This window comes from Prionailurus viverrinus, chromosome C1 (genome assembly GCF_022837055.1).
Source record: "Prionailurus viverrinus isolate Anna chromosome C1, UM_Priviv_1.0, whole genome shotgun sequence".
NCBI classification, from domain to species: Eukaryota; Metazoa; Chordata; class Mammalia; order Carnivora; family Felidae; genus Prionailurus; species Prionailurus viverrinus.
The window spans coordinates 40,636,138-40,924,495 of NC_062568.1; the positions used below are offsets into that span (position 1 = coordinate 40,636,138).

The window sequence follows — 288,358 nt, forward strand, 5'->3', positions numbered from 1 at the left end:
ATATTTTATCTATCTCCCATTGTATATTTTATCTATCTCATCTAAATTAAGAGGACAACTGATTTCTGGGGAGATTACATTGTATGAGCTAGGGAACTCTATATTTTTAACTGTGAGTTGGAGAACCCAGTGCCATGTATTTTTCTTGAATACATTTGATTTTTGTATTTTCTCATTAAGGGAAAAACTGGTTTTTGGCTTGATCTTTGATGTTCTGTAAGCATTTTGGTTTACATTTTATTCTCAATCCCCATATCTTCCCCCTTCAGGAGACTGGCAGTTACTTTATGAGATAGTTCTTCCACCGACTTCCTTTTCTCTCTTAGCTCTCCTTGGCACCACCTTTCCTTGCTCTTGACTCTCACTTATAATTCACTTTCTGGCCTTGGGCAAGATGGCGGCTTAGGAGGACGCTGGGCTCACCGCGCGTCCTGCTGATCACTTAGATTCCACCTACACCTGCCTAAATAACCGAGAAAACCGCCAGAGGATTAGCAGAACAGAGTCACCGGAGCCAAACTCAGACGAGAGACCCACGGAAGAGGGTAGGAAGGGCGGCGAGGCGGTGCGTGCTCCACGGACTGGCGGGAGGGAGCCGGGGCGGAGGGGCGGCTCGCCGGCCAAGCAGAGCCGCTGAGTCTGGCTTGCAAAAGCGGAGGGCCTGACGGACTGTGTTCCCACAACAAGCGCGACTTAGCTTCTGGGAGGTCATAAGTTAACAGCTCTGCTCGGAAAGCGGGCAGGCTGGAGGACAAAGGGAGGGAGAGCTGCTGAGCCCCCGGACGACAGAGCTCAGTTTGGTGGGGAACAAAGGCGCTCGTCAGCGCCATCTCCCCCACCCATCCCCCAACCAAAATCCCAAAGAGAACCAGTTCCAGCCAGGGAACTTGCTCGCTCCCCGCAAACACCCAACTCTGCACTTCTGCAGAGCCAAACCTCTGGCAGCGGATCTGACTTCCTCCCGCTGCCACAGGGCCCCTCCTGAAGAGGATCACCTAAGGAGAAGCGAGCTAAGCCTGCCCCTCCTGCCCCCATGCACCTTGCCTACCCACCCCAGCTAATACGCCAGATCCCCAGCATCACAAGCCTGGCAGGGTGCAAGTAGCCCAGACGGGCCACACCACCCCACAGTGAATCCCGCCCCTAGGAGAGGGGAGGAGAAGGCACACACCAGTCTGACTGTGGCCCCAGCGGTGGGCTGGGGGCAGACATCAGGTCTGACTGCGGCCCCGCCCACCAACTCCAGTTATACACCACAGCACAGGAGAAGTGCCCTGCAGGTCCTCACCACGCCAGGGAATATCCAAAATGACCAAGCGGAAGAATTCCCCTCAGAAGAATCTCCAGGAAATAACAACAGCTAATGAGCTGATCAAAAAGGATTTAAATAATATAACAGAAAGTGAATTTAGAATAATAGTCATAAAATTAATCGCTGGGCTTGAAAACAGTATACAGGACAGCAGAGAATCTCTTGCTACAGAGATCAAGGGACTAAGGAACAGTCACGAGGAGCTGAAAAACGCTTTAAACGAAATGCATAACAAAATGGAAACCACCACAGCTCGGCTTGAAGAGGCAGAGGAGAGAATAGGTGAACTAGAAGGTAAAGTTATGGAAAAAGAGGAAGCTGAGAAAGAGATAAAAAAATCCAGGAGTATGAGGGGAAAATTAGAGAACTAAGTGATACACTAAAAAGAAATAATATACGCATAATTGTTATCCCAGAGGAGGAAGAGAGAGGGAAAGGTGCTGAAGGGGTACTTGAAGAAATCATAGCTGAGAACTTCCCTGAACTGGGGAAGGAAAAAGGCATTGAAATCCAAGAGGCACAGAGAACTCCCTTCAGACGGAACTTGAATCGATCTTCTGCATGACATATCATAGTGAAACTGGCAAAATACAAGGATAAAGAGAAAATTTTGAAAGCAGCAAGGGGTAAACGTGCCCTCACATATAAAGGGAGACCGATAAGACTCGTGACTGATCTCTCTTTTGAAACTTGGCAGGCCAGAAAGAATTGGCACGAGATTTTCAGGGTGCTAGACAGAAAAAATATGCAGCCGAGAATCCTTTATCCAGCAAGTCTGTCATTTAGAATAGAAGGAGAGATAAAGGTCTTCCCAAACAAACAAAAACTGAAGGGATTTGTCACCACTAAACCAGCCCTACAAGAGATCCTAAGGGGGACCCTGTGAGACAAAGTACCAGAGACATCACTACAAGCGTAAAACATACAGACATCACAATGACCCTAACCCCATATCTTTCTATAATAACACTGAATGTAAATGGATTAAATGCGCCAACCAAAAGACACAGGGTATCAGAATGGATAAAAAAACAAGACCCATCTATTTGCTGTCTACAAGAGACTCATTTTAGACCTGAGGACACCTTCAGATTGAGAGTGAGGGGATGGAGAACTATTTATCATGCTACTGGAAGCCAAAAGAAAGCTGGAGTAGCCATACTTATATCAGACAAACTAGACTTTAAATTAAAGGCTGTAACAAGAGATGAAGAAGGACATTATATAATAGTTACAGGGTCTATCCACCAGGAAGAGCTAACAATTATAAATGTCTATGCGCCGAACACCGGAGCCCCCAAATATATAAAACAATTACTCATAAACATAAGCAACCTTATTGAGAAGAATGTGGTAATTGCAGGGGACTTTAACACCCCACTTACAGAAATGGACAGATCATCTAGACACACGGTCGATAAAGAAACAAGGGCCCTGAATGAGACATTGGATCAGATGGACTTGACAGATATATTTAGAACTCTGCATCCCAAAGCAACAGAATATACTTTCTTCTCGAGTGCACATGGAACATTCTCCAAGATAGATCATATACTGGGTCACAAAACAGCCCTTCATAAGTTTACCAGAATTGAAATTATACCATGCATACTTTCAGACCACAATGCTATGAAGCTTGAAATCAACCACAGAAAAAAGTCTGGAAAACCTCCAAAGGCATGGAGGTTAAAGAACACCCTACTAACGAATGAGTGGGTCAACCAGGCAATCAGAGAAGAAATTAAAAAATATATGGAAACAAACGAAAATGAAAATACAACAATCCAAATGCTTTGGGATGCAGCGAAGGCAGTCCTGAGAGGAAAATACATTGCAATCCAGGCCTATCTCAAGAAACAAGAAAAATCCCAAATACAAAATCTAACAGCACACCTAAAGGAACTAGAAGCAGAACAGCAAAGGCAGCCTAAACCCAGCAGAAGAAGAGAAATAATAAAGATCAGAGCAGAAATAAACAATATAGAATCTAGAAAAACTGTAGAGCAGATCAACAAAACCAAGAGTTGGTTTTTTGAAAAAATAAACAAAATTGACAAACCTCTAGCCAGGCTTCTCAAAAAAGAAAAGGGAGAGGACCCAAATAGATAAAATCATGAATGAAAATGGAATTCTTACAACCAATCCCTCAGAGATACAAACAATTATCAGGGAATACTATGAAAAATTATATGCCAACAAACTGGAAAACCTGGAAGAAATGGACAAATTCCTGAACACCCACACTCTTCCAAAACTCAATCAGGAGGAAGTAGAAAGCTTGAACAGACCCATAACCAGCGAAGAAATTGAATCGGTTATCAAAAATCTCCCAACAAATAAGAGTCCAGGACCAGATGGCTTCCCAGGGGAGTTCTATCAGACGTTTAAAGCAGAGATAATACCTATCCTTCTCAAGCTATTCCAAGAAATAGAAAGGGAAGGAAAACTTCCAGACTCATTCTATGAAGCCAGTATTACTTTGATTCCTAAACCAGACAGAGACCCAGTAAAAAAAGAGAACTACAGGCCAATATCCCTGATGAATATGGATGCAAAAATTCTCAATAAGATACTAGCAAATCGAATTCAACGGCATATAAAAAGAATTATTCACCATGATCAAGTGGGATTCATTCCTGGGATGCAGGGCTGGTTCAACATTCGCAAATCAATCAACGTGATACATCACATTAACAAAAAAAAAGAGAAGAACCATATGATCCTGTCAATCGATGCAGAAAAGGCCTTCGACAAAATCCAGCACCCTTTCTTAATAAAAACCCTTGAGAAAGTCGGGATAGAAGGAACATACTTAAAGATCATAAAAGCCATTTATGAAAAGCCCACAGCTAACATCATCCTCAACGGGGAAAAACTGAGAGCTTTTTCCCTGAGATCAGGAACACGACAAGGATGCCCACTCTCACCGCTGCTGTTTAACATAGTGCTGGAAGTTCTAGCATCAGCAATCAGACAACAAAAGGAAATCAAAGGCATCAAAATTGGCAAAGATGAAGTCAAGCTTTCGCTTTTTGCAGATGACATGATATTATACATGGAAAATCCGATAGACTCCACCAAAAGTCTGCTAGAACTGATACAGGAATTCAGCAAAGTTGCAGGATACAAAATCAATGTACAGAAATCAATTGCATTCTTATACACTAACAATGAAGCAACAGAAAGACAAATAAAGAAACTGATCCCATTCACAATTGCACCAAGAAGCATAAAATACCTAGGAATAAATCTAACCAAAGATGTAAAGGATCTGTATTCTGAAAATTATAGAAAGCTTATGAAGGTAATTGAAGAAGATTTAAAGAAATGGAAAGACATTCCCTGCTCATGGATTGGAAAAATAAATATTGTCAAAATGTCAATACTACCCAAAGCTATCTACACATTCAATGCAATCCCAATCAAAATTGCACCAGCATTCTTCTCGAAACTAGAACAAGCAATCCTAAAATTCATATGGAACCACAAAAGGCCCCGAATAGCCAAAGGAATTTTGAAGAAGAAGACCAAAGCAGGAGGCATCACAATCCCAGACTTTAGCCTCTACTACAAAGCTGTCATCATCAAGACAGCATGGTATTGGCACCAAAACAGACACATAGACCAATGGAATAGAATAGAAAGCCCAGAACTAGACCCACAAACGTATGGCCAACTCATCTTTGACAAAGCAGGAAAGAACATCCAATGGAAAAAAGACAGCCTCTTTAACAAATGGTGCTGGGAGAACTGGACAGCAACATGCAGAAGGTTGAAACTAGACCACTTTCTCACACCATTCACAAAAATAAACTCAAAATGGATAAAGGACCTGAATGTGAGACAGGAAACCATCAAAACCTTAGAGGAGAAAGCAGGAAAAGACCTCTCTGACCTCAGCCGTAGCAATCTCTTACTCGACACATCCCCAAAGGCAAGGGAATTAAAAGCAAAAGTGAATTCCTGGGACCTTATGAAGATAAAAAGCTTCTGCACAGCAAAGGAAACAACCAACAAAACTCAAAGGCAACCAACGGAATGGGAAAAGATATTTGCAAATGACATATCGGACAAAGGGCTAGTATCCAAAATCTATAAAGAGCTCACCAAACTCCACACCCGAAAAACAAATAACCCAGTGAAGAAATGGGCAGAAAACATGAATAGACACTTCTCTAAAGAAGACATCCGGATGGCCAACAGGCACATGAAAAGATGTTCAGCGTCGCTCCTTATCAGGGAAATACAAATCAAAACCACACTCAGGTATCACCTCACGCCAGTCAGAGTGGCCAAAATGAACAAATCAGGAGACTATAGATGCTGGAGAGGATGTGGAGAAACGGGAACCCTCTTGCACTGTTGGTGGGAATGCAAACTGGTGCAGCCGCTCTGGAAAGCAGTGTGGAGGTTCCTCAGAAAATTAAAAATAGACCTACCCTATGACCCAGCAATAGCACTGCTAGGAATTTATCCAAGGGATACAGGAGTACTGATGCATAGGAGCACTTGTACCCCAATGTTCATAGCAGCACTCTCAACAATAGCCAAATTATGGAAAGAGCCTAAATGTCCATCAACTGATGAATGGATAAAGAAATTGTGGTTTATATACACAATGGAATATTACGTGGCAATGAGAAAAAATGAAATATGGCCTTTTGTAGCAACGTGGATGGAAGTAGAGAGTGTGATGCTAAGTGAAATAAGCCATACAGAGAAAGACAGATACCATATGGTTTCACTCTTATGTGGATCCTGAGAAACTGAACAGGAACCCATGGGGGAGGGGAAGGAAAAAAACAAAACAAAACAGGTTAGAGTGGGAGAGAGCCAAAGCATAAGAGACTGTTAAAAACTGAGAACAAACTAAGGGTTGATGGGGGGTGGGAGGGAGGAGAGGGTGGGTGATGGGTATTGAGGAGGGTACCTTTTGGGATGAGCACTGGGTATTGTATGGAAACCAATGTGTCAATAAATTTCATATAAAAAAATATAATTCACTTTCATGTAATTTTCCTCAGAAGTATCCCAATTTCAAAGGATTTAAAAAAAATTTTTTTTTTCAACGTTTTTATTTATTTTTGGGACAGAGAGAGACAGAGCATGAATGGGGGAGGGGCAGAGAGAGAGGGAGACACAGAATCTGAAACAGGCTCCAGGCTCCGAGCCATCAGCCCAGAGCCTGACGCGGGGTTTGAACTCACGGAGCGCGAGATCGTGACCTGGCTGAAGTCGGACGCTTAACCGACTGCGCCACCCAGGCGTCCCCAATCTCATAGGATTTTTAATAAACTTTTTATGGGAGTATTATATGCAGAAAAGTGTACATATATTTTCTCAAAAAACGCATGTAGTTAGCACCCTAATAATTAAAGAGTCTTGTGAACAACCCAGAAATCCCCCCTTTGCCAACACCCAATCAGTATCTTTACTCTTCCCTCAAATTAACCATTGTTCTGATATACCATAGATTAATTTTTTCTGAGTGTTATATAAATAGAAACATACAGTATGTACCAACAACATAATATTGGTTTTTTGCTCAGCATTTTGCTTATTTTTGCATAATTTTCCATAATTATAGATCATTCATTCTTATTGCTATGTGATTATCACCACAAATTTATCCATTTTGTTGTTGGTACACATTTGGGTGGTTACTGATTTTTGGCCATAAATAATCATTTTGCTATGAATATTCCAATACATGTCTTTAGGGGTACATGTACATATCATTACAACCTGATTAGCTTTTCTAGATTTCCTGGCTTATTTTTGACCTTCTGACTGCCTAGATTGGTCTACTATTCCCAGAAACCCAGTGATTGAAGACCCAAATTTGAATTTTGAAAAACAGGACTATGGATTAGGCAAATGTAGGCCAGCCTGGTTATATGCATATAATACTGTTCAAACATATAGTTTTTTGCACTAAATCTTGTGTGTGAAATAGTCTGGATAAGGAAAAAAACTTTAAATTTGGATGAGAGAGGTGCCTTTTCTGACACAGCTTCATTTGGAAGTTGTTTTGGCTGAGGTTTCTTATGTACTAAGTCATTTGGGGAAATTTATTTCCTAATGAACATAAGCTAGTAAGATATTTTAGTATAAAACTAACTCATACAGGAGCACATTTTTAGCTGGTTTCACTTAGATAAAACCCAGATATTTGTCCTTTTTGATGGAACTGTAGAATTAATTTATTTATAGTTCTCGAGTGTTATCCATGGGTTATTGTGACATACATCCTGGAACACTTGTATTGAGTGAATGAGAATTTCTCAGCACAGGAGACTAGAACAACCTCATGTGAAGTTGCTCTCAGGACCAGTGTGACTGACTCTTCCCCTGAGATCTGTTTTTCATATGTTCAGTGATGTTCTGCATTCAGCCTGCGGCAGAGCCTTACCACTTAATTCTGGGAGGCTTTCTACTGGGCATCAGTGATTTCCTTTCCTAAACTGCAAACACAACTGCCCCTTCTGTGGAGGAAAGCAGACAGGTTTGCCTTGGCCAAAGTCTAATGGCCCAGAGTCAAGCCCTTAAGTACTTTTTCAAGTGCCCAGGATCGGTCTGTTTGGTAGCCCAAGAAGGAAATTACCCAGTCGTTTCTGTTCTGGCATTTACCAGTACACAGATGTTTCTTTTGATTTTGTAGGAGAACAAACTTGAACTGGCACTTTTCCTGGAGAGGAGGATACAACTGGTAGGAGATATAAAATATTTTGTATTGACCTAGATGTATTAGAGAATATATTATGAAAAATAATACTCGATAATATTTTTATCCAAGTGTTCCTTGTCTGTTTCACATAATAGTGTTAGAAACTCCCACAAAACTCTAGCAAAAGCTTGAAATTTACAGGTATCTGTTCCAATGTTTCTTAGTATATGGACCAAAGCCCTAGTCCTTGGGACTAGTCTTTGGGAAAGGGGCCTAAGAATTTCCATTTTTATCAGTCATCTCAGGTAATTTTGATGTACACTAATATATGAAGACATATGGCTTAAACTCCAAAGCACACTCAGCTGAATTTACTAGCTAAAATCTGTTTGAGAATAGGAGGAAATTTAAGTGACAACAAAATGATACCAATTTACCTGGATCAATTGAAATAGTTAAGCATTATTTTAATTGTTTAATTTTAGTCATGCCCTAGAATTTTTTTGTAAGGCTTCAGAGATATAACTTAGAATGGACTCTGTGTGGTGTAACTGTCTCATGAACACATTCATTTATCAGAAGCTAAATGCTTTTCAATTTGATCTTGAATAGACCTTCATTATATACAATTCCATTCTGTAGACAGTAAGGTTATGGTAGATGTATTGTGCACATGGAGCTAGGCTGCTGAGGTCTTCTCCAGGACGCACTTTTTTGTCTAGCGTCATTACTTTGTCACATTTTAGTTCAACTTTTATAACATTGCCATGAACTGTTCTTCACTCTTGTTGCCATAGAGGAGCAGATGAGGAGAGAAGAGAAAGACAAAAGTGAATGAATTTTTTTTAATCTATTAAATGGGAAACCTGGTCTACAAGAGTTAAGAGGAGCTCGTGTCTAAATTCCATGCGCCTTCTTTTTTTTTTTAGTAACCTATATGTAAGCTTATCTGTTTACATTTCTTAAATAATTATCTTTTTGTACCCATTCATCAGTTGATGGACATCGGGCTCTTTCCATAATTTGGCTATTGTTGAATGGATAAGGAAGATGCGGTACATATATGTATATACAATGGAATATTACTTGCCAATCAAAAAGAATGAAACCTTGCCATTTGCAACAATTTGGATGAACTAGGGTGTATTATGCTAAGGGAAATTAGTCAGAGAAAGACAAATAATAAGTAGTAAATAAATATAAATGATAAATACATCATATAATTTCACTTATATGTGGTATTTAAGAAACAAAACAGATGAACATAGAAGAGGTAAGGAAAAAATAAGATAAAAACAAAGAGGGAGGCAGCCGCTATAAGAAACTCTTAAATACAGAGAACAAACTGAGGGTTATGGAAGGGAGGTGGATGGGGGGATGGGCTAAATGGGTGATGGGCGTTAAGGAGGGCACATGTTGGGATGAATACCAGGTTTTACATGTAAGTGATAAATCACTAAATTCTACTCCTGAAACCAATACTACACTATATGTTAAGTAATTAGGATTTTTAAAAACAGTATCTTTTCATAAAGAAGTTATAATACTTCTATATATACTTCCATATATAACTATATATATATATATACATATATATATAACAGTATAATACTAATACTGTTAAAAACAGTATCTTTTCATAAAGAAGTTAGGGGTGCTCTGTTGGTTGAACGTCTGAATCTTGATTTCAGCTCAGGTCATGATTACAGTTTGTGGGATTAAGCCCCATGCCAGCCAGACTTTGTGCTGCTGGCAGGGAGCCTTGCTCTCCCTCTGTCTCTGCCCCTCCCCTGCTCACATGCACTCACACACTCTGTCTCAAAATAAATAAATAAACATTAAAAAAAAAAAAAGAAGTTATAGTGTTTGGGTTTGGCTTCATACCAAACGTGTGCTTTCAGTGTTAATCTTAGCAGTGTTATTTCCTTTTTAACATTTCTTTCCTTGATGTCACTTCCTACCCTGAGGATTTAAGTTTTCCATGTCTCTGTGAATGGTAAAATCTTAATTATATCCTGATTGACAAAATATAAACCAAGCTTAATTACTAGTACCAGATACTATACCCTAAATTTTTCTCTATTTTAACAAAAGAATCAGAATAACGTCTCTCAGCTATTTAAGATAACTTTTAGACAGCACCAAAAGTATAATCATCCACAAACTGAACTTCAAACTGGTTTATGCTGTAACTTTTTATAATTTGGAATGTTTAAGAGTTTGAGTATTTCTTTATCATCTCCATTTGATTTCTGCTGAGCTATAGTGTAATAGCACTTTGCCTTTGTTAATTGTGTAAATGTGGATTTATGGACTTTATATTTTTAATTACAATTTTAGGAAGGTTTTTATAAATTACTATGTACTCATTTATTCATTCTTTCAACAGTTTATTTTAGAGTACTGATTGTTGGTCAGCCACTCTTCTTTGTACTGGAGATACAATGGAGGACAAAATTGGCAAAAAGCCCTGATCTCATAGAGCTTTTTGTAGAGGGAGGAGATAGGCAATGAAAATAGCAAATATGAGCTGTAAGTTAAAAAAACTATTGCTATGGGGTAAAAAGAGTGGGGTAAGAGGGGTGGGAAAGGTTGGTGATGACCTTCATGCTTATGATCTTGCTTACATACCACAGAGCATCAGAATTAACATTGGGATGCTAAATATTATTTACATTGGGTCTTTTACTTTATATAGTGTAAATACCTGTGTTTTATTTTCTAATTTATAACTGGGATTACTGATGTGTTTCAAGAATCCCCTGAATTTAAAATTTTCCTAAAATATGGCCTTATCTGGATAGTCTACTTGGAAAGTATAGCTAAGTGAAGTTAAAAAAATTTTTTTTAATGCTTATGTATTTTTGAGATAGACAGAGTGCCAGCAGGGGAGGGGCCAGGAGAGGAGACACAGAGTCCAAAGCAGACTCCAGGCTCTGAGCTGTCAGCACAGAGCCCGACACAAGGCTTAAACTCATGAACCCAGAGATCACGACCTGAACCGAAGTCAGATGCTTCACTGACTGAGCCACCCAAGTGTCCCTAAGTGAACTTTTATTTAAAAAGACAGACACTTAAAATTGTCTCTGTTGGTTAAAGTGGGACCAGTTGGCATATTAAACCCCAGTAGAAAATTAGTACTTGTCTTTTTTTTTTTTTAGTGTACTGAATTTATGTTACAGTTGTAAATTTAAAATGCATTTAAAATAATGAGTTCTCTCACTAAAGAATTTTCTTCTCACTAAGAAATAAATTTCAGTGAAAAATTTTCTAAGTTATTAAGAGTTTGAAAAATGGCTTAAACTCATACTTAGAATGAGGAAGGAGAAAATTGGGCAACTTAAGTTCTGAATACAACATCGAGTAAATGGGCTTTGGGCCAATAATAGACATGAAAATAGGCTACCTATGTCCCCCTCCAGGAGACTGTTGCCCAGCTATCAACTCCTTCAGGGTGGGCCTCCATTGCAGAGTGTCTCCTTACCTGATGTCATGTCGTTCTTATAGAAGGCCACAACTCATGACAGCCAGGCAGACATTAAAAGTCTACTATTTCAGCCCCACATGGACTGTTGTGATGGGCCATGTGTATTCTACAGACAACTGACTACATAATTTTCAGGGCTCAATGCAAAATGAAAATGTGGACCACTTTATTCAAAACTTACTAAGAAGTTCAAGGAGATGACAGTGGAGTAATGAACAAGCACAGAGCATTTCTATTGCACCTACACAGCTTGTAAAGCTGACCCTGGCTCCACAGCATCCCTGATTGCTTGGCCAAGGTGCTGTGAGGCTTGCATTGCAGTTCAACCTGGATTCCAAGCCAAGTCTTGTGTAACCAACCAATTACCTTATCCTAAAAAATATAAACTATACTTTTGCTGGTTCACTTATAGCTCTAACATGATGTGAACAACTCTGGTATCTATAATTCTGTTTTATATGTTATATCCTAATGTTTTACAGTGTAATCTCTGCCTTCCTACTTAAGTCATCATGAATATGCTGCTTTTATTCATCCAGTTCATTTTTGCCCTTACACAAAGGTACCTCCAGATTCTTACTCAATTTGAGAGAAGGCTTCTATAAGAAAAAGAGTATGAAATTACAAATACAAATTTGGTATGCAAATTAATATTTGCTTAAAATGAGAAAAGAAATAATAGTAAATATGCATTTAAAAACCAGACAAATGCCATGTATATAGGAGTTTTCTGACTGAGCTTTAACCAATCTTTTTAAGTTAATGTTTTTGGCTTCTACTAGGATACTTCCTTCTTGTTATATGTGAATTTTGGTATAACTAATAATTGTGAAAAATATACCAAACTAATAGTTCAACTCACTTGTACACAGCTGATGATTGGAAGAATTTTCCAGACTAGTTTCTGCTTTCATGCATTTCAAAGCTTATATTTTCTCCACTATTTCATTGCAAGGCACCATAGGACGTGTTCATGTTAACATATACATTCTAGCCCTGAGCCTTTGTGTTAGTTGCTGGACCTGTGAGCACAATGGGCAGGAGTATTCCTATACTGGGTCTGCTAGCAATATCTTAACTATATGTGGAAGGGACTGTGAAAAAATAAATATATCCCACTAAGTCAACAATAAATGTATCCCCAACTCAACTCCTTTGTTGAATTCTCAGTATGCCTATGGCTGCTCCAACACTACTGGATCATAAGGGAAAGTGTGACAAAGAAGTCAGCATGGAAAGTGACCTTAATTGATTACAGTTATAATATCTTATGTTTTTCAGATTTTGTAAAGATATGATTATGTGCATACATTGTTAGGGCACATGCAGGAATTCAGAAGAGTAAATATACTCAACTTGTTTACACTGATTACAGACCTGATCCTCTTTAAGGAATTTCTGACCTCCATAGTTGATGTTTTTCTATGACAATAAGATGCTGATGCCCGTCTTTTTTCAGGAAGTAAATAAATGCAAAGACTCTAGGGAGCTATTCAATATTATTTGTAACTAATGAATCTTCATTCTTAAATAATGAACCAGTGTTAATTTTTTTAATAATTATTTTATTAAATTCAGGACACCTGGGTGGCTCAGTTGGTTAAATGTCTGATTTTGGCTCAGATCATGATCCCACGAACTGTGGGATTGAGCCCCTCCGCAGGGGCTGATGGCATGGAGCCTGGTTGGGATTCTCTCTCCTTCTCTCTCTATACCTCCCCCACTCATGTGCACGTGCTCTCTCTCTCTCTCAAAATAAATACATAAACATTTAAAAAAAGAAGAAGCTTTATAGTTTAAAAAAAAGAATTATTATTTTTTTTTATTAAAGGAGGCAGGCCCATTACAATATTGTCACATGGAAATTTACTCTTGCCTCCCCCACCCCCTTTCTTTTTAGTGTTCTTTCAAAGTAAACTTTTGCAATTTCTTCATGTTGGTCCTCACTGATCAATTAAATATTCATGGCTTGGTCCATACCTTTTTCTCCAACAAATTTAGATTTTATTAGATCTATTCAATAATAAAAATATGTACATTTTTTGAATATACATAATACGTCAGAAACAATGCTAAGGGCTCAGAGTATTACTGAGCTTATTTATTCCTTAATAACATTCTGAGGTGGTATTTCTATTTTCTCTGTTTGAAGGAATGGAGACTGAGAAAGCCCAGAAGCCCAATTTCACACAGCTAGTGAGTACAAATATCCAGAATAGAATTTAGAGTTGCTTGACCCCAGTTTGTGATCTTGACCATTTTTTCATGCTATTTTTTCTTTAGAATCCTACTAGCTACTGTGTAATATGACTTATCTAATCTTATTAATACATCTTAGTGAATATACAATCTCTAGCACTAGTAACAATATAATATTTTTTGTTTGTTTACATCTAGATGTTGAGATCTGAAGGCAGCAGATAATTTTTGTATCTTTGAATTCTCATCTTCTATAACCTAGAGAAAAGAATACTGCATGAATAAGTGAGTTAGTGAACTGATGAATGAATCTAACAACAGCCAGTAGAGATTGGTGGCTTGACTCAAAGGGGTCACATTGTCTATAGAGAATTTTTAAAAACTAAACTACTGAGTGATGATCTGCTTTATGTTATCAGCCTCCACTGGCAATTCTAAACAATGTCAGTAACAAAATAATCCTATCCACCTGGGTGGATCACTCTCACTGTGCCACCTCTCCCTCCAAGCAATTGATCTCAAATCAGGGTACTGGATTTTTCAGTGAATATTTGCTGGCAGCTATTTGGAGATTATCTTGTCTCTCAAGTAATCAGATGCCTCTTGGCTTCCCTTGACTTTCTTGTGTACCACTTTCTATCCCATGCAGGTTTGAGGCTGTTGGTGGTTTGTCCCCATACATTTGGATATTGGCCATCTGATTTTGTTGTAAATGTAGTCAATGGGTTTTAGTTTTACTCTTCCTTCCATTTTTGGGCAGGTTTCCTGGAAGACCTAAAAACTGTACTATTTCTACTTTTGTCATTTTCTCAGAATCCCCCTGGGTATTTTAATTTTTAATCTTTGTCAGTATGACATGAGAATGGTAGCTTACTGTTTTTAACTTTTCATTACTTGATTTTTAGTAAGCCTGATAATTATTTTCATATGTATTTATTTATTATTGGCCTTTTTTTTTGTAATTTGCCTATTCATAGTTTTGCCCCCCCCCCCTTTTTTTTCACTGGAGTCTGCCTTTTTCTTAATGATATGTAAGAACTCTTCTTAAAATATCAATCTTAATTCTTTGTCTATCACAAGTTATGGTAACAACAACAACAACAGTAATAATAATTTGTAATGGTGTGGCACTTGTCATCTAAATTTATTTTGAAATAATATAGTTTTGAACTTTAGCTGAATCAATTTCTCAGTATTTTTTCTTTGTGGTTTTTGGTTATATTTAGAGAGACCTGCCTACTGGTTGTTGAAGAATTTAATAAGTTTTACTGATGAAAAATATTTAACTAATGTCACTACAGGGCAAAGAACAATGAAGTCTTGGAAAACAGCCTATTGTCTTAATATGAAATGATACTAAAGTGTTGTTCCCATTCATAGATGATCTCTACATGCTCTGGTGTATTAAATAAATAATAACTAAGGTTTATTCAGTGCCTTATAATTTAAAGACTTCTTTCACTTACAAAATTTGGGCCTTACAATAGAAAAATAACTGCCTGAAGTCAGCAGCAATGATTTCCTTTCCAAGTGAATTCTGACTAATTCTAAATCTTTCTTGTTGTTAAAGGATCTGAAGGTCAGTATTAGCAACTATAGTAAAAAAAAAAAAATCATGAGCAAACCAGTTAGCAGACATTTGCCAGGAAATGGATTGTTTGCAGATTATTTGGCATGAATCCCTGTAGAGAAGCAAATCTGTTCCCACTTCTTTACTCTGCTTTTTCTGCCTGCTCTGTTCCACAGAAGCAAATGTTTAGGTATATTTGAATCCTCCAAACTAGGTGTTTATACTAAACTGACCAAGATAAGTTATAAAGACCAGATGATATTTAAATATTACCCCTTTTTTCTACAGTTGATATCTATATTTAAAAAAAATTACAGAAGATTATACTTTTTAAGGTTTTCTCTGCTTGGTATTAAGTTAAAAGTTAAAGAAAGCCATATAACACTTTTATGTGATTTGGGGAGTTATTTCTTGAATAGAGGGCTTTTTTTTTTTTGGCTTGTTTTGTTTTTGTTAAAGTCCGTTTAAGTCAAAGTTAGTTCCTATGATGCTGCAATTTTGGTGAGTCAGAAACAAACCATATTTGGACTTTCAGTTTTCCACTTTCAATGGCTTCCTCTGTCCTTTTTTTTCAAGCTCAACAAATGTAAAATATTTTAATCAAGTGGAAACAGACAAAAATGTGACTCATTCTACTCGGCTGAGGATTGGTTTGCTGATGTCATCCTAGTTTCTGCCGCCAAATCATTCTAAGGCTTAAGATCAATCTAGGGGATCCTGCATTTTAGTGTAGGAACTAAAGCATTTTGTTCTGAACTGTCTTTATCTCCCTTTTCCCTCTGTTTCATGTTTCCTTTCAAAGAAAAAAAAACCTCTTGAATAGTTTCATACTTTTCTTCTGTGTCATAGCACATATATTTCCTTTCATTCTCTGTGTCTCCATTTCACTGCTTAATATATATTTCTTCTGAAGACTGTTTGCTATGCTTTATGTAGAAAAAAGAGCCATAGGATTTATACTTAACAGCTCGAAAACTCTGCTCACTCTCTTTCTGTAGTCTCCCTTTCAGAGCAGGCATTACCATCTGCTTTCATGATTTTATCTTTGTTCTAAGAACTCTGTTCTGAGAGCTCTGAAATTTGTATCTTTATGTCAACCATTTAAATGATCTGACTCAAATTCAGCTTTCAACTGACATCACTCCTCACATGTCCCACAGGCTCCTTTAATTCAAAATATTCAAAACTGAATTAATTATTCATACCAGGTACCCAAACTTGATATTTTAAAAAAGTTTCCATTATCATTAATAGTTTTATCATCCACCTAGTCACCAAAGTATGTCTTTGAATTTAATTTTTTTTCACTTCTCCCTCTCTATGATTCCTTGAATTCAAGAATTCATTCCCTTTTTAGTTGTTAAAAGGAAAGACTTTGGAACCAGAAGACTGGGGTTTAAATCCTGTCTCCACCATTACTATCTGTGCACCCTGGTGCCTGTTACTTAAAACCTCACAGTTTTCTTGTCTATAAAATGGAAATAAGTATAGTATCTTATATCATAGGGATTGTGTATATACACAGTGCTTGGTGTATTGTAAGTGCTCCATAAATGTTGACTATTATTTTCATCATCATCTTCACTTCTCCCAGCTTTTTTGATTTACTTTATCTCTTATCTAGAATATTAAAATTGTTTTTTAATTGGTCTTCTAACTTTGGTTCTTATCACTGTATTTTGCAACCCATAGGGAAGTGTTTATGTCAATCAGGGTCCAGTAAGAACAACAGAAGCCACATGTGGACAATTGGAGACATATTGAACAATAAGTTATTAGAAGACGGAAAGAGACGTGAGGCTGGAGTATTCAGAAACTAGAAAATTAGAGGAATGGCTTTATGGATGGAAACTCAGACTTGGGGGAATGGGCAGTGCCTGGAAGTTACTGGTACCTCCATGGGGGCCTGAAAAGACTGGCTTTGGGAAGGCCACAAGAAGCCCAAGTACCATGGCAGGGCGACTCTGACAGAAATACGAAGCAAACAGGAAGGAGAGAGTTCACTTTCCCTTTTACGAGTCTTCTAGTGTCCCTTTCCAGTCCCCTACTGGCAGATTCTAACAGAAACAGCTGGCAAGACAGTGATTTGCAGTCTCAGCATTAGCATTCTAGAACAAAGTATAGATGGATGGATTGGAGATGAATATCAGTAGCTTAATAACCAATACAGTATGCTTTCTTAAACACAGATCGTCTCTCCTCCTCAGCTTGGAAATCCCCAGTGGGTCCTCATTGACTGTGGGATGAAGTTCAGACTCTTCATACTCTGGTCACAATCTACTTTTTTCATCACTTGTTCTAATCTTCCCTCTCCTCCCTTATGACTGACTACCCCCACCCCACCTCCTAATTTCTAGTCCCTGCTTCCCATGCCCTTTGCTCTATAGTCCTCAGTTCATTCTCCTGAAACATTTAATACTTCCATTGTTTTACTTCTGTTGCCTCTTCTGCTTCCTTTATATTTTGACAAAATCCTGTTCATTCTTCAAGAGTAAACTGTTCCATCAAACTGACTTCCAGATAAAATTAATGACTGATTCCTCTGTACTCCCATAGATTGTCCATTCATTCAAATCAAGTATGCATTAATCCCTTATTATGTTACAGATATTATGCAAAGCATTGTACATACATGGTGAACCAAATGCCCTTGGTCTCTGCTGCATGGAATTTCCTGAGGAAGTGGCTTTTGAACTGGTATTGAAAATAAGTAGGAAAGGAAGGGTGGATTGGAGGAGAACACTAATGAATTTGGTTTCAGATAAGCTGAGTTTGACACTCCTTTAAAACAACCAAGAGGAGAACTAAGAGAACTGTTGTATAAATGAGTGTATAGCTCAAAAGTAAGAGAAAAGTATATTGAGACTCTCTAGCATACACATTCCAATTAAGATTTTGGAGAGAGAGGAAAGAAAAGAAGGTGATAGTGAAGTTTTTAATAACTGCAACAAGTAAAGGTTGAGAGAGGGAAAATGACACCAAAAGGAGAGAGTGATCAGAGAAACAGGAGTAAAAACAGAAACAGGAAAAATTGTAAACAAATGGAGTAGCAACAGTGTTGAATGCTCCCAGGGTTTGATAAGGTAACCATGTGGACTTCTGCATGGGACTTAGTGATCACAGGGGGACCCTCTTCAGTGGGAAGGTGGTCCTGCTGCACAGAGTAGAGCAAAGAATGAGGAAGTGAAAGTGAAGACAGCTAATGTAGAGAACTTGTTTAAGAAATTTGGCCAGAAAAAGCAGTGACCCAGGGCACTTATTTCCTTCTATTATACTTATTTATCAGCTTTTCTAAGCTGCTAGAATGTGCACTTCCTGTGGGCAGCTTATTGATCTTTGTAATCTTAGCTCTTAGACCAGAAACTGGCACCTACTGGAAACTTGAAAAAAAAGTTGTATGACTGATGAAGGTCAGTAAAGCAGATTCACTGAAACTGTAAAATAACTGCATGTCTCAGTCTGTTTGGGCTACTATTACAGAATACCACAAATTTGGTGGTTATAAACAACAGACCTTTATTTCTCACAGCTTTGGAAGATGGAAGTCCAAGTTCAGGGTGCTAGCATGGTCAGGTTCTGGGGAAAGCCCTCCTCTGCATTGCAGACTTCTCATTGTATCCTCACATGATGGAAGGGACTAAGGATCTCTCTAGAGGCTCTCTCTCTCTCTCTTTTTTTTAAGTTTATTTATTTATTTTGAAAAAGAGACAGACAGACAGACAACATGAGCGGGGGAGGGGCAGAGAGAGAGGGAAAGAGAAAAAATCCCAAGCAGGCTCCATGCTGAGCCTGATACAGGGCTCGATCCCAGGACCATGAAATCATGGCCTGAGCAGAAAGCAAGAATCTGTGTTTGACTGACTGAGCCACCCAGGCACCCTTGGAGGTTCTTTACTAAGGAGGTTCCATTCATGAGAGTTCTACCCTCATGATTTAAACACCTCCCCAAAGCTCCACCTAGTGATACCTTTCAAAAAGGGATTAAGATGGGAATGCAAGCTGGTGCAGCCACTCTGGAAAACAGTATGGAGGCTCCTCAAAAAACTAAAAATAGAACTACCCTACGACCCAGCAATTGCACTACTAGGTATTTATCCAAGGGATACAGGTGTGCTGTTTCGAAGGGACACATGCACCCCCATGTTTATAGCAGCACTATCAACAATAGCCAAAGTATGGAAAGAGCCCAAATGTCCATCGATGGATGAATGGATAAAGAAGATGTGATATATATATATATATATATACACACACACACACACACACACACACACACACACACACACACAATGGAGTATTACTCGGCAATCAAAAAGAATGAAATCTTGCCATTTGCAACTACTTGGATGGAACTGGAGGGTATTATGCTAAGTGAAATGAGTCAGTCAGAGAAAGACAAGTATCATATGACTTCACTCATATGAGGACTTTAAATTACAAAACAGATGAACATAAGGGAAGGGAAGCAAAAATAATATAAAAAACAGGGAGGGGGACAAGCATAAGAGACTCATAAATATGAAGAACAGATAGAGGGTTACTGGAGGAGGTGGGGAGGGGGGATGGGCTAAATGGGTAAGGGGCATTAAGGAATCTACTCCTGAAATCATTGTTGCACTATATGCTAACTAATTTGGATGTAAATTAAAAAAATAAAATAAAATAAATAAATTGAATTAGTGTAGGTGCTACATTTATTTTAGTTTTAATGTATTAATCAAAGTACATGTCAAATGAATATGAAGTTCATATATTAAAATTATTTTTGATATATGGGGAGGCTTTATTATTTTAAAATTAAAAACAGATTGATCATTAGATTAAAATGTTATTATGAAACAATTTTTTGAGAAATCAAATGTTTTGTAATTACAAAAATCATTTGATAGTCAACAAGTTGCTTATTATTGGATTACTTAACCTTTTGTAAGTTTGTTGATAATCAATTTGTGTTTACATAGGGATAATTCTATTATGTCTCAATTTGTCATGCATTTTACTTAGTATTTTAAAATACATTGTTGATTTATGGCACTAGGATGAAACTGACCTAGATTTATGTCACAATGTATTTATAAGAGAGGGAAAATAGTTGCATCAATGCAAAGGGTATTGTAATGGGACTAATAATAATAATAAAATACCCAGTAGTAGCATAAAAAAAGAAAATAAAATAAAATTGCTCAGGGTAAATAAATAAATAAATAGGGATTAGGATTTTAACATATGAATTTTGGGGTAATACAGACATTCAGCCCATAGCACAGAGCAAGCTCTTTGTGGTTTAAGTTTAACAGAATGGAAGCTGAAATGTTTATTAATTTTTTTCCCTGAGTTACTATTGGCCTAATTTTGAAGATGTGTTTCAATGATGCAAAAATACTTTGTATACTTAAAGTTAACAATAGGGATTGCAGAAACCAATTAGAAAATATAGCCAATTTTTCAAAATATAACTTCACAACTCTAGTCTACATTCTTTTTTTTTTTTTTTAATTTTTAATGTTTATTTATTTTTGAGAGACAGAGAAAGACAGAACGTGAGTAGGGGAGGGGCAGAGAGAGAGGGAGACACAGAATCTGGAGCAGGCTTCAGGCTCCGGGCTTTCAGCACAGAGCCCAACGCCGGGGTCAAACTCACAGACTGTGAGTTCCTGACCGGAGCCAAAGTCAGACACTTAACCAACTGAGCCACCCAGGCACCCCTACATTCTCTTGTTTAAGTTTGAAAAGTCATACATGTACCCTTGTTTGATTCCATTTTAACATCTACTACAGAAGAAAACTGAGTTTTTGTTTGATCTGCAATGGTGTTGCTAGTTTCTTTTAAATATACTCCAATCTTGTAGGAGCACACATGGCCAATTTTTCAGTCCTTAATTGCACAAATCCAATGTTATGTTTACAAAATCACCTTTACTACTTTTAAAAGTATAAATTAAACTATGTGTAAAAATTATCTTGAATATTTCCAATCAAGGAATCTTAATTTAGGCTTCCAAGTTTCATATTACCTAGACATGCTTAGTGAATTGCTACTCACAATATAGTTGAAAATAATTCTACAAACTTTACAAGTAGGTGACATTCTTATCAAAGCCATCTAATGTCACCTTTCAAAGCTGTGTAGGCCCCTGTGGCAGCTCTTCCCCTCTCCACCTCCCACATTTTATTAATCTCTAACAACTTCCACAAAATTGCTGTCAGGGTTAATATGCTGGGCAAATACTGTTTCAGGTGTGTTGTAAATGACAAAGGTTAGTGGATTTTCCTGCCTTTTCAATGGTATTCAGGCTTGGCTCTAACACTTCAGTTAACAGGGAACTACTCCTTAGCTCAAAGGACTTTTATTCATCACAAGATATATTTTTGGAGAAGAAACTTCTTATTTCCCCTCGAATCACAATGTACAGACAACTACTATTTCTGCCTCTGAATGTAGCTGTCCTGGAGGGCGTATATACCCACTGTGAATCCACTTGTGTTCTCTGTGCAAGCTGAGTGTTGTATGTCCTTAAGATTCTGAGTGCTGTACTTGTCCTCCTTTGTTGAATTTACTCCCCTAAGGCTCCTTTCAGCATTTGGGTTGAGGTAGGATATTCTTGCTCTTGCCATCTTTTGTGTGGTTATAGTCATATAACCTGACTTTGACATATTTCTAACCACTTGTCCATCTTATGGGGTCCATCAATGAGCCTGAACTCACTTGAATCATCTCTTTCTCTATTCCTAATCAGTGATGTCAGGAGCCCATTATCTCCACATATCTCTTATCTTCTCCCACTCCATACTCAGTTCCTCCACTCCTAGGCCATGGTGTGACATACACACCTAATAATCATTTTTAAAGTTTTTTTTTTGTAGACTTAGGAGAGGCTAAGAGTAGTTTGTAGCAGGGGAGGGGGGTAATTGCTCTTCTACCTGAAACAGATCATTTTAGGAAATAAGGATTTTGACAGGGTAGTATGAGTTTGGTCCTGTAATTACTTAAAAGCTCCACCCGTTTTTCTTTATGTGATATCTTGATTCTGGTGTGTTACACAAAGTCATAGTTAAGAATGTTCATTACTTTCGCTTCTCTAGTAAATTACATATCCTTTTTTTAAAAAAACCCTTATGATCTGATCACTTACAGGAATTATAGGAAATTAAAATAGGAGTGTAGACAGCCAATAATTATTGACATCTACTATTGGTCAAATATCTTATAATGCAATTATTTTACTAATCTTTATAATTACTTCACCATTTAGGGAACATTATATCCATTTTACACACAGGCAAGAATGGCTCATAGAGATGGGGTTAGGTCATAAGTACAACATGGACATAGAAATCTAACCCAAGGCCAAATACTGTGCTGTTTCTAAACATTAATATTCAGTTCAATAATTTTAGTAAGACTTAGAGATGGCCTATTTTCTCATTTAGAGACATAGCCCTCATAGTAATTAAGAATATAGGATTTGGAATTAGATTTCCTGGGTTTCATAACGTTTCTCTGCTATTCACTGTGCTGAGGCTCTGAGCACATTACTTAACATCCCCAAACTCAATTTCATCATTTCTAAATTAGAGATGATGATGGTAAATATGGAAGTAGGTTTTCCTTCCAGAATTGTTTGTGCTAAAGGAGATGATCCATGCAAAGCATGGTGCTGACTGGTATAAACTAAACACAAAAGAGTTGTTCTTTTATTAATTCAGATATTTTGACTTAAAAATAGCTTTCTTCTCTTTTGGCTAACAAAATAGGAAATAGAAAATAGAAAATAGGAAATAGAAAAAGCTATTTGTTCAAGGCAGGGATCTCAACCTTCCTGTGAGTTTCCTCAAAAAGTTAAAAATAGAACTACCCTACAATCCAGGAATTGCCCTTCTGGGTATTTACCCAAAAAATACAAGAACACTAATTCAAAGGGATACGTGCACCTCTGTGTTTATAGAAGCATTGTCTATAATAGCCAAATTATGGTCTATCAGCCCAAGTGTCTGTCAACAGATGAATGAAGAAAGATTGTGGTATATATATACATATATTCCATATATATTGGAATATATATTGGAAGATGTGGTATCTATGTGTGTGTGTGTGTGTGTGTGTGTGTGTGTGTGTGTGAATGGAATATTATTCAGCCAAAAAAAAGAATGAAATCTTGCCATGTGCAATAGCATGGATGGAGCTAGAGAGAATAATGCTAAGTGAATAAGTCAGTCAGAGAAAGACAAATACCATATGATTTCACTTCTATGTGGAATTTAGGAAACAAAACAAACGAGCAAAGGAAAAGAGAGAGAGAGAGAGAAAGATGTAATGAGAGATAAGCCAAGAACAGACTCATAACTATTGAGAACAAACAAACTGATGGTCACCAGAGGGGAGGTGGGTGGGAGGATGGGTGAAATAGGTGATGGGGATTAAGGAGTGCACTTGTCATGATAAGCACTGGGTGATGTATGGCATTGTTGAATAGGTATTATTTTACACCTGGAACTAACACTATATGTGAACTATACTGGAATTAAAGTACAAGATAAAAACAAGATAAATTTTAAAAAGAAAACATGAAATAGAAAGAAATTCTTCAATCTGTGACAACACGGATAAACCTTGAAGACATTATGCAAAGTGAGATACGTCAGGCAATGAAAGACAAATACTACATGACATCACTTATATATGGAGTATAAAGGAGCTAAACTCACAAAAACCTAAAGTAACATGATGGTTACCATGGTCCAGGGTGTGAGGGAAAAGGAGAGATATTGTTTAAAGGTTCAAATTTGCAACTAGTAATCAGATAAATCCTGGAACTCCAATGCATAGTATATACAGCATATGGACAACAATATTGTATTGTAGTCATCAAACTTGGTAAGAGACTAGATCTTGGTTATTCCCACCATAAAAAGAAATGGCAATTATGTGTTGTGATGGAGGTGCTAACTATCACTACAAAGGTAATCATATTAAAATTTGCAAATTTATCAAGTCAACATGCATACCTTAAATTTATATGTTTTATGTCAAACATAATTCAATAAAAAGGAAACTGATTTCCATAAAAAAAGAAAATGAATGGGGCGCCTGGGTGGCGCAGTCGGCTAAGCGTCCGACTTCAGCCAGGTCACGATCTCGCGGTCCGGGAGTTCGAGCCCCGCGTCAGGCTCTGGGCTGATGGCTCAGAGCCTGGAGCCTGTTTCTGATTCTGTGTCTCCCTCTCTCTCTGCCCCTACCCTGTTCATGCTCTGTCTCTCTCTGTCCCAAAAATAAATAAACGTTGAAAAAAAAAATTAAAAAAAAAAAAAAAGAAAATGAATGGCAAGTATTCTATCACTTTCACCCCACCATTCCAAGTCCTAGCAGACATAATTAACCCAGAACAATATTATTTCCTGCTTAATGCAAAGATTTGTCCTAAAGCTTTTCCTAGTAAAATGTTCCAGGTGGTCACTATCAATCAATTAGGAGTCAGCCCACAGGATGAAGTCTTTTGAAGTCTATTTGTAGTCTTTGTGAAATGTTCATTAAAGAAAATAGTATTGGGACAAGAAATATAAAGGGAAAAATAAAGTAGGGAAATATTCTAGGGTGCTGAGATTCAAGTTTAAAGATGAAATGAATTTGATAATTTGAAAGTAAGTTTAAGCCAATTCGACAATTACTGAAGTGCAAATAGGTCTAAAACTGAATCAGTAGGGAAGTCAGACACACATGAACATGTAGTTTAGAAACAAGGTAAGGTGTAATAGGTTGTGGTTAATTAGTCCAGAAAGAAGTCCTAAAGATTTCCAAAAATGGGACAAGTAAAGCACTAAGGGACCATTTGGTCATTATTCACTCAGCAAATGTCTTTGGGCAAAGCCCTGCTTGGTAAATGAAAAGGTACTTCTTTTTTTTATTTCCATTTTGAAATGCTAAAGACCTAAACTTCTCCATAAAATAGCATAAATTATTAAATTGGAGAAATAACATTTATGTGGAATTAAGGTTGACAGGGAGAGCTGTGGACCAAGTTCTCCAATTCTATTCTCAGTAATTTTCCAGCATTGCTCTTCAGAATTTCAACGTGAGATATTTCACTTTTATTAAAATTCTCAGACATATGTAACTGATTATGCATTCAGTTAAGTCTCTCTTAGGTTAAAAGATCACCAGCTCTTCTGAAGTTTGCCTGTGCTACATTTGTGGCAAATAGTAACATATCTAACTTGGAACAAGAACTATAGTCATGTAAGGTGTGGCCCTCAATATTGAACTATGAAGTACTATGAAGTACTATGTTAAGACTGACATGGTGACAAAAATGCTTAATGTAGGTCACTTAATCTACAAAAATTAAAAAAAATACTCAGAATGGCACTCTGTTCTCTAAACTTGCTGATACATTGCAACTTTGGATATTCTTTTATGTCTGATTCAGCAGTTTTAGAAACACTAAAATACTCCTCATACAGCTGTGTTCCTATTTGCACAGACCCCACATCTGCCAAAGCAAATACTGGTCTGCTCCCTGTAATTCTACTGTGCCACCAGAGTTTCTCCTGTATTTATGGGATGGGTGTGTTGATTGTAAGTTAGAGTTCTGGTGTTTGGTTCTTGACTACGTTGTACTTAAGTTCATTCTTTTTTTTTTTTTTTTTTTTTTTCTCTTTTGGTTAGAACTTGAAAGCAATGCCACTTTTAGATTTGGGAGGGTGCAAAAAAATAAGGCAGAATAATTATATTATAGTCATGATATATCCTCATTTTATTTCCTTGACTTGTATGTATGTTTGAAGGACATCTTTTCTCTTGTTTCCAAAATATACTTTAAAAACTCCATTTCAGATTTATACTTTATCTGTACCAGTGCAAAGTTACTGAGCTTAAATTTCTTTCTTAGCATTTTAACATATTTCCATGCTACTAGAGAAAAAAATATTTAGCAGATGAGAAGCTTAGAGTGTATCTGTAATAATATGGTTCTGGAAACAATTGAGCTCTTAAACAAAACTCTTTAAAGAGTAAATGATTTCATTTAAACATTGATAAATTTAAGTATAACAAGCAGTGAAATATGAGTTATTGAAATTGTTCACTAGGAAAGGTTAATGAATGACCATTATGTCTCTGATCCCAAATTCCCTTATCCTCATTCTCATTCATACTTTCTGGCCAAATCGTCCAACAAAGATAATGATTTTAATGATTCTCAAATTCATTATGCCCACAGTGAATCTTCCTTAAAGCGAATCATTCCTCAAAGTGGATGGTGGAATCTCATATTCTAATCTATGTCCTTCATTTATGCTACATGCTTATATACTACTTGTATCATTTCTTTATTTTGCTCAGCAGCTCTCTTTTCTACCACATGAATTCTAAACCTGGAAAAATTAACTTCTCCTGCTTCTGAATATGAAACCTCTGCCTAGTTCTGGCGAGTTCACTTATTGCCTCTTGACTAAGTCAAAGTTATTCCATCCTCCACACTTTCCTTGCACTTATTTTTCTCACCTCTTTCCCCTTTATTCAAACCCTACCTTTCCTCATGACCCAGTCTGATATCGTATAGCTTTTAACTGCATAATTCAGTTTATTTACATTTACTACAACTTAATTTTTAACATTGCATTTTATTCTTCTGATTACCCTACTTTTTCTGTTTTTCCCATTCTTGCTTTTTCAGGGAAGAGGTTAATAGAGTTTAGTTTTTATTCACATTTTAATCTTCCATCCCCAATTATAATGTATTTTATACATTAATTTATTTCTTCTTTTAATTATTATCCTAGATATTTTCACACACATATTAAAATTAATAATCTAAAATTAATATTTTTAACTTCTTACCAACTAAACCAGGAGCTTAGAATGCTTTACTTCCCAATCCCAACAGGTATATACAGTTTTAGTTTTGATTTATTTTTATTAACCCATCTGACTTTTTAGAAATTGTTTTATATGGTGAATAATTGTTTAGATTTTCCCATACATAAAAAATTTTCTTTGCTTGCATCTCAGACTTCTTTTCTGAGATAACTTTTGTTTTCTCCCTAAAGTGTATTCTTTTTTTTTTTTTTTTAATTTTTTTTTTCAACGTTTATTTATTTTTGGGACAGAGAGAGACAGAGCATGAACGGGGGAGGGGCAGAGAGAGAGGGAGACACAGAATCAGAAACAGGCTCCAGGCTCTGAGCCATCAACCCAGAGCCTGACGCGGGGCTCGAACTCCCAGACCGCGAGATCGTGACCTGGCTGAAGTCGGACGCTTAACCGACTGCGCCACCCAGGCGCCCCCCTAAAGTGTATTCTTAAAGTAACTACACTGACTTCTGGTTCCTTATATTGTAGAGAAAGCAGCTTTTAGTTTATTTATTGTTCCTTTCACAGTTATTTGCCTTTCTTTTTCTAATGCTGCCTTTATAGTATTTTGTCTTTGGTGTGCTGCTGTTTTAATATAATGTACTTCAGTTTTTCTTTTCTTTTCCTTTATTTATTTATCTATTTATTTATTTAACATTTTCTAACTTTAAGGATCAGGTTAATTTTCAATTTTGAAAATTATTAGCCATTATCTTTTTAAACTCTTGCCCCTTTCCCATTTTCTTGATTTTCTTCTTTTGGAATTTTAATTAGATATATGTTATAGTTTCTTACTCTAACATGTATATCCTTTTTTTTTTTTAATTTGAGATAAAGAGCATGCATGAGTGGGGGAGGGGCAGAGGGAGAGAGAAAGAGAGAGACACAGAGACAGAGAGCATCTTAAGCAGGCTCCATGCTTAGCACAGAGCCCTAGGTGGGGCTTGATCCCATACTCTGGGATCATGACTTTAGACTATATCAAGAGTCCGATGCTTGGGGCACCTGGGTGGCTCAGTCAGTTAAGCATCCAACTTCAGCTCAGATCATGATCACATGGTTTGTGAGTTTAAGCCCCATCCTGGGCTCTGTGCAGACAGCTCAGAGCCTGGAGCCTACTTCAGATTCTGTGTCTCCCTCTCTCTCAGCCTTCTCCCACTTGTGCTCTCTCTCTCTCTCTCTCTCTCTCTCAAAAATAAATAAATATTTAAAATAAAAGAGAGTCAGATGCTAAACTAAGTGAGCCACCCAGGTGCCCCTAACCTCTATACCTCTTAATGTCCCTTTTATTTTTCTTATTTTATTGTTTTTTTTATGTTGCATTCTGGATATTTTCTTAAATTATGTCTTCCAATTCACAAATTCTCTCCTTAGCTATGTCTAGTTTGCTTTTGGATTATGATATTTTGTATGATTCCATTTTATCTCCATTATGAATTTATGAATAATACCTCTTTTTAATACTTTGCTAGTGGTTCCTCTAGGGTTTATAATATATATTTTTGTTTTTGTTTTTAATTTTTTTAACGTTTATTTATTTTTGAGACAGAGAGAGAGAGAGACAGAGCATGAATGGGGGAAGGGCAGAGAGAGAGGGAGACACAGAATTGGAAGCAGGCTCCAAGCTCTGAGCCATCAGCCCAGAGCCCGACGCGGGGCTCGAACTCACGGACCGCGAGGTCATGACCTGAGTTGAAGTCGGACGCTTAACCGACTGAGCCACCCAGGCGCCCCTATAATATATATTTTTGAATCAAAGTCAACCTTCACATGCAGTGTTAAACTTTACAACAGTATAATTCCACTCTCTCATTCCCATTTTTATACTATTTTATCATATAGTTTACTTTTTCATATGTTATAATTGCTATTTTTGTTGCTTTAGACATTCAGTTGTATTTTAGAGTAAAAAACAATACTAAAATATCTTCTGTATTTACTTTTATTTTAACCTTTTCCAGAGATATTTATTTCTTTGTGTGGACCCACACAATATTTCTATTCTATTGCTTTGCTTGACTAATTCTTTTTAACTTTTCTTATAGTGTAGGGCTTCCAGTAATGGACTTCCAGTAATGAATTATCAGTTGTTGTTTGTCTAAAAAAAGATCTTTATTTCTTTTTTATTTTGAAAGATGTTTATACTAGGTAAAGAATTTTTTATTTCTTTCACTACTTTAAAAATGATATTCTATTGTCTTCTGTGTTTTTAGTCTAGTTGCCTTAAGTATTTTCCCTTTTACCTTTGGTTTTCAGAAGTTTGAATGTAATATAGCTAGGTGTCTTGTTTTTCCTCTTTGGTATTTATCCTGCTTGGTGTTCTCTGAGTTTCTTGAATCAATATTTTTAATATATTTTATTGTTTGGGAGAAACTCTCATCCACTCTCTCCCCAAGCATTACTTTTGCCCATTATCTCTTTTTTCTTCAATTTGTGTTACAACCCCATCTTCTTTTCATATTGTTGGAATCCTGCCTGCTTGGCTGCCCTGTAACCTCAGGCTTCTGTTGGGTTAAAGAAAAATATGATTGTGAAGGTTATCTGGCTTTTATTTATTATTAGAATGGGAGCAATGCACTTGTTAGCTTTCTACTTCCTACCTAGAAGTGAGATGCCCTTTTCTTCTGAAATTCATTTTGAGATAGTATGTAATGACTTTTAGTGATGGAAGATGTGAAAATTAGTACATTTTATTTTCCTTTCTCTTCTCCAGCTCCTTAATTTGGATTAGTTGTTATTTAGGCCATCAAAAACACATGGTTTTTCTTTTCCTTTAGTCATAATTTTTTCAGTTTGTAGCATGCATAATCTTTTCACATGGAATCCCCATCTTACTGTACTTAAAGCCATCTTTTGATTAGCTGAATTTGATCACTGCAGGTTTTTTTTTAAAGATTAATTATTGAGCCACTTTTCATTTCCCTCAGTATTTTGTGGACATCACTCCATTTTTTTTCTGGTGCTGAATTTTACTATAAAAATTTTCCAAGCCAATTTTATTTTTCTCCTTTGTATTGGACTTTCAACTGCCTCAATATTTATATAATTTTTATATATCATGAAAATTCAGTAAATACAACAAGATATGACCTGGTGTTGATCATCCAGTAACAACTTTGTTATGATACATGTACTCTTTCTATATGTATACTTAAGATGTTCTTTCTTTTAATTAAAAATGTTCTTTTCTCTCATATCTTTGTATATATTTTCTGTTTCAATTGTTCTATTTTTTTTAAAGTTTATTTATTTTGAGAGAGAGAGAGGGAGAGAGAGGGAATACACATGAGCAAGGGAAGGACAGAGAGAGATGGGGAGAGAGAATCCCAAGCAGGATCCACCTGGTCAGCACAGAGCCTGATGCAGTGTTTGAACACATGAACCATGAGGTCATGTCTGAGCCGAAACCAACAGCTAGATGCTTAAATGATTGAGCTACCCTCGTGTCCCTCCACTTGTTCTGTTTTATAATTCAAGAGCACCAATTGTGTATATATGGAATTTCTGATTTCTCTAGTCATCTAATATTTATCATTGCCTTTGTATATTTGAATAATTGTATTATCTTCCACTTCATTTTTGTGTAAGGACCTCTAACTTGTTCACTATCTCTCTGTTTTCAGTAATATTTATTACATTTCTTTTATGTTCACGTATGACTTTTGTGTTAAATATTTTTAATTTTTTCTTCCATTTCTTTTTTGAATATTGATAAACTTATTTTATATCTCCTATTAATATATAAACTTTTGGTCTCATAATTTATTGTGTTATTTGTTAATAGAAATAGCATATACTAATTTTGTTGAGAGTCTGAAGAACTCTTTGTGTAAACTGTGTCCCTTGTTTTCTTATGTGTTATCCTGTTCTTCCTCTGCCTTCTGCTTGCATTTATTTTCTCCTTTTATTTTTTAGTTTCCATGTTGGCAATTAACAGGGCTGGAAATTGTAGAAAAGTAGAGAAAGAACATTAGCAAAGAAACAAGGTAGAAAGGTCTATAGCTTTGATTGAGATTTATTTTCTTGAACACTCTGTCAAGGTCCATCTTCACTTAGTTCTCAGGATCCACGATTGGCATGACTGACTCTGACATTTGTAGTGAAGCTCTCCTTCTCCTTTCTGCCAACCCATCCTTTCCCATAGACTTTTGAGCTTTGATCTGGTAAATATTAAAGATCATTTGATTAAGATGCTATGCTACCTCCTCATTCATATATCTATATAGATATATAGATATAATTATTGAAAAAAGTAGAAACTATATGGCTGAATAACTACTATTTGGTGATAGTGCATTGTAGTTGAGGGAATGAACTCTGGAATAAAAAAATACTGGTTTGAAACCCAATTCCAACCACTGTCTTTGGCTGATTATACTTAACCATTCTAAGTTTTGGTTTTCTTATCTTTGAACTTATCTCAAGATAGTGTTTGCATTAAATGATATAATGCCTGGATAGCACTTAGTAGAATGCCTGGCACAAAGTGTTCAAGAAATGTAATTTTTCTGTATTTTCATTATATGGTTTTGCTTTTAAGCACTCTTAAATGGGTGAAATCCTTATCCACAAGTTGCTAAAGCAAATATCTGCCTTGATCTCACCTGGTTCATTTTTTCTGTTATCATTTTGTATGTCTCTCACCAATACTCTTCTGTATCCAACCAACACTTAGATGCATTCTGTTTTTGATAGATTGTATCTATCAGGATCCTGGCCAACAAGAAATGAAATCCTCCAAAGGGGTAAAGGAGGATAAAGAAAGCACTCTTAACAAAGGTATGGGAAGGAAAGTAAGACCAATAGCAAATGGTAAAGCACCCAGGACCTGATTTTATCACCTCTAATCCTAAAGGAGAAAAAGAGGAGAGAAGTTACTGGAACCTGGAGAAATACTGCTGAAGGAAAAAGCTACTCCACAGGAATGTAGCCATTCTCTAACCACAGCCTGGCAGGAGGGGGCCAGGAGAATAAATACTCTGACCTCATTCTCTTCCTGCTTTCCAGTTCCCTACTGTGCTTCCCAATGGCCAAACCATAACAAGTAGCCAGAGGACAAGATTGTCTGCTGATGCAACCTATAAATTTCAGCCTCTTGGGGCAAAGAGATGTGCAAAAAGGATGGCAAGTGAATCTGAAGGGGCAAAAGGAGAAAACCAAGTAATCTGTTGCTTCCTTTGGGAATTTATTATATTGGGATAGAAACTCTAACTGTACAAAGTTCTGTAGAGCTGTACTTGTACATAATTTAGACTTTAAATTGAACAACCTTTATCAACTGAATTTTTAGAGTTCTATTTTCTTAATTGGCTACTCTACAGCTTTGTGATTTGATTAATTCAAAACAATTTTGAAGGTTGTTTAACATTTTAAAGAGAAGAGAAAAAACTAAATGTTACCTTAATAAATCTTACTCTGTAGTTACTTATAGCAATGTCCCCTGGTTCATATTTTTTGCTAGCATGAATCAGATATTTTTACATTTAAGTGTTTAATGACCATTCATATGTGGATTATATAAATCTTTGCTGAGTAAGAACAGAATTAATAAAGTACCCAAGAGGGGTGCCTGAGTGGCTGGGTTGGTTGAGCGTCCAACTCTTGATTTCGGCTCAGGTCATGATCTCATGGTTTGTGATCTCCACACTGACAGTGCAGAGCCTGCTTGGATTCTCTCTCTCTATCTCTCTCTGCCATTCGCCTGCTTGAACTGTCTCTCTCCCTCTCTCAAAAATAAATACATAAACTTAAAAAAAAAGTACCCAATCTTCCTTTTTGATTATAGGCCTGCCCAACAATTCATATTTATGGGAATCCAGCTCACAGAAGGTTACAAAAAAATTAATCTTGATTCTTTCTCCTAGCCATAGTCTACTAAAGAGATAAAACATTATGTGAAAGCATACATAATAATATACATCACCATATTACATGTGGGGAATTAACTATTCAGGTTAATAGGTGCATAGGACTTTAGAGAAGGAAAAGTATTAACTTGGTTAAATGAGTGAATGATTAAATAAAATAGTTGATGAATAAATTATATATTAGGGTAAAATTGGCCTAATGTTAGCCATCATTTCTTTTTTTTTAATTCTTATTTAATTTACATCTAAGTTAGTTAGCATATAGTGCAACAATGATTTCAGGAGTAGATTCCTTAGTGCCTGTTACCCATTTAGCCCATCCACCCTCCCACAACCACTCCAGTAACCCTCTGTCTGTTCTTCATATTTAAGAGTCTCTTATGTTTTTGTCCCCCTCCCTGTTTTTATATTATTTTTGCTTCCCTTCCCTTATGTTCATGTGTTTTGTATCTTAAAGTCCTCATATGAGTGAAGTCATATGATATTTGTCTTTCTCTGACTAATTTCACTTAGCATAATACCCTCTAGTTCCATCCAAGTAGTTGCAGATGGCAAGATTTCATTCTTTTTGATTGTCGAGTAATACTCCATTGTATATATCACATCTTCTTTATCCATTCATCCATCAGTGGACATTTGGGCTCCTTCCATACTTTGGCTATTGTTGATAGTGCTGCTATAAACATTGGGGTGCATGTGCCCCTTCAAAACAGCATACTTGTATCCCTTGGATAAATACCTACTAGTGAAATTGCTGGGTCGTAGGGTAATTCTATTTTTAATTTTTTGAGGAATCTCCATACTGCTTCCCAGAGTGGCTGTACCAGTTTGCATTCTCACCAGCAGTGCAAAAGAGATCTCTTTCTCCGCATCCTCGTGTTGGCCATCATTTCTCATGATTACTTATTATTATTATCTATACCCCTCAAAATTGTGACATATATGTTCTGAAATGACAGGTAAAGGCTCAATTTTCAGACCTGTAATTTACTTTTCATTTATTATGAAAGCAATTTTCAAACGATTAAATTGACTTCTCACACATATCATTGAAGAAAATAAATGATTCTAGCCTATAGGTCTACAAACCAATAAATAAAACTTTTTCTTGTCCCTCCCATCTTTCTAGTAAGCCTTCTATCCTGTCTTTCTTTACCACTAGATTTCTACAAAATTGGTATCTCCTACCACATATTTCCTCTTTTACTATCCATATGTCATCCAAGTTAAAAAATGAACTTCATACAGTTTCGTATTCATAAGGTCCTTTGCTCATAATCAAATAATCACAGAGTGGTGGTAAGAGAGCTCACTTTATTCCAGCAGTACTACAAAATATGAATGATTGCCAGACTAGATTATATACTTATAAATCCATTAATTATCTTAGCTATATATAGTTATATTTATTATATAAAAATAACATTCATCATCCCAGCCTCCATATGGAAAATTGGCAGGATAAAGTGTAATATATACTTCTTCCAGGGAGGAGTAATAAAGTCCTAGATCTAAATATATATCATACCAAGGTTTTAAAGGTTAAGGTAGCAGAATAAAAACCAACAAGAGCCTATGGAAAATTTTTCCCACATAAGAGAAAAGCAGTAATCCCATATGGGTTATCTCCATTCCTTAAATATATTGAGCAAATACAGTCTTCATGCACTTGTATGAGCTTTTGCTGGAGTTGTCTTCCCCTGGAAATTCTCATGGCTAGCTATGTTTGTCATTTGATGTTCAGCTTAAATATCACTAATAAACGAAATAGATAAACCTGAATAAACATTATTTTAAAGCCAGTTCAACAGCTGTAACATCCACAACAAAGTATGTGTGTGCCTCCAGGTGCCTTCATTTATCATCCAGAAGCTGTAGAATCTTACTAGGAACTCTCTCTACTTTCCTTTATTTGTAATATTTTAGATTGGGAACAGCTTAAGTAACTAATAATAAGGGAATAGCTCAATATGTTATAGAATGGATGTGATAGAGTATTATACAGTCATTAAAAGCTGTTCATAGAATTTTTAGTAGCATGCATTAAATTTTTATGTTAACTGGGAAAAAAGCAGTATATTAAGCAAGAGATTAAAATGTATTCTTGAATAAAAAGTATTTGAAGAGAAATAAATGTTGTAAATGTTAACCAATGATTGTATTAAGGTGGGTGGTGGGTTTATAGAGAAATGATTTTTAAAATATTTTCTGCATTTTCTCTTCTCTAGTGTGGGAGGGAAAGCATGTCCTACTTTGTAAACTTGAACATTAAATACTGTATAAACATGTAGAAGAAAAATGGACATGCTTGGACTATGGTATAAATAAGTGTTTCTCAAATTGTTTCAGTCTTAGGAGCCCTTTGTACTTTTATAATTATTGAGGATCCTAAGTAAAGTTTAGTAGATTATACTTATTGATATTCACTATTTTAGAAATTAAAACTAAGAAATTTTTTGTTATCAATGAATTGAAAATAATAATAATATACCCATTTTGTGTTAACACAAATAGTGTATTATTATGAAAATAGCAATACTTAACAGAACAACAAGCTAATGAAAAGAGTGGCACTATTTTACATTTTTGCAAATCTCTTTATATTCAGGCTTAAAAGCAAACAGCATGATTCTCATATTTACATCTGATTTCAATCTGTTGCCATTTGTTGTAATGGTTAAAGTATATGAAAAAATCTGGCCTCATTTATATATGTACTTGGAAAAGGGAAAACTTCACAGACTCACCGGTAACACCCCAAAAAAAGAAGATCTTATGAGCACCCAGGAATGCTTAGACCTTCTGAAGTAGGGATGAACTGGAAGTCAGATCTGGGTTTTAGTCCTGCATGCTTTACTTACTAGTTGTTTAACTTTTGCATGTCATTTAACCCTACTGCACTTAATATTAATTACCTATAAAATAAGATTCTTATCCCACTAGATGTTTGAGAAAATTCAATGGGGTGTAGTTGTGAAAGTCCTTTGCAGTATCAAAACAAAGACCTGGGAATCCACATAGGTCATTTTTTTTGTGTGTTTTTTGTGTTTTTTGTGTTTTCTCTATGTAACCAAATAAAATCTCTTATAGATAGTTGTGTTTGAAACTCTCATAGTCATAGATAGTAAAGGAATAATATTTAGTTATGTACATTACTTTTAGGCAAATGGAAAGTCTGTTTTTTTTTTCAGGAGGATATCAGACACTTTCATTATTCTTTCCCATCTTTTCTCTACAAGCACTCTCCTTTTAGTTCATTCTATTTGATCAGCGCTCAGATGGAAGTTCTTTCCGAGTTCAGGCAGTCTGAAGGGAACCCTGCCAAACTAAGGGATTGCTCACTTGTCTTATCCTTTTACCCACTGAAAATATGTTTTTAATGGCTAAAAATAACTGCAGGATCCCACACTGTCCATTATTAAGCAAAGAATTGAATAAGGTTCTTCTCAAACAGTCTGCTTGTAAGAATAATGATAGCTTATATTTCATTAATTTTTAGAATTTATAAAACTCATTCATGAATGGTTCCTGTAGTAATACTTTGGAATATGAAGGGGCTTTCACTTGCTCATTTCCCAAACAAGGAACTGGGCTTTGCTGATGTATGGAGCTCTCCTTAGGTCAAGTGGTTAGTCAGAGGCTGCCCCAGGACCAGAGCACATATTTCCCATGGCCCAGTATTGCCAGAGAGAATATTCGGTAGAACAGTCCTTTCAGAGAAATCACACTTCAAGTTCTTAATGACAATAAAGGAGTTTTTGTTAGGTTCCTTTTTTTTTTTTTTGAACCTAAAATTAGTTTGATTATACTTGCAATTCATTCCCTTTCTTCAGGATTTGGAATTTGGAATGGTATTTATCTCTCTAAATACTTTAAAGGGCTAGTAACACTCACAGACTTGCATCAGAGAGGGACTTAAAGATATGTTTTCCATTTCTCTTTTCTGTGTTGACTCTCAGGCTGCTGAAAAACCATTTTGGAGTGAACCTAGGAAAGGAGATGAGGTTGCTATGTGAAAAACAGAATTCAAATCTATGTATGGTTACTGATTCATGCACATTTTTTCTCGAGCTATGTCTTCTTTTGGAAGCAGAGATATGGGTGTGGTTCTACAAGGAAACCACACAGAATATTAGAAATACATTTTTTTTCTACAAGAATAAAGATGTAGGCATGTTATTGATGTCTTTCTGCACCTCTCTATTGACAGAGGGTTCTGGAGAATATAGTCCAGTAGTATATTAGTTTAGTGAAATCATTTAAAAAAAACCATAGTACCTTGAAATAGAATAATTAGCATAGATATTATCTTGAAATACTGACTAGGCTATTAAAAGATGAAAGCATTATTAAAGTTGGGATTTATTGTAATTGGCTTTTAAATATTTCCTGGCCCCTCTTCTCACCTCCTTTACTGTAAATACTTTAAGCTTTTAAAATATTGTGTTTTACTTAAGAAGATTTTAAGTATTAAAATATAAAATATAAATATGCTTTTTAAAATATTAAGTTTTATTCCCCCACTTTGTACTATTGAGTGACCCATTACTTAACTCTGCTAGGCTACTAACAATTTCTTTAAGCCATTTGAATGTTTTCCTCTCTGTCTTTGCTAAGTTCCCTTCAGCTGATCTTTGTTGGAGTCCCATCTATTCTTTGAAGGTCTGCTTAAAGTCTACCACATCCATAAACTCTTTTCAGATTCCTTATGACTCTATGTCCTTTTACCCTACCCTGTTTATCTGTTTTTGTGTGCATTTCTATAATAGAACTCATCCTGGTATTATGTGGATATCACTGATGTGGATATCAGTGCTTGTATCTATTACCACCAAATCAGGTGAGCCCGTGGAAGGCAATGACTATGTCTTATATATGTTTGCATCATGGAAGTAATATCTCAGTAAATGTGCATTGTTTTGAATTGCATATAACTTTTGAAACCAGAATCCTCACTTCCTTAAGTAGGTAGGATGGATATATTAGGATGAGCCAAGTACATTTGAAACAAGGGTGTGGTGGCCAATGCTCGTGCCTGAGGAGCACAATAACTTCTTAATTCTTTCTTTAACAGATGATTTCCATGTCCCAAATAATTGAAATAATTTGGAGAGTGTTTAATAGATTCATTAAAAAATGAACAGATTCCAGAACAAATTTAGTAAATTAAGTGCACCGTAGCTTCTGGAGCCAACTAATGGGCCTTAGAGATCGACTATAAGATGCAAATTAATAAAGAATCTCTTCTTATAATTAAATGTGTATACATTTAATTGTAGTTAAGGTAACAGGGAGAGAAATTGCCAAAGTTCTAAGTGTCCCTTGATTGTTTTAGCTAGGTATAATATTTGTGGAAAAAGAGATTCCAGATGTTCCAGGGATAATTCTCCAGATTCCTCTCATTCCAAAATCATGGAAGTGGAGATGATGCTGAAAGGGAAGACAAGGCACATTTATAAAATCTCACTCATCGAATAATATCTTATGATTGCAATTATTCCAGAGAAAACAAAAGTAAGTCTGTGTAAAACAAGGAAATGAGGTCCATGTGTTCTTCCAAACCTCAGGAGACGATATCATTCACATACTTAAAAAAAAATTAAAATAATATACTCTCCAACTAGTGAGTGAAGCCTGTGTTAGTATTTTCTATGCATTAGGAATAATGACCCAATTTTTGTAGTAAGTTTTCACAGGAGGCTTTGATTTTCCCATCTTTAGGTGCCAAGGAGGACTCAGATTTATATGAGTGTAGTAACTTCATATCATACGCAAAATGAAATTTATAAGTTGACTTTTCACCAACTCTCTTTGTATGGGTGTATATTTTTATGTATGAATATGTACATATTTTACTTAAATAGTAATTATGGCAATATGATCTAAATGTACAGGATGTTTCTGATTTCAAAGCAGTATAATCAATGAGCCATGGGGTACTTGTGGTGTTTAGAACATTGGAAAGAGCCCAAATATTCTTCAACTTATGAATGAATAAAGAAGATGTGGTATATAATGGAATATTACTCAGCCATCTAAAAGAATGAAATCTTGCCATTTGTTAGAGTGTATCATGCTAAGTGAAATAAGTCAGTCAGAGAACATAAATACCATATGATTTCACTGATATGTGGAATTTAAGCAATGGAACATGAATATAAGGGAAAAAAAAAGAGATGGAGGCATTCCATAAGAGACTCTTCACTATAGAGAACAAAGTGAGGATTGCTGGAGGGGAGGTGGGTGGGGAGATGGGCTAGATGGGTGATGGATTAAGGAGGGCACTTGTTGTATTGAGCACTGGGTGTTATATGTAAGTGATGAATCACTAAATTCTACTCCTGAAACTATATGTTAACTAACTAAATTTTAACTGACTAAACTAAAATTTAAATAAAAAATTATAACAGGAAATAAAAGAACATTGAAAAACTTGGATACATAGTGACACATTTTTAATATTTAATTAAGACTTCAATTACTGTGGTCAGAGCTTATCTGAATTCATAATTATATACAATAAAACATTGGTTTGTGAGCATAATTAATTCCAGAAACATGCTTGTAATCCAAAGCACTTGTATATCAAAGTTAATTTCCACATAAGAAATAATGGAAACTCAAATGATTCTTTCCACAACCCAAAAATATTTATAGGAAAATGATTACAATACTATAATACAATACAAAGTAACAAAGAAAATACAAAATGTAAAGAAAAACAAATTAACCTGCACTTACCTTTGAAAACCTTCCTGGTTTTCACTATCACTGACAGAATCACTGCTATCTATTGACTCAATGGAATCTTTTCCTGCATGGGGGCCATTGTATATGTTCGCACAGATGTTGACTACAGTGCAGTATTAGTAAACTCTTGTCATAAACCATATTTAATGTAACTGGCAATAAGGCAGCAGAGGAAAGGATCTGTAGGCAGCCTGACCTAGAATGAAACAAAGCATTCCTAAACTTACTTTTGAATGGAAAAGCAAAGGACTGTATTTTTTGAAGTGACAAAAAATACACTAGTGCCAGTTGTGGGCACCTTCCAAGGTTCAGAATAATCACTGATTTCTGCCAAACACCATGGTCTGAGACTGAGTATTCGGGCAGGGGAGATGATCACCCACAATCCTGCAGTGAGAGAGATAGAGAGAGAGAGAGAGAGGGAGGAACCATTGGCTCAAATGTGATCATGTGACATTCAGCATCACATACCACTTGTATGTATTGCAACACATGCTTATTTATCAAGTTAAAATTTATTAGAAATGTTGGCTCGTTTTGCAGAACACTCACAAGAATAAGTTAACCCAATTCAAGGTTTTACTGTATTTACACAAAAATGAGCTCACTGTTACTTGAAGATATTTAAATAAAAATTATAATCCAAGTGCATCATATATTTTTTTAAATTTCTTTTAAACATTTATTCATTTTTGAGAGACAGAGACAGAGCGTGAGTGGGGGAGGGGCAAAGAAAGAGGGAAACACACAACCCAAAGCAGGCTCCAGGCTCCGAGCTGTCAGCACAGAGCCCAACTCAGGGCTTGAACCGACGGACTGTGAGATCATGACCTGATCTGAAGTCGGACGCCCACCGAACTGAGCCACCCAGGCGCCCCTATATTTTGTATTCAATAATGTCATCTTATCTTATTAATGATTATTAAAGTACTTGCATACTATAAATAATTTTGATAGTAGGGGTTGTGAAATTCCTGCTTTTCAACATTGATTTAAGACTTACTACTAATGGTCATTTCCCATTTGATATATCTACACTGGGGAGAGAGAGATGGGATGAATCTTTTTATTACTCACAGATTATCTAAAAAAGTATTTAAAAAATCATTTTGAGGGGGCCCCTGGGTGGCTCAGTCAGTTGAGCATCTGACTTATCATTAGTTTGAGTCCTGCATCAGGCTCACTGCTGTCAGCACAGAACCCACTTCAGATCTTCTGTCTCCCTCACTATCTGCCCCTCCCCGGCTTGTGCTCGCTCTGTCAAAAATAAATACTTAAAAGATATTGGTTGGAATGCTTCTGACATATTGATAACTGGTATTTTTTTTTATTCAAACACTGAACACAAATATGAAATGTAAAACAAAACTACAGCATAAATGAACTTCAAATGGCAATTTTATATAGAATGCTATTCTTTCCTAAGAGCCAATTTACAAAAACTTCTTGCATATTGTCTCAAAGGCAGAGAATTCCACAGCTCAGCAGATAGCACTGAATTTACTAAAGGGGCTGAAGCAGTAGTTTGCCCCAACACACAGGAAAATTTTAAATATTAAACAAAGTGCTGATGGACTTGGGAAAGGTGATAAAATATGTTAACATTAATTTCCTTGCCCTCTACTTCCCTCTCCATCCCAAGGACACAATTCCCAGACCTCTGACGGCCAGATAATTGTCAACTGAACAATGTAAGAACTGAGTCTCATGGACTGAATGACTCCTTATTTTGTTGAGAAGCAACTTGACTCTGAGACTTTTAATTTTTTAAAAGGAGTATATGGAACATAACAAGCTCATTTGGTATAAATGGCCTTTGGTGTCATTGAGTTTCTGGACAATTTCTCCTTTGTAGCCTGTACCTAGCCCTGCCATCTAAAAAGTTTCCCTCAGGGGAAGCCCTGACTCATGGACTCTCATTTTAGCTACAGAGAATTGTCTATTCCAATACAAACAATTATCCATGTTTTAGGATTTATTAGGCTTAGTAAACAATGGATTAATGGTTAAGAATGAAGGAATAAACTTAAAAATATAAACATAGAAATTTAAGAAAAGGAATGAACAGCTGATACATGCTAAGCATGGATGAAATCACAGAACCAGACAAAAAAGGCTACCCACTGTGTAATTTCATTTATATAATATTCTGGAAAGTCAAAGCTATAGGGACGGAAATCAGATCAGTGGTTCCCAGATGCGGATGGGAAAAGATTGACTCCAAATGGAAGGACTTTTGGGGGTAATAAAATATCCTCTAGATTGTGAAGATGGTTACATGATTGTATGCATTTGTCAAAACTCAAGGAAATGTACACCTAAAAAGGTGAATCTTGCTCTATTTAAAGCATGCCTTGGGGCACCTGGCTGGCTCAATAGAGCATGTGACTCTTAATCTTGGGATTGTGGGTTCAAACCCCACGTTGGGTGTAGAGATACTTAAAAATAAAAAATCTTTAAAAAATTTAAAAAATTTTAAAAAATAAATCATGCCTTAATAAACATAATATAAAAGAAAAAAAAGAATGAGGATTGAATTAGTGGAGCATACTGTTGTGGATAATTAAACTTCCTTCTATTTACCTTAGGTTTTCATCTTTATATAAATGTTAACAATTAAATGTTATTTTATCAAGAATTTTTAAAATGTTTATTTATTTTTAGAGAGAGAGAGACAGAGACAGAGAGAGAAGAGAGAGAGCTAGTAGGGAGGGGAAGATAAAGAAGGAGAGAGAAAATCCCAAGTAGGCTCTGTGCTTAGCACAGAGCCTGATGCAGGGCTCAATTAAGAGTTGGATGCTTAATTGACTAAGTCACCCAGGTGCCCCTGTTTTGTTTTTTTTCAGATTCCACATGTAAGTGAAATGTTATGGTCTTTGTCTTTCTCTGTCTGACTTATTTCACTTAGCATAGTATCTTCGAGTTCTATCCATGCTGTCCCAAATGACAAGATTTCATTTTTTATGGTTGAGTAATATTCCATTATATATATATTAACAGTTAAATTTTATTAAAAAATTTTTTTAACACTTATTTAGTTTTGAGACAGAGATAGAGACAGACAGAGCACGAGTGGGGAAGGGGCAGAGAGAGAGAGGGAGACACAGAATATGAAGCAGGCTCCAGGCTTTGACCTGTCAGCACAGAGCCCGAGGCAGGGCTCAAACCCCTGGACCATGAGATCGTGACCTGAGCTGAAGTAGGATGCTCAACTGACTGAGCCATCCAGGCTCCCCAATAGTTAAATTTTAAACTATTTTAATGAGAAATTAAATGAGAATAGAATGAGAAATTATGTGTTTTTTTTTTTTTTAAAGAAGCACTAATGAGGTTATGTGTTTTTATTTAACTGGCACTTAGATATCACTTTTATGCCAGACATTATCTAAGAGCTTTACAAATATCAACTATTTAATCCTCCTAACAACCCAGTGAGGTAGGCAATATTATATTTTCATTATGCAGACAAGGAAACTATGCAGAGAAGATATGCAATATTTTCATGGTCACCTAGCCGGTAAGTAGTGGGCCAGGATTTGGACACCGTCAGTCCAGCTTCAGAGTCTGTGCTCATAACCACTACACTTCTGCAGAATTTATTGTTACTATTGTTATTATTTTATATAACAAAATATATTATATATTTTTTACCTTTATTGAAGTATAAGTGATAAATAAAATTATGTATCTTTAAGGTGTAGAAAGTGATGATTTTATATATATATATACACATATATGTTTATATATATATATATACACATTGTGAAATAACAACTATAATCAAGTTAATTAACACATCCATCATCTCATATAATTATCTTTTTGTGTGTGTGGTGAGAACATTTAAGACCTACTCTTTTAGCAAATTTCAATTATACATAGTCACTATGCTGTACATCAGATCTCATTTCTGCAGACTTTTTTGATACTGCCTTTCCAGTTAGTAAAAATCTGAATTATAGTTTAATTATCATGAGGTACAATGGATAGAGTGCTAGGATTCGGAAGCCTATGTTTGAGACTGTTTGCATTGTGTAACTTCTGAAAAGTCACTAATCTCTCTGAATCCCAGTATAAAATGTGATTATCCTGACCATATTACTTTACTGGGTTATTGTGAGTCTCAAAGAATATGTATGTACTCAAATGGTATATAAAGGGTAGGACGCCACACAAGCCAACATTATTTATCAGGCCACTTACAATTTTGGCACACAGAACGCTCCATAACTTCGAAATGTGACTATTGATTGCCTCAGGAGATAAGACTGTATTTTGGAATGTAAAATTGCAAACTTTTCTCAAAATATGACTTACTCTGAAACATATTTACATGAAAATGAAAGTTCATAAGAAGTTAACAATTTCCAATACCAAAAAATTATTTCTAATTATGCCTAGGTGTAGGAAGATGTATTTTTATTACAAATACTCAGCTAGAGGTAACCTATATTTATAAAGTTTGGATACGGATAACATTCGTGACTAAATACGTTGGTTCATATATTTGTTTACTTGGAAAAATGTGGTGCTAAATACATTTCAGGGGATTCTCCCAGTGTTGTCATTTGTTTAAAAAAAAATCAGTGATGGAGTTTAAGCTAAGGAAATAAACATCATATAATGTCTTTGAACCTCAGCTCCTTATTATGAAAAGACTGTGCAGCCAGAGTTCTACACCTGGATCTGGTAATTTCTTGATGTATGACACGCCATGAGTTATTTAGTTTCTATGAGCCTCAATTTCCTTTCTTCATATGTAAAACAGGGAAAATAATAGCACTTACCCCATAGCATTGATTTAAGGATTAAGTTAATACATATAAAATGCTTACATAGTTTTTGCAACAAGTACTTAATACATTTTACCATTATTACTATTGTTATGGTTATTATTTTCAGTGACTTTCTGCCAGAAAGAGAGTATATTCATAATATGCAGGCTTTTTCTGTTCAGAAATTATGGTTACGGTATTTCATAGCATATATGTGCAGAGATCCACCTAATCAGTTCTGTGCCGTTCTTCTACTTTGTTACCCATTGCTCTTCCTAGCTGAGCTATTCCTTTCACCAGGACCATCATTTTCCTAGTGCTCTGTGTTGACTTCTTAGACTCATTTTCATTTGTTTCACTGCCACTTCTGTCATGGCCTTTCAATCATCAAGTTCTACTGATTGTTTACCAAACAATATGGGTTCAACAAATAATCATTGGGCAAATATAAATAACCAAACAATATCTATAATATCAGGGAGCTTTCAATTTGATAGGGGAAACAGACATGTAAATATAATGTGGTGTTAGAGTAGTCTGTACAGAACATGGTGGCCAGTTCTATGAAGGAACAGGCTGGTTTGTCCGCGCGGAGGGTGAGGTGGTAAAATTTGAGCTTTGCCGGCTCTATCATCCTCTTGGTTGGCAGAGGTGTCCTTTCAACTTTCTTTACCTAATTTCTCAGTGATTTTATTTCCAAAATACATCTTGAATCCCTCTGCTTCTTTCTATTTTCACTGGATTTCCCTAGTCCAAGAAACCATCATGTTTCATTTGGTGTAAAAGTACTTCCTAACTTGTGTCCTCACTTCCATTCTCTCCTTGCTAAAATATATTTCTCATAAGTCATTTAGATTTAAAAAAAACAGTACTAATACTAGAGCACGTTATTCCTCTGTTTAAAACTCTTTAATAGGGGTGCCTGGGTGGCTCAGTCGGTTGACTGTCTGGCTTTGGCTCAGGTCATGATCTCACAGTTTGTGGGTTTGAGCCCCGCATTGGGCTCTGTGCTGACAGCTTAGAGCCTGGAGCCTGCTTCAAATTCTGTGTCTCCTCTCTCTCTGCTCCTCCACCGCTCATGCTCTGTCTCTCTCTCTCCTTCAAAAGTAAATAAAAACATTAAAAAAAATTTAAAAAAAACCCTCTTTAATAGATTCTCATTGCATTTAGAAAAAAATCTAAACTTCTCTTCATGACCTGTGAGACTTTACCAACAGACTATAGCCATAAAGGCTTTCTTTTTATTTTTGCATATTCACAGTTTATTCCTATGTTTGATAGGAGCAATAATGGCCTTCCAAAGATGTCCATGTCTTAATCTCCAGAAGCTGTGAATATGTTACCTATCATGTCAAAAGGACTTTGCAGATGTGATTAAGGATCTTAGGATGGGAGAAATTATCCTGGATGATATAGGTGGAAACAGTATAGTCACATGTGTCCTAAGAGCCAGAGAACCTTTCTTGCCTGTGGTCAGAGAAAGATGTGGTCACAAAAATAGTGTCAGAGTGATGCTATGTTGCTGGCTTTGAAGATGGAGGAAGAGGCTGTGGGAACGTGAGTGACCCCTAGAATGTTGAAAAGGCAAGGAAATGGATTCTCTGCCAGAACCTCTAAAAAGGAATGCAGGCCTGCTGACACCTTGATTTTGGCCCAATGAGACCCAGACTTCTGACCTACAGAACTATAAGATGGTACATTGTGTTATTTTAAGCCACTAAGTTTGTGATAATTTTTATGGCAGCCATAGAAAATTAATATATAATTCCAAGCCACATACACCTGCTGTTACCTCTGTTTAGAATGCCATTCCCCCCCCCCCCCACCCCGTTCTCTAGTGATAGAGCCTTTTTCAAATTTTAGGTCTCAGATTCCCTGTTACTTCTTTCAGATGGCCCTAATCTTCAGCATTCTTCCCACCACCACCTACTGAACAACTCTAAAACAACACACTCTTTATTTCCTTCATGGCATATCATTGTCTGGAATTACCTGTTTTCATATTTACTCACTTATTTATTATTGTTTTTCCACTCAAGGTTATAAGCTCTCCAGCATCAGGGACTTTGTTTGTGTTGTTCACAGATATATCCTCAGTTCCTGGAGTAGAACCTGGCAAATAATAGGTATTCAACAAATATTTGTTGAATGAGGGAATGAACTAGACAAGGGAAATGGTTATTTCAGGCAAAGGTCAGAGCCTGAGCAAAATTCTGAGGTGTGAAACTGCTTATGTGCCTGGGAAAATTTATGTTTCCAATGGCTGAAGCCAAAAGAGGAAAACAGAAAGAGATGGGAACCAAGAAGTAGGCATTTTCCTCCTCCCTGTGCCCTCCTTTCTCCCCTCCTCCTCCTTCCCTCTTCTTTTAAAATATTATGTCACTATATCTTGTAAGTACTTGGGAGTTAATGTAGTTTAGGTTTTTTTTTTCTTAGAAGGGGGAAATAATGGAGTGAAGAAACATGTAATAAAGCCAACAAGACATGGCAATCAATTGAATGTATGTTGAGGGAGAAGGAAGGGTGTCTTCCTATGTTCCTGATCTTTGGGACTATAATAATGGTGGCAGTGTTAATGGGTACAAAGAACAATGAGAGATAATGGTTTCATTTTGGACTCTTTGAGCTTGGTGAACTTGTTCAGAGGAAGATGTTCAATGCAGACACTTAGAAATACAAGTTTGCAAGAGCACCTGGTTGGCTCAGTAGGTTGAGCATCAGACTTTGGCTCAGGTCATGATCTCATTGTTTATGAGTTCAAGCCCCACATAGGGCTCACTGCTGTCAGCGATGAGCCCCTTCGGATCCTCTGTCTCCCTCTCTCTGCCCCTACCCCCACTTGTGTATGCAGCACCATCTTAAAATAAAAAATAAAAATTAAAAAAAAAGAAATACAAGTCTGCAGATCTATAATTCAGGAAGAAAGCCTTGACTGGAAGTCCTTAGCATGTAAATGAAAATGAACTCCAGGGAGCTAATAATTAATATAGCCCAAGAGAATGGGCAGCATGGGTAACATGCTGATGGGACAATGTTGGAAAAACACAATAACTCTCTGAAAGGAATTAGAAAAGGATGTTTGACCAGAAAAGCAAGGAATATAAGAGGACTATGTAGGACCAGGGAGTCTTGAGAGGAAGGAGTTTCAGTAAGAAGGGAATAGTCAGAGTATCAAATACTATAAGGAAGGAAGATGAAAAGTCTTTGGATTTATCAATAGAGATATGGATGTCTCTGGTACTGCTGGCGATGATATTCTAATGCAAAGGGTGAAGTATAACTGAGGGGTGCGGGAGTAGAAGGGGAAAAAGAGACTACACAAGATGAGTACTTAAGGGAAATCTTTGGGTTTTTTTGTTTCTTTTTTGAGGATAGAGATGACACAGAAAAATGTCCTGCAGGAGATGTGAAGGGATGGGATAAAGAGGACCAAGGGAGGGGTGCCTGGGTGGCTCAGTTGGTTAAGTGTCTGACACTTGGTTTTGGCTCAGGTCATGATCTCACAATTTGTGAGTTCAAGCTGAACTGTACTAAAGGCATGGAGCCTGCTTGGGATTCTCTCTCTTTTCTTCTCTTCCTGTCCCTCCCCCTGCTCATGCTCTCTCTTGCTGTCTCTCTCCCTCTCTCTCTCAAAATAAGTAAACTAAAAAAAAAAAGGAGTGTCAAGGGAATGATCAGCTGTGAGGGTGCTGAGACATCTTTTCTCTGGAGACTGGAAATATTGGTGTCAGGCAGATCTAAGATGTAGGAAGAAATAAACATACTCACTTGGGAGTCAGACATCTCTGATATAGAACCCTAAACCCTAAATCTACCACTTAGTAGCTAAGCAAACTTGAGCAGGTAAATTTCTTTGAATCATAATTCCTTATATATGATTTGAGAAAAATAATAACTTTCAAGGTTGCTGTGGAAATTGAATTGGTAAATGCTTACTCAAGAGGTGTGTATTATTATCATGTGTATACTTGGGAAGGGCTTCACTGAAATTGAGATGTATTTATGAGCTCCCCACGTAAGCACTGAGGCCTAGAATCAGTTCTTCAAGAACTAAGAAATGGTTGAGTCCTCTATCCTGAATGCAACCGCATCTATAAAACAGACACACCTGGTGAACACCTGTGTACGTTTTACTCTTGCAAATTATAATGTAGGATCCTAATAGATGATAGAGGAAAAGCCTGAGTCACAAAGCTCCCAGAGACGAGCTAATTTATCACAGCTGTCCTGAGAATATTTGCTGTGTCCCCATCATACCATGTGCTTTTGGTTTGATAGGAAGAAGAGGCTGAAGCTGGAGGGAACCGTGAGAGGCTGAATTGCATTTTTAATCTTTCTTGTAAAAGTGAAAAATTAAACTGAGACATCCAGGGCTCAAGGTGCTTGGAAAGTTGAGCCCCTCTGGAATATTTCTCCAGAGATTCTAGCTCCCAGCTAAAATTCAAAGGTTCTTGGATTTCTTCTATTAAAAGTGATCATGTATTACTTAGCTAATTGCACTCTATAATCTGTCCTTTCTCTGTATTTCTACTGGCCTTAATGCACTCCCCAATGTATTTATATGCTCTGGCTTATGTTTCTTTGTTTCATGTAAATGTATCTTTTTTAGCATCTACTTGTGTTCCTTGATGACAATGGGACAAGGCCTTCAGTTATTTCGTGTTGTTTTCTCCCTCAGTGCTTCGTATGGTGCAAGGTACCTGATCACTGCGTAGTTACTATAAGCAGTTGACTCACCTGTATTGTATAGGACAGCCATTCTGGGTCTAGGTGTACTCAAGGCAGTGAATGTATTAGATCATGTACAACACTCAGAGATCATTAAGATCTTGGCAAGCAAGAGGGGTGGCACAAAAATTCGTGAATATCGCTCTTAAAGGGCATGTGCAACTGGGACTACCACAGTCCCTGAAAGACTGGTGTAGGAATAATAACTCCACCATCGACTCTTATGTAGCTCTTTGCAATTTGGAACTTAGTTAATAATACACTACTCATTTTAGTGTCCCTAAACCTTAAACACTGGTCAAGGCAGAGCCCTTTTCTCAAATGAGAAAATGGGAGTGCCCAGAGATAAAGGACTTTGTGTTTACGAAATTGGTAAGTGGCAGAGCTGTTGTTGAAAATGAGACTTGCTGGATCCAAATGCAGTATACTTCCCATTCCTCTACACTAACATAATCGACTAGTTTTCTACATAATAAAACTTTCTGGGCCAAGAGGGATCTGCAGATGTGTTCCACTAAACAAAAGATGTGGAGAAATGCGGAGATCATCTTAATTCAAAGTAGGATGCATCACAAATTCATTCGTCTCAAACAGTTTCCTTCACCTGAAGCTTACCTGGGCACAGTTTTAATAGTCCCCTTCCAGAATCTGGGAAAAGAAACTGAATCTGGAAAAAGAAACACAGTCTGTCAAGGAGACAAGAATACTTCTTCTTCAGTGAAAAGAAAGGGTTAAAATTTGATCCTTTGAAAGTTTAAGGTAGACAAGAGTCCTGAATTATCCAGACACCAAAGAGTAGGCAAAAAGGCTGTGTAGCTTATAGGGAAAAAAGTGAAGGGGTGTGTGTCTGGGGGAAGGATTAGGGAGGGGAGAATAGGACTATTTCCTTCCAGCAGGCTTTCTGTTAAAAAACAAAAGAAAGAAAGAAAGAGAAAGAGAAATAAACATTTGTTCCTGTGATTAAGCCCTCATTTGTGTTTAAAACATAAGTGAAGTAGGGACAGTTCAAGGCACAGAGGCGCGTGTTCTGATTTGGTTGTTTACCATCAATCAGACCGTTGCTTGGCAGACACTGGATGGTTATGAGCCTGAACAAGCTGAAAGGGGCAGGAAAAGAAGTGGAGGCAGCATTCTTCCTATTTAAAGCTGCATCGCTTGAAAAAAGTTTTCTCAGACTGTGCTGGAGCTGGTGCTGAAAAAGGGGGTTTGCAAAGGCTGCCCTGGGGCTGGTGCTAAAAGAGCCCGCAGCTGACTTCATGGTGCTACAATAACCTTAGAATCTACTTTTCACTCCCAGGAGGACCCACATGTCTAATATTTAGACATGATGGCAAACTGGGTGGAAGCAAGACCTCTCCTCATTCTTACTGTTTTATTAGGGCAGTTTGTCTCAATAAAAGCCCAGGAAGAAGGCGAGGATGGTGAGTTTGCTGTTTGCTTTGCTTGTGGTGTTTACTGCACGGTTTGGGAAATAGGTGGAATGTTAAGCCTCGGGAAGGAAGAGCGTGAAGAGGAAGTTCTGGTTTGAAGTTGAGAAGGGGGCTGACAGATTTGCACCTGGGAAACGGCTCTCTCTCGGAAGACAATCAGGATATTTGTAAATACGGAGCTTCTCCATCTGCTGTTGGGCTGCATGTTTCTGGGAAACCCTAGGAGAAGTCCTTTTGCCTGAATGTGGACAGTGGGAACTTTAAAAGAAATGGAGAGTGCTTAAAACGGAGCACTAAAGGCACTTTTAGCCAGAGGAGTTCTGTTCTGTGGGCTGGAGTTTTCAGAGCAAGGAAAAGTCGCAGCAGGAGCTGGGTAGGGTGGAGTCTTTTTTTGTACGGAACTTCAGCTGCTTCATACAATTCTTTGTTTAGAAAAACCTCTGCAGCCACTCTGATAACTGATTTTTCTTTGTCTTTGGCTCCTTATTCTTTTCTCTTTACAGGCTTTTACTTCTTTCCCATTTTCATTTGTGATCTTAAACCACTTTTGCTTACTGAGAGACAGTCTCGTTTACTTGTCCGTGACAGAGGCTGATAGAAGCCAGATTTCTTAAACAGTGGTATTTTCCCACCCTACTGACTTGATTATCAGGACAGTGGTGGCTCCCTGCTGGATGGCGGAAGGCTGCAAATCGGCATGCCTTATATATAATGTATTTATCATGGAGTATTTGCATGGGCATTATCCTTTAGACACAAGTTTCATTTCTTTTTTCTGGTTTAAGGCAAATCTTGCCTGGTTACCGATTTTTTTTTCCTATGCAATTTGCTCATGGTTAGAGTTGGGTGGCATGGTATGGTTAAGCAAAAACGCATGGCTGCTATAGAATATAAGAAAACATTTAAATTGGTTCCACTGGTTATTAAATCCTTATTCTCCAGACATGTTTTTTTTCATAATAGACCATGTACATTTTCATAACTATTTAACATCAAACTCAAGCTTTTAAAACTTAACACATTGAAACTTTTCTGTTATTGTCTTTTATATATATTTTGAGTGTATATATATATATATACAGATATATGCATATGTGTGTGTACATTTTTTAATACCTGCTTCTGTGTATTTTTGCTATGAAGATGTTCATAAAATTAATCTACAGGCCACAAGGTCTAAAAATCATTTAAAGAGTGAAAATAAGAATGTGAGATGAATACCCAACAATCTGTCCAGAGTCCCATAGAGGGGGCACTTTCTAAAATCTTGTAACTTTTTACGTTACTTTTTATGTTTTAAAAAACGAGGCAATTCATAAAAGGTAAAACTGTTGAGTTTCTTTGAAATGGTGTGAAAAACATTAGTTGTTTGGAGGGGAGGCGAAAATAATTGAATAGGTACTAGGAGTCAGGAAAGGGGAGGAAAAAATATGGAAAAATTACAATAGAAATAGCAAATTTAATTATAAAAGGAACAGTTCACTCCCCTCCCCCACCAAAACAATCAACAACTTTAGTTTAAAACTTAATTAACACAATTTTCCATGTCAATATACTTTAAAATAAACAACTTACTTTTATAAAGTGTGGAAATAATTGATCATATGAATAAACGAAAAGAGTGTTTCATAAGGTATATGGAATAGGCATATGTTAAAAGACTTTCCCAAATAATTGTAATTACTCTGTAGGTGTTATTGAAAAATAAGGAGAGTTTAATGTTTTCTAATATTAATTTACCTAAATTTTAGAAATTTTATATTTGGTGCAAAACAGTCTCCATCTCCATACCAACCCCTCTTCCCCCTATATAACCAAACAGCACAGCAATCGGAATCCCAAACATCAGATTTTACAGAAAAAGTATAATTCCGTACATACACATGGTAAAACTTAAATTCCTCTGTTTTATTACTCAACCCAGGAGAAAATATGTGATAAAAATTCAATAGCAATAGAAAGTTGTATGGCCCAAATTAAAGGTAATATACACAAGAATTCCAGAATCTAGTATATTCAGAATTTTGTAACTTGTACTTACTTACTGTTCATATTTTGGTTTCAGTTATATTGAATGGATACTTGGCAATACTTTATTCCCCCTGTTCAGGCTTGACACAAGCTTAATAAAAGTGTCAGAATTTTGAAACTCCCTGTGATTTTAAGTTTGGGGAAGAGTAAGTTCAAGTAAATGCTTTAAACTAAAGAAAAGCTAAGGTTCACAGGCAAAACAAGTATATTTTTCAAATTTTGGCTATAACTAAGTGATATAATGTGGTAGTGATTTTGTGTAAAAATATGTCCCCTTTGAAATGTAGACACGTGTTATCACAGGTAACTACATGTTTACAAGCTTGTATAGTTTTCTTTTCAAGACTTCAAGGTATATTTTTTAACTGTTTGACTATGTTTATTTACCAGAAATGTCAACATAAGCACAGTGTCTGCCTGATAGAAATACTTATGAATGATGAGATAAGAGTAAATAAATAAAGTTTTGGGACATATAGGCCCAGATAATTACTACCTATCAAAAATATAAGAACTGAATTAATTTTTCACATTCCTAAGAACTGAAGGGAAGTTGGGCTAACTTTAGTTGACACTATTCAGTAACAAGAAGCAGAGTTAAGAAGACAAAACCAGCTTTTCATGATTTTTGGGGTATATGTGTTTGTGATGGTGGTGGTGGGATGCTTTAAAAGGTTCCCCATTTGTTTTTTCTAGGAGAAAATACTATTTATAGTAATTTTTATACTCCTAAACAAAGGTCTAACACCTATTGAGTTATGCACATTTTTGTTATTAGAAATGGACAGACTTAATCTGAGAATATAATCTTTGATATGAATCGTTGATTTCAACAACAGAGAAAGAATGGGGAGAAGGAAAGGTGCAGCATTGTACCATTTATTTCCAGAGACCAGGTAGGTGACATAAACAAGTGAAGCAAGTGAGTGTTTGTATCAACGGGGGATGATGGACCTGTGGAGAACTGAAGATGCGTATGCCCACTTTAAGGCATTCAAAACCAGTGTTTTCCAGAAAGCATTGCATAAGCCAAATACAATATCTCTGAGTGCCAAGTCTGGCTCATGGACCATAAATTTGCAACCCTCTTGTTGCAACCCTACACTGATATCCTGGACCCAAGCCAGCTTCTGATTACTAAGAGATGAAGGGCTCAGAGTCCTTTTTATATCATGGTTTCTTCCATTTTTATGTCACATCTACCATTTATCTCATTATTATAATACAAACTTGAAGACACAAGTGCTCATTACTTAGTACTACTTGGCCCAGATCGTTTTAAATGGTACTTAGTACATTACTAAGTAGTACTTGGATTGGATCATTTTATAGGAAGTAGAGAATATGAATACATAGCTTAAGATACTTGAAAACTCATAAATTGTTTTAAACTCATTACTATTGAAATAGATACTTTGGATTATGTAGGACATACAGCCTTTTCTTTCATAGTGGATGTTTTAATCTAGATTCAGCTGCATATACCAGAATGCAATTGTTTAAATTTTTTTTTAAAGTGCTTTTTTTTTTTTAAATAAAAGAAAGTTTTAGTTAGGTAGTGAAAGGCTGGTATATTAGCTCTACAAAGTCATCAAAGACTCCATCTCTTTCTAGTTCTCTACTCTCATATTCCTGGGGTATAATCCTTGATGTTATGGTCTTAGATGGCTGCTGAATTTCCAGCCGTTACATTTACTTTCCAGGCATCTGGATAGAGGATGAGAGACGAAGGCTGTGATTCTCTCTTTATTCATGGAGACTATTAAGTCTTCATCCCATTTCAACTTACTTGTGGCCAGAATTCGGTCATATGGTCACACAAAGCTACAAGGGTGGCTGGGAAATGCAGTCTTTTAGGTGAGTAGCACTAGCAGTGTACTCTACTGAATAGAATTATGTTATGAAAGAAATAAAAGAGAGAATAGCTGTTAGGAGGCAAATATAGTCCCAACCGCAATGAGTGTAACTGTCACCCACTTTCATTGGAATAGATCTAGTTTCACTGGGCAGGATATAGTTGTGTGACCAGATGTACCCTTGTTATTGGTCACTTCCAAGTAGTCCATGAAGCCAAGAACATTGGATGGCACTTAAATTAGACTGCAGCTTTTTGCTTTCTAATTCTTTTAAAATACATTTAGAAGTACCTATAACTTTTATCCAAACTAAAGTGAGGCTTTATTTTGAAGACTATATCTCTCTCTATAGATGTAGACTGGTAGATTGATAGATACAGATAATTTTTTATATATCGACAGAACAACATGTGCTTTGACCATGACTCTTTAGGTTAGTGGGTAAGCAATCCACAGATCCACGTTGACCTGGCTGAATAATCATCTGAAGAGCTTGTTACTCATATAGATTCTAGGCTTCCCTCTTTTCCAGATATCTTGATGTAGATGGTTTGGATGGGATTTGGGAAGCTCTCTAGGTGATTCTGATTCCTGTTGGTTAACCACTATACTGCATCTCTGCCTAACATCCTTTTGATATTGATGTGGACCAGTTGGCTTCTTGTTCCAAGACTACACAACTGTGGTGTGGAAATAACTTGCTATTCTGCTTATTCCTTTCACTTACAAAGTTGCCTAATTAAAGTTTGAAGAGAAACTGTGGCAAATTCACCATCATTTCTGGAAAAATAACTCAATGCCCAAATCTTCTTCATGGCAGTTAGGTAAATCATTCTACTATGCAATGAGTACATCTTATTAAAATATATTTCCAGGTGGTTATATAATTTACATTTTCTCTCTTGCTTCCTGTCTTCACATTTTTAGCACACTTTTTCATCACAGGTCTAAAATTCATTGTATTGGTCAGTCTAGAAATGCACATAATGCTGACTGTGAGGTAAAAACACAAAGAGAAATCTTTGTTTTGAGTAGCTGGGACTTACAAGTTTGGAATAATGTTAATCTATGGCCACAGAAAAAAATCTTTTTTAAACAATGTTCTCCTGGGGCGCCTGGGTGGCGCAGTCGGTTGAGCGTCCGACTTCAGCCAGGTCACGATCTCGCGGTCTGTGGGTTCGAGCCCCGCGTCGGGCTCTGGGCTGATGGCTCGGAGCCTGGAGCCTGTTTCTGATTCTGTGTCTCCCTCTCTCTCTGCCCCTCCCCCGTTTGTGCTCTGTCTCTCTCTGTCCCAAAAATAAATAAACGTTGAAAAAAGAAAAAAATAAATAAATAAAATTTAAAAAAAAAAAAAACAAAAAAAAAAACAAAAAAACAATGTTCTCCTACTTGAAGGACAATCCATACATCATCAGTGGCCTTTTATCACATTCATAAAATGTTTAAAAATCAGTCATTTTTTGACCTACTATGTTTTGTTTTGAATCATAACATTCAAAAATTTAGATTTACATATGAAAGATGTAGTAATGATAGAGGAAAAGACTAAAATTATTAGTTATTAATAGATTTTATTATATAAATTTGGGCAAGTTGTACAAGTTTGTATAAAACAATGGAGTTGGGAAGATATTGACAATTCAGTTTTCCTCCTAATTTCTTTCCATGTAAGTTTTACATGTAAATTTCCTTTAAGACTGTTGAGCTGTTATAATCAATATTTTTAAAACAATATTTTTAATCTACTCTTGCATTTACTTGATGAGAGGAGCAGACTGTCTTATGGAATATTTTGCCTTAAAATTGTGGCCACATTGGCAGCTTTGATGTTTTTATTATATTTTATTGATATTCAAAACTAAGCCCTTCCAAAGAAATCAAGTTGTTTTCATCTTATACATAATATATTCTCTAAGGAACAGTGTATAAGATAAATCACAATAATGCAAGATTTTGCTTATCCCCATGTTGCCTTCTACGGAGAAGGTAGTGATATTAACAATATTAATAAATTAAGATTAATGAATTAATGGAAACTTGTCCCTATAGCTCTATGGTATAATGTTCAAACTCAAAAATGTTTGCATCCTTTTTTTTTTTTTTAAGTTTCTCCTGGGAAGGAGAAAAGACAGGCTCACAGTTCTCTCTCTCTCTCTCTCTCTCTCTCTCTTTTTTCTTTTTTCTTTTTTTTTCTTTTTTGGGTGTCTGCTCAATCAGAGTTATAAACCCAGTTTCAAGAGGCAACAAATATATTTTCAGTGGAAATGTTGCTTGCAACATAAGCATGATAGACTTATTGCAGTCTGCATACTGTAGTAAGGAAAGGAAGCCCAGTCCAACAATCACTGGGAAAACACATGGGTTCTGGTCCATCTCTGCTATTTAGCTGTTTTGCAACCTGCAGAGTCCTTTAGTCTCACCAAGCCTTTGAGTCCTCATCTAAAATCAGGGATGATGTACACACCCCTGTCAATCTGATGGGACTCCTAGGCAGATCATTTGGGAAAATTACCTGAAGGTAATTTTAGAGCACTTAAATGAGACACAGAGAGTGACATTACAATCTGATTTCAGTCATCACTGATACAAACCTTAGTGGTATATTTTTTACTTTACCTAATCTTTGAATTTATTTTGAGAAAACTTCTGGATTTGTTCCTCTTCTGTACTTTCTTTATTCTCCATTTCCCAGAGGAACTTGCTCCATCAATCATGTTCTCTTTTCTATAACTACAACCACTCTCTTTCTTTGGTGCTTTTCCCGCTATCTTATAAACAATCTCAGCTCTCTCCCAGGGCCCCTGTGTGGCTCCCACCCTTTCTTAATTCTTACCCTGCCTGCTTTAAAGAGTAATATAGTTTTCTGCCTCTCCTTCCATGCCCTCACTCATCCCTATGCACTCTGACTTTTGCCTCCTCCCTGCCCCATTCCAGTTAAGCTAGTGGAGTAAGATGAAGACAAAAATGGCGATGTTTCCAGTGGGCTCCTTTTACCTGTCTTATCAGGCCTTTCACCTTTATTTGATACAATTAACCACTCCAGCTTTCCTGAAAGACTACTCTCTGAAAGTTCTTCCTCTAGCTACCTTACCTTTTCTTCTCAGCATGAGCTCCTTCTCTCCTTTTTTCCCTTAGCACTTTGTTTTCTCAGAGGATTTAGTTCACTGGTCTTCCCTGTAAATTCTCTTCCTAGATCCATCTAGGAATCAATCACTCTCAGGGTTTTGCTTAACAACTAACTGCTGATAATTCTCAAATCTCTTTCCAATCCTGAACTTCTACATGAACTTCAGAATTCTCCACTGATGGGCCATAACCACTTCAAGTTCTAAAACTCAACTCATTATCTTTCCCCTAAGACAAGATCATTTTTCCTGTGTATTCCTTATATCAGTTAATGGCAACATCATCTTACCTGGTCACTCCAGCAAAATTCCAATCAGTTACTAAATTCTTCCGTTTTATCCACTAAATATTTCCTCAGTATACCTCTTCTCCCTGCCTTCTCCAAACACCTCAGTTCAGGCCTACATTATATCCCTGGATAATTGCAGTAGCATTTAAATTCCCTGCCTTGCCTCCTGTGTGGCCACTTCCCACTTGCATGTGTATAGACTTCTTCTGTTGCCACTGTGATATAAAAATCTAAATCAAAAAACCTAAAATCTGATCACATCATTACCTTCCCTATAACCTTCCATTGACTCCAATAATTTGGAGAAAGAATAGTGTTCAAGCTCCTAAGCATGGCACACAAGACCTTCTAAGATCTGGCCTGTTTCTAGAATGTGAGTCAGATCAGCTGTAACTCCATGTCTCAAAATAAGAAATTGCTTGTAGTTTTGACCTCCCACTGCACATACACACATGCACTTTTCCTTTTTTACCTCTGCTTTTCAGATTCCACTCCATGTTATGAATTCTTTTTATGTATTAGGTACATGATAGTTATTCCATTCATATCCCAGTTGAATATTAATTTTTAAAATCTAAAAAAAATTTCCCACCATTTATTTATTTTATTTTACTTTATTTTATTTTTGAGAGAGAAAGAGAGAGAGAGAGACAGAGCACGAGCAGGGGAAGGGGCAGGGAGAGAGGGACACATAGGATCCGAAGCAGGCTTCAGGCTCTACACTGTCAGCATAGAGCCTGATGTGGGGCTCGAAGTCACCAACTGTGAGATTATCACCTGAGCCAAAGTCGGTGCTGAAGCCACTGAGCCATCCAGGTGCCCTTCTTTTTTTTTTTTTTCCCCTGCCATTTATTCAAGTATCAGTGCACTTATTTCAAACTCAGGTTTTGCAAATTTGCATGTTCTTGAGCAATTTTTTTTATTTCTCTCTCTTAGTTTCTTTATGTATACAATTAGAATGATAATATTTACCTCAAATAATTATTATGAACACTATCCCACATATAAACCACCTATATAGTATGGCTCCTAGCAAATAGCAGGAGCTCATTAAATGATAGTTGATATTATTATTCCATTACTACTTAATAACATAGAAATAATAATAAATGCTTATTGGGTGATTATGACGATGAAACTGTTAGTATGGAAAAATAAACAACTTTTGTTCTCAAAGAGATGAACGTCTAGTGTAAAACTTAAAATGCAAATTTTACCTACCATTGTATTATGGTCATTTTGATAATACATCGATGTATTTACCTGATTTCTAATTGGGCTATATTTTAAACCTATTTAAAATTTTTATTCTTCAAACAGTAGAGTTTTACTGTATTGGCTCCTTATATAGGTTTACTATGGGAAAAAACAAAAGAAACAAAAACATCTTTCCACTGGAGACTGGAGACTGTCTCATGGCCATGTGGTCTGAAGCATCACCCCCCACTTCCTGTTTCACACCCCCCCACACACACATTTCATTCTGTGCAATGGTTTCCAGTGTGTGAGCAAGCCAAGCACGATTCATTCCATGCCCCAGTGCAACCTCATGCCTGTCTACCAGCTATGTCTATTTCAGAGTTTATTCTCTGAAAATATGATAGTCATAAAAATCTCTACTAAAAATTGGAAGCTTATTTTCCAAACTGCATTGCTCTGGGTTGCATTTGGAATGAGAGGAATTGCTTCACTGCACAGGGATTTACAAGGCAGCTCCCGGGACTATTTGGATACAGAAGTGGGGTGACCCATCTTTTCCCAGACTTCACAGCAAGTCTCTTCATTTTCCAAAGGTTGCTGGTTTCTTCACTCCTACTCCCGGGAGATTTTTGTGAAGTTTACTCCAGAAAGCAGAAACTGTGTAGGAAGTAAGCACATTATTCACACTCATGCTTTCCCTACTTTGCTGCACTTTTCATTCTTCCCAGTTTTTCACACTTTAATAAAATGATGGTTTTGACTTAGAGGGAGGCACGCTTATGGAATTTTACCAGATAATTTGTAGCTATGAATTTCTTTAACTAAATCTTTATTATCCAGTATGGTTGTTCTGTGGCCATCAGCTTTAGATTTTTTTTTTCGTTATGGAATTCTAAAAATATGGATGGTTTCCATAGCAAATAAATTCATTTATAGAGCTTTAATCTTTTTATTTATCTTAAATAGTAGTTGTATGCTTATTACTTGCTCCTGAGGTAGAGGAACCTATCCGATCCATTTATGCTAGTTTGAAATTATTTTTTTAATGTTTATCTATTTTTGAAAGAGAGACAGAACATGAGTGGGGGAGGGGCAGAGAGAGAGGGAGACACAGAATCTGAAGCAGGCTTCAGGCTCTGAGGTGTCAGCACAGAGCCCGATGCGGGGCTCGAACTCAAGAACCACTAGATCATGAGCCAAAGTCGGACGCTTAACTGACTAAGTCACCCAGATGCCCCTAGTTTGAAATTACTTTTAAGACATTTCTGTCTCATTCTTTGCAGAGCTTTATATTGAAGAAATGATTAAGTTACAGTTTAATTCAGAACACCATGTTTTTCATGTTAGTGCTAATTTTTGAACTAGAATTTCTGGTAGGATGGGCTGGTGGACAGTGAAGTTAATTGATTGTCATAGTAGATGAACTGCAAAAAACCTGCCTAGTTTTCAGGTCTTTGGCTATAAACACTAAATCTCTGAAGCTTTATAAACAAGCCTTATACTTTATTTTGAGAAGGCAGAAGGGTACTGGTCATTCCAAGGTAAATGAGTGATTCTGATATAAGAACTTTCTTTTACACAAGTTTATACTGGTAAAAAAAAAATAACCTTGGGCCCTTGAAGGAGGAACAACTGAACACTTCATCAGAGTTCTTGTGTTCAGACCTTCAGGTGCTGTAAGTGTTATCTCTTTCTGAGTATTCATACAAAATGTCACTTCTTTCTCCAACCATTTCCCATATCCCCTCAAGTCGTGGTGTCCACTGATGAGATTAGGCAAGGGTTTGTGCTTTTATTTTTCTCCCTCAAGCATCGTAAAACTGAACTGGATTTTGCTGAGAAACAACTAATAAATTCCCGAACAAATGGAATTCTCATTAGCCTGGGAAGAATTCAGTCTTCTTGCAATCTGCTTATTTTATTTTTTAAAAAAGTGGGGTAATTCCTTTATGTAGAGAAAGAGACAAAACTGAAACAGAATTAGTGCTGTAGAGATTAATCAGTGAATGCATTTGAAGTTCCATTGGCAAGGCTTGTGATGGTTTGGTACACAGAGGATGATAAAATATTGATAATTAAACTTGTACTTTTAAATGTTATTTTGGCATTTGCAGCATATAGATAAGTATGTTCCATAAACTTGCCAAAGGAACACTTACCTGAGCTACCTTGTCTTCTTTCCACATCTGTTCTATGGAGGCAATGTTGCAAAGTCCTAGAGGAAAGAGCAGGTTCAGTTCTAGAAAAACAACTTGGAAATAGATGACTTTTATTTTATTTTGCTTTGTTTTGTTTTAGGAAAATACGCTCTCAGCCTCCTTTCTGTTTGAAGGGAAAGCATTCAGAATTCTGCATGAAAATCAGGGTCTCACTGCAACTCCACCTGGATGTCACCTTCCCAAATTTTGCCTTAAATTACAGACTTTTCCTTGGAGCCTGTTCTCCTATCAGAACTTACTGTTTGTTGTCCTTTTCTTTCCTACTCCATAGGAAACTAATATATAACACATGCTCCCCTAGTTACTATTCTAATGCATAGTGTTAGTAATATTACTCCCTTATATTGAGAGCCAATTATATGGTAATTTGCCTTTTGCAACCTTTTTTTTCACTATTCTCTGGCCATCAGAATCAGTGGACATCATGGCTGTGGATGAAAACTCCAGTATCATCAGATGGACTCTGAGACTCACGCTTTAGGTGGATGAAACATGGCTGTCCTGGACATTCTGTACTTGCCCATGGAAGGTTCCACAATCAAGACATTAAAATCACTTCAGATCCATTCTAATAGAAACTAAAAGTTGCCTTAGTATAATCAAAATGGAAATTTGCCCACCAGATTCCCATTGTTTCTGAAGAGGAACTTTGAGTTTCTTCAGGATAGAACCCTATGATAGTGCATCCTATGGAAGGCATAAAAGCATGGAAGGATGGGTTCTCTGTGGTTATGTAAGGGTGCCAATTAACTTCATTGTAATACACTGAAGTGTCAGGCACCAAGCTAACATGAGACTTCATGATTGTATCATGTCTTGTGAGATTTATTTAGAATTTTAAAGAGGTTGGGGAAGTTTGCGATATCTCTTAATTTCTGTTCTTTAATTCCTCTATTTTTTTACTGTATGTTCCTCAAATGTAGCCATTTTAGAATAAAATAAATAAACACTATCACAATACTATATCTATTTTTTTTTTTTAGCCAATAGCATATATACTATCAAACAAGCCTATGGACAAAAAGGAATAGGTCATTGTTTCATAGTGAGATTTTTTTTGATTCTGTGAAATTCCCTCAATTCCCACGTATTGCCATTTTTCAATACTTAGGGTTTTTAACAGTTAACAATTTCTATGCTTCGAATTTCTCCTTTTCCACTCACTTTCAATAAGCAGTTAGTAGGGCATGGGTCTTTGGAATCTGACATTTGAGTCCTGACTTTGCCTGGTAACCTTGCGAACTTTAGCAGGTTGCTCATCTTTGAGATTCAGTTTTTTCATTTGCATATTGAAGAATTGAGTTAAAATTCATGGCACTTTATAGGCACTGAAGAAAAACAGATATTATTAATACTTTGGATAGATTCCCTGATTAGGCCATTGCAGACTGCTTTCTCCATAACTGAAATAATTTCCATCAATCTGTTCCCAGTTACTAGGTTTGATAGGAAAAAGGTTGGGGGGTGCAGGGGCAGAAGAGGTGGTTAGGAGGGAGAGATATAACTGGGAGGCTTGCAAGGGCAATAAAGAATTTTTATTTATCTCGTGTTTTTCCCTTGAGACAGGACTGTGCCCAACTCTTGATTATTCACAAAGCAAGTTAGGAAAAGCAAAGCAGCAAAAACCCTGAAAGTTATACTTTGGTATCAGGATGCATTTCACAAACTTGGCAGTATACATACTCATTTAATTTTATTCTTTTTTTTTTCTAATATAATGATTTTGGCAACTGTTTGCAGATTTGGTTCAGGTAGAGTTGTTCAAGAAAAGTGAAACTATCCTTAATATATAACAATTCTGTTTACTTTCCTCAAATTTTACTGATGTCAAGGCATACTTATTTGAACCCTGGGCAATGTTTTTGTGAGGGAAAGCAGGCGCCTCCACCTGGGTGGCCACTGAAGGGTAAGGAAGGCGCTGTGTGTGTGTCACTCAGCTTCTACTAACTCAACATGGCAGTGGGACCTAGAGAGCTCTAGCCCTGAGCTGGTGACTGGAATAAAGTCCTGACTCTTTGCTTATAAATTTCTTATAAATACAACATTTGGAGCCTTAATTTCCTCATTTATAAAGCAGGAATAATATTTTTGATTTTATCACTTCTCAGGTTCAAAATAAAGAATTCATAGTATGTGCGGAAATTCTATGGTTAGCTAGAAAGGCCAATATAAGGGTAGTGTTATTATCTTAGCATGCCTTTGCTGTGATGAACAGTTAGCTGAATGCAGACTAAATGTTTTCTTTTAAGCAAATGATCATGTTAATGCTCCAAAGGAATATAAGACTCTCCATAGAAATGAAAGAAAGCAAAGTTAGTGTTTTTTCTTTTTTTAAATCTCAAATTGAGGAAAGTGAAATACCTGCTTATATAACTATCCAGGAACCTCCCAAAGCCCCAGAATAGGAGAAAATAAGAACAGAGGCTTTGATGTGAGGGTAAACAGATCAGATGGAAAAAAAAACCCACCATGATTCTTGTAATATAATTGGACTGTAGTCTCTCTACAAGCAAAAATGTAGCTTCCTGGCAGAAAGCTGAATCCACTATTATCATTACTTTTCCCCTATTCATCTCTCATCAGGAAGCCTGTCTCAAAATCAAAGTTAAGCTCTAAGGGCCTGTTTGTAGCATGGTATCTCTTTTCCCTAGGTCAGAAGGTGACTTTGAACTAAAAGTTTAAACTGGTGACAAATATCCACAACAATCTGAGCCAAGTGTTTAGACAAAGGTTCCATCAGCCCTCAGGCCTGTCTACTTTCTGGTATATTTTAAGACTCTCTACTTGTACAGAGAGAAACATGCAGTTAAAGAGATGAGGGCCTCAACTAAATAGACTGTTACTTTCTTTCATGAATAAATTGTTGAAGTAATTTTAAAGAAAAGCTTCTAGATTAAGACTGGAGCAGGACAGGAAATCTCATTCTAATTGCAGCTCTATCATGAACTAACTTGGTGATTTTGTGGAAGTGACCTAAATTCTCTGGGCCTCAGTTTCCTTCTTTGTAAAACCTGTGATATATTACCCAGAGACACTTCCTGCCCTGAAAATCTGTGACTGTAGAAGGTTTACATAAAGTTACTTCACATAGGTCAGATCTGTGCTCTACTGTGAGGACTCTTGTGCATTCTTTTGGTAGATTGAGGTATCACGCATAGTCTCTGTAAACGATGTGTTGCTGTACTTTTAAATTAAGATTTGATAGTTCTTATCCAGGTTTCTAGTTATTCACCTAACTATGGGTTCATCTCAGGAATACAACTTCCAATTTATAACTCTGGAAAATGGTATGCTTTTTAGTGAATGGCTTTACAACAAAGTTTCTAGAGAAGTGTCTAAAAGCAAAGTTTCCAGGCAAAATTTCTAAAAGGAGCTTATGGAAAAAAATTATGGCACTATGGCCTCAAATTGTGTGGGTTTCGTATAATTTTGAGCTTTCCAACGACAGAGAAAATGTGTAAATGAGTCATGCATTGTATTACACCATTACAACCGTTAAGACTCCATGTTCTTTAGATATTTTTTTGGTGGAATAGGCGGTCAAAGTTAAGCAGCATCCTATACTCTCAATCTCATAACTGATGGATTTGTCTTTGTAGCGGGAACGTTGTCTACTTTTCCTGACAATTGAACCTACTAAAATGCTATTCTTTCCAGACTTTAAAAAAAAGGAAAAAAAGGAGAAGAAGAATTAAGAGGCTATGGGATTTCACCTGAGGAGTAGATCATGGGGTAGTCATGCTTGTTCTTGAGTCCATATTTTAAACTTATTCTGGAGTCCTTATTTTTTTGCAATTATGTTTGTTGGGAGATAGGTACATGTTTAGTCTGAATATCTAGAAGATTTGATTTGTCCCATTGATATTTCTCACACACAGGACTTTTGGAACATGCTGCATGTCCTTTTTTTTCAGGGAACACAAGATTATGCTTCTTTTCCCAGTTTCCTTCCTTCAACAACACTGACTGAGTCTTGTAAACATTTATGTCCCCAAGTCCTGCTATAATTTTGCTCCCAGATATCCTAGGGGTAGAAAACTGCCCTTTTAAAAATGTCTCTATAAGAAGTATGTGTCTAATTCAGGTGCATGAAAAATTTAGGTTAAAAATCTGAAAAGATTAAAATACTCACAAATGCTCACCTCCATGTTCAAATCACAGAGGCCAGTGGGAAAGAACTGTCAGGTTCTAGATGAATGTACTCTTCGATAAGTGAGATCCACTTGGTCATCTTATAGCACTTGTCATAATTTACTTTTGGGGGGAATATAAATCCCCCTCAAAGGCCATTATAAGTGTGTTAGTGACATTAGAATTTAATTCAGATGATTCTGAAATTTTTGACTTTTTTTTAAAAAACAAATAATGCTGCTGGTGGTTTTGACTTGCTTTTCTCTACAGAAGATATTCTCACCACACACCGATGAGGCAGTTACTTGCATTCCTTCATTTATTTATTATTCAGTGAACATTTACTGAGTACCTATTGTTTACCAGACACTTTTCCGAATGATGCAGAAACAAATATTTAATCTTTGTCCCCAGGGAGCTAATCATCTAATGGGCACAAGGGAAATAAAGGACAATATCATGTGGTCTGTGCTGAGACATAGACAGAGGATACTAGGGGCACCAGGAAGACACCCCTACTACTCAATACCTCAGAGGTGGATGGCTGGGATGGGAGGTCAGGGAAAAGGGAGGGAACACCGGAGCAGAGTCATTCCCGTGTGTTTCTTCCATTATCTCCTTCATCTGCATTCCATCCTGTTTGTCATACACACAAATCCTTCAAATCCTAATCAGGTCTGATGTGCATTCTCTTAAAAACCTTTTTAAAAAATATTTATTTATTTTTGAGAGACAGAGAGAGACAGAGCATGAGCATGGGAAGGGCGGAGAGAGAGGGAGACACAGAATCCGAAGCAGGCTCTAGGCTCTGAGCTGTCAGCACAGAGCCCGACGCGGGGCTCGAACTCACAAACCTTGAGATCCTGACCTGAGCTGAAGTCGGATGCTTAACCAACTGAGCCACCCAGGTGCCCCATTGAAAACCTTTTTGATTATCCGAGATATCTTTGTTCTTTTTGCCTAAATGACAGTAGTCAGTCAGCACTTCCCCTTTCTATGACACCTTTAACATTCGAAAGAAACTTTTCTGTGTTGTCCATTGTTTTAGTTTCATTTATCAATAGATGTTATTGATCTTTAGTTTTATCATCTGCTCCTTGAGAATAAAGATGGGTATTAAGGAGGGCACTTGTTTTGATGAGCAGCAGGTGTTGTATGTAAATATTGAATCACTAAATTGTACACCTGAATCTGATACTACGCTGTGCATTAACTAACTGGAATTTAAATAAAAACTAAAAAAAAAAAAAAAGAAGAAGAAGAAGAAGAAGACAATCTCTCAAACCCCAGAAAGTTAAATACATTTTTTATTATTTTTTAAAGTTTTATTTATTTATTTATTTATTTATTGACTCTTAATTAATTAATTAATTTTTCAATATATGAAATTTATTGTCAGATTGGTTTCCATACAATACCCAGTGCTCATCCCAAAAGATGCCCTCTTCAATACCCATCACCTACCCCCCCCACCCCCCCCATCAACCCTCAGTTTGTTCTCAGTTTTTAAGAGTCTCTTACGCTTTGGCTCTCTCCCACTCTAACCTCTTTAAAAGTTAAATACATTTCCAGTACTATGCATATTGTAGATACTCAATAAATATTTGTGATTAATAAGTTAAGCAAAATAGGGGCACCTTGGTGGCTCAGTCGGTTGAGTGTTCAATTCTTGATTTTGGCTCAGGTCATGATCCCAGAGTCGTGGGATCTGGCTCTACACTGAACGTGGAGCCCGCTTAAGATTTTCTCTTTCTTTCTGTCTCCCTCCCTTCCCCACTTCCCCTCTCCCCAGCTCACATGCTCTCTCTTTCTCTCTCTAAAAAAAAATTAAAAAAATAATTCAAGCAAAATATATTTTTTGATGGTTCAAAATCAAGTGGCTTCTCTCAGTTAATTATCAGATTGTTTTCTAATTATATTACTCAATCTTGCCTAAGCTGTTATATAAATAGTAAACTTAGGTGGAATCAGCTTTTATGTATAGGTTAGCTATATTTGGTGGCTTTTTGTCTGAAGCCTCATATAAATACATACTTCAAAGCCTACATATTGTGTACAAAATAGAAACAAAAGTTAATTTTATAATTTATCTATTTACAGTGACTTTAGTCAGGCTTTAGGGACACAAAGATGATTTAACACACTAGCTGGTATTTAAGGAACATCCATGATGAAGAGAATCAACATATGAACAAAAAAGTGAAACACAATGTAATAAATTTGGTGAAAAAGAATGGCATAGAGGTATCTACTCTAATATAGCAAGGGTTGGTTTCCTGGAGGAGAGAGACCCCAAACATAAATGATGGATGTGTGCTAACCAGCAGAATGGAGACAAGAGGGAAGCAAGAGGGTGCATCTAGTTGGGGAAAAAAGACATGAACAAATACTAAGAAGTATTAATCAGCATTTCTTTGCAGGAAAACTGCAGAAAACTGCAGCTACTTTCCTGTCTTGGTGCATAGAATGGAAGCCGTAATCATCTCATTCATTATTAGAAATATGATTTTGAGGCGGGGCACCTGGGTGGTTTAATCGGTTAAGCATCTGACTCTTGGTTTCAGCTCAGGTCATGATCTTATGGTTTGTGAGATCGAACCCCTGTGCTGACAGCATGGAGCCTGCTTGGGATTCTCACTTTCTCTCTCTCTCTCTACCCCTTTCCCACTCGTTCTCTCTCTCTCCCTCCCTCTCTCTCAATAAATAAATAAACTTAAAAAAAAAGAAATGTGATTTTTTAGACAATTTATTGATTGATTATTTATAAATTCTGTATTTAATAGTAGTAGAGGTAACAGATAAAGATTATTATTTTTTTTCCTTTAGCCATTAAAAAGCTGACTTGTGAAGTGATGAAGAAACATAGAGCCATCGTTGAGATAGGAGGTAGAGTCAAGTGAGGATGTTTGTGTTATTTTATTTTCACATGACAGAAAGAGATGTTTATAGCCTGAAAGAAAGTGTCCCAGGGACAGAGAGATCTTGAAAATAAAGAAAGAAAGGGCAATGATGATTGACCAGGATATAGAAAAGCACAGTTTTGGTGTAAAGGTAGAGAGGTTAGCCTCAAAGAGATGAGGGGATATTACATCTTTGACACTAGATGCAAGGGTGCAAAGATACAGATGTAACTTCAGGTGAAAGCAGTCTGTTGGGGGTCCCAGAGGTGGGAGTGGAAGGCTGGGATAGTTCATGCTTGATACATCAACTATTTTTATTGCCTCAATTATTTTATTTTTTAAATATTTATTTTTGAGAAAGAGACAAAGCATGAGTGGGGGAGGGTCAGAGAGAGAGGGAGACAGAATCTGAAACAGGCTCCAGGCTCTGAGCTGTCAGCACAGAGCCTGACGCAGGGCTTGAACCCACAAACCACAAGATCATGACCTGAGCCCAAGTAGGGCTCTCAAACAACTGAGCCGCCCAGGCGCCCCTATTGCCTACATTATTTCAATGCTTAGTTACTTGAATGCATCAATGTAATTCAATACAAAATTAATTTAATGTAATGTAATTAATTAAATTACATATCTTGGACTGTCCCTCGAGACTATTCTAACTGTTGCTCTGTTTGTGCTAACATGATGAAGATTAAATTATCAGTAAATTATTTGTTTTGAGAACGTTGGTTCAATGTCAGAGAGTTGCTCAAAATGCTTCTGCATGATGATGCATGATGTTTCTTTTCCCAACTGGGTGACGTGCTGTTCTTTTGGGTAGTCAGCTTCAACTTTCTGTCAGTCCCTAACTACCCCTACCTGCCCTCATTGCATGTTACTAGATCCCAATGATAAAAGAGATTCACTTTCTCAGAGGTTAGACTAGGGTTTTCTGTACTGGCCAGTGGTCTATATTCAGTTGACATTTGTTTGTAGAGTTTTCTGCCTCTATAAGTAATATCACACTATAGGTAGGACTGTACAGTTCACAAAGTACATTTACTCATTTGATGCACACATACAACCCAAGTACCTTCGCTTGCAGATGAGAAAACTGAGACTCACAACAGATAAATAATGCAGTGGATTTTGGACAGGGCTATAGAACTTAGGTTTTCTCACTCCTGATCCATGGCTCTTTCAATTGTATCTTATAGAAAGGAGAAAAGGAAGGGAGTGAGACAGTTTTAGTCAACAAGACAAGCACCCCACCCTATATGGAAATCATTTTTGTTTAGTGCTGGATTCTTAGAGACCTCAGTGAGACCAAACCTGTGGCAGGCAATGATTAGGGGAAGTATTTTTCGATCTTGAAGAAGTTTAGATTTCTTTTTTTTTTTAGATTTTATTTTTTTCAGACATGGAAGTTGGGGATTTTCATGGAGACCTATAATGAGGAAATAACCAAGCGACTTTTAATTTACCCAACTAAAAATGTTACTTGAGATGAAATAGGAAACCTTGTAAGCAGGAGTTTGCATAGAGATGAAAACAGATGTAATCACAAGATGTGCTATCGGGTAAGAGCCAAAAATGACTTTTGGAAAGAAAAAAAATATGCAAGTTTAGCACTCACTGAGACACCTCTAATTATTAGGCTTTCTGTCCTGGCTTTATATAGTCCATTTATTATAAAATTAATTTTAAAAAGTCACTGGCCAGATATTATTGTGTGCTCGCTCCCTCAGTGTCTGGATTCTAAGTGCCAGGTCAGACACTAGAAGTAGAAAGAAAAATAAGAAATGGTCTTCTTACTTACAGAGTCCCAATATGGGAGATACAACCAGCTGTAAAACTTTGTAAAGAGAACTGATAGATAGGGAACAGCATGCATGCATATCTGCTTACGCTGGTCTATAAATTAGTTAAAATCTATAAAAACCAGACATCTGCTAGGGGAGCTTGGGTGGCTCAGTCAGTTAAGCATCTGACTTTGGCTCAGGTCTTGATCTAACTGTTTGTGAGTTTGAGCACTACGTTGGGCTCTCCACTCTCAGTGTAGAGCCCGCTTTGGATCTTTTGTCTCTCTCTCTCTCTGCCCCTACCCTGCTCTCTCTCTCTCTGTCAAAATAAAAACAAAGCAGAATTTACACCAAACGTTTTAGGTAGAAGGATCTCCAGTGAAAATGTTTATTTGCTAAGAAAATGTTTTCCTCCTTCTGGGTTGCCTGGGTGGCGTCTGGGTGGTGTCTGGGTGGCGTCTGACTCTTGATTTCAGCTCAGGTCATGATCTCCTGGTTGTGAGATTAACCACCCTCCCCCCCCCCGCCCCACACACACACACTACCCAGTCTGGCTCTGTGCTGACAGTGTGGGATTCTCTCTTTCCCTCTCTCTCTGCCACTCCCCACTCACACTCTCTCAGTCTCTCTCTCAAAATAAATAAATAAACATTAAAAAAGAAAGAATTTGAAAAATAAAGTTACTCATGAGAGATTTAGCAATAAAAACTTGATTTCTCCTTTAAAAAAATGAAAATATTTTCTTCCTTCTGTAGTGACATTTTTTATCATAATATTTTTTCACCATTCCATGAAGGTAGTTACAAATCAGTTAAAAATTTAATCACCTGCAGAAATGTTTTACATTTGTGTAAATGCTGCCCATTGATAATCTATAATAACAAATATTTGACTTATGTGTACTAAGCCATGTACTATAGTGTACTTAATCTATGTATTTAGTAACAAATTCCGAACTAGAAGTGTAAATGCTGCCCATTGATAATTAATCAAACTATAGTAACAAATATTTGATTTCTGTGTACCAAGTCATGTGCTATATGGTGTACTCAACTTATATAGTTAGTTAGTAGTAAATTCAGAACTCGAAGCTGTGGTTCCTAACCTTAGGAAGTTTCTAATGTAGTTTCAAAGTAACCATTTGAAATAATTAAGCTAAGAAATAGGATATATAAGCACTGAACACAAATACATTAATTTTTGAAAATAAGCCTGGAGTAAATTTAGGAAAGGGAAATGTTGGCTAGAGCTTTTATAAAATGAGAGGTTTCAGAGAGGAGGCAGGCAGGAGAATAGGGTGTTGTGAAAGCCAACAGAAAGGTTCTTAGAGTAACTGTAATTGTGTCACAGAGGTCTGAGGGAAGGGTGAAGGAAGAAAGGTAGGGAACCAGGCAGTATGGAGTTCTGATGACCTTTGAGAGAATAGTTGTCCAAATAGTTAGGAACCAAAACAAAATTTGCAGAGGTTAGACTTCTTATACATTCTAATATATTGATTTCTGAACTAATTTCATATAGTAGTTATTTAAGTCATATATTGAAGTAAAATTCTAATCAGCTAATTTATTTCTTTACCATTTTCTTTCTGTTTTTTAAGTTCTATACTTTTTCTAAAGGACTTACTGGATATTATTAATGAAATGAAGTGTCCAATCTGTTGGTGTTCCCATAATGTTAATACTTTTAGTGCTAAGAAATAATTTGTAGTGCTGATGAGGTACTATACAAAAGTAGAGGACGGTGACCAATGGGCTATACTTGCAAATTACATAAAATCCTTCTTGGATTGATGATATTTAATCTATATGTGATAAGAATACTTGTTTTAAACTAACACAAATTTCCATAGATTCGTCAATAAAGTCATTACTATGGAGTAAGTCAATGCACATACCTTCAGTATTACCATGCAGATTCTCAGAGATCCTGCTATTAATTACTGACATGATTACCTAAAAACTGTGGCTTTCTAATTAAAATTCAACAAGCATTTTGTTGGACATGTGTTCAGGTATTGTGCAAGCCTATGGGAATACCACAGTTTGAGACACATTCGTTATTCTCATTGAATTCATAGTCAAGAGAGAGAGGGAAAACCAGCATATAGAATGTGAATATTTTAAAAATTAAGTTGTCACAAACATTTTTTCTTAGTTAGATAAAGAAATAGTCACATATTATAGTTAATATCAGATGAAAAGTTTCTTATTTCAGTGATTTCATTGATGGTAGAATGGTAAGTTGTTTCTTCAAACCAGGACGTACCAGGGAGAATAGGGCATTTTGACCAAAGTCTTGGCAAAGTTTTATTTCAGACAAGAATACCACAAAACATTTAGTTCACTGAAGAATTAGCCCACATTTTATTTTTGTCATTAAAAGCACATTACATTCCAAATTTTCTGTTACTGGTACATGTGAAATCCACTTTGAAGTAGACAGTAGTCTGGGTTGGGGTTCTATGTTGCCTCTTCTGCCCAGTCATTGTTGGCAAAGTGGTACAAGTGTCACTTCTGGTGGGAGAAGATAGCAGAATCCTGTGTGATTATTGTCCAGGATGAATGATAAAATTATATTTCTGTTCTTTTTGGACCTTTTTTCAAATGTCTTTAACATGCTCGAATTAGTCAATGAATATTTTAAATTTTTCTGTACCACTGTTGCGGGCTTTTTTCCTTTTGTTTTGGGTTAAATCTCTAGATGTGTTATTATTTGCATATGCTTTGGTAAACACAGAAGAAACAATTTTTTTTAAGTTACCAAATTAGTACTGCTTTTAATGTGATTTAATAGTTGTTTGTATTTACATCTTTATATACACACATATATATTTATATATATGGGGGAGAGAGAGAGAGATCTGCATCTATTTGTATATAATTTTCATTAAACGGTACAGAATGTTTAACTGCTTGCTTCATTATAGCCTGAGTGCTGAGTGCTGTCCACTGGGGAGATGGATGAAAAATATACAAGGTGGTCAGAGCCATTACATAGTCATATTAACAGTTGCCTCGGCTGAATTTCCATTTTGTTACCAGATGTTATATTTTAGCTACCATGGCAACTAATCCTCAATCATATTTTCACTATTTTATTGCAAATTATTAGAGTAACTTAATAGAGCATATGCTTATTATATTCCCTGGTGTAAATTAATACTGGATTTTGTTCTAGCTGTTTTGGAAGTTTCAGATGATAATGTAATTTTACACTGTCAGTTTAATGGAATCTATTCTTAGATAACAGATTGAAATATTTGGTACAAAAATATAGTTGGGACACATCAATATATATCTTGGGATATACAAAAATTACATTATTTTTTTCTATTAATGCATCAATGTGTGATAACATTCTGCTTATTTAATGCATATGTCTCACTGGGGCAGTCTCTAACAAAGCAAAATAACCAGACTCTTTCAGAATTAATATATGAGGGTGAGGCCATCAATACATCTCAGAAAACTGAGCATATTTGAAAGTTCCAAGTCTTGACAAGTCCTTGTGAAAAGGAAGTATGTTGAAAAGAAGACACAATATGTTGGCTTGTTTCCAGATATAATATATATTATAATTTTATGGTGTTTTTTATTCTTTTAAAGTCCTATCGTCTTCAAAATCCATAGCCAAAAATTGTTTCCCTAAAAAAGGAAAGTTAAAATTCATTTATTTAACAAATATTTATTGAGTGTAATGTGACAGACACATTCCTGAGTTCCAGGGATACAACAGTGAATAGGCTGCTGACCACATGGAACAGGAATTCTCCTGAAGGGTATGGCTGGCAAATAAAAGCCGTCCAAAGATGCCCGAGTTCTAATCCCTGTAACCCATGGATGTGTTACCTCAGACAGCAAGGGATAATTAAGTTTACACATGGCATTGTGGAGACTAATTAGCTGACTTTAAGAGAGAGCGATTAAGCTGTGTTAACTGGGTGGGCCCAATGCAATCAGAAGGAGGCGGAAAAGATGCAGTTGCAAAAGATGTGACGATGAAAGCAGGGGTCAGAGTCAGGAGAGAGATTTGAATATGCTACTCTGCTGGTTATGAAAATTAAGGCTGGGTCCACGTGTCAAGGAATGCAAGGAGCCTCTGGAAGCAGGAAAAGGCAAAGTGAATGGATTCTCTTCTAGGACGTCTAGAGAGAGAGCAGCCGTGAGGACACCTTGATTTTAGCCCATTGTATCTCATTTCAGACTTCTGACCTCTAGAACTGTAAGATAACAAATCTGTGTTGTTTGTCACAACCGCAGTAAGAAACTAATACAACATGAAAGAGGAAGAGGAATTGGCTGGAAGAACCAGAGAAACAGCAGTGCTAGATGGACTGCCTAATGTCACTGGCTTTGAAGCTGGGATGCGACAAGGAGCCAAGGAATGTAGGCCACCTCTAGAAGCTGACAAAAGCAATGCAATTAATTACCCCACTAAAGCCCACGGGAGGAATGCCAACCCCTTGATTTTAGCCAGTGAGACTCATTTGGGACTTTTAACCTCCAGAACTTTAGATAAAAAATCGGTGTTGTCTTTAAGCCACTAAGTCTGTGATAGTTTGTTAAAAGCAACAATTTAAAATCAAGACAACAGGATAAGACAATATATAAACAAAATATTTCTTTAAAAAATAGATAATTTTTGATAATAATTGGCATAAGGGAGTTAAAACAGAGTAGGGTTCTGGAGTTCTGTGGTCCAGTATAATATACACTAACCACTTGTAGCTATTTAAATTAAATTAAACTAAAATTAATTAAAATCTAAGGGCTATCAGTGTGGCTAGTGACTACTGTATGGGATAGTGTAGATGGTAGAACATTTCCGTCATCACAGAAGGTTCTCTTGGATAGTGCTGTTCTGGAGAGTGGCACTACTTTGCATAAGGCAGATTCAGTTTGTGTGAAGATCTGAATGATAAGAGGGAATTGGGCATGTGAAGGGCCATGGGAGGGGCACTGCAGGTTGAAGGAGCAAAACGCAAAGCCATAAGTGCCTGGTCATTTTGTGGAACTGATTAACCCGGGCAAAAACACAACTCACATCAATGGAAGAAGCGAAAGTAGGAGTCATGAATTATGGTTCACCCAGCAAATGAGGTTCATCTCTAGTAAACTTTAAGTCCTGCTACTAATAAGTCTTGAACTAGAACTTTATCTTGATAGTACATGTTTTTTGTTGTTGCTATATATTCATTTCACTGTTCTTTTGCAGTTTACATTAGTGTACTGACTTTCAATGATCATGTCTTATGTACTAAAAAAGAAAAGAGTTTCTGGGATGGTTGTCTCCTTTAAGGAATCCAGAGAATGTGTGTGTGTGTGTGTGTGTGTGTGTGTGTGTGTGTGTGTGCGCGCGCGCGCGTGTGCATGTGTGTGCTCACGCGTGTGCTTTTTTGAGTGTTTGATCATTTGTTTTAATTTTTTCCTTTTAAACTCTTTTACTTCAGGATGTTATAACACTGATTCATAAAATATGTAATTATTAACGTGATAGAAAGTGCCAGAGTTTGCAGTCAGTGGGTTCCAATATAACCAGGGAATATTGGAAAGCTGTTACTCAAAGGTAATGTGGAATCTCAGGGGGTCTATATGGGAACTACCTTTTAAGGCGAATGCATCTTACCGGTGAAAGTGATGGAAGATGATTTCCAGATGTTGAAATGCTTGTTTTGGCAACTGCTACAGAAAACTGAAGCACGTCTTGCCAGAACAACCAGAAGGGATGTGAAGCACTGATGTAAGAGGGATCAGGCACACAGCAAGCAAAGCAAGCAGAACCCAGAAAGTGTAGATACAGGGAAGATAGTTGAGCCAAGAAAACAAGATCTGGAACTCCAGTTAGTTGCATGTAGGGAAAGCATGTTTGCTTCTGTCGTGGGATCCACACACCTGCTTATCACTGCTATACACTTCACTTACCCCTTCCTCTACCTTCATTATCTTTCATGTAAAAATTGATGTTAATATTTTAATCAGGGAAACTCTTCCCAGCTAATTTGTTTGTTAGATATTATGGGGTTCGTAAAGCATGCATGGCTGGAGTTAAACATGTTTGTCTTCAAATCCTGAGTTCATTATTTACTGCCAGGGTGACCTTGACTGAATTGCTTAACCCCTAAACAGTCCAATTTTTTCATCTATAGAAGGGAGGTTATAATTTCATTGCCAAAGTCCTATTGTGAGAATCAAATGAAATAATGTATGTGAAGTACACACATAAATAAATTTCTCCTCCTATCTGCACCCCCCCCCCCCACTGGCAACAAACCTCCAGAATTCACATGTTTTTGTCCAGTTAGGAAAAACATTTTCAGAAGACATCTGAGAATTGAATATAATGTTGGCAGACTCATAGATCAGATATTTTTAGCCAGGTTGGCTTTTTCTAAGCTCTTGTAATAGAATCACATAGGCAGCCAGGTATTCTGTCTACATATCAGGCATTCCTTTGGGATTGTTTCCTAAAAGGTGAAGAAAATAGGAAAATAAACATCCATCCTCATTGGAGTATTTCCTTTTACACACCAGATGTCCATTGTGCTTCTTTTACTCCAATATTTTTTTAACCTGTGTGTTGACTTTAAAAAGTAGACTGTTAATTGTCATCCCAAACTAGTCAACCAGTTCCAAGCAGTTCAAGATAATGAAATTTCCCATCTGCCTCCATATCTTGGTGAGATCTTGGACTTTCATTTCTAAATCATTTTGATTTCTCCCCTTCCCTCTATCACATTCTCTTCACCAGATATTTTCTGAAATAGAGATTTTTTTTCCCAATCTCTATGCTAAACCTGGTCCCAGACCAGAAAAGGCCAGATTCTTCCAAAAGGCCAGCCTCTGCAAGAGTTGGAACCTAAAAACCTAATTCATACTCCAACTATTTTCCCAAGGGGTGGAGTAACGGGAGTCAGGATAACAGGAAGAGATCCTGTGGGGAATTAGCTCATTCCACACCTGGACATCTGGCCGTGTTCCACTGTGAATTTGCTGGGGAAGCTTTGAAGTCTAAATTTTGAATTGAGCTACATTGTGTTTTGATCTGCTTGCCACTTCAAATTAGCACATTAGTTGCCCTGCCCTTTGTCATCCTAATTTCTCTGAAGAAGCATCACAGAGATACAATTCAGAATTTTTGGTATCATGACTTCATCATAGAATGCTGACCTTGCCTATTATTATACTTGGAATTAGAGGTTTTTAGCATAAATCCTAGCTCCTACATCTACTAGTTGCATGATCTTCTATTTTGAATCATGCACATTGACCTCAGGACCTCACATCTATAAAACATAGAGGATATAAAATACTTGTTCTGACTACTTTATAGTGTATGACGATTGAATGAATCATGTGCGTCAAAGTACATAAAACAAAGTAGATGACTCTCATCTCAGTTCTCTGAAGTTTTGAATTAATCTGTCCACATTGCATTGTAATTACTTGACTCTCTCTCCTTAGTGACTAAAGGAGAGATAATTTTTTTTCTGTGTATTTGTGTCAACCCCAATACCTAGCATATGCTTGGTCCAGGAGAGGTATATGGAACATTCTTATGAGTGGGGTCCCTGATGTCTTGCTGCAACAAATCCACATCTCAGGCTACCTCCTTGTATGTAATTTTGAGCAAGACAATTAACCTTACTAAGTCTTAATTCCTTCATCTGTAAAATGGGATGAGGGTTACTGCTTACCTAATTCCTTTATCAGAGAACACCTACAGCATTTAACCCAATTCATGGTATGGATTAAACTTACAAAATTTCTTAGCTTTTGTTTATTTGTTCGCTTGTTTGTTGAGAGAGAGCATTAGCAGGGCAGGGGCAGAGAGGGAGAGAGAGAATCTTAAGCAGGTTCCACACTCAATGTGGAGCCCAACACAGGGCTTGATCTCTTGACTGTGAGATCATGACTTGAGCCAAAATCAAGAGTCAGGGACTTAACCAACTGAGCCACCCAGGCACCCAGGTTTATTTTTATTATAGGTACTCAATACTTAAAAAAAAATGTGACCAATGAGATTTTCTGTAACCTAATACAAATTTTCTTCTATACTAGATGATTATGTTTTTTTTTCTCCTAGAAGTTTGAAAACAGTTTTATGCCTTGAATTATAAGGTTTTATCTTTTTAAGGCTCTTCAGTAAACACTGAATGGCATTGTTTTCTTTTTAATGTAAATACTAGGATCATAGACCCAAGGATACAGTTTTCAGATGAACTTCATAGTTGCATGATGTTTTTTTAAAAAAACAAAATGGCTTTTAAAATAAAAATGGCTTTTACGTCCTTTCTTACTAGGATATAGTTTTACCAAAGCTATTAAGAAGCATGTAAGATGTGTGCAGTCAGTTGAAAAACTCAGTTATAGCAGAGCTTTGAAAATAATAATAGAGAATAAAACTTGAGAAGGTACTCTAGTGGTTTTGAAGTTAAGAATGTATGAAAAAGGGACACCCGGGTGGCTCAGTCGGTTAAGTGTCCGACTCTTGGTTTTGGCTCGGGTCATGATCTCAGGGTTGGTGGGTTCGAGCCCTGAATTGGGGCTCTGTGCTGATAGTGTGGAGCCTGCTTGGAATTCTCTCTCTCTCTCTCTCTCTCTCTCTCTCTCTCTCTCTCTCTCTCTGCCCCTCCCCTGGCTTCAGCACTCTCTCTCTGTGTCTGTCTTTTTCTCTTTCTCAAAATGGATAAATAAACTTAAAAAAAAAGAATGTAAGAAAAAGTTATAGAGGAATATATGCTTTTATGGTCTTTTAATTTAATTAAAACACACTTTGATTTTAAGATTTTAATTTAAATACATGTTGGCAATCCATTGTGGAAGGAGAGTAAGCTAAGTGATATGGCATTTTATAAAAGCAATGGCTATATGTCAGGTTTTTATTTAATTTGCAGGTTATCTAGACCATCACTTCTCTTTAAGCATTTTACATGCATTCATGTCTTTAGTCATGGATATAATAGAAAATAAGACAGTCAAAACACAATTATTTTCATTATTGCTTTTCTTGAGAGGATCTGTTATCTAGATTATAAGTGTCTTCAGTCTCAAGATTGCTTCATTTGTCATTATGCCTTTATTATATATAAACATAAAATAATTTTGGGACTGACTACAATACCATTTTCCATAGAGTTCATTTTAGTTTAAAGAAAGTATGTTTTGGAAGTATGTCCAGGGAAGAATATGATAATTCTTTTGTAATTCAAAGGGTGAAGTGATTGAGTTCATATTAGAGAAGATAAGAAGGGAAGATAACAAGGTAGGGTCCCTGTTAGTGTGTCTTATAAAATATTTGAAGGGATCTTCTGTGTAGAAATGAATTAGATTTATTTCTTATAACTCTAACAGACCAAGGTAGCTCCGTGTAGTAGAAAGTGTAGGTAGGTCAATTTTGGCTGCCATGTAGTGCATACAATGTCGATTACATTAAAGAGGACTCTGCTCAGTATTTATATATAGAAACCCTCTCTAAAATGACATGTGGAATTCCCTAGGAAGATCTTGGTAATGAGTTGACTTAACTAAAAATAGAACGGGCTCCAATCAAGGTGGTAAATTTTCCATCTCTGGAAGCAACCAAGCAGAGGCTTTATAGTAGCTTAGGGATGCTCAGAAGGAATTCCTAAGAAATTGGACTAAGTAACTTCTTGTTCTCTTCTGATGATTTGTGTAAATGAATTCATGTTCAAGAAGCCAAAGACAAGCTCCATAAGTTCATTCCAGAAAAAAGAATGGACAATAGAGTTTTCAACAAAAATCATGGAACATTTATTAAATATATGAAACTCTTTATCTTTTAAAGATTTTTTTTTTAATGGAAGTGATGAAATCCAAGCCTGGTTTATTTATTTTTTTTAATTTTTTTTTAACGTTTATTTTATTTTTGAGACAGAGAGACAGAGCATGAACGGGGGAGGGTCAGAGAGAGGGAGACACAGAATCCGAAACAGGCTCCAGGCTCTGAGCTGTCAGCACAGAGCCCGACACGGGGCTTGAACTCACGAACTGCGAGATCATGACCTGAGCTGAAGTAGGCCGCTTAACCGACTGAGCCACCCAGGCGCCCCCCAAGCCTGGTTTAGATTAAAGTGAAAAATAATGGTAAACCACAGAAACAACTTACATTTCAAATTAACATTTTACTCTTTGAAACCTTTTATTTATTTATTTTTTAATGTTTATTTATTTTGAGAGAGAGAGAGAGAGCGCATGAGCATGAGTGGGGGAGGGACAGAGAGAGAGGGAGACATAGAATCTGAAACAGGCTCAGGGCTCTGAGCTGTCAGCATACAACCCAATGTGAGGCTTGAACTCACAAACTGTGAGATCATGACCTGAGCCAAAGTCGGATCCTTAGCCAACTGAGCCACCCAGGCACCCCTTAATCTTTGAGAACTTTTATGGGTCTTTAAAATTTGCATCTTCAAATATTGTCCCAAAGAATTCTAGTTGACTAAATTTCAAATAGACACCCCTTCTGTGCACTGTGTCTCAAGGATGTTTATATTGACCTAACAGAATGAGATTTGTGTTTGTGGCCTTATATGTGACAACTAGCATGAACTCTGTTCACTTCCTTTGCTGTTGCTTGTCATCTGAGAGCATTTTGGATGTAATTTATTGCCTGTTAAGCCATCTGCAAAGTACAATTGTAAAATAGGAAACAATCACAACCGTTTAGTGGCTAAACAATTGGTTGCTTTCATTTGACCTTGCTGTGTTCTGTGAGTCTGTTAGTTTGATTCCTGGAGGCACACAGATTGTTCAGGAATGTTTGCCAGTAATGAGTGAGGGCTAGTTTTCCATATTGACCTCATACATAATTACATAAATTAAAGCAAACCATAACAACTGAGGATACACATAAAATATACTTCACAGAGGGATTTTAAAGCCCTTGCTTTGCACTAAGCTTGAAATTACATAGCCATATAGGACATACATCATTTTTGAAAAGTGTATGTTTTAAGTTTCTACTAAGACTTTACAAAGAACACTGAATAAAAGGTTCTATTTTAACAAGTGTTACCATGGAGTTTTTTTCTCTAGAAAAATTGTTTATGGAAAAAGAATATTGGTATAGAAGGTCACATTTTATTCTGGAGGTTAATGATTTGATAATGGAATTTTCTAATGCTAACCTTCCAAACTATCTTGAAACCACTAAATACTTAAGAAGCAAAGGGGAAATGTAGAGTGCAGATCTTAACTCACTAAAAAAATCAGTCATTTTTAAGCATTTATAGTTTCTTCATTTTCTGCATTTTCAGAATATGTTGATATTTAGCCAAGTCTAATTTAATTTTGTAATCAACCTTTATCATGTGTAATTTGGGTTTTTGGTTTTTTTTGGTTAATAGTGTGGTGGATTATTATTTTTTTAACATAAAGTATTACATTTGTTTTGATTCTGTTAGACTTCTGCCAATGAAATTGCATTTCATGTGGCTATTAAAAGTATCATAGACTTTCAGAAATAAATGGAATTTAGATCCAATATTAAGTATACTAGTAAATATTTCACATTAGGGAAAGCCAAAAACTTTAGTAATCAATCAAATATTGTTACAATGTTATTAATCAGCAAGTATTACTGCATTTATTTCACTTCTAAAACAGTCTTGTTTGAAGTTTGTAGAAATTTAGTTCTAGTTGTTTTCATCACTAGCTTCTGAAGATGTAACGGTGAGAAAATCTTCACAAAAATTTAGTATCAAGTTTTCTTTTTGATAAAAAGAGAGTGAAATTGCCTTGATGGAGGGATAACATTTTCCATTATTTCCAACGTTTATAGAGTGCAATCAGTATTTCTTATAGAAAACCATATCACAATTAAAATTAGCTTTATTAGCACTCACATATCTTTGGTATTTCATCTTTGATTAAGGCCATGGTCTGTATGAACTAGTAATCTGTATGTAGGATCAAGTTTGTACAGTGAAGATTCTTTGCAAAAAAATGAAGACTCAGCTAAATCTATGATTCTAGAATATGTAAGGGTAAAAGACTTTTAAAAGTACTCCTAAGTATCTTATACCTTGTCTACTATTCCTAGGTTTAGCTAAATCTTGGTTTTTGTGGTATTTTATAATTTTCTAGCACCATATTGGAGAGTGGTATGGATTTTGTTTAATACAAACTCTATAATGTTCTTCTGTTTTTAATCCTCTATTTACATCTTTCCAGTCTGTTTACACCCTCCAAGACTTAGTATATTTTGCTGGCCTATCACACTCTTCTTGATCTCATCTTCTCAGCCTGGAAGCCCCACAGCTTCTCTGTGGATTTATTCAGATAGCTTACCTGCCTTGGATCTGTGCCTGTCCTTCACTGGATTCTTTCTTTATTGATCTTTCCTTAGATGTGACAACCCAAGTCCCATGACATATTCTACGCTCAGCTATTTATGACTGTAAAGTATCATACTACTTTACTTGTATACTTTTCTCTCTTCACAAATATGTTGGCTTTTTAAACTAGCTTCTTGCTGGACTATCTTAAGGATGAACTATGCAGAACTCAGATTATTTTTCTGAGTCTTTCCTATCATAATGTAGCTTGTCATCTAAGGGAAATTTGGATCTCCCAGCCCCCAAATGGATAGAAATTTATTTTTGTGCAAATATATTTTCCACAAAGAAGTTCATTAGTCCTTTATCTATCTACCAAGAGCATCATGGAACTTTTTTATGATAATCACTCACAATTTGGTTTTTTAATTCCTAGAAGAGTTTAGGATTGTCCAGTAGTGATTCTAAGGATTTGTGATAAAATGTTCAAGAAATTTCCTAGCAGCTCATTTGATAGAGGAGCCGAAACTACCAGAGAGGAGATAAATCTTCTTCTCCTCCCCAGTCCTTCTTCTTCTCCTCTCATTGCCTTACTCATGAGACATTGCTGGGGTGCTGGAATTTTGGGGAAGTCTTATGGTCAGACTCAAAGGTAAAAATCACTCTGATGTTATCTATAAGTCCAGAGAATTTTGTAGGCACTGCTTTTTCTAGAGAAGTTATAACACTCTACTCCCTGGAAGGTTCCGACATTTGAACTTCTCTACCTGAAGAAGTACTTAATCGGCCCTATTTTTTGTTTCCTGACTCTAGGCTGACACCTTATACATGTCAAAACATCTTCCTAAATCCCATGGTGACTCAACATTCAAGTAGTTTTGGTCTGAACCTTGTCAGAGAACTTTTGAAAATATAAATAAATTATATTCACCAATTGTCTTCTGTCCAAATGCTTACTTTGCTTGACAACTCTAATAGGTTAGTCAAGCATCATTTCCTCTTTTGGGACCATTCCCAGTGAGTTCTGTTGTATTAAGAACATAGTTATCCCCCACTTTATAACAGAGTCCATTGAACTGACTGGGTGAAATGAGTCTTAGATTTTCAAGGTCTTCAATGGATTCTGGAATGAGGGTCATGTTGACAATTTACCTTTTCTGGCTTGGTGTAATTTGTTATTGACAGATAACATGCCTTGATTCCCTATTCACTTTTAAGTTCTTTCATAATTTTTTTTGTAGATGCTATTGCCTCATAGATGTTTACCTGGGCCAGATTTTCTAAGGAATAAAACAATGCATTTTTGGCAATTTGAATTCAGTACCTGTGGCATGCCTACTTCAATATACAGTAAAGTTTTGAAATCTTCAAATGAATAAACCAAAATAGAAAATAACTAAGCATTATTTGACTATTACTCCAATGTATGATTTTATATTTAGGATTCCTATGTATTCTGGACTTGGATTCCTTCTTCTCTTTGACATTTTTAAGGATTCTTTTCATTATTGTCCTTGAATTTTCTTTTTTTTTAAATTTTTTTTTTTAACGTTTATTTATTTTTGGGACAGAGAGAGACAGAGCATGAACGGGGGAGGGGCAGAGAGAGAGGGAGACACAGAATCGGAAACAGGCTCCAGCCTCTGAGCCATCAGCCCAGAGCCCGACGCGGGGCTCGAACTCACGGACTGCGAGATCGTGACCTGGCTGAAGTCGGATGCTTAACCGACTGCGCCACCCAGGCGCCCCTCCTTGAATTTTCTTATATGATAGTTTCACAAATATTTTTCTGGTCGGCTTAATTTCTAATTGTATGTGATCTGTCACCTTTAAGAAGTTTCCCTTTTTCCCTTTGATTTGGAAATCTTTACAATTTATGCCTATTGCTCTGTGAAGTCAGCTTTTACTGTAACATTTTGCTGTGAAAGCATCTTTTTTTTTTTTTTTACTTTTTTTTTTTTTTTTTTTTGCATCTGGCTTGTTTTTATGATTCATGACAAAAAATTCATCTTGGGCTTCTAATGGTGTATTTTAAAATAGTCTCCAGACTTTCTGTGGTTTATTTTGTTTTAAACTATTCCTTTTTACTTTTTTATAATGACCACATTTTCCTAAGCTCCCTTTCCTAAAATTAAATGATTTATATAGCATTCCTTCTTTTACCCAAATGCCAAGTTGAATTGTTGTAAATAATTAGTAGACAGAAATAAGCACCCATGATACAGCCGGCATCAATTCCTGCTCAAATCTGTCTAGATGCTTAAAATTCAATTTTAGCAAGCAGATGTTTGTAATGGCCTGTATTTTTGCATTCCAGTATGCATACCATCTGCCTTTGAGATAATGACAATATAAATCCACATTATTATTACTGTGTTAGATATTTCCACTTTCTTAATTGTTGTGTACTGTTCTGATTATTTTTCTTAAAATGGTTCCCTATAGCATTGAATAAGGTTCATTTTCTTTAGTTAACAGCCAGGGCCTTTAATAATTTGGTTCCTAATTATGCTATCTTCACTTACTGCCCACATGAATGCTTTCTTTTCTTTCCCAGCATAGTTCTTAAGTGGTATCATTTCACAATTTTGTATCTTCTCCAAGACCTTCCTAGAATACCTTTCCCCATCTTCTTCATTGCCCATACATATTCAAATCAGATCAAGATGTCTTCACTATAATCAAAATGTTAGCTGTAGGCCACTTTCCAATTAAATTGCATGTAACTTCCCTAAATCCATGATCCTTTGCCTTCTGTGTAATTCTACTGTCTTGACACATGTGATTCCAGCTGTGAGAGTCAGCACCTCACTCATACACAATAAAGGGCATTCATGCCAAGCCTGTGAAGATTTAATAATTGAATTGAAGATTTAGGGTTCTAGACAAAGATCACATTATTAAGGAATAAGATTTCAATATTTTCTTTCTCCATCCTTCCTCACTCTTCTCTCTCTCCCCATTTCTCTCTCTTTTTTCTCTCTCTACCTCTATATCTCTACTCTCTTTTTTCTTCCTGATCTTCATTCTCAGAAAAAAACCCAAAAATTTTCCTTATCTTATATATTTTTGTAGCTTGAACTCACCTTTCTTACAGAATTTCTCTGATAGGCAACTTAGCAAATATATATTATATATTTACATATATTTATATTACATGTAAAAAGTTTGACTTATTTTTGAAGAGAGAGAGAGAGAGTCAGAGAGAGGGAGACAGAGAATCCCAAGCAGGCTCCACACTGTCAGTGCAGAGCCCAATGCAGGGCTTGAACTCAAAAACCATGAGATCATGACCTGAGCCGAAATCAACAGTCAGCTGCTTACAGATTGAGCCACCCAGGCACCCCAGAAAATATATTCTTTTCTTTAAAATATTGTACTTTTTCCATAGAAATTCTACTGAATGAAATCTTCTTTAGCTCATTTAATTTTTTAAATGCCTACAATGATCTAGGTAATGTAGTAGGCACTGATTATACAGTAGTGTAAGTGCAGATAAACATTTTGCCTTCATAGAGTTTCTGATTTAGTATGTTATCCAAGAAACTGTACATAATTATAAATTATTTGATTTTGATCCCCAGTTTGATTTTGATTTGGATGCCACTCCTCTGGATACCACAGCATCTAGTACATACTTCTATTTCACATGTAACCATGTACTATTATAACTGATTATTTGTGAATTGATCTCCTCTATTAGTCTGTAAATCTCAAAGGAGGGGTGATGTCTTAATTCACTTTGTTTTCTTGGAGTTCAGTATAAAACCTACATAGTATGCTATAAATATTCAATATAAGTATTCAATAAATATTTGGGGTTGTATGAATGAATCTTTTGTATTTTCAGCTTAGTTGCATGATTTTAGTGAGCTATAATATATCTGCATTACCATATTTTTACTATTAAATAGGAAACTCAGTGAACACTGCCATGAACCTATGGAAAAATATTAAACAAGAAAAAGATGCTCAAGGAATAAGTTATTCTTAATTCCTGATGTAAGTGATTTTTTCACATTATTTTACTTATTTAAGTAAGATATCTATTAGATGTATGGTACCTGCATAGTATTGTAGTATTTCTTTTTTTCCTTTCCTTTCCTTTCCTTTCCTTTCCTTTCCTTTCCTCTTCTCTTCTCTTCTCTTCTTTTTTCTTCTTTTTTCTTTTCTTTTCTTTTTTTCTGAGAGAGAGAGAGAAAGCACAAACAGGGGAGGGGCAGAGACAGAGAGAGAGAGAGAGGGAGAGAATCCCAAGCATGCTCCATACTGTTAGTGCAGAGCTCAAACGCACGAACTGTGAGATCATGACCTGAGCCGAAATCAAGAGTCTGACACCCAACAGATTGAGCCACTCAGGTGCTCCAATAGTACCCATGTAGTATTTCTAATGCTTTCTATATGCAAAAATCCTTATATCCCCTTATACACCACTTACTCAGAGTCTGGGGTAAGGAAGCACATGGCTTCCAGTGTTCCATAGTGTAGAGATTTAAAAACAGTTCTACAATGCTCTGAAGGTAATGCTGTTTGTGGACTAGCATTGAACTAGCATTGAACACTAGCAATGTGTTCAGCATTCCATGAGGTTCCAAACTCAAAGAAGAGCTAGTTCAGTAAGAGTAATAGTAGGGAAATTGCGTGCTAATGTACTCCAGGAGATGATGAAATCTCTTATCTTATTATTTTGGCAGTGCAGAGTTCCTCTTATGTAGAATGTAATTTCCTTTCTAAAAGAAGAGGAGGCATCTGTTCCTACTCAGAACCAAATGGAGAATTCTTCATTCACATCAGCAAGTCAGGGCTGCTCAGTACTCAAATTGTACTTACCACTGAGGATATTCTACTCATACAGACTAGATAGTGTATCTAGTGTTTCACATTACTTGGAATTTTAAGCACTTTCTCATTTCTTAGGTTCATTACAATTAAAAAAAGCCTGATTAAAAATGTGTGTATTTTTAAAATTTAACAAGACGCCTCATGGAATTCATCCAGTCAGATTATCTGAAAAATGATCATATATATTATGTTTGGTCATATATTTTCATTTGGTCCCAATCTTTCAGCACTGTGTAGTTACAACAAGAACATTGCAGCCTACTGAGTCCTTATGAAGCTAAGGATATATTTATAAAATCACTGTACAGTTTTCTAATTCAACATTTATAATAAACAAGCACTGATTATTTGTTTTTCCTTCCTCTCCATTAAGAAAACTGTTACTCAAAACAAAGCTTTTGCTGTCCTAACGATGTGAACGTAAGCAAATTCCCAACTAGGTACTTGCTTACTGAAACAGAGATTCCTATTTTTAATCTGTATCACATTGCATATTCTTTATTTATGTATCTTTTGATTATTTGATTTGTTCAGAAAACCCTCAAGTGCTTTTGAGTTTACTGTTTTTAGAGGCTCAAGAGTCTTACATCACAGCAACATGCTTCATACAGAGGAAGAATGCCTTTGAGAGCCTGCACCCCTTTCCATAACCATCTGGTTTGCAGATGATAAGTACAAACACTAGGCTTTTTTTCTCTCCCTAAAGATCTGGGAAACAGATTGGACCTAAAATTCTACCCTGTTGATCCCTAAAATATTAATCTTCATTATCATGTCAAATTTTTTAAGAATTAATTTCTTCAGCTATATGTTTTTAAAGATTGAACACACAATACATGTGACATTCCATTTGTAGGACATTTTCCATGGTGCTGTAATGTCTTCATTCTTTGCTATAGCCTAGCCACATCTTACTCTATTTTCAAAGGCTGGTTTAAGACTTGCTTCCCCTGTGAAGTTTTGGAGGGTTAATCTAATATTCATGCATCTCTCTTTCATTGCCTGGAGCACTGGTCTTCACACTGAAATCAAAATGTATGTTGGTTTGAATGTTTCATGTGTGTGCTTTGGTTCTCCAATAAGAGCTTAAGTCGTTTGATAACAAGATTTTTTTTTTTTTTGTAAAGTATAAGGGACATAATGGATATTCAGGCCCTAGTTGTTGAATAAAGACTGCATTAATACCATCAAAGAAGCCTCACTCTAATACAGAATGTGGGAGCGACTATGTTAGGAAAAAATTAAGTTAGGAAAAATTCTACATTGTGAAATATTAACCTCGACTACGGGGCCAAGTCTAGCCTTTACATAGCTTTTGTATGAATTAGAGAAAGCATCACCTCTCGGTGACCCTAGGCAAGTAGATAGTAGTACAAGTTGTACAAGTAGTACACCTTGTGTACTACACCTTGCACCTTGTGCAAACAAAAAGGGCTTCCTTCTTCCAGTAGGTGCGGCCTTCAAACTAGGGCTTATAGCGTGACAAGGGGAGCTTGGAAGGAATGTCAGCTCCCACTGGCTCCCCCAGTTGGAGACTTTATGAAGTGTACAAACTGCAAACAATATTCAGCAGCTCTCCAAATAGTGGTACAGATGACGCATGCAAGTATAGGAAGCTTGGTAGTTTAGGAAGTACTTACTCTGTATGGCATACTCCATGGCACAAAACTAGAGGCTAAGAACCCAGGGAATATTATGGGTCACAAATTGGGAGAGAGATGTGAGAAAGATTTATGTAAGAATCTAGGTTTTTAATTAGCATACAAAATAACATTTAAGAGAATGAATAGGCCAATTCACAGACAGGTAAGGGGACAGCAGATAAGGTCTGTAAGGTGTGAACAATGATCAGAATGTAGAAAATGACTCAATTCTGAAGGTGTGGACAAATTTGTTACTGGGACAGAGTGCAACTGAGGGCAACTGCTGAGGTTTGAGAAAGGTGACATGGTTGGAGTGCCACTTAAGAAGACAGTTTTAGTAGCTGCATTTAAAATAGATTTCAGGGTAGCAATAGTAGAAAGAAATCTGCCGGATGTCTGTGATCTTGAAAGTAGAAAGAAAGGGAAATGATCAAGGTGAAGTATGGAGAGAAATTTCTGGTTGACTCTATGTGAGTATAAAATCTGAGGATGAGTGCTCTGAAAGTTGAGGAAATGGATTGGATAATGATTTAAGTTATTATTCCTTAATGGATATTCATGAATATAACAATAATAATTATTATTATTTTGAGACTATGGTTTATTGAGTTCTTAATATGTGCACTCAATTATTAAACCTACATACAGTGCATCCTTACAAGTAAAGCAAGTACATAGTGCTTAGGTGGCATTCAAAAATATGATCTCCTCAGCATGGGTTTAAAGTATTCTTTTTTAGGAGCACCTGGGTGGCTCAGTCAGTTAAAGTATCTGACTCTTGATTTCAGCTCAGGTCATGATCTCATGGTTCATGAGTTCGAACCTTGCATGGGGCTCTGCACTGACAGTGTGGAGCCTGCTTGGGATTCTCTCTCTGCCTCTCTCTCTCTCCCACTCTCTAAAAATAAATAAATAAACTTAAAAAGTATTTTTTAATTGTAGGATGATTTATTTTCCTTAAAATATAAACCATTTATGATTATAAGCTAACTTTAAAAATTACAGTCTAAAGTTCTATGATCTAACATAAGACATTAGTCTTGATGGTACATGAGATAATTTTAGGTAGCATATAACATTTTATATTTTGCAGGTTTTATGTTTACATGTATATTAGGAAAAACTATATAGTTTGTCAAATCTGAGGTTTTTTTAGAACTACGTTTAAAGTTTTAAAGGTCAAAAATGGAAGAGTCAACTTAAAATAGATTTTTTTAAATTTTTTTATTTAAAAAAATTTTTAATGTTTTTATTTATTTTTGAGACAGAAAGAGACAGAGCATGAGCAGGGGAGGGGCAAAGAGAGAAGGAGACACAGAATCTGAAGCAGGCTCCAGGCTCTGAGCTGTCAGCACAGAGCCTGACCCGGGGCTCGAACTCACGGACTGTGAGATCATGACCTGAGCTAAAGTCGGACGCTTAACTGACTGAGCCACCCAGGTGCCTTAAAATAGATTTTAATGGAAAATATATAGAAATAATGGTATGTGGTATGTACTAATTTAGAAAAATTAAAATTATGGTGAGCTTGTTGACTGCCATATGGAAAATCCTAGTCTACAGTCTACTTGTGGATTTTAGGCATTTATCTCAAAAATGAGAAAAAAAGGAATTTGCGAATTATAAATGTTTAGACATATTTAGACATTTTTAGTTGGAAAGTAGTAGACATATTTAGTTGGAAAGTAGTAGAAATAACTTTACTATTTTGAAGAGATTTTTGGTTTAAAGTTATTTTCAACTATCAAAATGTAGTTTTAATTTAAATCTTATAGAATAGCCGTGGGGAGCCTGGGTGGCTCAGTTGATTGAGCATCTGCCTCTTTGATTTTGTCTCAAGTCATGATCTCACAGTTTATGAGTTCAAGTCCCAAGTAGGGCTCTGCATTAACAGGTGGAGCCTGCTTGGGATTCTGTCTCCCTCTCTCTCTCTGCCCTTCCCCTGCTCTCTCTCTCAAAATAAATAAATAAACCTAAAAAGATAAATCTTTTAGACTAGTCTGCATCTATTCCAACTGCAGTTTGCCAAGTCTATGCAATGTTTTCAATATTTACATAGATAAGGGAAAAATTACATCAAATTTATATTGTCACTTAGCATAAGACCTAAGAGACTCCAGAAAAGAGTTCAATAGTATCTATACAATGATTATCCATAAAACATCTCAAATTATTTCCTCAGTATCATGAAGCTTAACTTTTGGTCTTTGATTCTTGACATAAACTTCATTATGAAATTAAATAACTAAAATATTACTGGACAACTGGATCTTTAAAAAGATTTTAAAAGAGATAGCTTTACTACTAAATCCTATAATCACTTTGATCCAATTAACTGGCCAGTTAACTTTATTTACAGGTCAAAATATACCCTAAGAATCCAGAAGAAAGTTAGCAGTGCATTTCAGTCTTTCTCTGCAGCACTGATAGATTTCAAAAATTCAGGGGAAAGTTGAGAGATGAGAATTTGTTAACTTTAAATATTGCTTTAACCATGTGACCTATGTGACTTTATAAACTTACTTCATTTATTGGGCAAGAGGAAATCTTTAACCAGAGCCACAAATAAATCATCCTAGTCAGAAGGGCACTCTACTGTATATTAACAACATAGCTGTTAGCTAAAGTAATATGAAGAACACACCTTCTGCAGTCACGTAAATAAGGCTTTGAAAAGTGACTCTTTACTACTTTGGGGAAATCATATGCCTCTGTGAGCTGCAGTCCTTCTATCTATAATACGGGAAAATAGGAAAATAATTTCTACCTCAAATAAAAATTTGAACACTTATCAGATAATATCTGAAAAATGCCTTGTATAATGTAAACACTTAATAAATGATTCTTATTATTACTGTGACCTTATGCATATGAATTAACCAATGTCTTCATTGGTCGGTTTCACACTATATTTCCAGCTAATTTCCTTAGCTCATGTTACTCAACTCCCATCTCTCTGCCTGTCAATCCTGCTTTAATTCGCAAAATGCCTTACTTCAGCACATCTCTATTAAAAGGAATACACCTGGCTATTTAAAAGTTCCTTTCATAAAAGAATAATTATTTATTATTAAAAATATTTTTAAATCTCAAATGGGCAAGGTATGATTTTTTAGGACATTTTAGGATAGAATATTTGAATTATATCAACTAACAAAATATTAAAATAAGTCATACTTAATAGTTTACTCTTTTTAATGTAAATTATCTCATTTTATTTGAGGTGAGAATTAGTAAACCTAGTTTCTAAATTAGAAAAAACTGAGCCTTAGGAAAATAAATAACTTACTCAAGGTGTCCCTGCTAGTAATTACTAAGCCTGGCTCTTTTGATACAAGACACTGTTTTTCCTAGTATGTACTAAATTTCTACAGTGAAAAATAAGACTTACTACAGAAATCAGAAAGGGTACAGATAACAGCCTAAAAGGAAAGGACTATGAAGATTTAAAGCTCTGACAATATGGCATTTTACAATCTGAGCAAAGATAAACTTCCCCATTCTCTGTCTTCCTCTCTGTATATACATACATATCCATACATTTTCTGTATCCTTATCATTAGTTTTGCTGAAATGCAGTGGTATCTCTATGTTTAGCTTTCCATTCTATAAACATATCTTTGTTTCATGATCAAATGCTAAATGTGCCTCCTGGCTTAAAATGTACTGGTGTTCACAATAGTTCTCTAATCTAAGACCGAGTAAAGGAAAGAAGGCAACTTGTTCCCCAGGCAAGGGCTCTGGAGTGGGAGTCAGAGGACTGTGTTTATCTTTGAAGCCTTGGGCATGTTCTTTGTGTTTTAATATACTGGGAAACTTTTGTTTTGTTTTTTATTCTATATAGTGTTGAATGGAGTATGTATATATGTTAAAATGAATTCTCTTTCTTAGTATAAATGATTTTCTTAACTTTGATGCTTATTTTCATTCTTGCTTGTTATACTTGATAATTATAGAAATGCTAAACAGTTCTATTTTGGCATAATTTAACTATGTATTAAATGTATTTTTTAAAATACATTTTTATTTTAGAAGTTTTAGATTTACAGAAAAATTGTAGAGATTCACTCCCGACTCAATTTCCCCTCTTCTTACGATCTTACATTAACACAAATTACCAATATTGACACTTTATTATTAACTAAATTTCATATTTATTCAGGTTTCCTTGGGGTTTACCTAATGAGCTCTTTCTGTTCCAGGACTATTCCACCCAGGATACCATATTACATTTAGTTGTCATGTCTTCTTAGCCTCCTCTTGGCTGTGAGAGTTTCCTAGACTTACCTTGTTTTCCAGGACCTTGACAGTTTAGAATGCTTCTTAATTGGAATTTGTCTAAGTTTTCTTTTAATGATTAGACTGGGGTTGTGGATTTGGGGGAGGACATCCTCAGAGGTAAAGTGCCATTCTCAACCATCAACATGACTTGTTCTACTGATGTTAAACTTCCTTCCCCGGCTGAAGTAGTGTCTGTCAGTTGTCTCTACTGTAAATTTACTGTTGTTTTGGAAGAGAGTCGCTATGTGCAGCCCACACCTAAGGAGTGAGAGTTATGTTCCATCTCCTTGAGGTGGAGTATCTCCATAAATTATTTGGAATTCTGCACATTCCATTCACTCATCCATTCATTCATTTGTTCGTTTATTTATATCAGTGTGTACTCATGGGTATTTATTTTAAACTTTGGGTAATAATTTAATGCTACTTTTCTTTTTTTGTTGTTGGTCAAATTGTTCCCACTTTGGTCATTGGGAATTCTTCCAAGTGGCTGTGGTATATCTTTGTTATACCCTCATTGTGGGTTTTTTTTTTTCTTTTTTCTTTTGTTAGTGCTTACTTTTTAGCATTATAAGACGCTGTAGGCATATATTGTATATTTCCTGTTTCGGTCATAAAATCTGTGTTTTCTCCAAAGAGCCTTCTTTTATTGGAGTATGGTATTAGAAACCACAATCTGGGACCTAGATATGTTCACTGCTACTGGGGAGTCATTTTTTGTTTATACCATCTCAATTGACAGAGCAAGGAAATATATGTGTTTTTACAAACAGGTGTATATACATATACCTATAAATATTTTAATGAATTATGTTTCTATTCATTCACAGCATTCACAGCGTTCCTTCCTAAACTTCCCATGTGTGGGGTATCATATAAAATAGATGCAAATTAGAACAAATTAATGAATAATTAAAGGTAGAACTAAGCAAAGTCTGGAAATATATCATAAAATTATACCCTAAACCAGAGAATCCTACCTGGAGTTCATAGGCTGAATAAGGCCTGCACGTATGTTTTGTTTCGTGCACACAGTGCTTTTAAAACATTTTGAATTACATAACATTAAAAAAAGTGAGAGATGTCAAAAAACAAAAACAAAAACAAAAACAAAAAAACCCCAAATATTGATTTCTAGGTTCTCTTTAAAAGTTTATCATATCTGAGAAACTCTAGACCCTCATTATTCATTCACCAATCGCCTTGCATTGAACAGCGGCTCAAATCTTGGTGAGGACTGCACAAGCTCCTGTCCACCCCCACCGTTTTTTCTCCTGGATACGGAAGAGCCAGCTCAGATTCCGTCCCACATGTACTGTTGTTTTTCCCATGGTGAGGAGGAGAGGAAAATGTTTTTTGAATCCATGGATAACACAGTGGGAAAGTGAAAGATAGCCTATAACATATATATATCTATAGTCTGTAACATATATAGATATAGGTACAGATATAGATACATAGATATAGACACAGATATAGATATAGATTTTTAAGTAAAATGAGAGAACACATATTTCTCTATGCAAGTAGGAAATATCCCTATTTGCTTAATATGCAAAATGTGACTGTATCAAAGTAATACTGCTTAAAATTCCAATGCAAAATGAACCCTAACCAGTAAATTCGTTCTCCAATAAGGATCAGAACATAAAACTTCCTGCCACTTCACAAAGTGACTTCATAAAGTAATATGATCCAACACAGAGTTTGGATTTTGATGTGGACTTGATATATATATCATTATTATGTGACCTAGTTTTAAATCTTTAGAAGCCATCTCTATGTTCTTATTTTCTATGAAAGTTTTTATAAATCTTGAACCACATTATTTTGTGTAAAAGGCCAATAAAAAATAATTTACCCAAGATCTAAAAATGACATTTTACTGCTATGTTGAAGTACTGTCTTTGTGATTTTGTCTGTTCATTCAGTCCAGTTGGTTTTATTCAGTTAGTTTTATTCAGAAGGGACATGAATAAAGAAAGAAGTTATTAATTGTAGAATATAGATTTCTAGTATGCTAAAGATATGGATGGAATATGGACTAAGCATTTTATTTGACATTTGTCTTGTTTTCAAAATGATGACATTATGAGAAAATAAAATGTCTGATCCATTAGTGGCTAAATGAAAATAAAGTCTAGGTTACAAGTGGCTGGAAGCTTGAAGCTTGCCATGTTTTACTGGTTGTACCAAATTAAATGTATTTATCAAGAAAGTGAACTTATGGCAAGAAGGAAAAAAAGGCTATACTTATTGGAATAAAAGTGAATTTAGGTAGAATTTTAAGTATAGAAATAAATATAGTGTAAAATAAAATTTAAGAGCGTAAAAAAATAAACCAAGTTTGACAATTTGACCACCTCCCTCTCCCCCCAGTATCATGGCGTAATTTTGGCATCATAAGTTTTATCATGTTTATGCATGTCTATATGCATGTATGTGTGAATATATAAACACACAATTTGATATTTATAGATATGTAATATTTTTGTCTATATATGTATTTATTTTAAAGATTTACAAGTGCCTAATATGAGGGTATATAACCATTTCTATAAAAGAAAATATCTATAACCACAACACGTACATACAAAACTATATTTCTTATATATGTTTACATATATAACAGTAATGTTTCAATTAGACTATGATAATAAACTCAATGGAAACTTCTGGTATGCAGAATATGTTGATTTTTCATATAATTTCTTAGGAATATTTGCCATATAAATTAACATTAAAAAATAAATTTGATGAATACAGCTTGGATGAAACATTAAGATTCTAGACTTTCAGTGCTGAGAAATCAGAAAATGAATCAGGGCTCTGCCTCAGCAGATTCCATGCTAACAGTGATTTTATTATAATATCTACCTGACCACTTCCCATCTAGGGAGTGAATGTGATTGATGAAGAATGGATGATTAACAAAATCTTACTTCTCTGTTGATCTTCATTCCTGATGGAAAAGGTCACACCTACAAATACTGTCTAGTTTCAGATCTGGGCCTCTCACTTCTAAAGTGTGGCAATCTTGACCCAGGACAAGCTGTTTAATTGTTGTGAGCCACTACTGTCACATCATGGGAATGACACTCTGTTGAAGATTTCATGAGATCAGGTATATAAAACTTCTGGACAGTATTAGCACATAAAGTACTCAATTCAAAGCCATATTCCATGGCTACTTCAGCTACCACTACTATGACAGCTATCGAGTAAAGAAAGTCCTTTTAGACTGAATTGTCTTCTATTTTGATAACTCTTATAAAATAAATTTTTAAAAAAAGGCCAATATACAACTTCCAGAGTCACTAGTTCATTGTCATCAGTCTGGAAACCTCCATAAGTGTGTAGGTATGGTCATAATGTTTGCAACTGTTTGAAATGGAAACAATGGAAACAATTGAAACACTTTAGCCCTGCAGATTATCATTAACAATAAACTGCCTTTAGCTTTTCAGATCACTGTTGGTAACCACTATTTACGACACAAATGAGTAGGATTTGTTAGAAATCATTGAGATATTATATTTGCAAGCTTAGGTAGTGTTTCTCTTAGCAGATAGGTACTCTACGGTTTCATGGAGCACTGAAAATGTGTGTGTTACTATAAATAACACACAGTTACCTGTGTGGCAATATTTGGTCATAAAATATTTTCAGTATAAATTACGTATTACATGTTATTATCCATGTTATTATCCAAGAAAAAAGTTGCTAAGGGGTTGAGATAATAATCTAGAAATCCATGACTTGTCTGTGGTAGGTTTTGTTTTTGCTGTTTGGTTGGTTTGAATGAGAAGTTAGTTGTTTTTAAATCAAGCTTGTGCTTTTATTATTTGACTTCAGCCATAAACATAAGCTGAAATGAAAAACTGAAGTAGAAGGAAAATTGTGAAATAAATTGAAGATCTATTATATACATTATACATATTCCAGCTAACCCTAGGTCGTGGACCTGGAGAGATGGGCAAGACGGCTTTGAAAATAATCCCTCTTATAACTTCTCAGGTTGTACTAATTTCATGTGGTTAATAAGGCATGTAGGAGGTAGTGTTTTCACTAATGATGGATTAATTGGAACTAGGGGGATTTCATTTTGTAAATCTTAAAACTGGTTATCCACCCCATCTCCCTCATTTGGCCAGGCTTAAGAGATATAAATAGAACTTTTTGCATTGCCATTTATGATACAATTTGCCCTTTATTTCTTGGTGTTTGGTAACTCCTAAATTCCAAAATCTTTTTTTAAGTAGTTTTTTTTTTTACTTTATAGTTCATCAAATTTGAATTTGTTTTATGTGAGACTGTTGAAAATGATGTAATCCAATGCAGTCCAGCAAATTGCCAAGGGATTGTTATGTTTATATTTTCAGGTACCTTAATAGAATAATTTTCAGGCTCAGGTTATGATTACTATCAACTCTGTAAAAGCTTCCTTGCTGGTGACAGGAAAAGTTGCTGCAGTGACTGACATTGGAACAGAATGGAGGTCTAGAGGTACTAAATAACCCTCAGAATGGCATGGAGAAGATGTTAGATCTAGGAATCTGTCTCACTACAAAAGAACATTGATCAGCGTACCATTTTTGACACTTGTTTCTTTTTTTATTGGCGAAAGAAGAGCTTTCTGGAATGGTGAACCAATTCTGTATGGCTATGTCCTTACTAGTTTGTAAGGTCTGTGAGGGCAAGGCAGTGATTTCCTGCATATCTCCCCAGTTGCTTGTTCAGAAATAGACACCTGAAAGAAAACTGAAAGAAATTGTCTTTCCACTCTTCAAGGCAGGACAAATGCTCCAGAAAATCTCCATTTTGCAAGAAATGGAACTTCTGAACTCCTCTGACTTTGTCACCAACATCAGGCTTCACCTGCCTCTCTAACTTTTTTTCTTTTTTTTCCCCTTCTGTCCTTAGGCTGAACCCTCCTTGATTCATACTAGGACGAGAATAATGACTACTTATCTGGTTTGCTGCATGGAATCTTTCTCTCCTCTATGATTCTCCCCGCTTACTCTACAATCTCAGAAGACTCAATCTTCCTCCTTTCCTTTTGCTGCTCAATGAAGGGAAAGACTTCAATGCTATCACATTACCATCAACCCAGTTAAACACAACACTGTTAGTTGGTGTTCAGGATTTCTATGATTGGAGGCAACTGACACTTTCTGGCATTTCTTCCACTTATTCCCTAGATGGAATACTCAGTATGAGACAAACCAAATCTGAGTATGCTCCCCAAGCACACCCCATCTCTGAGTAATTGCTTAAGTATCTTCCCAGTTGTTATTGCCAAAGCTCCTAGCCAGACATTCACAGGCAGTGAGTGCTCAACTAATTTGTTTTATTGAAGTCTGACAATGAATTAGATGGATAGTTAAAATTATACACCTTTTTTTCCTATACATTTTGATTTGGTTATTTGAATTTCATTCACTGTTTTTCAATTCTATTATGCTTTCTAAAATTGACTTTGGTTTACATAGAAGTACTGTCAAATTATTGAAAAGTTACGATAGCTTTTACTAAATATTTGAAGCAAGGGCTAATAAATTTCTACAACTCCTTTAAGCACACAAAATTAATTATAGTTATTAACAAAAGCTGTTCTTTTTTTTTTTACAAAGGTTTTTAATATATAATCAGGTTTGTAACCTTTTCTAAAACAAGTTCTCTTTTTTTTCTCAGATTTTCTGAAGTTGTTTGTACTAAAATGATACTGTTATTCTGGAATGTTGATGTGGTAGGAAACTTCTACTTATGTCTCTAAAAAGTAGGCTATGATTACATATCATAAAAATAGATGTAAAACGTGGCTATTCTGGCCTCTTGAGGTCAGAGAACCTTGCCATGAGCATGTTTAATCACATGTCTGTACATCTCAGTGACTTAATATTTCAAATAACAGACATTTTAGTATAAGACAAGAAAACATAAACCTCAGTGGATGAACTGATACTTCACAATCAAAATCTGTTATGCTCTGAATTAATCAAAACTTCAGTATTCCTTTTTAAATTTTATCAATTAGATTACATGGAACTATTTTTTCAAAATAGTAAAATTTAGCATGAGAAGTATGTGATTATTAACACATAGAATTTCTCCTTTTCTTCTCTAATTTGTTTTACTAAGTACAAGAAGTGAGTGTAGCTAAAGGCTATACACACACATACACACACATATGATGAAATACTCTGGAAGGAACATTTGAGGCATAGTTGAATATTTTTGTCAATAATTCAGTTACTTTTTAAAGTTTTTATTTTTCATTTATTTAAGTAATCTTTACACCCAACATGGGGCTCTAACTCATGACCCTTGGTTCAAGAGCGACATGTTCTTCTGACTGAGCCAGCCAGGCGCCCTAACAATTCAGTTCTTAAATTCATATTTCATTAGAGTTGCTAAATTTTCACCTTTTTGGGCTAAGGAGGGTATCATCATTGTGATTTCCTGAAGCCAAATTGCACGGAGAATCATCATATATTTTCCTTTCTCCAGGTCCAGATAGGCTGAGTGTCTCATCCGTGAGTTCCGAACCTAGTTGCTCACTGTTTCTGCCCAACAGAAACCCACTGGTCATGACGCATACCTTTCTCTATGGATTAAGCAAAGTGTTTATAGCGGCTGTTAATGTCCAATAGCAGCTCAAAGCCAACCTTTGAGTCAAATCTTTTGCTCAATGAAGTGTCCTAAGACTATCTTGGTGTCTTAAGACCATCTAATTTATTAAACATTTTTTTTTCTTTTTTAGCTGAGAACTCTAAGCAAAAGTTAAATTTTTTCACTGAATGATTGCCATATTTTCATGAAATTTTTGAAATGGCATGAATGGTTTAAGGGCAAAACCATTCTTTGTGTTATATTTTGTGTTTTTGTGTTATATTTGCTGTTATATTTGATGCTTTGTGTTATATTTGCTGTTAAGTTACATTGGAAAAGTATCTTATTACATAAACTTTACAATGTACGTAGCTGTCAAAATCATTTCCTATAACCGAAGAAAGAACTTGAAATTGCTGTTCATGATGATAATACTTAAAGATGACATTTCTTCTATTTAAAAATAGTATGCTATTCTCTCCCTCCCTCTCTTTCTGCCCCTCCCCTGCTTGCATTCTCCCCCCTCTCTCAAATACATAAATAAATAAAAATATGCCATTTCCATCAGATCTCTGCTCAGTCTGCTTTGTCTGTGAGATTACCCTTGATTATTTAAAATTAACCCTAGTCTCTCCTCCCCACTCAATTCATTTCTCTCCTAGCACTTTCTGCCTTTACCTTTCTGCAGTTTTCTTTGTGACATTTGTCACTATTAGACATATATGATTCTGTGTTTATTTACTTATTTTCTGTCTCCCTCTACTAGTGTGTAAACTCCTTAAAGACTAAACTTTTCCTGTTCTGTTCACATTTACATTCCTAACGCTGACATGGTGCCTAATGTATAGCAGGTACATTGAATACATTGAATGAATGAATAAGAATGAGAGAATGAATAAGAAATATATTGAACTTCTTGATGTGACTAGAGACTTAAAAACTGGACTCATAGTTCATAGTTACTTGTGCAAAAGGCAGGATTGTAGATTGGTTTATCTTCTGAGTATTTATTAATCTATAAAATGAAATGAACACTTATCCCTGTAGAAGAGGTGATAGATATGTGTAAAATCTTCTCAAAGCCAAAGTGGCTATTTAAGTATGGTAGCAATCCTCTGATTTTATTTCCTTCCTTCCCTTACAGTTCACGCAGCTCTACAGTGAACATCCACTATGTCTCAGATTCCCTGCTCGGTGTCAATGATATAGCCTTGAACAAGACAAAGATACCCTGCCATGCTACCCAAGACAGAGTGGAGAGTGCAGTCTAGGAGGTGGTAGAACAAAATTAGGGGTGAATATGGTCAGTTTTTTATAGAAGTGAGTATCCTTTTGAAATTGAGCACGTATTAGGTGCTCAATAATTGTTAGATTAATGAAGAAAATGAAACTTTACAGAAATTCTAAATCAAAATTTAATTTATTTCTGTAAGTGAAAAGTCAAACTTGTTTTTTTCAATAGATTCTCATCTCACAATTTCTCTGTGATTAATAGGGTTTGGGGTAAATTGCCCAAAAACATACAACACAGATTCTACCTATAAAATACTGCCATCTTGCCATGAATTACCAGAGAAAGGAAAATTCTCATGAAAAATCAGGTGAGACAATTCCTTTCAGAAGTAAAAGTTCAGTAATGTGTTGTCCATGACTCTGCCACCAGTGTCCAGGGAAGTGTCTGGCACAGAGAAGACAGAAAATGCATTTTGTCAAATTGAACTGAAGGAATATAAGGAGGGAAAAATACTTTAATTCTGTGGTCACAATGATCTCTAGAATATCACAATACAGGCATCTTACTTCAGTTAACTGTTCATTTCTTTAGAAGACTCTCTCTCTTTGCTTCAGGGTCAGTTCTGGGCATAAAATTCTAACGGCCATAGACAGAGCCATTAAAAGAGCACAATTTGAAACAACTAAAGTGTTCATGCCACATGAGGCCATGAACTTGATATCACTATAAACCTCCTAGCACACTGTCTTCTATATTGTAGCTGTACAATGTGTTTATTTAATAAGTGGCTAACTTATACTCCAACCACTGTCTCCAAATCTTAGCACAAATGAAATTTGAGTTGATGCACATAATACAGTTAAATCACCCTTCAATTCCTAACTTGAAAATAATTTCCTAGGCCACATACTATAATTTGTCCATTTTTGGATTAAATAGGTGATTACTGAAAGTAAACATCACCTAGTAGTTTTTGCAGAGAACAGGGTTTTAAAAGATAAAAACAAAAATGATACTTGACATATAAACTATTATTTGGTCCACATCATTTTCTCTTGATTCTTGCATATTTAAGGAATGTCTCAAGATCATCTCTCAAAAGAAAAGAAACTAAAAGGTCATTCTTCAATCATTTTACATATTTCATATTTGAAATATGGATTTTTTTAATTTCTCTAGTGAATTATTTATGGACTGGGCCCCTTTTGGTAAAATGTAATGGATTTTTTTCCTGCCAATTTATAAAAGCACAGAAAACAGACTGAAGGCGCAGCTAGCAGCCTCCAGCTTTGGTAACGCTACCCATCTGTTTCCTATAAGGTAGTTGTTGTTTTTTCTTGTTAAATTCTCCCTGTGAAATGTTTTTCTTGAGATTTCTTTTTTTGGTCTGTGACTTCTACCCAGTGATTCTACTCACTAGTGGATCATGAAGGCACAAATGGATTCTGGGGGAGCTTTGTGACTTCTGATTCTTGCACCAGAATCTCACCGTTCTGATCTAATTTGGGCTAGATCTATTTCCAGGGAGATAGATTTCTGAAATTACCAAGGAGTCATGCTGTTCTTAGAGTGATTTTAATTTAAGAGTTTTTACACCTTAAAAAAAAGATTATTGAGATTTCAGATTTGTGGTAGTTTTTAGTGGTAAATTTTCCTTTGGGGGTGGGGGGGTGCCATTTAGCTTTTATCTGTGTTGTCTTAAGGAGCAGAAAATATGTTCTTTTCTAACCACAGGACATAAGGAAGGCAAGTCCCCAAATATGCATGATCTTTCTAAGAAACAATAGTTTTCTTGCTGTTTCTTCCATTTAAAGAAAGCAGTGCATCATTGCAGGTGCTTCCCTTAATGACTAAAGTAATATACCCAAATCTGGCATCAAAATACTAGAGAAGCTTTTAAAAAATACAGATTTCCAGTTGCAAAACAAAATCAGAATCACAAGAGGTAGGGTCTAGGAGATGATATTTTTAAATAATTTCTTTGAGGGATTTTGATGCACAGCCAGATTTGAGAAGCATGAATTTAAAACAGAATCAAGGCTGAAATGTAAAATTAAATTAAAATAAAAATTTTTTTAAATTAAAAAAAACTCTACAATTTGAGGAATACATAGCATTTAAAGTCACAAAACACATATAATTTTCATGGGACTGATTTGGGGTGAAAACTTTGAATGGAGGAAGAACTGAAAGATCATAAAATATGATCATAAAAATAACCTGAAGCTTTCAGTGGCTCTGAAAGATAATACTGGGGTTTGCCTCCCAACCCTGCAGGCTCAATGCCACCTACTTTATAAAAACATAACTTGCAAGGTGTGGATATATTGGCTGAAATCACTAAATATTCTGTGACAGTTTAAAAAGCCTCCTGTCAAGGATACCATATACTTAGTCTCAAAAACTTTCCATCTGTGTTTATATTAAACACAGGTGTATCGCTGTGGGCAGGTAGCTCAGGTATTGTGGCATTAACAGGTCATACTAATTACTACAATGGCTTTGTCTAATATGCTAACTCAGAAAAATTCCTTTGCCCTATTTCCTCTCTTCCCTATGTGTTATCACTGCTGTTCTTGAAATCTGAGCACACTCCTATGTTGGGATGTTATTTATGTGGACAGACCCAAAGCCTGGCGATTAAATACTTGACCTCAGGGTGTTTTGTGGGAGAAACAGGATTCCTCCACTGTCATCATAGCACTATACAAATGGATTTCTGCCAATATAAGGCAGTGCATGATTTATCTCTCCTTCACCCTACTCCAGATTCTGATAGGTTCCCATAGAGAGGAGAGAAGTGAGCATGAATTTGTTGTTGATATACATGTAAGTGGGGTTGAGGCAGGCAAGAGAAGTCTGGGACCTCTGTGCTAAATAATAATGGTTGTGTTTAAATAACACACAAAAAAATGATTTTTTTCAAAGCACTTTCACATCTATTTGATTCTCAAAACAACCTTGAAGGGGGAGTATATCACTCCCATTTTTATTTTTTATTTATTTATTTTTTATTTATTTATTTTTTTTGCATTTCTTTTTTTTTTATGAAATTTATTGACAAATTGGTTTCCATACAACACCCAGTGCTCATCCCAAAAGGTGCCCTCCTCAATACCCCTCACCCACCCTCTCCTCCCTCCCACCCCCCATCAACCCTCAGTTTGTTCTCAGTTTTTAACAGTCTCTTATGCTTTGGCTCTCTCCCATTCTAACCTCTTTTTTTTTTTTTCCTTCCCCTCCCCCATGGGTTCCTGTTAAGTTTCTCAGGATCCACATAAGAGTGAAACCATATGGTATCTGTCTTTCTCTGTATGGCTTATTTCACTTAGCATCACACTCTCCAGTTCCATCCACGTTGCTACAAAAGGCCATATTTCATTTTTTCTCATTGCCACGTAAAATTCCATTGTGTATATAAACCACAATTTCTTTATCCATTCATCAGTTGATGGACATTTAGGCTCTTTCCATAATTTGGCTATTGTTGAGAGTGCTGCTATGAACATTGGGGTACAAGTGGCCCTATGCATCAGTGCTCCTGTATCCCTTGGATAAATTCCTAGCAGTGCTATTGCTGGGTCATAGGGTAGGTCTATTTTTAATTTTTTGAGGAACCTCCACACTGCTTTCCAGAGCGGCTGCACCAATTTGTATTCCCACCAACAGTGCAAGAGGGTTCCCGTTTCTCCACATCCTCTCCAGCATCTATAGTCTCCTGATTTGTTCATTTTGGCCACTCTGACTGGCGTGAGGTGATACCTGAGTATCACTCCCATTTTTAGATGAAAAAATTTGAGGTTCAAAAAAGTTGCCATTTGCCAAATGTTGTATAACAAGGGATTTTTCAGTGCCAGGGTTAAAAAAGCAAAATAAAACAAAACGCTTAGGTTTCCCTGACTCCTTAATTTCCATTTCCCCTACATCACTTTGCCTTTTAGGAGGTCCCCGTGGCTAGCTTAAGAGTCAAAGTACAACTGAAAGGTGTCTGAGTTAGAGCTGCATGTTTGCTCTCTCATTCTCATTCTTCGTTCTCTTGATGTAAATGAGCAAGTGCTACTTACCCTGAAGCTGAAGGCAAAGTAAGAGGCCTGAAGTGCATCAGAAATCTGTGCTCCAAACCCCCAATCTGCCATTTCTTCTAGCTCGGTCCCTTTACCCACCACTCAGTCTCTTTCCCCTGCTTTCTGTTCTCTCCCTCTCTTCCTTCTAACAGTAGTGAATTCCATATAGGTCCTGGATACATTCTACTTCTTTCTCAATTCTCAGTTGACCCAACACTTCCACCTACCCAAGACTAACCTACCCCTCCTGCAAAATGCCTTAAACAAGGCTTATGTATGCTCTCTTGAAATCCTATATTTATTTCCATCAAGGTACTTACTATGGACTTTAATTCCTTGATTATCTGTTTCCTTCTTTGGGCTATAGCTACTTGGAAATTGAATGCTGTCCTTTATTTTGTTCAACTCTAGTACCCAGTGGGGAAATGGCACATAGTAGGGACTCAACATCTATTGGATGGATAAAGATCATATTCTCCCTGTTCATGTCCCTAGGATTCCTTGGAGTATTTCTGCGGGTTATTTCTTTGGAGACTCTAAATCATCCCTTTACCTTGCCAAGACCTTTCCAGGCCCCTACACAGCACACTGGGTTTTATATAGGTCATTTATTAAATGGTCACTTAATAGGGGAAATGATATTTGATTTGCATTATTTTGTTTATACATGCTTTACTAAAAAACATGCTATTCCTCCCAAGTTTTAGGATTTCTTTGACCTTTTACTATAATTGCCAAAGAGCTGATTTCCTCTTTTCTGTTAAGAAATTCTGCAGAATGTCCGACCTAATATGCTCTCGCTGCCAAATTACTTTTCTTGAAATCCACTCTTGTATAGCAACATGAAAAGAAAGAAAATTTTATAATTTTTTTTGATGTTAGGAAACAGAAGTACTTTCTTTTGGTAATAAGATACTTTTTAAGCATTAATATTCATAAAAGTAAGAAATAATAATTTAACAATGATAACTGAGAAAATTTGCCATAGTCTCTTTCCATCATACAAAATACTACCATTATAAAGAATCTACCTATACTGACTATTAGATTATAGACACGTTGCTACCTTTTTGTCACATTGGCTTTTTTCCTTTACTGATATTTTAAATTATTTAACTATTAAGCTGGAAAAACTGAATGATTAAATTAATCCCAAATAATTTTAAATATAATATAGGTCCTGTATAAAAATAAATTTTTAAAGATGCTGACATTTTTAGCATGTTAAATAGTGGAGTTTGTAGTTCATCATATATGGGCTGGCACAAATTAGCCTAAAGTCCTGTCTGGAAGAGCATCATCACTGTATACTTCATATTCCTATAAGCTCTTGATAAACTCTTTACTCACTCTTAGATAGTTAAAGGAATACAAAGGTGGGGAGGTCCATCATTTTGTGAATGAGGTAGAATAATGTTGAATATATGAATTCTGGTGTACAAGCTGCTTGTTATGCATATGGAGAATGATTTTGTCTATTCCTAGAATTCCTAACTCCCAGATAATTGGTCAATATAGATAGGCATGAAATAATGCTTCTAAATTTACTGTTCTGGTTAGCAATGTTTTAAGTTTCTTTTTAAAGTTCATTAAGTATCTTCTCCATCTTGTCATCTCATTTGGTCATGTGGGCCAGTCATGAAAAGTTTAGCTGAGCTCATGATAAATTCCATTAGCTTTTATGGTTGATACTTAACCTATAGAGTTGCATTAAATAACTCTTAAATCACAGCTATTCCATTAACATCATAAGAATATCTTTTCATCCAGTTACCTCCCATTAAATCAGCATGCAAATGATCAGGTTAAATTTTTTTTTTTTAGATCACATGCCCCATTTTAAAACAAAATGAGCAGTCACACTTATTCCATTGTTTGCTTTTATTTCTAATCATTACTGCCATTCAGATTAATTGTGACTGAACTGATCATTACTGAACAGGAGAAAATTGCAATTGTACCTTGGTCCTTGGAGGGAGGTTTCTATTTTCAAAGCTCTCAATTAACAGAAGATTAAATTTCAAAAAAAGAAGAAAACAGTTAAGAGCTTTTGTAAAGACTATTTTAGACTTCAGAAAAATGAAAGGAAAGGAAAACCTGAATAAGGTATAGCTAGTGGTTATTGGTTTGTTTTAAATTGTATTTTTCAGTGCTGAATTTTATCGAATTTTTCCCATTTGCCCTTTTCAGCATCACCTCTTTAGTTTAAATAAAGTAGGTAGAATGAAGTACAATATTTGTTATTAGGGGAGTCATATTTATACAGTGTAAGCTGAATTTTCTGGGGGAAAATTTCATTTCCTGTGTCCTATAAAAGAGTCTAAAAGGGACTAAGTAATATTGGTATGCAGTCATTTACTATTCATACTCATCAAGATGCCTGAAGGCTTATTTGTGTCATGGAGATAGTTTTTCCCCATCAATATCCTGTGAAGCCTCAGGAAAGCTAGGGGAAATTTCACAGGATATTAGGATGGTAACATTTGGTGGCTACACAGACATAACATCAGGAAATGAAATATTGACTGTTTAGAATTGGGAACTGAATAGAAAGAATGGAGTTACATTCTTAGTATGTTTCACTTGCTTCCCTTTGATAAAAAATTCAGCTTAAAAAAAAACCCAAAACATCGTGGTCTCTCTTTTCTTATCTCTAAGGTAAACCATGCTTTACTCTTTTTCTCCTTTCAAGTTAATCCAGACTCCTCTTCCTCTTCATTCTTCATATGGACTATCAGTTTATTACTCTTACTTATGCAAAATCCACATTCAGAGTGTGAATTTTAAGTTTTATATATAAAAACTTGTGTTCCCTTTATTTTCTCTCTGTGGTAGCAGTGCAACTGTCTTACTTAGAATGTAGTCATTAAGAGTGTGTGGTTGTTCAAATCTTGGCTCTGTCACTCACTGACTTTGTGACGATCTACTCCAAGCCTCTCCCCAAGTGGTTGTAAGGATTAAGTATAAACTTTCCCTATGACATTTAGCATAGCTCTCACAACACAATACCCCATAGCTATTAGTATTTACACTGGGTTGTTTTTCCTTACATATTCATCCTAATATGCCTCAATCGAATTTAGAATCTTTTCCAATCAAGCTTCCAATTTATCTTCCAAAAACTTTTATTTTATTCTATGTCTACACCATTCTCCTTCCTGTAGGTATCTGTATTAGTTTCCTAGGCTGCTGTAGAACAAAGTATGACAAACTGGGTGGCTTAAAACAACAGAAATCTATTGTCTCAATTAGGAAGGTCAGAAGTTCAAAATCAAGATACTGGCAGGGCCATGGTCTCTCTGAAACCTGTAGACAGAGAATCCTTCCTTGCCTCTTCTTAGCTGCTGGTGGTTGCCCACAGTCCTTTCACTGCCTTGGTTTGCAGCTGCACTTCAGCCCCTGCCTCCATCACATGTGTCTGTGTCTCTTTGTGTCTTCTCTTCTTATAAGGACACCAGGCATATTGGATTAAGCGACCACCCTATTCTAATGTGACCTCATCTTAAGTAATTACATTTTCAAAGGACTTATTTTCAAATAAGGTCAACCTATCTTTTTAGGGCACATAATTCAACTCACAACCATATCCAATAGGTGTTACTTCCTCCATTCATTCTTGAACCTTGAATGTCATTTTAAAATTTTTTCTAATATCTTGTCCCACCTATAGTCAATCAGACCTTGCATATTTCATATCTGGTGTTTCATGGATTTACCCCTCTTTCTTCATTCCCAGAATAACTATTTCTCCTAACTACAGTATAACATTTTCAACTGGTAGCCTTTACTTAAAAAAAATTTAAGTTTATTTATTGATTTGGAGAGAGACAGTGAGAGCAGGGGAAAGGCAGAGAGAGAGAGAGAGAGAGAGAGAGAGAGAGAGAGAGAGAGAGAATACCAAGCAGATTCCACACCATCAGCATAGAGCCTGATGTGGGGCTTGAACTCACAAAACTGTGAGATCATATTCTGAGCTGAAATCAAGAATCCAGCCGCTTAACCGACTGAACCACCCAGGCGCCTTTAGTCTCATCTGCCTCCAGCTCATCTTCAATTCTGTTTATAGGTTAATGTTCCTGAAGGTTACTTCTATATTCTTCTATTCATTCACTTATTTACCCATCAAGCATTTATTGGACATCTTCTATGCATCAGGCATTGTTCTACACTAATGATACAGAGGTAAAAGAAATGTTTATCCGGGACAAATGTATACTCTGGTAGAGTTTACATGTAAGCAAACAAGTAAGTTTGATAGATTGTTGCAGATATTTTGTTAGATGTATGGGCAAGGTGAAATCAGAGCACAGAGAAGAGAAATCACATATAGGGAAGGGGCAAGTCATGGAATCCTTCTAGAGGTAGAAGCATTATTCTTCCCAGAATTCACATTACTCTAGATGGAACCATCCTTTTCTGATATGACATGTTTGCCCTCCTCTCCATGCTTTTTTTTCGGTGGCCCCTTCTCCCTTCTCAGGCAGTCTTCCTTACCTTCACCATCTCAAACACCTTGCATTTTTCAAGGCCTACTTTAAACCCATTTCTGTTCATCCTTTCTCAGATAATACCAGCTCATAGTGATCCCATCTTTTAAAACTTCTTATACATAATTTTTCAAAGCTAGTATTTTACATAAATTATTTGCTACCTTAAGTAAATCTGTGAAAATGGATATGAATGGGTTTGCCAGGAATAACATAAAGAACTTCTAGCATAGATATTTGATACCTTATTTTTCACTGTTTTCTAAATTATAAACTTGCATTCATCCATGGATGAAATTCAGTGTCTTTCAAACTAAATGTTAGACAATACAGCTATGTTTGACTTCCTAAAATGCCAAGGCCATATAATTCAGAATTCTGTATCTAAATTTTAAAAGTGGTATTAAATTTGGCTTTGCCCAATTTCCAAATGGTTGTAGAATTGGACCTGGAAAAACGCATTTCTACTTCATCTCAGCATTGCCAGGCTTAGTCATTAGGGCAACTGGATCCTCCCATGTTGCTGTGAGCCAGTTCCTGGCTTCTGCACAGCTGGTTGGCTCTGCGACTGATGACTTGTGCCTCCAGTCCTCTCCAAAGCACCTAGCTGTGGAGGCGCTAGGAGATTTAGAAACAAGAGTGCTGTTGTTTTACCCTCAGGCAAGAGAAGAGGTGGCAAAAATAAATGAAAATAGGAAGCAATGAGGGAGAGGAAGTGCTGTACTCCTTCAGATCCATCCTGGCCAGTTGGCAAAGAGAAGGAGTCCATTGCCAGTTACCAGCAATGAGCCAGGAGTGACAATATTATATGGCTCGGAAGTGAGTTTTTGGAAGAAACCACTTTGGATCTCAGTTTTCTCACTCAAAGAAAAAGAGAGAAGAAAAACAATGCATATGTATGCATTTCAGCAGTACATTCTGGAAAATTTTCTTTGTAGTTAATTTGTTTCATTATTTCTGAATTCCCAATATTTGACAAAGTAACAGATAGATAATGAGTATTTGTTGAATGAATAAATTTGTGTTATCAAAATGTATTCATTATGTTATTTTTATGTTTGCTTCTAGAGTAAGTACATTTACTTTATCATTTGAAAGCACTCTTAATGCCAAAGATTCTGGAAACTAAAACGTACAAAGAAGGCTGAAACCCACACAGGAGATCTCATAACTGGCCTTGGCATAAGACTGCTGTATTATGAGAACTCATTAGGTGGTATGCATGTGTGGGCTTCTGCTCTTTCACTGATATGTATTCAGACTGCCCTAGAATTTGAAATACACTTTATTACCAAATAGGACACCGAAGGACAGTCAAATAAATGATCAGTGTATTCCTAAGATAATTTAATGCTATTTGGAATTCTGCATTCTTTTTACTCCTAGCTTACTTGAAGTCTGCTTTTATAAACATAACTTTCCTCCTTATATGATTGAAGGTTATTTTTGCTTCAGACTCAAAAAAATCCTCAGGTTGATGTTCCTGATAATTAGTTCTGGTTAATGAGAATGAATAGCATTAGGCAAAGACCTTGCAAAACACAGAGGAAAATATCCAGAATTGAGTTTATAAAATTTCAATGTGTATGCAAATTTTCCAGAATGTGCTGCTGGAATACACATATACGCAAACTTATTTTTCTCCTACAAGAAAGTTTCATTACCTTTTGTAGCTTCTGTATATTTTGATTGTTTTTGGCAAGGAAGCTGGGCTCCAAATGTCTCATTTCATGATCCACAGTGTACTCTTGTACTAGACAAGTATTCAGTAAAATTTGCCATATAAATAAATATTGACTAAATGGATTAAATAATGCCTCCATTCCTTGTGCCAGATTGACTAATTTATTTAGATTAACTTTTAGCAACAGTTGAAGGCAAACATAATTGTGATATCCCAGAATATTTCATTTCACCTAAAAGTGAAGGCTCAACTTTTATTTTTCCTATACATTGATAAACAGAGACACCGAGTCTTCTTTTCCATTTACTAAAGCAAATAACCCAGTTACTCTTTTTGTACAGCCTAAATTTTACATTCCATAGGTTAGCAAACGTCCCACATTTTTCTCTGATCTTAACTCCTGTTAGTCACTGTTAGCACAAAATAAGCGTTCCATGGCTATTTGGGATTGAATAAATAATTAAAAGTTTTGAAAACTCTAAATCTCACTACAGATATTTTAAGAAGGTAATGAGTGTTCTTTTCTTTTGCATATATTCATAGCCACCATGTTTTAAGAAGTTAACATATGAATTAAACAATAATGATAAAATTCAGAGTTTTAACAGAGCCAAAAGGAATAATTTTGAGCAATTATAAATAATTTAAAGCTTTTAAAATTTGATAAAGCTTGTCATGTTCATGTTACCTCTACAAAAGAGTGTTTTAATTTGGTCTCCATTCATTTACTTATTAAGGGAAATAACCTCTCAAAAGCACATACATCTACAGATCAAAATATTGGATTCCATTTTTTTTTAATTTTTCTTATTCAATCATAAGACAAGATATTCCTAGCTGAGTTCTATGTTTTGCTAAAGAAACTTGCAAATCTTCCTTCTCAATGTAGTAAAAGTATATAGGGGGAAAAATATTGTCTTGTTTGGTCTCAGCCTCCTTCTCCTTTCCTTCTTCCTCCTCTTCTTCTTTCTTTGCTTTTCTTGTCTATTGTTCCCCCTACAAACACAGAAATTTCCCAGTGAATATAGAAAGTTATTAATATAGTTTTCAGTAAAGCAGCAGTCTCTCTTTATTCTCCTGAATATTACTGTGGTATTTGTCTGGCATTGAATTCGGTGCATATTGGGGCTTGATCTTCAAACTGCAGCAAATAAGAGGGCCAGCATACAACCATGAATGTGCATTATAGAAGGTCAGTTGAACATGAGGACGAAGAGATGGATTTAGATTCAGAAATAATGGTTTTAGTCTTGTTTTAAAGAATCTGTTACCTGCTCTGGAAGTGACTTGAGTAAGGAATGCCAGAAATAAGCGTAAAATCCGTTTTCGTTTATGTTCTTCAGTGAAATCACCTAATTTGTAATGGCCACAAAATAGACATAAATTAAACCTAGGCAGATCAGGACAAAAGTAGGTATTATTAGGATTAATTCAAGTCCCTAAATATACCCATGTGGATAAAATTAGAAATTATGCCTTCAGGATGAAAGCGGGGGGTGGGGGGGGAGCGGCGAGGCCCTTCCCCCAGAAATGAACTCCCGAGGGAAGAGTGCTTCAAGATATTTTACAATATTTGATAGTCAAATGAATGCGATCAAAGAGCCATTGAGAATGTTGGGTTGATTGTGAACAAAATTTCAGTTTGGTCAGGGCAAGGGCAGTGAATAAAGAATAAGTCAGTCAAAAATAAATTAGAAGACATAACCTGGCTACAACGTCTGGAGTTTCTCTAGAGGCCTAACTATTCTTCTGTGTTAGGGAAGACAAGGAAAGAAAGCAAAATTCAGCTGCAAAGAAATCATAAGATAAAGAGTTGAAATCATTCTAAAAATGTTTCATCATGTAAAGTACTTAATTTTATAGTCTTTTTTTTTTTTTTTAGTATAGTGGACACACAACGTTACATTAGTTGCAGGTGTACAGGGTCGTGATTCAACAACTCTATACGTTATTCTATGTTCACTGCAAGTATAGCTACCATTCATCACCCATCTGAGTCTCCCAGATTCTCTCAAAATATAAAAATAACTCTTTTTAGTTATAAAAATATATGTTCTTTTCAGGGCATCATATCTGGAATAAATAACATTAACACATGATATTCCCACAATGCCAGCTATTTTAAATCCCTGTAGAGAGGGCCCACATCTGAATAGTTGTGAAAAATGAAGCTTTTTAAAAAATTATGTAATAATCCCAGGATCAAAGCAAATAAATGTTTAGATCTTTTCCTTGGTATTCTTACAATTGAATATTCAACAAGTTAATTCATCAAATACTTATTAAGCATCTACTTGGATCCTGAAACTATTATAAGATATTGAGATATATCAATGAACAAGCCAGAATAAATTATATCTGTGCTAATAAAGCTATTATTCTATCATGGGGAGGCAAATAATAACCATAAATACAGTATTATAGTAGGCTTAAAAGTGATAAGAAAGAACTATATTAAAAGAAAAAAGAAGCAGTAGGAACTAGTGGATTGAGAGTGACATGTGTGTGGGAATTTTTACATTTTTTGTAATGTGGTCAGAGTAGGCTGCTTCATGGAAAAGGTGACATTTGAGCTAAGACTTGAAGGAAATGATGGGAAGCTGGAATGCGAGCACTATATCTTGGCCAGAATTTGCTGCTTATTTACTTACTTTATCTCCAGATTGTATATATAAAAGTCACGATACCACTCATTTGACAGAAAAATAGCTAAGCAGATTTTTGGTTCCCCTCTTCATTGTAAGCAATATCATGCTGGGGAGAGATTAAGTAGACCAAATTGATTCAAAGCAATTCAAAGCTGTTTATGCATTTAGGTCAGCAGACACATTTGGCATAGCACAAATTGTGCTTGTTCATGAGGATTAACATTTGAGAAAAGGACTAGGGTTTGTGATAGAAGTTACTACCGAAATTTCTAGTGTATTCAACACAAGGCAGGCCTAATTTTCTTTGTGGTGTCTTTACAGCTATTCAATAGTTTGAGCCATGTTTGTGGAGAAAAAAAAAATCCATGTCAAATGCATTAGCAGACTGTAAGTTGGTTTTCCAGACAGAACTGTAGATGAGCATTGCATGTGCATTATGCGTAATTGTAGTTTCACATTTTGGCCACAATCATTTAGATTTCCCAATGATACATGGAAAGAAACTTAAGTAGTACCTAACATGAGAGATTTTCCTTTTTTTAATTTTTTTCCATTTTAACTCAAGTGAAAACAGCAGTTTTACTAGTTAACTGAAAAGCCTTCACATATGAGATTGAGGAATGTTTACTGGCTGCACTGAAGAAACTAATCACCTTTTAGACAGTTTATCTAATTTCATTTTATCTGTATGCTTCATTGAAATCCTGTGTATGAATTGTCTTCTTTTTACTTTCTCAGATTTCAAGGTAGTTTTTCAAGATTATTGCTTTAGAATATAAAATGTGATTATTCTTTGTAATATAGAAATTTAACTCAGCTCAAATAATCATTGAATGTCTATTCTTGTTCAGTTGGTGCAATAAAAGAGTGGAGGTAGGTACAACAAAAGTAAAAATTTAGATAATCATCCTAAAAGGAGATTTAAATTTGGAGAGCTCTTTGGAAAGTCTGTAATGGATTGAAGAACAAAAGATGAAAACTCCATAGGCCTGCTCCATATTCACCTACCCCCTGACCCTCTCACTGACTGCAAGGCTGAGATTAAAAAAAAAAAAAAAAAAAAAAATATATATATATATATATATATATATATATATATATATATATATTGTCTAGGGGTGCCTGAGTGGTTCAGTAGGTTAAATGTTCAACTTCAGCTCAGGTCATGATCCCATGGTTCGTGAGTTCTAGCCCTGCATCAGGCTCTCTGCTGACAGTGTAGAGCCTACTTTGGGTCCTCTGTCCCCCGCTCTCTCTCTGCTCCTCCCCTGCTCGCACTCTCTCTCTCTCTTAAAAATAAATACACATTTAAAAAAGTAAAGAAAGAAAAATATTGTCCAAATATGAGACAAATACCCCTCAACTATCCCCAATGGCTTCATATGTATCTAATTTTTTAAATGTTGGGGATCAGATGAGGAAAGGAAATTGATGAATGTGGGATTGTTGGCATTTACTTAGAAAAGTCTGAAGGAAGGTCTCGAATACTCTAACCTCTTTGTCTCTCTCTTATGATAAACAATGCCCAAGAGCAGAAGGAAAAGGGGGGAGTTCCTTGGAAGATTCTCTGGAACCAAAGCCAGCAGCTGGGGCTGTGCCGTGCACTGGAAAAGGCAGCATCTGTGGTTTGGTCCAGGGGGACACGTGGGACAGCCCTGCGGCTACTTCATTTGTTGCATAAGGCATTCTCTGCCCATTTAATGAGAGCAGCAGCCAACAGTGCTATGATTGTAGTGTTTTAAGGACTTGCGCAGTCAGAGAAACTTTAAATAATGTTAGCCCAGACCTTCATAACCCCAGAAGGGGCCGTGGCCAGCTGGGTTAGGAAAGCTGAAAGACTGCTCTCACTTTCTGAAAATTGTTCCAAAATATGAGCTGTTTTGACTGACACAGTCTTCTTCCTTTCTGGTCACACAGAGGTCTAGATATGAGGGACACACCTGACAGGAAGCATCAAGTGACCTGTTTCCTTTTCATTGAAATAGAAGTCCCAAGTGCATATCTTCTCTGAGAAGTTTAGGGAAGGATGAAGGAGAGCTTCCTGTGCTATCTTTTTAATAAGTACATTACTGGACACTTCCTTCTTTCCTTCATTCACTCATCATTCATTCATGCAGCAAACATTTATGAAAGGTGGATTAGATGACATTGGGTGTGAAGGTTACTGAGATGAATGTAGCTCTAGCTCCCAAGGAGCTCATAGTCCGGTGGGGGAAATTATCTGAACGAACACTTGTCTGGAAAAGAGATTCAAAATTTTTGTGACATGTGAGAACTCTACGTTTTTTCTGCAAGGAACAACTTCAGTTAATGTCTAGGAATATTCCGCATAGGCTTAGGGATTTTTATTCCATATATTTTCCAGAGTTTTTAGGTAGACCCCAATCATTTAATATACAAAGAGAATCACATCTTTCCTGAGCAGTCAAAGGTTTCAATATGGCCATTCCTATGCATGCTTTTTTGTACAATTATATAAAGGGATATAGACCTGGGGCATAGCACAGAGGTCAGCCACAGCTCTGATAACTGAATTTCTAATAATCTGTTATAATAAGATGGTGGGTTTGGTCTGCCATCTAGTGATTAAGAACTGAATTCTTACAGCTACTTTTAAAAGCACACAAAAGCTTTATGAGAAGACAAATCTATGAGGATGTAGGAGAAACAGAGGACAATTGAGTTACTCTTGAATAAAATGTGGATAGATAAAGTACATCTCTTCTCTCTAAGATATCAGTGCCAGGACGTTTGTGGTGATGACTTCACTGTGGATTGGTTCAATTTGTTGGAACAATTGGTAAGACTAAAAGAACCCCATAGCTTGGAGACAAAATTTTTGGAAGTTACGACACCACAGAAGATTACAAAGTAATGGCAAAATTATCAGACATCCACCAGTCCTCTTCAATTTTAGGAAAGTTAAAGAAACATAAATAGCAAAATACAAGAGTCACAATATTGCAGTTTTGGAATTTTTTTTCAGATTTTATAAAAAAAATGTTTACCCACGTACTCTAAAACCAATAATTGTTTAAGTTCTAGGCTTTAAATCAAAGTTAATGTTAGCATGGGTAAATTTTTATGATTTGGGTAAAGGAGTCAAGATAGTATTGAATGTCTTGGAATGTCATATGAAAATTCCTATTTGTTTTTTTTATAATATTGTCATTTATAAAATAATTGTGTCATGACAACTCCACTGCAAATTGTCTACAATTTTGCTTTCCATTTTACTTTTCTTTTCATTTACGTGAACGTCTATGTAGAAAGCAGAGGGGACAAACTAATCATAAGGTGCACAACTACCATGTACAAACCCGAGAGCTGCAAGACACCCTGTATTTTCTACTCAGTGTTTCTTTGTACATGTCTTTCATTCAGACATGAACAATGAGAGTTCACTGAGTTTTTGTGCCCTCTGTAATGTGTATGGATTCTTGTGCGGGGGAAGAGAAGACAGGGTTTAGCAGCAAATGTGGTTTTTCATCTCCTTGCCATTTAAAAGCATTCCAACTAACTTTCCACATCATCTTAAATTTAATTATAAATTCTCTGGGGAAAAGGACCAGTGATGACTCAGAGTATATAACTAACTTTTAACATTGTCATTTAAAGAAAGTAATATAGTGGCTCACTTCTTTGTCCCTTGGGTTGAGGTCATTCTGTCTTAAACTTTCAGGAAGAAAGTGATCCTCTATGAGTTAACACAAAAGAGAGAATGTATCTTTTTATTGCAACCTCAAAGAAGCCATAGAGAACAGGATAACTCACCCGGAAGAGGTCTCTCACACATTTTAATGATATCTAATTGGCAACTTTATTGCATGTCATTTTGATTTTTGTTTGTTTTTCATATTCTCTGTTTCCACATATCTAATTGTTTCATAGGTGCAACTGAGGTCTACTTTACAGTAATAATATATAACTTTTGAAAACAGAACATATATACTTTCAGTATTTTGCACATGCAATAGGAAGCACATACCCACTTAATTCTCTCAGTAAATATGTGCAAACACTTTTGTCCCCTTAGGGTGGAGAAAGGAAGAACCAAGCTACTTGATCTTATGGTGAATCTCATTTTCAGCCAATGGCATTTAGTGTTATTGGATTATTTCATTGTCAATCATAAAACTTCATGAATATTAAGTTCTACTTCTGAAACCAATATTACACTATATGCTAACTAACCAGAATTTAAAGAAACAACTTGAAAAAAAACTTAACGAACAAAATTATTCTTAAGGTATTTACCTAATTGAACTTTTCAGTAGACTATAGAAATAAGTCCATTTCTATATAGCTACATATAGAAATGTAACTTCCTGATGAAACTGCATTATTTCAACGTGACTTTTCACCTAAAACTTATAAGGCTTCTGACCCTCCAGTAGCTTGCTTTCGTTTGAGGCAGGCGGCATCCCACACTGTGTCACACACAGATGGGAGCGTCAGGTAGTTGGTACAAATGGTCTGCAGCCTTTGTTCACCCTCTGTTGGCCCATCTTCTTTCCCTGACTTTTTAAACTGGACCAAAGATAAAGGGACTTTGTACCCTCTGATGGCTTGGGGTGGGGACATCTATTTCTTTGAAAGTTGCCAAATGTGTTCTGTTGTAGTATCCAAAAGTGTTGCTATTTCTGTGATTATTTCTGGGAAATGCCTTGACTGAAATTTTGATCGACGTTTGTTCGACGGTCTCTTCTTGGGTTCTAACCTTGGCAAACTTGCCTCGTAGCCATGTCGGTGACCCCACACCATTCCCGGTAGGGTGTATGTGTTTGCTGGGCAGTCTGAGAACTCCCCGCGTCTCTGAGCCCACCCCTTACCATCACTGCTATCTGCAGAGTGCCATGTCATGGAGAATAAACTCTTGTTTGACCAAGAAGGGGAAGAAAGCCCTCCTTTGGGCTGGGGCCGCAGAGCTTGTGTCTTGACCTTCTCCCTGAGCTCTTGAGTCTTGGTGAGCAGTCATTGAACGCAAAGGACTGGAGAATCCTGACTTCTCCTAGTGTGGCAAACGGCCCAGGGAAGGGGAAGGTGCCTCTGGGGAACGCTCCATCTGTAACAACCACTTTGCACCACTCACTCCTGGTTCCCTTCACAGTGAGGTTCTCTCTGCTCTATAGCTCAGTGCTTAAGAGGTGGGTCTGGGGCCGCAACTTTTGGGACTGACTTACAGACAGTGCTAAATGCCTTTTGAGTCTGTAACCTGCCCATGCGTAGACGGCCCCTCTTCTCCAGGGTTCACACTTTGATCTTATCTCTCTGTGTGTAGAGCAGGATAGAAATGTGTGTACAGGGGTGTCTGCTGGTACGCGTGTGTCTACACACCAGCGTGAGTGTGCCTGTTGACATGGGCACCTCAGAACTCTGGCCTGTGCCCACAATTTCTACAGCTATAAAATGGTAGAGGAACTGCCCCCTACAGTAAAAGCAGTCACCTTCCAAAAAGGTCACAGTCATCCTCCTATGATCGTTCGGAAAACACAAGATATGAGTGTATCAGGGAAAAGCTGCTCTGACCTGGGGAGGACAAAGGACTTTGGAAGACATGCTCGTTGGCCTATTCAAAAAAGTCATATGTGACTCTAACGAGGGAAAGCAGCTTCATTTGGGGCCTTGAGCCCAATCAGATCTGCTTTTCCCCTGGGGAATGCCTGGTCCTCAGACTGTGCTCCCCAGCCTGCAGAAAGGAGTGAAGTGAGGTGGCCAGAGGGCAGCTGAGGGCAGGCCCCTCAGGAATGCATTGTTATTCATGTCTCTTTTCAGAGTCCTACTGTGGATCCTGTAGAAAGGCTGCTGAGCCCCATGCTGGGTGCTCTGAGAAACAAACGCAAGTGATGTTTCTGCTCTCCTAGAGGGCTGGTTTTCTCCAGGTCCCCCTCCTCAAGGCAACCCAGTGACGATTGTTCCAATGCTCCTGAATCGGAAGATGATTCAGTTCTTTTCTTTTTTAAAAATTTTTAATGCTTTTTGAGAGAGAGAGAGAGAGAGAGAGAGAGAGAGTGCGAACGAGAGAGAGGGAGACACAGAATCCGAAGCAGGCTCCAGGCTCAGAGCTGTCAGCACAGAGCCCAACGTGGGGCTCAAACTCACAAATCTTGAGATCATGACCTAGGCCGAAGTTGGGCGCTTAACCGACTGAGCCACCCAGGTGCCCCCATGGATGATTCAGTTCTTAAGGTTTCTGGAAAAGTATCCATCCCAGCCCTTTATGAACCAGATCAGTCTATTTTACTGAAAGCCTTCTCCCCTTGGGAGAGAGAGTCCGGTGGATGACTTTGGAGGGAGGTCTGGCCATCAGTTTGGGGGTGTCACATGGCCAGTGACCCACAATCTCCAGCTTCCCTGTGCTGCCAGGTGGGGAATGTGTTCTTTCTTCTGTGCTGGGGCTGAGGCCGGGGGCAATGCAGGCCCAGCTGGGGAAGCAGCCTGGCCTCTCCTAGGAGATGCTGTAATAGCACGCTTCTGTCTTTCCTTAGAACCTGCTTTCTCCTTGGCAGTGAGTGCAGCCCAACCTCTAGAGCGGCTTCGTTTCTGCAGTGTTAACTGATCTCAGGGGTGTCAGCGAGGTGCAGGGGAGGAAGGGACAGAGATGTTGGGGCAGTGGCCAAGAGGACACCCACACCCTCCAGCATGGCCTTTGACCCAGAGGTTAGGGACCATGCCTATCACTTGTGGGTACGGTTTGTGTATCTGAATAAAGTCTGAAGTGCTGTGACCTTTTTTTTTTTTTTTTTGTCAATAAAGACATGAAACAAACAAACAAAATAAACAAAAGTAACAGGGCTTATTTGATGTACAAATTTCTTATTTTGTTTCAGAATAGTCCTGTATTACATGTTAAGGCAGGAATTCTATTTTCTCCCTGGTTTAAAATTCGTGAAACAGCATCAGGTACACAGAGCCACTATTGTTTTGTTGATTAGCTGTGTGTTCTGTGATAAACATCTTTTGATGAAAATGAAACAGATTAGAAACTTAGTGTCTTAGAATCTCCTTGTGAATGACACAGAAACCAGGATGTGGTGTCACGCTTTGAAAGCAACTTTCTATTTGCCATATAGCTGTGATGAAGGGCTAGATGTGTGAAGCCAAGTATTCCATGGAGCAGTGAAAAGAATGTTATCCAAGGAAAGCTTTCTAAAGTTAGGAAGATGGATATATGGGCCAATGTCTTTATCCTACACTGAAATTTTTATCTGTAGTCTGCATTATCATTTGAGTATATTTATATGGCAAATGATAAATTCTTTCCATTGCAATACTTTGGATAGTGACAGATGGTTACATTTATCGTGCTGAGCATTTTATAGTATATATAATTGTCAAATCACTATGTCTTACACCTGAAAATATAATATTGTACATCAACTATACTTCATTAAAATAAAGAAAAATGATAAATTATCTTATAAACTAATGCATTTTTTAAGTTTCAGTTTTATTTTTGTAAAGTATACATTAATGCTGGTACAATTAAGTTAGTGAACCATAATTCAGATTCACTCACTCATTCATTCATATCTATTTTGTTGAATGTTGTCTCCCTGCAAGGTATAGAGTCAAGCTTTAGAAATACCATGATGAAAAAGAAAAACTAGTCCTTATTTTCATGGCATTTATGGTCTAGTGAAGGAGATAAAAAATAAAAAGTAAAAATGGTAAATTAATATTACTTGTGATAGGTTTTATGAGGGCTGTGATTTTTGCCTGTCTGTTCACATTTTAGAAACTGGTTAATTAGCTGGCATATAAAACAAAATTAATGAATGGATGGGTGGACGACTGAGTTCTTCAAAAAGTACTGAGAGTCATACTAGTTGGATAAAGGAGGTCTCTTTAAAAAAAATGTTTAATGTTTATTTTTGAGAGAGAGAGAGCACGAGTGGGGGGAGGGAGATCTACTTCTATAGAGTAGTCAGAGAACTGTGGGGGCAGGTGACGGTAAGCAAAATGTAATAGTGAACTCTGTGTGCCTTCAAGGAGGGAGGGCAAAGTTGTGTAAGGACTGGGAGGGAGGAATCTCTGGGCTTTAGAATTTGAGTACTTGGGAACATTCTACAGGAGTTAAACTAGGATGGTATGATATGATATGACATGATCCACATTGTGTTTTAAAATACTATAGTTTTGTTTCTTAAAAGTCACAAAGTTAAATATATATATTTATCTTATAATAAATAAATTATAGTTATCTTATAATTGTATTGTTTTGTTATGTGTGTAAATGTGTGTATATATTTTCTAAATCTGCATTAAGGTTTTATCTAAGTGTAGAAAAGTATTTGGCAGATATTACATAATAACTTACCATATTGTCGTGGTCAGGACTCCCCTTAATTAATTTTTATGCAAAGATAATTACTGCATTGCCTTTTTAAGCTTTGCTATTCCTTGAGTAAACACCTTTAGTTTAGCAAATACAGTCCATGAAATGGAACGCTGTTATTCTTTTAATAGGGTTCAAAATAGCGTTCTTTTAATAGCGTTTTCAAAAAACTAATTTTTGAAAACCCATACACTCTTTTTAAAGTTTTTCTTCACAGTGCAGGAATATATATCATCTTCTGTTGTTGTGGGATTTACTAATCAAAAATTTCTAGGGAATTGAAAATCACATAAAAGTTCACCAAACCCGGAAGTTATATATTCCCTTTTGAACTATTCTTCCCCCCACCCCTTTCAAATGGTTTGTTTTTATCTCTTCTTACTGATATTCCTATGTTTGGTTATCTATACCTTCACAAATGAAATCTTTTGGGAAGCATTATCTGATTAAATATCTCTCCTTTGATCACTTTTTTTTCTTCCCCCATCATGCTGGGCTAGAAGTATAAGCATTTCATTGTGAATTGCATTTTGCTTTGTATGTAAATACCGAATAAAGTAAGTTCATCTGTATATTGCCTCCTTGGTAGGTTACTGCTTAGCGCAGAATTTTTAGAACCCACAAGATGACTCCCCTTCTTAAGTATTTCCCAGATTCCAAAATTTCAGAAGATTACTAACCTCCTTTCCCAACCCCCCCCCCTTCTTTTTTTTCTTATTCTAGAAGGATATGGTGAAGAAATAGCCTGCACTCAGAATGGTCAGATGTACTTAAACAGGGACATTTGGAAACCTGCCCCTTGCCAAATCTGTGTGTGTGACAATGGAGCCATCCTTTGTGACAAGATACAGTGCCAGGATGTACTTGAATGTGCTGACCCTGTAACTCCCCCTGGAGAATGCTGTCCTGTCTGTCCACACACAACTGGAGGTGGCAATACCAATTTTGGTAAGAATGCTCGAGGCCAACTCAGAGCTGGTCCAGTGACTCATCTTTATAGTTGCGGTGGTTTCTGCTCTCAGAATTCAGCAACCAGAGAGAATAATTAAACCACTAGTCAGAGGCGTCTGGGGTTAATGGTTTTGCTCACCCTCTTTATGTAACATTAGTGAGAGTGGGGGAAATAATTAGCTGTCTTCTTAAAAACCAGGGGAATTTTTGGCTGAATTTGGTGTTGTTATGTCTAATTTGAGAATCTCTTATACCATTTAAGATGGTCATTTGTTACCCTATCCATGCTGGGTGCCTCCAGGATATTTGTTGGTATTCTATGAGGTACATTAATGTCCAAGAGGAGATCTAGAAAACATGCTTATCTTCTCTTGTGCCAAATTTGCTCTTGAGAATGGAATGATTATTTCTAATGTAATTTAATGCTAGAGTACCCTCTCTTACATTGGCTCACAAATGCAGAATGCTTTTAATGATGGCTCAGAAAGACATGAGAATGGGATAGATTTTCTGGAGAAAAATTTGATATAAATTACTGGTTTTTAAAACTTATTTTGGACAAAAATGCCTGTGTTTAATATAGACTATGTATTTGAATACATGTGTTAAAGACACTTACATATAAGAGAAATAAGTTCATATTTTGTGAACCAGGTAAGATTAGCATTAAACTATCAGGTTATTTGTTTTAGCGGAATCCTGAGTGGTGACATGCATGTGTCATTGTCAACATAGTGTCAAGGCTTTATTTCCCCTGGCCAAAAATTCCATTGCAAATCACAACAAATATAATGAAGTATTTAACCATATTTTCATGGAAAAATAGAGAGTAGTTTACCAACTCTCCTCTTGGATATCATTCAACAGTAACAATATGCCTTGAATAAATAACCAAACTCAAAATTTAGCAATATAATGAAGAAGGTATAATAGAAAGGATTAAAACAAGACACCTAAGGGCTATCCAAAGCTGATGCAATGTGCAACGAAGCTCCAGGAACAAAGTAAAACTAAACCTGTAGAGATATGTCAATAATAACTTGGGACAATAGTGGCAAATTAAAAAAAAAAATAGGGGCACCTAGATGACACAGTGGGTTGAGTGTCTGACTCTTGATTTTGGCTCAGGTCATGATCTCACAGTTTCATGAATTCAATCCCCACACCAGGCCCTGTGCTGACAGTTTGGAGCCTGCTTGGGATTCTCTCTGTCTCTCTTCCTCTCTCTCTGCCCCTCTCCCACTTGCACTGTCTCTATCTCTGTCTCAAAATAAATAAATAAAAACTTTAAAAAAAACAGCAAAATATGTGACATTCTACAAATAGCTGGGTTTGAAAAGTCCAGTTTATTCCAAAATGAATAATAAAAACAGAGTTAGCAAGAGCACTGATACAAAAATACTCTCAGGAAAAAAAGGTGGGAGAGTTTGGCTAAATTTACCAAATAACATGCTGGTAAATACCACAAAATGGATAAAAATTATGACCATTTCGCCATAAACTAAGTAAAACCTAATGAAGTAGTTTATTAAGAAAGGCCTACATTACAAATACAGCAAAAATTAATGATGAGCAAGGATGTGGAAGCAAAACCAAAAACCATCATAGGGAAATGAAGATGATATAGGAAGAAGCACAGGAAGAATCGATACTGCCATAACATAGATAGCAGATCTATGAAAAAAGGGCTTTTGGTTGAAAAGTTGAAATAAGATATTTGGCAAAGATGGATAAGTATTCTTGATAAAGATGCTTATAACTTAGTACCAAATGGCATTTCATTAACATGGTAAAATATTTACATGTCAGCATAGAAGCTTCATAATATTTAATATTAGAATTGCTTTCTCCAAACTCAGAGATAGAACATGGATATCCATTATTACCATTACAATTTAATATCTGAACAATTAGATAAGAAAAAGAAATAGAGGTTTAGAAATGAGAAGAGAGGAGGTAAAATGATTAGCTGCATAGAATATAATTGTGTACTTATAAAACTTAAGGGAATGAGGTAAAAAATACTAAAAAAATAAGTGCAGTGTAAACTTAACAAACAAGTTAATAAATTTGCTATATACAGTCACCCCATAGAATAAATAATAGGAATAAAAAATACCTCATTTATAATAGCAACAGATAGGATAAAATGGCTAAGAATAAACATGTGATGTATAAGATCTATTTGAAGAAAACTATAAAACAGGGGTGCCTGGGTGGCTCAGTTGGTTAAGCTTCTGACTTCAGCTTAAGTCATGATCTCACAGTTTGTGGGTTTGAGCCTCATGTCAGGCTCTGTGCTGACAGCTCAGAGCCTGGAGCCTGCTTTCAATTCTGTGTTTCCCTTTCTCTCTGTCCCTCCCCCGCTCACACTCTCATTCTCTCTCAAAAATAAACATTAAAAAAATTAAAAAAAAGAAAACTATAAAACACTACAAACTCAAATAACAACTTGAAAAAATTGAATGTCCCATTATGTTTTGGGTTAGTAAGACTAATAATAGAAAAAAAAAACAGTAATAGTGGCCCACTCTGGGGTGGGAGTGAAATGTGGGAACTAGGGGAAAGGGGCAAGATGGAAGGAGATATTTTCACTCTATAATTGTATACCTTTAATGTATTTTGGTTTTTCAGCCATATGAATGAGTAGCTTACTCAAAAAAGCATAAAAAAATATAGGATATTGATTGAAAATTCATTACAATTTTAATAGTTAATTTTATAATTTAGTGAACTTTAAATGCTATATGAATGGTGTGAAGAATATTCAAGTAATGTTGGAATTTTCCAAAGGGATGCATATTTTGCCTGTAATGGAAATATTGATCAAAAACAACTTTTGAGTTTTGCTTACTGGTAATAGGGAAACCTGTTTAGGTTAAATTGTGACTCCCCAAAAAACCTATTATTGAAAATAAATATTTAGGAGATTCTCAATTACTGTTTCTTCATAAAATAACATATTTATTCTTTCCCTTTTATAGGTAGAGGAAGAAAGGTAAGTTTTACTTTGCATAGTTCCATTTTCATAAATTTCTTTTTTATTCTATGATAACTGTTCACACAGGACTGTGCTTTGTGTATTTGAAAGTCTTTTGTAAAGTACAAGTCTTTTGTAAGTACATACCATATAAATAAAAATATATAAACACAGTTCAGCTACTTTGCTTATAGATTACAACTGCCTCTATTTTATTCACTTTGTTAATTTTTGTTTATAGATATTTCTTCTAGAAGGTTGTAAATCTCTTAGGGATTGAGACTGTGCCACATGAGCCTTTGAATTACTTATATGTATCACTGTACTTAGTATATACCTTGCACATATTAGAAGTGCAGTAACTGCTTAGTGGAAGGAAGGAAGGAAGGAAGGAAGGAAGGAAGGAAGGAAGGGAGGAAGGGAGGGAGGAAGGGAGGAAGGAAGGAAGGAAGGAAAGAAGGAAGGAAGGAAGGAAGGAAGGAAGGAAGGAAGGAAGGAAGGGTAGGTGAGTGGGTGATGGCTGTTGTTCAGTGGGGTTGTGGTCCTGCTTCTATTGGTTGGGAAGTAAAGATATGTCTAAAAGAATTAATTGAACACTTTACCAAACACACATCACCTTCTCTTCCCTCCCCTCCTGCCATTTCAAGGAGCCTAAGATCTAATCCCAGAGGCAAGCCTTACACTCAAGAGGACAATGTATGATATTGTTATGAGCCTAGATACAGCTGGCCAGTTTAGCCACTTGTCATCTGGATATGGGTAATCCCCCTGAGTGAAGAGAGTTACATTCCCTTGGAATTGTTCTCAGTTTTCTAGGTAATTTAAAAACTGTGGCATTTGCTTCAGTCTTATCCAGATGGGATGGGCACAGGGATCAGGAATGGAAATGGGAAGTCATCCCAAATTTCATGGCAGATATTAGGCAGATTACCAGCGACTTTAAATTGCCTTTACTTTTGCATACAGTAGAACTTCAGTAAGGTGATAAAGCAATGCTACACCTTCATGGTAAATGAAAGTGACGCTATCAAGGGAGGTCCTGGCTACTTTTATACTTTTGGATTAAAAAGGCAGTACCAAAAATTGTCTTATTTGGAATAAATATCAGTGAAGCTATTTAGATTTGAATATATGTCAAATGAACAGGTCTACAAATACCAGCTTACATATATTTACATTTGAAATTAAATCTGAAGTTTTCCAAAGGCAGTATGGGACAGCTGGGAGAAAGACACACTCAAACCAGCTGCCAATTTACCACATTCTAGTTATGTGCCGCTATATTCATGACTCTGTCATTTGTTATCATGTGCCATCAGAACTTTCAGAGCAGAGTAATGTTATAAAATGTATTTTGTGCGTGGCTTATATTAATACTGGTGTTATTTATAATCTATTCTCTCATGCATGTTAACCCCCACATAATTACTGAGCCTTTGTTATATCCCTGTATGAGGCAAATGATACAGGTGATGCAATGGTGGGCAAAACACTGTGACTGTCTCCATGGTAATGGCATCCTAGAAAAGTGGCGAGGCATGTCCATGTGGCATTAAGTGATAAGTAACAGACAAGAGGTAAAATTAAACTGTAATTCACATCTGAATCAGAGTATTTGAATGTTATCTTTCCCAGTGAGTATGAAAATCACATTTAGCAAAAGTTTAGATAAATCTTCATTGCATATAAATTAACTTATTCAAAGCCCATATTATTTTTTATTTTTTCAAAGCCCATATTTAAAAAAAGCAACAAATACTTACATTAGTGGCTTATTTCCAAAATAAGAATTATCACAGAATCATTAGAAAAATTTATCATGGAACCTGATAATGTAACACCGAATCCCATATCAAGTATTGTGGAGCAATAAAAAGTTTGTAATAAGACATCAAAAAACTTACAATTTAGTTGAGAAAGGTACAAGCAAATACCATTCTCCTAAACACAAAGTAAGAGCAAAGGCTGCATTGTAATTGCTGGTCTCATAAAATGGAGATTTCCCAGTCATTCTTAGTGGACTATTTCATTTTTCTCTCTTTGGTTGAAATAATTTCTCCTCACTTTTTACTTGTTTTTTCTAAATTTATTCCAGAAATAAAGATTTTTTTTCAGCATTATTCTCATAAAGTCCTTTAGGTGTTCGGCACACATTTACCTACCCTTCCTAAATAATTCAAATTCTTTCAGCATCCCAAAGAAAGCCCTTACAGCTCTTAAAAGATGAATTTTTATTACTTTCAGATTATGTTATAAATGGAAAGACCCAAGCTAGAAGTTAGGAGACTTAGAAATACAGAGATAAGCCTGCTCTGTTTTACTGACCATATGTGTTCATCCCTTTCTTCTCTAGTCTTTTTGTAGGTTGTCTTTTAGTCTCTTGTGTTCTACCTTGAACTTAACTCATATAGATCTCCCTCCTGCCTCTGTAGAGAAATTTCCCAGGGCTGAATTATCAATTTATTCCTGACTTCCTAACCTTGGCAGTAGAATCAGCAGTGATGATCAGGGTATTGTTCTGCTATTGAATCCATTATTAAGACTATGATGATTGTAAAATAATTTTTAAATATCACTTTACAAAATTTTGTCAGAGGTGGGATACTACTGGAAGGATATAACTAAATTGTACCTATCAGGAGTACACTTAGGAGATCTGGATCAAACACCCAAAAAATATGTATGATCTTTAACCTACAACTTCAACTTCTAGAGATACACCATAAGGTATTAGTTAGAGGTACTACACAAGTATTTATAAACAAGGATATTCATTGTAATGATATTTTTAATTGTAAAAATGAAAGTATAATCTAAGAGTAAAATACTGAGGCATTGATTAAGTAAACCAAGTTCAGGTAAACAATGGAAAACTAAGAATACTACAGTGTTAAAAGTGGTTATCTCCTGGGTGTTGGGTATAATATTTAATTTCTTTTGTAAGTTTCCTCTATTTTCAAAATTCCCTGTTAACCAATATACTTTTTATAATCAGATAGAAGAGCAATAGATGTGAAAATAAAAATTAAATAAAATAGAACTCATTATTCTTTTTAAAAAATTTTTAAACATTTATTTATTATTGAGAGACAGAGCGTGAGCAGGGGAGGGGTAGAGAGAGGGGAGACACAGAATCTGAGGTAGGCTTCAGGCTCTGAGCTGTCAGCACAGAGCCCGATGAGGGGCTCGAACTCATGAACTGTGAGATTATGACCTGAGCCGAAGTTGGTCGCCTAACCATCTGAGCCACCCAGGTGCCCCTAGAACTCATTATTCTTGCTTCTTCTACATTTTGGATATAATCCTTAATGTAGTCATATTTTGCAATTAACCAGTAAAAAGCATTATTTCATACTATATTAATGGAAATTAATATGGTCAAGAATTTATTGAGGTTTTCTGTTAGACAAAACGAGGATGTAAAGTAGACTTGATCATAACCTTAAGGAGACCAAAATCTGTTGGAAGACAAATTCAAAAATAAATAATACAAGTAGATACAAGGTAAAATAGAGGTATATGAAGGTAGAATTCATCCAATATTATTTTACCTATGTACTTGAAATCATGCTCTGAGAATACAATTTTTGAGAGATGAAAGTTCTAAGAATCCCATCTACATCTGTTATGTTTGCTACATCTATTATAAAAGGCAATTAAATTGTCCAGTGTTATTTCCTTTATGTTATGATTGTTTTTTGTGTTATTTTTGTCTTCCTATTCAGTTAATATTTTTTCTTGATTTTCTTCAGATATTGAGAATTACCTAATGAATATAAGTATGTTCTTTCTTTCTTTCTTTCTTTCTTTCTTTCTTTCTTTCTTTCTTCCTTTTGAAGATGAGCAAACTTACCTCTTGTTATTTCTCAGATTCTTCCATGAGTTTTAAAAAAGGTGGCAAGAGTTTTAGGAATGGCATCTGATAAGTTACTAAAACTAGGTGGCATAGAATATGAGTGTGAAAATTCAACATATCCAAGTTTTGTATTTTCTCTGAGTTTTCAGTATTTGGGTAGTTTTTCCTATGGTGTTTTGACTTTACATCCTTTTAATCACAAGTATTTCTTGGTCTGGTCAGTTCTTTAGATATTCACTATAAAGACTGAAGTTACGCATTTCAAACATTGGATTGATATTTTTGTGTCTTTCAGATAAGTAGTAATTTTTTTCATCAATGTCTGACTACTATAAATATTGCTTCTTTTCTCATTTTTGTTTTTTACATTTCTTACATAGAAATTCTCAGTGTTTACATGGAATATTCTAGTATGATATGACTATCCTCACCAAGCTATTATATTTTGATAATTGAAAAATTTTTGCTTCATAGGGACAAAAAGGAGAACCAGGATTAGTGCCTGTTGTAAGTATATGTATATATTGTTTTCATGTGTCTTTAATAAACTTAGCTATAGTATAGTTGTAAAGTTTTGCATATATACACACTCTGTGAAAAGGGATGTTAGTTATGGTATAACCAAGCTATAGTATAAGACAAACAAACCAAAAGAGGTTAATTCTTTAATATACTATTTAATGTTTATTTATTACAATATTCCTGACTTTTATTGTCCCATTACTATAAATGGAAATCAGGGTTTTCTAAAGTTAAGCATATTATATATAGATGTAAAGTGATAGTTAAGATGTATATATATATATATATATATATATATGTATATATATACATATATATATATATTTTTGCATGTTTATTTATTTATTATGAGAAAGAGAGACAGTGCTAGCAGGGGAGGAGCAGAGTGAGATAGAGAGAGAATCCCAAGCAGGCTCCAGACTGTCAGTTCCCAGCTCCAGTTCTTACGAACTGGGAGATCATGACCTGAGCCAGAACTAAGGGTGGACACTTACCCGACTGAGCCACCCAGGTGCCCCTATTTTTTGTGGTATAAATAGTCATGTAATCCAAATAAAAGGCATGACTTAATATTCCACACTTCTGGAAATATATCTTGTCATTTTCCTGATTGAAATTCCATATTGTATAAGAGTTCTTAAGACTTGTTTAGACTTGTACATGATCAAAAAGTATATTGTTAAGTGGGATGAAAATTCTTCAACCATCAGTCTCATAGATCTCAAAGGAGTTATCATCACTCTGTCAGAAGAAAAGTATATGCATGTTGATTTATTTGGCAGTGTTTGACTTTTTGCTTTGCCTTGAAGTTGGCTTGTTTTTAACAAAGATTACCTAAAAAGTAAACCATTCATATTGTTGTCTTTCATTTAAAAACACTTATGTGTACTTACTATGTCTTACATGCTATTTTAAGTGCTTTACAAATATTTATTTGTCTTCATGACAACTTTGTGAAGGAGGTAATTTCGTAATCATCATCATCATTTTACAGAAGAGGAACATGAAAACATAAAGTAATAAGTAATTTGTCCAAAGTTAGACAACTGGTAAGGGATAGAGTTAGGATTTGAACCCAGGCCTCTTGGCTCCAGTGTGGTGCTCTTAATCCCTATAGCAGTCCTGCCTGTGTATATGAGAGTTTAAATTAGATAACATCTTAAGGCATAAGCAAGGAGGACATGGGCATCAATTGACAACATCTGTTTGCTCAAAAAAAATTCACTGGGGCTTTTGTTGTTATTCTTATTTGTTTGACTACTGATTTTTCTTAAACTCTATCGAAACTTCATCCTTACAGATTATCTTGTTTATCATTTAGGTAACAGGCATACGTGGTCGTCCAGGACCAGCAGTAAGTAGTTTCCTCCAACATTCATGGTACTCTTAAGTTCTTACAGTTACTGAACATCTTTATGAATATTATATCCATCAAAAGACAATAGAATGAAAACCAAGATGTTTGGTTTCTGGAAACGTTTTGTTTTGAAACATCTTCAAGTGTAAGCATTCCTTTGCAGCAATGAACGATATATAAAAGATCATTTCGTTCTGAAATTGATGAACCCTATTTTTCCTCCATGTTAGTGTTTTTATTGACTATGTGAGAGCCAAAATGATCTATTGTTACAGTGTTAATTTTAGATTAGCTTTACTCATTAAGACACACTTACCTATTGTTTGGCAATAATTAAAGATAGACTACGTTTATCTGTTTAATGAAACAAACTGTTAATTTCATCTGTTAATGAAATTAAATCGTATTTCCATAGAATTTGAGAAATTATACAGCAGAATAGCATATTACTGGATAGCACAAAAGACTACTGATTTCAGGTTTGGATTAGCAGTAGCATTCTAGGTAATTAGACAGAAAACACATACATATATTCCCTCAGATCATTGATAATTTAGGGTTTGCACATCTGTGTAGTTCTAAAAATCCAAACTGTAGGTGTTTGTGGCCATAATGTAGTGACAAAGGCTTGCTTAGGACAAGACAGCAAAAATGATCCTCATAAACTTTGTAATTATCATTCAAGCAATATATTTAGCTCACTGAGCTCCATGATGCTATAATGTAACACTTAATTCTTTAATTCTTTACAGACCTTTAAGCTTCATTGCTAATATAAATAGCCTTTCTGTGTACACAGAGCTTTTATACGCACATGGCTTTATTTTCTACAGTCTTCAACTGAACTGAATTAAAAAAAAGTGATATTTCTGTTTTCCGATTTTCTTAGATCAAGCAAACATTTAAAATAAAAACATCTGAAGTATACGTGTTTTGCAGGCTTAATCACCACTTTCCATTTCAGGGGCCTCCAGGATCACAAGGACCAAGAGGAGAGAGAGGCCCAAAAGGAAAACCTGTAAGTTGACAGCAGAGTTCCCTTTTCAGTGAAGTGTACCATGTACCGGGTAAGCCCGTCTATACCACGTTCTTTGGATGCAACAAAGAGTTGGTGGCACTGTTTCTCTCTCATCTCTATTAACTGTGACAGAATTCAGGTCATGAAGTGATTGTGGGTCTTTTCTGATTCAGAGGAAAGTATCACATGGTAATAATTACCTATTATCTTTTTAGGTAACACAAATGACATTTCTTTGTCCCTCGTGAGGTCAAAGTAAAATAAAGTAGAAAACCTAAGGAAACATAATGAATACCTCATGTTATTTTCAGAAGTTGTAAATCATGAGTGAACAATGCCAGGAATGTACTGTTGAGATAAAACACCAAAGTTCTGTGATCTGTGGTTGCTGCAGGGATAACCAAACTGGATAAAGGAAAAAAAAATTATTAGAGGACTAAATTTTATTTCAAGTGGTTGTACAATGAATTTATTTCCCAAATAACACTCTATTTTCACTGTGCAGCTGCTGCAGAACTATCAAAGGAGTCATTTTAAAAATCAACAAATCCGTTACCAGAACAAAGGGAACACCTTTAAATTTAAATGATCAACTTGATACCCTGGAGATAAAACATGAAGATATTATATAACACATGCCAGATGTTTTTTCTTATTAGCAAGTCCTAGGATAGCGATTCTGTTTCTTTTTATATCTCACCCTCAGAAACTAATGTCTTTCTGTATTAAATAACTCGCTTAATTTTTGTATTGCTATCATTATCTTATGTTTTAATCAGAAAACTTGTGCTGTTTAATTTTCTGTCTAATGTCTACTAAATTTAACTCTCTAGGTTTTTAGCTTTCCCAATATGTATTTATACATATTTAGGTGGGAGAAATAGATGAACAGGAGAGCAACAGACAACCTTGAATATATAAATAAAGAAAAATGTATTTTAGATAATGTTGCTTGGAACTCTTGCCTCTTGATTCATCTTTGAATACATTTGACCAAGTATTGCATGATGACAGTACTACAAAATTGGGGCTGGAGTTATGGATGGTATTGGCAGGCATGGAGGTAAATGACAGCACCCCAGGGAAATGGGGCATAGTCGTATATGTGTGCAGTAATGCTATGTTCTGATTATCTTATGCTGTTATTCATTCTTCACTGCTGTTCTACTGAGCTGTCTCACGAGTACCGGTGACCTGAATACTGTTAGTAGCTCTCTAGATGCCTGTCCAAGGGTCTAGAATGACATAAACAGGTAGAAGATAATTTCAATTAGGTGGAGGGTGGTGGCCATCCAGTAACATTGTGCATCAATGTACTTGTGCCCAGGATAATTGATAACACTTAGTCCTAGGTCTAGGTGGAAGTTACTATAGAAATAGTGATTGCGTTTTCAGAATTCCTTGTTAGGATTCAGTGAGTCTGCTGTCACCCTGTCTTCTTTTCTTGACTTAGTGTGTGATATGCTGCCCTTCCTATCTTGGTTAGCCCTGAGATAATCAATGGGAATTAGGTGTGTGCGTGTGTGTGTGTGTGTGTGTGTGTGTGTGTGTGTATTTAAAAGAGTGAGGAGTAGTTATTTATTTGGAATTAAGCAAAAACAATCCTGGCAGTTGCCCAAATAGGCAATCTGTTCCTCTGTTAATCCTAGCAAGCAGTGGGATGATAGTTTTTAACAATGGTCTCATTAAAAAAAAATGTGCCTATACTTTTGCTGATTTCCCTGGTGTAAATACTTCCACTATGGCCAATTGCAAGATACTGGCATGATGTTACAAAATATCCATTGGTAGAGCATTTTGCCTCAGGTCCCAAGACTTGCAGGAGCTGCTTAACTAGACTAAAGCTGTGGCTTGCACAACATACGGTGGTACTGCAATCATAAATACCGTTTTCTCCTCCTGCTTCCGTTACCATCAGACACTACAGAATGCTCACTATGTAATGCATGGTTTCTCAACCTCAACACTATTGGTATTTGGGGCCACATAATAGCTATGCATTGTAGGATGGTTGGCAGCATTCCTGATTTCTACCCACTAGATGCCAAGTAGCAACACCTGTCCTCCTCCCACATACAATTGCGACAACAAAAATGTCTCTTGATGTGACCAAATGTCTCCAGGGGAGGGGAGCAAAAGTGCTCAGGATTGAGAACTACTGTGATATAAATACTCTCCGGAAGTCTTCATGACTAGTCAGTGACCCCCAGGACTGTCTCTTATCATACGTCCTTAGTTTTAACTAAATAATCCTAGTAACTTCATAGTGACAAACTAGCAATCTGTCAGGAGATAGATAGGGTGTGCTGAGTTCTAATTGCATATGACACTCAACCTCTGTAGATCTGTTTCTATATATGTAAAATGGGAAATATGCTATATTTTACCCACTCTAACATTTCATAATTTGTGTGTGTGTGTGTGTGTGTGTGTGTGTGTGTGTAGTGAATAAAGTTCTTGACGACTGGGGTAGTTAGTCCTTTCTATTTGTGAATGTTTAAAGGTCGCCACCTAGTGGTAATCTATAAGTACTTTGTATTGTAAATGGCTGCCTGAAATTAGTACTAGAGTATCTTGAGGAATGGAAGAGAATGATGATAAATAGAATATTTACCTTAATATAAAATGTATGTAATTCATCTCACTTGGAAATATGAAAGTATATATTTTAATGTGTTCCCAAATTATATTTTTGTTTTCAATGTTTATCAGTAAAACTGCTCATGTATTATATTTTTTCTTACTTTCACTTATAATTATGTTCACTTAATTTTGGATAACTTAAAAAAATTTTATTAATTTTAATCTCAATTTGTAGAAGTGTAACTCATGTAGGCTATTTAGAGGAGATTCTTTGGAGACACTGAATGCATCATGAAGTCAATAGAAAAGTGGGCTGTCTTCAGAACAAGACTTTGAAACATGATTATTAATGTTTCACATTAATTAATCACGGTGGAGGGTGGTGGCCATGCAGTAATCACAGATTAATTAATCACAGAGGGATGGAGAAAGCATATGATTATTGAGGATCAATACCACCCAAACCTCTCTCTATTCTCATTGAAACTAAATGTAGTTTTTGGTTTTGTCTTTAGAAATCTTTTTGGGAGGAGAGATGTTTTAGTTCATTTTTTGTATACAATGATACCTGGTTATCAGTTAGCAATTTCATATTTCAGAAACACATTAAAAGTTTTCCACACAAGGCTCTGAGTAGATCATACTACTAACTTTGTCTGTGCCACCATTGACAGTATGAATTTCCAGCTCATGTTGCTCTCATGTGTATGATCAGGAATCCTAGACAGCAATTTACATCAGCCTCTTATGTCTAATGAAAAGAGTTAAGTGACTCTACAGTGGTTTAAGAGTCAGAAAGCATTTGACTTGATAAAGGATGAGAATAATTTCCTGAGAAATCAGTTTTCAAAGTGTTTTTCAGACTATCTACTTCTATTTGAATAGATGCATTTGCTTATCTTCTACTCTTCTAAGAAATACATATATCTATATGAATCTATACAAATATTTGAATATATTAATTAAATTATGCCACCCTTCCCAAAGCCATCATATGCCAGCTGCCCCCTTTCCCACCTCATCTTGTTTTATATGTCCTCCTTCAGCTGTATCAGCTCATATTTGAATTACTTTTGTAAGCCAGGAGGTGTTCTCATGTTTAGAGAGGAGAAGCTTCTTTTTTTAAACTCCAATTCACTTATCATATTTTTCTTGATCCCTGCTTCTAACTATAAAAATCATATTGACTTTGAGTTCTTTGGTCCTTTCTTTCTTTTTGAAGACTGTTAAGACTCTTCAGGGTTAAACAGACAGAAAATACTTCACAAGACTTGTGGGAATGATGAGGTTGGAGGACAGAACATTTCCAGAACTGAGGACGTGGCTGTTCACCAAGCTGCCTTCAGAATGTGGGTTGGGAGGAGGGTGGAATTTGGCAGCTAGAAATCATTGCTCACTTCTCTGAGAACTAGACTTGGCTGGGTCACTGTGCCTTTTCCTCTGTTTCTCATTGGTCTGATCCACCTTTAGGGGTGGTAAGAAAAACAAAGCATGCCAGAACTTAAGTAGTAGAATAAAGAGGATTGAAATGTGAAGATGTAATAAGTATATATCAAGGGTCTACTATGTGCCAAGAACTATACAAAACATCAAAATATTAGAAAGATTAAAAAAGCCACAAATACCAGTCAAGGAGCATACCAGTCAAGGAGCTTCTATATATATGTACACACACATATATATGTATATATATACACACACATATACACATACATACATATGTATATATGTGTATGTATATATATATGTATATATTTTCAGTAGGAGGAGGTTAAGCAAGCACATATATAGTTAACCATAATCTAAGACAGACATGTGAATTTAGAGCTTATTGATTAAATACCACAAAACCAACCAAATAAGGAAGCTTATTCTAGAATACTGGTGAACTCAATAAAATTTTATAATTATTCCAAGACAGCTCATTACTGGGGATTTAACACATCAAGACTAAAATTCTTACCCAAAATATACCATGCCCCTAAGCAGAGGCTGTGATCCGTGCTGAAGTCAGCAGTGTCAGCAGAGCTGATGAAATTGCTGTAGTTGGCTGGATTGCAATCTATTTTTTTTAAGATTTTATTTTTCTTAGAGAAGTTTGAGGTTCACATCAAAAATCAAAGCAGGCACAAAGAGCTCTCATATATGCCCTGTCCCCGTACATGCATAGCCTTCCCCATTATCGACATCTCCCATCAGAGTCCATAGTTTACATTAGAGTTCCTCTTCGTAGTGTACACTCTGTGTATACTTATACATACATCATCATCACAGTACCATTCACAGTGTTTTCACTGTCCTAAAATTCTCCTGTGGTTTGCCTTTTGATCTCCCCATTCCCACCCCAACCCCTGGGTACCACTGATCTTTTTCACTGTTTCCCTAATTTTGCCTTTTCTAGGAATGTCATAGAATTGGAATCATACAGTATGGCTATTCATTTTAAACATAATGAACACTTCCTCTCCATCAAGAAGTCTGTCTTTTAGAATTCTACTTAAGTACATATTTGGCAATGGGTTCTAATGAGCATGGGCTTGTTTTTCCAGGGTCCTCGTGGTCCTCAGGGAATTGATGGAGAACCAGGTGTTCCTGGTCAACCTGGTGCCCCTGGGCCTCCTGGACATCCATCCCACCCAGGACCTGATGGCATGAGCAGGGTAAGTTCTATATATTGTTGACTGTTATATTTCTATTATATATATTAGTTTTTAATTTTTTTTATTTTTGAAGTATAGTTGACGTACAATGTTATATTAGTTTCAGGTGTACAACCTATTGATTCAATAATTCTATACATTACTCAGTGTTCACCATGATAAGTATAGTTATTATCTGCTACCATACAATATTATTGCAATATTATTCATTGTATCCCCTATGCTGTACTTTTCATTCCAGTAACTTATTTATTTTATAACTAGAAGTTTGTACCTCTTAATCCCCTTCACCTATTTTGCCCATCCTCACCCAAAATTTTGATACATTATTAAGAGTTTAAGTTGTCTTAGTTCAGAAGTTGGCCCTTGACTGCAACAGCAGCTAAGTGAATGCAGTGAACTCAGAAACCCACAGAGAATTGTCAGAAAATTCACAAGAGCATTTTGTAAAGTACCGCTTTGAATGACTTATTTCTCAGTGTCAGTTCTGGAACTGGTTTGGTTCTTTCTGCTGATTCTAAAGGACTGCTAATATTGTTCCCAATATGAATTGAAAAGGGAAACATCTCTAATCTTCTGCTGTTCTTAGGCTCAGAACGGTCACAAAATCTGTGTCATTTCCTCCACAAGAAGGGAGGATGACAGATCCATTATGATGTATATAGAAAGGCTACCTAGTTGACACTAAAAATGTTATCTGATTACTTCCCAAATTTTAGTTTCCTGCAAGAAATAAAATAAAGCAAAATATCTTTCTATACCTGCTTCTTTGAATTCTTGGTGGCAGACATAGGTGATTTATAAGTAGATTGCATAGCAAAACAAGGGAACATATGGAGCCCTGAAATATGATTTTTGTTTTATAACAATTTATACATTTATTTCTCAACTGATTATAGAAGTAATTGCCAATTAATTTTTTTAATAATATACACATTTACCCCCCCAAATCTGGAAAGAACTCCGGGAATATATGTGGACAATTTTGGTCAGTTGGGTTACCAGAGTTTTTGTGATGTGAAAGAAAATAGGTAAAACTGTTGCCAATTCTTGGAATAGTCAAAGATTAGAAGGATTATAAAATCTTTATCAACTTATATAAATACAGTGTAAAGTTTACTGGTCATGAACAAAGAAACAAGAATACCATCTAAGTAAAATAGTCTCAAATTGAAACTGGAATCTTTAGGGAATATGTTTAAAAGCATCTCTTAGGCTCTGTTCAGATTTTTGGCATGGGAGAAAATCAGATAAAGAGATTTAAAGCTGAAATCGATGAGACTGGAAGAATGATACATGCTTTTACCAAGTATGAGACATTTGTCCCATTGAAGTCGTTATTCTGAAGCAACATAGTCATAAATATTCTAAGGAAGATTGTTCAATCAGAAACACATACAATGAAAAAGAATTTGAATCTTTTTCTGTGCTTTAAAGTCTAAAATATCAAATGATTCTCAACAGAGCCATTCTATAAGAATCCCAGAGAATGTGCATTTCTGAATGTAAGTTTGTTGATATATGTCTCTTACTTTGGAAATAACATGAAGACATTGCATTTATAGCCATTTTCAGCTCAGATGGCTGGATTGGATGAAAAATCTGGACTTGGGAGTCAAGTAGGACTGATGCCTGGATCTGTGGTAAGTGAAAATTTTACTGATAATCAAGGTTCTTGTGGAAAATAACATTTTGTAAATCAAGGTTTGAATTTGCTAATTAAGAAGTAATATGTGTCTTATTTTTTTGTAAGTTTATTTTGAGATTGGGGCAGGGGTGGGGGTTGGTGGTGAAAGGGCAGAGAGAGACAGGTAGAAAGAGAAAATCCCAAGAAGGCTCTATGCTGTTCGCCTGGAGGCCAACTGTGGGGCTCAATCTCACAAACATGAGATCATGACCTTAGCTGAAATCAAGTGGGATGCTTAATTGACTAAGCCACCCAGGCACCCCAAGAAGTAATATGCGTCTTCTTAAATAAATCCACCCATTAATTCATTCAATTTATGTATCAAATCCTGCCATGCACCAATTAAAAAAGCCTAGTGGGTGTTCCATTCATAACTGTGTGAAGTATTTGTTGACTTTAATAAAGGGCTGCCTATATATTTTATTTAAAATTGGAAGAAAATAAAGAATTTAAACATATAACCTACTACAACAAAAACTGTACTTTTAATGGTGTTAGAAACAGTGATCTGGCAAAATTTTGACATGGGAAATTTTGCCATTTTAATTTTCATTATTTCCTATGTAATATCCTCTGGATGCCTATGCCAACAACTCTGAAGTTTCCTGACTGGACCTGCTAACCGTTCCCATTCTCTTTTGAATTTCTTCAACTGCCAAAAAGAGTCCCATTTTCTCTGGGCAAGTACTTTAACCTGGGTATTTGGAGAAAACAAGCTCACTGAATGAATTAATACTTATCAAACCAACAATCCCATGCTTTTCTTGTTCATAACATAATTCAAAGGCATCCCAGATTAATGGAGTTTCAAGGCAATAGCAAGTATAAAATTAGACCACAGAACCACCCCCTTTACCCATCCTTAAGGCCAGCATTATGAGTGACTTAAATATTGTTTGTATACTTTTTAAGTCACTAGCAGTATGGGCTCATACAATGATTATCTTGGGATATTTTTCTGAAATATATGAGTTTTCATCCATTTGAAGTTCAATTGCATATATGTTTGTTTATTTATTTATTTGTTTGTTTGTTTGTTTATTTATTTAAATGTTTATTTATTTTGAGAGAGTATGAGCAGGGGAGGGCGGAGTGAGAGGGAGAATCTTTTTTTTTTAATTTTTTTAAATGTTTATTTTTGAGAGAGAGAGAGAGAGAGAGCAGGGGAGGGGCAGAGAGAGAAGGGGACAGAGGATACAAATCTGGCTCTGCACTGACAGCAGAGAGCCCAATGTTGGGTTTGAACTCAGGAACCACAAGATCCCTACCTGAGTAAAAGTCAGCTTAACCGACTGAGGCATCCAGGCATCCCTATGCTTATTTTTTTTAATGGGGCTTTTGCTTTCTTACTAGCTAAAAATCTGATCAATTCAGAATAAAAGTTTAATTTTTTTGCCATAAGAACAAATGGTTTTGTTCCCTGACATTTACAAAATTAGGTAAAATTAGGTAGATATATTATTTTTTTTTCAACGTTTATTTATTTTTGGGACAGAGAGAGACAGAGCATGAACGGGGGAGGGGCAGAGAGAGAGGGAGACACAGAATCAGAAACAGGCTCCAGGCTCCGAGCCATCAGCCCAGAGCCTGACGCGGGGCTCGAACTCACGGACCGCGAGATCGTGACCTGGCTGAAGTCGGACGCTTAACCGACTGCGCCACCCAGGCGCCCCAAGATATATTATTAATAAAATGTTTCAAATTGCATTTTCCTTTTCTTCCCTTTGTCATACCTTGGTATAATCATTTCATGTTTAATAGGGGAAAGCCTGTGTTGATCCTTTAAATGTATGTTATGAAAGACAAAAAGAATCCAGAAATCTCAGTGCCATAGATAATTGTAAATTAACACTTACTATAATCTAGTCAATATTGTTGATGGCTTCATAAGTCTTTAATTCGATGTGCTCACAAGTTTTCTGCCATGAAGCTGAAGAACAGTTTGATATAGACAGTTTGATAATGCCTGCCAAGATTTTTCTTTTGTTGGCTGTTCTGGCTTAACAGAACCACCCTCATGCATGCAAATGCTCTTGTTCCAAAGACATTGGGTGTATACAGGCATATCCTTTTTTCCCTTTATGAGACTGAAAGTATGTATAAAATCATCCCAAATGTTGTCCAGACTTTAATCTTCTTGAATTTAGCTGCATTCCAGATGAGTACAAATGGAGAATGTCATCATCTTCTGCTGTCAGAGCTTCACTTTTCCAGATTCTAAGACTGATTTAACATTTTTGAAATGTTTGGCCTAATTGTCATGAACACTATCCAACTCTTCTCATTTGTTTTTAAGGGTCCTGTTGGCCCAAGGGGACCTCAAGGCTTACAAGGGCAGCAAGTAAGTCTTTTTATGATTAAACTACATACTATAGCAAAAAAGAAACAAATACAAATAAGGTCTCTGTGACATGAGTGTTTTTTGGCCAGCCTTTAAATTTCATATTGTAATGCTCACTTTGAACAGGCTGTATTTAATTAACTTCTGCTCAGAAATATATGCAATATGTTTTTCAAGTTTCTTCATGGGACTGAAGTTCCATCATCTGGATTCTTTATGTGACTGGCCTTCAATGCAAAGAATTTTTGTACCTTCGCTTCTGAAATAACAGATCATTATCTCACATCATAATGAAAATTCTCATAATTGGTTATGTGCTAACTCTGAGGCTGTGAAATCAGATCACAGAAGCTACCATGTGGTGTTAGAAATCACAGTCAAGGTAATCAATCCATGGAATCTTTAAGAAGAATATAATACTCTACTTTGTTTCTATAGCATATCAAATACCAATAAAATAGTAATGTAGTACTCTTTTAATTTTTGTGGTGATTTAACCAGCAGTAGGAAATAAGTTTTCAAGAGAAAGGGAAAGAAAGAATTCTTAGCTCTTACCGTCTTGTCATTATCATGTGTGTGGAGTTTTACCTTACGCCATTTTATATTACTGCCATTGGTGAATAGAAAATGTAGTTGTTGGTGATGATGAAGAAGATGACAATCATGATCATGATGATAACTATCCCATCGATGGAACACTCTATGCAAGCATTATTCTAGGTTCTTAACATGCATTTGTTATTAAGAGAGTTACAACAGCCTAATGAAGTAGGTAGTTTGATTATTCTCACTTCAAAGATTAGGAAATTGAGGTATAGAGAGATTAAGTGACTCACGCAAAGTTGGAAAGTGGTAGAGCCAACAATTTAATTTATTCTGTTTTTCTTTGGTTTGTGTATATAATAAACATATAATTATATTTATTTACATAATTTGTTCTCAATTTTAGGGTGGTGTTGGCCCTACAGGACCTCCTGGCGAACCTGGTGAACCTGGACCAATGGTAAATGTCAAGTAAGCATGTAGACCCAGTTAAATATGGGCCCAGGATTATAATAATGTTGTGAATTTTTTATTTTACCAGCTCTTTCCTAAAGTAGCAAGAAATTACAGTCCAGTTCAGGAGGCCTGTATTATGGACAGTGCTTAAGATATATGTTTCTTATAGCAGGGTATTCGAATTTTGTTAATATTTATGTATTTTTTGAGAGACAGAGAGAATGTGAGTGTGAGTGGGGGAGGGGCAGAGAGAGAGGGAGACACAAAATCTGAAGCAGGCTCCAGGCTCTGAGCTGTCAGTACAGAGCCTGACGTGAGCTTGAACTCACAGATGTCTAGATCACGACCCAAACTGAAGTGGATGCTTAACTGAGCCACCCAGGTGCCCCTGTAGTAGAGTATTTAAGTTCAGAGGCTTTGAATATGGTTAGCAGACCATGCTGAGATATTTGCATTCATGAAATTAAAATTCTTTCCTTTGAGTACCTAATCAAGGCATGCAACATAAAATTCAGAATATTAATAAACCTATTTTCTGTGATATTTTTCATTTGTCTCAACAATATTTTAGGTTATCTCATTGGTAGGTATAGGTAAATATAAGTAAATTTTCTTTTTTTCCTTTTGTTTTATTTTGTTATTAGGGCCCAATAGGTGCGCGTGGACCAGAGGGCCCTCCTGGAAAACCTGGTGAAGATGTAAGCTGCCATCCTTCATTTTGCTTTGAAATTTTGCAGAAGTTAAGAAGGAGCTACATGAATATTATTCATTAATTCCCAATTTATTTTCTCCACTTTTAGCTTCCATTAAATGCACACAAAACTGGAGAACTCAGAGTGTGGTTTTACAAAATCTATAAGTATTCTTAATTTTGATGGTTTTATATCATTAGGTATTCTCTTTTTCCTTGTATTCCCCAGGTTTTTTTGTCCATTATAATTTCTCTGTAAGATACTAGAATTGCTGTCATGATAGCCACAACTTTTGCTGGTGGAACCTTTGAAATGAATTTAAAGAAAAATACATTGCTCTGATGGCTAACCATCATCACGAGGTCTTCATTGAACGGAGTTTTTTAACGTGCTGATAGTATAGTGCCAATATTGTTCTCCAATGCTGAAAAAGCCATTTCCTCATTTTTATTTATTTTTTTTTTTAAATTTTTTTTTTCAACGTTTATTTATTTTTGGGACAGAGAGAGACAGAGCATGAACGGCGGAGGGGCAGAGAGAGAGGGAGACACAGAATCGGAAACAGGCTCCAGGCTCTGAGCCATCAGCCCAGAGCCCGACGCGGGGCTCGAACTCACAGACTGTGAGATCGTGACCTGGCTGAAGTCGGACGCTTAACCGACTGCGCCACCCAGGCGCCCCTATTTCCTCATTTTTAAAGTTGAGACTCAACTTCAGATTTTAACAGTAGTAACATGTGATCTAAAAACAGGGTGCAAAAACAGATTTGCTTCTCTGGATTTTTTTGTTAGTTGTACCAAAGTTGAGGATAAAACCATGGTTAAATCATTAATTTCTCTGTGATACTACACCAAGTAAATACTTTCTCCTTGTGTGTCGTGAGATTTATTTAAGGAGATTACATTGAATTTGGTCATAAGGAAAATATGTCTAGTAGTTCTTAGTTTATCACAAGAAATGACAAGTAGTACTCTTAAAAACTTTTAATTCAGTGCCACATGTGGATATAGAATTTCATAGCATATGCCTCTGTGTGTACATGTGTGTAAATTTTGACGTTTATGAAATGGTAAGCTAGGCCAGACTAGTATAATTTATATTAATTTCTTCTTCTGGATAAATTAATGAGAACTTCACAAACTGACTTGCTCTAATGGATTGCCATCAGGAGTAGAGCCAGTACTTTTATACTGTTTAGAGCTTTGGGCATGAGCTTTCTTAAAAAGTCTTTTGTCTGCAATTGATTTGTCATCTAGTCTTAGAAGGGAACATTTGAATCCTCTTTGTTTCTCCCTCACCTTGCCTTTTTTTTTTTTTTTTTACCTTAAAGGGTGAACCTGGTAGAAATGGAAACCCTGGTGAAGTGGGATTTGCAGGATCTCCAGTAAGTTTATAATTGTCAGTACAATGCCATGAAGGCCAACTTTGAAAGGCAAAGAACATTAAAATTACCTTGTGCTTCATTCTATGCATGTGGACTAGTTGCTGTCACCAACATATGTTCCCTTCTGTCATCGTGAAGCAGTACATTTTGCCAGAGTGATAGCTAATTCCAATTTCCTATTTTGCATTGGCCCCATATGAACAATTTGCATCAGATAGTCATTTTATAACCTAATACAGATACTCTCCAAACTTACTGTCAAATTTGCAAAGTCACCAGCCTGACCTCTTTACATTTCCCAACATCCTAATCCCATTTATCTTTTTAATATTTTATTTTTTGTTGTTCACATATCAAAAAGAACAGCTTGAAAATTTATTGATTTGTCTTTTATATATGATAGGGGCAATAAATTATGCCTCTTTGGCTGCTCTCCAAACCCTAATGTTGGCTGAAATCCTTAATTGGTGTTCTGGACCCTAGAATCTTATGACAAGATATACGGATGGCCAGCACTCCTAACAGAGCCGTTTTTCCCCCCTTGGTTTACTACAGAGACACGTCCCTGGTGACGTGCTCCACCAGAATTCAGGATCTGAGCCCCTTGGCCATATTCTAAACCCACCTTTCTGTCTCACTCATGTTACTTTTAGAGGCCCTCTCCTAGGATATGCTACGCAGCCAATGGGGAAAATTAGAGATCAGCAAGTGAAACCCTCTTAACATTCTTGCTCTTAAAGTTTCTTCTTGTCTGGCATCCTCTAAATGGATTTAACCTTATACTCCTATGATTTCCTATGCATTTCCTATGATTTTCTAATGTTTCTTGCAATCAATACAACCAATAGTGCTGAATTAGTCTCCATTTACTTCCTGAAAAGTATTGAGGTTCAATGCTTGGAGTTTTTTAAAATAAATGAGTGCTCATCTTTTAAGGGAATTTACAGGGCTGTAAGCATTAGTTTCAAATATAAAACCCATTTCCCAGCTCCCTGCTCTCTCTCTTTCCTTTCCTCCCCCATCAGCCTGGGGAGTCAGTGCAGACGAAGGCATGAGGTTTAGTCATTAGCACAGATGTCCACGTCAGCCGGTCCAGGCTTGAACTCCCACCCTGCTGCACTCTTGCACATCCTCTCAGTGTGGGCCCTCCATGGGGAGGAAGCAGGCCCTGCCAGCATGTCACAGATGCACTCTGCGAGCGCTGTGCAATGACATGTGATTGGGGTGTGATGACAGTCTTGGGTCAGCAGAAAGAGAAAATTTTATGAGTACTGGTACATCTGGTTCATTTTCTTGTTGCATTAGAGATATGTAATCACTTGAGAATTTCCTTGCAGACCACAAAAACTCAAAGTTAACTAATTACTTGAAATAACATAGTTCAGTAATCCTCCTATAGGCTCAGTGTACTGTGTTTTCTGCTCAGGAAAGAGGGGGAGCAAATCTACGTAAAGGGGAGCATTCCAGTGGAAAAACTTAAAGGAAGTTCTTGAAGTGAGGAATTCCTAAGCAGGGCTGTGTAAACAGAAGAATTAGTGGAACTTTATTTGTCCAGAGAACGTGGTTTGATGTGCCCTGACTGTTATAATCCTTCCTTAAAGCACTACTGAGACATTTTCCCTACAAGAGGTCACAGAGGAATGATTGCTTTGCTTTTATCATATGAATTTCATTTAAGGAGTATTCACTCATTTAGGAAACAGTGAATGAAGTCTATGATGTACAAAACAGAAGACTTTTCCATCTGTGTAAGATTGTGTTAGAATAAGAGAAGTTCCTTAGGAAAGGCTTAGGAAAAGTGCTTGAGTGTTAAGAGAAATGTTAAACCATTTCTTCAGTTGTTTATACAATGATTATTCCTTGAATGCCCACTCACGTAAGGCTTAGTGCCAGGCATATGCAGATTAATAGTAATAATTGTTAATAATTGATACAGCAACCTATGCTATCAGTGTACTCAATCGACTGGTACCAGTGGTAATAGCATTCAGTTCAAAACCAAATTAATGTAGGCAATGAGAATAACTGAATAATTAAGTCACCAGGTCCTTATCTATTTTAAGAGGGTATGAGGAAAAAGTTTGAAGCATCATTTCAAAGTAGTCATACCATTTGGATTTAATTTTCTGTTTGATTTCTATTGTTTTTTTATTCACTATCCTTAGGTGGAGGATGCATAAAATTAGCATAAATTAAGGAGTTATTGAGTCAAGGAACCAACTTGTTCTCTCTGTATTTTTGACCATCCCTTCTGTTGGATATTTCATTTCTTCAATTAATCTTTTAAACAATCACAAATCCATAAAGCTTCTGAACATTTTACTTGAAATCAATTTCTGATCACATTTTAATGCAATCTCCCCAATCATATTCTGCTGCCAATATTTAGTAGTTCAGAGAAAATAAAACACATTGGTGTGTACAAGTTTATTGATTCTTCTGCCACAAGTAAAGCACAATATAGAGAAAGCATAGTTTTCCTTAAGTTACTTTTCTGGTTTTTTTCCATGTACAGTGACTTAGTTGATTCAGACATTGAACATGTTGATTCAGGCTTATTTTCTTGTTTTTTGTTTGTTTTTTCTATGTTGTGGGGGTTTTTTTGCTACTAATTATAATGCAGTGATATAATTTCAAAATTTGGAAATGTCATCAAATCAATACCTGGCATTAATCCATGTCTTTGTGTAAGTCATGCTTCCATACCTAACAGTGAGTTTGCTTTGCTAATTTTTGATCATCTAGGTGTATTTCGACAGATTAAAAGTACACCGCCCCTTTCTCTTCTTTGGTATGTTAGTGGAAAACTATGTATTAAATTTTCAGTTTGAACAAAAAGTGTATTAAGCAGTTTCCTGTTCTTATTAATGACTCTCAAATGCCTTCTCTATTTTTTCCACAGGGAGCTCGAGGATTTCCTGGGGCTCCTGGTCTTCCAGGCCTGAAGGGTCACCGAGTAAGTTCAATCCTTTATAATCCTTGCAGATACCATGGCTTATACCAGTAGGGTCGGGGGGGGGGGGCGGGGCATTACCTTTAACATCTTTACAATTCTATTTGTCATTTGTCTTTAACTGGATGTAGTGTCAGTATTCATCTCTGGTCACCAACTTCACAATGCTTTTTTCTATTTCCTTTGAATTTTATCTGATTTTATAACAAATATATTTTGTGTTCTTACCCCCGTGCTGGCTACTGTGCTACAAAAGAAGACATAGTCGTGAATGAGAAAAATCCCATGGTTGTCAGCTTCAGGCTAATAAGGTTTACAGTTAAGAAAAAATAACTGCTCCATAATGAAATAAGTGACATGATACTAGAAAGTGCACTAAAACATAGGATGGGCCCAGTCAACCCCGATGTGGAAGGCATGGAATGCTTCTGTCTTTATAACTCAAGATAATTAATATGTAATTATTATATATTATATACATATATGGAAATTACATATCACTCAAAATGGAGGTAAAACTGCTGCCCAGTAGCCCCCAGCCTGACTTCAGCAGTGGCTGCTGCCAGCAGGGGGAGGAGGAAGAAGATCCAAAGGAACTAGAGCAGTTGAGAAAACGGTTTATTGGTGGTCTGAGCTTTGAAACTACAGACGATGGTTTCAGAGGACATTTTGAGACATGGCACACTCTCAGATTTCGTGGTGATGAGAGACCCCAGGGGTTTGGGTTTTGTGAATTGCTCTTGTGTTAGGAGGAGGCAACAGCAATATGTGCTTAACAACAAAAGGTTGATGGGTGTGAAGGGGAACCAAAGAGAGATATTTCTAGAGAGGATTCTGTCCATCTAACAATGAAGAAAGTGTTCACTGGTGGCATGACAGAAGATAGACAAGAGTATAACCTGAGAAACTTCTTTGAAAAGTATGGCAAGATTGAAACCATAGAAGTTATGGAGGACAGGCAGAGTGGAAAAAAGAGAGGGTTGCCTTTATAACTTTTATAAAAAATATTTATTTTGAGAGAGAAAGAGTGCACGCATGTGCACAAGCAGGAGGGGGGCAGAGAGAGAGAGGGAGAGAGAGAATCCCAAGCAGGCTCTGCATTATCAGCACAGAACTGTGAGATCACGACCTGCCTGAACCAATATTAAGAGTTGGACCCTTAGTCGACTGAGCCACTCAGCGTGCCCCTGCTTTTGTAACTTTTGATGATCATGATAAGGTTGATAAAATTGTTGTTCAGAAATACCATACTACTAATGGGCATAATTGTGAAGTGGAAAAGGCCATTTCTCAACAAGAAATGCAGTCTGCTAGATCACAAAGAGGTCATGGAGTTGGATCTGGCAACTTTATGGGTCGTGGAGGAAACTTTAGAGGTGGCGGTAGCTTTGGCCATGGTGGAAACTTTGGTGGAAGAGAAGGCTATGGTGGTGGAGACAATGGCAGCAGAGGTAGTTTTGGAGGAGGTGATGGTGGATAAAGTGTATTTGGAGGTGATGGTGGCAACTATGGGGGTAGTCCTGCTTGCAATAGTAGAGGAGGCTATGGTGGTGGTGGACCAGGATATGGAAACCAGGGAGGCAGATTTGGCTTTGGTGGTGGAGGATATAATGCTTACCATGAAGGAGGAAATGTTGGAGGCAACTATGGTGGTGGTGGGAACCATAATGATTTTGGAAATTATAGAGGACAATAGCAATCAAATTATAGACTCATGAAGGGAGCAGTTTTGGTGGAAGAAACGTGGGCTTGTCCCTACAGTAATGGTTATGGATCTGGTGGTGGAAGTGGTGGATATGGTGGTACAAGCTTCTAAAATAATTCAGAAGGAAAAGCTACAGTTCTTAGCAGGAGAGAGAGCGAGGAGTTGTCAGGAAAGCTGCAGGTTACTTTGAGGCAGTCATCCCAAATACTTGAGAGGAACTGTAAAAATCTGCCAGAGAGGAGTGATGATCCATAGTCAGAAAAGTTATTTCAGCTTAAACAGGAAACCCTTTTTGTTCACGTCTGTCATAGCCACAGTTTGCAAACAGTGCAGTTATTGACTAATGCAACGTGGTGTTAAATTGATGTATGTTCCTGAGGTCTTTTATCTGTTGTGGCTTTGTCTTTGTCTTTGTCTTTCATTACATCAGGTATATTGCCTAGTAAATTGTGGTAGTGGTACCAGGAACAAAAAATTCAGGAATTTTTAACTTTGCAATATTTGCATAGTTCAGTTTTTCTACATTTTACTACAGAAACTTTAACAAAATGCAGTTTTGAATGTTTCCTTGTGAGTTAACAAGAAGATCATTGTTAATTACTAGTTTGTATGAATTTTGTTAAAGTTAACTGTAAAGAAACACCTCCTGACTTGCAGTTTTAAGGGGAGTCTATTCTCTGCATTTAAACCATGAAATGAATGCGCTCTGACATATGGAGAGAATAGATATTTGTATGTTTGCAATGTGTGTTTTAGATAAATAGAATTGGGTATTTAAGTTAGCATATTTGTGAATGTAACAGCATTAATATTTACCTTCAAATGAAGCAAATCTCAAAATTCCAAAAATTGCAGGTTGACAGATCTATCTATCTATTATCTATCTATCTATCTATCTATCTATCTATCTATCTATCTTCTATCATCTACCATCTTTCTATCATCTATCTATCACAAAGCATGGCTGATATTTAATAAGTATGTACTGGTTGGTCTCTGTTTTGAGTAGTGAGTTTCTGATTAGAATGCTTGGTGCTCTACTAGTTATTAATTATTTTGAACATCAACCCGGCTATAACCCATATCTTGTAAGTATATAAAATCTATAATTACTTGTCTTCTATAAAGCCACCATAAGTTTTTCATTTGTAGTTATAGAATAAATTTCTATGAAGTCACAAAAATTTAAAGGGTGAGAACATCATAAATTAAAAATGTTATTTGAAGGGAGAAACCTTTTTAATTTTCTTTGAATAGGCTTTCAAAAAACCTTTAATTTAATTTTCTTTGAATAGGCTTTCACAAAATGTTGAGAATTTGTAAACATTTTGGGTAACGACTTTAAATATCTGTTTTTATAAGACACTTTCTGTGAGCTTATTTTTGGTTCTTCTTTTACACATCTAATAATCAAAAAAAGCAGAAAAACACAAATTTATATTTTTCTTCTTAGGGACACAAAGGTCTTGAAGGCCCAAAAGGTGAAGTTGGAGCACCTGGTTCCAAGGTAACTGTACAGTAGCTTAATCTAATCCCACAATTGCCTTTCAGGGTTGCGTCAGGTCCCTACCAGTTTTTTTCAGAACCACCTTAAATTCTGGAGGAAAGAGGAGTATAGAAAAGGGATAGTTGAGTAGATAAATATAATTTTTCATAGATGAGTGGCAATAGGTTTAGCAGGATACGTGACATGGATTAAATTTGCCCCTAAGAGTAGCCACCATGGCATTGGGTTTATACCCGTGTAGGATGGGTGTAGATGGGTGGATGAAGATGGTACTGCGAATTCACTCTTTTTTCTCCTTCAAAAATATCTGAGAGGTTTAGGTAGTTTATTAGCTCAATTTTTTAAAAAAAATTTTTTTTACGTTTATTTATTGTTGAGACAGAGAGAGACAGAGCATGAACGGGGGAGGGGCAGAGAGAAAGGGAGACACAGAATCAGAAGCAGGCTCCAGGCTCCGAGCCATCAGCCCAGAGCCCGACGCGGGGCTCGGGCTCACGGACCTCGAGATCGTGACCTGAGCTGAAGTTGGACACTCAACCGACTAAGCCACCCAGGCGCCCCGATTAGCTCAATTTTTAAAGTACCCTTTCGATTCCAGGGCCTTCTAGCCATTGTTGTTTCTTCCCAAGATGTGTTTATGTTGAGAGAGAGAGAGAGAAAGACCATAGAAGAAGTACAGAGGACTTTTTAGTGGGAAGCATCATGTGAAATATATAGAAATGTGAGATATATGTACATACATATATGTATGTGTGTGTGTGTGTGTGTGTGTGTGTGTTGGCTTTAAACTTTTAATTTTTGAACTTCCTATAATAGATCTTAAAGGAATATTAATCAATTTTAACTTTATATAAAGTTTTACTTGAGCTTAAGTATCATCAGACATAAATATATAATTACTTTGTTGATACTAATTAATGTGGGCGGATGTGATAGTTCCATCAATCTTGTTTGTATCCTCAATTTATTTTATACTTATTTCCATAGAAACTAAATTGCCATCGCCCTTTGAGAAAAAGTAATACAGCAGAATTTTGAGGTCCGTCATTTCAAGTATGACTTTCAAATAGCCAGTTTGAAAATATACTTTTAAAATGACATACGCATAGAAAAAGTGATGTGAATATCAATTGTAGGTTTCTTATACTGTACTATAATCTCATTTTTGCTTTAGGGTGAAGCTGGCCCTACTGGTCCAATGGGTGCCATGGGTCCTATGGTATGTATCAATTTAATACTTTGAGCATTTTTTGCTTTTTAGACTATATTAAGTGAATGTTTAAATGCAAAATAAAAAAAAACATGGAGGAAATATGATAGCTGATGAAGTAATCTTGATTACCAGCTGGCAGACCAGCACACTCAGAGAATTGCACCCTTTGAATAGAAAAAGTTTCTTGTTTCTTAGTGTTTAAATCAGGATTATTATAGACTTAGCCCATTGAAGCTATATAAAGTGAAATCTGTTTAGGTAAGAGGTGGTAGGTTATGTATCCCCACAGGTAGAGAGTTTCAAACCTGAAGTTGTTCCTTGTTTGGTCATGTTGTTTGGTAGCTAATAATATTGAGTCTCGATTGAGTTGAGTGATGTAGTCAAACTACCTTAGAATTCAAATAAGATGCTTTAAGAGATTTTTTTCCCCCTCTCTCATCTGTAGGGTCCAAGGGGAATGCCAGGAGAAAGAGGGAGACTTGGGCCACAGGGTGCTCCTGTAAGTATGTATATTTCAACTCTCTCAAATGAACTGAACATGTCTTTTAAATGAGACTATGGTACTGGTTGCCTACATTTAAATTTATTTTTTTATCTTTATTTTTTATTTTGAAATAAATTTAGGTTTACAGAAAAGTTGCAAAGATACTATGGAGAGTTTCTGTGTACACTTCACCTACCTTTTGTTAATGTTAACATCTTATATAACCACAGTGTATTTGTTGCTTACTTATCTGAATGCTGAAGTTAAGAAAACTATAAAAACCTACAGCAACATGGAATATAGTCCATGGGAAAATATGAAATTGGGAATAGTAGTAAAATTATAATAATAGGTTACATTTTTCAAGCAGGTTTTATATGCCAAGCATTCTTCCATTATCTTTATTTTATATCCATCACAATCCTGAAAGGTAAGTACTGAGTGTACCCTTACAAGAGCTGAGTTTCTTTATCATCTGTCTTTGATTTATTTTATTATTTAAAAAATTTACATTTATTTATTTTTGAGAGACAGAGTGAGACAGTGCATGAGTAGGGGAGGGCCAGGGAGAGAGGGAGACACAGAATCTGAAGCAGGCTCCAGGCTCTGAGCTGTCAGCACAGAGTCCAATGCGGGGCTCGAACCCACGAACAGTGAGATCATGACCTGAGTTGAAGTCGGAAGCTCAACCAACTACGCCATGCAGGCACCCTTGTCTTTGATTTATTTTAAATGCATAGATTGAGAAATACTTTTACTGTCTGCCTATGTACCTTGAACCTAGCTAGAAAGGGGGAATATTCTATTAATTCTCTTCATAGATCTCTGAAGGTTAGGCAGCTAATATTTCAACCTTGCAATTCATTATATTTTACCTGTTTTCATTTGGACAATTAAGGACTGCCACCTTGCCTCTATTATTTTTACATTTATCATCCCCATTAGTATTAGGAATCTCACTCAGGTTTACAGCATCCCCTGATGTTACCCTTAGCCTACAGAAGAAAACCACTTTAGAGTTTTCAATGGTGTCAAAGTCAGGGCCCTGGTTTGGGAGAAGTGAGACCTTCTCACTAGGCCAATCCTTGTCCCCTTGAAGATAGACTGTCCTCTGGAAACATAGAAAATATTGTAGAATATAGTCAACTGTTGATGTATCCATCCTTACATAATATATCCAATCTAGTATGTTCACTTCTCTGTGCTTTCTTCTACTGTCTGCCAAGACAGTTCTGGCATTTCTACCTCACTTAGTGTGGGGCATTGCTCTTTCTGAGTTTCCAAGAACCATCTTCCATGTTAATACCATCTTTCAGGATATTTATGAGAGTGTTAAATGTGTATCATGGGAGAGTATTTCCATATCATTAAAGTTCTCCACTTTATATCCTTTCCCTCACGATCCAGTACCTTCAGGACCTACTCCCACACATTCTCTTTTGGATTCTGGCTCTACATGATGTATAGGACTCAAAGCTCCTTTGGGGTGTATTTTCCCTCTTTTATCAGAAGAAGATTTTCCTCAACTCAGTTATTTTGTGACTTGATGCTAGTTATTGGTCTGGTGGCCAACGAGCAGGGGCAAGTGGTGGTGGTGATGATAGCATATGTTGTCCAATAAAGTAGAGGCTTCTGCAACATCTTTAAGGAAGGGAGAAGTATAAGCTGTTAAAGGTGGGAATGGTGAGAATTTCTACAGGCCCATAGGCTTCAGGGTTGAGATTTCAAAGTTCTTAAGATATCCCAATGTCAAATTACATTCCTTCTAATCAAAGCCCCTGACCATGGCATAACAGCCTTTCCATGTTTTAGAATTCAACCTTCTCAAGAACTCTTGAACCTTTATCAAGCCCTGGGCCCAACCTTCAGGATTTTCTTCCCTCAGACTGTAGAAGATCACAAGATTTTAAAATGCTTCCAAGGAATCTTATATTGATGATTAATCACGATTAGCCTTTCAAAGTCTTTCTCCAGTGTATTCATTCAACAAGTTCATGCAATTCCATCAACTTTATAATTGCTATTTCTTCTAAACCTTTTCAAGTGCCTGAGCTATTGTACCCATAGCCCTTTCTCTTACACTTGTGCCCTCTCTTAGTTTACCATTGGAGGCAATATTTATTGCTGCATTACCACCAGACGTCAAGAGTGAATCAGACTTCATTGATCACCAGCTGGTCAGTGAGGAATCCAGCTTTAAAATTCCATTTTAGAGTCTGCTTTTTTGTACTACTTCTGGTACCAATGGTATTGGTCTCAGTTCAGGTTTCCCAGGAAACAGCCTCAAAGCAAAGACTGGTGTGCAGGAAATTTATTGGGGAGTGCTCTCAGAAACTACATTGGTGAAGAAATGAATAAAAAACAGGCTTTGTTGCATGGAGAATATAAACTGTACTATAATTACAACAAAGACCCCAGTCTCCATGAGTCTTCTGTTCCATGAGAACTATGGGACCGGGATGGCTTTTCAGACTTGTCTTGAATGAGGGCCAATCCTTTGTACTGCTTCATTGACCTTGGAAGAGGCATAATTTTGGGAATGCTACCTTAGCTGAGGGCAGTTTGTGGGAGGGTCTTAACTCCTCTGAGTTAATCTGCTTATTAAAAAGACTGAGGTGTACAAAATTTCATTGTCTTTGAGCTCATTTGATGGAAAGTCATACATTCAAGTAAGAAGAATCATTTTAATCAGTTTCATTTTTTAAGTCATGATTGTTCTTTGTTATTGTTATAAGGGTAGATGTGTTTATTCCTATCTTATTGTTGTACAAAAATGTATTTGAATTGCTTTTGACCTAGTTAAGGTTGTTGTTGGTTAACTTTAAATATTTATTCTTCAGTTTTTAACATGGAAATTTTCATAAAACTAATTATGAGCAAATACTGTAGAAAATATAATTTTATCTTGTCCCTTTTTCTCCTAATTAGGGACAACGAGGTACACATGGTATGCCTGGAAAACCTGGGCCAATGGTGAGTTGTATGACTTTCATATTTGTTCATTTATTTATTGTTCCATTTGTACATTCATTAAAATTTACAGAGCACCCACTGTATCTCAGACACTTGGAATAAAAAGATGATAAACACACAGAATTTATCTTTGGGAACTGCCTTGTCTATCAAGGAAGAGAGATATATCGATTAATAATGTATCATAATGCTGTTGCTAACTGCTATGCTATAGAGTGCAACATGGTATAGAGTACCTGCACCTACGTTTATAGTGAGATAAATATATCAAGGAAGACTTTAAAAGGAGTAACTTTCAAGCTAAGATTTGAAAGATGAGTGTATAAAATGAACAGGAATATAGCATGGTTTATAGGATGGATAGATGAAAAAAACATGATGAGTTCAGGGGAATACTAGGAGGGTAAATCAGATTTGAATTATTTGCCCTTAGGATATTTTCTCCCTCGTTATTCATAAAAAGGAAACAAAAGAAGGGAGAAAAAGAATAACTATAGTTTAAAAGAGATTTTGTTACTGAAAAACTGATGGAATTAAAACAAATCCTCAGAGAAGAATCAGGATAACCTAGAATGGAATTCCTCTTATACTCATTTCCTTTAAATCTGACCTTTAAGTCAATGGCTTAAACTCTGTGCATGTCTTCCCAAATGTAGGATGGTGACAAATATCCACATATTAGCCCTTCAAAAATCACTTTGAAATATCCTAATGATTCTTAAGCATCATTTTTTTAAAGAGACCTAGATTATGGTATAAAACATAACTTTCTCAAAACTGTATTACTTGGTTAATACAAAGAAAGTACATCTCTCAAGAAGCAGTTATTTCAAACAATTTGTGTTTTGATGGACTTTCATATAGTACAACTAAGAAATTCTATTGTGTTTAATACCACTGGACAAGTTTTTTAGCACTATTTCATATCAATGTTGGAAGATTCTATAATAAAATTACATTATCTTTGTGATGTTAAAGTACTAAGTGGATTATTCTCATGTGTCAAAATACAGAATGTTGTCAAAGAATAAAAGGTGACTTAATTAGATATTAGTTTAAAAATCTGATCACTTTTCTGGTTTCATTTAATAGGGTCCTCTTGGGATTCCTGGATCTTCCGGTTTTCCAGGAAATCCTGGAATGAAGGTAAAATGTTAATATATTTAGCTCTTGATTATAAGAATTACTTGATGATATGAGAATGTCATTAATTGTATGGAAGTCACTCTTAACAAAGGAAAAAACCTAGAGCATTCTCAGTGTGTATAATGGTAGGAAAAGAAATAAATTTAAAAATGAGATTACTATGCAATATGTAGTTAAAGGAGAATTACTGCTAATCATACAATTGTAATATCAAAGATTCCACTGCATTAGAACTCTAAAATAGACAATTGTAACAGCTGCAAAGAGTAAGAGATTAATCTGAATTGGAACTCTGCTCTTGGATACAGTGCCTGGCAGTAATAAATAGCAGAGTGTTCTAAACAATAGGACGTTAAAATAAATCAAAGGTTGTCAAAAGGCTGTTCTTTCACACAATGCTGGCTTTCACTCCAACCCAGGCCCCCTACCATTTACACAACCATGAAAGGAATAGGCAGGGAGGCTATTTGGCTTTCCACAGGGGACTGGATTAAAGCATTCTGCTGGGATGATTTACATCTGTAGTGAGTCACAATGTGTTCTTTCAGTATTTTGGGTGATAAATTCAAGGATTACAGTAAGAGGCTATTAAGATTATATTAGCTAAATTAGTGAATACATTCAGAACACTGTTTTCACACTGTAAACAACACAGTACATTGGATTACCCCTCACGCCCAGTTTCCCTTGGCCATAATTTTCTTCATCTCAAAGGGATTTACTCACAAGATTCTGCTGTACAAAAATGATTGTGGCCATGGCAGTCACTTTCCCTCTGTAAGTCTTGTTTTCTCATGGGATTTTGTTGAAGATTACATGAGAGAGCAATGCAAACTCTAATACTGCCTGATGCAGAGGATGCCCTCAATATAGGTCCTTGCTTCTCGTTGGTAGTGCTACACAAATGGGCTTTGAACTGTGAAACAAAAACAACAAAAAGTCCATAGCTAACATTTCAAATACTCTCAAATGTGAGTCATCGGGTTAAATTATTCTTCGGGCTCTCTCTAACACTGTCTTTAAACTCTGTGCCACAGGAATGCTGCTACTTTAAAATGATGCTGTCCCTAAGTCATTTCATCAACCAGTCCCTTGTTTCACTGAGAGCTCACTGTGCACTCAAGCAGATAAGACTTTCTTGAGATCCCTCTGTTTCTGATCTCCCTGAAGTGCTAATCCTACCACCACTGACTCTGGCCATGGAGGGCCCAACCTCCCATGTTCCCATCAAAATATACAAAACTCCTTCTCTCCTTCCTGTGAGACCCTCTACCCTCAAGCTGAGCTTTGGCCAGAGAATTAAGGAAAGAATACTCACAATGCCCAGGACTAAGACTTGGCAGAAAGTAGTTTCTGCTCCTATTATGGCATCTAGTGAAGACCTCATTAGCAATGGCAATTTATATAACAGCTCACTCTGCATAATTCCTTCTCCTCCTGGGTTTTTCTAGTACTGGCTTTTGGCTACTAAAGACTGTTTAATAAAGTCAAATGCTTAGCAAAACTGGTTTTCTCAGAAATTGTTTGCCTATCCTACCATCCTCCCCTGCCAAGCATAAAGTTTCCAGATCTTCATTTTTGGCCACGATTCTGCTATACCTATAAAGTGCTTCCATGGTCTCTGTTTCTCTGGATGAAAAATAAACTTCCATATCCAGTTCTTCAAATTTCAGAGAGTCAGTAGGGATTTTATATATTTATTAGCACTAATGAACCTCCTCAGGCTTAGAATTTTAGTTCTGAAATTCTAGGTCCAGGTTTCTCTAGGATTAGATCTACATTGGGACCTAATATGTTGGATAAAATACAGAAACCCACTTAGGTTTAAACTTCAGATAAGTAAAGAATAAACTTTTCGTATAGATATGTTCCAAATATGGCCTGGGACAAACTTACACTTAAATTATTTGTTATTTATCTGAATTAAAACTTAACGAGGCATCTGTATTTTTATTTACTATCTGGACTACTTTCATGGGTTGAAATAAGGGTAGATATCAGGTTACCTTGACCACTTTACTCTGCTGTTAATACTGAAGATATTATCATACTTGATGGGTTGGAAAATGAGTCTACTCCTTAAGCTACTCCTTAAGCTACTCCATACACAACCCTTATAAACTGATTAGTGCTCATCACCCTTTAAAAATACTTGAGTATAGCATGTAGGGCTCCAAATGAGCAATAAACTTTGAATGACACCACATTTATATTTTTCTTATAACATTTCTTTTTGTACCCATTTAGGGAGAAGCGGGTCCCACTGGGGCAAGAGGCCCTGAAGGTCCCCAGGGACAAAGAGGTGAAACTGGGCCACCAGGTCCAGTGGGCTCTCAAGGTCTTCCCGTAAGTTCCCAGTACATTTAAGAATTGTGTTCTTGACAGAAAGCTTGACATCTTTTATAACGTCAGAACAGTTTTTTTTATTACTATATTTTTTTTTCAACGTTTATTTATTTTTGGGACAGAGAGAGACAGAGCATGAACGGGGTAGGGGCAGAGAGAGAGGGAGACACAGAATCGGAAACAGGCTCCAGGCTCTGAGCCATCAGCCCAGAGCCCGACACGGGGCTCGAACTCACGGACCGCGAGATCGTGACCTGGCTGAAGTCGGACGCCTAACCGACTGCGCCACCCAGGCGCCCCTACAGAACAGTTTTAATATATCCTCTTTGAATTCTGAATGAGTGTTTCCAACTGATTAAAGAAACCTATTTCTCTTGTCAACTCTGCAAAATTTTATCTATTTTATGGAAGAGGGAATTAGTCATAAAGTGAGTTTTATGATATAATGGTGGTTGATTTTTTTAATGTTTATTTTTGAGAAAGAGAGAGAGAGAGAGTGTATGTGTGTGAGTTAGAGAGGGGCAGAGAGAAACAGAGACAAAATCTGAAGCAGACTCCAGGCTTAGAGCTGTCTGTCAGCGCAGAGCCTGGCATGGTGCTCGAACTCAGGTTCCCCATGGTGGTTGTTTTTACAATAATTTTTCTGCCTCCTTTTGGAATGTGGGTGGACATCTGGATAGCATCCTAGATATGGCTTAATATTTTGTAAACTTTTCATGGATCTTTTAGGGTGCAGTAGGAACTGATGGTACACCTGGTGCCAAAGGCCCAACGGTGAGTAACTAACTGCATCAATGCCACGTGAAGTTCAAATGGGTGCAATCCTTTGGACATTGACAGTAGACTTCTACTGGGTTCTCTGCTCATCATGTCACTCTTCTACTCTGACAGGGCTCTCCAGGTACCTCTGGTCCTCCTGGCTTAGCAGGGCCCCCTGGATCTCCAGGACCTCAGGGTAGCACAGGACCTCCAGGAATTCGAGGCCAACCGGTAATGTCCTTTCAAATAACTATCATCCATTAGTATAATCCAACTAAGATCACCACGCAAAATAATATTCAGTGAGAGCCAATGAAACATGGATAATGGGACATATCTGAGTGAGGCAAGTGAAGATAGGAATCTTTGTAAAGTGGAAGCCACATGTTAATGTACAATTTAGGTGTTTAAATTCAAAAGGGAACATTATTACATTGTGTTAAATTTTAGTGGTTTTTTAAAATTTAAAATAATAAGGTCATAACTTTATAGTCTATCTCATAGATATTTATGAGTGGTTGAATAGTACACATTATAAAAATATTTTCCAAGCCAGTGTGAAGAAATGTGGAGGTTATAATGACGATTTGGTTAAAAATGGGTTCACCAGCTATTTCTTGAGAGTTATCTTGAAGAGTGGTTCCACCATATTATTCATATTGAATGAAATTTCCGTATTTTGTGAAATTATTTATTAGAAAAAATGTTATGCTAAACCCATAAGAAATAAACACATTGAGAAGTTGTGCTTATATATTTTTAGCTTCTGTATAAAAATTAAAACTTTCTTTCTTAGCACTACCTAAAACAAATATTTTAGATTCTGTTCCAAGTAACTTAGTTATGCTAATAAATCCCTTTAAATCCTGGTGGCAGATTTATTAAAACATGAGTGTTGCTGATATTTCACATTTGATTTTATCATGTTCTCTTAGCCACCTGGTTCCCACAGGTTTAACTGGTATTTAAAGACACATACACACCAAAACCCTAGAACACTCCGAAGATGAAATGCTGAATTTGAACTTGTCAAACTCTCAATAAGTAGAACATAAATATAAAGTTATTTTGATTCTGGGTAAATAACTCTATTTCCTAAAATATACCCTAAATAGATTCATCTGTAAAAGTTGTCACTGTTAGTTCTAATTTTAATTATAAAATTGGAATAACTGAATAATTCTAATTTTCCTAGTATGCATGATAAAACACACAAGATTTTAAAAATAAGTCCTTTGAAGACCACTGTAAAATAGACAGACTTCTATAAACTACTTATACTGGGTTTTATAAAATTTCACATACATTCTACAAGATTTGCAAAATTAGAAAAAATGTTAATACAGACTCAGCTGCAGAAAGTTTTTAGGGCCTGTTAACTGTAATTAATTAAAGCAAGTTGGACTGGCTAAAAGTCCTGGGTTTTATAACTATTGATACTTTTATTTTAGGGTGATCCAGGAGTTCCAGGTTTCAAAGGAGAAGCTGGCCCCAAAGGGGAACCAGTAAGTCTTCGTTTGTTTGTTTTTTTGTTTGTTTGTTTCAATGATAAGAAGACCATGAATATTGTCCAGCAGTGCACAGGTCAAAATGCTCAAGTGTTTAAAATAATATCAATGAGAAATATAACTTTGAGTGGCAATACTTTAGTTTAAACTTGTAACTGACTTCATTACTTTGGATGGAAATAGTTTAATATAGTTTAAAATTTGTAATTGACTTATTTAAATGAAGCTTTTGATTATAATTCAGTTGTCAAATGGCTGTTGCTGGTAACTGTCCTTCTGTTTTTAATAGGGGCCACATGGTATTCAGGGTCCAATAGGTCCACCTGGTGAAGAAGGCAAAAGAGGTCCCCGAGGTGATCCAGGAACAGTTGGTCCTCCAGGCCCAATGGGAGAAAGGGTAAAATTTGAATAATAAGATAAATTCTTAGAGTTGTGTGTGTGTGGGGGGGGGATTATGTGGGGAGCTTTGGGGATAATAAGGAAAGCTAGAGTCATTGAAAGAATTGCTTGCAAATGCATTGCACAGTTAAGTATGGTTAACTGTGTATTAAAGGAACCAACTGTCTAATAATTATTGCCCATTCATTCATTCATTCATTCAGCCAACACTGACACTGTGCCAATTCGATATATTGGTACTTAGGATACATCAGTGAACAAGAAGGCTATGGTCCCAGCCTTCATGTGGGGGCTAGTAAGCAAGTTTATTCTAGTGGGGAGGTAAGCAATAAACAAGTCAACAGGCAAACAAAAATATAATTATACATTTTAATGAGCTCCATATACACTTAGGAAATTACAGGGTGATGTGGTAGAGAGTAGCTTTGAGTATGTGATAGTAGTGTGACATTAAATTAGGTGGTTAAGAAGTGGATTCTTTGGGAAGATGGCATTTTAGCTGATACCTGAAGATGAGGACAAACCAGCAAGAGACCTTGGGAATAAGAACACTGTCAGCAGAGGAAACGGTTAGCGCAAAGCCAGCAAGGGCTTGGTGATTTTAGAGATTAGAAGAGGTTGCTGTGACTGGAGTATAATGAAACAGGTCTGTAGGGGACAATGATAATATCACCTTACATTTGTAGAGACGTTCAAAGAATGCACAGTACTTCACATACAAGACAATACTAATGTATGTCATCACTGACGTTTTGATCATGGTAGATGGTGCCATTCCTTTGCTGCTTATCTAGATACCATTTTGCTCTATGTTTATTTTACAATTAATTGTTAGGATAGTTCTTAATTTGAATAATTTTTTGGCTTGATACTTACATATTCTCAAAAATTTAAAATTTTTAAATATTTCTATGTAGTTAGGGTTTTGTCCCTTACGCTTTATCTTTTGCCATGTTGGCTTGATCACAACTCCTAATACCTTGTAATGCCAAAAATAAAAATTACCCACTCATTATACATTACAAAAACATCAACAACAATTAAGAATCTCATTTTGGTCATTTGTAGGGTGCTCCTGGCAATCGTGGTTTTCCAGGCTCTGATGGTTTACCTGGACCAAAGGTGAGGTTATCCCATCCATGTTGACATTCATGTGGGTGGTGCCCCAAAAGATGCCGTTGTCCAGAATGGTGATCTAGCTTTGGTCCACATGGCTTCAGATCCAGAAAAGAGTCAGACACAGATGTCAAGCCTAATGCCAAATCCCTCTTGTGCAATTTATGTATTATAGATAGCTAGGGGAGAAGGATAATGGTTGCAAGTATGTAGGAGTTTGTTTTCGACTTCCTGGAGACCCAGCTGAGAAGAAAAGGTCACAGACCTTTCCTTTATCTAGAAATTTAGACTCTAGAATTTTGGTGTTCCCCCTCACCCAAATCTAGATTATTGGAGTGATAATCTAAATACAATTTTTATTAATAATGAAAAACCATTATTCTACAAGAACTAGGAGTTAGAACAAAATATGTAGTGATAGTTTTTGTAACTTTGTAATCACTTTGACAAAGTATTTGTATGTTATTCTAGTGCTTTGATTTGTAACGGGCAATTTTGATATTCACTTGCTTTTATCTTCCTGCACTGTTTCTTTTTTCTGACACATTCTGCTTTGCATTGGAACAGGGGGCTCAAGGAGAGAGGGGTCCTGTAGGTTCTTCCGGACCTAAAGGAGGGCAGGGGGACCCAGGACGTCCAGGTGAACCTGGCCTTCCAGGTGCTCGGGTAAGAACACAGCAGTTTGCTACATCGACCCAGAACAGCTCGTCGGTACTCAGTGAAGTGTTTTTTAATTAAGCTAGCTTTGACAAGTTGGATCATTTCTTTTGTTTTTACGATTTTGACCTGATTTACTATTTTTAAAAAAACTGCTTTGTTATTTTCATGACATATAGAAAAACATGGTAATTGCTAGTCTCCCTTTCTCAAAGGAGTATGCATTAATAGTTTTGCCACTTGACATGGAAAAAAAAATCCTGTTTGCCAATTTTTATTTTTCTTTACTTGCTAACAAAAACCTGTTTGGCTTCTGGCAGAGAGAATTCCTGATAAATTTCATCCTGAACAAATGTTACTTGAAAATTCATTTGAAGTGTGTAATTGCTGTTACATTCAGTTGTCCACAATGCTCCTTAAAAAGAAAGGAATTATACAAAAAGTTCTTGGATGGAAATATACATTTGGCTCCACATAATCTTGAACCCAACACTTTTATTTATTTATTTATTTATTTATTTATTTATTTATTTATGTATTTATTAACATTTATTCATTTTTTGAGAGACAGAGAGAGACAGTGTGAGCAGGGGAGGGGCAAAGAGAGAGGGAGACACAGAATCTGAAGCAGGTTCCAGGCTCTGAGCTGTCAGCACAGAGCCCGACGCAAGGCTCGAACTCACAAACTGAGATTATGATCTGAGCCAAAGTCAGACCCTTAACTGTCTGAGCCACCCAGGTACCCCATACCCAGTGTTTTAAAATATATGAATAAAAGTCTACTACAGCCCTTTCTCCTTCTATGTAGGAAACTGGAACTTTCTTAGAACTTCTTCGCTAGATACCTAATAAAGTTGGAATGCCAGGTGAATGAGCAGTCAGCATTGCTTATAGTAAAAATGATGCCCGACTGTAGACCACATCTGGACCTGGGAGGACTATGAATTATAAAAACCTTGTAGGGGAGCATGACTTTGGGCATCCTGAGCTTGGAGAAACTGGTACCTGCACATTCACCTTGCCAGGATCAGTATACTGTGTTCGAGGTGCTGTTACAAATACTGGTTACCTGAGATTTCTAAGCCAAAATGGCTCCTGTCCCCGCCATGTAGACTCATTTCCTGACATCTGGCCTGTCCATTGTAGAAGGCTTAGATGATGCCCTTGGAGGCCATGCTGTGAGGGCTGCCCCCCAGTGGAGAGTCCCACGTGATGCTGCCTGTTGGCATGCTGTGTTTTCTGCCCTGTATCCTTCCAAAACCAGGCTGGGGGAGGCCCATGATTAGCCTGTGAAGTTTGTCTAGAGGAGCCTAAGGCCACTGAGAATGGGCATTGCATAGTGGAACTGGATCCTTTTAATGAAGTGCTATTTTTACTCTCTAGAAGCTTTTTTTAAAAAGCTTATTTATTTATTTATTTTGATAGAGAGAGAGAGAGTGAGCAGGGGAGGGGCAGAGAGAGAGAGGGAGAGAGCAAATCCCAAGCAGGCTCCACACTGTCAGCGCAGAGCTTGACATGGGGCTCAAACTCACAAACTCTGAGATCATGACCTGAGCCGAAATCGAGAGTTGGATGTTTAACGGACTGAGCCACCCAGGTGTCCCTACTCTCTAGAATCTTTACCTCAGTTGCAGGTCAGCAACAAAATGACAATCACTTTTAATTTTCAGGGTCTGACAGGAAATCCTGGTGTTCAAGGTCCTGAAGGAAAGCTTGGGCCTTTGGTAAGTGACGTAAACAGAAATCCATAGCCATGATAGACATATAACGTAAGATGTTTATTTGAGGTTAATGTTTTTAATCATGTGAGTGCTGATCATATTTACATGTTTAAAATGCCGAAGCAAATTCATAGGATCTTCATATTTTAAAATTCACTAAAAATTGATCAAGTTTAATTGATATAAATGTTTGAGATTGAAGTTGCTTCTCTAACATCTGGGGAAAAAGTCGAAATTATGTATTCTTCCAGTATTGGTGAAATTTGTCTACTGGAAACATTCTCATTTCATAAGTGTCCTCCCAACTTTATAGGTTTAAGAGATAAGTAGGTATGACTTTTGGTAACTTATGTATTCTAGGCCCTTCCTTTATACCAAAAAATGTGAAATGAAGTCCCAAATTTTCATTACCGCAAGCTAGAGTAAATTAAAGAGTAAAAGGACAATTTCCTCTATGAATAGAAGAGCGTAAGGAGCCGTGAAGATGAGGGTCATGTGTAGAACCAGAGTAAAATCTCTGTTCTAAATACTCAGCATCCTTCAGCACTTTTTTTTAAAACACTCAACTGTTCTGATTCACTGAGAAAAAGATGAAGGATAATTTAAAACTTATATAACTTTCATAAGTAAGCAAAGAAAGGCAAGTGACAATTTGGGTGACCTGATATTCAGAGAGAATTTACGTAAAACTTACATTGCGCCTGTCAATTTTGTAGGGTGCTCCAGGGGAGGATGGCCGGCCAGGTCCTCCAGGCTCCATAGGAATCAGAGGGCAGCCCGGGAGTATGGGTCTTCCAGGCCCCAAAGGTAGCAGTGTGAGTACAGTGCATATGTTTGCTATCTCATCATCATCCTCACCTGAAGTAGGCATGTTATGAGCAAACTGATTGAATTTTAAGATAGTTTTCTATTCTTTCTTTTAGGGTGACCCTGGGAAACCTGGAGAAGCAGGAAATGCTGGTGTTCCTGGGCAGAGGGTAACTATACAAACGTTTCTGCCAAAAGGGAGGAAATATATATAAATATATAGAAATGACCCAAATGTCTCACGGCCTTACTTCACATATTATCTCTGTGTTTTATTAGGGAGCTCCTGGAAAAGATGGTGAAGTTGGTCCTTCTGGTCCTGTGGGCCCCCCGGTATGTGATCTTTTAGTGAGAATTACATTCACATTGCACTTTTCGATGATGTTTGTTTAAGACTTTACTTATGAGTAAGTTTCAGGGGAAGTAATGAGAAAGTGCAAGATTGAAGAATTCTAATCTTTTCTTCTGACCCCTGTGCCAGCACCTTCTGCCTTTTTAAATGGAGCGATTGGACTTTTCATTTTAAACTTCTTTAAAATGCTGATGGCAGAAGCAACCTCATTGTCCTTATGTGTCACAGTTAAGGAACATATCAACTGAATAGAATCATGTTTGACAAATACTTTGTTCTGTCTCTTATTGAAAAATATAAGTACTGAACTATACTTACATTCTTCTGATAATGTCTCATATAAATTTGTCTAAGCTAGCTGATTTTTCTTTAGAGGGACTAAAAAAGAAAGTATTTTGTCCTTTGAGGTCCATCTGCATCCTAGGATTCTAAAATTAAATATTTATCAGAAATATTTTGGCATATTTATTTGTTTATGATGGGGCAATTTAAATATCTTTCTAAAATGTTAGCTTTGCTTTCTTCAGCTGCTCTAGTGTTGAAGGCCTGATTAATAGTTCTTCTAACACTGCGAACTAAATTGGAACAGAAATTAGAGCGTCCCTGTGAAAATTTTTGTAAGCCAAAATGGTGTAAAGCAAAGAAGCAATTATTAATTTATGTGAAAAATTTCTTAAGATTCCCAGAATCCCAAAATAACGTCTTTTAGGCTTTTCTGGCATATCCTAGGACATATCTTAGGCTATATCTTGCTCTAACAGATGTGCAAAATAAATCCAGATAAAGCACAGATGCTCACAGACACAGATGATGCTGAGATGCTAAGTCTAGTTCTCCAGAAAGAGTTGGGTGTGCACTGCCTCTATAACAGCTCACTGCAAAACAAACTCTGAATGCCTTTTGCCTTTTTTTCATAAAGGCAAAAATTCTCTTCAGAGTCCTTTGAGTTAGCACAAAGAGGTACTAATACAGGTCTTTCATGAAAGCAAAGTGACATAATGCCAACTTTGGAAGAGCAGGGGACACTTGTATTACCTATTTCTATTCGATGTATGAAAGTAATGAATTTTTCCATGTTCAATTTCTCCAATTTCCTCAGAAGTTTGTGTTTGGTTCCAGACAATTTTATGTTTGGATCAAAAAATAAACATATGTCCTCAGTCTCTTTTCTGGCTTTAGAAGACATTTTCTTACCAGCAGGGACCTCAAAGAATCTCATTAAACTATTTGTAATGCTAGTTTATAATCTGGCTAAAGTGAAAAGCATGTGATTGGAAAAAAAGCAAATATCAATACTTCCAGTGGGTCACATAAACAGGAAGCAGGTGTTAAGATCTGTCTCTCTTCGTGATTTTCTTTCCTTTATGACTTAGGGTCTAGCTGGGGAGAGAGGAGAACAGGGACCCCCAGGACCCACTGGCTTTCAGGTATGTAATAATTCAGTTTTCCATGTATTCTACCATTAATTAAGCTGATTTTTTTAAATATAAAAAGATATGGTCAAATGATGTGAAATTCCACAATTTTTTAAAAAAGTCATCCCTCTTTTAGTAAATAAAGATTTGGATAAAACCCAACATTTTTGTTCAAAGGGAAGGAATAGATTTCCCCTGCAAAATGGATCAAAATCCAAAATTATTAACAAATTAAAATTTTTAGGTGTTCTTGATACCTCAAGAAGTTTTATTGAACTATTTTAAGGTTTATCTAGTTTTATTGACAAAATGTCTTAAAATTTTTCTTGAACAAATTTTCATGATTTATTTAAATATATATGGTGTGGGAAATTGTTTATTATTTAATAGCATGGATAATCATAATTTGGCAAAAAAAACCTTTAGGAATGACTTAATATTATTATTATCATTATTATTCTAGCAGCCTAAAATACTGCTTTCTGACCCATAAAAACTGGACCAATGTTAAGAATCTCCTGTTAGAGTCTTAGCTGGTTTTTTTTTTGTTTTTTTTGTTTGTTTGTTTGTTTTTGTTTTTGTTTTTTTTTTTGCTAAGTGGTGTGCAAATGAAAATCTAAACCTAGAAGCTGACTGGCTGCTGCATTATCATAGAAGATAATGGTTTTCTCATTCTGTTTTGCTTGTGTTTAAACAATATATTTTGCTTAAAAGTATAGTCATGGAGACTCCATGATATATAAAAGGTAACTTGTTAATGCTAGTGGCCTATTAAACTTTTACAAATCTACAATTTTTTTTTCTTTTTTTAGGGGCTTCCTGGTCCTCCAGGGCCTCCTGGGGAAGGTGGAAAGCCAGGTGATCAGGTAAGTTTTAAGGTAATAGTAACAATAACAATACTAAAAATTGTAGGTTCATAATATCACTTATTATATTTGAGGTTCTGTTCTGGTTTGCCTTATCTCTCTTAATCCTCAAAGCAACCCTATATATCTAGGTATCCATATAATTATTATAACCATTTTTCAGATGAGGCAAATGAGGCACACAGATGTTATGTAACTTTCCCAAAGTGACACAGCTGATATGATTTGAATCCTGGTAGTGTGCTTCCCAAGACTGTTCTTAATCCCTAAGTCTATGTCTTGTCATATCTACAGAAGTTTACTGGAGGCTTTATAAATGGTTATGAACAGATACTAACCATTTTATTTCTATTATTTTATTAAGACATCAGTTTAATTTATTTTTCTGTGAGTGATTCACTCATTCACTTAACCTTTCAACAAATATTTATCATCCCTGGCCCCCACCAGTTGAACAAGATGGACATGAGATAGAGTTTCTGGGGAGGCACTGTGTGTATGGGTGCACCTAATTCAGACTTGGGGATTTAGGGAAAGTCTCCCAGACCAGGTAATATATTTTATGAGATCTGAAGGATGAGTGATGGTAAGGGAGGAGAAGGGAAGGTAATAAAATACTCCGGGAAATGGGAACAGCAGGTGCAAAGGTTTTGCTGATCAAATTAAGGCACTGAATAAATTTGGTAAGTCAGGAATGCAGAGTATAACTTGAGGTAGAGACGAGGCTGGTGGGTGAATCAGGAGCCAGATTATAGAAAGTCTGAATTTGAATATTATTTGCTCTTATTCTTCTAATGGAAGATGATGAAAGGCTTTTAAGTAGGGAGTAGTATGACTAGATTTGGGTTTTATGAAGACCACACCACATGAAGAACAATACATTTCAGATTGGCGGCCCACTTGATACAGTTTTTGTTTTGTTTCATGTTTTTAGAAAAAGGCAAAGTTTTTTTGAGGAATTTACATAAGAGGCAGGTCCCTAAGTCAGTAGTAGCAGTGACGTTCTAGTGAGGCTGCTACCAGCCTATGTGCTGGTGCTAAATGCACAGGAAATGCCAGCCCTCCATTTCAGAGGATGCGAAGTTACCATCCAAGGACAGCTTACGCTTCTTCATGTTTCACTTTGCCTGGCAAGGTCCTGGGTTGGGGACGGAAGGTGGACACTGATGCCTTATCTAAAGTTAAGACATATCCATATGCCCAAGAGAATTCTTCTAGCAGACAAATGAAAATTTCTCATGATGGAGGATTATGATGGAAGCAAACATAACTGAATATATTGAGATTAACATTTGTGATTTTGTAAACATAGACGGTAGAGGTTGTAGTGACCATAGTTATCTGTCACCTTCCAAACTGCCAGAAATATGCTACTTTGACAAAAAGTACTCTATTCAAAATATTGCAGGGTGTAATGGTATAAATCAAGACACTATGAATAGTGCACTATCTACCACAAAATTGTAAGCAATATTATATTTAGTAATTGCAAGATGTACCATTAACTACATATCACTAAAAAATACCACATAAAGCTGATTAAACTATGAGATAAAATATTTTTCTTATAAGATAAAATATTATTGAAAGAACCCTCAGATTTGTTTATATTTAGATTTTCTTTTAAACCATATATCACTCATTAGCATACCTAAAAAGAAAATGAAAGAAAAATAATTTGATTAAATTATCCTTAAAACTTCATTCAGAACCAACCCAACTTCTAAATTACTTTTCATCTCACTCTTTGACAACCATGATTTTCTACACAACATCTTTCCTTGTCATTAGTTATTATTTTCAATCAAAGAGAAAAGTTTTGAACTTCATGACAAAATTTCCTTCAGTTAAGAACAAACTGAAACTTGTAATATATCATGACTGCACTATTTTGAACCCACAGTTCCCAGTACATTGTCCATAGTGTATAGTCAAAAAATATTTATTAAATTGAATTGGTTCTGTTTAAAAGATCAGTCTCTTTATTGCTTTTTATTTCAGTTTCATCTGTTAAAATTTGTTCATGTTAGGAAATAAAATTACTGTGTATTTTGTTGTCTCTAAAAAAACCAATGCATTATATTTCGAGATAATATTTTGCATGTTTCATTGCCCAAAATCAAATGTTCAAGTATAATAAACATTTTTTTTTAGAAAAATATTTCCATCTAATGTATGGGCTTAGTCAAAACTTCTAATATTAAATTAAAAGAAATTAGGCATGTGATATGGAAAGATTTGTAATAAATACCTAAAATTTAGCTCAAAGCAATTCTTCCGGTTTTTAAAATTATATCTTATAGGGTGTTCCTGGAGATCCTGGAGCAGTTGGCCCATTAGGACCTAGAGTAAGTATTTTCTCCTTCGTCATTAACTTTGTTTCCATTGGCTTTAGTTTTAAAAAGCATCTTTCATTATAAACTGGGCTTTATTTTAAGCATGCAGCTTCTTTAACCTGATGAAAATCAGTCTTATGAGAAAATCTTGTGCTGTGAAACTAGCACATCCTTATTCCAGGTTCATTTCTTAACACTAAATTAGAAAATTGAGCCCCGGGACTCCTGTGTGGCTCAGTCAGTTAAGCGTCTGACTTCGGCGAAAGTCATGATCTTATGGTTTGTGAATTCGAGCCCCACCATCAGGCTCTGTGCTGACAGCCCGGTGCCTGGATCCTGCTTTGAATTCTGTCTTCATCTCTCTCTGCCCCTCCTCTGCTTGTGTTCGGCCTCTCTCTCTCAAAAATAAATATACGTTAAAAAAATTTTTTAAGGAAAATTGAGCCTCAATAGTTGCTCATTTCTCAATTTTTCTCCAGTAGAAGCAGTTTTGCAGATTTCCAGAAACCTTTTTAACCTACTTTCAGATCAGTTGCTAAGACTGTCTGACATCCCAATGTTGCACTAGGGAGAACGCGGAAATCCAGGGGAAAGAGGAGAACCAGGAATAACCGGACTCCCTGGTGAGAAGGGAATGGCTGGAGGACATGGCCCTGATGGCCCAAAAGTAAGTATGGCCCTGACCAAATGTCCCAAGATTACTGCTCTGTAAACACATGACAGAACTAGAATGTGTTTCCCTTATGGTTCCAACATAATTTGATTATATGATTTTCCTCTTCAACAAATATTGAGTGAATATCTACTAGGCTTTTTCCTTGGCGCTAAAGAATCAGTTGAAAAGAAGCCTCTTTTCTGTGATGCAAATTATGGTGTAGTGTACATGGTAATACATTCTCATCTAGAAATCCATTCCTAATATTTGTTTGTGTAACTTTAACTAGTGACTTCCATTAATAAGCAGAAGCAATAAATAGAAAATTGCATAATTTATTAAGAGGTATTCCTAATTATGTGTTCCATTGTTTTTCTGTCTCAGGTTCCATAGTTCTGCTTACTAATCATATGCAAGGATGTTGTATTTTAATTATGAAAGTAGAATACATCATAAGGCAAAAATCAGTACTATTTGGTTTGGGTGCCATATTAAGATTGGTAGAAGACAAGAAGACAACTTAAGTGTAAACAATTAAAGTAGAATTTTTCATGTTCATATAACATTAGATCCTTTATCATCTTCAAGGTCCAGAGTGATTACATAGGATCTGCTTCAATTTAATCACTGAATTAGCTTGTAAGCAAGCTTAATATCGGGGGTTCATTAGAGAGAGAGTGAAATACTCTCTAAATGTAATGTCTTCATTCTTTATTAGGATCCCCATGATGTTGTCAAAAAAAGAAAAAGAAAGGCAACCATTATTTTTATTTGAATCGATGCTCAATTTCCCCAAAGAAAAAACTTGAATATATAAACCAAAAATCAAAACAGCAAAATCTTTTTTTTATTTCAAAATATCACTTCAGAGACAATTTTCACAAATGAAAAATGTAAGGCCTAAGTTGAACCATATGAAATTGCTGACATGCAACTATTTTTGGCCTACCAGAAGAGGAATTTAATGTGGCTGAATTTTAATGTTATAGTGATGAGGTCACTTATTGTTGGTTTATTTAGGGCAGTCCAGGCCCATCTGGGACCCCTGGAGATACAGGCCCACCAGGTCTTCAAGGTATGCCAGGAGAAAGAGGAATCGCAGGAACTCCTGGCCCCAAGGGTGACAGGGTAAGTCTGTTTTTTTTAGTTCATTCATTTAGACTTTCTACGTTTCTACTGAAAATGATTTCCTGGGCAGGCTTTTACTTCTACCATCCTGGGTCACAAGTCAATCAGTCTTCCTTACTTCTTTTTCTTTCTTTCTTTTCTTTCTTTCTTTTCTTTCTTTCTTTCTTTCTTTCTTTCTTTCTTTCTTTCTTTCTTTCTTTCTTTCTTTCAGAATGCAGAACGCAGAATGCCAGGCACTTTTCTAGGTTCAAGGGGATTTATCTATGAACAGGAGGGATAAGCCCCTGCCCTCATGAAGCATCCATGCAAATGAGAGAAAAAACACAATTAAATGAATAATGGTGTTTTGTGTGTTTTCCCAGGGTGGCATAGGAGAGAAAGGTGCTGAAGGCACAGCTGGAAATGACGGAGCAAGAGTAAGTGAAATCTCTCCTTTCCCAGCTAAGCAAGGAATCAATATTATCGTTATTATGTAAATTTGCCTGAACTCTCCAAAATAAAGTTCATTGTGTTTCTATAATAGTCAGGATTTGGAAAATGATGAATTTTAAGATTTGATGTTGAAAAATCATGGATACTCATTTTGCTTACTTTGAATTAGAGCAAGCCAAAAAGCAGTCATTGTTGAGGGAATGAAATAAAACACATTTTCCTGTGCATCTGAGACCAGTGCTTTAAGCAGGGGGGCCCTCTTTATCTTTTTCTATCATCTTTTTATTTCTCATGCAGTGTTTATTTTTGTTAAAGTGTTGATCTAATGAGCTGTTCTAGACCTCATTCCAGGGCAGGCACTTAGAGTTTTGCACAGCAGCCAAGTTGAGATAAATATTTCCCGATATACTGTATATTTAAGGATTACAAAATTACTGCCCAATGAATTAATTCTTTCATCAATAAAGAGGATGAAGAAGTGAAATGTAAAGAAAGATGGTTGATACCAAGGCATTGTTTAATGTCATGTGAGAAATTGACCTTTAATAAGCTTTAGGTCCTCAAAAATAGAATGCATTTGCAATTCTCAGGACAGACTGAATATGATTTTTTAGACATTAATGACATGATTCTCTCATGTAAGATAGAGCTCAGACATTCAACAGTCCCTGGAGTAATTCCTGATATTTGATGACATGGTTTGCTATTAGTTGTCACGCTGTGCCCTGGCAAGAGCAGTTGTGTCATACAGAAAGAGCTCACATCGAACCATCATTAACATATTGATGCTGCACATTGAGCCACTGTTAATACATTGTTTACATTAGCTTTTAATAAAAAAAAGTAAAATACAGACAAGTTTTAGTCTTAGCGGTAATTTAACCCTTTTTTCTTTTTCTAACTATCTACTTAAGCGTGACACGCTTAATTTAACGAATTACAAACACGAGATATTTCTTCCCTTTTAGTTAACTCTAATGTTTAACTTCATATTTCAAAAATGGTCTAGGTAAATCTGGCATATTGTTTGTATTTTATGTCATAGATGTTCTATAGTGCATAGTAAAGTAGTGCAGTACTGTTTGAAGGCATGTTGCATTGACTGTATTTTAAGGTGAATTCTGAAATACATATCTATTGTTTCTATGAACTAACTTTGAAAATGCAGTGTGATAGGAACAGGACTTAAGCAATGACTGGTTTATTTTTAGTAATGACAATACATTGCTTTAGGGAGGAAGCAGAGCAGACCATTTATTGTAATCTCATAGTAAAGGGGAAAAATGAATAACATGCTTTCTCTGCATGAAAAAAAAATGAATTTAATGAAGTGATCCTCATATTTAATCCAATTCTTTAAGGAAATAGATTAGGGAGATTATTGAAAGATTATTGTTCCATTATAGATCTAGAGAACATGTGATCACAGTTTTCTTATGTCCTTATAAGAGCATAAAAACATGAAGTAATTTTTTGTTTTTTAAATTTCTTCCATAATACATACAAAAATTAAAAGACAAAAGAATATTTAGTCTGCATATGTAGAGGCAATGCACAAATATCAGATAGAAAACCCATTTTATTTTATTTTTTTTTAACGTTTATTTATTTTTGAGACAGAGAGAGACAGAGCATGAACAGGGGAGGGGCAGAGAGAGAGGGAGACACAGAATCTGAAACAGGCTCCAGGCTCTGAGCGGTCAGCACAGAGCCCGACGCGGGGCTCGAACTCATGGACCGCGAGATCATGACCCTTGCCGAAGTCGGACGCTTAACTGACTGAGCCACCCAGGCGCCTCAGAAAACCCATTTTAGAAAAGCCTCCAATACAGTCAAGCAGTTTAAAGATTGTGACCACATACCAAGAAGACATGGTTTGAACCCCCATGTGATAGCGCCCTAAGCTCTGAGCCTAAAGGACTCAGCCTCAGTGTGGCTGGGTAGTTACACTCCTTGTGGTCTTAGGAGAGTGTAGAAAACTCAATGCTTTATCAGAATTTCACTTAAAAAAATAAAATAGAGTGATATTTTGTTTGTATAATTTAAGAATATAGTATCCTATACAAAAGAAGAAAAGTTTTTTTTTCAATCTGTTCGCAAATTTCAATATTAAATAGGCTAAGAAACGTAGAAATATTGTGGAAAAATAACATTAATTTAGAGCTAATGTTTGAACACAGTATTGTATTATGTATGGATGAAAGAGATTAAGACACTTTGTGGAGAAAATTCCAGAAGTTGTTTTAGAGTAACTAGAAAAATCTTAACAATATACAGATTATATGACTTGTTGTAGACAATGTTTTGCAAAGGCAACTAAAGCAATCACAAAATAATACATTCTTTGAATGTTTGCATAATCATGGGAAATTCCATGCATTCTTTTCCTCAACATACCTATGTTCTATTCATTAACAGGGTCTTCCAGGTCCCTTGGGCCCTCCAGGTCCTGCAGGTCCCACTGGAGAAAAGGTAGTATCATAAATTGGTATTTTGTGGACTCAGAATCATGGAGTCTGGATGATAGCTCTTTCTCATAATGTTTTCTCTTTCCTAATATGTAGTCGTTGGGCCAGATCATCTCAGAGTTCTCCCCCACTGTCTGCCCTACACACAGGGCTCAGCTTCCCCCAGGTGTATTATGTTTTGTTCCTGCTTTGGACCATAACCATCTGACATCTGCTTTCTAGGGTGAACCTGGCCCTCGAGGTTTAGTTGGGCCTCCCGGCTCCCGTGGCAATCCTGTAAGTGACAGTATTTTGATGTTCTTTAGAATGGGGTTAAGCAGAAAAACAATTCATCATTTTGTATTGATGTTTATATAAAACCTTGCTTGTTGGGTCAGGCTACTTAGAACTTCCTAGTTTTCAGTGTTTATAGGAGACTCAAAAACTTAACAGTCTGTAATTTTTATGCAATCTATTAAATCCAACTAAGCAGTTCATTTACCAAATAATTAAGCTTTTTTGAGACTTCAGACATTGGAAATTTTGCTATATGGCCCTTATCTCTATCTCACCCTTAAAAGTCTTCCTTAAGAAATAAGTCTAATTCATCTACATATACATTTCAAGATCCTACAAGTTTATATAATTATATTTTTAAATACTGTTCCCATTTAGAATAACGTGTGAAAACGACAATAACACTTCTCTTATCCTAGGGCTCTCGTGGTGAAAATGGCCCAACTGGGGCTGTTGGTTTTGCTGGACCTCAGGTATAATTTCCAAATATCTCTAATTTACAGTGGGCACTCCTCTTGCTATAGCAATAGATTTAATTAATCATCATTGTGATATGTACTGAAGATATATTAAAGATTCTGGGAAGTTTACAGGTTTCTGGGCATATTCTCATTTTCAATACATTTTTCTCATGAGTGGCACTAAAATGCACTATTTAAAATTCTATACTTATTTGTTTTAATAAAAATGTGGTGGGATAACTTATTTTTTCAGACTGTCTTCAAAGATCCCACGAGGACATTTTTCCTTCTGTGCTTTAATACCGATCACAAAGCACCATTTTACAATATAAGGTTAAGTGATATGTTAGTAATAATTACTGTGAAATAACTTGTCTACAAGTATTATAATCAGTTGCTTATTTATACAACTGATATAGGGTCCTGATGGGCAGCCTGGAGTAAAAGGTGAACCTGGAGAGCCAGGGCAGAAGGGAGATGCCGGCTCACCTGGACCACAAGGTCTAGCAGGATCCCCAGGCCCTCATGTAAGTTAAAAGAAAAATAAAAACCAAAAACTTGAGTGAAGTACCCAATGTTTAGACTTTGTCTTTAGCCCATTTTGCTTTACTATAATGATCTTTTGTTTCTGTCTTTCTATATAGGGTCCTAATGGTGTTCCTGGACTAAAAGGTGGTCGAGGAACTCAGGGTCCACCTGTAAGTTGCTTTGAAGCTCTGGGAATTACACGCAGCTAGTCACAGATACTTGGCACTTTGTGACCATATAAAAGTTCATCTGAAGCTGTAACAACAAATTTTTACTTGGATAACAAACTATAATGGAAAGGGCACTTAAATGGAGATCTGGGTTACAGTTAGTTTTATGATCTTGGAGACCCAGCCACCTCATATGTAACATAAATAATATATTACCTATTGAAGACGTAGGTAATGAATAACAGAGAATTGCTTTACAGAACTCTGTTATGCAAAATATTAATGTGATTCTAGTTCTAGTCTTGCGCACATTTGTATACGTTCAAGATAAATGGAAGGTGGAAAGAGAAAAATAGCATCTTTCCAACCGATTAATTCTGATCCATTCTTGTATAGGATAAAGAATAAATTTATTGTTTACAACAAGAAAGGGAATCTAAAGGCCTAAGTATCCCTGTGAAAAACTAGGTCCCAGAAAGAATATGTAATTAATAGTTATTTTAAAATGTCTTATATGATATTATATTTCTAGGGTGCTACAGGGTTTCCTGGTTCTGCCGGCAGAGTTGGACCTCCAGGCCCTCCTGTAAGTCACTTCAGTAATTCAGATCATTAGTAGTGAAGCCATCACACACACACACACACACACACACACACACACGCACACACACACGATAATACACACAAACACACATATATGTACACATTATATAGAAATATATATATATATATATTGAGTTATTTTTCATTCTTTTATTTAATCTCTTAATGATTAACCCATGTAAACAACCCTTATCCTAAGAATTCATACATACTGGTATCTTGTCAAAGTAAATTCATCTTTAATCATCTTTAAATGAAAAGCTCATTTAAAAGTCCTTTTTAGCCCCAATGTTTTACCATTATTCCGTTTGGGTACTAAATACTAACAGTATGGTGTGCTAATAATCATTTCCTTAAGTTAGGCGGCATCTCTGGAATTTAGTTAAATAAATGATATTATTTCATTATAAGATTAGACCAGATAGAATTAAATGTTATATATTTATTAATGGAGCAGAACCTTAAGAAGTTTGAAAAGTCAAGTTAATTTCAGCACACTTTTGGTATTGACTCAAAGGTAATTGTCTGCAAATAATTTAGATTTCATCCTGGGAAATGAATCTGCAGCTGTGTTTGGTTTAATTTTATTTAAATCCAGTGGATGACTGATTATCTAACAGGAAAAATGGACCCGAGAGGCCTTTGCATCAAGCATCAAGTCCTCTAATGTGACTTCCACTTTGCCCCCCCCGCCCCGGGTTTCTTTCTGTCTTATACTAGGGAGCTCCAGGACCTGCAGGGCCCTTAGGGGAACCTGGGAAGGAGGGACCCCCAGGTCTTCGTGGAGACCCTGGCTCTCATGGGCGAGTGGGAGATCGAGGACCAGCAGGTCCCCCTGGTGGCCCAGGAGACAAAGGAGACCCAGGAGAAGATGGGCAACCTGTAAGTTTCGCATCTTTGTTCGAGGCCACCTCGAATAGAGATATTTACAATAGAAATCCATAATATTCACTGCCACAAGGAAGCTATTTATACATTGGCCTGGGTCCTTTCATAAATCCTTATGCCCTATATGTTTTTAATTTACAATTCTCAGCTCTAGAAAAAAAGTGTAAGTATAAAATATAACAGTAATGGATGTGGTGTTCAAAAACCAAACAAGAAAACATTCTTTGTTAAATATCTGAGCTGGATAAGGTAAATTTTTAAAAAGTACATTATTTTAGGGGTACCTTGGTGGCTCAGTCGGTTAAGCATCCAACTCTTGATTTGATTTCTGCTCGGGTCATGATCTTACGGTTTGTGAATTCGAGCCCCGCATAGGGCTCTGTGCTGGCAATGTGGAGCCTGCCTGGGATTCTGTCTCTCTCTGCCCCTCCCCCACGTGCTGTGCACTCTCTCTGTCTGTCTCTCTGTGTCTCTCTCTCTCTCTCTCAAAAATAAATAAATAAACTTTTTAAAAGTACATTATTTTATTTAATATCTATATGTCTCAACACTAATGTGTTTAGATAGGTCATTATTTATTTTATTTTTAAAATTTTCTTTATCTTTTTAAAAAGAGGAAGAATATTTGCGTGAATAACATCTCTTTTATTCCATTAATATTCACATCACTCTTCATGTTTCTTTGCAACTAATGAGCCATTTTCACCTCGAAACAATGTTAGAGGCTCTGTGTGAAGTATAAATTAGGACTACTCATGTATCATATGGTTTTATGAAACAGAGAATTTTTTTCTTCTACTGAAAAATTTATAAAGCCGTGATCTATTATGAAGTCCCAGAGAATTTCTAATTATAGTTTATCCTCACAATTAGGGTCCGGATGGTCCCCCTGGTCCAGCCGGAACTACTGGGCAAAGAGGAATTGTCGGAATGCCAGGGCAGCGTGGAGAGCGAGGCATGCCCGGCCTGCCAGGCCCAGCGGTGAGTGGTTGTGTTGGTCAGTATTTTATCTGATTATATAATTTGTGAAGAGAGAATTTATTGGTGTGAGTGTGTGCTTAGTAGATTTAAAGTCTTTTTTAGACACACATTCTGACTATCTTAAAAACCTTTGACTTTGAATGTCAAATTCTTTACTTAAGTACCTTACAACAATTTTGAAAAATATATTTACTTAACCCTGGGACTAGAGAAGTAGACAAATAAGGATCTGGATTTTTGATGACTCTAAAGCTTTCTTCAAAGATTAAAAATATCCATGGAGCTAAAGAAGGGGGATAATCTCCTCTGGTGAGTAGGTAGCTGCTTTTTGAATAAACATGCCTGACAAAAACATTCATACTTCACAGTTCAGAGGGTAAGTTTTCATAAATCATCAAAGGGAAGAGTAGTTGAGCTAAAGTAATATTGGAGGTGAAAGTGGGGTGAGCTATAAAGGTGGACTCTGAAAGTAATCTCCTCTTCCCTGGAGGGTGCTAAGAACTTCATATTCCCTGGGATGTGGATAAAAGTTTGCCTCACTGTTAGCTTTGAAGAAACTAAATTTTACTGCTGAAAGCTTACATGCTTGTGGAAAAGAAATAATGTTTTTATATGGAATGTAGACAGGGAGATGTACTGCTGAGACCTTGGAACTGGGGGAATGTGGATAGAGGTCTGAATCCAGCAAACTAGGAGTTAGGGGATATTTTTTTGTTTCAGAAGTAAGCCAAGGAGGGGCGCCTGGGTGGCTTAGTTGGTTAAGCTTCTGACTCTTGATTTCGGCTCAGGTCATGATCTCATGGTTGGTGAGATCAAGTCTGTGTTGGGCTCTGAGCTGACAGTATGGAGCCTGCTTGGGATTCTGTCTCTCCCTCTCCCTCTCTCTCTCTCTGCCCGCCACCCTACTCATGCACATATGTGCTCTCTTTCTAAAAAAAAAAAAAGAAAAAAAGAAAAAAAGTTGTCTGACTTTTGATTATGGCTCAGATCACGATCTCAGGTTGTGAGATCAAGCCCAGAGTCAGGCTCTACGCTGTGCGTGGAGCCTGCTTAAGATTCTCTCTCTCTCCCTCTCCCTATGCCCCTCCGCAGCTCATTCCCTCTCTCCCTCCCTAAAAAAAAAAAAAAAAAAGAAGTGAGCCAAGCCCAGAAGTAAAATCTCCTCATAGTGAGATCAAAGTGCCAGGATACAGAAATAAAGTGAGTAAATAAAGTGGAAGTGAATGTGGATGAGCATGTCTTACCAGCAATGTAGATTCCTTTAGAGCAGCCAGAACTGACTATATAACACATTTGAATCCAAACCACACACCTGAACTGATGGCAAAGGATGCTTTTTAGTCGCTGGGATATGTCAGAATGACTGTGATAATAAGCGAGCATGCCTCTAAGGAGGTACTACAATGATGTGGATGTTGTGGGATAATGGACAATCACTGTGGAGAAGGAGGGACTGAAGTGCCATTTGAAAAAAAAACACAGCCTTTGTGTGAACTGGCATTTTTACATTTATTCAGAAGCCATTGACATGTTTATACTTTGATTTCAGGGCACACCAGGAAAAGTAGGACCTACTGGTGCACCCGGAGATAAAGGTCCACCTGGACCTGTGGGACCCCCAGGCTCAAATGGCCCCGTAGGGGAACCTGGACCGGAAGTGAGTGCTGCAATGAAAATAACTCTCCTTATCTGGGTGTCATGGGGACAATTTTTTGTGTGTTTGTTTGTTTGTTTGTTTGTTTTAGAAATCAATTTAGAAATTTAGAAATTGATTGCACATGTGATGTGAAGGAAGTTTCTTAGTGTTGTTATTTGATGTCCTTTATTTCCCAGGAAAGTAGACTAAATGATGACAAAAACAGAAGGTAATAAGACTGGTACTTTGCACTGACCCTTCATCTAGTCTAGAGCCAAGTGTTTTAGTTGATTTAGGTTGTTGCCAAATTATTTTGAAGGGGAAAGGACATGTTCATTAATCTCTTTCCTTGTTATTTCATTCTATAATGGCATATTTGTCAAAATTGCCAAGTTCTGTGGTGATAGGATTAATATAACTATTGCAGCTTGCAAAAACAGAGAAGTAAGAGAATTTTATTTAATTATCATTCTAAAGTAACATGATGCATGTCCTGATCCCTAAGTGTCATTTGAGAGGAACTCAATTTTTGAAAGGTGATTTGAGAAGTTATAGGTTGGAATCCCCTCTGTACAGTGCTTTAATGAGTCATTCCTGGACAGTGTTGCATTGTCTGGAAAAAGTCAATGCCTTTCAGAGCAGTTTTTGGTCAAATGATAAAAACAGACTTCTGAAAAAAAAAAAATAAAGAACATATATTTCACCAAGTTATTTAAAATCTAAACATAGTTGTTTTATTTTAAAACTCTAAGGGTATTGTTTGGATAAACTTAAGATATGAAAGTAAGGAAAACCATTCACTGGTAATACAGACAAAACATAAAATGGCAAGAATGTAATTGTTGCCTGTGTATTTCAAAGGATTTGAGGATCCCCCTTGCCCTGTTTTAAAATAAAAAATAGACATCAAGAATTTAGATTAAGTGCAGGAGGCATGCCAGGAGTGTCTGGAGGGGGTGGGTGGTTCCTGCTGGTAGAGTTCCTCCCTCCTTCTGGCACTCCCCCCTCTAGCCCCACTATTGAAGAAGATCATTAAGCCAACCTGAGCATAGATTAAGTATTGTTCCACACAAGACACTGAAGGACCCAAATTTGTAGCAAATTCCATGGTAGTTTTAAAGTTTAGCTGCCATGGTAAATAACTGGGCATTCTTCATGCTTCAATATGGAATATGTGCACAGGGAAGGTAATAACATTACACTTTATAAGCACTGTATTGTAAGTGGAAAATGCAATGTCTTCAATAAAACTGTATTAAAGTTGGCACAAAAAAGTAAGAATGTGTTAATAATTTTACAAGCAATTCCAAGTAATAGAAAAGATGTCAGAAGACTTTCTTTGACTAAAATTTCCATAAGTGCTAATTTATAGTTTATAGAAGAGAAGTGGAAAACATGCTGTAATTTTTCTGGCAATTGGAATTGGTGGGTTATTATTATTATTATTTTTTTTGCATTACTCAGTTAACTCATTTTTTAAATATGATTCTTTATAGGGTCCAGCTGGTAATGATGGCACTCCGGGACGGGATGGTGCTGTTGGAGAACGTGTAAGGGCATTTTCACTAATTAGAAAATCTGCAGTCATGTATTTTTAAAATTTTTGTAATACTAAAGAGTAAAATCTGCCTTTTCTTTCATAGCTTCGGGGCAGCCCTGATTTTTCTGATAGTAGCTACTTTTTTTTAATGTCATAATTTAGATAGATCTTGTAAATGAAATGAGATTTGAATATGCAACAAAGTGAGATGGCATTTCTTATTAACTATGGGAAAGCAAATTGCTTTCATAGTTGGTGCAACATGAAGGTTCTGGATGAGGATACAGATAAAGTAGTCTAAATTGCAAACTCATTCAAGAAGTATGAACGCAGAAATAGAGTTGTGTGACATCTAAATTTCTCTACTCATCTCCTAAAGTGAATACCACATGAGGAAATAAACCATGTGGCTACCTAAATATTTATATATCTCATGATGTATTTGAAATCCCATGACTGCTGAACTGAAAATATCACCAACTTTATTTGAAGTTCCAATCCCTCCTCTAACGTCTATTATGACACAACGGCTCTTTTCATTCTGAGACCTCATCATGTAGCAGAATGGGGTCTGCAGTCAGACAGACCTCAAGTAGAATCTTAGTTCCTTAAGTTACTGGCAATGAGGTCTTGAACAAATCTTTGGAACGTCAGTTTTCAAATGCTTTAAATATGATCAATACCTATTCCACTGGACATTTGTGCTTTAAATAACATGTTTAGAGTATGGAGCTTTGAGGACTCTTGGAGTAAGCCCCTCCCCTCATCTACCATAAAGCCAGAGAATGCAAATTCTCTTGGCAACTGGGTTTTTCCCTTGGTCAGTATACATTATGCAGTGCAATAATCTTCAAAGATTTTTCTGATGCATTCCCTGGTTTAATTTCGATAGTCTGTGAAACCCTATGCACAATTTAAATTGTCATCAAATTTTATTTTAATTCTAAATTTAAATAGTTGCAAAAGGAGTAATTCCTGGTAAATTCTAAATGTTTATGTGCTTTCAGTATTTTTTTTTCAAAATCTTGTATTTGCCGATTTAGCTTATTCAATGTATTGTATGTCCATTCTCTAACCTAATGGCCAAGGTTTATCCTGGTTGCCAGACTAATCAGTCCAATAAGACTTAATTTCTGTCAGCAAAATAGGTCTGACTCCATTTTTCAAGTCAAATAATTATGATATAACATTGTTTATATATAATAATAATAATCTCATCTCTGACTTTCTTAAGGAGACAATAAGATTTGGAGCCTTGTCATAGTTGGGTCACCTGGATAAAATAAGCAACATCCTCTTTCTTTCCAAATATCCCTGCTTTATTCTCAAGAGAACTATGAATTCTGGAAAAGTCTTTAGTTTTGTGCCCTGAGGTGTTTACTCCTTGGGGGCATTGCATCATAAAAAGATTGCAGACAGATATTAATGTCTGTTTTTTCTTTCATAAAATGGGAGAGGAGTAATTATTAAAGAGGAAGTAGGGAAGGATGCTTCAGATCAGTTTTCTGAGATATCACTTATGGAGATGAAAATCTAGAAAGTGGTTTCCTTAAAATTTTCTCAGCTTTCACACTCTGGAAAGTCTCTGTTTACCCCAATTTAATGGATACACTTGAAGACTGCTGGTGTAAGAAACACGTAAATTCGGGAGCTGACGCTGCTATGCTCCAGCAGTCCTGACTATAGGAGGAGTAGGGTGAGAGTGAGGGGGGGGGGGAGGACATCTGAAATTGGGGTTAACAAGTCAATATAAGTAAAATATTTAAGTAAAGTATAAGTTGAATAGTAAAAATGAGTTTTAAAAGAGGTATATATTTTATTTTCATGAATAGCATGAGCATATAGAATGCCATTATTTTAGAATAAATATCGAAAGAATAATGCCATGGATCTTCTCATCAGGGTGATCGTGGAGACCCTGGGCCTGCAGGTCTGCCAGGCTCTCAGGGTGCCCCTGGAACTCCTGGTCCTGTCGGTGCTCCAGGAGATGCAGGACAAAGAGGAGATCCGGTAAGGAGAGTCAATTTCATACTGACAGTTATAAATATCAGGAGGCCATATTGTGAGCGACAGGTACGCCTGCATACAATCATACACGTGCACTTGATTAAGCACTCTATACAAAGAATGACAGCCAATTATGATTTAATTTTTTAAATCTTAATGGAAAACATTTGGTTTCTAATAGATATTCAAAAATCCTGATGTTTTGAGTTTCAACATCTAAAAATGTTGTGATGTATAGGAAATGTAGTAAGTATGCATTGTGTTAAATTTAAGCAAGTAATGTCCTACCATAGTGGACTAAGGTGATCTTCATTCAGTGAAGTCAATTAATAAATGGACTAAGTAAGTGTCATTGTATACCTAAGGACATTAGCTTGATTTTAATCAATTAGCCATAAGAGTATACACATAGATATACAATTTACATATTTGTGAATCCTATATCTATATAGTATACGCATATTTTTTTACATACCATTTTTTGTGAAAATTTCTTCTAGGGTTCTCGGGGTCCTATAGGACCACCTGGTCGAACTGGAAAACGTGGTTTACTTGTAAGTTCTCTGTTTTTCTTTAAAAATAAAAGTCATCTCACAAAAAATACACTGCCGAAGAAGCACAATTTAAGATTCATCAATGAAAATCAGCGAGTTCTTCAAACTTTGGACAAAAATATTAATTTAATACCCAGGAATTTGTATTTGTTTCTATAATTCAAACATATGTCCTCTGAGTTTCACTGTTAATTCTTTCAGTGGTCAATGAAGACTTTTAGAGTCACAGGTTTCTCCCAAAATAATAGGAATAATAGTGCCCTTTTTTCAGAGATTTTCTGAGAATCACATAGAAAATGGGTTTGAAATCTCTTTGTAAACTTGAGATGTGCTAGCCAAATATGTTTTAATTTCAGCTAGACTACCCTGCCCATGTTCTGATCTTTTTGCTATTTGCAGTTGCCTCCAGGTTAATGATTATTATATAAATGTTTTACAATGAATGAATCATGTCTGATGGGCAGTCTAATAGGCCATGTTCCTTTGACACTCATTATATGAATTAATCTCTATATCGATGAAGAAAAATTATAGAATAAATTCATGATATGTTATTAACTCATATTTCTCAGCTTTGATTTGAGCCTGACTGGAAATTTCATAGTTACATAGCATGTCAAGTGAACGATTTTCTAACTAGTTACAAAAACAACATGATTTATTTTTCATGATTAAATGAATTTTAGCTAATAATTTAAGTAGGTGTTTTCTGGTTTAGTTTATTTTCATTTTAAAAATTTTAGGGCATTCCCAAAATAAAAGAACCTCTCTAACATGAAAGTATTCAGGCTGATTTTAGTATTTAAATTTGTATTGTTATGTAGAATATGTAAAAGTAACTGAGAACTAATTTTATTATAAAAAGATTCACATACTGTTTGACAATTAGGATGTACAAATTTAAAAAAGGGCGGGGGGAGAACCAAAAAAATAAGAACAAGAAATATTCAGAGAAAAATTAACCTGAGAGCCAGTCTATTTGATGATATTTTTCATTCTCTGAAGTCAGACTGACAGTTTGAATGGTCTTTAGGAAAACTAAAGAGAGCAGAAGCTGTTGCTATATAGTACGTGACCCTATGCTTCTTGGCCATTTACCATGAACCACTGGACCCCTGGAGCTGTTTCTATTTCCTAAGACTTAAAAAACAAACAAACAAACAAAAACAACCAAATAAAAGGGAGGCCCAAGACTGATCAGACTGATCTGTTCATTCCCACCTCTTCTCTAGGCACAGCTTCTCAGCACAGCTCTGTGCTGACAGTTCAGAGCCTGGAGCCTGCTTTGGATTCTGTGTCTCCCTCTCTTGCTGACCCTCCCTGGCTCGCACTCTGTCTCTCTCTCCCTAAAAAATAAAATAAACATTAAATTTTTAAAAAATACATCATTTTAGTGTAATGCAGGATAAACATTGAAAAAACTGAATCATTAGGAAAGCAGTATTATATATCTTATGTTTTTAGCGATCACCTTCATTTTTTGAGAAAAAAGGACAAAAACTTCTAGGTCTAATTCTATAAGTAACTATGTTAGTTCATACAGTAGTCCCTCCTCCCCTATTTTGCTCTGTGGGTTTTCAGTTACCCATAGTTAACTGCAGTCAGGAAGCAATTAATCCTCCTGACATATTATTAGAAGGTCAATAGCAGCCTAATACTACGTCACAAGGCCTACATCATTCACCTGGCTCATCTCATCACATAGGCATTTTATCATCTCACATTATCACAGGAAGAACAGCGAATATAGTACAATAAGATATTTTGAGACAGAAGGACCACATTCATATAACTGTTATTATAGTATATTGTTGTAATTGTTCTATTTTATTATTAGTTATCGTTAATCTCTTAATTCATGCCTAATTTATAAATTAAATTTTATCATAGGTATGTATGTATAGGAACAAATATAGTATATATAGTGCTCAGGTATCCACTGTGGATCGTAGAACTTATCCCCCATAGATAAGGGGGGACTACTGCAAGATTGTACTAAATACAATTGTAAAAATTAAAATTGTAGTAAATTGTAATCTTAACAAGCAATATCCATTCCATGACCCTATTTCTAGGGACCTCAAGGACCTCGAGGTGACAAAGGTGATCATGGAGACCGAGGTGACCGAGGTCAGAAGGGTCACAGAGGTTTCACTGGTCTTCAAGGTCTTCCTGGACCTCCCGTAAGTTATTCCTTGAAGTATTATTTGCCTGCTATATGAAAATACACAGGTATCTTGACATGAATATTTATTTGTCTATAAAATGGTTGGACTTTTTGTATCTTATTTTCTTTTTGAAGCATATCTTGATGAATATTTAATTACCCAGTTGCCCATTATAATTTGCCAATATGTATATATGTCAGGATATATGTTCCCTTACTCCTACAGTTTAGTATTTGTCAACTTATGTATACATCATAGAGACTGAAGACTTTAAGAAATTAGCGTATGCTGCTAAAGTCAATGAGAGCACATTTTTTAAAAGGTGAGAATGGCAAAATGTAGGTGTAAATATTTTGGCAACATTTTTTACTTTTTCCTACTTAGGGTCCAAATGGTGAACAAGGCAGTGCTGGAATTCCTGGACCATTTGGCCCTAGAGTAAGTAACGAAACCTAGTAGGTTGCTGGTGTAAATAATAATGCTGTTGGTAACAAAATGCCTGGGCTTCAGTATCATTTCATGGCATTGAAGCAGGAGTCAGGCCCAGGCTGTCTGCAGTTGGAAGCAAATACATGAGACAAACCATTCAGCAATTACCTTTACGTAGAAATATTCTGAAATATGACATATTACTTCATGGAACCATGAAGTACCTAGTGTGCATATACTCATCTGTTACTTCATTTTCTTACTCTGTGTTCATAGAAATTTCCATTACATTTGTACTCTTTGGGAATATATAATAGGACTTACCATGAAGTAGAAACAGATTTTGAGGCTGGATATGTTTTTTTTTTCTTTAAGTAAGTGAGATACTTTCCCAGAAAGTATGAGTTTGCATAAGCCTAATTTGGAAGCAAATCATAAAATGAAACCAATATTTGAAGCTTTTAAAAATTCTACATTAGTGTTAATCCTGCCTCCAATAGGCCTCCAATATGCCTCCAATTAATGTCGTAAGACAATTGATACATAGTTATTTTAAAAAATCATTGGAAAGAATTTCTGCTATGTCTAAATACAGTGTAAACAAATCATACATAACACTGAGATGTGATGAGATCCTGGGGGATACACACAAATTTAACTTATATCAATCCCTATAACTTCTGTCATTTTCTTAGTCCTAAGTTAATTAAGTTTTTAATTAACTTTCCAATATATGAGATTTGATGAAACAGCCTTCTTCCAAAAAAAGTAGATAACCAGTCCATTAAAGTTTTTAACTGAATGCTGGTTAAAACCAAAGCTGAATGCTTTGAGCAGCTTGTATGATGGAGAGTTCATGTATGATGAAACAGGGAATATTAGAGAGCCAGAACTCTATTGACTAGTCGTTAGGAATATGCATGAGAAGCCTTTGTGACAACTCCATAAGGAAAATAATTCTTTGATTAGATGGTCATTGTAAACGTTTTCTTCATAGAATCTAAAATACAGTCTTTGTTTCTGGCAGGGTCCTCCAGGCCCAGTTGGTCCTTCAGGTAAAGAAGGAAACCCTGGGCCACTGGGGCCTATAGGGCCTCCTGGTGTGCGGGGCAGTGTCGGAGAAGCAGGACCTGAGGTAATCACAGGGGTTTGCATGCAGGTGATGCTATTGGTTCCCATCGCTTAGATTCTATCCAGGGAACATCTGTGCAGCATGATGGACGAGAGATTTAAGGAACTCTGAAAACAAACCTAAAAGTCACATAAGAGCTTGTCTAAGTAACTCAAATATTTTAATACCGATTATTCAGAGTATGTAAAATTAGAGTCCAAGCTACCAAATGTAACTTGACTTCATGTGACATCAAGGAGAGAAAAGAGCAATTATAATTAAAATTATGAAAATGTTGCTTTGCTTTCAATGGCAATATGCTAAATGTGAGATTTGATAAATATAGTCATTCATGGAAATGTTAGAAAGGGGAAAGTATGAAATTAAAAGTTATTCTCTATTGAAAATGACATTTAGAAAGAATTTAAATTAAAACTTTTTTGAAAAAATTTCCAACAATATGAAGTTGGGAAACATCCTCATATATCTGCCATGCACATGTATATGTGTGTGTATGTATGTATATGAGTTTTGCATCCCTCTCTGGTGTTTCTTCCTCTCTGGTCTTATTTACCTTTCCCTCCTTATCCTGTCTCTTCCTTTTACTGGTATTATCATTAAATTAAATATTTATTATTTATTATATGAATGGAATAGCCTTATTTTTTCTATGGTCAAGAGGAATATTTCCTATTTATTTCTCTGTGCATGGAGAACAGCTACAGATTTGTAATACCTCTGACTTATGTGGCTCTTGTTTGACTTTATTCTGTGGGTCAGCAGTCCTTAATAGAAAAAACAGCAAACAAACAAACAAACAACAAAAAAACAAAAAAACTCTTCCCCTCATTATCAGAAAGGAATGCATAGAATCATGATATGACCTTACTGGGGGAAAAAAAAAAGAAAGAAAGAAAGAAAAAACGGTTTAACAGTCTGTTGAGGATGAAGCAGGGTTGGCACTGAAGGGTGAAGCAACTTGTCCAGAGCCACTTGACGAGTGGCATGGCAAGTTCAGAGCTCCAGCCCTCTGACTGCCAGGACTGTGCTCCCCACAGGAGACATGGATGCCACATCTCTTCTGGTTGTCAGCTGATTCTCTCAAGTCACTGAGCTCTTCCTTGGGAAATTGCAGAAAGGATTGATGGCGAGGATCCACTTCCAAGCCCCTGAAACTTTTTGTGCTTATCTCCCTACTATTCCAATAGTTCTTGTTTGGCAAAAAAAAAAAAAAAAAAAAAAAAAAAGAGAGAGAGAGAGAGAGAGAGAGAGAAAGAGAGAGAGCTGTTTACTTTTGTTGATAAAAAGGCTAAGGAGAACTTCCTCCAGCTTTGTTTAGTACAGAGAATTTTGATCTACACACCAATTAATGCACATAAAACGACTTTCTATACTTTCCCCTGTAATTGGAAGACGGGGAGAATTCTTCTGTGAGTGTTTCTTGTGGGTATGTCCTTGATAGAGATGTGAGGTCTTAAAGAACTAGCACCCACAACTCTTTTACATCTCCTTTTCCAGCTTGTGTCCATAAATCCTTTTAAAACGTTTTAGTTGTGCTTTGCCCCAAATAGTGTGGAAATGAATATACATATCTATACATTCTTAACACAAAATATATTGCATCTTTAAGAGCAAATGTTTTGCACTTTGATTTTTATTGATCTCAGATGCTGACTTGCAGATAATGTTGTCTGATAAAAGTTACACATCATTTCTCATCCTTAGGAAGTTAGAGGTTGGCAGGCCAGAGCCATCTAGTTTTATTAAAACGTCATGAGGTCATAGATCGGTCAGTGCCATCAGACTGCAGTATAGCCGTGTAACTCCCTATGCACCAAGTCCCATCAGTGCCATTGTGTCCAGCTGAAAAACAAAAACCAGAAAAACATATTAACTGTATTTCTGATGTTTTTTTAAAAATTAGGGTCCTCCTGGTGAGCCTGGTCCACCTGGTCCCCCGGGTCCCCCCGGCCACCTTACTGCTGCTCTTGGGGATATCATGGGTCACTACGATGAGAGCATGCCAGATCCACTTCCAGAGTTTACTGAAGATCAGGCAGCACCTGATGACAAAAACAAAACTGACCCAGGGGTCCATGCTACCCTGAAGTCACTCAGTAGTCAGATTGAAACTATGCGCAGCCCTGATGGCTCTAAAAAGCATCCAGCCCGGACTTGTGATGATTTAAAGCTTTGCCATTCTGCAAAGCAGAGCGGTGAGTACACACGTGCCCATTTGAGCAAAGTCCATTGTTTCCCATTGTGTTCTCGACTGCATCCCAAAATATTTGATTGACTCTCTACTTAGACACAAAAGGCAAAATGGCAGACATCACAGAATTTATGCTTTAGTGGTGGGGACAGTCAGTGACATGAAAAATTATAAGATAAGATGATAAGTATTACAAAAGAGGACATATTCTATTGATCCATTTTCATGTAGTTACAGAGATAATTTATAGCATTCTAATTGTATTTCAACTCACTTACTTATTTTATTCATAGTTTTCAAAATATGTTATTTTATTACATTCCAATTATAGTTTGCTTTAAAATATTATCCTTGTAAATTCATGAGAACACATCCATTTTGGCAAAGCCACTTAATTATGGTGGATTCTCTCTTTTTGGTAGAGGTTTCTCATTTATAAAATGAGGATTATGGTGTTTCCTTCCCATGTATATGTTGAGCCTTTAGCACATGATTTGGCAAAGTGCCTTAGAACAGTGCTTCCTGTGTAGAAAGGACTCAAATGTGTACCAGTTACTTTTTCCTTAACTGCAGAGTATTTTCTTAACTGAGATACTCTCTCTTAAAAAAGTCCTTAATCAGTGAATTCATATTTTCAAACCCTCTGTTAATTCTTCTAGAGACTCGTAATCATGCTTGAAATTCTCTTTATGTGGAAAATATTTTTATTTTGGAAAATAGGTGAGTACTGGATTGATCCTAACCAGGGATCTGCTGAAGATGCAATCAAAGTTTACTGCAACATGGAAACAGGAGAAACATGTATTTCAGCAAACCCATCCAGTGTGCCTCGTAAAACCTGGTGGGCCAGCAAATCTTCTGACCATAAGCCTGTTTGGTATGGTCTTGATATGAATAGAGGATCTCAGGTAATTTAATATGCTTACTTAAAATTGTATTCTTTGCTTTTCATTATTTATTGTACTTTATTTAGGATTATGCTCTTATTTTTGACCAAATTTATTATTGCATAAACAAATTTTACTATAAATTACATTAACATAAATTTTGCATGACAAATTTTGCATGGAATGTGGAAAAGTAACTATTTTTAATATTAGTTCCTTTAATGCATATGACACTGATTGTGGAGTATATCTAAAGGGATCTTGCCAGAGTTGAAAGACAGGGATTATCCTTAGTGTCAGGAGAACTTGGTGACAAGTACCTGCATCTCTTGCTGACATTGTGACCTCAGGAAGTCACTTAACCTTTTGGAGCCTCAGTTTTGGCATTTTTAAAAAAGTTTTATTTATTTATTTTGTGAGAGAGACAGAGGATGAACGGGGAGGGGAAGAGAGAAAGAGAGAGAGAAAGAATCCCTCCATGCTCACAGTGCAGCACAGGGCTTGATCCTATGAACCATTAAGATCATAACCTGAGCCGAAATTAAGACTTGGTTGCTCATCCTACTGAGCCACCAGGTGCCCCAGTTTTGCCATTTTATTTTATTTTATTTTATTTTATTTTATTTTATTTCATTTCATTTTATTTTATTTTATTTTGTTTTATTTTTTTATATGTCTATTTATTTTTGAAAGAGAAAGAGAGAGAGAGAGAGAGAGAGAGAGAGTGAGTGCACAAGCTGGGGAAGGGAGGAGAGAGAGACAGGGAGACACAGAATCCGGAGCAGGCTCCAGGCTCTGAGCTGTCAGCACAGAGCCCAACTTGGGGCTCAAACTCATAAACTGTGAGATCATGACCTGAGTCGAAGTCAGCCACTTAACTGACTGAGCCACCCAGGTGCCCCCAGTTTTGCAATTTTAAAGTGAAAGTGATAATATATTGCAGTCTCTGTGTATATCTGGTACATGATAAGCTATAAATAAATATTAGATAATCACTGTAATAGTATTTTTAATAATTAAATCACTTTGTAAGCTTTGTAGTATTATTTAAACTTAAGGTGTCTTTGTAATTACACTTGAACCTTGAACAACACAGGGGTTAGGGACAAAAACCAGTCAAAAATCTGTGCAGTCAGAAATCTGCATACAACTTTTGAGTCCCCCAAAACTTAACAACTAATTGCCTACTGTTGACTGGAAGACTTACCAATAACATAAACAGTTGATCAACACATATTTTGTATGTTATATGGATTATATACTCTATTCTCACAATAAAGTAAGCTAGAGAAAAGAAAATGTAACTCAGGAGGAGGAGCAAATACATTCACAGCACTGTACTGTGTATGTTGAAAAAATTCTATGTGTAAGTGGACCCATGCAGTTCAAACCCATATTATTCATGGTCAACTGCATATGAATTTATTAATATTTTTCCTTTATGTTTCTTTCATGGTCCTGTATTTAGATTCTCAACCAGCCTTGCCATTTCCTATTATAATAAGAATATTTCATTCTGGATCTCTTTATGGCAGCCTAACTCTGAAACTTTCTTCTCAACTCTGCTTCCGACCTTTCCTCAGAATTCATGTTACTAGTAAACATAATGAGATATTATAGGTATGTACAGGATATACTAGAATCTACAATTATTTAATGGGTAGGAAATTTTAACATTTAAATACACCCAATTGAAATGTAATTTAGTCAATATATTATGTAAAAGGCTTAAATAGGAGCATTGAAAATAGAGCTTAAAAGAGAAGGGGAGCAGAAAAGAAGGTTCTTTATGTTTCAAATTTTTTTGATTATCTGTTTTTGTTAGCTGATAGAAAGCTTGTAATTCATATTTCCTGTAAGTATGTAACAGTGGGTTTAAAGAATTAAGTTCCAATTCTTATTATAATTAGCAATAAGGACAGTGAGTTATTTTTGATACATGATTGAGCTAGTGCTCAGGTATAACTGCTAAAAAGCAATACGCAAGATTTTTTTAAACAGAAGCAGATTTCTAAAATACTTATATTTTCTCTAGTGAGTTGTAATTGTCATTGATTTCATTACTTTTTGTTTGGAGTAATAAAGACAGAGGTTCTCCCTTGTAAGTATTCATAGAAGTTTTAAAATATTTTTATATATAGGTAGAGTATGTTGTTATATGAAAGAATAAAAGTAATACTCTTCGAAATTGATGTCTGAAATCACACATGCACACAGACACGCAGACACACACACACACACACACACACACACACACAGCACTTATTAAAACCTTTCAGTGTTTCCTATAACAAAGACTCTTTGTTTCTCTAGTTTGTTTATGGAGACCATCGGTCACCTAATGCAGCCATTACTCAAATGACCTTCTTGCGCCTTTTATCAAAAGAAGCTTCCCAGAACATTACTTACATCTGTAAAAACAGTGTAGGATACATGGATGATCAAGCCAAAAACCTCAAGAAAGCTGTGGTTCTCAAAGGGTCAAATGACTTGGAAATCAAAGCAGAGGGAAATGTTAGATTCAGATACATAGTTCTTCAAGATACTTGCTCTGTAAGTACTTTTAATCTATCTATTGATCTGGTTGAGTAAAAATGTATTTTGTTAAAAATGCTGCATTGGCAGAAGTGGGGGCAATTTTACCCAGTATATGATTATGCATAATAGCTTCACTTATACTTTTTATAGCTTAGTATAGCTATAGTGAATAGTATAGTATAGCTTAGTGAAGCTTAGTATAGCTTCACTTATACTCTTTAGCATAAATGTGAATGTGTATTAGTACATGAAGCATGGTAGAAGTTTTAATACGATAATTAACAAAGGACCGGATCCTTGGGATTCAACCCAGCTCTTCTGCAAACTCACTTTGGTTCTCCTGCAAGTCACTTTATTTCAGCTCAGTTACATGCTTAAAATTCCTTGATTCTAAAACAGATAATCAATCTGAGATACTCCTTGTATTTTTCACTGATTTGTATGTCTCCCCATTTGTATATATAGATATAAAAAAGGAAAATATTTCATGGTGAATTATTTCCTTTGTGAAAAGCAAAAAAGGCTTTCACAGTTTATGTTGTTAGTGACCATTTGGGAAGCTGCAAAAGAACAAAAGGCATTTTCTCAATTTAAAGTATGTAAGAAATGCCTCCAGCTATGCCAGTACAGCTTGATATTAACAGTGCTCTTAATTTCAAGTAGTGCACTAAAAGAAATTGCTTTCACTTTATCAAGTTTGGCTTGGAAATTTATGCCTAACATCTTTGGAATAATTTGTATATACTATTAACCTGTTGCACCATTTAATTCTAGAAACGAAATGGAAATGTGGGCAAGACCATCTTTGAATATAGAACACAGAATGTGGCACGCTTGCCCATCATAGATCTTGCCCCTGTGGATGTTGGCAGCACAGACCAAGAATTTGGCATCGAAATTGGGCCAGTTTGTTTTGTGTAAAGCAAGCCAAGATACATCGACAATGAGCACCACCCCCGCCATCAATGACCACCACCATTCACAAGAATTTTGACTGTTTGAAGCTGATCCTGAGACTCTTGAAGTAATGGCTGATCCTGCATCAGCATTGTATATATGGTCTTAAGTGCCTGGCCTCCTTATCCTTCAGAATATTTATTTTACTTACAATCCTCAAGTTTTAATTGATTTAAAATATTTTTCAATACAGCAGTTTAGGTTTAAGACGACCAATGACATTGACCACCTTTTAAAAAAGTAAACTGATTGAATAAAATGAATCTCCGTTTTCTTCAATTTATTTCAATGTAATGACAAAGTTGCTTAGTATTTATGAGAAAATTCTTCTTCCTGGCAGGTAGCTTAAAGAGTGGGGTATGTAAAACCACAACACATGTTTGTTTCACTTGACTGTAGTTTGAAAAATACAAAGTAGTGCCCTTTTGTGACCTCTCATTCCCAAATTATCAATTAAAAATGAAATCAGAATGTTTACCCTTGTGATTGAAACCCGCATGCATGTCTAGAGATTGTGTAACTACCATAGGGACTCTTCAAAGAGAACTTGAAAAAAACCCCATCAATTTCTCACTGTATTAAATGGAATTTTTAAATACTATACATTCATTGGAATTTCTGGAAAACAAAGTGATCTGAAATTTTTGTAAAGGGTGGTAAGTTCAGACTTTTTCTCATTCAAATTTAAAGGTACCTTTCCCTCTTGACTCAGTCTATCAATATAGATAGAAGTTACCATCAATATACCATTGAATACATTTGCACTTTCTTGTTTAAGAAGACATTGAATGAAAAATAATTTACATGTACAACTTTATAAACATATGTCCAGGACCCAAAGTCGAGAGTCTTCCACATGTACAATCTCATCATCCTGAAGGCTATAATGAAGAAAAAGATTTAGAAACTCAAGTGGTGGAGCTGACTCTAATCAAATGTGATGATTGGAAGTAGAACATTTGGCCTTTGAACTCTCATAGGAAAAGTGACCCAACATTTCTTAGCATGAGCTACCTCATCTCTAGAAGCTGGGATGGACTTACTATTCTTGTTTATATTTTAGATACTAAAAGGTGCTATGCTTCTGTTATTATTCCAAGACTGGAGATAGGCAGGGCTAAAATGTATTATTATTTTTCCTCTAATGATGGTGCTAAAATTCCTTTTATAAATTTTTTTAAAAATAAAGATGGTTTCACCAATACCATTTGTGAAAAAATAACTGTTAGACTTCCCATTTCTGAAAGAAGGAGCATTGTTCCAGTGCCTTTTCATTGTTCATCTGTCATACTGTATCTGGAATGTTTTGTGATACTTGCATGTTTCTTAGACCAGAACATGTAGGTCCCCTTGTGTCTCAAGGTTTTTTTCCCCCTTAAATGCATTTGTTGGCTCCATTTTTATTTTTTCTTTAAAAATAAACAGCTGGGACCATCCCAAAGGACAAGCCATGCACGCAACTTTAGTCATGTATCTCTGCAAAGCATCAAATTAAATGCACGCTTTTGTCATGTCAATGGTTTTCGTTTTGTGAAATTCCTTTGAACATATTAGATCCATTTTATTTCCAATAGTGAAAAGTAAAGTGTTGTGGTATTCTTTACTTGCCATTTATTTAAAGGATAAAACAACAAATACCTCCCATTGTGTACATACTGGCTTAGAAATGAAAATCAATTTTAAAATCACCCACAAAGGCAACACGACACTAATTATCACTGTCTTTGCCCTTAAAAATCTCAGGTAGTATTATTGATAAAAAGAGAAATGCAACTGGTTTTTCATGGTTGAATAAACTGTGGTAATAAAATGTCTGTTTCAAAGTATAACACATATGAATTTAGCCTAAATGTTTTCAGAGTTTTGTTTTCAGTATTTATTTCACAACTTTATTTTTCCCCAAGTTGGTTATTATTTGAGCTCTACATCTTACATTTGAATATTTATATACCTAAGGACATTTGTGAGTTTTGTTTGTATTAAAACTTCCTTCAAATCCAACCTATAAAGCTTGTACAAGTTTAGATAGATAAACCAGAAATATATGGTGATTCTCTTAAGTCGAAAACACTAAATAATCTCTAGCTATAGAAATACCAGCTCTTATTTGGAGCTCAGGAATAAAAGTTTGCCCCAGACAATTCCAAAAGCCCTCAAATTACTTGCCTGAGTTCTAGATCGATAGGTCCCACTAGACTCATGGACCTCTTTACCTTTCTAAATGATATTTCAAACTCTACATGATCAAAAGTGAACTAATCTATAGCTGGGGAGGATGGTGACATTAATTTAATATTAATTTATTAAAAATACAAGTGAAAATTTGCCTAATTAACAGAAATGAAAAAAAAATAGCAAAGAAAGCATAAAGAATGCTGAAAAAGTCCCAAACTCATAAAATGTGTTAAATTATGGCCAAGTTGAATAATTTATTCCCAATTGAAATGAGATTCAGAGAAATTATAGTCAAAATTCCTTCTCAATAGAGTGGTATTATATGGCAGAAAGCAGATGCAAGAATATACTGGAGGAGAAAAAGAACACTGATTAGAACTACCTCAGAGTCCCTATCACACCATGGAAAAGAGCATCTTAAAATAACATTTTTCTTTGAAATTATGAAGATTTCAGGAAAGACTAAGAATAATCTCTTAAAAGGTAATTTTGGGGGCAGAGTTCCAACAATGGTAAACCAAGGCAATGATACCACATGACAACCAAAAGCCTGTGGAGCACAAGGCATGTCCATAAGCTGATTTTTTTTAATCAAATGGCTGGATTACCCAAGAACAGCTTTTCTTCCCATTTTGCATCATTTTATCCAAATTTAATTGTTGGCATTCCCCAAGGATCAGTCTTTTTCTCTTTACCTTCACACACAATATTCTGTCATCACTGGCCATTATCTATGCCCACAGTTTTAATTACCATGTGTCAGTAGCTCCAAAATGCATATACACAGCACAAATCCCTTGGAGTTCGAGAAATGCGTACATAAATGTTTAACTCACCATCTTCATTCAGTGTTCAGAAGTACGTGTAGCTCAGCATCTTAAAAAAAAATTCTTGATATTTCTATCTCAAAGCTGGTTTTATATTCTGTGTTCCCTATCTCAGACAATAGCCTCACCATCCATCCATTTAGTCAGGCTAGAAACCTGGGAGTTGTTCTTGTCACCTCCCTCCCTCACCAAGCCAGAATTCTGGCATTGCTAAGTATTTTCAATTTTGCCTTGTGAAAATAAAGGAAACTTAATTTATAACAGAGTTGGGAAGCCCTGAAGGGAGAGCTCTTACAAACTACCACTTGTTGTAAGAAGTATATCTTGAATTTCCCAGCAGGAAAGAAGCATAATTTATGTACCCCAGCAGGTGGAAGGAAGAATTTCTCTTTGCCTAGCAACAGCACAACCAATGAGAATTCAGTGAAACAGTCCCTCCCAGCTTCCTCCCTTCAGCTGTAAAAACAAGACTCCAGACTTGCTATGGCTTATGGGTTCACAGTAGTTTGCTGGTTCCGAATTGCAATTCCTCTGCTATTTCCAAATAAACTCATTTTGAGTAAAATAACTGGTGCTTTTGTATTTTTTTTAAGTCAGCCTAATGTTTCTTAAAACCATATTCTTCTCTCTGCGTCCCCTGCCACTATGCTAGTCCATATTATCATTATCTCTCACCTGGGCTCCTTCAGTAGCCTTCCAATAGGTTTTCAGGTATTCATTGTTGTGTTTTTCTGATCCATTCTTCCCAAAGAGCCAGAATGGTCAATTTGAAATACTGATCTGAATATGTCACTTCATTCTCCCTTGCTCCTTCCAACGTGCATGCGTGCATGCACACACACACACACCCCTTAAAAAAACTTTAGTAGAAACTTTTAGGATAAAGATAAAAATCCTTAAACTCTGAGACTCTTCCATGACCTGACACCTGACTTTTGAAGCTTCATGTTGCCACTATCAGCCTTACTCTCTGCTCCACACACAATGGATTTATGTCCATTTCCTGAAAGGCTGATTCCCCAGCCTGTCAAAATCTAATTGGATATGTATTCCTTCTGCTCAGTTTACTTGTACTCATCTTTTAGATTCTGTTTAGATACATCCTCACCCTTCACTATCACCCTGGTTAAATAAAGTCCCTGTTATAAATTCTCTTGGCACTCTGTACTTTTCCTTGTAGCACAACTACAATGCTTTATACAGTTGTATGATTATTCAGTTAGTGTCAGTCTTCTCTATTCATTGTTACAAGGGCAGGGGCTGTTTATAAGGATCTAACATACTGCCTGGTATTTGTGTTTATCCAAAATATATTCATTGAATGATGATAAATTATATACTGTGTAATTGGAAAAGTACATTTAGAGAGTATTAATACTTGATTTACTGGTGTGAAGTATATATAATTATTACTATGTATTATTGTTACTGCTTCTATTAGTATTACTGGATAGGAAACACACAAAAAAATAAATGATTCTATCTCCAATGGCAATAACAGCATATAACACTAAAAACTAAACCTGATGATAAATTTGTTGAACCTGACTAGAAAAACTATAACATTTGACTAAGATATGTAAAATAAGGTTAAAATGGGAATCAATGTGACTTATTCTGACATAGAGAAGCTCAGTATTTGAGAAATGTAATTGTTTTTCCTAAATTCATGTCTAAATTAATTACAACCCCACTCAAAATCCCTATAGAATCTTAAAAACGTGGAACATGACAAAATCATTCTAAAGTTCATTGGAATAAAAAATATGCAAGAAAATGATGAGGAATCCCTCTCAAAACAGAAATGAGTAAAGATGGGTCACTGGCTCTACTAGATAAAATTAGATGAAAAATATAGAAAAAAAGCTACTGGCCACAGTGGAAGAAGAGTATTCAGAAATGAATCTATGTATCTATATTAGAATTTAACATATAATTAAATTCTCATTTACTAAAAGATATTACAGGCACTTGATAGACATTTATCATTTTATTTTATTTTTCTTTTATTTTAGAGAAAAAGTTCAGGTGGGGGAGAAGTGACAGAGGTAGAGAGAGAGAGAATCTTAAGCAGGCTACACAGCATTCAGTGCAGGGGACAACGTAGGGCTCAACCCGCTGACCCTGGGGTCATGACCCTGGGATCATGATTGCCACCCAGGCACCCAATATACATTTATAATTTTAAAGCATGTTTCCTTCTCTAATCCTCATACCAAGAAATTTCCCAAATGAACTGCATATTTCCATTTGAAAAGAAAAACCTCTAAATATATTAGAATAAAATATTTTGAGCAGCTTAATAATCTTGGAATGGGAGTGAAAACAAATATATAAATAATAAACTATTGGAAGATCAGATTCTCAAAGACATTTTACATCTAGATTATAAAACCTTACATGCATGTTCAAACTGGAAAAGTTTTATAATTATATATATATATATACTTATATATATTTATATTTAATGTTATATATATAAATATGTAGATATATATTTAACATTAGAACATTTATTAGAACAATGTATTTTGAGAGAAAGAAGAGTGCACAAACAAGGGAGGGGCAGAGGGAGAGGGAATGAGGGAGGGAGAGAGAAAATCTCAAGCAGGCTCCGCACTGTCAGGGCAGAGCCCGATGCAGGGCTCAGACTCACAAACCGTGAGATCATGACCCGAGCCAAAATCTAGTTGGATGTTTAACCACTTGTGCCACCCAGGTGTCCAGAAAATTTTTGTAATTAACGTGACAGAAAGGGCTTAATAGATTTACTTACAGAAAGTTCTTAGGTATCAATAAGAAAAAAGCAAATAAAATATGCAAAATCCTATCTAGATAATTCACAGAGTCCATAATATAAAGGCCAACAAATATGTGGAAGATATTTCATATTATTAGAAATAAAGATGCAATGAAAACAGTAAGATACTAAATTCTATCAGAATGTGACAAATTTTAAAATGTCTGATTGTAGTAGGTGTAAAAGAAGATGCAGGAAAACATACTTTTTGTCTGTTTTTTTTTAACTGAATGTGGAAGTCATTTTCTCAAATTGGTTTATCTGGATTCCTATTAATGTGAAGAGTTGCTGTGGCCAGATGTGATCTGCAGGGAAGAGAAAGAGCAGGTGTACAATGGGGTATCTTCCAGGACCATCAATTTTACAGGATGACAAGTAACTTAAAGCATCATTTGTAAAAATTACAAGAACAGATATCGAACAGAGTGGAACTTAAAATCCACATGACAAAAGCAATTTTACAATGGTGGCAGACTGATTTAGGCTATAGCCTAGGAATTGGTTGTGGGTGCATGATTTGCATGTGTATTTCATGTAAGGATATTGGCACTTTTTAAATTTGGAATGTGAAACGATTATCCAGCCGATGCTACGGGAAGCCACTTCAAGCTTTATATTTACCCTTAAGTGGGTGAAACAGAACAACCCAGCAACTGAATTGGATAAATATGTGGTGACAGCTGATCTTGACGAAGCAAGTATTCACAGTGGAACCACAGAACTGAGCCATCTAAACTAGGCAGGAATTTGCAAAGAAGGGGAAGCAGAGAGGGATACCTGAGTCTTTTTTTTTTTAATTTTTTTTTTTGTTTTCAACGTTTTTTATTTATTTTTGGGACAGAGAGAGACAGAGCATGAACGGGGGAGGGACAGAGAGAGAGGGAGACACAGAATCGGAAGCAGGCTCCAGGCTCTGAGCCATCAGCCCAGAGCCCGACGCGGGTCTCGAACCCACGGACCACGAGATCGTGACCTGGCTGAAGTCGGACGCTTAACCGACTGCGCCACCCAGGCACCCCGAGGGATACCTGAGTCTTGAAGGATAAGAACTGTCTTGAGCAAGGGACCAGAAATAGAGAACAACATAGATCAAGGCACGGAGTTCTTAAAAGATGTGGCCTGTGTGGGGAGCCCCAAGTGAGCTGGCATGGCCATAGGCTGCATGAGAGCAGTTGTTGGGAAATAAATAAAAGCAGCAGAAAGAGGTATCCTGAAGAAGCTTGCGTGTCAAGCTAAAGAGAATGAAAATTATCCTGGAGGAGTTTCTTTTAGGAAACTATTTTTGGTTTTCAGCGGAGAGTGTAAGCATACCGTCTAGAGGGCCCTTGGAAGTGTGTGAGGAGGGTGTTTGTGCTCAGCATAAAAATTGGGAGATATTCTAGGTGTTTTGTGGATAGGCCAAAGATGCTGAATATCCTGCATGCAGGCCAATCCCTTTGAACAAAATCGAAACCATCCAAAATATAAATAGAATGCTTATTGAAAAATACTGAATGAAAGGAAGACACATATTGTGATTTGCATATTAGAAACATCACCTTGGAAACAATACTTAAGGGAGAAATTTCAAAATGAGTGAGACTGAAAATAGAGAGATTAGTTAGAACAATGTTGGAGAAAAAGAAACAAGGAATAAGTCAAGGCCACTGAGGATGGAGAAAGAGGGATGGATTTGGGAGATATTTAAGAAATAGAATCAATAGAATATGATGAAAAAGAAGGGGGTGAGGCAGCAAGCAATTTCAGATAATTCTCAAGTTTCTAGGCTCGGTAGCTGGATGGAAGATGGTGGCATTTACTAAGATGGGGAGTAGTTAAGGGGACAGGCCGAGGACACATGCACTGTGCCTGCGGAACATCCAGCTGGACGTAGGCTGGTATTATACTTAACGATATTTGAGCCTTCCCATCAAAGAGCTGTTAAAGCTTTGGATCACTCAAGAAGGAATTAAAAGGAGAGCAGTGAACTAGGACAGATCACTGGGAACACCGATGTTTAAGGGGGAAAAAATAGAAAGAGGAAAGTTATATTCCTATTACTACCAGTATTATTTTTTAATTACAGCATCCTGAAACTTAGTTGTTAAAAGTAACCACAAACTTTGGAAAAGAGAGCTTGAAGCCACCTCTGATGCTGTAATGCAGTTCTTGTTCTCATTTTTACACTTTCATGACTAAAACCATGAAGGCCCAACAGAGGAAAATATGTGGATGAAAATTCTGGTTGAAAATCAATGTAGGCAAAGACACCAGTGAGGCTGTTACAATATGAAGCCCTAAAGATGAAATTCAGCATAATTCTATATAATTTTTTAAATTTTTTAATGTTTTATTATTATTTTTTTTTGAGAGACAGAGAGGGACAGAGTGTTAGCAGGGGAGGAGCAGAGACAGAGGGAGACACAGAATCTGAAGCAGGCTCCAGGCTCTGAGCTGTCGGCACAGAACCCGATGCAGGGCTTGAACTCACTGACCTTGGGATGATGACTTGAGCTGAAGTCAGATGCTCAACAGACTGAGCCACCCAGGAGCCCCAAAAATTCTATATAAATTATGCTTATAAGTCTTTGATGAATTTTATTTTGATGCCACCAAGAAGCATTTCAAATGATATTTAATTCATATTAATGCCTTACCACGTGACTATCTTACAAGGCAAAAAACCAAAAACCCAAACTGCATTTCTTTGAATCAAAGAATATGATTTACCACCATTCAAGGACGGCACACCAAAAGCCTATGCATATAAGCAATTATGCTTAAATGCCACAGGTATCATAAGAGATCTGTCTGCATGTATGTGAAATAAAAAATACAGATTCAATGGTAATAAACAGAGGAAGGTAGAACAGCAATGTCAATGTGAACAATTTTCCCAACAGTTGAAGCTGTTCTAAGATAGATCATACAAGGGAAGGCAGCTGGAGATACAGAATGATAACAATTATTAGCCACTAATAACAGAAATGGAAGACATCTGTAATGAAAATGTAAGCCCCAAAGATTCAGATAGGAAGGTGCAATGCAGTCCACGCTCCTCTCTGGGACATCTGACGTGTTTCGCTACATAATGCTGTGCTCTGTGGGTTCCTCCAGGCAGTGAATGCCTTAATTCCTTCAAATATGTGCTCTCGTTGCCTCCACAGAGAATAGTCTCCAGGTGGCTTAAATTCAAGACAAATTTGAAAATCAGGCCCAAATCATTTTTATCAACAGCACTAACAATACCTGCCTTCTGTTCAGTTTCCTTTCTGTGCTCATAGCCCTTGAATTCATCATCTTAGCTCTTAAAATTAAATCCTCCTTTTCTTCAACCATTAAAAGCTACAGGATGCCAAATGAGACTCTTGCTGATGCTCTCTCCACAGCCTCCCTCCCACCACGTATACACCGTGCTGACCTTTTCCCCTTTCCTTTGGAAGTTTTGCTCCCTAATGATTTCATCTGGAGCCAGATGATTTCATCGACCATCTGTAGAAGGATAATTTCCAAATCTACTTAGCCGCCCCTGACCTAGTATTCTCCAATCAGTCACACATTTTATCACGTTCAACCACTCTTCCAGATGAATCACTGTTATGTTGAACTGCCACGTAGAAAGTTGTGTAACTTTCCACTTAGTCCTCCCTTATTAAACAGAAACATCTCATGCATGACTTTTGATGTCCTCCTTTTGCTGACCCCTTTTTCTCCTCTTAACCCAGTTTTCCCATCAACTATGTCTACTCTCTGTGACTCGTTTGTCTAGTCTTTGAAAAAAAAAAGTACTCTGGTTTTTTTTGTCAAATTGTTTTAGTCTTATCCACTTCTTCCCTAAAATGGTGATTCATTCTTCCTTCTTCAAAACAGATATTCCTTAATTGCCTGTAAATCTGATCCTGTCCCCCCACACCTCCTTCGGTCTTGTACTCTCTTCAGGCAATAGTCTTCCAATAATTAAAACCTTTATAAGTCTCTACATTAAGAATCAAATAAAAAGCAAAAACAAAAACAAAAACAAAAACCCTGGCCCCTTACCTTTCTAAGTTCTTTGGTCTAGACTATACTTTCAGCCTTATCTTATTACAGCATCACAAGAAACCCATGCTCCATCTGAAACTGGATGAATTTAAACAACAAATACACCCCATAACTCTGCACCTGTTTCTTTACAGTATTTCCTGTGAACTTCTTTTCTCTCTCTCCCTGAGAACATTCTGTTACTTAAAGTCTGACTCAAAGGCCACCCTCTGTATATAACCTTTCATGAGCTCTGCTAAGTGGACATGATTGTTCCGTCCTGTGCCTTTCTAGTACCTCATGTCTCTCTAACACAACTTATTATGTTGAGTCTTGTGTTTTCTAAACTTCATGGTCTCTCATTCTCCTTGAGCCTTCTTGAGCATTTGGTTCTGGGCCTTGCATTAAATAATTGCTCAATAATGTTTCTGAATTCAAATGAATGGATTTAGGTAGTATGGATTCTTCACTATTCCTTGGGCATAGAATAATTGTTCCTGCCTCTATTTCTCTTCTTCTTTTGTTTCTTAGTCTGAAATTACTTCCCTTTTCTCCACCATTTGCCCAAATCATACTCCTTTTTTATTGCACAACTCAAGTTTTATCTTCTTGAAGACTGCACTGACAATATAATCATCACTGACCATTTCTTTTTCTCATGTAATGTCTGTATCTCCTTAGTTGAACCCACACATCTTGGCACTTAATTGTTCACCACCATGAATGTTTTTGCATTATTTCATATGAGTTCAACTTACCAATTCTAGACAACATATTCCTAAGGAGAAGCAATTATTTGTTATATCCCCCTATAGTGTTTAGCAGAGTGCTGAGCACAGAGTAGGAGCTTATTGTAGATAATACATTGCTCCACTCATACTTTCTCTTCAAAGCCAAAGCATCAACAGCACCTGGGAATACCTGTACCTGTTACTGAGAATTCACAACCATGCCCCTCATTGAGAATTGCTTTTAGTCACCAGGACTGCCTTACTGAAGGGAAGTTCCATTCCCTCCGGGTCCAATGACTAACTCAAGGATGCACAGACCCATCCCTCTTACTGTGAATTATAACAACTCTGAAAGGACATCTCAGTTCCAGAATTTATTACAGGGTTGTCTGAAACCTCAGTGTCAATTGCATGTGGGTCAGCTTCTTCTGTCCAAACCTGCTTTTCTGTATCTCTTGAAATGATTCCTTAATAAATCTTCTGGTCACACTTTGCCAGTTTAGAGTCTGTTTCCAGAGAACTCAATCTAAGAATGAGCTTAAATCGTTTTTTTTTGGGGGGGGGGTTCCTCTTCCTATTTAATTATGAAGTATCTCATTTTCAACATTGCAACAAGCATATCATTGTTTTCAGATCATCATTAAACTGATGTGAAATAAGTTTTATGGACCACAAAAGGTAGTCTGATTTCTGTTAATAAGAATCATATCAGATATGATTAAAAGATGCCAAGTAATTCTGTACATTTTAGTAAAACATTTAGGAGTTTTAAAAGGAAGTATGTTTTAGGACAGTATTTAAAGAGATGAGAAGAAAAAAGAGAAGCAAAATTATCATCAGAGAAGAATTTGTTTAAAAAAATGTTGGCCATAGATGATATATATTTTTTTTCTTTATGACATAAATTCAACAAGTGATTCTTTATAAGGGCTGTGAAAACCATAGTGTGGCAGACTGGGAAACACAAAGATTTGGTGAGAGCTTTTGTCTATGTTCTATCATGTAGAATGTTTCCCTAATATTATATCAAACTCAGTAAGTTATGACTCAATGGAGAATTGTGTCTGAAAGGAAAACATTTTTCACAGTTTATGACTCACTCTTAAAAATAAGCACATTCCTCTTAGAACCCAGACAAGTAAAATTTTAGCATAAACTAGATAAAAGTAAAGACATTTTGGTGTGATTTCTAACTTTGAAGCCATTACTCATTAAAAATAATTGCCTTTGTGTTTTTCCTAATTATTCCCAAAATCAAAAAAATATTTTTATATAAAGTGGTATCAAATTAAACGAAATAAGTGGAATACAAAATTGCCTCTGTGATATTGTCACAGTTATGTTAGAATATACATAAAATATTTTAAGGAAATATCCACTGGTATGGGACAAGGATAATCGATTTTCCTTCTTACTTGTCTGCATGTTCCCAATATGTTACAATGACCATATAAATTTCATCCTCAGGACTTATAAAATGAATTTAACTTCAAATAATAAAGTTGTTGTTAAATGCCAGTGTGAAGGTAAAGAGAGTTGTATTCAATCCTTCAACGAGTAAGAGATAATAAAGTGATAGTATGGTTTTAAAATGATAATATGAATTGGGGGATTGTATCACATCACTGTAATCTATAAGACACTGGAAAACTGATAGAACCTCACTTGATCTCACTTTTTAAAATCTGTGATTAGTGACCTTGGAATACATATTCTAAGCTTACAATATCCTCATAGTATGCTGTGATTTTAAAATTGAAACAACAAACTTTTTTTCATCTTGCTGCCTAGGTACTTGGCTGGTTTACTTTCATTACTTCTCTATCTTCTTTGCTGCTTCCTCTTCATTTTTCCCACTTGTAAATATTGGAATACTCCAGAGTTCAGTTTTTATTCACTTTCTCTTATCTTTCTACACTCAGTTACTTCATGATTGCATCTCCTTCCATGAATGTAAATACCATACCATACATATGCTGAAACTCCTAAGTGTGTTTCTCTAACCTGGACCTCCCCTCTGACCTCTGAATTTGTCTAACCATCAACTCAGCAAGTCTATTTAGATAATTGATAGGCATTCAAATGTAGCCTATCCAGCCTAGAATCTTGAACCCCTCAAATCTCTAACCTTGACAGTCTCCTCCATCTCAGCTATTAGCGACTCTCTTCCTCCAGTTACTCAGGCCAAAAGCTTTGGATTCATGCTTGACATCTCCTTTTCTCTTAGATCACACATCCAAGTTATTAGCAATTCCTTTTGCCTCCATATTCAACATATATCTAAAACTCAACTACTTTTCATCACTTCCACTATTACCATCCTGGTGGAAGCTACCATGATCTTTCGTCCAGATTATTGTGATGGACTCCTAATCATTCTCATAGATTCTGCTCCAACACACTGTTATCTCAAAAGAGCAACTACAGCGACATGCTAAAACTGTTCGTCAGATCATGCTGTCCATTTGCTCAATGACTTCTTATCTTACTGAGGGCAAAGGCCAAGATCCTTGCAGTGGCCAAATAGAAGTAGAGTGGCCATATAATATCATCAAATCAGAATACTTACAAGAGTTCTAAGATGCTGAATGCCATGAGACATCCAGAAAATACTTACAATTAGTGCTTTCCCAGGCAAAGCTGAACTACAGACCCATGGCCACCCTTCCTCTAAGAGTCCATACTATCTGCTTCCCTGTCTATTTCTGTGGTCTTTTCTTGTATTACTCTCCCACATGCTAACTGCTCCTACCATGCTACCTTTGCTGTCCCTTGAACACACCAAGAACATCCCACTCTCAAGACCTTTGCAATCACTGTTCCCTCTGTCTGAAGCAATCTTCTTCAAGGTCTCCATATTGCTTGCTTCCTGAAAGATATTTGGAAACTTTAGTGGGGATCTCAGTTAGACCACCGAATACATGGCTCATTTGTTCTACTAAATGCAGATGTAAATTTGTGAGTTATCTTCAGTGAAAGTGCTGACTGAAGTTTTGGACATAGATAAGATTGTGCAGGGGAGATATTAGAAAGACTAATGACAGTGTAATGACTGATGAGAGGAAGATGATAGAGATGGAGAAGGAATTTCCCCCAAGACATGCATTTACCCTTTCTCCAGTGTACCACTAGCATGGTAACTTTTAGACTGCTGTCATGATTTGTAGTATTAGCTCTAAATTCAGATTGCTTGTGTTAAATTAACCCCAAATCTTAACCTCTTACTAGCTAAGTGAACTTTGGCAATTTACCTAATCTTTCATGATGTTTTTCTTTCTTCTTTTTTTCTTTTTTGTAAAACGAAGATAATAATACTCATAGAATTGAATTGTACATTAATTGATAAGTTTAAGGTGACTAGAACAATGTTTGGCCATATTCACAATGCTTGGCTCATTAGTTATGTTGTTATTGTAGGAGAATTCCTCTGAACTTCTGAAAAGTTCTGAACTTCTATTTCATTCAAGGTTCTGGCTGTATGAAGTGTCTCATGGTCTGGAAACTGGGTGGAAAGTCATGTCGTACATGATTGTTCAACCAAGCTCTCTTTCTACCTGGGCTGCACTGGAATTTTTTGTCATTATTGTTTAGAAAAAACTAAGCCCAGCTCTCACAGTCAGCCCATCTAATAGGGCCCAAATAGTAGGCCCTTTATCAATTACTCATCACCAAAGATATTATATTTCACAGTTAGGCTTTTTGTTTTTTAACCATTCTAACCCTATTGTCTCTTAACAGCTTTCAACAGTTATTCTCACTTTGTTTCTGGTGATCTGGTGAGATCTAGAGATGCTCTTTGGCCTTTGCTCACTCCTGTCATCTCCACTGAAGCAAGGAGTTTATTTCAGCTAGTCTGTTTTCTACTTCCATCTCCAGACTAAAGACACATTTATGTGGAGGCTTTCAAAAGCACTGGCAATACTTCACTGTGTATCTCTCGAGATCTTGGTGGTCCATCCTGAGACTATAGTTAGAAGGTATATCTTGTCTCACATAGGATAAGCCATTCCAACATTTCTATCTTAAGTTCTTTAATTCTCCATCTGGTAGGAATTTTGCAATGTCTCAAATCATTTTGTTCATTTAATTTGGGCTGCCTTAGAGGCCTGGTTCAGTCAACCAACCATGTTAATAATTATAACCTAGAATTTTCTGTTAACTTTCACATATTGGTACATTTTGTCGAATCTGAATTGCACAATTCTTCTTTGTCTAGTACCTCAGAACCCACTTCCACACATATTGTCCAGATTTTAGAACAAATTGTTTAATTAAATTTTTTCTTTCTTTTTATGTGTAAGCCTCCTCCTGAGATTGACTTTTTAGTTGTTATAATTGCTCTTCAATGCATTCTGGGATCTGGCTTTATTTACAAATCTGTAGACAATAAGCGGTGGTGGGAGTGAAGTATGAGAAAAATTGTTCTCTTATAGACATCTTTTCATCTCAAGAAAGGCAAAAATATTACCAGGCAGAAAATAAAGGGTCCTATTTTACATGGTTAGAGTAATTTAATATGAAACAGGAATATTTGAAGAGAGTTCTTTCAAAAATCCCTTGCGGATTTTTGGGTCCTATTATTTCCCACTTATGTATCAGTCAAACAAGGAATTTGAAAATCCATTTAGATTTATGTTGAAGTTTGCTGATCTGCAAAATTAAGGTTTATATTTGCTTTTTGGTAATCTCAAACCTGTGCAAATAGATGAGTTTTAAAATGTGTTTTTTCACATTTATATACTTATTTCAGCACAGTCAGAGAAAGGCCGAAACTTTCCTCCTGCACCTTGAGCCAAGAAGTTAGGGGTTTGAACTTGTCATTCTCTTCCTGTGCATCGCCAATAAAGCAGACACACCCACTTGCAGGACTGCAATTTCTCATGAAATTTAAATGTCCTGCTGTGTAGCAGATGTCATTCATCCTCTTCAGCCTTAGCTTCAAAGTGCAAATTATTCCTGGTGATGACAGATGTGAGTCTTATCTCCCTAGGCTGCCAAGTTCTCATCTCTGCATTCACATTGGATTTTCCTATATTTACCCCTAACCAGCTCAAACATTTGATCCCAGAGTTTTTCCATTTTCCTGAATTTCTGTTCACCACCATCACCGCTGTTATCAATTGCTGACCTAGTCGGGGTTCTTTGTTACAAACAACGTAAATCAACTTGGTTGTTTTAAGTAGAAATGTAATTTATAGATTTTGTCCAAAGTTCAAGGAAATTCAGAGAAAGCTATAGAAGCCAGGCTCATAAATAAACAGAAATGAAGAGAATGCTGACATTCAGTGCTGTATTCAAAATCATACCCAAAAAGCAGCCTGGTGAAACCATCATAGTACTGCACATTAGATGCTATTTTGGGCATAAGGCTGCAGATGGAATTAAGGTTGCTAATCAACTGACCCCGAGATGGGGAGATTATCAGAAATTGTCAAAGTTGCACCCAGTGTAATTATAAGAATCCGTATAAATAAAAGAGGGAGGAGAGTCAATGCCAGAGTGATGCAATGTGAAGAAGACTTAGCCAAATATTTCTGGCTTCGAAGATGCCTAAATTTAAAACTCCACATCATTTAATTTTAATGCATAATGCAAACTCAGCTTTCTCTCTGTCTCTCTCTCTCGGTCTCTGTCTCTTTGTCACAAATATATATATATATATATATATATGCACGGTTTGTGGGTTCGAGCCCCATATTTGGCTCTGCATTGACAGTGAAGAACCTGCTTGGGATTCTGTCTCCCTCTTTCTCTGTCCCTCCCCTGCTCTCTCTCAAAATGAATAAACTTTAAAAAAATTTTTTTAAATAAATAAATCATATAGACTAAGCAAACTTCAAACTATAAAGTCAAATGTGCAAGACTATACTTATGGTAACTAAAAGAATAAGAATTTGATGGTAGAAAAGGACCTGACTCAAGAGGGCAATGAGGCAGTGTGCAGTAAAAATGTGGTAGAGAAGCCTCAACCTCCAATTATTCTTAATATTAACGTCTGTTTTGCCAGACCCTGCTTTCTTCCGCTAAATTACCAGCATCTTCCTTCTTGATTACTCCCACTTTGGGGACCGTCGAATTTACAATGTTATTATTTCCAAGGATGACTCAAATAGAACATCCTCAGTTTTCAATATGCCCCAGGAGTTTCACTGATGTAAAAATCTGATGTAAAAATCTGCGAGATTCCCCACTGAGCATTATCTCTCTTCTGAACAGAGATTATTATCTCATATTCCTGAGCTCGTTACATTACTAAGCTAGAGAGTTAGAATTCAATATGCCTTTTTTCAAGTATGCTTAAAGAATTCAATATGCTCCAGAGTTCATGAGTGTACACATGCATTTCTTGTAGCTATGAAAAGTGACAAAAACCAGGAGTGTTTTATTATGATATTTTATTATGGGTGTCTGTAAGAAAAAAAGATCAACAACCACATACAAGTTTACAAAGTTAAGTTTCAACACATTCTCTGTGTTACTGTGACAACAGCAGCCTCATTTGTTTCTTGTTGTTGACTTTTACAGGATCAAGGGAGAGACACGCCAATAAATCTTTTTGACAGGAGACATGTACAGATGGTGTGCATTTATGTTTTGAAAGCAAGGCAACAACTCTGACCTAGAGTTTTTAAAGTGAAAGTACATTAGCACCATAATATGTGTCTTCAAAGCCTTCCCAAATATCAGTAATCTTGATCGTTTCAGCAATGACAAGAAAAGAGAAAAGCACCTTTAAAAGCAGTTGGTATCCAAGATTCAAATGTGGATTTTAAAATATTTCCTTAAATTCTTATGCTATACTTTTTTCTTACGCTATCACTTTTTTGGGAAGTGAATGAATGACATTCATAAGTTTTGCCGATTTATATAATTTTTCTCGTCTTCCGGGACTTCTAGAATTCATCTGTATTTCTGACCAGGTTGAGGTAGTTGAAACAGGGAGGTCTTTCCTAATTTCATGTTTGACTATTTCAGAAAGAAAGGTTATCTTTTAATGGTAAGCCTAGTCATTGCTCTGCAAATGGGCTAGGATTCAAAGAATGTAACACAGTGTTATTTTAAGAGTGTTGAAGTTTATTTATTATAGCACCATTGAGACATTTTGAAATTGGAATTGGTAAAAAAATAGAACAAAAAGCATTTGAACTGTATTTGGTGTAACAGCAAAAAAAAAAAGTATCCTTTTTTGCCAAATTATACTTTTTCCAAAACTTTTGGAAATAAATAACTGGAATCGAGTTGGTCACTTGTACTGGTTGACAAGGTTAGAACGAGAGGAACACATATGGGGTGTGAGTTTTTTTGCTGGGGTTTCAGATAGAGTTTGGTTTATAAAAAGCAAACGGGGCCAATGTCCACACCAAATTCTTGATCAGGACCACCAACATCATAGGGTGCAATATCTACAATAGGTAATCTCACGGCCTTGCGTGTTCGATATTCGAAGACTGTTTTGCCCCATTCCCCAGTGTGTTTCTGTAAAAAAGAGCAAAACAATGTAAGTGATTATGACATTATAATTACTCAGACACTTCCTCTGACTGACCAGGTTAAAAAAGATAGTTTGCTCTAAGGGAATTGCTAACTTGCCATGTTATCTTCCATGCATATGAGACCTGTTCCATTTTAAAGCTATAATCATACGAGATAATAAACCATATTGTTCATCAAAACCCTATAGAACTTCAAAGAAAACCCAGCAGAGAGATCGCTACAGGCCAGTGCATTCTCAGGAGGCCTGGTTCTGTCTGGTCACAGCTACCAAGTAGATGACAGGTTTACTAGAAGTGGATAGGTCTCTCGTAATGGAATTTGTAATTCTAGAAGTGTTTTCTCCCTTTGGTCATAAATGGTAAAAACAAAGAATAGATTTAAAGTTAACCTTGAAAATTGAGAAGAAAGCAGAGATTTTAGATTTGAGTCCATATGAGGGCTATTATGCAGAATGTATAGTAAGCATCCAGATTATCTGATGAAGTTTATATTATGGATTTAAATTTTTCAATTGCTTTCATTTCAACTGATTTCACCTGGAGGTTGGGAAGATATATTTTTTTGTGTAGTATCGAACATTCCCTGCAATGAATCAGTAGATTCTATGGGACTTGCACCAAATGCTATCTTTTGTTCACCCTCATTATTTTCCTTTCTGCTTTTCAAAATAGCATGATTAAACTAAAAATGCTGAGATCATTATGACCCTTGCTTATAAAAATGTTATTACTTACAGTGCAACCATCCTCCAGAACTGTGTATGTGAATTTGCTATTCCCTTCAGCCTTGAATTCACCTTCATTTGAACCCATCAGCCTCAGGGCTTTCTTTACATTCCCACTGGCCTGATCCATGTATGCAATGCTATTCTTGCAGTGATACGTGATGTTTTGGGAGGCCCGGCTGGAGAGAAGTCGGAGGAATGCCAGCTGGACATCGAGGACATCTTCAGGAAGGTCAGGATTGCCATAGCTAAACTGTGGAAGGGAACAAACAAAACTGCTTGAATATCTTAGTTGCAACCGTATTTCCTAAGGGATTCATGCAGTATAATATGGTCATTATAATGTAGGTTATTCGTATATTTTATGAATGAATATTTTATATACAAATATGTTTTATTGCATGTATAACATATGACGCTAGAGTAAAAAAAGGTGTTAAGAATTGAAAGAAAGGGGGTTGCATACAAGAATAAGGAATCTACTCCTGAAATCATTGTTGCACTATATGCTAACTAATTTGGATGTAACTTTAAAAAAATAAAATTTAAATTTAAAAAAGCATAATTCAGTCTAACCTAACTTTGGGAGAGACGTTATAAAAGTTATAAAATTAGTCACCTGAATACATAAAATCATTTGGGCTCTTCTATTTATTAACTAACTTAGCTTTGTGATAAACAAGTAGATGGAACCAGAAAAGTCAGGTAAGTAGGAATGATTTAGTTAAAAAAATATATCCTTTATTACCTGAAAACCACCATCCATGGTTTCTCCAAACCAAACATGTTTCTTCTCAGCACCAGAATCTATCCACCAGTTCTTACGTGGAACATTCACAGGACTGGCATTTATGCATGTTTCCCCAGTTTCCATATTACAGAATACTTTAATAGCATCCAACTTGCAGCCTTGGTTAGGATCAATCCAATATTCTCCTGAATGGTCACACACACACACACAAAAGAATGGGAATTGGTTATAAAATCCAGTAATGAAGTTTGGGCCAGAATGATTTTGTTTGTTTACCTGGTAAGGCATGCAAAATGTTACTTGCTAATGTATTTGTATTTTATAGTACAATATAATATAGAAAATTTTAGATTGAAATTCTTGAGGTAAAGAGTTAGCTATGATAATTAAAAAGCACTGATGTACAATATAGCTTGATATTGAAAAATAATGATATAGTAAGCCAAGACATTTTGATTGGTATTTTGTATTTATTGAACTCTCTCCCTCTCTTTTAAGATGATTATCTATTTAATGTGGGTTTACTAACTAATGTAAGCTTTTGGTCTAATCTAGATCTATGCCAGTAGGTTTAACCCACTCATGGTTAGTCTCTATTTTAAGTAATTTTCAGAAATGACTCCTAACAAAGACAATGTTCCATTGCCGAGATACTTGAAAGCCTGAAATAATCTTTGCCTCTCAGAAAGAATTAACCCAATATATGCAAAACCTTATAATATTACAATATTTGATTTTATTTTATATAAGTCTGGGATTTTTCATTTCATTGTTTCTTAATATGAAAAATCTAATAATTAGATTTATTAAAAATTAATTGCATTAAATAAATACTGCAAAATTAAATTGCAAATGATGTCTGTTATCAAGCTATATAAATTTTATCCTGAAAACACTGTGATATATGTTGCTTTATCATTCAAATAACTTTGGAATGATATGCAGAAACATACCAGACTATGACTTATATTAAAATTTCTGCAAAACTGTCTTTAAATTTTCCCACGTTTGGAATATTTTGAAGGCATTTATGTTACAGCCAAAGTACACCTTCAGTTTCTATTTTCTTAAAATATCAAGCAGTTTCAATTCAACTAACATTCTTTAAGTACTGTTTTGGCTATAACATTTTTTCTATTTTCAGTGAAAGTTTTCTTTTCCCCCAATTCTAATATAAGCAGCTTTCTCTGGAGTCCTGTTGCCATGAATACAAAAAACTCCCCAACATACCACTCTGGAGTTCAGGATGGCAGAACTTCAGGTCTCGGCAGTTCCGAGCTGGGTGTTTACGGGACCCATCAGGACTAATGAGGCTCTCTATCTGTCCATTGACTGATTTGAGTGAGGTCATAATCTCCTCGGTGTTGATTTTGAAATCCATTGGTTCATCTCCATAATATGGGGCAAATCCGCCAGCTTTTTCACCTCCAATACTAGGGAAGACAACACCCCCACCAGCACCACAGCATGGACCAGGGGCACCAGGAGGTCCAGGAGGACCCGGTTGTCCTGGGTGACCTGGGGAGCCCTAGGATGGGTAAGAACAGGCATCATTGAGGTGTACTTGGTCTTTGCTGAAAGAACATGTTGTTAGGCCAATAAAATGCATTAAAAACAGTCATGTTATGTCATCAAAATTATTTTAAGAAAGATTTATTTGAGTTGTTTTATAATCAAATGATAACCGAATTATAATACATTCAATTTGTTGCCATGAGATTTATTGTGCTCCCCTGTATACGAATCAGTGGAGTTAGAGCACAAATTTTACTCTATCATGTTTGCTTCTGAATAAATGATGTAAACAACTCTAATTCTGACATGACAGAGGAAATATGACCAGAAACCTAGATTCTGACCCCGGATTTGTCATTAACTTTGTGTCTTTGGGCTGATGACTTATTTGCGTTTCAATTACCACATGTGTTAACTTGGGGGGATAAGGGTTTCATTCCACTTATGCCAAAGACGTAGGATAGGAAGGAAGTAGGAATGACGGTACCAGTAGCAAAACAGGAGTCATGGCAGCTGTTTGAGAAGTGAGATGTACCACACGCTTGCAAATTATTATGATTATCGTGATTGTGAGATCTCTAGTGTGAAATCAACACTGGCAGAGTTCATTTGGTTACTTGGGCTTTTGCCTTTATTCTGAAACAACTGCTCTCCGATCGAACTGCAAAAAGGTTTTTTCTCTTGTGGCTATCGTGTGCTGGAGAAAGTCTTAATGTGGTAGAGAATGTCTTAAAGCCATTGCTCATTTTCTAAATTAAACTGGATGCTTACATTGTGTTTAACTCACTCTCTCAGTTTTAAAGTCTTGCAAAGTGTTTCTGGAAACATGAAGATTGCAGCACATTAAATGCACATATTTGTAAGAGATGTCTTACCTCAGATCCTCTTTCACCTCTGTTACCTCGAGGCCCTGGGGGTCCAATGGGACCTGGATGTCCACTTGTTCCATCTTTGCCGGGGGGCCCACTGGGTCCAACAGGTCCCTAAAAAATGTCATGATATCACAGTGCTAGAATATCTTTCTCCAGTGCTAACATTTTAAAAACACTGATTTTCCAATATCATTCTGTGGCACTTACTCTGGGGCCTGCGGGTCCTGGACTACCAACTGCACCTTGGTGACCAGCAGGACCCTGCAAGGAAGAGAAGGGTGGATATAAATGAAGACTTCTTTTTTTTTTTTTTTTTAATTTTTTTTTTCAACGTTTATTTATTTTTGGGACAGAGAGAGACAGAGCATGAACGGGGGAGGGGCAGAGAGAGAGGGAGACACAGAATCGGAAACAAGCTCCAGGCTCTGAGCCATCAGCCCAGAGCCCGACGCGGGGCTCGAACTCACGGACCGCGAGATCGTGACCTGGCTGAAGTCGGACGCTTAACCGACTGCGCCACCCAGGCGCCCCGTAGACTTCTGAAAGATTTATGAAACTGTACACTCACGATCAAATCAAGAAACATGGGGATCATGGTGGAAAAAGGTTTTCTCTTTCCTTAATCTCCCCACTGTCTCATGCCAACTACTATTTCAGATAAGCCCTTGAACCCTTTCTCACCTCTCTGTTAGCATCTTCTCTTAAAGATGGGCATTTTTCTACTTTTGGTCTCTACCATTTGCCTATCTCATCAGTTAACACACACCGAAGGGGATTTTCTAACAAAATGGATGCACTTACTGGAGCACCTGGGGCTCCTGGATTACCAGGGAATCCTCGATGTCCTTTGATGCCATTAGAACCACGTTCACCTGTTTCACCTTTGTCACCACGTGGGCCTTGGGGACCCTTTACAAACACATTTCAAATTAAGGTCATAAACACACATACATATTAGTAACACAAAACAGAATTTATAGCAATTAAGTCTATTTGATGACATTCTATTAGCTACAGATCCCATCGACACTGCATACATGCAACAATAAAGATTGTTCTTGTAACTTTCATTTCTGGATGGATAATGGCATGAAACTCCAGTGTCTGATATATAAGTCCTTGGCCCCAAGAAACTTTTAGATCCTGAACTGCTTTCTGTATCATGAAAGGAAACTTAAAATTCTGTCCCATAGTGGCGTGTTTTGTCATCTCCTTTTCTGAACAGGCTGGAAAATAGAACACTTCTTATACCGTGGAATGAGTTAAAAAAAAAAAAAAACAACTCACAGGAGCACCTCGGGAGCCAGCAGGACCTGGAGCCCCAGAAGGACCAGCAGGGCCCTGAAATAAAACCAAACACACAGGGAATTGTTTATTAATTGATATAGGTTTCTTTCCTTTAAAAGTGAATAGTTTCACAGTGATGGAAGAATAGTATGCACACTAGCATTGAAAGTGCCATTTTCTCCTTCAAAGAGCTTTCCCTATGTATATCTTTACCAAGGGCTCCAAACAGGAAATCCAAGAAAGGCTTGTTAATTCAGCCTTGCATTCACCCAGTGAATATACAATTGGTCTGATTAAAGCTGCTTTGAATTTACTAATGAATTCCTCATTGACTACTGCCAGAAATTTATCAGACACCTTTATTACCACAGTTACCTAAGGAACAACTAGGATAAAAACTGAAATGAATGATAGTAGGTCGTTTGGTTGGCAGATCTGGAGGAAAGGAGGTAAGCAAAGAAAGAGAGTGCTCATTAGAACTCACAGTTTCTCCTCTGTCACCATTCTTTCCAGCCGGACCGACGGGGCCAGGTGGGCCTGGATGACCAGGAGCACCAGGAGGACCAGGAGAGCCGTTTTCTCCACGGTCACCCTGAGGACAAATTCACAGACCCCAAATAAATATGATCAGTAGTTATTGCTTTAAGTACACAAACTTGGATTACCTGGGTTATGGGTTTATTATACCTTGCCACCAGGAGCTCCATCTCGGCCTGGCAGACCATCTGATCCTGGGTTTCCCTGATTTAAAAAAAAAAAACAAAAAAAGGAGAAAAGAAATCAAACTCTTTGGAACCATTCAAATACTATCCAAGCCATGTATTCTCAATGGTAGCAACAGCATCCAAAGAGCATAAAAACTAGTTCCCAGCAGGGTGCTTGGGTGGCTCAGTTGGTTAAGTGGTCCACTTCGACTCAGGTCATGATCTCAAGGTCCATGAGTTCATCCCCACACTGAGCTCTGTGCTGACAGCTCAGAGCCTGGACCCTGCTTCGGATTCTGTGTCTCCCTCTCTCTCTGCCACTCTCCCGCTCACCCTCTTTCTCTCTCTGTCTCTCAAGACTGAATAAACAGTAAAAAAAATTGTTTTAAACCTGGTTCTTGCTTAGGACTGAAAAATCTTAGATATTCCAATGGCTATGATGCTTCAAAGGGTCACAACGTGTAAATAGATAAGCAGTATACCTATGTCACTAAAATTTCACAGATGAGAAGGGGAGAAGTGATTAGGGAAAAAAATGTCTAAAAGGGATCCCTAGGAAAGAGATAATAGAGAAAGCTTGAGAAGCTGATGTACCTGTGTGGCTCAGTCGGTTAAATATCTGACTTTTGATTGTAGCTCAGGTCATGATCCCATGGTTTGTGAGTTCAAGCCCTGCATCAGGCTCTGCGCTGACAAGTGCAGAGCTTGCTTGGGATTCTCTCTCTCACTTTCTCTCTCTGTCCCTCCTCACTCACATTCTCTCACTCTCTCTCTCTTTCTCTCAAAATAAATAAATTGTTTTTAAAAAGCTTGAGAAATAGTAATTTAAGCTGATAATGGAAATCTACAATTTTTTTTCAACGTTTTTTTTTTATTTGGGGACAGAGAGAGACAGAGCGTGAACGGGGGAGGGGCAGAGAGAGAGGGAGACACAGAATCGGAAGCAGGCTCCAGGCTCCGAGCCATCAGCCCGGAGCCCGACGCGGGGCTCGAACTCACGGACCACGAGATCGTGACCTGGCTGAAGTCGGACGCTTAACCGACTGCGCCACCCAGGCGCCCCTGGAAATCTACAATTTAAGAAGAACCTTAATCACGGATAACACGCAGCACGTTTTCACACAGGAGGGATGCTGTAAATTGGGGTCTCCCCATCCTCAACTTGTTTCTTTATTTGGCTAGCATTCATATGCTGCTACATTAATGATCATTCATCAGGTAAATATTAATGAACATGAGCATTTACGATTATTCTAAATTGTAATAGAAAGGTTATATTGTTATTAAGGAAAGGAGAACTCTGGAATTTGGCAATATTTACACTCTTAGACATTAAGGCACAATTCGACCCTTGCTTAAATAGATTGCCAAATACTATCTGGATAATTGGATATTTACTAAGAGTTAGCACTTACATCCCTTCCAGGTTCACCAGCTGCACCAGCCAGACCAGGAAGACCCTGGGGTCCAGGAGCACCACGTTCTCCATTGTGCCCAGGAGATCCTGGTTTCCCACTTTCACCCTGTGCACAAAGAAATCAAAGACATTTTGTTTTCTTATTTTATCTTAAGCAATCGATCAATATAATGTTATGAGATGTCCTTATTTTTCAAGGAAAAACTTTGTTTTATTAAAATTCTATTGATTTTTTTTTCCTAAAACTATCCCCACCATTGAGGAAAAGCCGTGGGGAAGCAAGTTTCCTGCATTTTCCACATTGCCCAGTGACTCTGGATACCAAACAGCTAAGTAATTACATGGTTATATTATTCCGAATACATCCCAATATGAGATGTATAAATAGACATAACCATTGTAAGAAAAAAATAATGATTAACCATCATGAAATTATAGGTTTATAACAACCATTAGAATTAGGTTATTTTGGACATTTGCTCTATCTAAAGAATATACATTTATCAGATATGTTCTTATAAATTGAATCCGCTTAAATGTTATATCTGAACTTCATTACAATATTATATGACATTTTACTTGAAGAGGTACTCAAAGTGTCAAAATGTGAGCCCTAATAATACTGAATTATATTACCTCATTTTTAAATGGGTATTTAAGATGCTAAGCACTAGGAGTGCAAAATAAATTGAGTTGATGGAAAAATGGTATTAATTAAAGGCTTTCATAGATCTATAAACTATTTCCCTCTTCAAAACTGACAGTCAGCAAACGAAAGAATGCTCACAAATCTGATAGAAGTATTTAAGATGGCAAGATATTTTCTGTGATATCAACTTATTTGTGTTAACGTTCAAGGCTGCCCTATGATGTGTGTTGTTTTTGTGTTCTGCAGCCTTTTAATAATATGAAAAGATCAAGAATTTGCTTCTATGAGAGGAAAATTTGCTCATTACATACTTATTATGGTTAAGCGATCTCCAAAGGCTACCAAAGGAAACCAGAGTCGTGTGAGAGATGGCCACACTCACCTTGACGCCCTGCGGGCCTGGGTTTCCCCTGGGACCTGGTATGCCTGGTGGTCCTGCAAGACCCCTTGCTCCCGTAATCCCGGCAATGCCAAGTGGACCTGGAGCTCCCTGTTGAGCAAATAATAAAGCCTTAGTTCTTTGTGTGACTATGTTTTCCTCTACTGAATTCGTCATTACAAAGAAAACAGTATTTTCAATCAAGAAAGCAACGAAACCACTCACCGGGGGGCCCTGGGCGCCAGGAGATCCCTTCTCACCAGGCTGGCCAGCATCACCTTTGGGTCCAGACACTCCAGGGCTTCCAGGAGCACCACTGCTACCAGGTGGACCAGGGGGCCCATCCTTGCCTGGAGCACCGGTGGGGCCTGGGGGGCCTGGGTTCCCCTACAAAGAAAATTTTGAAACTTGAGTATTTTCTAATGAAAAAGTGGATTTGTCTTCCCTCTCACATTTTATATGGGACTTAATACAGAAAAGTTGCAAAGGGTGGGTTTCTCATTCTGGGCATATATGAATATTCTTCATGGAATAAAGAAAAAATATTTTAAAAAATACTTACATTATTACCAGGAGGACCAGGAGGACCACGACCACCGGGGAAGCCAGCAGAACCCTGGGAAATGATAATATTTTTGTGAATTTCAGAAGTTAAGGAGAATGACTAACAAACTGCTAAAAACAAATATCAAGTGTGAGAAACGTGCTAGGTTCTGCATTATAGTTTTTACACCCTCTACAGGGATCTAGTGCTTTCAATGCAGTTTTTATACAGATTGATATTAATTCTTGCTTTTCAATAAGAGTTTAGAGAATGCCAGTTTAAGAGAATCAATACTTACGGGACCACCAGGACTGCCACGTTCACCTTTGACACCCTGGGGACCAGGGGGACCCTATATAGAATAGAGGTAGACACGGTTGATCAGAATAGCACCAAAATCAAAATTTCACAGAAGCATTAGGTCTTTGAAAAACACTAACTCTACTTATAATGATAATCACTTTGCAGCGTGAACCCGTATCAAATCATTGGGTGGTACACCTTAAACTGGCCCACTGCTATTTGTCAATTATATCTAAATAAAACTGGGGGAAAAAGCTACAGCAGACCTACAAATGAACAAACGCAAATCAACAAGACAGTAACCACGAGGTGGTTAAAGCAACTTGATTGAGGCTGTTGGAGCCAAGCTTCAAACTCCGAACTATATTCCAAGGAAGACTATAAGCTTGTCACCATGAGAATCTCCTTCAGTACGAAGTATTAGACTATCCAGGAACCCGAGGGTTTTCTATTCAAAAGCTCACTGAAGGAGAATACTCACAGCGGGCCCAGAACCTCCGGGGGGCCCTGCGACTCCAGGGGGGCCTCCTTCACCTTTCTCACCAGGAGCACCTCTTTCTCCTTTAGCACCGGGCTCACCATTCTGTCCCTGCATTCAGAAATGACAAGCACTTGTGAGCTGACACCCTTCACAATACACTTGGCCTATCATACTCTTTCTTCAGAAAATAGAATTGGAAGAGATGGTGAAATAGAATTGGAAGAGCAGGTTTTTTGAAGACATGGCAAAACAAAGCCGATGAAAATACTTCCATGATAAAAGTATCAAGAAAATGTTAAGATGTATGTTATTTGTCCTAAGGGAGAAAGTCTTTCCAAGGATTATGCTTTATAAATAAGCACCCCTAAATTCATTTGAGAAAGATAAGGTTTAGAGTGAATTTTAATTAGTATCATTTTATAATAGAATAACTTTAACAATTTTCAGTGTTTTAAAATCTAGGGTATCTTGGGAGCCTCCTTGATGAGGCATAAAGGCAGGGAAGGTATTTTTATCTCCATCTTTTAAAGAGTATGAATGAAGTGAAAAACAAAAAGCGGTGGGCAAAATAACGCTATAGGGAAGGACCAGCTGAGGCTTGACTAGAATCCAGATTCAAACGTGTGTTTTCCAGCAAGAGAGTGATTCTGGGCTGTGTGACTCATATGTGTTCATACTTACAGGAGCACCAGGGAAGCCAGCAGGTCCTGGAGGCCCATGTTCACCTCTCTCACCCTGAAGTGAAAAATATTCTCATTGGTCACAGTGAAGACATCTTTCCAAAGGGACAATGCTATATCACCCTCTGTACCATCTTATCTTTCCTTCAAGCAGGAAGTATGCCAAGCTAGCTGACATGGTTTAACTTGTGAAGACTTTTCCATTTCTCAACAACATTAGGAGTGGACAACACCAAAACCTTGGATTCTTTCTGCCTCTGATTGTTCTACTATTTGCAAGAAAAATAATTTGAGAATTTTGAAGTGTAATCACAGAACTTCTAAACAATGGAAGTATTTAAAAATGTAGTAAAAGAGTTAATTGATAAATCGATTAATTAATTAAAACCATTTAGTATATATCTGTCCTGAGTTGCAAATTCTGAAGGTAGAGAATTTTAGATCTAGAAGGTGCCTCAGGCAACAATCCTGTAGGCTTGAGAAATACTTATTTACAAATGTATATTACTTGTGAGTTTTTTACATTTTTCCAGGATTATTTCGGAGAGAAAGTGTGATTTAAAACTGTCTCTTGTGAATTTTAGATTTAAGGACTTTGGCCTTGGCATGTCGTATGATTCCTAAGAAAACGGTATCCCGCCATTGAGATTCAGGGGCCCGGGGCAGAATTGCCAAAGAAGCAAGCCCACATAGCTGCCTGGCCGTGTGGGGTTAACAAGCACACTGAAGATGTCTTTAACACTTACAGGGCCACCACGAGGACCAGCTATACCCGGAAGTCCAGGGGCACCACCTTCACCCTGAAAACAAGAGGGAAAAAATATTGCCTTGCATCCAAAAAGCCAAGGATAGTTTCTTTTTGTTTATAGCAAGTATTAAGTGTTACCTTATCTCCAGGCTGGCCAGCTGGGCCAGGAGGACCAATGGGACCAGTAGGACCCTGGAGAAAATAGAAATACATTTTTAATTTTAAAGATAAAAAGCATCCTTTTTCCTGTTAATCAAACAGAGAGAATATAGACATAACATTCATCTACTGAACTAGATAGTAGGACTTTTTTTATGACTCCAATGATATGCTTCACTTGGAGTGTAAATACTGCAGACCTTAATAAATATAAGATTCTCTGGAGATGCCTCTAAAAGACTGTAAGATTCAGTGACCATTTATTGATTCATTTTTCTTTCCACTGCAGAAGATAAATGATGTGCTGTAAGATCTTACAGTAATCTCTTTTTAAAATTAAGGTACATTGCCTTATACAACTGCTTGATAATACAAAATGTTTAATTTAACTACTCAGAGTATAAATACACATATTAAAGTTTTCAGATTGACATTTTCAAATATGGAAGTTTTACTCATGTTACATAAATGAGACACTAGTTTTTTCTTAATTGGATGATGGTTTACCCAAGTCTATTAAAAGTGAAATTTTTATGAACTTCTTTAAGGCAACTATAGTAAATGTAACATCTATGCAATGACTTAATTATGGTGCTTATTTGCTGCAGTCTTCTACAATGTGTTTGCTAATGTGAATATAATTGATGGTAACTTTTTTTCATTTTGTTTGTTTTTAACCCCTATTTTGAAGTAGTTATAGATTCCTGGGAGGTTGCAAAAGAATTTACAGGAAAATCCTGTGCACTTGTCTCCCAGCATCCCTCAATGTTAACATCTTACACAATCATCATACAATATCAAAACCAAGAAACTGATGTTGGTATGATCTATAGAGCTTATTCAGGTTTCAGCAGTTTTTTTTTTAATGTTTTATTTATTTGTGTGAGAGAGAGAGAGACAGATCACGAGCGAGGGAGGGGCAGAGAGAGAGCGGGACACAGAATCTGAAGCAGGCTCCAGGCTCTGAGCTGTCAGCACAGAGTCTGACGCAGGGCTCGAACCCGCAAGTGGTGAGATCATGACCTGAGATGAAGTCGGATGCTCAACCGGATGAGCCACCCAGGCACCCCCAGGTTTCAGCAGTTTTATATGCACTCACTTGTGAGGGTGGGTGTGCCTAAGCTCTACACAACTTTATGAAGTGCAGCCTTATACGACTACCACCATAATCAAGATACTCAAACGTACCATCACTGCAAAACTCCCTCACATCACCTCTTTTAGTCACGCCCATCTTCCTCTCCCCTATTCTTTTTTTTTTTTTTTTTTAAACACAAGTGGTTTTAATGCTTGTGTTCTCTTTAAATTTTTTTTTCAACGTTTATTTATTTTTGAGACAGAGAGAGACAGAGCATGAACGGGGGAGGGGCAGAGAGAGAGGGAGACACAGAATCGGAAACAGGCTCCAGGCTCTGAGCCATCAGCCCAGAGCCCGACGCGGGGCTCGAACTCACGGACCGCGAGATCGTGACCTGGCTGAAGTCGGACGCTTAACCGACTGCGCCACCCAGGCGCCCCCCTCTCCCCTATTCTTAACTGCTGGCAATCACTGATTATGTCATTTCATAAGTGTTACATGGATGGAATCACACAGCGTGTATCCATTTGAGGTTGACTTTTTTTCACTCACCATGGTGTCCTTGAGGTCTGTATAAGTTGTTGCATGGATGACTAGTTCATTCCTTTTTATTGCTAAGTAGTATTCCATGGTATGACTATACCACAGAATTATAATTTTCATAAAATCATGAGCAGTATTGATTATCTTGGATTTTAGTGAGTCACTGTGACTTTAGTTTGTAAGTAACCTTTATCACAATTTTGAGATTTTTCTATTCTCAGGTCACTATTGAACTATCAGCTAATGATAGATATAAAACAGGAATTTTAACAGTCAAGTCATTTGGGCCTTCCTAATGGCCAGAAAATGGCAAAACATGGTATAAGTTATCATGATGAGTTCTTAGAGCAAATATAGGTTGAGGAGAGGAACTATTCCTTGTCACATACGGGTAAGTCTTATTTTTCCCCAGTGCGAATACTCACCCTTGGACCATCTTTCCCTGGAGCACCATCAGTACCTGAACTGCCTGGTTCACCCTGTCAAATAAAAGCCAATGTCATCCCATTAGAATCATCCTCAATGAAAATCTGTCAAGAAGAAGAGCAACCCTTACGGTCTGCTGTGATGTACAGTAGGTGTTCCGATTAATAGTTGCCCTGGCAATACATCTCAATTTTCATTTACTATTAAAACGGTAACATTAGTTTTGAAAAGAGGTTACTTTACAACAATGTTTCTTTCCTTCAAACTATGAAGTCTGTTTCATGACATAATTAACAGCAGATATGTCGGTACCTTGTCACCCTTGGGACCAGGGCCTCCAGGACCTCCTCTTTCTCCAGGCATCCCTTGCAGACCAGGAGTCCCAGCAGCGCCAGGTGGCCCAGGGGGACCAGCAGGCCCCTGAAATTAAGGGACAAATAGTAAACCAGAAGAAGGAGATCGAGTGCATTTTGTGAAATCTAGGTAAAATGAACCATGTGGAGTTACCTTTCCTCCTTCGGGACCAGGGGGGCCAGCTCCACCTCTCGGTCCAGCGGGCCCCAAGGCTCCAGGGGGCCCACGTTCACCGGGGGCACCGGAATCACCCTGTGGGAGGAAAATGGAATAGCTCTGTTAGAAAGCCCAATGCTAAAAACCAAACCAAACCACCCTGAATTGTATTATTCTGATGCACACCGCTCGCTTCTTACTGTATATTTTTGAACAATATGGAAATTTTTATAGTTACAAAAAGACATTTGATCAACTGAATGAGAAATGGAAAACAAAAAAGAGTCTGTGTCAACGAGGTAACTTTGATTCCTGATCTGATGAGCTTGCTCTGAAAATGTTCTTATTACTTTATTCACAAGGGCGAATATTTAATAAAGTTTTTCTACCAAAACAGTTTTCCTCTGCAGAATCAATGCACTGGAAAGATTTTTCTTTTGCAACTTCAGGCCCTTAGTTGCTTCTGTAGCATTTATTCATGTCAGAAAATTTGATTTTCCAGATGAAGCAAATCTAATATACTAGAAATGTCTTGAGTTACCCAGAATGTATTCACCAAATATTTGCAATGTTGTGCTTCTAAAAAAAAAAAGACTATTTCGCTTGATATACTAAAAATGAATCACTAATCAATTGCTCTATAACAGGCTGACGAAATTAGAAAGTAAATAGAGATATTTACCTTGCCTCCTGGAGTTCCGGGTGAACCAGCTTCACCCTTTGGACCCTAGAAGATTGGCATTATATGATTAGGCCTATATCAGAATGCATGTTACATGAATGTAAGTAAAGTACGCATTTGATTTGTTTGCATTTTGTACAATTTGTTAAATCTTGAGCTATGTAGTCTTTCTTTTATTTTATGGTAAAATTGAAACTTTCCATGTGATAGCTATGATTAAGTAATTTGTGTTTGTTTTGTTAATGAATATTTAAAAGCTTAATGTTAAAACTCAGAAACCGTGGCATGAGAAAATGCAAAAGTTAATAACTGATAAATGATTATGATTTATTCTTTTGGTTTCTGAGTTTTGAAAAAAAGGCATGCAACTTACTGGTTCTCCAGGTTTTCCATTTTCTCCTGGAGGTCCACTGGTTCCTGGTAAGCCCTACAAGGGATCATATTTGTATTGTGTAATCACTTCAAACACTGCTTACAGAAAAGCTTCTCATATGTATGCTTCTGCAAGTTATTCAAAATGGTTTTAGCAATCTTTTTAAGACTAGGATATTTGTGGCTCTCAAAATTCAATGGCAGAGATGTGACAATCATATCTTCCAAACTTATGTTTATCTCCAATTTTTCCCTGCATATAAAAATGAATTAATGAGTATGGTGAAATGGATTTAGCTATGTGAACTTAAATTATGATAAAATTAAGTATAAGCATAAAGGATTATGCATACTTAGGGGCACCTGGGTGGCTCAGTCGGTTAAGCATCTGACTTTGGCTCAGGTCATGATCTCACAGTTCATGAGTTTAAGCCCCACGTTGGGGTCTGTGCTGACAGCTCAGAGCCTGGGGCCTGCTTCAGATTCTGTGTCTCCCTCTCTCTCTGCCCCTCTCCCGTCACACTCTGTCTCTCTCTCTCTCTCAAAAATAAGTAAACATTAAAAAAATATTTTAAAAAAGAATTATGCATTCTTAATTAAAAAAAAAAATTCTGGAATAGACATGGAAGTTTTGCCTGTCTATTAACATTGGCTGTCATTTTATTTCAAGGTGGAAAACAGACCCACACATCTTCAGATGTATTACAATCTAGTAGTGTCACAAAAAAATAGCTCAATTAGCTCAACAAAGATATAGCTCTCAAGGGAAAGTACTGAATTGTCTGGTTAAAGCAGGAGCCCAGTGATATTTAAATAACAAGTTCTTACTTGTAATCCTTGTGGACCAGGGGGTCCTACATCTCCTTTGTCACCAGCTGGCCCCTAATGTAGAAAGATATAATGAGAAGCTCTATTACAAAATACCCTTTCATATTTAACGGACACAGTTTTCCTTTCAACAGGCTCGTTACTTAATTTAAAACTTAATGGAGGGAAGCAGGCCAGAGTCTGCTCTGCGGAACTGATGCAAAGGAGACATGTTATCTAATCTTTACTTCTAGTCCCTCAGCATTCAGCTAGCTAAGTAACCAAACTTCATAACTGCTCTGGTGAACTGGAATGATGTAGTTAGTGTCAAAGATTATACAATTCCCGCGGTCTTTTTCCCGCCCCACTCCCACTCACTTCCTTCACCTTCTGCGAGTGAACTTACGGTAGGTCCTGGGGGGCCCTGAGGTCCAGTTTCACCATTTTTCCCAGCAGGACCCTAAAAAATCAAGCAGTTAGGGAAGAGGTCACAGAGATAATAGAACTCATAGGTTGGAGATGAATGCATCGATAGAAAGTTGGAAAGAAGTTAATGAAAGCTACATACCTGAGGGCCAGGACCTCCAGGACCACCTCGTTCTCCATTCTTGCCTGGTGCACCCTAAAGAAGTGGCCAGGTGTTAATAATTCTCAAAAAGAAATCATTCATTGTCTTGTTCCCTTTTATTTTCGATCTGCCTCTTCCACACACACATACATACATACATAACCAAAATCAACTTTCCAGAACTTGATTTCCATAAATTTGCCACTCTTCCCCCAGAACCCCCTCCCCCCCAAAAGAAAGAAAGAAAAAAAGAAAGAAAGAAAGAAAGAAAGAAAGAAAGAAAGAAAACCCCACAAAGCTCCCTGTCTCACATGGTATTTTGATTTTCATATATTCTTCTGTGCTTTGAAGTGAAGATCACATTTTGGCCATCTCCACACTCCCATATGTAAAGTAAAAGCCTTCTGTCAAATATTTATTGAAGAAATAAAGGAAGGAACTCACATCATTTCCTTTAGGACCAGGGAAACCCATGACGCCAGGCTGACCTCGGGGACCAGATGGGCCTGGAGGACCTGGTCGGCCACTTTCTCCTTGACTTCCCTAATGAGAAAAAAATTACATTAATAGAGGTTTGATAAAGATCTCATCAAAATATACAATATACATATAAAGGCTATACAATATACATCAAGGCTAGGCCAAACTGTGCATTCCATTATTCACTGGGCTTATAAAACGAGATGTCAAAATGTACATACGGGAGGTCCTGGTTTCCCATCACTGCCTGGTCCTCCTGGGCTTCCAGGCATGCCCTAAATTGAAGAAGTCAGTCAGTCAGGTGATTTTAAAAGGATAATTAAAAAATATATATAACCACCTGTAAAATTCTGAGATTTCATGTGCAGCCTTTTATTCACACACATTTTTCTGCCTATAAAATGTCTCAGTCAAGTGTTCTATTTTCCGTTTTTCTTCCATCAATTCTAACCTTAAGTTATCTTAAGAGTACTTTGCTTTGTTTTGAGGCTATAAAAGTACAGTTTGCTTTGATTTGCATTAATCCTTTCTTTGCCTTTCTTCTTACTAAATGGCTGTGTCAATCAAATGAGTGTTTCTCTGTACCCTTATTCCTGGACCTCCAGGGACACCATCTCGGCCAGGTTCTCCAGGAGCTCCTCGGGGCCCTGCAGGGCCTGGACTACCACGTTCCCCAGGGGGGCCCTAAGAGGTGAGATAAATCAGCAAATATGTAAAAGAACTTTTATTGACCTGGACATTGACCATATTTAGGTGTTATAACTAGAACACTTCCTTTTGTCTCTTAAAGAGAGTTGGTATGCTGCTTATGTGCCCTGTATAAAATCACTGTTATCTATTAGCTTGGATGATCATGGTGGGAATATTTGGAGGCAACTTTGATGCACATCACATGCCAGCAATATTCAGTGGGCATAGCGACATATTTCTGTGCATATAAAGTCAAATATCTTTGATGTTGTAAAGTCATATTTGTATAGCACTTTAGGGTTTTCAAAGAACTTTCAGGCATTTTAATTTCTCTTATTCTTGCAATCATACTGAAATAAATGATTCTCAGATAACCTCAAGAATTCTCATAGAAGTTAAGTGATTTGCTTTAGTTACAAAGCTAGGAGAACGGCTGAGCCGGGCTGCAATCATTGTTTTATATTGGGAATTTTTATTATTTTTAAACTCTAATATATTTCTTTCAGATATTTAGGTTTCAGTTAATGGGGAACTGTACGGAAGAATATAACTATTTGTAGTAGCAGCACTTACAAAATAGAAAATAAATTATCTACCTTTTCTCCTGGAAGGCCGTTCGCTCCAGCAGGTCCTCGGAACCCAGGAGCACCCTGGAAATAGTGACAGGCAAATGTTTCAGCCCAAAGCATTAAACATTTTTCACAGTTTTTGAGTAGCGATATCTTCCCATATCACACAATGCTTCAAAACCAGTATTTGAGATAGAGTACTCGAGAAAAATCACGGTTGTCTCACCATGAAGGTGAAATTCTATGTGGATGATACTGATGTTGTTCTCCTTTTAGATGTTCCTGGGAAACATACCCTTTCTCCTGCTGCTCCCGGAAGTCCATTTGCACCAGGTTCTCCAGGCGAACCATCTTTGCCGTCTTCACCTTTAGGCCCTGGGATACCTGGAGAACCAGCTTCACCCTATGAAGGGATATCACCAAAGGGATAATTTGGTTGCTCAATTTTCATCCGAAGTAAGAAATAACCAGTTCCGTTGGGGAAATACTTACACGTTCACCACGTGGCCCTGGCTCTCCTTTGGCACCGTTTTTACCAGGTTCACCCTAGTGAAACAAAATCTTGGTGTAAAAACAGGGAGAGTAGACTAACCAAGTCAGCAGCAGCAACGGCTGATCCAATTATAAAAGCGACGTGAAACCAACATAAATTCAGCTGAACAAGTACAAAAAGTCTGCTGTTTGTATTTTTGTTGGGGGAGTTAAACCTGTCAGGCAATGAAGGAAAAATAGGCAACTTACCGCAGCCCCTCGCTGTCCAGGAGCACCATTGGTTCCAGATGGTCCAGGAGGACCCCGGGCTCCTATCAGTCCAGGAGCCCCAGGGATGCCAGCAGGACCCTAAAAATAGCCGAGGGACACTAATATTAGTCAAACTTGAACTTTCTTTTCTGAATAGCTAACTTAAACATCGCAAATGTCTTCTCATGCAAAATGCAAGGGAGGCCAATGATGTGTGAGGACGAAAGGAGAGTGAGGCGTGAGGGCACCTTACCATTTCGCCTTTACCACCGGGACTACCATTGGTCCCAGGAGGGCCCTAGAGGGGAAAAATAGCATATTAAAAATAATGCAAATAATGAATATACATTTGTAAAGTAAATATATTGGTGGGTGTTGTGCTTTATAGAGACTCGGTGATTCCTCGTGATTCTTCCAACTACAGCACAACACATAAAATGTAGGCAAAAGAATTATCATAATCTGAATAAATTAAAGATCATATGTATATGGTCTAAATTATTAAATAATACATAGAAGCGGTTTTTAATGCTGTTTCTTCTCTGCAGTTCTGTAATTGGTGATTAGTTGGGGCACATTCTTTGAAGTATCTGATAACTCGACATCCTCAACTTCACTTAGTCGTATAAACAGATAATTCATAAATTCTAGAAGAGCTTAAACCTCAAAAGACATGGTTTTTTAGCACTGATCCAATCAGTATTTATCACAGTAAAGTCATTTCAGAGGACCAAGCAACAATTTTTTTCTCAAAAAAATATTTTAATTGATAGCAACATTAAAACATATGGTTCCATGAAATGAGTGTAGCAACTCTTCGCAATGGCTGTATTTGTTACTTACAGGAGGACCTGGAGCACCAGCGTGTCCCTGAGGTCCTGGTTCTCCTCTTTGTCCAGGGGAGCCACTTGAACCAGGAGATCCTGCAGGTCCAATTTCACCCTAGGGGATAAACCCCGAGTAGTCATTTTCTCTTGCCATTTCTAATCACTAAGCTAGTTCAAACCCATCTCCCAAAGGCTGGGGTAGCAGGACAATACACTTTATCACAAGCAAAGAATCCTGAATCACAAAGGCGGAGAAAAATGGTAACTATGTGTGTGACTATGTTATCTGCTTTCTAGAAAGAGGCTGGGGAAAGAGAAAAGAAATATCAGAATAGTTGAATGCCAGGGATAACCCTTTCTGGAATAAAAACATAAGGCTTTAAAAAGCTGAATCGGTAAAAATATATCTACTTGATGGGTAACAAAGAAAATATTATTTTCAAGAAGCAATCCAATGATTTTCTGTTGTCCTCTCCAAGATCTATTTTATATTCTATTATAGAAATACATGTTTACCTTAGCACCAGGGGAACCAGGGAATCCTGCAGTTCCAGGGGGACCAGGGGGACCCTGAAAAAAATTAAATACAATTTCAAGAGCTCTTGAGTAAACAAAATCTAACACTATACCAACTAGTAAGTAATAAGTTAGCACATACACAGTACAGAAGACAATTATGCAGACAAAATAGTATTTGTCACTCTTGGATGAATATGATGTGGAGAAACAATGTGGTAAACTAGAGAGTAAAATCTTTCTGCCACAAATTCTGTGACTTTGTGCAATTTTCTTAGCCCTCGGCTCTCGTCCTCTTGTTTATAAAATAGAGGTAACACTATTATCTGTTCTGCAGGGCCCTTTTAATTGTCATGTCCAGTACTGGCTATTAACTGTGTATGCACTATACAGATGTTAGTAATTGGCCAAGTATAATAGAAAGTATCAGAATTCTATTTATGGGTTCAGTCTCTTTACATTGTGTCTAGATTTTGTTTATGGAGTTAGTGTCAGTTTGAGTGAAATGTTTATAAACAGTGTTGAGCTTTGAGTCTACGGTTCATATTATTCCAACATTCCATACCATGTAATCTGTCATTACCCTGAGGCAACTCAGGGTTAGATCAAAAGTTACTTACTGGTTGTCCATCACTTCCGCGAGCACCATCATTACCTCGAGCCCCCTAAAAAGAGAAGTTTGTCTCAAATATCTTCTTAATTCTGAAAAGCTAGTCACAGATAATGTTCTGACTAAAATGCTGACTCCATTGTGTTGACTTTTCCTCCAGTGTATTCAAATCTGCTTACCAATTATATATGTTTAGAGTCAAATTTTTAAAATTCTGATGCCTACAGAGATGATCTGATGTGGAAGAACTGGATTCTGCATTTAACAGAACTGAATGTGAATTAATGGTTCTAACAACATATGCAAAGATAACCCTTAAATTTTTTTTTTCAAAAGAGAGAATAACTATAAAACCTTTGTTTGTTTCCCTACCATTAAGACTAAAATTTTACGGAGGCGTCTTTAAGTGCTATTTTATAGAAAAGATTTTCCTGAAGATTGTCACAGCCTGAAAACTTGGCTGAGACCCTTATCTGTGACTCTGGGCTGGAACTGTGCAATGTGGGTGGCTATACTCACTGCGGCTCCGGGAAGTCCTGGCCGTCCTCTTTCACCAGGAGCTCCTCTTGGACCCTATAGAATAAGACAGAAACAATGGTGGTACTTTAAACCTGACCTGTGTAAGAACAGCTGGAGAAGGAGTAAGGCGAGTTTAGTTTTAGATGGAGGTTAAGAAAATAAAACTGAAAATTACATGAGAAATACAATTACCATGGGTCCAGGAGCTCCGTTTTCACCAGGCAGGCCATTTTCCCCCTAGAAATATGTAAAAATATGTTACCATTTTGTAGAACAGGAAATTTATAGTTTTATGAAGTATTATAAAGAATATTACAGAACCTAAGAAAAAGATGTATGTTTTAGCAGTATCAAACTTTTGTTAACATTTTATTTATCATAAATCCCAGTCAGCATTTTGAAAACTTGAGGATGAAACAGAAGTAATCAATGAGTTACTCAGAGATGCACAATCATTTCTAATCTAGACAGTTCAAGTTATCTGCTTTAATGGAAGCTTGAACAGACCATCTGAACTAGTCACTGTTATTCAGCTCCTAAAATAACAAAATTCAGGTAAATTTCAGAAAAAGTTTACCCCAAAATCTAAATCTTAATTATAGCTATAACATTTAAATGAATTTGCTTATGAAAATGTGATTTTGTTTTGATTTACCTTTAATCCAGGAGCACCTGTTTCACCTTTTTCTCCATTTCGTCCATCAAAGCCCTAGGAAATGTATAAAAGTAGTAAAAATATTAAGATCTGTTAACTATCCAGAATGGTTGAAAACCACTGAATTTTTCATAACTAGTTTTTACCACTCAGCACTATTTTCAACACTGACATAAATAATTTAAAGCTCTTTTAAATTGATTGAAGACATTTGACATTGATTTTATAGTAAAAAATCTGAACTAATTAGCAAGTACAATTTAGTTCAATTAGGAAGTTGCCTTAACTATAGCAAATATCAGCTTCATAGATTTAATTATATTAAGTTGTTAGATTTGGGAGTCAGTTGGTTGAATGTACCTAATGCTTGCATAGATTTAAGTTGCTTGATTCAAGTGTAAATTACATTTACAGAGTCCATGAATAACATATAGTTCTCAATAATATATTTTCATTTTTTTCTGACAGTGATGATAAGAAAATTAAATATTTATTTCCCAAGCCTTTTCACACATTTAAAATTGGTCCCATTACTATCTGTAAAATAATTAGTTGGTTTGGTCAACAAAGTTGATGGACTTACAAAATCTAATCAACTGGTCGTCAAACATACACACACACACACACACACACACACACATATATATATATATATGACACATATTCAATTGCCCAATAAAATTGGTTAAGCAAGTAAACACAGAGAAATGAAGCAGTTTATAGTCAATTTAGAAACTCTACTTACTCTATGTCCTTTCATACCAGGGAATCCAGGCATGCCAGCTGGACCCTTCATACCCTAAAAATAAGGAATAGAAAAGTTATTAAGGAATTTTCAAATAGAATCACAATGAAGTAGTAAGATGTCTTCTATTTTTAAGTTTAATGCCATTTAATTATATCATAATTTTCAAGCTAAGATCACTGTGATTACTCCAACTATTTCTTTAGATGCTGAAGACTTACTGGAGGTCCGGGCAACCCTCGCTCTCCAGGTCGCCCAGGTCTTCCTGATTCCCCCTAGGTGGAGAAATAAAAAATACATAGGTGCTTGTGTAAGAGTAAACACATTGTAGCCAAGTAGCAAACCAATTGCTTAGCTTTTTTTCTCCCCAAAGACTCATGAAAGTGAAGCTAAGCATATGTTGTTAGGACAGCTTTCCTGGTAGAAGGAATGGGGAGGGCTTCTCCTGTCTCCATATGAACTTGTGAGTAATGCAGGCATTACTCTTCGTTGAAACATTATGACTCTCTCTCAATCCACTGAGAAAAATTTGCCATTGGAAATGAAATGGGAAAGGAAGAATGGCACAATATTGAAGGTGCTTTTAAGTTTCCACGTTCATAAAGTATTGATATCAGTTTCTCCATTACAAGAGGCAGAGAGAAGATACTTGTTTCTCCTCCAGTTGAGTGATATATTCACTGGATGGGCCCTCTTGACAGCGAAGAAGCACATGTAGGGGTTCTGTTAGTTTGGAATTCAAAATATGATGTATATATAGCTATACAAATACTATACGTCCAAAGATTAATATGAGCTAAAATGTCACTAGGATAGCAATGATTTTTTGAGTGAGGTTTTTCTGAGCCTAGTACACACCATATGCCACTTATGATATGCCACCTTGAATTTTGCCATATCCCCATTCAATCTTTAAAAACTTACATCTTTTCCAGCAGGACCAGATGGGCCTATAGCACCAGAGGGTCCTGGGGGGCCCTGAAAATAAGGAAATAAAATACAAATATATCTGTAGGTTGTTCTGTTACAATTTATGATTATATATTATGCGTTTTCCTCAAAGGAACCTCCTTTTAGGAAATTCTCTCAACAGTTTTCATTATGATAATGACACATTGAGTTAATATTACACCTATATTATATCAAGTTTTTACTCTCTAATGAACTTATTTTTAATAGGAATTAAAAATATTGCATACCTGTATTTTACATCACATGTAAGTATTTATACACCAATGTGCACTTTTACATTTTGTAAGAGATTGAATTTTTGATATCTAGGTATTTCCAAATATTTTGAAGTATTAAACTAACTTCACCTCACTTGCTTGTTTACACAGCATGTTTTTTCACAGGGCTCTATTAGATTGTGCTTATTTCTTTTAAAAATTTCTTTTAAAAATTATATGTCTTCTGACATATCTGAGTAGATATTAAGGTGAACTGAGTGGCTACAGAAAAATTAAATCTATATTTAAGAGATAGAGGATTTGCATCCACACTAGGAGGGGAACTATTGTGGTGGCTAATTAGCCAGGGAATTCTTAGATAAATAGCAAGTATCCTTAAGAAATCTAAACCATTAAATGAGTCCAAAAGATCTTTGAAACCAGTTCAACTCTCATAAGAAAATATCAGTTATTATTTTAAAATTTGAGCTTAAATTTAATCTATACATTATAGGACATTATAGTGATTATGTTTCAGAAAATGAAGCTGGTTTCTATGTAGATTTGTCAATTTCTTAAATGTAGATATAATTGTTACTTACTGCAGGACCAGCTTGCCCAGGTTCACCAGGGGGACCTTGGTATCCTGGAGAACCCTAATGAGTAGAATAATGTGTAAATATTTTGAAAGTAATGTAATATTCATACCAGACATTTATATCTTGAAGACAGTGTGAAATCAGAATTCGTGTAGGCAGTCAGTGAATTTTATTCCATTTTATAAATACTGAAACCAAAATTTTTCAGATTAGAATAAAGCATATGTATTCCATTCTATCCACTCCATTCCATTGAAATTGAATTGTTTTGAACTTGGAGCCATAACACATGCACATTAAGCCTATGACTTTGGATTCTGTGTTTCCCTCTCTCTCTCTCTCTCTCTCTCTGTCCCTTTCCCACTTGTGCGCTTTCTCTCTCTCTCAATCTCTCTCTCTCTCTCTCCCTCTCTCTCTCTCAAAAATAAATAAATAAATAAATAAATAAATAAATAAATAAATAAACAACCTTAAAAAAACATATAATTCTCCTTCTGGCTTTGAAAAGCCTATGGCTTAATTTTACAAAGGTTTTAATTGCTCGTAGGTATTGGTAGAACGGAATTAAATATGAAATTCCAACATCTTTGAAGAAATGATAGTCTTTTGGATGTGATATCTGTACTTAATTGTGACTATGCATGCTGGAATGGTGAAATTACAGCAAGATCCGTGTTACCTTGATTTGTATAATATGCTTGAAAATAGAAAGCACCACTAATGGCTATACTTACTGGAGAGCCAGGATGACCAGATGTCCCAGGAGGGCCAGGAGGGCCAGGGGGACCCTGGAATGTAAATTTGAGGGATAAATACAAAATAAATGCATCTGAAATACACTTTATTCAGGCATTAAAGAGATGCCTCTGTTTAGAAATGATACATTTAAAACAATGAGAATAGCATACCTTGTTATATGGTAACTATTCAAGGATATGATTAATTTTATTAGGTTTACAGTAAAGATATCACTAGAAACATCACTCTAAATGGAATTTCCACAGAATCAATAAAAATCATTGCCAAAATTATTGCTAATCCCTCCAAAAGGGGATTCAAAATCTGGAAAAATCCATGTAAAATGCTAAGAGAGTCCCTGCAATATTAAGATTAAACTGGTACTGGTGAAAGAAGCATTTTTTTTTTCCTGCCAGCCCAACTCCCTGTGGAAAAATATTTATCTGCATACTGTAAATCCAAGTTTCTAAAACTAATGATGTAAATCAACCCAGAAGTTCTTAACTACGTCACTGAATTATATTGATATGAAGGTCTAAATGTGTATTTGAGAATCATCATACATGGGACAATGACACATTACAATTATAACCAATCGATGTATCATTTCTCAGAAATATAGTTTACACTAGAAAACCTTCAGTTTTGTAGCATGCTGTATCTAAATACTGACACTAAAGATATAAAACTACAGGCTATAATTAAACTTTCTCTTGTAACCGCTTTTCTGGAATGTTAATAAGTAGTGTTCTCTTTTTAGTTTTTGTTTTTTAGTAAAAACTGTATATAGGATTGAAAAATGAATTCATAATTTCAATGTAGCTGAGAAAGACCAGGTATTTATATTGTTAATATAGTTCTCCATCTTGGGGCATCTGGGTGGCTCAGTTGGTTAAGAATCCAACTTCAGCTCAGGTCATGATCTCAAGATTTGTGAGTTCAAACCCTGCATTGGGCTCTCTGCTGTCAGCTCAGAGCCTGGAGCCTACTTGGGATTCTGTGTCTCCCCCTTTCTCTTTCTGCCCCTCTTGTGTTCTCTCTCTCTCTCTTTCTCTCTCCCTCTCTCAATAATAAATAAGTAAATAAACTTAAAAAAAAATAGGTCTCCTTCTGGCTTTGAAAACCAAAAACAAAATTCACATTCCTCAAAACTCCAGAGATTTGTAAAATTCTCTTTTTATAACTTATATCAAATTTAAGGGTCTTTCCAAACCGGTCATTTGGATCTATTAGTTAAAATTTTGTCTTCTGTAGTTTTGGAAGTCACAAACGTGGTGTCTAATGATCCGGTGAGCAATCTTCCATAATCCCTGAAAATCCAGTGCCATGTTTCATTTACACTTACATACCTGTTACTGGCAGTAAAACCATAATCTTCCCCACGTTGCTTTTCCTGACAGCCTGTTCTACGATAAGGGTCATTTACCCGGGACACTATGCATCATGTCAAGGTGCCCAGGTTTCAGTGATTTTTTTCTATTTTCTTCTGTTAAAACTCTAGGTCATTTACATTCAGGGAAACCATTTGGGTTCAATGTGAATAGCTACCATTTGTAATAGAAGAACTTAAAGGCTCAATACATTCTGGAAATATTTGTATTAGATTTTAGGGTTTGAGGTGAGGCAGATTGTAATCTTGCACAATTCATCACTCGGATTGTCATCTAGAAGGGAGCATTTAACTGATGAAAGCTCATGAAAAGAAGATTCTGAACAATTTAGGGAGGAAAAGGGAAAATGAAAGGGAAAAATAACAAAACTGGGTTAAAATGAGGAAATACATGAGTCTGAGACCTAATCGTGAAGGCAGGTGGGCCCCTGGTAGGAGTGCTTGTGTAAAGAAGGAAGGGGTGGCAAAACAGGCACGGGATGAAAGGGAGTGAGGAAAAAAGAGCGAGGATGGAAGGATTGTGATAATCCTACCATGTGCATTCCCAGCCTTATTGGAAAATGAGCTATTTTGTACAAGTATGCAATAATAATGTATTACTGGAAAAACAACCATTCAAGAATTAACAAACTGGAAGCGAAATAATGCTCTAAAATGCTGAGAAACATTTGTACATACAGGTGGCCCGGGGTAGCCTGCAATTCCTGGTCCTACTACTCCAGACTTGACATCGTATGATTCAAACTGGGGAGAATAGTTCTGCAGCAAAGAGAACAGATATGATCATTTTGACATATAGATTATAGTTGTTTCCAAAAGCATTTAGAAGAGGTGCATGTAACATCTATTATTCACTGATAAAAAGTTTCTGCATGCCAGAGGATGTGGTATGCATTATTTAATTATCTTGCTTATCCGGTCTGTCTGTAGCTTCAGATAGTAGATACCCTACAGAAATACTTGCTTATGTAATGCACAAATCTTTCAACTAACTCTATGCAATGTTAATTCCAAATAACTTGTTTCTATATGGTCTTACTCAAATTATTATTTCTAAGTGATATCTGCAGCATTAGAAACATAGGATCACAGACTATTTGAAAGCTGAAAGAGTCTTGAGATCATATAGTCTGATCTTCTCATTTTGAGCAGAAAAAAATGGAGAAGTCAAATTACTTTACCAACATTTAATGATGCAAGTACAATTTGTGTTGCCTGGCTTCTGGTTAGTATGCCTAACAAATTTACTCCCCAAGTAAACATCCCCATAGAAAATAGGCACAAGAATAATAGAAAAGCTCATGTGCTTATTGGATTTCTTTGCAGATTATTTTGTTTTGAATCCCAGGCCTACAAATGGGTTATGTTTGGTACCAGGATAAGAATAAGTTAGATGGTATGCTTTGCTTTCTGTTGAATTGACTTTTGTACAGCATTTTTTTTTTTTTGCACTCAGAGTGATTTGTGCATATGTGGTTTCTTATTTCTCCTAACCCCATGTAGCAGAAATCTTGTCTTATTTATTTGTTTTGGTTAGATGCTTTAAATGCAGAGGTAGTTGGTTGCCATGTTTTTCAGGAGGAGCAGGATGTGCTCTGAAGCCTTGGCAAGAGTAGCTGCATAAGCTTGAATAATCCTGTTGAAGTCAACAAGGAGTGTTTGCAGCTCTTCAACTGCTTTTTGTCCAAACTTTCAGAGGCTTCACCATTGAGGTTATGAATAGAATAAGGCACAGTTGCAGCAATTCCTAAATACTCTAGGTTAATTATTTTGGGAGTTAATGGCTCATTTCACAACCATACTGATATATTACATGCCTGCTGAGAAGTTGGGAAATTTTGCAAAGATAATAGCAGCAGCATTGACATTATGAGGAAAAGTAAAATCTATGAAGCACTTAAAATACTGCTCCTCACTCATAAACAGTAAATAAGGATTTGTTAAATACATAAAGTCAGAGAATAGATATAAGGAATCCACAAAAGTGAGATGTAACATAGGCTAAAGAAAAGAAAATGAAGTAGGTAGTTTTAAAGGGGAAAAGAAGGGAGGATCTTTTTGTCCTGGAATTTATTACCTGAGGACCAGTAGGGCATGATTCACAGATTCCAGGGGGGCCAGGAGAACCAGGGGAACCTGGTTGTCCTGGAATACCAGGATCACCATTTCTCCCAGGAATACCAGGAGGGCCCTAAAAGAATCAGAGACAAAAACTCATAAAACAGTGCAAAATTCTAGTGATTCAGAATCATTATCGAATTGTAGCCTCTCTACTTTATAAGATGAAGAATCAATATACGTGATACATATTTTTTTGCGAATTCATACACTTTTATCTAAACTGATATTGGGGATGAAGACATTATTAAAGTTTGGGAAACTTAAATATTCACATGTACAATTATGGATTCTCTGTTTGCCTTCTTTTGTGTCATTTAAATATATGGTAGTAAAGGAAATATCTGAATGATGAAAGCTCAAATATGAAAAGGCTGTTAGAAGAAGAAGAAAAAAAAAGCAAACTACTTAAGGAACTCATTTCAATCCCCTGAAGAATGTTTACTTACTGGATCTCCCTTAGGGCCTTGAGGTCCATGACCATTAGGAGGGCGAGGAGGCTAATAAATGGAAAAGATACATATTAAATAAGACATAAGAACATCTTTGCCACGAAGTGTGCCCGAATTTGCATATTAATTTCTTATCCCAATCACATCCAATCCCTAGTTTTAAGCCAGAATGTTCACCTTTTACTTGTAATACCAACATGATTGTTTGGCAGACATTACTTTCTTTTCTTTTCAGGCTCCTATGATATAGGAACTATTCATATATTAAAACACGAATCTTGAAGATGTACAGATTTTTGGTAAACTCACAGCTGTTGGAGGCTGTGGGCAAACTGCACAACATTCTCCAAAAGGGATCTCTGGGTTGGGACAGTCTAATTCTTGTTCGTCACATATTATGTCATCGCAGAGAACAGATCCTGAGTCACAGACGCATATTTGGCAAGGTTCTGGCTTCCAGACATCTCTATCCGCATAGGACTGACCAAGATGGGAGCATCCTCCATCAACAGCTGGAAAATAAGTTAGATGGTGTGTTGTTATCTTATGTTTTGCTGAAATATGATTTTTGTTACACTATCATGATTTTCCAATAACCAAAGTGGAGAGAGTTTGAAACAAAGGATTTCTTCCTTTTAGTAAACTAACTTGTATGTTCTTATAAGCATGCCTTTGCAAAACAAAAACACACACAAAAAAACAAAAAAACACGAAAATCCACACATTAAATTACCAAGAGCATCACATTCTCTCTACATAATTTGCTAACTGGTAAGAGATTGCTTAAAATACCAAATCTGCTTATTAATCTCAAAATGGTACATTATAGTAAATTCTCCTTAAGGCCAATAAGTGTTTCAATTTCAATTAGAGTTAAGAATTTAATACCAATGGAAATCACACCAAGCACTTAAACATTTATTTATTCCTTGTGTGATTGAAAACAAGCCTTTCTAGCCATCACTATCCTTTGCTTTAACAGTAGATAAGAGTATTAAACTATAATGATGATTTTGTCACTAACTCTGAAAACTTTCTGGATTTTATTAAGCTAATTAGGAAATCCAGGGGAAAACAGATACTCCTGGCTTCACAACACGCTTCCAGATTCCTGGGAAAGCTCTAGCAAAGCTTATTGTATGTATTGACTATCACTGCCACTCCACTGGGCATTAGTAGGTCAAGATGATATGACATAATATATCGTATATCCCATATGAATGTAAAGAGATTTCCAAATCACTAAAAATAAATAGCGTTTTTAAAAAATAAATATGGGCAAGGAATGAGTAAGAATAATAGGGAAACATATGAATCATGACCATGTGTATTTGTGGCTTAACATGGTCAAAAATTTGCTTCAACCAAAGTTTTAAACTTATTTCCTAATTATATGTAAGGTACTCACATTTCAGCAGCCATTAACAATGAATCAGCTCAGGGATTGCCAAAACAAAACCTGCTCTCAATTCTTAAAGCATTAGCTGTGGATTGTGGTTAAATACAACTTCACTTCTTGAGGATTACTGTGATAGCTTGCCAGTACTTGAGTAAATAAGTAAGAAGTTTCTAAACATCTGCAAAAATTTTTGCAAACAACAAATGATGTACTGTTCAGGATTTATATTTTTGTAAAACGGTGAAATTTTATTTTCTGAGAGCCAAGAGCTTTAAAATGTCTGCTGAAAGAGGCCCGCTTGGGAGGAAGCAAGTGGTTTAACAACCATATTTTTTGCTGCCTTGTGGCCCAGAGGCCTTTGAGGGGCTGCTGAAGTTTTTCCATCTGGATATTGCATACAGCCATGAAGATCACCTTAAGTTCCCATTTCTACATCCTCTCATATCTGAAGTAATATTGATTTAGGTTCATGCTAAATACTTTGGGCTCAGAGGTTTAGCTGATTTAGCAAAAGTTCACGCACAAAAAACGGTCCTCGCAGAACCTATAGATTCTATAGAATACCGAAATTGCCTCCATTCCTCCTTTCCATTTTTGTGTGCAGATACAACTTTCATGATCTTGCGCAATATCCTTGATCAATTTAGGAAGTGTAGAAGTCTGTTCTCAATGTGTTACAATTACCCAACGTGGTCTACAGCTAATAAAAGAAAGCACGTTTGTTTAATTGCAATTTTAAGAAGGCAAGAATCTGTTTATTTTAAAAAGTTATTCTAGTTCTTCCTCCATGTTTGAAGCAGATATATCAGAATATTGGAAAGAAATATTGTCTAAGCTTTTGGAGGAACATTCTTTTCTACTTAGTGAGCATAAAAGCTGAATGCCAAAATGCTTACCTAATGCAAATGAAGTAGGTCTATTTAAATGGTGTTATGAAAGATATGCTTCAGAAAAGCATAATCCTTTTCATATTATTGTGAACAATAATAATATTAAAGGATAGAGGTATCAAACTCATTTTTCTCTAAGTGGAACTGACATTTTATATTTAGGGACTAAGTTCACTATTTTTCAGAAAAAGTCTGAATGTTTTAATGAGATGGAAGATTGTTTAGCAAAATTGCATGAAATGCATTCTTCGGTTTTAGCATTGGCTTCTCATTCTTCACATGAATCATTTTAAAACTTTCTCTAAATTAACATTATGTGTCACATTCCAAAAGATTAGTTTTAGCTCAAGATTTCCCTTTTAATAATGTGGACTTCAGGCTCCCCAGCCTTCTTGAAAATGCCACATAGTGTAGAACACTATGTTGACTACAGGTAATAATAGTGTATTGTATACTCGAAATTTCCTAAGAGAGTAGATTTTAAGCGTTTACATCCAACACACACAAAAAAGCTAACTACGTGGGTGACTATCAGTTAACTCAATTGTGGTAATTTTTCGCAGTGTATATTTTTTATCAAATCTTCATGTTGTACACTTTAAATACATACAATTTTATTTGTCAATAATACTTCAATAAAACTGCGGGGGAGAAAAAAAAGAATACTACTAATTTATTCAAATGATTCTTTCAAGTCTTTGTCTCTGGATCAGGAATATCTTTCTACATGTAACACAGGACCTATGTTACAAAACATAGATATTGAATACTAATGATTTATTAAACACAAATGATAACAGTTAAAGTGAGAGTCAAGCATCTCATATTTTGAATATCTTTTCTTCTGTTCTTAATCTACCCTAAAATTAACGTAAAATTTCCCTGTGTATTCATCCTCCCATGTTTATGTCTCATTGAAAGAAAGTATCATCACATCACTAAAAATACAGTGTTTTCCTTTTGCTCTGTAAACTATTAAGCACAATATTGACTTCTTAAAATTGTATATATGAATTTGCTAGAATTAGGTTAAACCCAATGCTATCTAAATGAAAATTATTACTTTGCCTCTTTTTTCCAAATTTTATTAGAAACTATGCTTATTATGCTTTTTAAAACACAGAGGTCTCAATATAAAGGTTGAGTTACCTTACTGTACATCTCTTTTTTTTTATAAGTGATATTGTTCTAAGGAAAAAGAAGAAAGTTGGGATGTTTGAAAAATAAGAATTAATGCAATTTGTTTATTGCCATAACTTATTTCACATCTGTTTAAAAGAAACTTGGCTCTCCTGAAGTCAGTTTCTATAGAAACGTGGTTGAAAGACCTTTCTCTGTTGCTCTAGCTCAATCACCTTTGTTGAAAGAATGGAGACTTTTGTGCAGTTTCCTCTAATTTCTTGTTCCGTGCATGACAAAATATGGTTGGCAACATGTTCTCCCAGAAGCTAAACCTCTTACACAGATGACTCAAGACCCTCAATGTTAGTACCTTTTTTTAATTGTATGTGGGGAAAGTATGGGAGAGTCAGGAAAAAGAATGTTTTGTTTTCAAGAGGAATAAAATATTCTAGTTTGTCACTTGCAGCATTTAGAAAATGGGACTCAGAAATTCAAAGTGGTAAATCAAAGACAAATAATCTCATTTTTCTACTGAACAAGTAATAGATTTTCCAGTTACTTCCTTTATTGCTATTGCTTGAACTAAGTCTCCCTGTTTCAATATGTAATTAATTTTAAACTCCACCTCTCGTGTCACTTGATGTTTCTGTTCCTTATTACAAAGCACAGTCTTCAAATAAATTCATTTGTGGCCACACACGCAGTGCATTAGACTAAGCCATCTCCTTATTGGGATCAAAATTATAAAACAAAATGAAGTTAGTAAACGACATAATCCACTCTTAGCTTCTTTTATTGCTTAGCTCTCTGTTTCAAAACCCCAGAGAAAAAAAAAATCAAGTAACATAATCTAATATTTTTAGATATGTGTAACACTTTCCTTTTTATTATATTTGTTTCCATTCTGTAAACATTAATTTATGATTATTTGCTAGAGTTTTATTGTTGTAACTAAAAAAATAAGGTAAACTATGTTTGTCTTAATTCCACTTTTGGAGTAAAAGTAATATGTCCCAAAGCATCCAATCAAATTGTTAATTTAGCCTGAATGATAGATTTCATTTTTTTTCTCTTCTCTTCTTACTGAATTCTTTTCTGTGAAAAGGTGTTCTTTAATCTGAAAATTAAAAATAGCAGATGTGATATGCAAATTATCATAACATTATTTCCCTGTTACTTGAGAAAGTTGAAGATGGTGTGAATATATAAAGTTTATATAGTTTCCAACTGAAATATGTCATTAAATGTTCCAACTGTTATTAAATGATACTTTTTGGAAAGCACACATTTTTATTAAATATGTTTCTGCTGCTTACATCTACCAAAATATTTTAAAATATGTTAGATGAGTTAACAAAAAGATCTTCAAGGAAATATCTATACACCTATATAGGTGGGTAACTTCAATTTCAAAATGTTGTTTTACATGGCCAAGGTGGATCCTGATTATTCTTGTCCCCATCAGAAAAACCACAAAACAAAAAGCTTTATGAATCATCATTTCTAGATGTTTCCTTGTTTTATTCTTTATAGATATATGAGTTTTTATGTCTCCCATTAGAAATTTCCTTTAAGGTGATTAACACTTTGTCCTGTGAAAAATAAAAATAATTAGAGAATTAGAATTAAAAGTATCTAACAATCAGCAATCTCATCATAATATAAACTGATTAGTGACAAATTATAGCAATACTGAAGAAAATATATTCTACTTATTTTATTACAGTTGCCAAACATCTTCAAATTTTGCATCTCATCACCAAGATTTTATATCTTACTTTACTTATCACTAAGCCACTAAGTGCTTTAATTCCTTACAGTAATTTTATTTTGCACTACCAGTAAAACTAATACTAGGCAGTGCGGGTATAGTATTGCCTATGTCACTGACACTGTTCTGAGTGATTTGCACATCTATTTTACTTAATCTTCCCAAGACCCTGTGGCTGAGTGCTGTTATAATCTTCATTTTACAGATAAGGGATCTGAGACCCAGAGAAGCTGAGTGATTTTCCCAGGTTACATGGTAGAAGCAAAGCTAAGAGTTGAACCTGGAAAAGCTATCTCTAAATTTGATACTCTTAACTCTTCCTGCAATTTCAAGGGCAACTTCCAAACCCTATCCCATTATGGTTTCTAAGCCCTGCACGCTTAAAAGCAGAGTCTAACAAGACAGTGGTTTTGTTTTTGTTTTTCTTTTTTTTAAGGGATAACATTCTTCTGCAGAATATTTTTCTATCTGGTCTCAAAACAAGAAGATAGCATCTGGAGTTCAATTCTGATGTTTATTTTCTCCCGACCTTAGGAAAAAGAGATATATCTCCAAGGCCACCCTAATGACATGCAGACCACCAACACGATTAATGTGTGATTGGGAAACCCAGCATACATTTTACTGTATACAGAGAAGCCTTATCCTCACAGCAAAAGCCACAAACAGATAAGGTTTAAGTATCCAATGCAAAAAAAAAAAATCATAATTAGGGTGTCTCACTAAGATAATGATTCTGCAAATCTATTTTTTCTAAATGTTTCATATTGATGAACTCCTAACTTCGTTAGAGCTTCCCTTCTAAGCTTAAACATTATGAACATATTCTTCAGCTCCAAAGAACGTTCCTCTGATTTTAATTAATTTTGAGAAACACATTCCCTGTTTGTCATCCTCCACACCAAATACGATAGAAAGCATAGTTTCAGAAAAATAAATGCCATTTCACTGAAACAGGAATTTCTCAATGCAAGTTTTTAAAGCAAATTTAACTTTTAATAGGTTCTGGATCCTTTGTCTTTGATTTTTAGATCTTTTGGGCATTTTAACTTTTGCCTTCTTCTTTGAACTTTTCATTTTGTTCATTAATTTACATTTTAAATGGCAGTTCTTGACCTCAGCCATGGAAAATACAAGGGTTTTATTAGTTAATCTGAAAGGAATCCACTTCTGCTGTGTTTTCATTAGACACAGACAGACATTCTAGTGGTTCATGTAACTCCTCAAGCTGCAGTTAACAAATGATTTGTGTAAGAGTAGCTATCTCATTTTTTCCGTTGTCATTTTGATATGAAACAGGCAGTTTCCCCTTTGAAAACTCTGGATTTTTTTTACACTACACCTCCTTCTCCTTCTTCTTCTTCTTCTTCTTCTTCTTTTTTTTTTTCTTTTTTGAGTGTGGAAAACAATGGGACTGAGCTTTTTTCCAGGGAAGACTGTTTTACAAGAAACAGTCCACTGAGACGTTTCCAGAAGGTTATTGCAGACCTGGAAACCTTACAAATGTTCTTCATGTCCAGCAAAGGCAATAACATCTTTCATCTTTAAAACTTTAACTCTTAAGCAATCCACTTTAATGACTTCAAGGCGGTGATATCATTTGATGTTACAAAATACAAGACTGGGCTACAAAACCTTTGGAACTCTGCACCAGTCATCGGCAATGAAAACCATGAGGTTTCAGTAGATGGCACTCTTCTCTGAATACTCAAGGTCTGGCAAGTGACTCTGTAGGTGTAAAACAGGGGCTTTTTCTTTTATTTTGTCTCAACTCTACTCCTGGAAAACTCCTGGAGCCAACAGTTCTTAACCTTTTAATATAAGCCTGTAGGTAAGACATCAAACCAGGAACCTAAATTAGTTAAATTAGGCACATTATCACAGTATTTCCTTCTTTCCCAGAATTGTTCCAACAGCTTTGCTCTTTCTGCTTATGACACTGAGTTGTTTAATTCCAGAATTTAATCAGAATATCTAATTACCCATAGGTCTTTAGATCATCTGATGTTGAATACTCTGTGGATGGTAAAAAATGCAAGGTATCATGAATGAAAAACACAAAATTTTGTATCAATACTTTATTTACTTAAAATTTATATTATTACAGAACGGAAGATAATTTCTGGTTAAATCATAACTGAGATTTTGCTTCTCTTGTTTAAAAATAGGGTTACCAATTCAACGTTGAGTGTTAAATAGAGAAAAATCTACTGTTTTTCCCCTTTAGAAATGCATTCTCTCATATATTTTCTAGGATAATATACAATTTTTTAGTATTCCCTTTCAATGACAAAGTTACAAGAATGAGCAAAGTCAGATGCTCTAGAATTAATGTATGTTTTGTGTTCTCTAATTGCCTAAGATTTAGCAGAGTTTTGATCCTAGTCTTAACCCTGTCATTTCCTAGTTGTATAATCTCAACTAAAGCACTAAATTCATGTGAGATTACTGACCCTGAAATGCATGAGCAGTTATGCTTTCTCTCCTCTTAAAGGGAGAAGTGTTTCTTGTGATTTTATGCCATATTTTATTTATTAGATAGGTTTAACTTGGGGAGCAGCACCAACCAGAAAACTTGATTGCTACTTTATGGGTTCCAAATTCTCTCCTTAAGCATAATGGAAAATAGACTCTCATAACCTGTAATGAGGAACTGGTTCTCTTAAGTCCATTTATTTTGTAATCCTAAAATAATTAAAGTCCCACAGTTCATTATCACAGTGGAATTATCAGGGTAGCAAAATATAAGTTCAATCATTAGAACCTTTTTAATTAAAATAAAGTTTATCTCCTTACCCTAAAGAAGCAATATTACTTAATAATATCTATTAATTTATCCATCTAATAAGTGACTAAAATACTTATGTAAAATAAGGACTACATAAAAAACTTGACAAATATTAAAAAAATAGTTATATGTTATATGTGGAATAGTTACATATGGAATTTTGAAAATGGCCATAACATTCAAGCTCATTTCCAGTCTTTGACTATTGCTACCATGTGTTTGTGTGTATGTGTGTTTGGCAATATTTTATCAGTGATACACTATTTCCTTAGGAAAGTAATGTTTCATATTTAAAATTCGCACATGTAATATTTTTAAATCTCATTCTAAAATATGGAATCCAGCTGTGTAACATTTATGTTGGCATTGGTTGTGTAAATGGTAACACTGTCAGCCACTAGGTGGCGAGTCTTTTTGCTACAAATTTGGCATGTTTATAAACTACAGGAAATATAAAACAGACCACATTTCTCTATTGGTGGAATAAAATACATGAATTAAATAGAACTTTATAATTTGCAAAGGGACCAAAATTCTTTGGGAGGGACATGTTTTATGCTCCAGAAAACGTGTGTGAGTGGACTAGAAGCTAGTATTCTTTCGGGTTGGGCTATTTGTCTCTGAAATTCTCAGAGCAGATATAAGAAACCTATATCCCAGAACTGTATTTTTCTGTTCTCAGCCTGCTGTATATTCAGCCACCGTCTGTACTGTCCCCAAAGCTAATCTGTCAGCAGAATTTTCTTGTTAAATTTATAGGGAATGCAAAAAGTACTTACTATCTTAAAATACTTAAACTTTTTTTCATGACAAACAAAAATCATAAGCTGACCAAAATCCCTCTCAACTTCTTTTGAGCTTAAAAGCACACAAATATAATGGCAAATTTCATAACAATTTGTTGTTTTCTGTAGCTAAAGAGAAAAGGAAAAATGCAAAGAACTTGTGTGATGTAGAGATAACAAAGGTATTAAACACTTATTTTCCCTCTAAAGTTGGATGGAGAAGAAAAACAGCCATAGTGCTGATATAAGATTGTCACTACCGGGCAACTGCAAATATTTTGTCAGTCTTTTGGACTAAACACCAAAGGTTTGTTAGTCTTTCCAATAAATGGCAACTCTGATTTTTACCTACTTCCCCCCACCAAATCAGGAGAACTTAAGAGCTTTAAAAGAGATAAATGTCTTTATTGGGCTAGGGATGTGGCAGTAGGCATTTGGTACCCTCACCAAGGACTAGGAGCTGAAGCAGGTTCTGGGAGGGACAAAGTGGGAAGGAGGAGGAGAGAAGAATGAGGAAGGAAGGAGGACTTAGAGTCCTAGGGAAAGACAGTGGGAGGGGGCAAGAGGAAAGAAGAAACAGGAGAGATGGAGGCACAGGGAGGACACATGGGGAACAGGGAGGAAGTGCTAGAGGAAGAGAGGGAGGAGAGATGAGGAAACATGGGCTTGCCTAGGAAAGGGGGGTGACTAGTGAAGGAATGAAAAGGGGGAGGAGGTGCAAAAGAGCCAAAGAGGTGGAGAGATGAAGAAGGAGGGGACAGAAAGGGAAAAGAGGAATAAGGGGGAGAGGAAATGAGAGGAACAAGCAATATGGATGTTTCTTTTCTTTCGTGGCCACAGGCTGATTGTAACTGAAGAGATGTCATTGGGTGTCTCCCCCCCCCTACCCCGGCCCCCTCCCCCACTTATATATGACTTTCACGGACATCAAAGATTTGAAATTAAAGACAAAAACTATTTTCAGACACATGTTTGCAAAAACTAGATTGAAATACTAATCCTTTTGATTACGTGCAAACAGAAATTGATGTGTAATAATTTCTTCTAACATCTTTAAATTTAGCATTTAAATATTTATTTCTGTGGAAGTTTGTATCCCAATGCGTCCAGTATTTTCATGACTATGAGAAACGTGAATTGAAAGCAATATTTTCACACAATCAAATAATGAAAACAAATGTGATTTGGGGGGGGAATTAGAGCAGAAAAACCACTGTTTGCAATTGTTAGAAAATAAAACAAATCAACTTTTTGCAGTCAAACAGTACCAGTATCTTTTTACCTTGTTTGCAGAAAAGTCAAACATTCCTGTTGAAAACATTTTTTTAAATATTCTCTTCATTAATGCAAATGCAGTTAAAATGTAGGACGTGTGGAAAACACCAGACCCTTAGCAATAAATTATTAGAAAACATGTATTAATCGACCGTGTAAGTGCTTGAAACAGAATAAATCTAGGAATGATGAAACATTTTTAGCCGTTTGAGTCCATTTAAAGAACACTGAAGATACTCACTTGTTGCCATTTTACAGAAATATATTCAATAACTTTAATAGTGCCTATTTTCCTTTAAATTATTCTGAATGCATGCTGTCCTTAAAATGCATTATCTTATTGAGAAAACAATGCTCAGTATTCTATCCTTACAAAGAATCCAGCATACAAAAGAGTGTAAAAGTGTTACAAGAGACCAATAACTTCCAGACTGCCTAAGGAAGCATTCCAAGATGTTAACAATCCAGGAGGGGCACTTTTTTAAAAGCCATTTAAAAAGTTTCCAGTGCCGCTGACATGAAAATGAGTTAGTACCAGAACATCTTTATCTTAGACAACCAGAAAACTTTTAAATACAAAAATGACAACATTCTTTCTAAGCAAGTCTAAAAAAGCACCATCACAGTCCGTTCTACCTTCCCCAATTAGGAGCTTACAGAGGCAATTAACTTCTCGGAGATTAATTTCCCCTTTATACCTGTTTGTACGGAGAAGTAAAGACAAAAACCGCATGAAGTTTCTTGAAAGCAGTACCTACTCACCTTCCTGTTGTTGTGCCAAAATAACAGTGGGATGAAGCAGAGCAAGAAGTAACCAGGTCCCCTTTTGCACAAAGCTCGTCATGTCTAAATATCAGACATGAGACTCTTTGTGCAAAAAGGAGAAAAGAAAAGCAGTTCAAAGTAGCACCATCAGATGTTCCCTGCCCTTCAGCACCGGGCCCGTCATAAAACTCAGCCACTGAGATTCCTTTGCTTTGGCCTTAAATAGGAAAAAGTTTGGCTTCCCTCACTTTCCAGCCCCTTTCTGAAATATGAGAGCAGCACCCATCCCCTTAGCAGTAAAAGAAGTGATTAATATGTCTTTTTCCCCTTATAGAAGACACAACCCACAAAGTAAGAAAAAGAATACATCTGGAGTTTGTGTGCATCAGTTTGTGTACAAGTTTGCTACATATTTTATTCATATACATATATGTTTGTATAACTTAAGAATGTATGTCCACATGCTCTGCCCTGTGTTTTGATGAAAGAATTAAATGTATATATTTTTCATTTCCCCTGACAACATTAACAACTGGTTGATTTTGAGAAATTGCTTGATGCCCTTTTCTTGGGCATGGCTAATTTGCAAATCTTATCTTCCTAGAAGTTTTTTATATTGGGATTTTGCCAGAATCCACCCTCATTCAATTTAAATAGGGAACTGTAAGAGATTAACTGGAAGAAAAGCCTCTGTTTGTCCCTTCTCATCCACCCACTCTGGGTCCTAGAAGTTCAGTTTCAGGCGAATGTCAAAAGACTAAGTATCTGAGCTATGTTTGCGTGGCATCTTAAAAGTTAGATACTTACCAATAGCTGTTTCTATTTCTCACAAATGTCTCTGGCAAGCCAAAGAGTGATTTCTGGTGAGATTTCAAATTTTCATGCTGCTTGTGAACAGAGTTTTCTAGAGAAACATTTAGCTTTTTCATGATTTGACTTTGTAAGAAAAAGGAAGGGAAAGGGCTTATCTCATGGAATATCAAAAGAGTACCAGTAGAAGTTCTCATTTTATCTAGATGGGCATAAGTTTCTAAATTTAGATGTTCATACGTACAATTTCCAGGCCACATTAACATAGCTTTTCAATGCAGTTCTGGATCTAAAGAGTGACTTCTGGGTCATATTTGAAAGAGGTGTAAATACCATCTGCAAGTCTTCGATAAATCTTTGCCAGAAAAACATGCATGTCTGCAGTATCCAGATATTTTTAGTAAGAAGGAAATTTATTTACACCTTAATCACCAGTCACCTGTATATTCTATCTTGGTTCTTCAATTCTAGTCACGGTCCTCTGTATTAATTTTATTTTTTCCATGTTAACTCAACTGTGGCCATTTCCATGTGTGCATGTGCCCAGAAAATTCTCTCCATCTCACACCAATTCATGGAAGTCACTTCTCTACGACCCAGCTCAAAACTGTCCTTCTTTAAACTTGCCTTCATCTCTTTCTTTCTCTCGATTCATGTTGCCCAATTTTTATTCAATTTACATGCTATATGTATATTCCCAGGTATGTATCTATTCTGTAAGGATGAAGAGTGGTAGGCTTGAATCCCAGGCCCAGTTACAAAAAGCACAGAGATGTCCCAGTGTAGATGACATAATCTGATGACAGGAAAAGAGAACCGGTTGGACCAATCTCTTGTGAGTCTTCTGATTTTAGATTGGAGAATCACCACTTGAGGGAAAAAAAAAAGTAAACAGGGAAAAAAAATAAGTTGTTTTACTGGATCACTGTGAAGATGTTGGGGAAAAGACTATTACATACATCTTCGTGTCTTCCAATAACCTTCACCCTATACTTAAAAAATAAAAACAAAACAGAACAAAAAAGACCTTGCATTCAAACTAAGCCAGAAATGTGATTCATCTTTCTCTAGGTGCCCCTGACACTTGCAGAAAAAAAATTCATGTATCTATATTTATTATCTTACTGCTTTGGTCAATAAAAGTTGAAATTTGTTTAATTTCTTCATTGAAATCGTTTTGCGGTGTGAAAAATTATATTATTATTATTTTTTTATTTTTAAAAAAAATTTTTTTTTCAACGTTTATTTATTTTTGGGACAGAGAGAGACAGAGCATGAACGGGGGAGGGGCAGAGAGAGAGGGAGACACAGAATCGGAAACAGGCTCCAGGCTCTGAGCCATCAGCCCAGAGCCTGATGCGGGGCTCGAACTCACGGACCGTGAGATCGTGACCTGGCTGAAGTCGGACGCTTAACCGACTGTGCCGCCCAGGCGCCCCTATATTATTTTTTTAAATAATGCTTTTTATGCTTTATTTCAGGTATTATATGTACCCTTTCTATTGTATTTTATCATTCTTTTCCATACATCCCTGGATCCACTGATATTAACCAGCTCACACAGACATGTCATTTTGTTCTCCGGATTACATTTGGAGCTTTAACACAAATCTAAACACCTGTACCCTTCAAAGCACTGATTAGTGTGGCTCTCCTTTAACAAAGAGACTGGAAAGATGAGGCAAAAGGAGGGTGTGGCAAATTATCAACCAAAAATTCAAATCTTTTCCAGTTCAGTGGAAAAGGCAGCCTGGGAGAGATGCATCAACACAGCTGTGATGAACTCAGTAGACCAGTGAATGTCAGCAGTGCTCTCTACAATTGCAATAAGAAAATCAATTATCTCCATCATGAGAAACACATGGAGGAGAACTCTGTCTCCTACTTGTACTGCTTCATTGTGTGATTTTCTTTTCTAAGCCAAGGAGATACATGATTTTTATGGACATTTTCTATGTGCTTTCAAATCACTGTAAGGTCCTTTAAAATGTATCTATGTTGGGATTCACTTAAAAACATACCGAATCCATAGCAGAATTGCACCCTACGATAGGGTAATTTGTAATCCAATTGTAAAACACAATGCAGATTTTCTTTGCTATTTATGGAGAGATGGATCAGTTCATTTAGTTTACCTGTGTGAAAACACATTTGGAGAGTTATGTTCCCTTTAAAAAATTTTTGGACAAATACACACTATGTGTGTAGTTGAGCTAGAAATATGGTTGAAAAATGTCATGTCGTGGGGCGCCTGGGTGGCTCAGTCGGTTGGCGTCCGACTTCGTCTCAGGTCAAGATCTCACTGTTCATGAGTTTGAGCCCCGTGTTGGGCTCTGTGATGACAGCTCAGAGCCTGGAATCTGCTTTGGATTCTGTATCTCCCTCTCTCTCTGCCCTCCCCCACTCGCACGCTGTCTCTGTGTGTCTCTCTCTCTCTCAAAAATAAATAAATGTTAAAAAAAATGTCATGTTGTAGATAAAGAATTTGGGCATATCTAACCATAGATAAATCCAAGATTGAAGCAATGATATTGGTAGGGCACATGACAGACAAATATTTGAGTGATTTACTAAGACTAATTCTTTGAGATTCCTTTCTTTAATTTCTTGTTAGTGCACAACGTAGAATTATTTGTCTTCTTATTCTTGTTCCCATTGAACTATATTGATAACCTGTTCTTTCTAGCCTTGAAGTTTTACTTTTGGACAAGACTCAGATTTCCTTGCCGTTTAGTAAAATGAAGTGTGCTACCACACGCTCATTTTGGAAACACTAAATAGCTTTATTCAAATCTATTATTTTTATATCCTTTGTTGGTCTGACTGAGGTTCTGCATTTCTATCCTTATGTTTTTCTACTGAAAATCATCCCAAGTTCAAAGAGGTTACACGACTCTCAAAATTACTCATTGTGATTGGAATTAAATAGCACAATTTCCAATTTTTTTTCAAATGTTTTCCACTTGGATTAGTCACTGATTGTGGTAAAGATATTTTTATGCAATTTAAGAATTGGGTGAACACAAATTTGGCACTTAATTTTGTATGTTTTCTAATGGAGGATTGTAAAAGTTTGGAAAGAAGAGAAAGAATGAAGTTGGAGAGTTAATAGCCAATCTAAAAACTGCTATTCTTCTGATTTCTGGCTTGTCATTAACTTTTATGTAATTTTATGTAATTTCCAGCATTGCTATAATTTAAAAATTTTTGAGTAAATATTGTATACTATATTCAGTATAACCCCATTACACTGAATGATGGGGTCCAATTTTAGGACATGCAGGAGAATTCACACGTGTGTCTGAGTGTGTTTACATGTGTGTCTGTGTGTATGTTTATATATATATATGTGTATATATATATACACACACACATATATATATGTATATATATATGCACACACACTTTTAAGGATTGACAAAAATTTGAGCAAGTGCAATTTCCTGGAAATTGCCTTAATATACATATTTTAATTCATGTGAAAGTTTCTGAAGCATTGTCAGTATGTCCTCTTGAATGAAGTCTTTATATACTTGTGTTTCAGTGATGATTCATTTGCCATCATAATTATTATAGTAACTATATTTGAAAATTCATAGAAAACTGAAATTCATCTCATTACCTAACACACTGACTCATCCAAACAGTGTGATTACTTTATAAATTTTGCCACAAAGGTGACAGAGGCTTGGATGCAACATCTTGTAGTTTAGGAGTTCCCTGTTGGGTCTTCAGTTAACTTAATCATTCTCATGATTGAAGCTCTTCTCTGCAAATCCCACTAGACTCTATATCAAATATAATTTGTCATTTGAGTCATACTTAGGAATTTTCAGCAATATCCAACACAGCTGCAATAGCTTTTTAAACGTAGCCAATTCTGTCTACAGATAAAAAAAAGGAGGCCCAAATCACGATCTACAGATAGAAGCATTAGATAGGCCAAAGCTGAACTTGTTGGATTTGCATGCTTCAAATGCAGACTAACTTTAATTCTTATCAATATTTTTATATTAAGATATTCACTGGGGGAGATGGGGCCCAGATTTAGGATCTTTTAATCCAAATAATTCTTCTTTAGGACACAGAGATTTTCAGCCATTGGCCTCCCTCTCCCAAAATGAATGAAAATGTGGCCTTTCTCTGTTTAACTTTGTGACTATTACTTTATACAGCTAACCTGTCTTCAGGTTATAGTGTTCACGTAAAAAATATCCTGTTTTAATTGTCTAAAGACTTTATTTTTGACTGTGCCTTAAATCAAGTTTTAAAAAGCTCTGTATTTAAGTATGTTATTGGTCTATAAAATAATACCAACATTAAATTCTTGGTGGGAGGGAGCTATGGCAAATGGGCTCCTTTTGTTTTCAAGGATCCAAGTTCAGCCCTCTGGAATCTTAGCTTTCATGTGGCAACACTATTTTAATAGCTTTGCTTTATATTTACATTTATTTATGTATTTATTTTATTCCTACGTATAGGTCATTCTTATTTATTACCCCATCTTCTTTTTAAAATCGTACACAACAGCAAGCACAGTCCCTTGAACATAATAGGTATTGGGAAATGTGAAAAAAATTTATGGGATTGGAATGGAGTATTTAAAATATTAGGCATTCTCTTCCTGCCATTTTGGGGCCTATGGAAGCCTGCTGGGAACAGGATTTCTAAAATGAAAGTATGGTTGCAAGAGTATGGTCCAAGACCATTTTAGATGGCTTAAGTGGAGTCTCCAGAACCAGAAGGTGCACATAGCTCTTCTTAAATTGAAGGCACTTATCCCTGAGATAAAACTGAATTCTATTTGGACAAGAAGTGTTCTTAGGCACACAAAGGACAACACAGTGACTTCTGGTGGCCAACCAAACAAAATCAAAGTAATCTGGGGAGAGGTGCCAGTGAAAACAGAGGCATAGTTCCTGCCAAATTCTGAAGCAATCTTCCTGCTAAGGTCATTGGACACAGAATCTGTATGATGGTGCACCCCTCAAGGATTTAAACTTATTGAAAAGTAAATAAATAAAAGTGTGGAAAAATTTTAGGTGTTTAATAATGTAAGTATTTCTTAAAATTTATAGGAATCATATTAAGAATTTGCTTCCACCCTTCACCGTTTTACAGATGTTAGATACATTTCATGATGTGATTAAATCAAAACATCTGACTAATGAAAATAACCACTCCAAGTAAAAAGTTTCCACATAAAAATTATGCCATCATGATTATGCAAAGCGCTAATCTTTGGATGATGATACTGAATAGATTACTGTTACTTTATTTCTATTCTTTCAAGTCCATCTACCCTTTCCATTTCCCATCCCCACCCCAACAAGAGGCAAATTCTCTTAGATAGTTTCCAATCTGCAATTTATCTTGATTTAGGCACTACCTTCTTAGATCGAATAGCTCTCTTTCTCTAATACCTAACCTATGTTTATTTGTTTCCATGCTTTTTCTTGTGTTGCCTTTCTGTCTGACATGATCTTTCCTATATCTGTATATGCATCTCTGTATGATCTTTCCTCTACCACATTTTTAAGACTCAACCCACAGATCACCTAATATAGGAAATCTCTCTGATACACCCTGTTGAAATATTTTCCTCTTCCCCTAACTTCCCTGATCTTTCCCATGGTTGTTAGTTTCTTTTGATTTACAGCTTTTTATCTTCCTTATTAAATGAAAAGCTACTCTAGGGTAAGATTTAGGTTTGTTCATCTTTTTATACCCCATAGCAGTTGTTATAGAATCTTGCATACAGTAGGTGATTAATAAATATCAAGTGACATGTGATTTAAAATAGGAAACACTTAATTCAACAAAATACATAGGAAATACTCTATTTCCTTTGTATTTTTTAGAATTCATGTAATTTTCAAAAAGCTAATAACTCCCAGTATTTCTACCACTCTGAAAGAAGAAAGGTCACTCTTTCCAGCAAAGGAAGTCTTTGGATTTATAATGGATTTTTAAAACTTCCAGATGTTATTAATTTATTTCTAGAATAAGAAAAAATAAACAATAGAAGTGGTTAGCAAACAAATGGAAAGCAGTCAAACTCTGTGTTTACCAAAAGTATTACAAGTAAGAGACCACTAAAAAAAAGTAATTTGTACAATGGAAAGAAACACAGGTAATTTACCAAGGATTGTAAGAGAAAATGACAGAAAATCCATACGTCATTTCACAATGAATTTAAATAATTGAAGTAGAAATTCATCACAATTTTAACGTGTTTTTTTTGGGGGGGGTGTAAAAACAAAAAAAATGGCATATAAATGAGTATCATAAGAACAAAATACTTGAAAAAGAAGTTCTCACACTTTTTTGTTTGAGCTGTTTTACTTCCCTTGACTCAATTTCCTTGAAATTGAAATTTTAAAAAGGAAAAAAAAAGTGTAAACTATCAAATCAAAATACTGAAATTTCCCTTTCCTGCCACAAATCCAAACACCCACACAAAATGTAACACAACTGTTTAATTCTTTGTTTTATATTGCTTGCTCTATTGGTTTAAATTCCATGGAGCAGTGTGGAAACTTCAGTATGGTTAGTTGAGCACGCCGAAAAATAGCTAGAAGTCAGATAATGGTATTCTCAAGAGGTCCCTTGTGTGTGGGAACTGGAATCCAGTTCTTGGTCGTTAGGGGCAAGGTTAACTCACAAGTGGGCACCTTCTTTGACCTAGATTCCGCGTCAGCGTTGTATCACTCTTGGTGGTATGAACTGAGGCAGTCACTCCTAAAACTCCATTTAGGGTGTGACTGGCAATGGGAAGCCAGCAGCTAATGGTTAGTAGCTGGAGTCAGTATGTGATTAAACTGAGTAGGGTTGTGTGACAATTCCCTGACTCTCTCCATCTCCGGGCTTGAAGTGGTGTAAGCAACATACATTTATGCTGGAGAAAGGAAGAAAAAAGAAAAAAATATGTTTGCTAGTTACGATGATTAGTTAATAAGAAGAAATCCATAGCTAAAATAAGTCTCTTGGATTGTTTTAAAATACCAAAGAGTTATTATTTCCTATTCAAAATATAATCAAAAACGGATGGGCTCTTTGAAATCATGTAAATTTAGTAGGGGAAAAGGGGAGAGGATACATCTTGGGAGATTTCACTGAAATTAACATCAGGTTGAAGAAGGCAATTGTATATCTGCACTTTTTGCTATAGCAAACAATGGAGCAAAATATGGCCAGACAGTCAGTTGGGACAGCATTTGGGACACACCACTGGAAAAAATGATGTCGAGTGCAAAATTACAAGAAAAGTAAAATCATTGCTGAAGCCACGTTAGCATACCCTGCTCAAAATTATATCTGATTCTCTAGACACTTCTTTTGGAAGATTCCCCAAAACAAAGGCAGAGAAATTACATAAATGGTTTTCCAGGCCAACCTTTCTGATTTAGTGTGCTGTAAGTTGCTTGCAGTGCTTCTCCAAGTAGGGGATCCAGGAAAATTTCTAGGGGCTGTGGATTTTGGAACCTCACCAAATTGTTAACGATTGAGGCCAATACTAGTTAGCAAAATCCTTCCTTGCTGTTCACAAGAAGAAAGGGTGACAAGTGAACTGAAAGGAACAACAGCAGTCATGTCAGCCATCTCTAGTGTCTCTGTGTACCCATCATGGTGTTCCCTTTCTTTATTGTTCTTCCTAGCACTACATTGGTGCAGTTAAATTTTCTCATCTTCAGCTAAAAAAGATAAGGGCAACACTTCTTGTTTTCTCTTTTCAACAACTTAGAATTGGGGGAAAATCGGCATCAAAAGTTTGGGGTAAAGAAATTGTAAGACACAGGATTTTGAGGTATTGAGAAAGAATCCCAAAGGATGTGCCATATTGAATGATCACATTCCAAAACTGCTTAATTTATTTTCTGGTATTTGTTTATTTATTATGGTAATTTACTTGATCACTCATAGTTATTATTTTATATTTCCTGCAAAACCAAGCTCCATGGGGAAAGGATTGTGCCTGTTCTTGTGGTCATCATTTCTCTAGCACCTGGCACACAGCCTCACAGGGAAGGCTCTCCCTAAGAACCTGTACACTGAGGAGATGCTGAGAATCTAGTCCAATGCCAATGACTCTAAGCTTTTTGGTGATTTCACTGTTTTTCCGGCCTCATTTATATAATTTAAATTTAAATTTAAATTAAAGACCTCCCAATTCTCAACCTTGAATAGTGGTTTTAGAAGAAAGTCATCACTTTAGCATAAAAGTATTCATCTATAAAATCTAGTGACGTTTTTCTTCATTTCTTCTTCTTCTTTTTTTAATCCCAAGTAAAATCTCTGCCAAATGGAAGAAATGAAGGAAACTCAAATAATTTGCCTGAGGCAAGTTTATTAACATTTTCCCAAAGCATATCTTATTTGAACTGTTTATTTTGGATCTGTATCCAAGAGATAATTTTTCTAAAGCCTTATAAGAAAAAGCTTGGCCCTTTAGTGCTGGTTTGCACAGATAAAGGCAAGAATGGGGTTGAGTGAAGAAGAGGAAGAAAATCTCCCACAATGAAAATATTCTCAGAAATTGTTGTTGACAGTGTCGTCTAAGCACTTAGCCCCAAAAAGTACTAAGCAGAGAGCTCCAAACATCTCATAATAAAATCTGAAAAATATTAAATGTCTAATGCCTAATGCAGTTCCTGGCATGTAGGTGCTCAGTAAATATCTGTTTAATGAATGACTTATAAAGCAGGTTTACACGTTTTTATTTTATTAGTACGAAGGAGGGTATTGTCAGGGAAAAATAATTGTGGATGGTTGTCTGTAATTAAAACAATAAACAAAGCCTTTCTTAATAAAAATAATATTATCAATTCTTATACAGTAAAACCTTGGTTTGCAGGCATATTCATTATGGAAACATTTTTGTCATCCAAAGCACTTGTGTATCAAAGTAAATTTCAAGAACCATTGGCTCAGTTGTCATCTGCCTTCTGGCGTCATGTACCACTCATTTTGTAGGACATCCCTTGTTCATCAAGTTAAAATTAGCAATGTTTGCTCATCTTGCAGAACGCTCGCAGAACAAGGTACTTGCAATCTAAGGTTTTACTGTATTTATATTTAAATTATTTCAGATATAATATATAAAAATATTATATATATTTCATTTAATCCTTACTACCACCTTATGAGCATATACTTTTATACCTGTTTTACAGATGAGTAGTACAATAGCCTGCCAAAGATCACCCGGTTAGTGAACACAAAGGCAAGATTCAAACCTGTGAAGTCTGGTTCTGGAATGCCTTCTTTTTATCCCCATATATTATATTGAATTGAGTAGCATTAATTTCTTTGAAAGAGATCAGAAACTTGAAATGAGTGTTTTCATCTTCAATGAAATATTTTGGGTAACTATATTTAGTTCAGCTTTTTTTCTCAATTGCATACTTGTTAGAAATATATTATTTTGAATATTTCCATTGGCGGATCCATTAAGGGCAGGCTTAATTTTTTTTTCTGTTTTTTAGACTACCAAAAACAATTTGCTGCAATTTCTGATGAGTAAATGGGAGTAAACAAGTTAAGTGAAATTGCATCAAAAAACAAAATGTGAGGGGCGCCTTGGGGGCTCAGTCGGTTAAGCATCTGACTTCGACTAGGGTCATGATCTCACGATTCATGAATTCGAGCCCTGTGTCAGGCTCTGTACTGACAGTTCAGAGCCTGGAGCCTGATTCAGGTTCTGTGTCTTCCTCTCTCTCTGCTCCTTACCCTGCTCATGCTCTCTCTCTCTCTCTCTTTCAAAAATAAATAAACCTTAAAAAATTTGTTTTAATGTGAATATAAGGTAATAGTTCCAACTTTCTTGCGTGTCTCCTAAAATTATTCCAAAGATAATCCCATAGAGTAGATCCAAAAGTGTTTTTTCTAAAAAATAATGTGAGGATATAGTCAAAGATGTATCCTTTCTCTTGTGTTAGTAAAAAGAAAAGGAGAGAAAGGATAAAAAAAATCTCAGTGCTCTGTGGAATTTAAGTCAGTCTAATAGTTCTTTGAACCTACTGTCTTGTATTGAGATGGTGTGAATCTACGTTGGAATGAGGACGTCTGTAAAATGAGCGGTCTGTTTGTGAGAAGAGTCTCACTCCTCTACCAAATGATATATTTTTAATCCCATTTCTGTTTTTCTCCGAATCTGCTAGGACAGTCCAAGTTTATCATAGTCAATATTAAGCTAGGATTAGCCAAGCAAAACCAGAAAGTGAAAAATTAGGCCTTCCCTCCCCTCGGGCCCTGTCCACGTTGTAAACTGTACAAGATGATCCCATCCTGACAGTGCAGAAATGAACAGTTTCCAGCAAACTTACATATGTGGCAGGAGCTGTCCCGAAATGACATACTTAGACAAATATTTCCAAAGGATCATAGGTTTTTCTTTACAACAGAATTCCCTAGACTTTTCCAGCATTTCTCAAGACCTTCTCTTTATCACTTTCTTTCTTGATCATTTTTTCAAAAAAGAGCTTGCTTAATTTTCAATTTCTTCAAAGAAAATTTTTTCTTCAGAGAAATTTTCATTTTGATTTACATGTTTATTAGTGACAAGAAGCAAGTGAAGAATGCATAAAACAAACTGGGAGACAACTGTGGATTAACAATTAAATAAATTAAAGCAGCTAACCAAATTCCAATTTTTATTATATTTCATTTTTAAATTTTATTTCATATTTTTAAATTTTTTTTAACGTTTATTTATTTTTGAGACAGAGAGAGACAGAGCATGAACGGGGGAGGGTCAGAGAGAGGGAGACACAATCTGAAACAGGCTCCAGGCTCTGAGCTGTCAGCACAGAGCCCGACGCGGGGCTCGAACTCACGGACGGTGAGATCATGACCTGAGCCGAAGTCGGACGCTTAACCGACTGAGCCACCCAGGTGCCCCATAAATTTTATTTCATTTTTATACTTTTATCATTTGATAGATGTGCCATTTCCTTTCACTCTGTAAATTTGGATTTTCAAGGACATTGCTCACTTTCTGCATTTTTGCCTCCAAATTACTTCCCAGCAACTCATGCACATGCCTCCAGGTGAATAGTAGTTTCTAACTGATGGTTCCAATAGTTTTCATTTGCTAAATTAATTATGCTGCTCAAATACCTAATGTGTACAAGGCACACACTGAGTTTGTTAGGGTACAAACAGAAAAGTAATGTATAAACCTTAGACTTAAAGATATTATAATCTAATATTGAACCACTTATTCAGCCACTCATCACAAATTCATTTATGAAACGATAAGGTTAAAACATAATTTGACAGAAGTTTATTTTCATTTAAACATTCAGCAATTTTCTAAAAGAAAAAAATCATATGGGCCTTTTCTTCCCCCAATTTAAAAGAGGTATAATTATTTATTCAAATTTGTTCCTTTCTCTCAAAATATATTTTGTATTTATAGACAAGTTTCTGTTTTCCAAATGGCTCCCACAGAATTAGATGCAACTGTTCTCTGGATTTAACAGAACATATTCCTTTTTCCTATAGCACAGGAATACAGGTAAAGAAAACCAAACATGTTTTGGGGGCACCTAGCTGGCTCAGTTGAAGAGCATATGACTCTTGATCTTGGGGTCATGAGTTCAAGCCCCACACTGGGTGTAGAGATTACTACATGAAATAAATAAACTTAAAAGGTAAAAAAAGAGATCCAAACATGTTTGTGTGTGTGTGTGTGTGTGTGTGTGATGTTAAACTATTTAAGCTCTCTCTGGAGCTGATATATGGATGTTTTTCACTTAAAGGTCATGCTAGAAATTTTTGTACTTTAAAATAGAGAATTAAACATAATTCTGGAATCACCTATACTGTTATTATTTATTTTTATCATTCTTGACTTCATTTTTTTTTGAGCACCTTGATTAATTGATGTTTTAATTTTGAATGGGATGCTTCAAAATGTGGCAATAGGCTTAGAATCTCTCACTAATGGTAGGTGACATCTACTTTTTCCTATTGTATACAGTTCAGTGAAATAGGCCTAGAAAAGAAAAGAAAGAAGCTTACCTTCTCATTCCACATATAATGTTTCTTATACCAAGAAATCAAAGAAATTCACATCAAAAGAAGTAGGGTTTTTAAAAATAGTATCAACTATTTAATAAATATTGGGGCTGTCGTTATCCATGATTCAGAGGTGGGGTGTTTAGTATATTCGTGATTGCACTGTTGAGTTATGGCAGGCATAGTTTTCATCTGGCTGTCACATTATTTTATTTTTCAGTCCAAGCAATTGAGTCTGATTCATCTTGTCCTATAGAAGACTCAAGCTCTTGCATGCATGCATTCTTTAAGCATTTCTAATCAAATGCTTCACTCTGGCTTGAGAAAGTGCTGACAATAATGTAACCCTTATTTGTGTAGAGAGGAGTGAATATGCTTAAAAATGACAGAACATAAGTCACTTAATACCTTATGATTAAACAATTCTATATGTTTGTGGCTAATTAGAGATGCCAGCTGTCTTCCTGACACTACAGAGTTCCTATTAGTGAATTTGGCAAAGTCTCTCATACTATACTTTGCGAGGTAAGTGAGGACATCTTCGTGGGATAATATTGAAATGGGAGACATGAAATAAGTTTAATTAAATATTCCTATAAAATAATGACTAATAGACACAGAAATTCTTATCAAATTTGTAAGTGATACAAAGCTACATATTACATGATAGCATTAGAATTAAAATAAAAATCTCAGAGTATTGGTGGGCTGAAACCAACTTAAATCAAGTTACGTAAGAAATTAATGTAAAAACATCCATTAAAAACTGATTGCACAAGAAATAGTGAGGAGAAATATGGCTTTAGTAGTAGTTGATGTAGAAAAAAAATGTTGGTGTATTCTAGTTGATCCTACCATTGAGATATGACTGCTGAATTAGCCCATGCCCTCATTCATGAATTAAACATATATTGATTGAATGCCTATTATGTGTTTAGCATTATGCTAGGTACAGGGCTTAGTGATGAAACAGTCCTGATCTATGTCATTAGCAAGTCTATGGTCTGGTCTGGAGGGCTGACAAGAAGCCTTCAGTTTCAACTCACAGTGACAAATGTCATGATAAAGTTGGTACTGAAACATTCGAAGGGCACATGATTTCCTCAACAGAGCTCAAGATGGGTTTTCCAGAGAAGGTGATGTAGAAAATAACACCTCCTATTTTCCACCAATCTCACACAAAGAGATTCATCCACTGACATCTAGATCCCAAGCTTGGCCTGTTCTATAATGATCTTGCAACCCTTCTCCATCCCCTATACTATCTGGAAAAGATTGACATGGGACCATTTCTAACTTCCTCAACCATCCAGAATAGTCTTATGAATGTGAAATTGGGCAATGATAGATTCTGAGAACCAAAGAGCTTTCATAATCCTTCTTGCTTCTCCTTTGTAAGAAAGAGTTGCATTTAAGTTGTACACCCCAATAGCCTGTTTATGAGATAAAGTAAAAAAGAGGATAGATAGAAGAAATCTAAAAGGCAAATCTGTTTTTCTTTCTTATTTTCCAGATGATAATCCCATTAGCCTCAAAACATTCAGAGCAGGAGCAAACAAATCTACAAAAGCTTAGCCATGAACAAATCTTATTCCATTGTACTCTCCATAATGTTTAGCAGTAAGAGAAATATGTTATACATTATATTCTATTAAAGGAGTTGAGTAATTTTGTAACACATTTGAGAAAGAGTTCTATTTAAGTGTCTGTATTTTAGAGTAACCTAGATATCTTTTTATCTTGGCATCCCCTTTCTCCTCCTCCTCCTTCTCCTTCTTTCTTGTGTATTCTATGGCTATAACCTCCAACATAGACTGATGGACGTAGGACATACTCCTGTTTTACGGTTTTTGTACTTGCCAGTCCCTCCACCTGGATCACTCCTTCCCAGTATCTGCGTATCTTCTCCAGGCCTTTGCTCAAATTTCACCCCAATAGGTACTTCTTTGACTATCTCATTTAAAATCTCACAACTTACCAGCCCTCTTCCTTCTTTTTCCTGAATTATTTTTTTTCTAACCACTTATGATCCTCTGATATATTATATATCTTATTTATTTTTCTGTTATTGTCATTACAGCTAGATTCTAAGTTCCACAAAGACAAGGACTTCTGTCTGTTTTATTCTTTCTTGTAGTACCAACACCTAATAGAGACAGAGCACAAGTGGGGAAGGGGCAGAGAGAGAGGGAGACACAGATTCTGAAGCAGGCTCCAGGCTCCCAGCTATCAGCAGAGCCGGACGTGGGGCTCAAACTCACAAACTGCAAGATCATGACCTGAGCCGAAGTCAGATGCTTAACCAACTGAGCCACCCAGGCGCCCCTCAATAATTATTTTTAAGCTACTATATTGTTTTAGTAACCCAACAGCCTCCTTAGGCCTTAACAGATGCCAAATTTATATCTGGTAAATAACTCACAAGATTGTTCTTCTTTACAGCTAGATAAGAGGTAATCTTTGTGAATATATATAGATTGTTTGTTCAATAAGTTTACTATACTTCAGTGAGATCACTCAAGATGCCCTCCAGGCTAGGGTATGGTTCACACAACTTAGTGTTCACTGTAAGACTGAGGGTGACTCCACAGATAGAAATAAATAAGAGAACCTCAGATGTCATCTCAATATGACGGATTGTTTTAAAAAAATGTTTATTTATTTTTGAGACAAGTGAGAGAGAAAGAAAGTGTGTGCACCCTCATGCATGAGAGTGGGGAAGGGACAGAGAGAGAGGGAGACAGAGGATCTGAAGCAGGCTCTGCATGGACAGCAGAGAGTTAGTGTGGGGTTCAAACTCACAAACCGCAAGATTCTGACCTGAGCCAAAATCAAGAGCCGGATGCTTAATTGACTGAGCCACCCAGACATCCTTAATATAATGGATTTTTAATCAAGTAATTCTAAATCAGATGTATATATTACTTATATTTTCTTCAAAACTGCTATTAAAATGGTTACATCTTCAGGAATCATCAACTCCTGGGCAATCAAGTTCCACAAATTATTAGTCATTGTATTAAATACATGTTCTCAATTGTTGTCAAACGACCTATTCAAAACTCTCCAGGATCCACAATACTTCTAAAATGTCCAGATGTCTCGAACAACTCCGAGCCACCATATGATCAGCTTCCCTCTTACTTCCCCCAACTTTGATCAAATTTTGTATCTGCTCTTGTCTTTCAAGGATACAGAGGCAAGCACTTCCAAATATCAACCTGCCTAGACATGGAAACCGTGCCGTAGAAAGGCTGGGTGGACCCTCACAAATGTATCGCCCAAGTTAGAGGCTTTTTGTCCCTGTCTCAGATCTGCAACAATAACCAGCCTGAAACAAAGTTGGAAATGTAGGTGAGGAAAAAGGGTGAAAGCTGTCTTGAGTTTGGGACTGCTGCCAAGACCATGTGTATTGACTTTCCCTCGCCAAAATATTATTGCCGTTTTTCAGAACTCTGCTAAGGATCTGGAATCCATCTCTTTGCCGAGTCTGCCACATGTTGCAATTCTCCGCAGACCATGAGCTCATGTTGCAGGATAGTACAGCATCTGGTGTCATTGGAGAACTAAACTCGATCTTTATGCTTAAGACAAGAATGCAGATGAGGAGCTCCCATATATTATTAAACAGAACTGTCTCTTTCATACCAAACTGGCAAAATTATATTCATACTAACAAAACAAAATAAAACAATAATAACTAAAAATTATATAGGAATGTTCCATTCCTTGTTATACTGTGTCTTGAATTTTTTTTTTTTTGGTTACAGTCAAAATATGCCCAACTTACATTTTTGTGCACTACTTTTTCTCAAGGTCTGCTTACATAAGAGACCTATGACTATAGTAATCATTTCTTAACTGAATAAAAGAGTAAAATGTGGGAAATGGGGACTTAAATCATGAAACGTTGATACAAGAAAATAAGATTTTATCAAATTTTATTATTTAAAGCCAAATATCTGGCATATACTGTCATTGTTATACTGTAATTCTGTAACTTTTTTTGTTATTTTTGCAGTTATTAAAATGACCTGAAAAAAAATAAAATAAAATTATCTGATAATGTGTTGGGTATTATTTCACTACAAAATTATCAATTCACTGCAATGTACTTTCTAGAATTATGTGATCAATAAGTCTTGATATATTAAAGTGAGATCTGAGCAATGAGAGGAAAGAATGTGAAATTAACATCTGACATAACTTGGAAAGGGAATTGAGTGGAGCGAGATTTTGAGATGGAAAAAGTATTTGAGGAAGTCTGTGAAGTAGAAGCCAGAGTGCTGACTGGCTTATGAGTGGAAGCCAAGACAGGAGGAAGAGATACAAGAAAACGGGTAGTTGGATAAATTCTATTTTATTTTACACCTGTAATTTGATTATTATCACTGAACCTCTTTTTATTCTTTAGTGAATAAAAAAAAACCCCCTGTATAATGAGTACACTTCCCACCAAAACTCACATGAAGAATGTGAAAAAAAGTTGTCAGCTAAGGGGCACCTCAGTGGCTCAGTCAGTTAAATGTCCAGCTTTGGCTCAGGTCATGATTTCGTGGTTTGTGAGTTGCAGCCCTGTGTCCGACTCTGTGCTGACAATGCAGAACACGCTTGGGATTCTCTCTCTCTCTCTTTCTCTCTCAAAATAAATAAACCTTAAAAAATGTAAGTTAAATTCAGGTTTTGCCTTATATTTAGTCATATTCACACTATTAGGAAGAACATACACGCATTGTATTTAATATAACCTATACATTTACTTATCTCTTCAAAATATAACTTATTTATATACCTCATATGCAATTGCAGAGCAAAAAACAACTGGCTTATGCATAGACTTATTAAAGGTGGCATCAATTCTTGTCTTTTTTTGTCTGAATTATTGTGTGATTCCTGACAAAGAAAGAATTAGAAGAGAACACATCCTGCTTGTCCTTGGAACAGATGAATTTTCAGTGTGTTCCCTGTGAGATTTTACATTATTGTGTTCTCATTTTGATGAGAAGCATACACCCCCCACACACATATGTATACTCTGGATAATATGAACAACAATTCTATAACCAAGTAGTGCCAAACATTAGTCTCTGTATTTATATTTGTATTTTCAGCTTTTTGTTGCCAAATAAAACCATTGCAATTGAGTTGAGAACAGTGAAGAAAAGCAGAAGTCAAATTATTAATTAATATATAAATGTTGAATTTTCTCCAACTTCAAATGCTGTCATGGCCTGATTTATAAATCACAGTTTCACAGTAGTTTGAAAAGACAAACGTGGTAGGAAACCTTGAGGGGAGAATGAAGTAGAAGGCATAAGGAAGAGAGAGAGGCACTTTCTATATACTCTTCTTTGTAATTTTGATATCTGGAAGCATGCAGCATTCTACCTATTTTTAGATATAAATTAATGGTAACTCAAAAACTGAAAGAACACTGAAATATATGTCCTAATTGTAATTCCATTGACTGCCATAAACATGCTGCAGGAAAAATAAATAACAAACTAATCAAAGTAATTCATGAGCATAGTATTTATACACCCTCAATCTTGGCAAAATACGGTGTGAAGAATCATAGACAAATCCGGAAGTATTTTTAATAGGCTTATTGATTGTACTACTGTAGGCAAAGCGTTATGTTTTTGATGCATTAAATAATAGAATAAATGGGTAAATGTTTTGATGTTTCACTTTGGAAAAACAATATATATTGAATGGGGGAAAGGCAAGTACAAACCCAATAGGGATGGATTGGAATTGGATATACTAGTGTGAACTTATGATTTCTTATATATGTTTATTAGTATGTATGTATATGCATGTTTATGTACACATGTACATATGTAAGTGGGTATCTACAATTAGGTAAGTGTATGTATATGCGTGTATGTATATATGTATATATATGCATTTTTTCTTAGCTCTGTCCAAGAAAAGGATCAAGAAGAAATGACACCCCAGTAGCAACGAAACCACCTAGTGCCCATAACTTCTCTGTTACCACTCTTCCCTAAGATGAACGAAGGCGCTTTGAAGAATCTGATACCATGGCTGGGCACAGTAAGTACAAGCTGCTTTTGGTACTTCTTGTTGTGCCAGAAAGTAAAGAAGCACTAAAAAAAAGAGTGATGGGAGCTTGTTATAAGGATACAACCACCAGTTTGAAGAGATGCTTACTGGCCAAACCTGGGACAATTTTAGCACCAAAATAATTATACACCTTAATGAATTATAATCCATTAAATGAATGGGAATTAATGGGTCTATAATGGTGATAAATGGAGAAATGAATAATTGAAGAAAAGGGATCTCTTCCTTATAGTAAATACAGATGACTAACTCATCAATGTGGAGGGAATGTTAAACTTGGAAAATAATCATTTGATAAATATGTTATTTATCATTATGAATGATGACAAATTATGAATGTATGACAAATTTAAAAAGAATTTTTTAATATTTATTTTTCAGAGAAGGAGAGAGAGAGACAGAGAACGAGCAGGGGAGAGGCAGAGAGGGGGGAGACACAGAACCCGAAGCAGGCTCCAGGCTCCAAGCTGTCAGCACAGAGCCTGATGCAGGGCTCAGACCCATGAACTGTGAGATTGTGACCTGAGCTGAAGTTGGACGCTCAACCTACTGAGCAATCAAGGCATCCCTAAAGCGAATTTTTAATTAGGAGTAGAATATTTGCATTGTCCTAAAGTATCTCCCCACAGATTAACTATTAATTTCAAGGGAGAAAAACGTGTAATTATACAGTGGAGATTTAGGTACCATTTTGGTGAGGTGATCAAAATTGACATCACTGATAAAGGATAGATGGATATGTTATGTCTCCAGGTGTGATAACTTAGAAACATACAACACAACTATGCAGTGTCCATAACATCAACCTAATCATAAGAAAACATCAGACAAACATAGAAGAACATTTGACTTTAAAAAATGGTCTTAATTTTCCAAAGAAGACATCCAGATGTCTAACAAATACATGAAAAGATGCCCAACATCACTCATCATCAGGGAAATACAAACCAAAACTACAATGAGCTACTATCTCACACCTGTCAGAATGGCTAATATTAGCAACACAAGAAACAACAGGTGTTGTTGAGGATTCAGAGAAAGGGAAACCCTCCTGCACTATTGGTGGGAAGCAAACTGGTGCAGCCACTCTAAAGAATGGTATAGAGCTTCCTCAAGAAACTAAAAATAGAACTATCCTACAATCCAGCAATTGCACAAAGGATACAAAAATACAGATTCTAAGGAGTACATGTACCTCAATGTTTATAGCACTATTATCAACAATAGCCAAACAATGGAGAGAGCCCAAATGTTCATCGACTGATGAATGGATAAAGAAGATGTGGGGTGTGTGTGTGTGTGTGTGTGTGTGTGTATGTGTGTGTGTATAATGGAATATTCCTCAGCCATCAAAAAGAATGAAATCTTGCCATTTGCAATGACATGGAGGGAACTAGAGTGAATTATGCTAAGTGAAATGTCAATCAGAAAAAGTCAAATACTATATGATTTCACTCACTGTGGAATTTGAGAAACAAAACAGATAAATATTTGGGAAGAGGGGGCAAAAAGAGAACAGAGGGAAACAAATTATAAGAGACTCAATGATAGAGAACAAACTATGGTTTGACAGAGAGGTGGGTGGAGATTGGCTAGATGGGTGATTGGTACTCAGGATGGCACATGTGATGAGCACTGGGTGTTGTATGTTTAGTGATTAATCACTGAATTCTATTCCTGAAACCAATATTGCACTGTATGTTAACTAACTAAAATTTAAAATGAAAAAATGGGTCTTTATTCTTCAAACTGTCAATGTCATAAAAAATAAAGGAAAACTGCTGGAGATGTTCAAAATTAAAGGAAACTACAGAGAGATGGCAGATAGCACTATATCTAGCCTTAGATTGCATGCTCGGAAAGAGGGAGGGAATGGTATAAAAGAAATTACTAGAACAACTAACAAAATTGGAGTATTGATGGTAAATTAGATATATTATATCAATGTCAATTTATAAAATTGATAATTATATGTGATTATATCTTTATTTTTCATATTTAGAGGCAAAGGGTTATTTAATTTATTCTCACATGATTGTGTGTATATATATAACTTCCCCCATAAGATCTTTGAGAAGGCAAGAATGTTCACTTTCACCACTTCTATTCAACATTGGATGCACTAGAGAGTGCAGTAGTGTAAGAAAAATAAATGAAAGCCATCCAGATTGGAAAATAAAAAAATTGGAATTACTAAGTGAGGTTAGCACATTGGGGAATACCAGATGTATATACTAAAATTAATTTTATCATATATATTAACAACATAAAATTGGAAATTTAGATTAAAATAAATAGTATTTACAATAGCATTAAAAGATAAAATACTTAACAAATCTGAAAAATATGTACAAGACCTATACACGCTGAATATTTTAAAATTCTGATGAAAGATTTCAAAGAAAATTTAATTAAATGGAGAAACACACCTCATTTACGAAAAGGAACACAAAATAATGTTAAGATGTCAATTTTCCCAAAATTAGACTATAAATAATGCAGTCTCAGGCAAAATCTTAACAGGATTTTTTTCTATTGGTAGAAATTGGCAAGCTCATTCTAAGGTTCATATAGCAATACAAATTACCCAGAATAGACAAAACAACTTGAAAAAGAAGACTAAAGTTGGATGATTAACAGTATCTGACTTTAAGACTTATTAAAAATTATAGTGGTCAATACAGTGTGATCATGGTGTAGGGTAAACAAATAGATTGATGGAATATAATAGAAATTACAGAAGTGGACATACACATACATGGTCAATTGATATTCCAGAAAGGTACAAAGTCAATTCCATAGGGAAGAAATAGAATTCTTACAGTGTTCTAGAATAATTGAGTATCCATTTATTTCTTTTAAAAATCTTAATACATACTTTTCTCTAAACACAAAAATAAACTCAAAGTAGTTCATAAAATTAAAGGAAACACCAAAAACCACAAACCACTAGAAGAAAACGTGAGAGAAAATCTTTTTGATTTTGGGTAAAGTTTTCTTAGATGTAACACCAAATTCACAATATATCAAAGAAATAGTTCATATATGGAACATCATCAAAATTAAGAACTTTTGCTCTTTGAACAACACTGTTAAGGAAGTGAAAACAGAAACCAAACATGGGTAGAAAATATTCGCAAACCGCACATCTAGCAAATAACTTATTTTCAGAATACATAGAGAACTCTCAAAACTCAATATTGAAACAGCAAACAACCCAATTAAAAAGAGTGTTTGCTTTGACAGCACATATACTAAAATTCGAACGATACAGAGTAGATTAGCATGGTTCTTGAGCAAGGATATCACACAAATTTGTGAAGGGTTTCATGTTTGAAAAAAAGAAAAGCAAACAGATGATTTGAATAGCTACTTTATCAAAGAATATATATATATATGTCTGTGTGCGTATATAAATATATGGTAAAAAGTATGTGAAAAGATGGTCAACATCATTAATCACTGGAGAAACATAAATTAGAACAATTAGATAACACTGCACACCTATTAGAAATATTAGAAAGTTTAAAATTAAAATACTGATGAGGTGTTAAAATGTTGGTTAAGATGTATAACAACTGAAACCCTCACACACTGCTGGCATAAACACTAAATATAACAACTGCTTTGAAAAATAGTTTTCAGTTTCTTAGGAAGTTAAATATACTTTTACCATATGACCCAGTCATTTCATTTCTAGTTATTGTCGCAATAAAAATGAAAGCATATTTCATTTGCTTGTTCACAAATGTTATTTGTAATTATCCTAACCTGGAATCAATCCCTATCTCCAACAAAAGGTCAATGGATAACACATTGTATAATTTGGTATACAATGGAATACTACTCAGTTATTAAAAGCAATGAACTATGGATTCAGTCACCAATCTTGAAACAAATGAAAATAATTATGCTGAGTGAAAGAAACCAAACCAAAAAAAGTATGTAGTATTTGATTCTACTTTTATGAAATTCTATAAAATGCAAATCCACCTATAAAGACAGAAAGCAAATAAATGGTTGTCTGGGATGGAGGGAGTGGGTAAAGTATATATAACACCTTTAAAGATATAAAACAATAAACACACAATTGCTTTAATATTTCCAATATTAAAAAAAAAAAACCAAGGTTGCTGGGGCGCCGGGGTGGCTCGGTCGGTTAAGTGTCCAACTCTTGATTTAGGCTTAGGTCATGATCTCTTGGTTCCTATGATCAAGCCCCGTGTTGGGCTCTGCGCTGATGACATGGAGCCTGCATGGAATTCTCTGTCTTTCCTCTCTGCCCCTCCTCAATTCGCACACACTCTCTCTCAAAATAACTAAACATTAGGAAAAAAACCCAAGGATGCATGCAATTAACTAAGTGAAGTCTCCTCTTAATGCATAAAAGAAAATATTTCAGTAAGACAAACTTCTAAAGAAGAGAACTATAGATTTGAAGGGTTCTTTACAAATCAGTCATTATTAAAGAATTGCTCATTCTCTTGAAACTATTGCTGAGCCACATGCCATTTTTAAAATATGGAAATTTTGGGGCACCTGGGTGACTCAGTTAGGCATCCGACCAGCTCAGGTCATGATCTCATGGTTCATGAGTTGGAGCCCTGCATCTGGTTCTGTGCTGACAGCTCAGATCCTGGAGCCCACCTTGGATTCTGTGTCTCCCTCCCTCTCTCTGCCCCTCCCCTGCTCATGCTCTGTCCCTCTCTCTCAAAAATGAAAATACTTAAAAAAAATTAAAATATGGAAATTTCATTACTTTTTCTACAAAGTTTTTAATCAATTTGTATACCTAAATATATTCCCGGCAAGTAACTCATTTAAGGAAAATGATTTTTTTTAAGGTTTTTTTCCTTTAAAGAAATGAAATGCTAGATATAACAAGAATATGGCCTTGTGAAAAGAAGCAGGTGGAAATATATTAGTAGCCACATGTTTCATATAGAAAATCACCTCCTTAAGATGCTCAGCTTCACAAATGTGTAAAGAATAGCTCTGTGGCAGGTGGCAAAATGACTCACCAAAGATGTTCTAATTCCTAGAACCTGTGAATTTGTTAAATTCCAGTGCAAAAGGATTAAAGAAGTAGATGGAATTCAGGTGATCAGTGGGTTTTAAAATAGAGTGATTATCCCTATTACCTGCATGGGTTCAAAATAATCACAAGGTTTCTTAAATGTGGAACAGTAACGCAGTAAGGCAGAGTAATATGATGTAAAAAAGATTCAACCAGCCATTGCTGACTTTGAAGATGGAAGGAAGCCACAAATCAAGTCATGAGGTGGCCTCTAGAAGCTGGAAAGTGCAAAGAAAACTCCCCTCCAGAGCCTCCAGAAAGGCATAGAGCCCTACCAACCCCTTAAGTTTAGTTTGTGAGACCCATTTTGGACTCCTGATCTCCAGAACTGTAAGACAATAAATGTGTGTTGTTTGAAGCCACTAAGTGTGTGGCATTTCACTACAGCAATAGAAAACTAATACAATCTTTATACTTTCAATCACTATAAAAGACTATGGCTCTGCCTGCCAGGAAATTACCATCCTGGGCTTTTATGTCACATGAATGAATGTACGGAAAGACAGTTTTCCTCAAGTCACATAGTAAATTAAATATTCTCTGTGTAGTATCTGTTGAGATCAAACTAGCTACCTCAATTAAAATTTATGAGCTAAGAAAACGAGGGGGCAAAAGTGACAACCAATATTACTTCAAAAATCCTTTAATTTGTTTAAAAAACAGTAGCTTTATACCTTGTGCTTTTCCTTAATAGTTTTGATGGATTTTGTCAACAGGTGCTCTGATGAAGGTGGAAAGGAGTCTTGGATTTTAATGAAAATAAATCTTGCTGTCACCTCCCAACTGGACAGAGATCTGCTACTGTGGCAAGTGCAATTTGTTTAGAACTTCCATACATGCTTCTCTTTGCCAAACATAACACCATCATCATCATCATCATCATCATTACTACTACCAGTACTGCCACTAATATTTTAGTGCCTCAATTACCTATAGAAAGCCATATTATTTACATCAAAGTAAAGAGTACCATTAAAATTCATAAAATTTTTCAATTATTTTATTACAAACTATGTGGTTTATTTTGGCACACTGTATGTGTTTTTGAGACATTCTAAAAAGCCACAGCAAAAGAAGAAAACTATACAAGTCTCTCCCCACCCACTCGTCATCATCACCAAAGACTGAGTTTTTAACTGACACTCTGAATGGAAATATATTAACTTCTCATTCTTTTATCCAGAAGTCATGTCTAACACTGCCAATGTGTAATACGTGTTCTGACCACCCTATTCTTGACCTCAAATGGCACCTGTCCTCAAATGAAATGGAAGCATTTATACAGGAACTAGAAATGGTGTGTGTCATTACAATATGACAGCCAAAGGGTGTTTTTTTTTTAAGTGTTGTTTATTCCAAAAAGCATGCCCTTCACTATTCTAGAATTGTCTCTTGACATTTTTCTGCTAAAAAAATTTACCAACACTAAAAAAAAAGATAGTTATGTAATATGATAGAGGTGCTAAATATTGCTACAATGGCAATCCTATTATGGCAGCGATCTGTAAATGTATCAAATTAACATGTTGTACACCTTAAATTTACACAATGTTATGTGTAAAGTATATATATTCAATAAATTCTTTATGTAAAAAATAGGACACATTTATGTTGTCTTTAATACTCGTTGAATATTGTATATATAGGTCAATGTTTACACACATATCCAAAGAAACCAACAATTTACCAATCCCTCATGAGATCTGAGCCTCAATTACTTTCCTAATGAAATTTAGCTTAAAAATTTGGAATTTACTCTGTATAGGAAACCAATTGGTCTAGGAAAACTAGACCTGGTGATTAATTTTTATTACACTTTTTCAAGGAGGATGAGAATTCAAGATCATTTATGTATTTTCTCTTGATCTGATAATTATATCTAGTGTTTGAAGTCTCTGGTTACCATCTCTTATCCTTTATTATCAAATTTACTTGGTAGAAATGTCAGTGTAACAAGATTTTAATGAGTTTGGTTAAAATTTCTCTCTTTTTGAAGTTTATTTATTTATTTTGAGAGAGAGAGGCATGGGGGGCAGAGAGAGAGAGAGAGAGAGGGAAAGAGAGAATCCCAAGGAGGCTCTGCACTGTCAGCATAGAGCCCAGTGTAGGGCTCAAACTTATGAACTATGAGATCGTGCCCTGAACCAAAGTCAAGAGTCAGATGCTTAACTGACTGAACCACCCAGGCAGCCCAGAACTTTCTCATTCTATTCTGACCAAGACAGCCATATTGAATGATATATAAAGTCACAGTTAGTACCTTCTACACCTTGTAGCTTCTTTGAGCCATAATGAAGAATTCTAAGGTAAAATTGGACCAGAGAAAAGCAGACTCTTTGTGACTATACTAATGAATATGAGAATAAATTAAATGCAATTATCCAAAAAGTTAAAAAAAAGTATGGTATCAGCGGAAGTATGCTATCAGCAGTTGAGATCTATGTTGAAAAGAAATAACATAATAGCAGATATCAACTACTTTCCCTACATCTATCAGTTCCTTCCCCATATCAATATATTCGATTTTTTTATTTTGTAACTGTAATTTCATTTTAATGCTACCTAGCCACATATCTACAAGTTTTCCACAAGTAAAGGGAAAGATTAAAAAAAAAGAGTTAATTTTTATTGGGGGATATTTCTGAAAGATTTTTCAACCAATGAAAGATAATTCAGCTCAAAGTTAGAAAGGAAAATATAACAATCAAGTAACTGGCAGTTGTCCACAGGGAAAGATTGTTCATGAGCCGGCAGGACTGGAACGTTTAGAGAGATGGAAGCTGTGGGTGGAAAGTCACAGCCTACATTAAATAAAGTGGGTTTTGGCAATGCTTTAAACTTAGTGTCGAATCCTCTGTCTGTACACATTTGTCTCCCCAGACAGTCTCACTGAGGGCAGCAGAGTGAAGGTGGGGGAAGGGAAGCCAGTTGCAGCAATATCCTCTGGACTTGCCAGCTCCCCGGAGGGGATTGTTAGAGGCCCAGCTGAGTCTCATCACAGTCATGGAAAAAAGCCCTCAGTCAATGGTCGGATCTTGGGAACGTATTCCTGAGAGATCAAAATGGCTTCCACCCTAACTGGCTTACATTGTTGTGTATATTTTGTGTTAAGTGCTTTACAGCCCTATAAATACATACTTTTCTGTCATATTTTATCAAAATCAATATGCATTGCATTTAATTTTGAAATAATATTGAAAAAACACTATTAACAATTGGGCATTTGTTGATTTCTTGTCACTGTAAATTAGTGTATTATACACTGAATTTCTTACACCTAAAGGACACTGGAAAGTTTAGGCCTTATCTAGATGTTAAGCAACTCATAAAAAAAATAGTTTACCGGATCATGCTTAATAACATCTTGGGAAATAGGAGAACTAGGATGTACTTCATAAAACATCTGCCTTTATTTTAGAATAAAGTGCTTATATTTATTTCATTTAACATTTAGTGAAAATTGTTGGTATGATAAGCAACACATCTACTGTTTATACTATTTGAGATCCTGCATTATTACCATTTAGTCCTATTTGTTTTCTCCAACTGAGTACCTGAATTTCCCTGTTATCATAAATCTTCAGACAAATGAACTTCTCTGAACACTAAGTTTCAAGTTTTAAAATGGAATTTATTGTGATTCTTGTATAATATGTAAATAAGACATCATAAAACATGGATTTAAAAGAAGCTCAAATAGGGGCGCCTGGGTGGCTCAGTGGGTTAAACGTCTGACTTCAGCTCGGGTCATGATCTCACGGTTTGTGGGTTCGAGCCCCCACATCGGGCTCTGTGCTCTTGGTTCAGAGCCTGGAGCCTGATTCAGATTCTGTGTCTCCTCTGCTCTCCACCCTTCCCCCCTCCCCCCATGCTCTGTCTCTCAAAAAATGAATAAACGTTAAAAAACAATTTAAAGAAGCTCAAATGAACACATCATCACATATATTTTCCTGATATCACATCAAATTGTTGCATTTTATCTTAAAATTGCCCTTGTAAAGGAGGCATAGTAACAGGAGAAAATAAAAGATGAATAGAAAAAAAAGAGAAAAGGGGAAAAAATGGGTAAGAACGAGAAGAGGAGGGAAAGAATGATTGAACACTGCTTCTAGTGTAGATGTGTATAAACCTGTTCATTACTTTTCACATCCCATATCATTTTCTCCAAGCTTTCCAAACCAAATAATGGAGATAATTTGCACTAACTCCAAATGGCACCACTTTTACATATTCTCCAAAACGATCATGCTCTGAGTTGTGTACAATTATGTATTTAGAGTCTGGGGTTGGTGAGTAGAGATTAAGGCTCTCTGGAGACTGAATAGCCACAGAAAAAGGAAGTAGAGAAGTTCAAAAAACAAACTTCATAAGATTGCCTTTATCTAGATTTGTATATCTTGCTCTTTTTGTATTCTTATTATGGCTACCGCATTTTGGAAGGATATAGAGAGGACTAAAATCATGATTTTTTTCCCCTAAGGATTTCATGCAGAATCTGGACATTTTTATCTATCTGCAAAGTTGTTGAGTTTTAATGCATCAAAGAGTCAAATGTTGTTATGTAATTTACCTTTTAAAGTAATCAGGACAGATTACCTTATGCTGTAAAACAAAGAATCACCACCTCTTAGTGGCTTAAAATAACAGAGATAGATTTCTTCATTATGGTATGTGTGTAATCCAGGTTGGCAAAGGGCAACCCACTCACTGGAATTGCTCAGGAGACCACCTTGACTGAAGCTCTGTTGCTATCTAAGCATGAGGTTTCAGGTTAGCTACAATAGGATCAAAGAACACGGAGAATTGAATTTCTGAAGTGCCCAGGAGTGACACTTCACTTTCATTCACATTTCATTGGCCACAACAAGTCATATGGACAAGGGTAATTTAAAGAATGAATGTTTCTGGAGGGAGAGGAGAATCAGTAATCTCTGGGAACAATATTAGTAACTACCAGTTTGCTTCTCTGATCATCAAATATTGTGTTCACTTTTCTTGTGTAGAACACACCCATCACCACCTCAAAAGAGGCAATGCAAAAGTCCATTCAGGTCATGGTCTGGAATTTTTGAATCCAGGATCTCTGACTAATGCGCATTGGTTTATTCATCAAGTCTTAGTGTGACTTCCCTTGATCTAGAGAATAGGGAGCTAAAAGCAGCTAAAATGTGCTACCCTCCCAACCAGATAGACACACAGCAAGCAAGGATGGGAAAGGAAAACAATAAACACTCCCATTCAGAAAGGGAAAGAATGGGGAACTTTCGTTAAACTCTAATTCATGGTAATTCTAAAATTCCAATGGGAAGATATTATGAGGTTCCCTATCCTGGGGGTATGGAATGTTCCTTGGTTATGCCCTGATTGTATTCAGTGGGAGGAACTCCTTTGTTCATTGTTTTTCAAGTCACTAGCTACACCCTCTGGGAGAGTACTCCTTTTCCAATATATTTCTTGGCCACATCTTAAGTGGCCACTGGGGAATATGTACTTGCTTTCTTAACTCATTTTCTTCCTTTATAAGGTAGAGTGCCCAAAGATCATTTAAAGTCTGGAAGACTCCTCAGAAACTCAGTGAGATTATTATCTATGTGCTTTTAGTCAGCTCCTTGGGCTAGTAACCAGATCAACACTACTTTTTTGAGATATAGTTCCCAGAACTACATTTCTATGTTTTCTCTTCCACATTCTCTCTCATTCTCTCTGTCTCTCTCTCTCTAGCCCCCACCCCCCCACCCCAACCTCCTTCTCTCTCTTTCTCCTCAGTGCCAGGTATTTTGACACTCTAGGATCTATTAATAATGATTTTTTTTTCCTAATTGAAAGGACTTAAGAGTTTTCATTCCTAATTTGCTCTCTGCCCAAATTTAATTTAATCAGTTCAAAGGTTTTAGTAGATTTGGGCTCCACAAAGTATATCTCAATGAAAGATAAGACTTTCATTGTTTGGGATGAAAAAGTAATTTCTGGACTCATTCTATCTCCTTTCCCTTCTGCTTTGGAAACTGGCTGGTTCTTTCCTGGGTTCATTTGTTTCTTGCAATTTATTGCCAAACTATCTGGTGGTTACCAAAACACATAACCAACATTTTGCTTTCCAACGTATTCCTTTAGAACTACAAGTGCGTTGGGAACATGATGTATCTTTCATGTTATTACAGCCCTTCACTAATGTTTCACCATGCTGTAAAGCACAAGTCTCCAACTTTTCAGTTTCCAGTGTGATGCCCTACCACCAGCTATTAGATTCCAATGATAATGACAAATGTTTTAAATTTTTGTTAGGAAATCCACAATTTTCATATTCATCAAGACAATCAATTGGTAACAAATAACTCCCAAGCTTTAATGGTTTAAAATAACAATGGCACAAGGCTGTTGCTTTCCTATATACCATCAATTAGTGATTAGAATGTGAGATTAAAAGGGAAACCTGGGTGGCTCAGTCTGTTGAGCATCTGACTTCGGCTCAGGTCATGATCTCACAGCTTGTGAGTTCAAGTGCCACATCAGGCTCTAGGCTGACAGCTCGGAGCCTGGAGCCTGCTTTGGATTCTGCATCTCTCTCTCTCTCTGCCCTTCACCCACTCTCATTCTGTCTCTGTCTCTCTCAAAAATAAATAAACATTAAAAAAATTAGAATGTGAAATTTAAAAAAAAAGATAGCATTTACAATAGTACCAAAAAGAAAGCTGAAATAATTAGCTTTAAATCTACAAAATATGTTCTGAATCTGTGGAATACTATGAATTATTGATGAAATAAATCAAACAATATCCAAATAAATAGAAAGAAAATATATTTTCATGGATTGAAAAATTCAATATTGTTATCAGTTTTTCCTAGCCTCATCCATAGATTAAACATAATCTCAATCAAAATCCCCACTAGCATTTTTGGAACTATGAAAAAACTATTATTGGAAAGGTAAAGAGCCTAGAATAGTGAACACAATTTTGAGAAACAAGAATAAATTCAGGGTGTTCTCATTATTACATTTCAAGATTTATTATGAAGCTACTGGAATCAAAACAGTCTGGTATTGAGGAAAATGGAAGCCAGATTAATAGTACAGAATAGAGAGCCAAAAAGTAGATCCACGCAGATATAGTTAGCTGATATTTGACAAAAATGCAAAGGTAATTCAATGAAGATAAGACAGTCTTTTCAACAGATGGTGTTGAAATAATTAGATGCCCTTATGCAAAAACAAACTCACACACAGATTTCACATCGTACACAAAATCAACTCAAAATAGACCAAAGATATAAATGTAAAATGCAAAGCTATAAAACTTATGTAAGAAAAATAGGAGGAAATCTAAATGACCTTGTGTTTGGTTATGAATTTTTAGATACAACACCCAAAGTATCATCCATGGAAGGAAAACAAATGTACTTTATTAAAATTGAAAACTTTTTCTCTGTGAGAGACACTAAGAGAGTGGATAGACAAGCCACAGACTATAGAAAATATTTGAAATTCACATATTTGATAAAAGACTTGAATGCAGAATATACAAAGAATACTTTTTTTAAAGTATATTTATATATTTTGAGAGAGAGTGTGAGAGAGAGCAGGGGGAGGGGCAAAGAGAGGGAGAGACAGAATCCAAAGCAGGCTCCATGGTGCAGTCAACACAGAACCTGATGCGGAGCTCAAACTCACAAACCATGAGATCATGACCTTAGCTGAAATCAAGAGACAGACACTTAACCGACTGAGCCACCCAGGTACCCCACAAAGAACTCTTAAAACAATACAGATTTATTTTGTGCTTATGCTACATGTCGCTAAAGATCAGTAGGGATTTTGCCCATCGTGGTGACTCAGGGAATCAGGCTGATAGAAAATCTGCTGTCACATTAACAGGAGGCTCTAGGGTTACCTTTGTTGGCTGGAGAGAATATAGAGAATTGGACAACTATTAATTATTCTTGTTAGTAACTGGCATGCCACCTCTGATCACCTTTTGTGGGCTAAAGAAAATAATAAGACCTAAGATGTGCTCTCAGAAGAAAATTTCCAGTGAAAAATCTGGAAATTTTATTGAGCATCAGGTTGCTCATATGTGCACAAACATACGAGAGACCATTTAGATGGTATTTATTAAACATTGCTATCAGGAGCACGCTATGAAGGCACACACACAAGTTGAGCTTTTCCATGGTGTCAACTTTATCCAATCATAAGCAAAATAATCGCAATTATAAAGCAGGTTAAAGATTTCAAACTGAATGACATTTCACCATGTGATTAAACTCAGCTTCTTACACAACACACAGAGCAGTACATAAGACAGACCCTATAACAAACAAGATAACAGAAGGGTATAAGAAGTTAAGGAACGAAACTCAAAGCCAGTCTGTGGGTGCACAGTTGAGATAAGGCCTGGGTCCCATTCAGATCAGCTCCCGGCACTTACTGAACGTTAGGTTCAAGGAGTGAAGGGTCGCAGTTCTGTTCAGAGATCAATTGGGCGGAACCTTTGGCAGCAGTTGCCTTTTTTTTAAGTTTATTTATTTATTTATTTTGAGAGAGAGAGAGTGTGTGTGTGCAAGAACAAAGTAAGGGCAGAGAGGGAGAGAGAGACACAGAGAGAGAATCCCAAGCAGGCTCTGCACTGTTAGTGGGTCTCCAGCTCACAACTGTGAGATCATGACCTGATCTGAAATCAAGAGTCAGTCGTTTAACCGGCTAAGCAGCCCTGGTGCCCCAGGAGTTGCCTATTTTAAGTGGTCAGACATACAGAGGTCATACCTGAAGAGTCTGATAGTTTGTTGCAAAAGTCTTCCCCTTTTTAAAGGGATTTGATTGGTCTTGGGCCCCTGCAGACCTCCTCTGGTTCTGCTTGTTCTCAGTTCTGGAGTGTCAGCTAATGTTGGTCTCAGCAATATCTTGTAGCTTCGGTACATTTAACTGCTTGCATCACGGCTTGAAACAGGCTCCCACTTGACATGAGAGACTCCATTTTGCTCTCCACAATTGCATATATAGATCAAATTCCCTACCCTCACAAAAATGACTATATTGCAATAAAAAATGTGGCATATTAAAAAAAAAGACATTGCATACATAACATTAGAGATTTCATGGTATAGGAACCTAGTTACTTCCCATCTTTACAAGAGATTGAAAGTCTGAAGCATTAAAATATTCAACTTTTATTTTAGATATTGGATTGTAATTTAATCATTAGATATCCATCTTAGAAAATCGTGAGGGATGCCTGGGTGGCTCAGTCGATTAAGTGTCTGACTCTTGATTTTGGCTCAGGTAGGATTGAGCCCTACCTCAGACCACATGTTGAGTGTGGAGCCTGCTTGAGATTCTCTCTCTCCCTCACTGCCTCTCCCCGCCTTTGAATTTTCTCTCTCTCTCAAAATAAAAATAAATAAATGAACAGAAAAAAACGTAAGATCTTTGAGAAGACAAAGATAAAAGAAAACAAATATGCCTTTTGAAAGTGACTGTATACAGCCAAGATTGTTAGAAACAAAATAACTTTAGAGGAATGTTTAATAAAACCATGTAAACCTCGGTGGTTTCTTCTAAAGTTGCTGAATTCTTTGGTTCAATTAGATCTCTAAAGTGAACTTAAAAACAATAAAAACATGAGAAGGCCACATGAGGGGTTTCCTGACTCAAAGGAAAACCACTACATTCAACCAAGTTGTAGAAGTTTTTAGGTTGAAAGAACTTCCATGTGAGACCTGCAAATGAATTATTCAAATTTTACTCACTTACATAAATATTTTAAAATTAAAAAATAATAAGTTACTATCACAACCCACTATCATTTAAATAGGTCCCTCTAAATTTTTATGCAAGCTTTGGTGGTCTTCTTTGGAATTTTTTCACCCTTCAGTTAAACTCAGTACAGAAGTATTTAATTAATAAAAACTTCTTTCAACAAAGAGTGTAATTGCAATTGTCATTGGAATTTAAAAAAAAAATCAATAAATGGAGTGATCAGGAAGCTGGTTTCCTCAGCTCCATGAACTTGACCGATGAAAGAAGTTTAAGTTCAATGAATATTAGTAGCTAAGCATAAATTTAGGGGAAAAAATCTCTAATTACTAATCAATTTGATGTTTCTTTTTCCACTTCAATACAACCAAGAATCATAGGCAAACACCACATAAAATGCTGTTTTGTTTTTGTTTTTTGGTTTTTTTTGGTGGTGGTGGGTTCTTTTTTTTGTTTTTGTTTTTTGTTTGTTTGTTTTTTACAATAATCAACTTTTAAATTTTTTTTCATGGTTAGTACTATCACAAATTGTTGGCCTGAAAAGAATAAACTGACAAG

The 288,358-nt window shown here is 36.2% G+C and overlaps 2 protein-coding genes, 1 non-coding gene and 1 pseudogene across 4 annotated transcripts; 3 read left to right on the plus strand and 1 right to left on the minus strand.

The window, feature by feature from the left end:
* The first annotated feature begins 50,277 nt into the window (after positions 1 to 50,277).
* Positions 50,278 to 197,730, plus strand: COL5A2 (collagen type V alpha 2 chain). Of its 2 annotated transcripts, none has more exons than XM_047873650.1 (54): positions 50,278 to 50,624; positions 123,015 to 123,239; positions 126,227 to 126,240; positions 130,553 to 130,585; positions 131,922 to 131,954; positions 132,922 to 132,975; positions 138,108 to 138,218; positions 139,784 to 139,861; positions 142,202 to 142,246; positions 143,196 to 143,249; positions 143,890 to 143,943; positions 145,268 to 145,321; positions 148,224 to 148,277; positions 151,433 to 151,486; positions 152,661 to 152,705; positions 153,145 to 153,198; positions 156,112 to 156,156; positions 157,249 to 157,302; positions 159,550 to 159,648; positions 160,378 to 160,422; positions 160,540 to 160,638; positions 161,859 to 161,912; positions 162,205 to 162,312; positions 163,383 to 163,436; positions 163,998 to 164,096; positions 165,758 to 165,811; positions 166,525 to 166,623; positions 166,732 to 166,785; positions 166,895 to 166,948; positions 168,341 to 168,394; positions 169,195 to 169,248; positions 171,552 to 171,596; positions 172,153 to 172,251; positions 173,260 to 173,367; positions 173,730 to 173,783; positions 176,218 to 176,271; positions 176,490 to 176,543; positions 176,963 to 177,016; positions 177,424 to 177,531; positions 177,649 to 177,702; positions 178,235 to 178,288; positions 179,026 to 179,187; positions 180,067 to 180,174; positions 181,724 to 181,831; positions 183,307 to 183,360; positions 185,253 to 185,360; positions 185,858 to 185,911; positions 187,987 to 188,094; positions 188,464 to 188,517; positions 189,536 to 189,643; positions 191,544 to 191,835; positions 192,552 to 192,739; positions 195,032 to 195,271; positions 196,031 to 197,730. In XM_047873650.1, exons 1-54 carry the CDS (start codon positions 50,528 to 50,530, stop codon positions 196,175 to 196,177), a joined length of 4,500 nt encoding a protein of 1,499 aa, XP_047729606.1. In that variant the 5' UTR covers positions 50,278 to 50,527; the 3' UTR covers positions 196,178 to 197,730. The 2 variants fall into 2 exon arrangements, with proteins under 2 accessions (XP_047729606.1, XP_047729607.1); XM_047873651.1 differs by lacking the exon at positions 50,278 to 50,624 and adding an exon at positions 86,441 to 86,460.
* Positions 148,781 to 151,175, plus strand: LOC125172721 (heterogeneous nuclear ribonucleoprotein A3-like; annotated as a pseudogene).
* Positions 197,731 to 213,123: 15,393 nt separating the features above from the next.
* On the minus strand, positions 213,124 to 254,252 carry COL3A1 (collagen type III alpha 1 chain). Its single transcript, XM_047870481.1, has 51 exons — positions 254,049 to 254,252; positions 243,566 to 243,768; positions 243,254 to 243,304; positions 242,764 to 242,877; positions 241,365 to 241,445; positions 239,293 to 239,346; positions 238,562 to 238,615; positions 237,715 to 237,768; positions 237,012 to 237,065; positions 236,791 to 236,844; positions 236,046 to 236,099; positions 235,583 to 235,627; positions 235,391 to 235,444; positions 234,882 to 234,926; positions 234,262 to 234,315; positions 233,762 to 233,860; positions 233,172 to 233,216; positions 232,919 to 233,017; positions 232,670 to 232,723; positions 232,473 to 232,580; positions 232,205 to 232,258; positions 231,504 to 231,602; positions 231,140 to 231,193; positions 230,883 to 230,981; positions 230,439 to 230,492; positions 230,277 to 230,330; positions 229,892 to 229,945; positions 229,065 to 229,118; positions 228,692 to 228,736; positions 228,007 to 228,105; positions 227,812 to 227,919; positions 227,499 to 227,552; positions 225,432 to 225,485; positions 225,292 to 225,345; positions 224,547 to 224,600; positions 223,866 to 223,973; positions 223,380 to 223,433; positions 223,100 to 223,153; positions 222,763 to 222,924; positions 222,541 to 222,648; positions 221,508 to 221,615; positions 220,076 to 220,129; positions 219,873 to 219,980; positions 219,389 to 219,442; positions 218,903 to 219,010; positions 218,309 to 218,362; positions 218,105 to 218,212; positions 216,945 to 217,242; positions 215,712 to 215,899; positions 214,974 to 215,216; positions 213,124 to 214,221 (listed from the first exon to the last, which is right to left on the minus strand). The coding sequence occupies exons 1-51, from the start codon at positions 254,128 to 254,130 to the stop codon at positions 214,075 to 214,077; spliced, it is 4,404 nt and encodes a 1,467-aa protein (XP_047726437.1). The 5' UTR covers positions 254,131 to 254,252; the 3' UTR covers positions 213,124 to 214,074.
* Positions 254,253 to 276,202: 21,950 nt separating this feature from the next.
* Positions 276,203 to 276,309, plus strand: LOC125174190 (U6 spliceosomal RNA). The gene has a single exon (XR_007155317.1). It is a non-coding gene; the product is annotated as a U6 spliceosomal RNA (small nuclear RNA).
* The last annotated feature ends 12,049 nt before the right edge of the window (positions 276,310 to 288,358 follow it).

Bases quoted from the DNA above. Each gene is read 5' to 3' on its own strand.
- COL5A2 (XM_047873650.1), top strand. From the start codon at position 50,528: ATGATGGCAAACTGGGTGGAAGCAAGACCTCTCCTCATTCTTACTGTT. The intron at 156,157-157,248 runs GTGAGTTGTATG...TTCATTTAATAG, and splicing joins CTGGAAAACCTGGGCCAATG to GGTCCTCTTGGGATTCCTGG. The intron at 166,786-166,894 runs GTAACTATACAA...GTGTTTTATTAG, and splicing joins CTGGTGTTCCTGGGCAGAGG to GGAGCTCCTGGAAAAGATGG.
- COL3A1 (XM_047870481.1), bottom strand. From the start codon at position 254,130: ATGACGAGCTTTGTGCAAAAGGGGACCTGGTTACTTCTTGCTCTGCTT. The intron at 230,331-230,438 runs GTATGTAGCTTT...TTGATTTTTTAG, and splicing joins CTGGAGGTCCTGGCCCTCAG to GGTCCTGCTGGGAAAAATGG. The intron at 215,900-216,944 runs GTATGTTGGGGA...GTGACCATTCAG, and splicing joins CCATCCTGAACTCCAGAGTG to GAGAATATTGGATTGATCCT.